The sequence below is a fragment of the Triplophysa dalaica genome, chromosome 25 (assembly GCF_015846415.1).
Source record: "Triplophysa dalaica isolate WHDGS20190420 chromosome 25, ASM1584641v1, whole genome shotgun sequence".
Classification (NCBI taxonomy): Eukaryota; Metazoa; Chordata; class Actinopteri; order Cypriniformes; family Nemacheilidae; genus Triplophysa; species Triplophysa dalaica.
The window spans coordinates 8,739,259-9,010,910 of NC_079566.1; the positions used below are offsets into that span (position 1 = coordinate 8,739,259).

The window sequence follows — 271,652 nt, forward strand, 5'->3', positions numbered from 1 at the left end:
TTGATTTCAGTATTTTTAGACATTTGTACTAGAAAACAATAAAAAAATATTTTTTTATTATTTTTTTGCAGTGATGTTACCCAAAGAAGGCTGGATAGCCTCAGATATCGAAGAAAAAATATATTAACTTTTTTGTATGTATTACTTTTTGATTGATGGCCATTTAATTAAAACACAATAAATAAATTGCAAATGTTGCATTAAGATTTCCATTAAAAAGACCCCTGTCTGCTTTCTATGACATCACAACTCAGAACTAGTGATAAAAAACTTTCTGAAATAATATTTAGCAATGGCTGTGTGTGTGTGTGTGTGTGTCCCTCCTTAATCATTTTGGATTTGCATGTGCAGCCCGTCTAAAGGTTAGGACACATAGTGTCTTGGCACCCATAAATGGCTTATTTTACCCACTGAACAGATGTCACCAGGGCCCATCCGCTTAGTTCCAGGCTGACATTGGGAGTTTGGCCTTGGTTGCCAGATTGCAACCTGTCCAGTTTACCCCTGCCCTACCCCATGCCGTCCAACGCCACAGTGCCAGCGAGAGAGTGAATCTTCACCTTTATAATTCTCCCTACTCAGCCGCCAAACACACTCACACCCTGTGAGAGCAGTGAGGGAGGCGAACAGGTGAACACTAATGAGTTTTTAAGAACAAGGTGTGGGAAAGAAACGTGTGCTGGATGTAATGAGAAGAAATAAACTTCACCGTCAGGGATGCTGTTACGGTAAGCAGCCCCGCCCCTCATTACAGCATCTGCCTGGCAGCGGTAACCAGAACTCTTGGACTGCGCTAAGTGCATTGAGCTCTGCCAAATATGCTGACAATGAATAGCCTCGGACCAGCAGAGGTCTTCAGCGGGCATAGTGGAGGGGAGACTGTGGGGAATATGCTGACCGCATGCTGACCGGGAACAAGCGCGCTGACACGCCGCATTGCCTGGAAACCCACCACGCATTGTCTAGACCCTATGCCTAACCTAATTTACTATAACTGATGGTACCTGATAATCAGGGTCATTAGGGTGGACCTAATCTCTGAGCAGCACAATCACAAAACATGCCTCCCTCTCGCCGCCCACTTTTTACCAACATCAACACTGACCGGTGTTGCTTTGGGATGTTATCTGGCCATTGATTTCTCCCAATCTGTGCCAAATCAGTCGCAAGAATTAACTTATATTCACAGATCAGTAATGATTTGGCCTTATATAATAAGCATATTTGAAGCTTTGCTGGTGAATTGCGTATGTTAAATATGTTTAAAATATCCCAACTTTGCTGTATCAAAAACATGCACTGTAAACCCAAATGTTCAAAATAATCATACAGATTAAGTAACGTTAACTTATTTTTATTAAAAAAGTAAATATTTTAAGTTCCTGTAATACTTTTTTACTTCTGAGTAAAGTATAATGATTATTGTTGATTAACTTGAAGTTTTTACTTAAACTAAAAAAATTGATTTCATTCAATTGACTTAATTTCAACAAGTGAATTCAACATAATTTGTCAAGAAGGATTTCCAATTCCCGGCATGCTTTGCGTCAGACTGCATTAGGAGAGTGAAATACAAAAATATGATTTATTTACATGTTTTTTGTAAAGTTAAAGACTTGTTAGTGTTTAATGTTCACTTCTCTTAGATATTTAGAAGAGTTTTACATATTTTTCAGTTTTGTGGTTACCATTGTTTAGAAGAGTAGTGCATGTGCTTAGACTCTGCGAAGCTACATTTGACCTGTAACATGTGTTATGTTACCAGTGAACAGGAACTGTACTACTGCCAGCTCTGAGATCAGTCTCTTCTTGCTCATTTTGGGTCGCATAAGTAGAAGTGTTTTATTTATGCCTATTAAGACTAAAAAATATGTAAAATAAAAAGAAACTGAAAGAATTTAGTTAAGATAACTATAGTTATTATAGTACTGTCTACTTCATTTCATAAAAAGGATCAATTAAATATATACGTCGCACTTGATAAGATTTGATGAGAACTTTAACTTAACAGTATTCAAAATTTGAAAGTTCTGCTTACTTAAACCAAGGACCTCTAAAATTCAAAATTTTTGAGGCATCAAGTGGCCTCAAAATGTTTGAGTATAGTCAATTTTTCCGGGTTTACAGTATGACATAACATCTCTTTGGACATCTGATGTGTCTCTTGCGCAGAGCGGTTGTCTTCCTGTGTCCCACCAGCATCACTCCGTCTCTCCGGCATCAGCCGTCTTTCCAGATTAGCTAATCTCATCACTGCTCGTAATGGAGGCAAGCAGGGATGACAAATGAGATTAGACCATTGATTCACTTCTGCAGAGAAAGGTTTGTAAAAGAGAGAAAAGTTCAGCCAAGCAAAGGACTTAATGTATTTCCATGGGTGATGATGCTACTGTCAGTGTATTTTGTTAGTGGTGCTGAGTCACTGTGACTCCAGGCTTCAAAAAGTCCTCCATGCGTCCAATATAGAGGAAAGAAGGTTAAACTTAAAGTTAAAGTTAAACTTTTAACAATACAACATCTTATGAAACTCTGATCGTTATGAACATTCGCTGCTCTGGGTTTCTGGGTGACAACAGTATGTTTTCATGTAAAACACTAAAGCTCTTCAGCACAAATTTGTTTTTGATTAACTTCATCAGAAGACAATGCTGAGGTGCTTGAAGCTGTAGAACCGAAGCTGAACTTTATTCTTGCGTACGTGATGACAAACAATGACACGCTCATGTGTATTTATGAGAGAGATGGAGAGAGCAGAGAGAGACTCGACAGCTTGAGTTGCTTCAGGGCCTGCGGATGAGGTTTCTTGATGTGGATTCATGTTCTTTTGCATTTCAACATGTAAAGGTGAGCAGATATATGCATATTTGCATATGTGGTTTCCAACCTATGAGACAAAATGCTCAGGGCTGATCCTGGATTCTTCAGAACCTTCAGAACCTTCAGTCATCTCCCGTTTTTATTTTTATGAATAAACTTCCTTTTTTAAAACCAAACATAAACTTTTGAATTTGAATTTGTTCTGTTCTGTTCTGTTTTGTTTTATTATTATTTTTATTAATGCCTTTTAACTTTCTTTTACGTATATAGGACAAGAATGGGGAAAGTAAGCATTTAGGGATACAGGAGAGGAGATCTAGGTTTGGAACATGGCACAGATACCTGAAATGGACACAAAAGCAGAGATTCATGAGCAATGTAACTTGTTAAAAAGGAAATTTTAAAATGCATTAATGTTCTCTATTAGATAGATTTAATTAAATATCAAAAGTATTGTTTTAAATATTGAATCAGACCTTGAAACTGTTTACAAAACTAACCATAAGAAATATAAAATGAAATAAAAAGACGTAGACTTAGAACTATCTAAGTACTTGAATGGGAATGTCTGGTGCATTAATTTAAAGAAACCTTTAAATGTATCCATTTATTAGTTTCCAATATTGTGTAACCATTCTTAGGCTAAACGCTTTATTTCGTGTATTTTTATTTTTTGCTTGACCTTAAAAATTTTGCATACTGTTACAGTTTATAAGTGAACAAGAAAGTTCAGTTAAAGTTTGAGAACAATGTTTTCATTCACACACCTCTAGAAAATCCCCTGACACAACATCTTCTAGGCCCTTGAATATTCCCGGTTCATTTGCATACATTTCCCCCTCTGCCTCCTTTACCTTTCCAGGACCATGAATCTTTCAGTACCTAAATATCCTCAAAATATGTCACCAGCCTGTTTATTTGCTCCTTTAATTACTCCGAATGTAATTATTTATGTAAATATTGCTGTTTTCACAGGATATTGAGTGGTATGGAAAGAAGTGTTGACATATCTACTCATTAAACAATACAATGCAGACCGCCTCAAGTACCCTTCGCTGTTTGTTTGTTAGCTCGTGTCCGAGATTTAATTGACACTCTCTGGCACAGCGCTTCTTCAGACAGTTTTAGCCCATAGGTTAACCAAAGTTCAGCATAAACTTCTCTGAGTTTAAGCTGTATGTTTGATGGTGTATTTTGGTGAAGGAGATGATGGTGGCATATGGATGTTAAAAAAGCTTATAAAGCTTCAATATGGGTCCATATGGACCAGCGTCTACAAACCCAAACCATCTTCTGAAAGCCTGAGCATGACAAACCTTGGTTTTATTGGCTTGGGTCTATAACTGCAAAGAGCTATCAATGGTTATCTATTTGATGGCAACTTTTTGGAGACTGCCTTAGAGAGCTATTACCCTTGATGTGTTAAGATATTGCTTGGTAAAAACGACGGTGAAAACATATTTATATAAAACATTTGTGATGGCAACCGTTCTAGCAATCTCAGGGTTGGAGATTGATGTAGTTGTGATCGGCAGAGAAGATATTTGACCGAAGAATTGCTCCTATATTCATTTTGTTTAGAATGAGTCAATAGTGATGGCAATTTTTCAGAGCTCAAAGGTTGGTATACAAATTAAAGAGAAAATGAATAGGATTTTTGAAATGACTCACTTGAGCTTTCTGCTGGTATAGAGTTGCTAAAGACGATAATTTGGAAGAAACATATTTTTCCTTTGAAATAAAAAACTTATTTTGTGTAAATATGATAGACAAAGTTTTTGATCCACAACAGCAAAACTTTCTAATTTATAAGTTTACGTAATTTCAGTGGATCCACAAATATAATAGATATAAAAATATCCAAGGGAAGGAACAAATAACCATGAATAATTCAAATGTCCCGCACTGTTCTTTATAAGAACTCCGTCTCAGGAGAATTATACAAACCCACTTTCAGCAATTACAAGACGCTCCTTTGCGTCTTTTGTGTTTCTCAGGAGACTCAAGATGTTCCTTCTCCTACTTTCTCTTTTCTAGACTTGATTTTCAAATATTTCTTGACCTGGATTCAAAGACAGACCTGTGCTGTAAGTTGATGTCTCACATACGAGTATCATAAAAGTCTTCTTTGATCAAGAGCCATGACCGACTTCAAATTTGTTCACCAGTGAAGGGAAAGCATGTATGCCGGGCACAATAGGATGCAAAGCGCTTCCGAGGATGTCGGAATTGATTTGCTCTGGAAAGGGCAAGTCGAGGCTGATTTGTACTTGCTGCATATCCAGCAGGAGTCGTGGGAGATGTCATTTTCTCTCTTGGAGAAAACCAGCATCGATTGCAAACGAAGCCACGCCGACGTTGCCAGATCTTGTTTTGAATGTGTCTCAGAGCATGTTTGTAGTTGTGACATTAATCCTGTCCACAACAATCACATAGAACGCCACAAATTTAAAGGTTGCAGAAATAATATGTATACTCAAATACAAGCAGCATGTCTACACGCACTCAAACTCATACGTGTTCATCGACTGTAGAAACAAAGGGAGCCACGGCAACAAGGCAATTTATCTTTTGTGAAAAATTCCCATGTGTATCTCTAGAGACGTCATGCCCATGCGGACAAATCAACACATTTTTCACTTCTTTATCGTCCTTCTGTGGCTTTCCATTAGTTTCAACGTCATTGATTTTTGCTTCATCTCTGTGTTTTGGGTTGTTTCTTTTAGAGGATCCGTGTCTGACTAATGCAAAAGTTCAAGCCTAAATAACTTTTTGAAACGTTGTATTGTTGTTTCATTATGTGTTTATAAATCATAACTTATCTTCACGATGTTAAGTGGAAAAACATATTTAGTTCATGACATGAATTAAGAAGTCTTTGTTCACCCAAAAATGAAAATTCTGTCATTATTTACTCATCCTATTGTCATTTCAAAACTGTATAACTTTCTTTCTTCAACACAAAAGAAGATATTTTGAAAAATGTTGGTAACCAAACAGCAACGATACCCATCGTCTTGCAATGGTTTTGTGTCCGTACAATAGAAGTGAATGGGTACCGTCGCTGTTCTTTCTTGTGCGGAACACAAATGTTTATGCTTTTAAGAATGTTGGTAACCGAACAGTGCTTCACTAACCCATTTACTTCTAGTGTATGGACACACAACCAATGCAAGTCAATGGGTATCGTCGCTGTTCCATTACCAATATTCTTCAAAACATCTTCCTTTGTGTTCTGCAGAAGAAAGAAGTTCATACAGGATTTAAATGACCAGAGAATTTTCATTTTTGGGTGAACAATCACTCTAATTGTAATTTTAAGTCCTTAAATTTGCTTTATAGATTGGATTGAGTTATAGTTTCACTAAACAAATTATTTGTTTATTGTTCTTTGAGTTCTTGGTTTAGTCTAAATCTATGCCATGTAAATTATCATTTCTACTGCACTTGTAGTAAAAAACAAGTAAAGGCCACAAATGCCTTTCAAATAAAACAGAATCGTCTCATGCCGACACAAACATCGCCATACTCTGCTGCTACCTCGTCCATCTTCCTAATCCACGTTCACTAAAGGAGAAACCTCTATCCATGATGATATTTAAGGAGAGCAGTGGTCATTCACAATCCCTAAACCACTTTGGTAAAGGCCATGACTGTGATTATGTCCATGTCTTGCCGTCCTTAGAACCGGGAGATAAATTCTTAGTTGGAAGGGCTCATGACATGTCCGCCTGCATCATGCTAATATTTATGATTACCAAGCTGAGGTTCTTATCTGTAAACTGCCACACTGCAGACGGAATAATTCTGTCCCTTCACAATATCTCCCATCGATTCTTTCTTTAAAGAAGACAAAATAACATGACATTAAGCCTGTAGCCTGAACGTTTCGCCTGAGACAAATGAGGGTTTGGGGCGAGCGAGGAGAAATGGAAATGACATGATGATGCCCAAGTGACACGTGAAGGCCTATTTATTAGCTTAGCGTGAGGGAAATACATAAGCATTTGCCAGCATACATTTTTAATGTTAAGCTTCTACTTTGGACTATCCTTGTTATGGCATGCCATGTTTCCAGGTCTGAAAAAACGGAAGCCGAAAGCAATGAATGAGCTTGTTCTTGTTGTACATATTGGATAAGCATAACCGTCTGCATTATACTTCCTCAAACTATATGATTTATGTAAGCATTGTGTTGAACAAATATTTAATTTGTAAACTGAATTTATCAACTTGCACTGACATAACAAATATAGCAGTGTTGGCCTGCTCACCGGGAGACTGCATTCATTCATTTATTTATTTATTTAGAAATTAGATATTATTTATTAGAATGATCTTACTCGTTGTATAAACACCATGCACTGTGCTGTGTTCTAACTTATCTGTTTTTCCTGTTTGCCCCTGTAAAGCTGCTTTGAAACAATACACATTGGGAAAAGCGCTATATAAATAAACTTGAATTGAATTGAATTGAGTGAGTGCGATTGTTTTGTCTCAAGATTCAGGCCGGTTAAGTTGTTTGTAAAAAAAACTTTTTTTAAATCGACTTAAATATTCTAATTTAACTAAGGCCTAGTGGTGATTTAAGATAATCCTTGTCTGGGAAACCGGGCTGTCCTGTTTTTCCAAAGTTGGTGATATCCTTAGGACAACATCACGTTGACCCTGGGACAACATTTAAATCAACCAATCAGATTTCAGAAATAAATTTACAGTTTATTTTAAATTGAATCTTCCAAACAGGATTAGGTGCTTCTAGACCATTGTTTTTCACTTATAATTTCCCTCCGATTTTAGTGTTACATTACGGTTAGGGTTGGGGTTTGGTGTGGGCTTAGGTTTTCTTTTAAAAAATGTTGTCTTTATGTCAACAAAATATGTTGTCCTGAGGACATCAACCACTCAGCAAAATCAGGTAGAGCGGGAAACCGCCCCTGTAATTCGTACAAAACATCTTAAAGGAAAAGTTCTTAGCTACCATTGACTAAAGCTATTGGAAAATAGCTTTATATATTTCCTTATTCTGTTAAACACAAAAGAAGAGATTTTGAAGAATTTAAGAAAGCAAACAGTTCTATGGCACTTTTGACCACTATGGTAATTTTCCTACTATGGTAATCAATGGTTGCCAAGATTTGTTTGGTTACAAACATTCCTCAAAATATCTTTCTCTGTGTTCATTAGAACAAAGAAATTTATACAGATTTGGAACTCTGAGGGTGAGTAAATAATGACATAATCTAGACTTTTGGGTCAACTGTTCCTTAAGATTCTGGAAATAAGGGAAAAATTTATATTTATACTAAAAGTGTAAATAATTTGAGTCATGCCACTGTGTACTACAAATTCTGGAGTCTTTTATGTTGCAACACGTATTTAAATGTCCCAACATTGTATATATTTTAGAGAACTCTAGGTTTCCGACTTGGTCTTTGTTTCCCCATCCACATATAAACAAAGAGAATCTGAATCTTTTGGTTCCTGTTGAGTCCCAATGTGCTATACTACAAATTGACCTTCAAATGTTTCTTTGTCTCTGTTGGTAACTAGAACAAGAACACTCATTAACCAAAGACTGTCATCCTCCTGTGATTTTGTTGGTTTACCCATGTGTTGCACACCACCGTGAGCTAATATGGTTATATGTGAAGAACATCAAAGGGCTATACAGAACAGATGGGTCGAGTATTATGAAACCTAAATAAAGCAATCACCCCACAATTCCCTTGTAGGCCTCAGACCAGGCCCTCTTGGTGGCTTCTCATTTAAATTCTCTGAAAAAGTCAAAACAGAGGGAACAATTTGAAACATATTTCATCTATACAGCGGGGACAAACAGCAGGTCATAAAATCATAGCGGTCCCATGTCCATTAAAAAAGTCTTTAGTAGTCTTGCAGTCCCACATTAGCACCTTTTCAGCTCCCTGGTTCAGAGCTCCTTTTTAGGGAATAAAACACACCCACTACAGCGCAACTGGGATTAACACCCTGCTTTTCTCTGCAAGGTTGCGTGTGTGTGACGCGTCCCTTGAGATTGTGGAGTGATTACACAGACATAACACTGCGCAAACTCCCATGTCACATTAAAATTGCGGCTGCTACTAATAGCGTCTTTAGCCACCTCCCCCACCACAATAGTTATTTTTCTACCCGAATGAATGTGAAAATAGCCACAGAACGAAAGGTCAAATTTTAGTTTTTCTTCTCCGCGTCCTCTAGTTTTTTATTTTATTTTATTTATGGGCTACAGCCATATAGAGAGGTTCAGGGTAGCCTAGCATGAAATTGTAATGTAGTCATAAACAACAGGTTCAGGCTCTACTGTTACAGAGATGCAGAGTACTGGCCCTTCGTGGGATTAGTGCAATAATGCACAAATGTGTAATCTCGAGGATCCACAACACCCTGCATTAAGTAGATCTGTGCCTGTTGTTCGAGACGAGCTTATTTAACTTCAGTTTTATGCTTGTCATCTAACCTTTGTACCCTTTTGTAATAATAATACAAGTTTTAAATTGTAAAGCTTAAATTTGTACGTTCTGTATCACTTTTATTAAACTATATTATATGATTTATTAATTATGTGAATAGTTATTAATAGTATTAACATAACTATGGTTTAATAAGAAATAAAGGATCCCAATTATTTCTTTATTAAAAGTAGGCTTATTTATACACTTAAATGTGTTACTAAGATCTAATAATTAAAAATACTTTTAAAACATCCCCAAAAATTTAAAATGTAATTACTTTTTATGTCTTAGAATAAGCCATTAAACAGGTCAGGTAAGATAAATGAGGGTTCATTGACCAAATAAGCACTGCCATTATTTAAATTATCTTGCTGTCAGTTCATTCCTCCATCTCCATAATTACCTGCTTTTATACCATGTGATCTATAAAACATGTGCTAATATATCCCTATATAATTCATCAGTGCTCATTTGATTGATAACCAAGCAGTGAAGCATTCAGACGCCGATGTCCTTGAACCCTTCGCGCATAAGATTTTATTTAATTAAATAAAACAATACATTTCAATGCTTAAAGTATAACGCGAGCTGAAACAAAACAAAATTTCTTCATTTCTACATTTTTCATTCGGTTTGGAGGAATTTTCTTACCTGCGATTTGGTTGGTGGTCGACGTTCCTGCTCTCCGCGCGCTCATGCCGATTGAAGGTTCGGGCTGTCAATCAGCGCGTCTCTCCCCGCCTCCCCCGTGTTGCCAAATAAGGCGCATAGTACCTCTGCACGCCACTAGCTCGGACTGATCCCGTTCATCCCGCACCGTGAGTCAAGCGTGCTCGGCTGCGACATGACCAGAGCTCCGCGGACCTGGCGATTCAAAGATGGAGCAGTTTAAAGCGATCATTTCGGTGCTTTGGATATTATTGCTCAACAGAAACGAGGAGGCTTGCGCAGAGGAAGGTATGTAGCGTCTTTGGAACTGTTTAGGGAAATTTGACGGAACTCTCACTGCAGGTGTGCTTTCACCTTTCTGTGCCGTAGTAAGAAGTTTGATTGGCAGGGGACTAGATCGTGAATGGATTTAAATGGTAAAAACTTGTTATTAAAACCCAAAGCACATTCGTTTGAGCTCTTCAGAGACAGGTGATGTTTTACCCGAGGAATCCGGCTGCGTGCTGTTGACAGGCTGCAACAATGTAGTCAGTTTGTTTCCTGAGATAATGTGACACCAACATAAATCAAGAGTTGAAAATGGTCTGTTTTAGGATTTGCTTAGTTAACAAAATCTAAGCAGAATTTGTTTAAATTAAATTATTACCGTGGTACTGTATTGTTCCATCTAAATAATGTCTCTATTTTCTTTATTTTCTTATCAAGTGTGTTTTATTTCTTAGTTTATCTCAGATTTCTTACTTGTTTTTTTCTATATCTTATTTAATTTTTCAATTAAATATTGTTTGTCTTGTTGCGTTTTATCAGGATATCCCAAAAGTAGGTATTTCAGTCCATCAAGTTACGTTGGATTTCCAATTAGTCCATTTCAGAGTCTGTTGCTCCTGGTGGGGTTGTTTGACAGTCTTGAAAGCTTCAGAGGTTTTGATGTCGGGCCGCCGCATTACGGACTCAGGTGAGGTCAACTGAGCGTCCTGGCATAGAGAGGGAAAGAACAGATAATATCTCCGTCCCTTCAGGCTCTTGGCTTCTCTGAAGAAGCCCAGCTGAGCCAGGCTGCTCTCTCTCCTCTGTTCCCCCACGTACACGGCGCTCTTACGTGCACATGGCTGAACTCTGCCAGCCCCATCCTCTGCTGGAATGCTGGTGAAGTGGATTAGAAATGTTCCCTTAATGAATGTTTTGACAGCCATTAATTGCTGTGAAAGAGATGTGTTCGGAAAGGCCTTGTGTGGTGGTGGTGATATGGGGGGGACGTCTGATGGAGCCGAATATGTTCTCACTGTACTGAACACCTCTTTGTCCACAAACAGCATCCCTGTCCTGCTGCGGCTGGTCTCTTTGTATTCAGCGCGCTGTATTCTTTCTGTATTATGTTTGCGGCAGGTGGGCTTCTGACAGGATGGGGACAGAGCTCTTTGTTGGTGCATATTATTATAATAGTTCATCCAAAAATGAAAAATCTGTCATTGTTCATTTTCTCCTGCCTGTCGTTCCAAACCGGTGTGCTTCTATTATGCTGTGCAAGACTGAAGGAGGAATTTTTGAGGAAATTATTTGAAGCGTCTTTTTCTACTAAGAGAAAGTACAAATACAGTAAAGATCATGAGATATTCTTTTCGACTTCTGCCTTTAAAGTCTTTTGGCTGTAGAGTAGTTTTATGTCATGAACATAAAGATGGACTAAATCTATATGATATATACATCATACAAAACTAGTATAAACATACCTTTGTGGGCTAAATCTATATAGTTTTGATTGATGAACATATAGACTTCTAAGCTGAATCTATATGACGATTTTCTGTCATGAATTTATTGAATCTAAATGATCAATATCTCTGACATTTTTTTATCTAAATACATCCGCTGGGTGTTTGAGGTCATCTGAGCAAAGACTGTTGATGGTTCCGAGATCCGCACTTTGCACTTCGCCGTTCTTTTTTACATCGCTAAGCAAAAAGGCTTTCGTTCTCATATTAATCTGATCAGAATCCGAGTCTTATACGATCATTGCTGTTTTCTGTTTTGATGTTTTTCTCTACTGCTTTGCAGTCTTTATAGTATTCACGTTTTAGGATTTTGATGAATATTTTAATATGTTTTACTACAGTGGTGAACTTCTGTGGTTTTTATCAATTTGACTTCATCTGATTCATACAAACCAATAAACATATGGGCTGAATATTTGATAGTTTTTTGGTGGTGATCATAAAGCCTTTAAACATAAACAGAAATGTATATGGAATATTAATATTTATATATTTGAAATATTTGAGGGCTTTTTTGTTCAGCTTGGCTAAGAGAATTGATTGAAATTTCATCAAAAATCACTACTTTGTGCTCCATGTAAAGATAACAGCAGGCTAGTACAGATAATGGCTGAATTTTCATTTAAGTGGACTATTCCTTTAAGTGCTCCCATGCTTTTCTGATCTTTTTTCTCACATTTTGTTGGAGGTGGTGGGATCTTTCAGACCCTCAGTCCTTACACACCCTGGCATCTCATTCACTGTTCTCATCGCAGTCGTTGCGGCACCGTACTCGCAGGCATGTGCCAGTTGCATCAACCACACCGACTGTGCCGTGATTATGTACGCTGACAGGGTGCAGTTCAGACCATATGAGGGCACTTACCAAGGAAAGTTTTTATGCCTGTCACCTCTGCGCTGGGTTCCATCATCACACTCTGCCAAACTGGTCCTGAACGCTGTTCTGCTTCTTCAGTTGTTGACAGAAGGTGTAAAATCACGGCTGAAGCAGAGCCCTGAATACGTTAAGCAATCAATATGGCATTTTAGTTGTCATTTATTGATTTGCACGAAGACCACTTAGCATGAAAATTCATAGTGCCGTGCTGATTAACGACATCATTTTTAGCTCGGGTAATGGTTTGGGTTGGACCGTCGGAGATCCGTGCTGGCTGTGCCTCCGCTGTTTTTATAAGTGGCAACCTGAATGTGCAGTGAAGGTTAGAGTGATTTGTGAAGTTGGCAGGCGGTACAGTGACATGCCCTCTCCTGGAGTTTATTTAGTGTTGCTTTAGGGTGTGTGGACTGAAAACTGCACTATTTTTAAGATCAACTGGGTTGTCTAAATAACTATAGTGTGTATATATATATATATATTCAGTTTGCTTTGCAACTCGGCGGTTGTAGTGCCACTGCCATGTTAACAATATCTGAGTTAAAACAAAATAGTCAAGTCACATAATCAAGTCAACCATCATACCCACTCAGAAAAATCCTGAATTAAAAATTAATGAATGTTAGAGAGGAAATGACACAGTTTTTATAATCATAATTACCCATAATACCCTGACATACAGTGCTGCTCAATCTTGTAATTAAGTTTGATCTGTTTCCTCACAAATTGACTAGTCTAGCATCGCGTGAATGGGATCGATGGATGGTGTGTTATTTTCTTCAGCGTAAGAAGAAGGGTCACCAGGACTCATCTCGATTCCCTGTGAGAACGAGTTTCTGCTGGATCTGCAGGAATGCCCCTGGAGATGGAGGTTTTGTCTGAGGTGCTTTTGTGAAGTGGATGGATGATTTTATTACTAGCAGAATATGGATGCTCCATGGATTCCGCGTAGCTTCAGAAAGGTGAAAAATGAAACCGTCAGTGTTGAATGAACATAGAAAACCAACCAAGAGACAGCCCGATTGTCCTTCATACTGCATTGTAAGGTTGGTTTTGAGTATTTATCTTTTTGTATTGCAGCAACGTGCCAGACAGATGGCAGAGAACACACCACCTCTGTGCCTGACCCCTTTTTCGCTGATTTTAAATGATGTAAGAGCACTCAGTTAGGTTGAGACATACATTTCCTTTTCAAAAATGGACCGTTTGTTGTAATGCTGTGTTAAGTTAAATATTAAAGTAATAGTTCACCCAAAAATGAAAATTGTCATTTCAAACCTTTATGACTTTCTTTTTTTGCAGAAGACAAAAGAAGATATTTTGAAGAAAGTTGTTAACCGAACAGCACTGTCCCCCATTCACTTTGACGGAATGGACACAAAACCAATGAAAGTGAATGGGGGCCAGTTAACAACATTCTTCAAAATATCTTCTTGCAGAATTTTTATTTTTGGGTGAACTTTCCCTTTAAAGAAGTTCAGTTGTAATATACTCGTTGATAAAGACATCAGGTCATGCTTACTGCGATTTTGGCTTGCTGAGTGCCATACCGTATACAAACCCCGACTGTTTTAAATGTATAATTCAGTAAATAAATGTTACTTTCTTTTGATGTGTAATAAAATTAACTGAGAGTCACTTATTAAATTCCATACAGAGATTTTAAAACAAAGGGTGTGCTTTTTTGCATGGTCGACAGATTCTTCATAGTGTTAACCGAGAAAGTAGTTATTGATTTATTCAAGAGCACTTTAGCTCCAGTTCTGGCAGGTCACTTTCCCGCAGAGTTTAGCGCCAACGCTGATCAAACACCTAAGAAGCCAGTCGAGATCTGGATTATTCGTAAATTAGCAGATGTCTTCCAAATGTCTTCCATTTACGCTCGTGACTGTGCTGTTCCACCGAACTGCACGAGTCTCTGCACGCGAGCACACCATGTAGCGCACAAACAATTTTTGACTGTCCAGTAGTTCACCTTCGTTGCTCCGTCTACTTTGGGTATGTACTACATGCTAACTGTGATGCTAATCTCTGACACATGCTAAACTCATGTTGAAGTCGTTCACTATGTGTAAAACAAATGTGAATTCCATTCAACGCGATTAATTGTCTTGCATTAAAACTATAGTCATTTCACTGAGGTAAAATGACATTCCACACGACTTGAAAAAAATCCAAACTATAACAAATGAATAAATCAACCAATATTTGTGATATACAGTATATCTGATTGAGTTCTTTACTAACACAAAAAAGGCAAATAAATATACATATTTAGAGTAGAATTCTCTCATAAGATTTTTTACTTTTTATTGAAGAGGCAGTTGAAATCAACCCACTTCTTTTAGTACCAAAGAGTCCAGACATAAAGACATAAAAAGTTATCTTACATTTCAGAAAAAAATAATAAAGCAATGATAGCAGACAAAGAAGACAGAAACAGACAAGAATAAAGTTATAATAAAGTATTTTATTGTTGTCTTAGAATTTTGTGAGAGTACAATTGTAATGTTCAATAATTTATGAAATGATAATAAAAAAATATTGGAAATGGCAAGTTTCACTTATAATAAAATCGAAATTTGGAATCTGCAAAGAAAATTGCAATCGGTGCATCTCTAGTTTGAAGTGACAAGGGGGTGAGTAAATGATGACAGAATTATCCTTTTTGGTCGAACTATCCCTTTAAATGCACTGAAATGCTAATAAATAACTTGACTGAATCCCAGATAATGACATAAATATTTGTTAGGAAATGCTTCCGGATGAAGATAGATAGTACATCATTGTGGCCGACAAGCACAAAGAATTAAATGAGCATTACAAAAAGTCCCACATTAAATATTCTGGTAATTTTTTAAGTGTTGTGTTTGATAGACACTTAGGGCACTTACAGTAATTTACTATCTTGACTACGCTGCCCACTCAGTGAGATATGTCTGTCTCCCCGTCTGGCATGCCAGCATGACATCGCCTTGGCGACAGCAACGTTGGCCCTTTCGGCCCCTCAGATGCCCATGAAGCAGCACTCGGGTGATGTGCAAAACCCCATTAATCTTTTGAAGAGGCATTTGACCTTTCAAACTCATTAAGCGTGGCAACCTCGCGCATGCCGGATATGAGCCTTTCTGCCACTTCCCCTGCCCCTTTATCACAGCCTAGATAGGAACAATGTTCACTATGCCTTCCTCGCCGCTCGGCTTTGACCAATGACCTGGAAAATCGCCCGACCTTTTAATGCGTGGTTCCCCGCTGATGAATAAATTCATAAATTGTACGCTCTGGCATGAAGCCTTGACTCCGGAGCCTCTGGTTTAGTGAGCCCATCTCCCCAGATTGCTCTCGCTCACAGGAGTTAGGAGAAGGCTGGTGCTGCCTTCCAAGATGGACTGATTCGGTTAGTTGCTGGTAGCTGCTATACCGTTTGTTTTTGTTCTTCAAATAAAAATTTAGGTTGAAGCCATGGTTAGTGTATGGCCGTTTCTCAATTCAAAGAACGCAAAGAACAGACTTGTGTTCTTGTGGAGACCCCCAAGACCGAACATGGATGGACTCCCCGTTGTGACTTCTGGGACTACAATCGGATTCTATCTGCGCGCAAGGAAAGCATATTGAGAAACAGCCTATATGTTCTGACAGCCCCGCCCACTGTGATCGAACAAGTATGTTGCTCCGCCCCCAAACTCAATTCATCAATTGAGCCAGTGCTGTTGCTGCTGTCAGGGTGCACATCGAATATTTTTTTTTATAGTTCCACAATGTTTACACTTTTCAGGGACGTTGGCCTCCAAATTCCTTTCACATAATAGCCTCTGCATGTGAAGCTTTGAAAGCAAAAGGTGTTTAAACATGAAGAAATTGTTTACTGATGATTGTGGGATTGTGGGACGTTCACACCCGTGTCACTGTTTTTCTTTTGTTTTGAATGGTTTGACTGCAGTCTAACAGGCCAATGAGCTCGAACCGCGACCGATTCTGCGATCAGAGCGTGTGGTGTTTGAGTGTGTGCGTGTGCTTCTGAATTGAGTTTGATTGCAATCAAAACATCCTACGGGAGGTTAACCCGCACCAGGGTCAACTGTATATCTTGGAAGTGCGTGTTTTTCTCCTGCCAAATGTAATTGTCCACTTTTGGAAAGAAAATGACACAACACAAATGTGTAGTTTTTTGGTGGAATTTATGTAATATCCCAACTTGTGATTCACCCAGAGGCATACAAATCCCTGCACGCTTGGAATGGATACGCTATAGAGATAACAGCTTGATTTACCGGCATCTTCACTCTTGTTAAGATCTTGTGCATGCTCAGACGTGCACCGTGATTGCTTTTTCAAAGTGTTTAGAGGGGTTCACGTTCTGTTTGGGGAGTTGATTTCTCGGGGCTCTAAGCTGTGTGCTGCTGAGGGAGTGTTTTTATTCGTGTTTAGTTGAGTTGTGATGTATCGTATGTTTGCTACAACGGCAAAATCGATGAGTAATGAAAATGGTTGAAAATGACCATCTATTGATCTATTGATTTTTCTATTTAGTTAACTGAATAAGTTATTGCCACATTGTAAAAATAGTTGTTAAGTGAATCCTATTTAGATGGAGTATTCCTCTATGGAGTTTAAAGTGTGTGTTGCCTGTGATGATATAATGTGAGATCAGATGGTCATTCGGCGAGGTGGCGTGGTCTTCTTTCTCTTGGCCAGATGGGGAGGTTCACAGGAAGTGCCTGTTTTTCCTCTCCGTCCACTCACAAGCCACACACACATCCCCACATTTTCTGTTTAATGGCTGTGTGTGTTTGTTGTTGACAGTGCCACCCTTTATTTCCCCTTGTCTATTGAGGTAATTGTAGATTACTTTACCGCTGCTTGAAGGTCAGTTCAGGGACAATTTATCAGATGGATTGTAAATGAGAAGAAATAGGATTCAACTTGCAGGGAACGTGTTTGCCTCACATGTGCACGCTTGCATTTGTCAGGCTGTTTTTGACTAAAGACGCTGTTTCTTCAGTGTGGCGTGACTGTTGTGTGGATACATAAGTGTGAGTGACTGATGCTGTGGTGCCCCTGCGTCTTTGTGTTGATGACCTATGACACTGTTGACTGCTATAAATCACACGGATACAGCCATTTCTGATTTGTCATTGTCACAGAACTCTATCATCCCCACGATCTGTATCATTCAGGAATGAACTTAACCAAAGTTTTTAAGTATTAAGGTCTGTGAAACTGTAGATTTAAACAGGAACCCAAAAAATGATAATTCTGTCACCATTTACTTATTGTGTTTAATTTTTTTAGACACTAAATACAGAGCGACTTATTTAGGAGAAAATCGTTGGGACTTATTGATGTGCATGGCTTGCATTGGTCATTTTTAACAGTTTTATTAAGGTTTTTTCTATAGGTGTGTTTAGAGCTTGCCAAACGGCAGCCTCTGGCTTTGTGAACTTTTAATTGAAAGTCATTTCATCATTGAGGACAACATAAAAGATTCTAGTCAGATCACATATTCTTACAGGGCTGAATCAATGTGCAACATCACAGCTGAATTTACCAAATCCCACAATTCAACTAAACCAAGCCTTGAAATGCCATCGCATCTTTACAAATAATACACTGAATGAAGGCATAGTAGATGGAGATATTTGCTATGCGATGTGAGTATGCTGTCGCATTACTCTTAAATCTGTTCAGTAAATCCTTGCCATGGGACAGTGACAGCGTGTACAGAATAAGAAGTGGTGCTTATTAAGGCATAAATTATTGTTATTGTAATATATTGTTACTACTTGAGGTTAGGAATTCATAGACGTCCCCAAACCATAATACTACTTTACCAAGTACCACATATATCTAGTGACCAGAAGGCTCAGGGATGGGCTTCCTTTTTTGATTTGGGACATTTGGTTACCTAGCCATGACTAGCAACAATATCACAATACCCTAGTAACCACCCACAACATCTGGTCAAGGTGGAGGTGAATTTTACACATGCAAACAATATTAAAAAATATCTAATGTTATGAAGCACTTCACATAATGAAGTACAGTACGCATTGCAGAAATACTTTTACCTTTGTGTGCTGGTATCATGAACGCAGACTTTACTGTCAACTGAAGCTGTTTGGAATAGTGCTGAAGTGCTGAAAAATTCAGGTCTGTTCTGTAGGTTGTGGGAGTTAAGTTGGAAATCATGTTTAATAGCTCACAGGCTGCAAAAGGCAACAATTTAAAGGCAACGAACCAGCCCAAGACTGTAAAACTAACCTACCTTCCTCCAATCAGCATTCCCAGCACTCTTGTCCATTTCCTTGGCGTGTCCCTGAATCCCATTTCTGCTCTGTGATTTTTGTTTTACAATCTTGGGTAGTTTTCTTCAGGGCTGGTTAGTCCTTTTTGTGTGGGAAACTGTAGTATTGAGAATGCCAGCTCATGCTTTTTGCACAGGCTGAGTGATTGGAGACTTGGCCAAGTTGACTTCCTCTTGTAGTAGTTCTAGATGTGCACATGTAATGGCTTCGCTTAGTGCGATGACACTTTTTGAATTTCCAAACTTGTGTGAGCTGTGGTGCCGGGCTGCTAGAGAGCAACTGAATGCAAAATAAAATGCAAATGCTGCACTGTTAATCACTACTGTGTGAGAGTGAGTTTTTGTGTGTCGTTGCGTTCATGGTTGCTTCTGAAAATTGTCTAGTGTTTTCTCCCCTTCTATTTTTTATTTATTTAATAGAGACACAATGAACCCTGGATTTCATTTTTCATTGTAATTGATGTAGTTGTGGTTACAGTATTACATTGTTTGGTTTGCAACAAGCTAATTCTACGTTTTATTAAAAGTTGCTGCCTTTGTACAGTAGAGTGTTCCAAATCTCATATTAGGTTCTGTTTCATATGTTGCAGACTTAAAAAGCCTGTGTACAGCAGGCACCTCACTAGATTTTGGAACAGAGCCCCCTTTTCCCCTTTACTTTGAAACATCACCTCTACTCCATCCCATTCGGTCTCCCTGCCTTTCATTCTCTCTCTCCGCTTTCATAGACTGCCAGTTGTAAGCAGACTACTAGGCTGTGGGGCTGCTGGATGATTGGCAGTGGCGGAATGGAGAGAGACCTCCTCTCTCTGTGCTTTGATTAAACTCCCTGAGATCTGTCCATTAGTTTATGGGCTTCTTCATTGGGGATGTGGGCTGGTTGATAGAAGGTGCCACAGGAACCAGGGTTAGGACCCTCTCCTTTTTACTTTCCGTGATGCCTGTCACATATTTCATTTCAACCTCCTAAATGGTTTTGCCTCCCCCTTCCCTCCAATCTGAAATGTAAATGGATGCAGTCTTTCCGTGACTCTGTGCTTGATAAGTGCCGTATGACCCGCTCTGTGGCTAAATTACTCATCAAAATCAGAGTCTTTGAACAGAGGCTGAGCGTGGAATTGTGCCTTGGATCATATTTCTCACGTCACCTTTGAATATCGTTTTCTTTAACGTAAACACATTTGGCAGATCATTTTCACACCCAAGGAGATCAGTTTGTCATGGTTTAAGGTTAGTCGTTTGGTGGGAGCATTGTTGTGGTCTTCAGTGGTGGTCTGATGTTTAAACACATCCATATGGGTTTTTGTTTTTTTGAAAATCTCAAGCTGAACAGTCAGATTAAGTGTTTTCATCAGTCAGCATTGAGTCAGCAACGTTTGTCCAGCACCAAATCTGCAGAGTGTTGTTGTCTTATTTAATTAATGTCACTAAGTTCACTATGAACCTTGTGTTCAGTATTAAAGGGTAAATGAGTGAACGATTAATACAAGAGTCGGTCATGTTCTCATCTCATCGAGTATTGTACGTGCCTTGCGAGCACTTCAGCAGAATTTAGTGATAGACATAAACAGAGGAAATATTTCCAGTTTTCTGTCTCTCAGCAATGACAGCTACTCTCAGTAATTTTATGCGAAATCCCGTACATTATTACTATAGCAACCGATGTTGATATTGACCGTCTGAACAAACGCTTCAGATTTCATCACTTGCAAACTGACAATCACTCCTTAAGATCAGATTTAAAAAACAAATCTTATTTGTGTTCGCAGCATACGAAGCAAAAGTGGCTTCATTGGATCTGGTGGTGAACCACAATGGACTGTGTTTTGTCCACGTTGCACAATTTCAGATCCATACTTGGCTCAAATGGTTATGAATGGTTCCACCAATAGGAAAATGAAGCACTGGCATCGATGAGACTGCAACTAATGCAAGGTGTTCAGGACATGACCTTTGCCTTTGCCGGATGTGTTGTATTGACCATCGCCTTTGGCATAGCGGGTGAACTTTGACCCTGTAGAAGCTCGAAAAATAAAACTGCCTTTTTGAGGCTGAGCTTTGGTTAAATGTGTCTTTTTGATTTAATTAGCATGGTGGAAATCGTGCTGAGTTTCTTTGTGTTCCTATACACTGCAGCTGTAACCTGCTTTACAGAGAACTCCCTAGACAATAAGTGTTTATAATAACACGCTACTGTACCACTTACTAAATGTATAGTTTGCACAAATACGCACATTTCCTGTATGCAATACCCAGGTGGCCTGCTACATTTGCCACGTTTGCATATACAGCACACATTGTGTGGAATACGGTATCCCACAATGCAATGCGTTTGACTTGACCTTTCGTTGATAAGATGATAAATTACCTTTAAGCCACGTGATGGTCATGTTGTCAACAGTGTAAGCATTTTTTGTTACAAATGTTGGACTTTGCAGCACAAATGTAGTCTTCCTACTTTCTTAAAGGTGGGGTAACCGATTACAGAATTACGTTTTAGACAACTGAGTCGGGCCGAGTACCAAAACAACCTTGTAGCCAATCAGCAGTAAGGTGCACAGGGCGGACATTAGCCAAGCCAAGCACTGACGAAAGCGAAAGATGGGGGTAGTGGTGTGTTTGTTCAGGTGCTTTGAACATTGACAAGGGCTGTGAGAAATCGGACACCCTGCCTTTAATACCTACAAAATTTAGCAAGCATATAGAACATTGTCGTAAAACATCTTGGGCTTTAGCACTCAGATCACAAAAGTAGAAGGATTGGTTTTATTCGTGCTGAAGTATGAAAAGGTGTAATTCACTTATTCCACGGCGATTCAGTTACTGCATCTCAGAGCGAAACTATGTTCTTCCACTTATAAAGAAATACAAAACGTATAAGGACCACCAATCCACAATAACACTTGACTTTTTAACATCCTAGCTATATACGAATGGACCGTGTCTAAAAAGAACCAATAATAAGAGCCATCTAATTAAACTCAAACAAGCTGAAGGAAGCCATTCTGCACCTGATTTGCATAATTAGTGGGAATTTTTCAATTTTTTATTAAACAAGGCATTTGTGGATTAATACGCTGAAATGATCCGGCTCATAGATAAGTAAATAAACAATCATGGAATAAATGAATCGAGACAATGTGAGACAGGAGAGCGATGAGATCTGACAGATGAAAAAATGATAACCAAAAGCCTCATCTTTAGATGGTTGTGGGGGGATTTACTTCTAAACACAACATTCAAGGCAGAACAGTAAGAAGTTTAGCATTTATTTCAGACACTTTGTACGTTTTTGTATTTTTTGATGATGATAAAGTGCCTTGAATGTGAGCTCCTATTTATCCATGCCAAAACAAAGCACAACATTTATTGTGTCATCCTTTTTTCTAAATCCTTTTTTGCTTTCTGAGTTTTTTATTATTACAGCATATCCGCAGACTTCAGATCAGTATCTCATCTTCTGCGTAGTTACCTAAATCAGAGCCGACGTCAGCGCTGCTGTTCCGAGGTCAGGCCTCGATGGGACTCCGCGGCGGATGAGTCGCCATCGGTTACAGCTGAAATATCTCTCCTGTCATCTATCCACCGGGCTCACGTAGGCGAGGACAACCCGGCCATTCACTCCTTCCATCTATTCCTCCCTCCATCTTTTCGATGTTTAACAGGCACAGACCTGTTATTCTAACTCATTGACTCGCCCGGCCATATTCTTTTTACAAGGCGCCCGCATGCGCTCCCAGATGATTGATCGGCTGTCGAGAATATGGATCTCGCGGTTGCGTGATGTGCTGTATTGACGGATGGCTGCTTGAGCCCCGCTCCCTCTCGACCCCAGGCACCTCCTTCTCTTTCTCCGTCTTTCTCTATCTCTGTCTCGCACACACCTTTGACTTGCTTTCATTTATCAGTTGGATGGGGATCAATGTGTGTAGTGTTAATGGAGCGGGGGGGCTAGTGATTATTTGGGCTTATGATACGGCATGATGGGTGAGGCTGAGGGGCTGTGTTAATGATCTGAGTGGTAGGCTGGACAACAGACTCAGTGGAGATTGGTTTTGCACTCCTACTTTATAATCCTCTGTTTAATATAAAAAAACTGTGTATTAAATAAAGCACTGTGAAATTACTTGTAAAAGCAAATTTTGATCCTATTGTGAATTATTTCTATATGAGACAACATGTGTAACATATGTGCAGTGTTTTCCGTACTTCAGGCTTTCTGTCATAAATGCAATACTGTAACTGAAGCATAGTCAAAATCATTCTCCGTTTATTAAGTTGTATTGAACTTGAAATATTCCCTCAACCAATCTGTCAGTACAGCGCTGATACTTTTACAGGCATAAAGCGGATTGATCATGGTGGTGGGTGTTTTTTCATTTACTCTAGACACACTCATACAAAGCATTATAAGTATGTCTAAGAGGGGATAAACCTAAAGAAACAGCAGGCTGTCCTTTACTGAACTATTGTTGACTGAGGATCAAGAGGGACAGTCGTAATATGACATCAAGCAAAGTGAACAGAAGTCCACCCCACCCTGTTGAACACATCCGTGTGGGTGGCAATTCGTGAATTGTGCGTGAAAGTGTGGATGACCCGAGAGAAGAATGCAAGCCTCGTTCTTTAATGACGTGTCTGTAATTGGACATTTAGGTAGTTGGGGAGGAAGAGGAGAAGATACAAGGGCAGGGGAAGTCGTCGTCTTTGAGAATGAGTGAAAGAGACAGGTGGGAGTGCTGGAGAGAGATGCGGTCCTCCTACTGTCAGGGGCAGTGAAAGGAGGCGATGTGGTAATGCGGTAAGAATCAGAGTCTAATTTGATCTAAAGTGGATTCCTAAATTGAGAGAGAGGAAAAGTCATCACAAGATGGCCTCTCTCTCTCTCTCTCTCTCTCTCTCTCTCCGTCTCTCTCACACACACACTCTCTCTGTCACTCATCCCTTACTTATGTAATGACACTTCCACTTTTTGACTCTATTGCTTATTAACACGGACAGAGAATGAGAACGAATTAGATATGTGGAACAGTTGTACTTTAATACTGACTTTATTTTCTCACCTTTGCTATTTTCAGGTGCAATGTTTCCTGTGATGCACCAACATAAACCTTTTTCATTTAATAATATTGTTTTTTGCTACATTATGTCTTTGTCTTTGGTGTGGGTTAAAAGGATAGTTCACCAAAAATAAAATTTCTGTCATCATTTATTCACCCTCTTGCCATTTAAAATATTTAGGACTTTTTTTCTTCCACAGAACACAAAAGAAGATATCTTGAAGAAATTTGGTAACTGAACAGCACCAGCACTCATTCACTTTTATTGCATCGACACAAAACCTATGCAAGTGAATGGGACCCGTCACTGTTCGGTTAATTACATTCTTCAAAATATCTTCTTTTGTGTTCTGTGGAAGCATGAAAAGCATACAGGTTTGAAACGACTAAAGAGTTAAGGATGACAAAATTTTCATTTTTGGGTGAACTAACACTTGAAAGTTGCTGAATATTACATTTAGATTTTCCCTATTTGACTAAAAAGGGGCTAAAAAATGTTGGTCGCTGGAGTTCGGCAAATCCTGTATTGATCAATGTTGTCTCTAGCTTTTAACCAAATGCTGTTTCTTTCCACCAAGTTCCGGCAAGTTCACATTGTCCTACAGCAATCCATCCAGCGCAGTGCACCAATCTGACATCAAGCCCGAAGGAATTAAACTCACTTGACTTCATAACGGAAAAATTCCAACCTACAGTGACATGAACATAAAGGGTAATACAGGGCAATTCTGAAGAAAATCTAAACTACTCATGCGGTGTAGTCAGTGCGTGTCCTGTCTCGCACACAACCATGTAATTTACGTCTGAATAATAGATGCTTTTACTTGATTAGGAAATTGAAGTTCCAAAAAAGACGGGGTCTTTAAAAGCCCCATTAAGACTGTCCTCTCAGTCAAAAAAAGATGCTGTTAACAAACTATCCCCACCATGACATTTAAAAACCACAGCAATCAGCACAACGTTTAAATGGGACATGTCATCGAAAATCGTGTGTGTGTGTGTGTACTGTATACTAGTTGAAGTTTGATAAAGTACGTAATTCTTTCTGGGTATAATTCTTCCTGTTTCTTCTGTGTACATTAATGACATTATTCCGAGCTGACTGTTATCTTGTTGCTGCAATGCTTTGCTTTGTAATCACTTGGACTTGCCTCTGCCTCATGGTTATGTAAGTGCGTGCTCTTGTTATCGGCACTTTCAACTCGTTGGCTTGGTCACATGAAATTCCAGCGCTCATCCGGCACCTTGTTGGTGACTTCTGAATTGGGGCATTAGTGACATGCAGCTTATAATGAGGAAGCATAGATTTAAGACAAACTCAACGTTTCTAAATCATCTTACAGGACTTTAGGCAAAGCTGCTTTTAAAGCTGTACAGTATGTATGAGTCTGAAGTTCATCACGACCACGTAATGACCTGCTAGTTCTTCCAATTTACTGTGACAGCTATAAGGTTCAGGTGTGTTGATGACGAAGTTAAGACCCAGCTAAGCATTAGCGATTAACAGGCACTCTGGTTTTAGGGAGACTGAATCAATGTGAAGCTGTCAGTCTCAGCTCCGTCAGCACACGGACCTGCTACAACCGGCCCGGACCCTACACCATCACATCCTGCTTGCCTCCCACTTAGCACTTTTCTCATCATGACTCAAGATATTTCTCACTTCACCCCCCCTTCAGAAACCTATAACGTCAGAAACATATTTAGCGTTACATACATGCAAACCTCATTGTTAGTTATGAATTGTGTTCTGATGCATTTGAGGCTGAACTCAAGTTGACAGAATGATTTGAAATGGCTTCACAATAATTTGCATACTCCATTATTTCTATTTGACCAAAATCTAGACTCCAAGAAAAAAGGCATTTTGAACAAGACAAACTGACTTACAAATTTTTGTAATACGCACTCGTTTTTTTTCTTTTCCTTAAAAACAACTTTTAGTGTGTTTTTCTCCAACCCATGGGATGTCAAGTTAATATAAAACCCAGAAAGCTAAGCTGCTTTTGGGGTTTTGATCGTGTTGCTTTGGCTCGCAGGGGGTCTTGTTTTCGAAAGCGGGCCGGTCGCCATCGTGACCCATTTGAAAATGATGGCAAGCTGATCAGCAAGACGAGCGAGATTGACTGAGAGCTCCTCGCGAACAGGCCTCCTCCTGGGCGAAAAACCCGGCATGTGGCTATTATTATAACTGGTTGGCTGGCCAATAGAACTCCAGAGAAGGGAAAGTGCTCTTTAGAGTCTAATAACAGGACTCAGAGTTTAATGAGGTCATAATGGTGCTTTCCAGTTCATGTGCTTTGCTGTTCAGTTGGCTTTAACACCGTGACCGATCACGCTGGGTCAGTTTTTGTGTGTGCGCTTATAAAGGTTTGGCCAGTGGTTTCCTGTCGGTCGCTGGTTTCTGATTGGATTCTCTGTGCGTTTATGTTCAGCTTATCTGCACATGTGAAAGTTTGACAACATGTGGCTTATCCTTACTGTTGAATGTTATGGTTCTCATTTAATAATAATAACAGTTTGTGAAGGTTTGATGGAGAGAAATTATTCACTTGCATACGTGTTGTGTCCATACAAAAAAGGGAATGGCTGCCGACACTGTTTGGTTACCAACTTCAAAACATCTTCTTTTGTGTTCTGTGGAAGAATATAGGTTTGAAATGACAAGAGGTTGAGTAAATTATGACAGAATTTTCATTTTTGGGTGAATTGTTTTTCAGATGAACCCGTTGCTAAATAAAAACAAAACAAGCTGCAATTGGTCACTTCATATGTCAGTCAGCCTTTTCTTTAGGGAGTTCTTATCCCCAATAAAATGGTCCAGACTTTATGCTCGCTCGATCTCTGTCTCTGTCTTTCTCTTGGCTTTCTCCTGAAGTTCAGAACAGCAGGGGGGCCATGTCAGCAGAAATCGAATGGCTTCAGGTCCCCTAAAAGCTGAGAGACAGTAACAGCTGTTACGATGGAAAAAAATTCAGACCATTCAAAGCAAAGCCAGAATGCTTCGAAATATTTTTGTGCGTTTTCTGCCACAGTAAACCTTGAAAACTTAGTACTCAGCCCCTCAGTATGTTTTCAAAAGCTTTTTTATAATGTTCTGCAGTTAACGCAATGTGTACAAGGCTAAAACTCAGACTCTGAATTGCAACTTAAAGCACAAGTGCTCTTGTCTTGCAGAAGCTCTCGACTCCTGAATGAGTAGTCTGTCGCTCATCTGGCTTTAATGAAATGGCATTCAGACTAGCTCATGTCAGCTGTGCATGTGTTAGTACAGCGACTGTGTCAGCGACATCCTGCAGTGGCATTTTGTTGGTCCCGCATGGCTGCGCGTTTGACGGCAGAGAGCATTGCAAAAGAGTAACAAGCACTTTTGATGGCAGGGAATAATTCGGTTTCCGATACCCTACAGCGACTGGCAGAATGGGAGATGTATGGCAGCAGATGTAGGTAGACGTTGGTGTATATTGTAATATGAATTTAAAGGTGATGTGTGTATGGGATTGCCAAAATATTTATAGTTTCCAACATACGGTTTTCCCTGAACTCAAGCCATTGGTTGAGCCAGAAGTTGACATGTTCAAACACACATAGCCCAATATTTACACACTTCTTGAACCTACAAATGACTTGCGTGTAGTTGTCTTTGCTTATCGAATCAAATAGTGATTTAAAAAAAAATCCAGTCTTTTGCTTTTATGAAGATTTACTCCGAATGTTTAAGGACTGGACTAAACCTGGGAGCTGTCCAGGGTGCTGAAATGGCTTCACATTTACGGAACTGTCCAAGGTCCTGATGGTGAGTGCTGAGGCCTTGTCTGCGATTTTCATTTATAGGTTTCAGGATGAGCCCTGTGTCAGGTTCTTATCAGTCCTCTGCTGTCTGCTGCTACATTTGTGCATTTGTCGGATGCTCTCATCTAAAGCCACTTGCAGTATGTATACATTTTACATTTTATTAGTGTGTTTATAAGAGTGGTTCCTTCGAGTCAAACCCATTGCCTTGCCATTACTAGCACCGCTTTCTGCCAGTTGAGCTAAAGGATCACATTTGTTTTCAAGGACATCCTTTGTAGCTAGTTTCAACTGGCTTCAGTTTATTCGTTCCTGTCTTTGTCATGTTGCAATATTCCAGAGTTCGAAACAAATTAAAACTGCTTGTTTTAATTCAGTTTACATCAGGATTGTACATTAGCGCTTGTTATACTTGAAATGCAGCCGAAATGAAAAACGTCCATTTGAATTTGCTTCAACGGCCTCTTGGGCTTTACTGCGTTATGGTGTGGCTGTAAAACGTTTATTTTAACATCTTAAATGACTGTAAAATATCAAATCCACCACATTGTGCTGCAGTATTCACAAGCCAGAAATCTGCCAGGATGCTTGTACTCTGCCCAGCTGTCTGACATTATCAGCTGATGACCGGTGCACTTCATTTCACTAAGTGCAGCTATGCAGGTCCATCATTCTCCATTCCAGCTTTAATGTGCCTGTGATGCAGGCAGTTCAGCGGCCCGTCCACAGGGGCCGCGTTCATTATAATTAGACGCCGTCGGCTGTATGCGTTCTGACAGTGAGATAAAGAAAAGCCACAGCGTATAATTGTGATTTAATGATCGTGATGCTTTATCTGTTTTGTTGTTATAGTTTGTTTTGCTCTGTTTTTTTCTGCAGTTGTGCTGCTGAATTCTAAGGAGTCCCAGGCAGAGCTGGGTTGGACCTCGTATCCTTCTAATGGGGTAAGTTAAACTTAAACTTTGGATTTTAAGGCAAATCTCCATATGTTGCTACACCTCTAGATCCATTTCATTTACTTTCTCTCCTAAATAAACTTTATTCTCTTTTCTCTAATCATATTCCCCAATACGTATCTCTGCCTCGGCCTCACCATACAAACCTCCTTTGTTGCGTTTGGCTTTGTGTTATCTTTCCATCGTGCCTTCAAAACGCACAAAAACTTATACACATAGTTTGAATCATAGCTGTGATGAGAACTACGCATTACTACGCGATCAGAATGGACAAATTCATCTCCAGTAATGTTTCTGTGAAAAGTGGCTAGAAGCTGGGGACCCGACGCAAGCTGTTATTTGTTTAGCTTGTTAATTCTGGACCTGACAGCGATTAAATCCCGGGTCTCTCGCTCCCAGAAGTTACCCACCGCAGCTGTACGGTCATACACAGTACATGGGTTTGATCTCTCTGTGGTTTTCACCAGGATGCGTTTAAATTCACTGCCACTCATAGTTGTATCTACGGGGCTCTGCCAAACCGGGCACGGATTCAGACTGCTCAATTCCCTCCGAAACAAAGGATCTTCATTACACTGCAATTAATTGGGAAAACAACGTAGAGAGAGTCGTCTTTTGAGGCTCATTATAATCTCTCTCCGAGACAATGAGCTCGTTTGTGGTGCTGATTGAAGATGCTCCAGTCTTTATAAATTCGGTATTTGATATACTGAAGGTGATTTGGCAGCGAGGTTGTAGAACGTGTCACAATCACAGCCAATCAGAAGATGATGTTTAATATACTGTTGTTTATTTTTGGTTAAATAAAATTGCAATAAGGTTTACATTTTATATTGAATATGAAATTTGTACTTCTATTTAAATCTTTATGTTTTAAACTCAGAATGTTGTGTCCCGTTTCAGTGGGAGGAAATCAGCGGCGTGGATGAAAAATACAAGCCCATTCGTACATATCAGGTGTGCAACGTGATGGAGCCCAGTCAGAACAACTGGCTGCAGACAGGCTGGATCTGGCGGCAGGGCGGCCAGCGCATCTTCATCGAGCTGCAGTTCACTCTGCGTGACTGCAACAGCATCCCCGGTGTGTCCGGAAGCTGCAAAGAGACCTTCAACCTCCTATATGCAGAGTCAGACTGGGACCTGGGGCGTGTGGCCCGCGAGGACCGCTACAGCAAAATCGACACCATCGCGGCAGACGAAAGTTTCACGCAGGGCGATTTAGGCGAACGTAAAATGAAGCTCAATACCGAAGTACGCGAGATCGGGCACGTCAATCGCAAAGGATTCCATCTGGCCTTCCAGGATGTCGGCGCTTGCGTCGCACTGGTTTCAGTGAGAGTTTACTACAAGAGGTGTTTGTCGACCGTGCAGAATTTGGCTGTGTTTCCGGATACGGTAGCCGAAGCTGCATTCTCCACATTGGTGGAGGTGAGAGGGACATGCGTGAATAACTCTGAGGTGGATACGGACAGTCCTCCCAGAATGCATTGCAGCGCAGAAGGGGAGTGGTTGGTGCCCATCGGCAAATGCAGCTGCAGCGCTGGATATGAAGAAGGACACAGCAGCTGTGAGGGTGAGACACGCATATATTTTGTTTCTTGCCACCTGCTTGCAGTATGAATCATTTTTTTAGAAATATTTAAAATGTTACATAAATTCATCTTTGTGTAGTCAAAGCGACCCACCTATCTAAGTGATTTATGTAGGTGCCCTTTGATTTATTTTAGCAGATGATGAAATAGAGGGTTTGGGCTTGTTCAAAACCAACAAGTTTTAAAGTTCAGAGCGTTTAGTGAGATTGCATTTATAGACGTGTCAGAGGCGAAAATTTCCTGATTTAGAACCTCGTCTGCAACAACATTCAGTCATTTACCTTGACTCGAATGGGTCAGAGGTACGTCACCAGTGAGTATGTCATGCACTTTCACTTTGGCTGACATCACTTTGGCGTCTGACGGACACGCTGTGTTTGGGTGGTTGGATCTCTCCTCCCACCGCAGCTGTATGTCATCTGATCAATGCGTCAACTGGCACTACAGGACATTATGTATGTGTGTGTGTGTGTTTGTCAGTGTGATTTTTCACAGTCCATCTTGTAGAATTGTGCGATGCTGTGTGGGTGTCGTACAGTATTCACACGTACAGTGACAGGCTGCTACAACAGATCCTGCATTGTCTCTTTGTGTTGTTGTTGTTGCTAATGCATCATCTATGACTAAGAGGTGTGTGACATGTGGGAGAGATTTGAGCGATATTTATTTTCCTTGTAAGTTTAAATGCTGGTTTAGGTTGTGAACTCGATGCTCCGTAATGATAAACGTTTTGACTGATGACAGGGTGATGGGTTATTTGTATGCTTGTGCGTTTAAAATGATTCTCTTGTTCTTGTGTCAGTGACACAGTCATCCTCATGTGACTCAGGAGCATCAAACCTTCTTATCTTCAGTAGCTACATATGTCCAAACACCTGCAGCCCATTCTTCACCTCCTGTTTCACCTGATATGTGTTAAACAGCTCAGATATTCACACATAGCGGCAGTTTATTGATCAGCTCTTACAGAAATATGCCGACATCACAATGTCAAACTCAATAAAATGTCAATGGCATGGCAAGCTGCTTCGAAATCTGAAATAAGTTGTTCCAACCAACTAATGTTGATAAGACTTTTGTTGATACGTTTTTAGAATCTACTGAAATGAAATTTTACCTTCAGCACTTGTGTTTTCTTTGTAAAAATGAAACACATTTACACCAAGCTGTTCAATATTAACATGTAGCAGTATGCCGCCCTGTGATGCTGTTTATTTTACCCCAGGATAATAGCTCTGCATGTGAGGAGGGTTATTCTTTTAAAATTCCTTTTGTCTGTTAGTGTTTTGCTATGTCTTCTCTTTTCAAAGTATGTGATAAATGTTTGCTTCTTGTGTGTGTGGTGTGTTTGTGTGCATGTAAAACAGTTCAGATGTTTTAGTCATAATGAGCTGTCTGTGTGAAATGGTGTTACTACATCAGAAAAAAAGGCGTGTCATCTCTCAAAAGACACGGTGATTCAAAGGCCAACAATGAGTAAGATTTCTCACCAAACTTGATGACGGAGGAATTAAAAAAAAGTGGCAATCAAACGCCTTTTTTCTGACTAGGAAAATCGTGTTTTTCAACACCTTCCCTCCTTTCTACCCCTGCTTTTTATGATCCAATACATTTTTTATAAATTAACTCCAGTACATTACATTACATGATTAAAACTACATTCTTTCTATTTTTAAGTATAGATACACTGTATAATGTTTCTCTGAAATATATCAAATTATGAGTAAAATGTGTATAAAAAAAGCAAAAAAATGCTGTCATCAGTTACTCTCTTATCATTTCAAACCTGTATGACTGTCTTTAAAATATCTTGTTTTGCGTTCTGTGGAATAAAGAAAGTTAGTTACTGAGCAGCGCTGGCACCCTTTCACTTCTATTGTATGGACACAAAACCAATGCAAGTCGATGGGTGCCAGTCAACCACATTTTTCAAAATATCTTCTATTGTGTCCTACAGAAGAAAAAAGTTGTGCTTGGTTTGAAACCACAAGGTAAGTAAATGTTGAAAGAATTAAAACAAATTCTCTCCATAATCTCCCTCCGTGTCAACAACAGAACCAAAAAGGACCATTAATGTGAAAGAATTTTATTATATTTAGAGGTCATTAGACATTCTCAGAGGAACAGATTTGCAATAAGGTGGAAGGATGACGGGAAAAAAACAGATAAGAGAAAGAATAAAGAAGCGAGGGATGTAGGGAAGGAGAGCTAGTGAATACCGGAGGTTGCGGCGCTGTCACTCAGCGTGAGCGCGGGTGTCTGCTGAATGCTAATCAGATGGCTATGCAGGGCAGACTCGATGCTCTCTCAGGAACTCTGAGCTATTGATCAGCTCTAATGCTTCACTAAACTGCCCATGCACGCTGTGGATTCATCTGCTTGCCGTGTGCTGCGCCACTCGGCACTTTTCCACACGTGTGTGTATTTGAGAACGAAGGACTGATAGAGGGAGAAAGTGAAGTTAATGACAGAAGAATGAACAATAGTTGTGAAGAGTGTGTCCGTGCGTGTTTGATTTATGTGTTTGTGCCTGTGTGTGTTGCAGGAGGGAGTGTGTTTTAACTAAACGGCTCGATAGTATTGACCCGGGCCATGAGTAGCTGTTGATTGTGTCTGGAGAGGTTGCACTTGACAGGACCGCGCGTGTGTTTGTGTGAGGCCGTGGGCCTTGAAGCATCACATTTAATTATTTGCAGTGCGCTGTGGGCCTGCACTCGGTCTAAAAATGCAGAAAAAGATTTAGTAGTTACTGGAGTGTGTTTCTGAATTCTGTTCAGTCAGCGATTGAAATGCAAATTCTGATATTTGTCCACTCATGAAGTGTATAAGTTTCAAGCATGACACAAGGATTTGTAACTAATTCTGTTTATTAGTTTATTAGATCATTTATTGGTATAAAGATCTGATACAAAAAGTTAGCTATGCCCCTAACTCGCAGCATTTGTTGAACCAGTGTTGATGCTCTCTCTCTCTCTCTCTCTCTCTCTCTCTTTGAAGAGAGAGTCTCTTAAGCACTGTCAGTAAATGCTTAATTTGAGGATAAAGTGGTGAAATGCTGGAGACCAGAGGGCATTTCTGTGTACTTGCATGCTCTGTTTGTTTGTGAGTGTGTGTTAGGGGTAGGACAGGTCATCTGCTGTTTCGTAGGGATAGATGCTGTGTGTCAGAGAGCGACTGAGCTGATGCAATGTGATGTACCAGAAAGTGTAAGGATCCAGAGAGGCCATCTGCTCTATCGCCCTGCCCTACCCTACCCATAGTGTGCATGTTTAACTCCACTATCATTTGCTGTCGGACTGATACCTCATATCTCAATTTTTGCAAATGTTTTACCAATAAAAAGTATTAAAAGAGTTTGTCAACTGTGACAACACCGTGTTTAATCATTAAACAGCTCCTGTAATATTACACACCCAATGAAATTGCTTGATAAGCACCGTTTTCTATCTGATTTTGATATATTTCCTGTTGAAACAGAAAGTTAGGCCAGAACATATTGAAGGACTTTTGAAAATAATATATCAAAGCAACAAAACTGATTTACTAGAGACTAGAGCTGTGATTTATCACTTGCCTTGCAAATTGATACGATTGCCGTTCAGAGTGTCCCGAGTCCTGATGTCCTCCAAATGTATTATATTGTTGATAATACAGACATTCGAAACTTTTTTTTCACTCAGACTTACACTTCCTATGTGTTATAAGTTGCTGGTCTCTTTACTTTCTAATAGAGTCACACTGTTGCAGCTCTTTCTTAAGGTTTTGATGTGTAACTCTGACAAGACAAGCGCTTCTTTGATAACGTGAACAAAGACGCAGTGTGACATCATTTACTTGTCGAATTTAGTGCTTTACAGCTTAAACAAATTGAATCTGCTTAAAACAGCGGTCCGAGCTCAGAAATATATAAGCATGCACTTTACTTGCATGCACCTTCCTCCTATGCGTTATAAAACTACTGCATGTCAACTCATCGAAAATGAGGGAGAGATAGAGGGAGACACATGCGCTTCTTCGCCCTGATTTGGAAAATACAGATTGAAGACTCATTTATTTTAGGTTTAAAGTTTTGTAGCACAGGCCACACAGTTGTAGCACAAGTATAGAACGAGTTCTGTGTTTGCCATTGTTTTACTTAACAATAGTTATATATTTGTCCACATAATGTAGTATATCATTATATTATTTACTATGGTAAACTACAGTGAAATTCCTCCTTTTGAACAATAGTGCTTTTGAACCTTAATATAATAAATATTTGTTTTGCAAATAAGAGTATATGTATACTATAGTGTTTGTATAGTTCTATCAATTTACAAATGTTATCAGAATCCTACAATGTATTACAGTAAACAATATAATACAATACATTTTTTTTAATGGATTTTCACGTTAACCAGACTTTTATTTTGACGGGTCGTCTCAAAGAGTGTGTGGTTGACGATATCTTTCTTCAAATAGTGAAATACTCTCAGAGCAGCTCTGTAGATGTTGTTCATGTGTTCATACAGTGAGATGCAGACAAATGCATGAGCGTCGTACACGTGTAGTAATACGCTGAACAGTGCAGCTCATTCACATTCACGCAAAATGCAGATGACATATTTTAAAAGCTTAATGCTGGATCGCGCCTCCGATATTTCTTCCATTTCCGGGAAATCACAGGGCCCTCAATATGGACTCAGTGCAGCAGGAAACACACCTCGAACAAGCGGCTTTGTCTAAATTACATGCAAAACTGTATTGCACGTGTGCTACACTGGCAAATTTACTTTTCGTCGCACAGACAGATTTTTTCGTAGAACTGTACAGCCCTGATAGATATTTATATTTTGTCATGTGTTACATCTAATTCCATTATTTAAATGGTATATTTGTTTTTATGCATCCGTGCAGCGTCGTGATGCATCGTAAAACTGATTATTTTCCATAGCTCTACCAGAGACTGTAAAATTTTTATGTATCCAAGTTTGTCAGCTTTGTTAATGTTACAAAAGTGCAGAATATTATGTTTTGAAAGATAGGTAAAACTGTAACAGAGATGCACAAGGATAAAAAAAGAAGTTCAGTTGTAACGGATACTTGAAATAAATATAATGAGACATGTGAGCATGGTTGTGCGTGTGTGCGTCTGTGTGATTTTGTAGTTGTTTAATTAAAGGTGCAGTTGTAACTCACAGATGTATAATTAGTGAAGTCTTGAGTCTCGCAGCAGCTGCTTAGTTCTTTCTTTTGTGTAGTGGCTCTCACGCCCACGTCTGCCATACTTGTGCACACGCACACATGTGTGCACAAGTGCAACTTTATGGTTCTTTGTCTTTTTACCCGTTTTCTCTATTAAAGGAGGAGATCACTTCAAAATAAGCCCCCGTTGACTTGTCATAGAATTTTTTTATTCCTACTATGGAAAGTCATGGGGGCTTATTTTAAAGTGAACTACTCCTTAATATGTCTCTCTCTCTCTCTCTCTTCACTTTCTTTGTCCTCTGTATATAAGATACTAGAGATAGAATTTTTTCTCGGTTATCAAGAGTGGGCGGGTTAACCGGATGCTTTACAGTGTGATGGGGAGATTATGGCGTGTGTTTGTAGGGGGATGCGCGGGTTGGGTAGACAGCCAGTCATTTGTGGCTTGGCACCCACAGTCTTTGTTCTGCTTGGCATCATGCCACCCGTGCCCATCTGGTACGGGCTCTGTGATTCTTCCCCACGGACACTAGCTAGTGCTCATCATCTCTAGAGCTGCAGTTTAAAAAATTCACACTCTCGCCAGAGAGACAGATGATCAGAGACGGCACACGATAAGCATGCGATACATCATGCGCATCATAAGCAACACATGGACTGATGGAGTCATTTGTCTCCTGGCACTTGTTCGGGGCGTTTGGTGTTTCTGCAGGTGTCTTGGGTCACACAGATCTGGAGTCGTGCCGTAGGGTCACCTTCAACCTTCATTGCCTCGCTGTTCCACTTTCTTTCCAACAGACACACACACACGTTTGTTTGGGGATCTAAATGGGGACAAGGCATGGACGTTGTTTTTACACACATTAAACCAGATGAGACTTACCCTATGAAAAGCGTTTACTTACACTAAAACACATTTTTTTACATTGTTTTTAATAATATAGACCAATATATATAAAACTATGAGATTTGATTTTTGTTCAGAATGCTTTTGAAAATATTTGAAGGAATCAGTGGTCTGGCGCTCAAGTATATCTTAATTCCCAACCCTGTAAAGATTCTTTAGAGTTACATTTCCATAGTTTCTTATATATTTTTTTATTTATAGCCACTCCACAAGATGTCATCTTGCATCTATAATTAAATCTTAAAGCGTCAATCCGCCATCATTTTGGTGTAAAAGTAATCAGAAATCAATTATTAAATAAATACATAGATAGATCATTGTTCAAAACGATTATCTTATCTTATCCTGATTCACAACGGTAAGTTTATAATAATGATTTATAATTTGCACAGTCGGGTTGCCCAATCCAGGAAATTTGAATTTTGGGGAGAACCTCACGTCTGTAAACAAAAGGAGAGGAACCGGCTAGTTAATCACGTGTGTGTGGATTGCAAACTGCTATGGGTGACACAGTGTTGTTCATTCTTATGACAGTCGCTTAGAATATAAATCATCATAGAATGTCATGTAAACATCTTAATTTATTTAGTTCTGACGCTGATTACATCTGGGGAATCATCTGTTGTTAATAACAAAGTAACCTTGCGCTCCGGTGAGCTAAAGGGACAGCTTCATGCTAAAGCAAATGCTAATATCAAGAGGGATTTTGAGAGTTGGCTACGACATCTGAAAGGATTACATTAACAGGAAAGACGTCACTATCGTAAATTATGTTTTTAAAGTCTTTGTTTCATGTAGTTAGAACAAAAGTGGCAGTTGTGGTATTTGTTACAGATATATTACTTGTAGGACATAAGGTAGGAGGTATTTTCCATGTTTTTTCGAGTTTTTGTCTACATCAGGCGTGATGCGATATCATACGCTACAATTGATCGTATATTCTTTTTTATAAGGTTTCACGTTGTATTTGGTATTGACACGTTCACATGTTACTGTCACGTAGATGTACAGATGTTCTCTGATGTGGTGTGAGCAGTCAGTCATTTCATTCATCCGCGCAGAGCAACAGTGCCGAAGCACAACCCACGTAAAGAAAATAACTCCGCATATAACAGACTTTTTATGTTTCAAACTGAGATGGCGACAAACAGCACAAAGTTTAGGACTGCAGGTTTTTATTTGTTTAACATTTTGATTCATTTATTAATGTTCTGTCGTATTATGTTCAAACGTTTGTGTGGTTTAAAAAAATGGAAACAGGAAGTTAATTTGGGCCAGAATTGTTTAGTTTTCCAAAACGGTCGATGAGAATTCTTATAGATCATATATAGATATGATCTATAGAATATAGATCATATACTGTACTGTATCATTTAAAAACAAGTATAACATCATCAAGCCGTTGAGCTGAGGTGACCGGAATCATGGAAACCTATAGCTCTCTGTTTGTGTTTGTACCATCAAAATTAACATGAACAACTAGGGATGTCACGATAAACCGATGATATCACGTGATTCATGCGTATCTTTTGAGCGAAGTACTGGAAAATGCTGCTGCATCCGAAAGCCAGAGGGCGCTCTCATGCGGAAACTCCAAATCCGCATGCAGAAGAAGACCATAATACGTTCTAGAATCAAGGAGATGCCAATGGGCATCTTTTTATCACTGTTACTCAAGCCTCATTGGGTATTTTTATGATAATAAAGTATATTAATAATGATCATGTTTGATGGGTGTTGCTTTTTCAAATGCACATTATAAGCGACTCAAACTCGCACTGCTTTAAGTTCGAGCAGCATTTTTTTTACTGATCCCAGAGCCGTGTTTCACAGACAAGCCACGCATTAAAAAAAATATCGACACATTGCATATCGAAGCTTGATTTCAATAGGATTTAGTGGTATCGCGATAAATTATCGTGATGTCCTATTAAAAACATCTTTCTCTTTAACAACTCTTTAAAAGCATTTTGATCAAGTTGAATGGGGGAATGTGAGAACACATGGTCATCTTACGTCATCCTCTTGTATGATGATTCTCCTGTCTAAAAACTCTGAAGTCAGCCGTTTCTCTCTCCAGAAAGAACCGTCCCTCAGGAGCCACACGCGCTTTTACACGAACACACTGTGTATATGAGTGCAGTAAAGGATTTCAAACTGAGATGAGAATCACTGATTCAGTGTTTATCTAATCCAACAATAATTCATCTTACTCATGATGTCAGAACAGCTCTTTATAACTCACAGATCACAGAGTGCTGCATTGTGTCCTGTGTGTAATTATGAGAGAGGGGCTAAAGTGAGTTAAAACGCTTGCCGGATAGAACCCATAAATCTCTTAGCAAAGCCGGTGTAGCTTTTAACCTGTGAATCTGATGTGTAAGAATGTGAATATAATTTATGCAACACAAACGCATTGTTCAGTTGTTTAACGGGTGACGGTTTGTCCTGACCTGCTCCATGACTGATGTCAGGCTTACCTAATGTTATTTATTGTATCTTTCAGCGTCGGGCTATTAATGTTTGATGTTCTCAGTTTATTAAATAGATTGTTGGTCCAAGTAAGTATATTTTCTTGATTTTTCAAGATTGATTTTTTTATGATTAAAAATGTAATTAGACAATAATATAGTGTGGTCTTGTGTTGTACATGTTATGAAAATGAAAGTGACAGTTCATCAAAATGTATTCACGCTCATGTCATTCCAAACCTGTTTGATTTTCTTCTGTTGAACACAAAACATTTTCTCAAAATATCTTCTTTTGTTTTCCTTTGAGGAAAGATTTATATACAGTATTTTAATTAGATGAGGATGCAAAAGTGACAGATTTATTTTCGGGATAACTGTTCCTTCAATTCTGCGATAAATTCAGCATTTTCTCCAGTTCAATCACATAGTTTGACTGACTGGTCTTAGTCTCTTGGTCTCCATCTAGACCTGGCAGTCTACTCTTGGTCTGGGTCGTGTAGGGTTTTGTTGGTGGTGTTACGGACACTGGTTCCTTCACTGTTGCCCTGCTGTGCTTCAGGCTGTAATAGGGTGAGACATTTACTGATCCAGGGTCTGTGTCATCGCTCCTGCCCCAGGTATCACACTACAGCAATAGAGTGTGTTTACTGATCCACCACCTGGGCCAGCGAGATTCTCCGCTGTAGTCTTATCACATCAGAGTGTCAGGCTGGGTTTGTCTTGTCTCTGCTGAGGGAGCACAGCCCGGCCCTTTTTTTCCTGGCACGTTTTCTCGCTTTTGTATTTTGTAGTCGTTTGCCGTGTGTCAACCCTCCCCCTCCGCACAGAACAGATGACATTTCCAACAGCACCTGCGTCCCTCATAAGTATTTTTGGTGCTCTCTCTCTCTCTCTCGTTCTCTCTCACATACACACCCTCTCATTTGAGCCCATATGCACTCACACTTGCGTGTGCCCAATCACACATAATACCCAGATGTAATGGCAGAATAAAAGGGTTTAACAGTTGCTTTGTCTCTATCAAGTGTCTCTCTGTATTTTCATCTTAATTTCTCACATTCTTTCCGTCTTTTTTGTCACTTAAAAGATTGTAACCAAACGATGAATGATACATGATGACAGAATTTTCATTTTTGGGTAACTAAGCTAAGCTCATGAAAATATGGGCCGAACTGGAGGTTTTGCTGTGAATGTTAGAAATGCTTTACTTTATATTTACATTTATTCCTTGAGCGGATGCTTTAATCAATAACAACTTATTAATGAGAGAATGTATTTCGTCTTTAGTACAGCAAACTCTTTTATTTCTAAACATACACGCATACATGGACCCTATGACGGTAAAACAGATGAGGTGTGTTATAGTTTTACCACAACGATACACACACACACACACATGCGTTCAATCAATGCGTGTTTGAGTTTTATACGGCCACACACTCGCACCTTCATTCATCTTCATGTATGGTTACAAGATAATAAAGATGATATCTTCATACACACACACTCTTTTATTCATGTCCGGTGTGAGGTTATCTAGATGGATGACTGCTCTCTCTGGGGACTAATGATCTTCATGGCTCCCATGCTGAGGGTAAATCTCTCTGGTTTTACGAGAGGCCGCAATCAGCCCTCGGCCGGTTGTTAAAGTAACTAGGCTGAACACCTCTGTTCCGCTTTCCCCGTCTGCTCAGCTCTCAAAGTTTAATTACACTGAACCGATGGATGACTTGAGATCTGTGCTTTCCCAGACCGTACATGATCTCTTCAATTTTACACTTGACCTTAGATTTGGAATTCCCTTTGGTTTGATGGGCTTCTGTAGAGCAGGGCTGATCTCATATCAGGGTTCTCAATGGATCACTCATGCGTTGCCTGTTATATAACAAAGGGTTAAATTGTAGTATTTCCAGAGCAGTTCCAGACTATACATTTCTTATTTATGATGAACACAGAGAAAGACATTTTGAAGAATGCTTGTAACTTGGGACTTTTGACTACCTATGTTATTTTTTCTAATGTGGTTGTCAATGGTGGCTAAGAATTGTTTGGTTACAAGCATTTTTCCAAATATTTTTCTCCGTGTTCATCGGAACAAAGACATTTATACAGATTTGGAACAACTCGAGGGTATATATAAATAATGACAGAATTGGTCATTTTGGATGAACTGTCCTTTTAAGACTTATACCATTGTCATAGAGGAAAGTTGGTGTCATTGACATTTAAATATCTGACATCGTTTCAATAGTTTTTGCACTTTTATTTTAGTACTGTATGTGGTGTTTTGAATTATGTGTTTGATGAACTACAGTATCTGTTACATTACGTTTCAAACTTAGATTTTCATCCCTTGGAAATGTAAAATTCTTGTCTTTCAGGGCTACGAATGTAATTTATTGTGATTTTTATCATCTTTACTGCATACTTAAAAAAATCGACTCCTGGGTCACTGGAGAGCATTTTAAACATACCATTGAGTTTTGTGGACCAGCATGAATCTGTGTATGGGGGATAAGTCCTGAGGGATTCAGACCACACTGCTCTGCCCTAGGGGAAATAGACCGGACTGCTACTGGGAACACACTGGTGTTAAGCATCTGTCTGAAAGATTTGTGTCCTCTGTGTGTGTGTGCATTTGTTTTATTACAGTGTAGAACTAGGTGATGTCATACTCTACATTTGTTTCCTATAGTCTGATGAAAGCTCTTATTCGAAATTAAAAATGCTGCGCCATATTTACATTTGTTTCATTTGGCTGCAGTGATAAGCTCATGTTTGTGTGTGAGGGTATACGATAGGACCCTCAGGGACCCTGCGGAGGCTCCGATCGGTCATTGGAGGCTTCCCTTCATAAACACCAGCATTAATAACAATCAAAACGCCGGCTGGCCCAAGCGCATAGTTTATACGAGTGAAGAATTCAATTACGCTGCAGGGAGTGGCGAGTGCCCGTTATGACTGCCAGGGTGACATCTCATTTGCAATGAATCATGGGACCGGACGGAACAATTCCGCCCTCCCTCACTGTAACTGTGTTACTTTGTTTACTCATTCATACATTGTTTTCCTGCGTCTCGCTGCAATTCTGTTTCTCTCAATCTTTCAGTGTAGTGAAATGCTTCTCTGAAGGGAATTTTCAGGGCAGAATCTAAATCTGAAGACTTATGTTTTCTGAAGTTTTGTAAGGGCGGTTTGATATGAGCACTCTCGGTGTGCACCCGGGTTCGGTTAATGTCGTGATCCTGTGATTTGTGATCCTGTTGGCTTTCGATACTCAAGAAGCTGAGGTTACAAGTTTGTGCGTGAGACGGAAGGGGAAGCGGAAAGTCAAGTAGCCTATACCCGCTCTGAGACAAAACTAACTGTTCAAAAACATAGATGTAAAAAAGTGAAGCAAGCAATGTTATGCATTTTGAAGCGTTTGTCACAATGACAATATATCATGTTACATTTATATCAAATACATTTATATCATGTGTAATTAAGTGAAATATAAATGAAACATATTTATTAAATACTTATAATATATATAGACTCGCACACCTTTACGTATATTATATAAACCGAAACATTTATTTTGGAATCGGTTAATCGTGATTACTCAATTTGACAGCCTTAGATATAAGCATAAACTGTACAATGGTAGTTGAAAAAATACCATACATGTGTATGGTGTGACAATATAATATATAAATTGCTATGTTATTATATTTATAATATAATATAAATGATACGATAAACAAAGAAGGTAGAAGTCTTGTATGCTGTCACACCATTGGAGGCGTTTACAGTTTATTTGTAAGTTTCATTTACACTACAATTTAATCTGACTCTGTCTAGACTAATACTGCTAAGAGAGTCGAATTTGTACCTTTTTCTATCCTTTCCCCACTCCCTCCCTCTCTCTCTCTCTCTCTCTCTCTCTCTCTCTCTCTCTCTTTCTCTCTCTCCCTTTCCTCTTTATCATATATGCTTTTCTCCTTGACAGACTCTGAAGGCTTTGCGCTTTTCATGGCTCTTTAAAAATGCAGCGAGCGTGCCCAGGCCGCCCGTGAGGATACAGATGAGGCGGCAATTAAAGTTTTAACGAGGGCTGTGTCTGTTCCCCTGATTAGCATGTCCCACCCCACCCACCTCAGACTAGCTCAGACCCATACAATATTCATGCTGGTATTACAGCGCAAATCATTTTCATAAGCTGTTCCTCGGGCCTATAGGCTCTGAACATATGCCGGGCGTATTGGAATGTTGCAGCGTTTAAAGATAAATTGAGTGCAATGAGGGTTTATTGTAAAGTGGATCTCATGTTAATGCCAGGAATAAATAAAGACGTGAAGCTTTTTGTGTCTTTGTTCGCTGCTTTGTATTTAGGGGATGGCGGCAGGGTAGAGTTTTTCTTCTGCATCCTTTGCTGCTGCTCAAACCCAATGGTAACGTTTCTTTTTTAACTGTGAACTTCAACCAGTAATGATCGTTTTGCACTGATCTGGTTCCACGCCGGCCCACCTGGCTATAATCCCGTTGGTATTGTGCGGCTCTCGGATAAATGCCGCTCTCAGAACCTCCCATCTCATCGCCCGGTTTATGTTCCCATAAACCCTCTCATTCTGAGAGAGGCTGACTTCAGAGGCAGGGGGAAGAAATTTAATGTGACACCTAGGAGTCGAGGAATAAATTCAGTGTGACACCACCGATAAGGGTCAGAGGGGGGAACACTGGTTAATGCGCCCACACCGGAATGCATTACGCGTAAAAGCGACCGCCACGCTGCCTCTGTGACCTTCAGGTGGAATCATTTGCATATTATCAGGAGGGAAAGGTGTGTGTGTGTTGGCGTATAAGTCAATGTGTGTGTTTGTCTTAGCGTGAGAAGGGCTTTGCTGTGGTGAGATCTCTCTGAACCCCCGTCAAACCTCACGATCTCATTTCCAATTCCTGGATAGATGCTCTATGCAGATTACCCCAGTAATGCGGTTATCACACACACACACGCACGCAAACGCACACACAGGGTCTTTGTGGTCTCTTTGAATGCCAAAGTCTGGTTGTGGAATGAGTTTTGGGATGAGCTGATCCCGATTGAGAAGGTGATTTTTATTGGAATGTTTTTCGATGTTCATTCTCTCGGTCTAAGGTTCTCGCCAACACACACGCACAGAAAATTGGATGCCCCTCCATTATTTCTGTAATAGGATTGAGTTAAAGGCTAAAGGAGGCGGCGGCACGTAAGCACTGTGATTGGAGCATTGTTAAGAAATTAATATAGAATTAACTGAGGAAAAGGAGGCGGGGTTTCGGGGTGTGATTAAGTGGGCTCTTGCAGAAGGTCATTATCATTTTAATTATCATACTCTGCTTTAAAAAAATGATGTTCATATTCTTTCAATATATACTAGTTCATAAATTAAATCATAAAATTATTCATTGTTAATGATGGGATGGTTTTTGTTGGATCATTTTAATCCCTAAACTTCACTTATTTCAGGTAAAAAAGCTTCCAATTGGTTCCAATTGTTTCTTTTTCTCTCTTTTTTTTACCAATTTTTATGCATATTTCATGAATACGTTTAAAATGCTCACCCTGCGACACTGAATGGAGCACAAATCAAGCATTCCCGGATGCTAAACACTTAGATCCGAGGAACGCAGCAATAGGAGTTCTTTTATCCTAAACAGTCTGACACAATCACATCTCTGGAGCCACACATCATCATTTGCTAATGCTACAATAATGGAAGGCGTGATATGGTCTTATCAGTTTATAGAAGCAGCACTGATATGAGATTACGTATAGCTTGATATCTCCAGACACTGGGCTTTAAACAGTCAGAGCCTGTTTTGTCTCTGCAGAGAAGCTCCGATATCAAATGACCTGTTCCTCCGAAATGAAAAATTAATTCTTTATTTACTCACTCATATGTTTTTTTCGGGTTTATGAAACAAAGGGAGAATTTTCACAAAAAGAGTTTGTTTTGACCTCATCTCTTTAGAAAAAACTCAATGAATGAAGGGTAGTACAACTTTTAGGGGGGTTTTTGGGGCGTTTTTTTTGGAGATTTGTTGATTCGTCAAAATATCAGTTTTTCATCTGAAGAACATATTGGAATGATATTAAGCTGATTAAATGTCAATGTTTGGTAAACTTTCTCCGAAATGTCCTGCCAATCAAAGCTTGAACATACGTTCTCTAGTAGCTGATGAGACAGATGGACATTTCTTGTTTTGAGGACGTTTTGATTTCGTCTCCTGGTGCGATGGGCCAAAACCCCGCTTGAGCTGTCTGTGTGCGTGTGGTGCATCCATTATCTGGGGTACGTGTGTCTATGTCAGGTCGATCGGGAGAGCAGCGGGGATGCTCACTGCTCTGGAGACGGATTGATTCTTGTGTGTGTGCGTGTGAATGCTCCCATTGCTCTCATGTGCCGCACAATACAATTATAACGACACCTCTGTCTGGTGTGACCTCACCCTGCTTGGCATCAGATGTCCGCCCAGTGCGGACACTCCACAGGTGCACGTTCCTAAAGGGTTTGGTGAGCAGACGTGTTGGAATTCAACTCTCATACCCTGTGTTTTTAGCCCCCTTGAGACTCCCTTTCACCCCCTGAGTTCAACTTTTTGTTGTTCCTGAGTGGAAAAAGTAGAGATAATGGCAGCGTTTAGAAAGTCCAGACAGGCAAGGAGAGATCAATAGGGAGGGGAAGAGAGAAAGACACACACTGTGCCCTCACAGCCTGAGCGATGGTTAAGTTTAGCTCGCAGACTTGACAAAGGGCTATTGTTTATTTTTCAAGTGCTGCTTTTTGAGTCTTATCAAAACTTTTATTATTACTTGTTGTACTTTCTTGATGTTTTATTTAAGTTTAGATATGTGTGTTACACTTTGGATCTATTTCAAAGCTGTCCTCTTTGTGTGGTGTATATACAAAATGTTGTGTCCGCTTAGCATTGTTGCTTTTGTGACTAGATAGGACGTGAAGTGACATGGTTAATTCCTGAAGAGACTGTTATTTAATTAAATTATAGATTTTTATGTAGATGTCACTTTAAAATGAATGCAATACATGCATTTCTTGTTAACCCGTTACAGTGCATTCATGCATATCTATGACTTAAAATATCTAGGCAGCATCAGTTTCTTAAATTATACTTTTGCTTTTTGTCTGCTTCCTTTAGGTCATTTTTTAATTCCTTTAGCTTTTCTCCCTAAAATCCCTTTGGGATTCTAAGTAGGGAGGTTTAAGCTGTGCAGATGTGGACGCACCATCAAATCATAACGTCACCCATCATTAATTCATGGCTTCCCTTTCTTCTTGTGACAGTGTGTATAATGTTTAATGCATACTGTATTGTTATATGAGGCAGTAAAAGCCAAACTAGGTCCGTATGGAGGATTTACTGAGGGAACTCGTAAGACGAAATCCCACTTTCTCTTAAAACGGAAAACAGTTCTCAGATGAGACGTTTTAGCCTCGAGCATCGGCTACACACATACTAGATGCTGGATGACTCTTACTATTTATAATGTGTTCATGCATGAAAGCGCTGCCTCTGAACTGAGACTTTCTTGTCGGTCGTGTTTACCATGAAAAGGACACATTTGATGTGTAGAAACTGGAGCATTTAGGGTCTTGCTAAAGTAGGTTTAATGGGTTTATACAGCTAACATAAAGGTTATAAAATCTAAATTTAGCCTCAGGAAGGGGGCTTTTTAGCAGACTTGTTACTCACCTCAATCTACCCCTGATATAGAACGACCAGTTGGGTGACAGTAGAAGCATGTTGTGCCAAATAAATGTCAAAGTCAACATTAAAGGGTTGATTCGCCAGAAATACGTGTTTGTCTTTGGTGTGCTATAAGTTGCCCATGCATGTATTAGACACGTCAAATTGCAAAAAGTTGGAACACAATTATATTTTATCTAGAAGCGAATGCTTACCCAGACCTGCCTTAAACGCCCCGGCGAATCTACGTCAGTTCGTAACACTATTTGACTAAGATCGCCCAAATCTAAACGCAAGGAAGGCGGGCGGTCATGTTAATCTCATTGTACCATCGCCTTTTCAGATAGTCGGAGCAAAGAGGAGAAATACAGGTTAAAAAAAGGTTAAAAAATAATTTTTTAACCTTAAATAGTGTATACACATTGTATTACATCTAAAGCAAACAATAATATTTATTTTAGCCGCGTCAGTTGACCCCTTAAATATACTCCATTCCTCCACCAAATTTGTTTACCATATGTACATCAGTTATTGAATCAAAACTGTATAAAAATTACCTTGATATTACCATGGCAATTATGTACAATATATTTGTTCTTGTTTACACATGTACCATTCAAATGCCATAATATTTTGGAACTACAGTATGGCAGTATTATGCGATGTGAATATGTTTATAATTCCATTTAAAGAGAACTGTAATATTACCATCAATTTACCACAGTAGTGCCACAGCTCTAATTGCACATTCGTGTAACAATTTACACATTTTTTTTAAGGTACAGTATGCTGTCATATTTAACAGACTGTACAGATTTAAACCCTCGCTTTTGATATTGTCACATTAAATACAATGTCTTCTCAAAGGTCTTTTGGTAAGATTGTCTAGTGCCAAGATAACACTGCTTTGCGATACAAATGTACTGTTGTTTACTATAAAATCAGGCAGACTGAATGATTCTCTTAAAGGTCACTGTTCTCCACTGGCAGATGAGTCCTACTACTTATCCAAGAAAAATGAGTTTGAAGTCATTACGTTTAGAAGGTGCATTTGTCTCTGCTCTGAAGGATTGTTATTTTATAGAGGTCTTTTAAATTACACCTCGGGGACATAATAATCAATCATGATATGGATTTTTCCCCCTAAAATAATTAAACTGATTGAATTGTAGATCTCATAAAAAGACTGTGTAGTGTCTCAGTAGTTCCTCAGGGTCCCCTGTTAAACAGTTTCTGTTGAAGAGAGGAACACATTTGGGATGGGAATCTTTGATTTGGATTCAGAGAGGCACGATCCAATAAAATAACACACACAAAAAGATTCTTGATGCATCTCAATTTTTTAGCAGCAGCTTAGAGGTGCAGATCTTTTATTGGCAATATCTGTGTGAAATTCTGCATGGAAGCCTTACTGAAATCTCTGACCTAAATGGAAATGTCCCAAAAGGATTTGGTTATATCTGAGGACAGATTTCCCCCCGAAGGATTGTTGAGTTGTGTAGGTACACGACCCGCACATAAAAGCGCACGGTGTTCTTGTGTCACCTTTTACAATTTTCCACAACCAGAGGATTAAGTTTAGCCTATCACCTGTTGCAATACTCATGAGTGCTGTTTCTGGATCAGTGCACAGCCCATAAACCCAGAATTGGAAAATCTGATCTCTGATCAGATGGCGCATCTACATTTCTTGCAGCCATTTTTATGTGGTTGATAATGTGTATCGATTCTCCGAGGCACAGTAAAATTCTCTCTCCAAAGCGCAGCATATACATAATGACCTGTTGTTAAAGGTAATTGTCATGTCTTGAAAAGGCATTGATGGAAAATGAGGCAAAATAATAGCAATATACAGCTTCGGTGTACTATTTCTCTTTTGTGCTATTGTATCCCTCAGTCTCGAGAAAGAAAATCTCACATGGTTCCCTGAGGTCATGTTAAATGTAACCAACTTCTGACAAACAACTTTTCACTGTAAACGTGATCAAAAATTAAAAACATTTTGTTGTATAGTTGACCCAAAAATGAAAATTCTGTCATCATTTGTTCACCCTTGCCATTTCAAAACCTCTATGACTTTTTGAAGAAGATATTTTGAAGAATGTTGGTAACTTACAGCGACAGTAGCCTACCTATTCACTTCTATTGCACGGACACAAAACCAATGCAAGTCAATAGGCACACCATTTCTTCGGTTACAGGCATTCTTCAGAATATCTTCTTTTGTGTTTTTAAGAAGAAAGAACGTCATACAGGTTTGACGCAACAAGAGGGTGAATAAATGATGACAGAATTTTCATTTTTGGGTCAACTATCCCTTTAATAACATTTTATATTTAAATGTTTGGTCAAGGTTACAATGGATGTAATCATAATATACATTTAATTAATTTCATTACATGATCTCCATATACAAATAAAAATGTCACTGATGTAATGTTCTGACTTGTCTTCTCACATGTGACTGAAGTGTATTTGCCGCCCAAGGTGAGCACTGCGTGATACGACCCCAATTTCTTTTCTGTCCAAGTTTTCAGTGTAAACAGGGTTATCAGAAGCCCTCTCCCTCTCATTTGTCTGTGAAGCAGTCAGGCAGAACACCCAGACAGCCCAGAGGAACACACAACGACAGCTGTTTGTCTGAAATATAGGGAGGGACAGAAAAGAGAGAAATTCAGAGAGAAGAGGAACAGTGTGTGTGTGTGTCCAGTTCCTAAATGCACCTCAGACCCTGAACCCAATGTCACATCCTCTATAGCAAAAGCAGCAGGCTGTCAGCCCGACTGCGGCACATGGCCAATCAATGAAAACGCGCGGACGAATCAGGGTCAGCAAATGGGAAAAAAAATGGACGGAAAGGAGAAAAACGAGGTTTGGAGCTACAGATTCGCCATGGTTGTCGGACACCCCCGCTGAGAGCGAGAGGCAATTTTTGAGTGTTTGGACATCTCCGTAAAAGAGGTGGTTGATGGGCCTGTCATCGCCACTCGTACGGCACCAAATACACAAGTTCTGTACACGCGTACCAGGCCGCTGGTAGTAAATCCTTAGAGATGAGGCTGCCAAGCATCAACCTGCTGTGAGGGACAAGCACCCCACTGTTAGTACACCATCTCCTTGTCTTTTTTTCTGCAGAATTGTCATTTCTTTCTTCTGCTCTTTCTTTTTGATCTCTCCCCACACGTCTCCTACTAGCTCCTGCTCTCGCTCAAAAATGTTATGCCCTCGATGCTTTTCTGCTGGCTTTGACATTCAGCAGACGCCACGGCGCGGGCGCCGCGTGTCTGAGGGCTCCCAGAGGATATCTGAGGTGCACCTCTCTCCCCTCAGGTTAATCTCATGCCATTTCACTCTCAGATGGCCCCGGCCACATTATTGCTTTTCTTTATCCATGGCTGTTTGAGATCTGCCTCATCCCTTTTTCTCTTACACACACACATCCTTCTTTCAGGTCATCTGCCTCTCAGCGAGAGGATGAGATTAGGGGGTGCAAACTGACACGTCACGTTTAAAACGTACACTGGGTGGAAAATATTAGCAGATTTGTGTTAACCTTGGAGAATCCATCATTCATATTCATTTGAATTGACTAAAGGTCTGTTTGTGCTCATACATGTGCTTGTGGACCATAAAGGCACAGATATTGATATTTCTGCTATGTATATGTGAATCACAGTAAGAGGCTGAGGGTCTACAGGACATGGTGTCGGAAAGCTATTGATTTCCTTCCATGAGCAATCAAACACAATTAGCTGTTGAATTCTTGTGACAGCGCCGGGCACTTCTCCCACCATGTGTATGTACAGCACATTGTCAGCCTAAAATCAATGTATAGCAAATAGCGAGAATGCAAATTTGTGAGGCATTCAAGAGTAAATATGCTCAGCTTAACTACTGTAAGTCGTTCAACAGTGTTGACGATTAGTCATTTAGTGAAGTTTAAAGGGATAGTTCACCCCAAAATAAACATTCTGTCTTCATTTATTTACCTTCATGTAGTTAAAAAACTGAAAATATTTTATAAAATGTCTCCGGTTTTGTCTATATGTGGAAGTTAATGGGGCCCAATGTTGTTTGGTTGTCAATATTCTGCAAAATATGTTTTGTCTTAGGCCCGATTCACATTTCATGTCTTTTCCGTACGCAAATTCGTTATTTTAAATGTAGATGCGTGGCCGGCGCGTGCAAATAGGGGGCAACGCAACATTTTTCCAAGTGCTCCACCGCCATATCGAGATGGAAATAGTTCAACTTTGCGTCATGCTGCGACCATTTGAAGTGAGAAAGAGGCGCAGCTCACGTTTTTAGATAAAATCTGGTGTTTTAGACACGAAATGTGAATCGGGCCTCATAGGTTCGGAATGACGTATGACTCGAGTATTAATTTTTAATTCTGTATAAATATCTTGTTCTGATGAACACAGAGAAACTTGAAAGATTGCTTTTAACCAAACAGTTCTTGGCCACCATTGACTACCATTGTAGGAAAAATTGCTTTACAAATTTCTTTATTCTGGTGAACATAAAAGAAGACATTTTAAAGAATGTATGAAAGCAAACAGTTCTGGGGCACTTTTGACTACCATTGTAATTTTTCCTACTGTTGTAGTCAATGGTGGCCAAGAACTGTTTAGTTACAAGCATTCTTCTAAATATCTTTCTCTGTGTTCAGAACGAAGAAATGTATAAAGATTTGGAACAACTCGAGTGTGAGTAAATGATGACTGATTTTTTTTTGCTTTTTGGTTGAATTATCCCTTTATCTAGATTTGTATTTTTTCAGTATCAGTACTTTCAGAAATTTACCTCACCTAACCCTTTTACATTAAAAAGACGTTTTGCACTTCTCTAAACCCAACTTCCACTGCTTAAACACACACTCTCACTGTCTCTTATAACTTCTCCATAGCCTTCCCTAGACAGCGATGCTAAACAGCTCAGCTTCCCCATATCCTCTACGCTGTAAATCATGCAGGTCTCTGTCTCTGGCTCTGCTCTATATTCCGGGAGAGGAGTTCCCGTCGGCGAGGAACATTGTATCCTGCAGAAAGATTCACTGGAGCTCAAAACTCATTTATACTGCCGGTTCACCTTCACGTCGCCACCTCACTTATTAAAATTGCGTCTACAGATGGATAGAGGAGCGAATGCATTGATTTCTGTGTGTGGAAATGTTGAGTATGGGCTGGTCCTTGGCCAAGAATATAGTTTGATTGGATCTAGTACCTATGGCTTCCTCTGATCTTGCCAGCTGTTGCTTGGCAACCTTTGTTTGTTTTGTCAGCAGGATCAATCTAATTGGCTGGCTCTCCAATTATCACCCTCCCCTGACCAATGGCATCGCTCAATGAACTAGAGGCATAAATAAAGGACGGGATAGATGGATAAGTAAATGTTCCTTGTCGTGTATTGACCGGTTTGTGTTATCCACAACATGTAGAGTCTCATTGTGTTTGCATGTGTGTACCCCACCAGGACGTCTTGTGAGGGAGAGGAAAGGTCAGGTTTTATTTTTGTGTGTGGAGGTGAACAGGTTTTATGTATAATAGCTGTTGACATATTTGCATTTTGGCACGCCTGTAATGCACCAGTCCATAAAAATCCCTTTAATAATGTCATTTTTTTTGCACGTAGTAGCTTGTTCTTCGTACCACAGCCCTCATTTTCTCACTCAAATCTAATTAAACATCACGGCTTACAAGTACAAACTTGTTTAGAGCTGGCAGGCGTGAACACTTGCTTGAAACAAGTATAAAAAAGTACAAAAACACGTAGCCGGCAAATGCATTAAATCAAATTAATCACATACTAATTGCTCATTGAATTATACAGCATTAATGAATTTATTCTGCCAATAAAACAAGATGATGATTTGTGCTCGCTGTTTTCTATTTAGTCCACACAATACCGTATATGAAGGTCCTTCTGTGTGGTTGTACGTGTCAGAAGTGGGGATTGAATTCGGAAAATGGATTCTTTGAATTAAAATTGGCCTTGTTGAGATGAAATTCGAGGGCGTTGATGATCAGTCGTCTATTTTTCATGATGTTTAGCTTAGAAAGGTTTTTGCCAAAGGAAGATAGTGGGTTGTCTTTCATATGAATAACATTTCTAGGAAATTGTATTTCTATTATTTTCTTCCTTTTTCTTTTGGTGAATTAATTTGAGTGGTGGTTTGAGTTGTAATGCTAGGGTGTCGTGAGTGGTTGCCATGGCAATGCTGTGGTATGTAGTTGCTAAGATGTACAATGCATGGCGATAGACTGTTTCATCGGACGTACGCGCTTGCCCAAAGTTAACTTCCAGTCTGTGTTTGGTTATAATATAACAATTTGTTTTATATTTAATTTCTATTACTATTTTATCGTATATTAATTGTATTAAATTAAATTAAGACTACTCTGCAGTTATTGATTCTTTGCGGAGATATACCAGAAGATAAGTTTGGGCTATGTAACGTTTGTTTATGTTTTTGCTGCTCAAACTGTTTATAGAAGGTTGTGTGTTTTCTGGCAAATCTATTTAAAAAATCCAATCACAAAGATAGTAGCACATCAGTTTAACAAGCCATAGAAGTTGATGAATCATTTAGGACTGTTACAAAAAATTACACTTGTGACTGGGGTCCGTTTAAATAAATGAACAATGGTATCAGTGATTCTTTAATTAATAAATTGTGAAACTCTTCAGTATCTGAAATAAGCTTTTATTTTGTCGTATCTAGGGATGTAACGGTATTATCGATATCGTGTTATCACAATAGCAAAAATGTCTCAATATAATTGTGTTCACATGACTTTATGAAACGAGAGGTCTTCCGGGCCTAACATAGAAAATATGTTAACTTTTTCAAGGTCTATCTGGTGCAATTATTTATTTTACAAAAGGGATTATTAGGTCATTTGACCTATCTCATGCTATAACTCAACCTCTAATCAACCGTTATGATGATTATAGCATAATGGAAAGAGGATGCTTATGGCACATTTCCAAGTCATCATTTGTCATTTTAAATATTCCAATAAAAATTGTACCGTGGAGTGTATAGAGAGGTATACCAAATTGGTAAGATTGTGATATTTTTACATCCCTGGTCGGTTCAAATCCCAAAGCAATAAAGTGGTGCTTCTCTGATCTGTAATATCTTAAAAGTGAGATTTAATTTTGTCTTTAAAATTCCAGTCTGTCCCCAACATTGTATGAGTCTTCAAACGACTGTTTTTATCGGCATCCTGCCTGACTGAAGTGATGGTGTAAGCCGCAGGTTGCTGATTTATTGATTGTGCCCTCTGCCAGCGTTACTGAGGGTCAAGTCCCCAGCGGACCCTCTCTAAGCAACACTCGCTAATGCTGATTGCTCCAGCGGCAATGATATGCATGTGTGTGTGTGTTGACTAGCTTTGTGTGTGTGAGCCTAATCGGAGCCTGGCATAACCCCGATTTAGCCCATGTGTCATGCCTGCATCTCTGGGTGATGTCACCAGCTCTCTAATGAACTGTCACTGCTCTAATCCTCGCTCTCTTTTTTGTGTGTGTGTCTAAGGATGATCTCCTTAACGGTGTTCAGTATGACAAATTATAGAATCTCTGGAAGGGATTGAGCGCGGGTCCGGGATGATTTTTATTAAGATGCGTCACCTTGGAATGATCCTGTCTGGCTGTAATAAAAACATTCATGTGCTTATTTCCCAGAATCCCCAACACTGATCAGACAGATTTTGCCCCCCGTTGACTACCATAGTAGGAAATATTGCTTGATAATTTTTTTGTTCTGTTGAATACAAAAGAAGAAATTTTGAAGAATGTAGGACATCAAACCATTCTCGGGCACTTTTGACTACCGTTGCATTTTTTCCTACTATGGTATTCAAGGGGGGGGCAAAGTCTGTCTGGTTATAAGCATTTTTCCAAATATCTTTCTCTGTGTTCGTTAGAACAAAGAAATGTATACAGATTTGGAACAACTCGAAGGTAAATGATGACAGAGTTTTCTTTTTTGGGTGAAGGATGCCTTTAACTGTAGAAGCGAATCATTCATGCAATATTCGTGATTGAACGAGTCTTTTAACAGATTCTGTTCAATAAACCGAATTATCCAAATCATGAATCGAAATGATTTGATTTTCAAATTTAACTCATTGATTTTGTGCTCCAGTTGCAATTGTTGTCAGACTTATTGCTTTGGAAGATTTGAAATAAGACTTGAAATATATCGGACCTGTAAACTACTTTAATAGTCCATTTTGTCCTATTCGGTGCTTGACCGATAGTGATAATTTATTGTTGTTGTATAAATAAAGAGTATAATATTTCTCCATTTGTTTGTCTCAAAAATAACAGCATGCAGCTGTGGAACAACATCAATAACTAATTCCGCAATTTTAATTTTAGGTAAATTATTCCTTAACATTTAGCTATTATATGTCACACCTCTGAATTATACAACCATTCAAGCACAAAATGGCCTGCGTTTGGCAAGGTTATTTTAACAGCTGTTAGCTGCGATGTGACTGCAGTGACCACAGCTGGAGTCCCTGTGTCAGTCTGCCCAGCCTGACGTGGTGTTGGAGTAAGCAGGCTCCGCTGACCTCAGGCCTGTCACCTTCCCTGATGGGGTTGGCATGGTGACGTGGTTGCCGCGGCGAAAGCTGACACATCATGTGTTTGCCTGCATGTGGATGGGCAGGTTTGCTAACATGTATTGAAATGTAATAGTATATGATATAATATTATAATAGTGGAAAAAACCATTGCTATAGGCTTCCTATGCACTTAAGTTTTTATCCATTTTGTTCTCCCGGTCCAAAAATGTGTCTGCTTATATCTTTGAGCGTCCCATCCCTTCAAATGTACTCGACATTTTCTCCGTTTCCAAGATTTCCGCAGCACATTTAGTATCAATGGTGCAGCGTAAGCGGTCTTTGGTTATATTTGTCCTCTCACTCTAGCTGGTCTGCAGCTATTTCAGCGCTTTGGCTGTGACTCGCAGTGGCCTCACTCTGAATAATTCACTGCTGAGTGCAGAGGCGCGCGCGAACGAGAGGGATAACTGCCGGATAGCTTATGTCATTTTCTCAGCTGGTTATCTTGGTACACTCTCTCTCTCTGTCTCTCTCCATCTTCCTGTCGCTCTGACTACCTCTCCTGCCGTCTGTCTGGACTTCAGTGCAGCCCACACTGGGCGCCGGCCTGTACGTCTGAGGGAGGACATGAATAGTTTATTAAATGCGTCCTGTACCTCAGCGGTTTATCGGGAATCCGCCGCAGGCCGCATGCTAAAACTCCTGACGCAGGATAAGATATGTCGTTAAGAGAGATATGATGGACAGGTTTGCATTTATGAGACAGCTCTGTGTTTTGCAGCATTACGTAAGGAGTTATGTGGAGCCATGAAGTGTTTGGATACTTACTACACACTTTAAACTGATTAATGTTATTAACCTTGACCTTAAACAATAAATATATTATTTGGGAAGTATTTTTTGGTTGCCAGATTTTGTGGAGCATGGTTATTCTGTAATTAATGTGATGAACCAAACTTGTGGTTCTTTGACTTCAATTTGAACTGATATACTACTTTCTGTCGAAGTCGTTGAAAAAGAAAAGTGATTTTAAAGGATTAGATCACCCAAAAATGAAAATTCTGTCATCATTTTCTGAATTTTGGTAAGTGAACAACTGGGGACACATTGACTTGCATTGGCTTTGTGTCGATACACTGGAAGTCAGTGGAGTTCCATGTTTTTCGGTTACCATTCTTCAAAATATCTTTCTTGTATTATGCAGAAGAAAGATTGTCATACATGTTTGAATGGACAAGATTGTGAGTAAATTACATTTTTGGGTAAACTGTCTCATTAAGAAATGCTATCATTCTTTGTTGGCAGTTTCCAAATACTTTTATGGGACCACTGTATATTATATATATATTTTATAGAAATCTACTAAAAGTTAAATGCAACCATGTGTGCCTCTCAAAACCTAGCAGCATCCTCGCTGTGGGTGTCTAAAGTTTGACTTTGAGTTCTCCAACCGCAGTGGGACTTCCGGCAGTCTCGATCAAGGATGCAGCACAGGATTCACTGATGTGTGGGTCGCCACAGGCAGAAGCCAATCCAGCCACAGCGCCAACGTCTGGGAATGCACCAGTGTTTGCGTTTTGCCTTTTTGCCACGCTCTAGGATTTCTCCATTAAAAACAAGCTATTGATTTTTAGCGAGTGTGCAGAACTGGGCACAGGACCAGATCTCACAGTTCTGATGAAGCCCAGCGATTTCTCGATTGCTGGCTTATGCTCATTTACTCTTGCGAAGAAGTGAGAGAGGAACCAAAGAGCGTCATAGGTGATAGGTATTTGCCTTTTTAAATGGATATTTCACCCAAAAAAATTTAATTTACTCACCCGCAAGCCATTCAAAATCTGTAAGACTTTCTATCATCTGCAGAACACAAAAGAAGATCTTTTTTAAGAACGCTTTTAACCAAACGACATTGGACCCCATGACCAATGTTTGTACACAAAACTACTTTCTCAAAATATGTTCTTTTGTTTTCCACATTTGAAAGTTATATGGTTACCAGTCTAGGAAAGAAATGTTAAATGTAAAAAGAAATGCTTAATGATTCTGTTTCATCCTGGACATCCACATAGCTGTCAAACATTCTCTCTAGTCCTTCAGGAAATAGCAAAAAATGCCAAACTTAGAGTGAGAAACAAGAATATACAACCATATGCCAAGCTGGCAATCATTAGACACGTCTATAGTGAATCTCTAGCAATGCCAAACATCCTACACAATTTTTCTTGAAAACTCCATTATCCTGGGATGAAGTTTTGGAGGATGCTTGGGTTAGTCTGGCGAGTTCCACCCCCATCGTTTGCCAAGAGCAATGGAGACCTTAGACTGGAGCGGGTCTCGGATGAGACTGATGAAGTGAGGCAGGGGGAAGGGAGACACTCGCAGGACCGCGGGCCAGAAGAAATCAATAGATACACCCACACACACTCTAAACCCATCTGCTGTGTGTGAACACCCAACACCTCAGAGCTGGCATGGAAGAGGCGAAAGTACGTTCTGTCCAAGTTTTTATGCACGGTTTGAGCAATCAGTATTCTTGCTCTATTGTGGTTGAGTGCTTCATAAACGAGATGTGAAGAAAATGAACTTTAACACTCAAGGCATTCATTTTTCTGACCTGCTGTTGTTGTAATGCCCTTCAGTGCTGTAGCGAAGTTAAAAAAGTATTGTTTTCCATCACTGAATTTTTTGGTATTTTTTTAGTTTGTTGAGTTATAAAGCAGCAATGATTTTGTGTGGTAAATTTGTCAATTTAAAAGCAGAGGTTGCCTGTCAGGCAAAGATTTGTGCTGGTATGAGTTCAAATCTTACTGAAATGACCATTGTAGGTTTTATTTGAGAAAATGAAAATGACGTCATCATTGAGTGACCCTCTTTTCATTTCAAACCTGTATGACTTTTTTTCTTCTGCAAAGCACAAAAGAAGATATTTTGAAACATGTTGGTAACCGTACAACAGTGGTACCCATTGACATGTCATTGGAATATGTCCATACACTAGAAGTCAATGGTGACCAACGTTTTTTGCATACCAACATTCTTCAATATCTTAAAAAAGTCACACAGGTTTAAAGTGACAAGACGGTGAGTAAATGATCACAGAATATTCATTTTGGGGTGAACTATCCCATTAAATATATACCGAAAAGCTCAGATATCTTTTTATTCATACCTTTTTCTCTCATGTTTATGGTTTGTTGGTTTTTCCATTTAGCAGATGCTTTTCAGCTTCAAAGAACTTAATGTACACTGGCGTCCTTTTGGGACTTGAGTTAAAGTCATTCAAGGGTACAGTAAAGATCCAGCTGGAGTGTGCTTTCAACTCTCCGGCTCTAGTTGAACATTATGATTCCACTAACATTTGCTCCATAATTTAGTTCACGATTCCAATTACACATATTGCTGAGAAATCGCATGAACGCCTCACACAGACCCATCTGGAACATTGTGCTGTTTAATATCATATGATGGTTCACAACAGATATTCTTGATGGAATAATCCTGCGTTGTTTCAGGATTCCAGGATGGCAGTTACATAATTCACTATCTGAACGAATTCACTGTGCTTTTTTGCTGTGTTCTGTGTAATGCAAGGCTACATTCAGTCATGATGCATTGGAGTGCAGTGAAGTCTTTAAGCGAGATAAAAAATGCATTGGACAAAGCAGTGAAGAACCATGAGACCGTCGAATATACTGTAGAGAATCAAAAAACCTAATGTTTTTTAGAAGCTTCTGTTTTAAGGGAAAAAATGCTGCTCAAAAGCTTTGAGCACTCTTCGGTGCTGAAAAGAGAACATGGGTGGTTTTAAAGTGATACCCACCCAGTTGTAATTTTAAACCAGTATGACTTTTTTTCTTCCGCAGAACACAAAAGATATTTTGAAGAATGGTGGCACCCATTCACTGGCATTGGTCTTGTGTCCATACAATAGACATGAATTGGTGCCGGCGCTTTTGCGATTACCAACTTTCTTCAAAATCTTCTTTTGTGTTCTGTGGAAGAAAGAAAGTCATACAGGTTTTTGGGTGAACTATCACTTTAAAGGAGAGATTTTTTTCTACTTTTACACGAATGTAATACAAATCTTAGGGTTCCACAGAACGTGTCTGTGAAGTTTCACCTCAAAATACACCACATATCTCTATTTATACCATGGATGCCCAATTTTGCATGCGAGAAGAATCGCAATGTTTCAGTGCGTGTCTCTTTTAGTGCAAATGAGCTGCTAGTCTCCGCCCCCTTTCCAGCAGAAAACGCTGCCAGGGCTGTGAGCCCGTGCTTCCAACGACAAAACAAGAAAGAAGGGTCATATAAAGCGAATGAGAAACGCTGTGTCTCGTCTTTTAACACCAAATATATTGTTTTCTATAAGCGAACGGACTCCCAACAGACTCCAGTCCCTGTTGGTCCGATCACAAACCGTGATCATGTCCCGGGGTTTAACGGTTGAAATAAGAAAACTGGAGGGTGGCGGAAGATGGGTTTGAAAAACGGGAGTGTTGACAGATATATCTATAAGCCAACGGACTCCTACCAAACGTGTCATGTTTTCTATATGTGAAAGTACACATGAAAAACGCATCGCATTTTTTCTCTAAGTGAAAGTATTGTTACTCAGGACAATCCCGTTGCGTCTTTACAGGCAATACACATTGCTTTCTATGAGTGAACGGACAAACGTTCACACTGACATTTTATCTACTTTTAAGTTGCCAAAGGTCCCTGAGGTCCTACTTAAAAAATACAGGTACCTACAATGTCTTCATCTGCAACTTTGCCTTGTTCAGTGTTGCGGATTCCCATTGAAAATAAGATAAATCCATTGCTCTCTTGTCTCCTGTGAGGCTGGGAACTGTGTTCTGTGCTGCTCTGTGCAGCCAACAATAGAACAGTTAGCATGCTTTGCCTACTTTTGCCATGGTGTCGGAACTAATTCACATATGTCGCTTGTGGGAAAAAAAATGGCAACAGCGCCATGAGTGGACACTGTAATATTATAATAAGACTGGCTACCTACGTCAGAAGGGGAGTGAAATCTGAACGGCACGTTTTGTCACTGGCTTGCAGATAGGCTCACATAAACAAAAGTACTGAGTTGCCATTTTTTGCGAGTTGGTAGATGTACCAGAGACCCGATTATAGGACTTAAACATGGCAAAATGATTTTCAGGAGATGGCCCCTTTAAGGACACCGAAGTTTACTCTAGCTGTGTTTCTGACATTCCACATTACTTTATTCCGTCAGTCCATTTGTACTATAGAACCGATTGTTCTGTTCTTTGTATGTTCCTCCTTCTGTAATCTTCATCTCTTGCTCCATGTGTCTGCTTGCTCCGTTTCATCCCCGTCCCCTGGCACAGTTGCACCCCGGGCACCAATTCTCATTTTGCCTTTTTTTTAGCAAAATCTTAACATCCCTTTCAACTTTCAGTCCTGCATCTTAATTAAAACTGCCCACAAATATAAAGGAAAAACTAATGAAAGAAGCTGATAATTACACAACAAGGTCACAAGCATTTACCTTCACGGCGTAATTGTGGCCTTGATTGTGTTTCTGATTCATTTTTTATGCAAACGCCAGACTGACAAATGCAGTTAATTGTTGCCCGGGTGCTCTTGCAGGGTCACACATTGTGTGTGTAAGTGCGAGCGTGATACAAATTGTACGCCGTTTGACGTTTTTTTTGTTTGTTTAGCTGTAGATGAATGTGTGTTGTTTATTCTTAAAGGAGTAGTTTACCCAAAAATGTCATGGTTTAGTCACAGTCACGTCGATCCAAAACCAATACGGCTTTCTTTTGTGGAACCCCAAAATTTTGTGTTTTGAAGAATGCTGAAAAAGATTTGCATGAACTACTTTTATTGCTTTCTTTGTCTTATGTGGTTGTAGATCAGCTGTAAAATTTGGAAGAAAGTCACGGCCAATGAAATGGATAAGATGGCCTGGCTTCATGGATGGAAATTATACAGTTTTGGAACAAGTATGCAAGTAAAGAAAGACCGATTTTTTTGGGGGGGAAACTGTCTCTTTAAAAGTATATAACAAGCTCCTTCAAGATCCAACAAGGTGACTGGTAATTATGTTCATTACCTTCCGGGCCTTTCCATCTACAGTATTCATCTTTATCTGATCCCTCTCATTTCTTACCGAGGGTCACTCTGACCTTTCAAACCTTACAGGCTGACCAGGGTCGATCTACCCTTGTCATCGATCCGGTCATGTATTGATCCATGTCCTCCCAAGCGTTATAGTTCCTTCGATTTCCAAACCACCTTGTTATTTCCTTGACCAGTTGTGTTAATGACTGTTAGGGACCAAGGTCAGAGGTAATACAGTTTAGGCTTGAGGTCACGGCATGTTATGGTAAATTTGACATTTTTGGACTGTCTTAGCATGAGTGGCATTTGTAATTGTGATTTTTTTTTTTTGGAAAAAGAATATCTAGGATGCTACTGACCTCTATGGTATTGATCATGGAAATGTGACCAGCTTCAAGGCATCATTTGTCTTAAAAAATGGAAATCAATTAACTAATGTACTTTATATCTTAATTAAATTAACAGGTTTTTGGATTCTTTGTCTTGAGGAACATGCTGGTACATCGCACAGGGTTTCATTTGTAAGTTTACATAAGAAGCATCAGGCAAACTTTGAGGACTGTTTTTTCCCCACTTGCATTATCGGCTGATGTTCCGACTGAGCCAAACACCCTTGAAAGCGAAGGAAGAAAATGAAAAAAGTGATCCATTACCCGAGCTAACAATGAGAAGTGCTGTTTGTTTGGGGCTGTAAATGCTTCCAACCTCCAATGCCGTCCAGATATTTCTTAGAGATGATGCAAATTTGCCTGCATCTCATTGGCAGAGGCGTTCTCATTCTCCAGACCCAGCATCCTCATCAGACGGACACCCTTCACTGATTCAGAAAGTAGTTTTTTCTTTTTTTTTCTCCCGACTTCTCCATCTCTCTCAATTTCTTGAGTTGTGCACCTGAAATTGCTTTGACATTCAGATGCAAACATAACCATTGACACCCGCCCGATGGGTTTGGAATGCAAATGGACAGGGTTCTCTCTATCTCTCTCCCCTCGTGTCTGCTTTCCGATCTCATCCTTCTCTCCAAGCCTAATGAGGGAAAGCTGATAGCTTGCGCTCTCTGATCAGGCAGACGTGGATATGGGCATGTAGAGATTGGTGTTTGAGGGGACAGGGGTAATGCCACCAGAAGCCTTCAGGAAATCAATTTCAGTAGCTCCGTCTCCCTACTGTGAAACATTGGTCTGATGTCTGTGAGGAGCAGGTGATACGGATGTTCAGAAACACATTAGTTCACTATATGTTATCCTTTTCTTTTCCTGGTTCATTTATTAATCTTTCTTTCTTTCTGCATTTCTTTCTGCATTTCGTTCTTTCTTTCTGCTTTTCTCTCTTTCTGCATTTCCTTCTTTCTGCATTTCTTTCTTCATTTGTGCATTTCTTTCTTTCTGCATTTCTTTCATCATTTGTGCATGTCTTTCTTTCTGCATTTCTTTCTTTTTTCTGCAATAGTTTCTGCATTTCTTCATTTGTGCTTTTCTTTCTTCATTTGTGCATTTCATTCTTTCTCCATTTCTTTCTGCATTTCTTCCTCCATTTCTTTCTGCATTTTTTTCTGCATTTCTTTCTGCATTTTTTTCTGCATTTCCCTCTTTCTGCATTTCCCTCTTTCTGCATTTCTTTCAGCACTTCTTTCTGCATTTGTGCATTTCGTTCTGCATTTCTTCATTTGTGCTTTTCTTTCTTCATTTGTGCATTTCATTCTTTCTCCATTTCTTTCTGCATTTTTTTCTGCATTTCTTTCTGCATTTCCCTCTTTCTGCATTTCTTTCAGCACTTCTTTCTGCATTTGTGCAATTCGTTCTGCATTTCTTTCTTTCTCCCCGCATTTCTTTCTTTCTGCATTTCTTTCTGCATTTCTTTTTATTTATATCTGAAACAAAAAGGGCAGCAGCACCATGAGTGGACACTCTCAGAAAAAGTGGCGGTAATATTATAATAAGAATGGCCAAGTACATCAGAATGGGAGCAAAATCTGAACAGCTCATTTTCTCACTGGCTTACATAAACAAAGTTACTTGGTTGCCATTTTTCACGTTAGTAGAGTTGGTAGATGGACCAGAGACCCGATTATAGTAAAAAGTCAGATTATCAGACTATCAGCAATTGATACTTTATATCTCTATCATTTCTTGTTTGTTTCTTTTGTATTTTATTTTCCACTCTCTCTTTCTCTCCTCCCTTTCTTCTTCTATATATGTACTGAACTACTTCTCCCTTTTTTCATATAGCTGCCTGTATTTTTATTACAGATTTCCCCAGGCTCTTCTGTATGAAATCACACACGTGCACTGAATCTATGAACGAGGTATGATCTGCAAAGTTATGACCCTAAAGCCTTAGTTCATGTGGCGTGGGCACCGTGCACACATGCGTTGATGGCTGGCTCGGCTTTGATCCGCTCGGGCCTGTGCCTCTCCATCAGGGGCCCGCGTCCAACTCTGGACGTTTACAAATCTCCTTTGGACTTGGCAAAATGGAAACCATCCATCAGAGGTGACAGGAAGCAAACAAAGCTGCGAGATTAGCTGCTCGGTCGCCTTTGATGATGTCATCCTGGTTCTAACCCTCTGGAGCTGGGTGACCTAATGCGCTTCATTGGGGAAGCAAGTGAGAACACAGTGCCAGTTCAGTAGCCGGAGGGAGCACGCAAAGCAGCACAGGTTGAGAGAAAGAAATGGATGCGCATGTATTGTTATTAAGTTAAATACTTTTTCTGCACTTACTTGACAGCCACTAGTAAGGGTTACACATTTTTTAGATCGTTTAAGATACGGTAGTAATGTTTGTCATGAACACTTTTTCTATATTTATTGAAAAGTCTCTTCAAATCCTAGCAATTGATAATTTAAGTCGCCAAAGACCTACCATTGCTCCAGCCCCCTCACCATCCAACAGGGTTGAGCTCGGATCATTCCCGTCCTGATTAGGATTAGGGCTGAAAAGTGTAATATCCTGTAATTCGGACCCTTGTCCACGGTTGTCCTATTGTTCTGCTGGGTGAGATAAGCACCATTGAATTTGAGAGGGTGAGGGAAGGGATTTGGAAGAGATGGATAGAGAGAGAGAGAGGCACAGAATAAGGATAAGAGAGATTCAAAGGAAAGAAGAGTAAAGGAAAATGGTGAGGTGTGTTAAGAGGATCAGGGTTATCTGGATGAATGTGCTGGACATGAATAGAAGGAATCTGTCCAGATGTGACACTCTATAAGAGGCTTCTTTGTCTCTCTCCGTCGCCTTAAAAATCCTGTTGAAAATGCTCTCTATGTCCAGTTGAGATATTTATGACTTGAAATGTCAACTTTAAGTAGAGTTTTACATTCCCTGTGCAAAACTTAATGCCATGGGTGATTGCCGGAGCATAGCAGTTGCTAAGGTTTGGATTTTTTTTGTGTTGCTATGTTTCTATGCAATGCTATGTGGTTTTGAGAATTTTGTGGGTGGTTGTTTACTCCCCGTGTCAAAAGAGACAGGGTCTTACCCCCAGGTCTCTAGATAGGGCTTGAATTGAATGCTGTAGATTGTTAGACAGGTGAATATCGTAAGTCCTGAAACAATAGCACACCAAGCAACACAGTTTGAGTTATCCTGAGTGCCTGCAGCACGGCTTGCATGCCAAAGTTTAATACTTTAAGGTTTGTTCAAATCCTTAACTCTATGTGTGAGAAATGGTGATAACAGAGCTTGCCTTAGCAAACGCCACTAATAATTTTGACTTTGCTGCTGGTACCGGGACTCTGAAGGTGATAGTTTGTGACATCCGAGATTAGGGAAAAATAGAATTTGGGCCCCTGGTTAATGCACAGGACGCATCAACGTCATTGTAACCTTTGCCGCACGATTTTTGATGAAAACCCGTGTGAGTCACCTGGAGAACTCGAACAGATAATTATTGCTTGTTTTATCCCAAGGGTTATAATTTGTCTGGAGAGAGACGTGGGGGCTGTTTGATCGGCAGGACCTTTAAAGCAGACCTTTTTAGTCCTTTTTAGTGATTTTATTCTATCGGTAAGGGATTCTTTCATAAATTAGAATTAGCAGCATTGCCGTGATCTCAATACGATGACATGAATTATTGATTCCCTGACAGCTGCTTGCAAATCTTGTCTGACATTTGAAAATAAGACGATATGGAATTATAGCCTGAAAATAATGAAGGCCATTTGTGTCGAGAAGAAACGGGGCGAGAAAAGCAAGCGTCTTTTTGGGCTTATTAATATTCATTAATATACCTCCTGTTAGAGCTCCACTGAAACAATTCATCGCTCACGTTTACAGTGTTACCATTTTATGATTTATTGATGTGTTTGAAAGAGTCGGGTAGTTATTAAGAGACCCCTCAGAGAAATGCGATTGCTCAAACCAAACCAGGACCTTATCTTGAGACGCCGTCAACAAGCATCAAGATCTTCACCTGTCTTGCTTTTTTCAGTTTGCTGGGTCTGTGAAAAAGTGAATGTTTATAAAATAATGGGTTGATGTATTTAATTATAGTTACATGAATGCTACATTTTAAGATCTGTCCTGGACATACTTCTCCCGTATAAGACTTCCCCCCCGTAGGTGTTTGGCATTTATGCCACATTCTCTGCATCACCAGGCGCGACTTGTCACCCCATCTGCATTATAGCATCTTGTGGCACTATGGAAGCAATCAGCTTTCTAGTTTCAGCAGGATTGGCGGGGTCCTGCAACACCAAGAAAAAACCTGGCTTTGCCTTAGGACCTCTGTGTAATGTCAGATATGGGATATAAACTCGTTCTCTCATGCACACTTTGCAGAGGGTTTTGGCTTTAGCTGGCTTCGACTCGCTTTTCTTTGGGCCTTGCAGCTCAGGAAAAACACATTGCAGTTGGAAGTCCAGTTGTAAAGAAAGTGGCAAAAACAAACTGTGGCATATGAGGACACGTCAAAGTTTGCTACGTGCAGGAATAAATACTATAGTTCGCGAGATGCTGGGTTTTTATATATGAAAACAAGCATTAATGTGGGAATGTTTTCATTCTATACATTTTTAAGCATGTTTTTATTTCACTTTGGTTTTTGCGCATGTAGTCACATGTATTTTTGTGTATCATCCATATTCATCTTTTCCAATGAATTGTTTAAATGACCCTTTGTGTTAAGCAATGATGAAGTGAAGGTATTTGTGGGTAATCCTTTTATAAATTGCTACAAATTACCATGAGTTATGATGGTACAATATACTTTTATGACTTATGGTCATTAATTACTTGTATAAAATACTATGCATAATAAAACTTAAATTGAATTACATTTAAAACTACTTAAAAGTTAAATGCAAATCATTATTTTATAGTCATGGAAAATTATAATTGTGTTGTGCTGAGCTGAGCCTTTGAAGTGGTTCTTATTCCACTTTTGATTGGTGGATTTAATTTCACTTCAGGTTTGTGGGTCGTGTATTTTAGTACAGTAGTGAAATATTTTTTTGTTATGAACCTCCTGTTTGGAAAAAACTAAATATCCAAAACGATTTGCTTTGTAGACAAATGTCAAATAACCAACAATATACTTTTTTCCTTTTAAGCCACAGTACATGAAAGTTGGTTCTTCTCACTGAAAGATGGATTTCCTTTCTGCTTTATTGGGTCTTGTGTTTGCTCTTATTCATTTAACGAAAGGTCCGTTCTCTTGTACCCTGTGTGTTCACAGTCCCAGCAGTTTGTCTGTTATTCGCATCAAATCACTCATCTCATGTATATTTTGATCCTCATTAGTGTAAAAAGATCTAGAGGCCCAGTGGCTTTTTTCTCTCCAAGTAGCACATTATGTTCCCGAGTAGATCTTTTATGTTGGCTAATAAGGATTAAAGCCACATGTGCAGAATCCTTTCTGCTGTCGGCTTGTCAGCATTTGTGTTTTGTGCTTTCAGTTGTTAAATATGTTTTTGCTTTGTGTTCTTTCCTCAGCGTGTCCTCCTGGCACATATAAGATGTCGTCACGGCAACAAGAGTGTTTCTCATGTCCGGCGAACAGCAAGGCTGAAGAGGAGGGTAATGTGCTTTGTATGTGTGAGGACGACCACTTCAGGACACCGCTGGACCCCCCTTCGGCCCCTTGCACTCGTAAGAATGTCCACCTCCGGAGTGTGTGTGTTTGGAAATTGTAATGTGCAGGAGTAAATAGTAAATATTTGTATTTATTTGTGTGTGTACAGTGCTGTAATCAATATAATTGATCCTGTTTTTTAATTGTTTACAATGGGGTTAGCTCTGTTGAGAGGATTGATGTGTATGTGGGTGTGAACGGCCGGTTAAACTGGACTGTGCAAGCAAATCATGGAAGTTCTGCCTTTCACTGCATACCGAAGTTTAATCTCGGTAAACTGAAGTGCAAATTAGTTTGTAAAGAGAAAACAATCAATAGAGGATTTAAACATCACAGATTGACCTCTTGGCTCAATACAAAGAGTACAAACTTAAAGCCTGTGTAGTGATATATTAGAGGAGTAAATTGTTTTTGCAATTCCATTTGTTGACATTAGTGGCCCAAAAGTGACACATTTTACCTTTGAAATCTCATGACTGACCCATAACTTTGGGTTTAACAAATGTCTGATTGCTGTAAATGGCTTTGTTATGACTTTTATAGCATAATTAAACCATTAATTACTCTATTGATTTAAGCCGCTTTTAAAGGAGAGAGAGAGAAACACTTTGTGATAGTGTTCATTATAGTATCGATCCCGCTGTGATTCCTATGAGCAGATGCAGCCAGACTACAGAGAGAGAAAAGGGAAATGTGTGTACAGTAATGTACTGCAGAATTGTCGCTGTAAATGACATGAGATGTAACAGGGGCGACGGGAATGATTGTTTGACTTTCCTCGGTGTGCACGTGTGTTTGTGCCCTTGTGTAGGTTTCAAAACAACAGCATAAACAAACGTTACTACGCATGCATGCTAAACTTCAGGTACACATCCGCAAAGAATAAAGTCCCCGTAGATTATTTCTGATAACAAGTCAAATAAATAACAAGTAAATTAACTGTAGCTAGCAAGATAAAAGTAGATTTAACCAGTATTAGTTTGGGTAACAACTTAAATAAAAGTTACTTGGCTAAATTAAAATGCGGCAAAATTGCATACTTTTTTAAATAAAATTAATATACAATTAATTTAAACAAATTGTTTATTTAGTACAATTATCATACAATAAATATGAATATAAATTAAATAAAATATAAACAGAATTATTTTATATATTATTAGCCACTAGCCAGGTCAATGAACAAACACAGACTGGAAGTTGACTTCGGACCAGGCACATGCGTCCTTTGAAACCGTTCATTTTGTTCGTTTGTGAAGTTAAACTCACAAACATAACTTTAAAGGCCACCGCATCCTGTCCGGAAAGGACAAGCAAACTCACCTCTCATTAGAACATATTGAGCCCATCAGAGTTGTGTGTGTGTTTAAGGGCAGCGGCAGGCACCTGTGGTGCTCCAGGCCCTGGCGGATGATGGGCAGCTTAAAGCCCCGGTGACATTTAAATGGCTCCCTGTTGCTGCCAGATTCTTGTCTGACAAACGACATTATAGACGCCGAGGTCCGGTGTCGACCCGCTCCTCCCAGAGTCAACAGAACAGTCCTGCGCGACAGGACAGCAGCAATTAACACCTCTGATCTCTCTTTATCTCTTGCTACCTCTCTCTCTCTCTCTTTATCTCACTCTCTTCATCTCCTTCTTTCTCTCTGTTTTATATTTGTTATATTTCTTATTCTCGCGATCTGAGTCTTACTCTCTCACTTTCTCTATTCTCTCTTCATCTCTCTCCTGTTTCTTTGGATTCACACATTCACTACACCACTGCTGATTCTTTAAAACCTGGAATAAGCTCACTTAATACAGCAGCAACTAATGCTTCTTGTTAAGTTTAACTTTGTTATAAATTGCTTTATTTTAATCCCAGATTCATTTTTATTCACAGTTTCTGTGGTGATTATTGGGGCAGAAGAAATTCTGGAATTTGTAATAAAAGGGTTTTCGTTTCTGTAGGGCCTTAAGGTTTATTCAGACTGCCTGTGATGCGATAAAATGATGTTGTTATTTACACACCCTCCTGTCATTCCAAACAGGACACAGAGATATTTTAAGAAATGTTGGGAACCGAACAACGGCGTTACCAATGGCTTGCAGGGGTCTGTACAATAGAAGCGAATGGGTACTGCCATTGTTCGGTTATCAACATTCTTCAAAATATCTTCTTTTGTTTACTGCAGAAAGAAAGAATGTCATTTTAAATGTCAAGTTTAAAATGACAAGTGGACGAGTATATTACAGAATTTTCATTTTTGGCTGACCTATCCCTTTAAAATAACAGTTTTTGAGTGTCCAATGACACTTTTCTCACCCTGTGTTTGGGTGAATTTATTTGCAAGTGTGTGTTTGCTGTGCTGTTGCAATATGCCCTTAAAACTCGGTTCTTCTCTCTCTTTGAATCTCTTCCATGCCCCTGTGTTCATTTCCTCTCAACAGACTTTAAGCCTTAAGCTCTATTAGGCTTCACCCAGTTGTAGCTAATTGGTTTTCATTTTGAAATAGAATTACAGTTCTTTCAGGGGTTATCATCATGTTGTGAACTAGAGTATGTTGTACACATTGCGTTTTTTTAATTATGAATCCATTACTTGATGTTTTAGAACATTTCAATATCTTCATTTTAGTGAAGCTCAACCAACTTTGATGTTTTGTCTTTTGCATGTAGGTCCCCCCTCTCCACCCAGAGATCTGGTCTACACCCTCAAACAATCCACACTCATTCTGGAATGGTCGGCGCCAAATGATTCCGGTCGTCGGGTGGATCTTGCCTACAGTATAGGTTGTCGCCGATGTGTCGGCCCACCTCGAGCCCTGCAGGTGCAGTGTGAACCCTGCGGTGCCAGCGTGGGCTTCGTACCGCAGCAGAGCGGCCTGACGGAGCGCACGGTCACTGTGGTCAACCTACTGCCGAACTCCAACTACTCCTTCAGCGTGGAAGCCCGGAATGGCGTTTCGGAGTTGCTTCCGAATAAAAGGTTCTACACCCAAGTCAACATCTCCACCAGCCTTCCAGGTATACATCCAATATGGGTATAGATCAAATATATCAATTATTTTAAATTGCTTAAGAATAGGCAAGTATTGCAGTGCAAGCGTTCAGGATGCGTGTGGTAATTTTGGTAGTGAAGTATTTGAGCACACTGACATGTCCCTGTAAACACCACAGCAGATGTTTCCAATCTGGATGGTTTGATTTGAGTGGAACGCTTCTTATCAGAGTCAAATGAGGTTGTGACAAAGCAGCTTATGTTCATCTTAGTGCTTCTCTATTTCATTGCTTTCGCTCTATGCTCTTGAGTTACTAATGTGTTTTTTTCATACTGCCTGGGATTAAATGGTGTTCCCGTCCTCTTAAATGAGATCCGGAGGGGTGGTCAGTTACGTTTTTCAATATACTGATTCGTAATGGTATTAGACTGTAAGGGTCATCCAATACGTTATAAAACCATTTTTTCCATTTGTTGAGATGGTCCTTTAAGCTGAGCAATGCTAGGCATTTATTTATTTTAAATTGAATTGGTAAATGTTTTGCACATAATTGGAGGTTATAGTAGTGTCTCTCAGGTGCAATAGTCAATTCTTCTACCGCAATAAAAAGACCAATTAACGTCTGAATAATATACCAAAGGGCTGTTTAATGCAATGCACTCACAAAAATCACAGAATCACAGAATAAACATGGGTATAGTTTTATTGACATTAAACAAAATTAAACATATATAATTGGGGCAGGCCTCAGAGTTTTTTTCAGTTTTATTGTAGTTTTATCAATGTTTTGTATTAGCTTTTGTATAATTTAATAATACTCATTATGTTAATATTAGCAATTTAGTAATTTTGAGCAAATTTGTATGTTTTATAAATTTATAATCATTTATTTACAGAATGTTTTGATAGTTTTGGTAAATTATAATAGCTTTGGCATGCATCTGAAAAATATGTATAATATAGTAAGGACCAAAAGTCACCCACACAGTGGGAATCGGTCAGTGATCTCCACTAGAAAAATGGCTTAAGGGAAAATTCTGTCTTCATTTCCTCATCCTCAAGTTGTTCCAAATCTGTATGAATTTCCTTGTTCTAATGAACACAAAAAAATATATAAAATGGTATTTTAATAATGAAAATGTAACAATGCAAAAACAGAACTAAAAGACAAACAGTAGATAGTAAAACAATCAGTCTAACAAAAAAAACATACAACGTGTGCGTAAATTTGTGCGTTCACGTGCGTTTTATGACCTCTGAGCATGCAACCAAGCACTTCTTTTCAGTGCTGACCGATTACAAAATGAAGTTGTATAACTGCAGCATCTGGGATGCAGAAGGGCTTTAGTGGACAGCTGTTGGGTTTTGTGAGGTGGGGAGGGATACGCCAGGTCGTGTACCGCCCTACACACACGTACACTATATTATGTAAATAACCTGATACACGCTTTCACTTCAGATGATATATAACCGGTTTATCTGCAATAACTGACCATTAACTACTATTTCACAGCATGCAGATACTGTACACACAAAGCAGATTTGCCGCCTCACACACACATACACACTTTAGCGCCGACTCAGATCTTTTTGTGTTCCCAGAGTGCTTGAACACTCGGGCTGAAATAAGTAGCATTGAAGCTGCATGTTTATTAATGGAGAAGATCTCTTTCATCGAGTCCTCCACTTCCGCTTTTCTCTCCATTAAGAGTCAATTGCACAGCGTTTATTTGGCTCTCCGCTCCCGTTCCTTTTATTTTATGTTCCTCCCAACACCAATTTCTGCTTCTCGGCCAAAAACGACTCTCTCTTTGTCTCTTCGACTCTCTCAACCTCTCTGGTGTAAATCTTATCGTCCGGGATGGGCCATCCTTGTGTTTTTATTGTGCTGGAGGTTGTGTGGGTAGCTATAACACAAGCCTTTAATTTTCATGTCGGTTGCATATTCTAACTCAATATTCCTCTCTTTACTCCTGTTCCATTCTCAATAAACACACCATTAATCACACACACACACACACACACACACACACACACACACACACACACACACTGAAGGTTAACTGCAGCTCTCAGCGGAAGTGCGTTACTTTACTGTACGCTGATGTACAGTCTCACAAGCAGCTGTGTTTATGCACTTTGATTAGAGTTCGGTGTGATTGCCAGTCAACACAAAAGAGATGCACTGACTAGAGAGTGAGATCAGTGTTGCGGTTAGTGCTTTATTTTGTGTTATTGGATGTTGTTTGAAGGAATAACCCTTTGCTGAGCTCTCTATACAAATGAAATGAAGCGGCGTTCACACTGAGAGCAATTTGGACCATTAAAGTGACTGGAAGATTTAAGTTTTCCATGAGGCTGTTAGCGATGATATATTGAATATTAATTCCATATTTGCAATGATTTTGCCACAGGTAGAAGATTAAGCAACGTTTAAATGTCAGCAATGTGTTTTTATTTGACCATTATATTTAGAAATGGTTGAATATTGCTTATCACTGCTACTTATTTATTTTTTTCTCCCTTTGTGAGATGGAGGTGGCTGATGGCCAGTAAAATGCAGTTTATAAAATCAGTTATTATTAAGAGAGTATATAAAAAACGATATTCTAAGGCGTGTCCTTACTTTACCCCGATTCAGGGAGCAGTTTTGCAACAAATGTCAGTTTGACGTCATTTGATTCCTTTCGCGCAAATGGAAGTACTTACACTAACCTGCAATTTTATGTTTAAATATAGAGCAGGGTTGCCAGATCACTGATATTCCAATGTTATAGGGTTACTTTAAAAACTGTTGCCATAATTGTTTTTTATTCCACGGTCATAGGTAGATAGTTTTTTTCAGTTGTCATTCTTGCTGTAAGGTGAAGTTAAGGTGTTTATTAATTCGTTCTAGAAAATGCTGGGTTATTTTTAATCCAGCGCTGGGTCTTAAAGGGACAAACCAAGCCGTTGGGTTAAATTAACTCATGAAATGTTTATATTTGTCTCAGCAATGGGTTAAAACAGCCCAGCATTTTGTGTTGAATAATTGGTTAATTTACAATCCAACGCTTTGGTTTTTCCCTTTTTTACCTTTGGCTGGGTTGAAATTAAACAACCCTGTATTGTTTTTGTGCAGTATAGTGATTTTTAATTGTGTTTAATGCCGAACAAGGACTGTAAAATAGTTTTGGGACTGATTGTATTTTGATATTTGGGCATTGGTTATTTGGCTAGTTTTGCCCACCTGGCTGGTTTTGTTGCATCAATTTGGCAACCCTGATGTATAAGCAAGTTTTGTTTAGTGTGAATATCATACTTATATATCCTACATACCAGGTTACTCATTAAACACCAGTGTTTGGGATCTTTTGCAGTCTCTGTTCCTATATCGATGTGCATGTCAACACACCCAAGCATGCTGCCTCAATATTGCCTCTCTGCTGCATTACTTAACCGTGACGGGCTCCACGCGAGTAGAGGGTATGATGTGACTGACGCCCTTTCTGTGTTCTAAAACAATAATTCATAAAAGAGCAGCTGACCTTTATGAATACTGCATCAGTGACTGTGAGGCAGGTCACACTCTCACCCCCCCCCCCTATCCTAATCTATAAACCTGTTAGTAAATCTCCCCCTCCCACTTCACCCTCCTCTCTCTTCTTTCCAGTTTGAAATATTAAACTTCCTCTCAGAATGAGACCCAGCGGTGTTTCCACGCTACAGAGAACGGCCGTGGTGCTTTACGGCACAAGATTCACGGCTGGCGGAGTTGGCACTTAGCCAGCATGGGTTTAAGACTGCGAGTCGATGAGAAGTGCACCCTGACCAAACGGATTTCCCTGTATTTGAGAAGGGGGATTTGAGCTGGACTTATCGGCCCACCGCAGGCCCTGATGGGAGGTTAGGGTTGATGGGTAGGGGTGTTCGCATTCTTTTCTTGTGGGGCTGCAGGGAAGGACGCTCCAGAGGGGACACGATCACCTAAAGTTTGGATCTCCAGAGAACGTTGATATGTTTGTGATGCTGTGCACATTTCCGTCTGTCCATCCTACTGAATTGAGATTTTTCTAATGCTAAAATGGAAAACGAATTGGTTTAAGCCAGTTGTAAGTGGGAGTGCAGTTTAACACATGTGCTTTTTTAACATCTGACTATGATTGTAACCTAGCACAACTGTAAATGCAAATTCAGAGCACATTTAACTAGACATCTATTGAGTCGCTTTTTGTTAAGTTAAATAAATATGAATAAAAAGAAATGTGCAAGCTGTCCACAGCCCGGATGATTTGTAAGGCCTTTTGTCACCATGGATGAGTCACTTATTTTTGTGGTGGATTTTTGTGCACATCTAAATAAGAAGCCCTGTCACTTTCAAGTGTTGTCTTCAGATTTTTACGGCCTTCCATGACACATAGTAATTTTTTCAAGTACCTTATTCAGTGACAGGGGTTCTGAAATGTTAAGGCATGAAATTGATGTCGATGGCAGGTTTAAACAAGCCCCTGAAACCCAAACAGACCGGGCAGATTTAGGTCAGATCGTCCCTCAGATCTGAATTTGGATAGCTGTTTTTTGATGGATTGCAGTCCTTTTATGCTACAATACACATTACTAAGTCACTCGACATGTCATTTGTTTGCTGGGTATATGTTCGATGTGCTTGTGAGGGCCAATTTTCAAAAATATCTTTATAAATGTATATACAATATAGTGCATTATAGTGTAATCATAAAACAACTCCTTAAAGAGTACACAACATGAGATCATGAATATTACATTTCATGCCTTGTATAATGTTGCCGTGTTCGAAAGTAAGCATTCTGCCAAGTTGTAAATCCAAAGGTGAATGAATAACAAAGTTATTGGCTTGGATAAAAGGGACTCGACTCTGAATCATGCAAACGAGTCGTCCCTAGTCCGATTCGCAAACCTCCGTGGATTAACGTCACAAGATATAGTCCCTATCTACGTTTTGCTTGGACTGACTCATGAGCCTCATTCGCGGTAGACCAATCACAGCAGACCAAACCATTTACATTTAGGTATTTGGCAAACGCTTTTATCCAAAGCGACTTACATTGCTTTATCCTATACATTTTACATAGGTATCTGCAATCCCCTGGGATCGAACCCACAACCTTGTGTTGTTAACACAATGATCTTACCACTGAGCTACAGGAAATTTGACCAATCACATCAGACTAGGCTAGCAGGAAAAGAGGGGATTAGATGAATGAATTGCGGAAAGAATTATTTGAGAGTCAGTCAAGAAGTAAGAATAACTGCCTATTATTATGAAGTAATAGTTGGGTTTCACACCTATGTACATAAACGTGTTGTAGGACACTTCATAAACCAGTGTAGGACCTTTAAAATCCCTAGTTATGTTCTCTTTAAAAGGATGGTTCAGCCAAAAACTCCAAATTTGCCGTTTATTTACTCACCCTCAGGCAATCCGAGATGTAGTCAACATTTTTTCTGGAGTAGAACCATAAAGAAGATTGTTTGGTAAATCCCAGCCCTCTCTGCTTCATATAATGGGAGTCTGTGGGGTCCGCGGTTCTAAGAGTTCCTAAAGAACATAATTCCAAAAGGCGGCTCCTGGCGACATTCTGACGTTTCGTAAAGTGACTCCCTCGATATTTTCATAAATTTGAAAGTAATATTTTATAATATTAGCCATACTGTACAGCCTCAACACTCCCCTTCTGCAGGTGGCGCTAAACTGGTATGCCCTCCGCAACCAAATACTAAAAGAAGAAGACTACGATTGTGTCCAGAGCCTGCACCTTATGGCTAATATTATTAAAAAGTATGTTCAGTTTTATGAAAATATCAAACGATTCGCTTCACGAAACGTCAACATGTCGCCAGGAGCCGCTTTTTGGAATTATGTGCTTTAAGAACTTTGACAGGTGGACCCCATTGACTCCCATTATATGAAGCAGAAATGGCTGCGGATCAAACAATCTTCTTTATGGTTCTACTCAAAAAAAAATGTCACCCACATCACGGATGGCCTGAGGGTGAGTAAATAAACGGTAAATTTGGAGTTTTTGGCTGAACTATCCCTTTAAGACATTTTAGATGGTCCTCTATTGTAAAAAAAGAATCATGTATTACTTCAATCCTATAATATCAGTATTTTTATGTGAGGGTTAGGTAGAGGATAGAAAATAGAAAATAGCATTAGCCTGATAGGAAAACAGTATAAGTCTATGAGATGTTCTGTGTAATGTAATGAATCAAACCTGTTTGTGTGTGTCTTTGGGAGAAAGGTTGAGGGGAGGGGTCACCAAAAAGGGATTGACATTTCAATATCTTCAGAGGATTTAGCTTGGCTGCGTTAGATGGCCGGGCCTGTGGAGCTCTCTGGGGTCGGGCCCCTTCTGAGCGCCTCATCAGAGGAAGGGTGGAGAGAGAGGGATAAGAGAATGACATGAGGTGAAGAACCGCAGGAAACAGTGCCTAAAGATGAGAGCGAGTTATGTGTGCGAGTGTGAACGGGGAAAAGTCTACATTTTTACAAAGTCTGATGATTACAGTCCAACTTTCCCAGTTTGATCAACCAAATCTTTCATTACTCGTCTCCCCCTCATCCATCCATTCATGTAAAGGAACGCTCTCCTCTGCAATCCGCCGCACATTTGTTCATTTGCTCTCGACCGCATTCCCGTCTTTCTCCCTAATGAGGGAGCTGCTTTCTCGCTCTGCTTTAATGGTAGAAAATGAGAGAGGGCGCAGGAACTCCAGCAGCACTAAAAGAGATTGAGTCATCACCCTCCATTCAGCTCCGCACTCAACCAATTTGGCCTCTTTTGTCACAGAGCGCAAAGGATTTTAATTGGTCGCGGCGTAACATCTTTTCCTCGCCCTTCGCGAGAGCACGCTTTCACTGCTCTTTGTGGCAATCACAGATGCGTTCGGGAGCTTGTTATGCGGCACGCGGAGAGTTAGATGTCGGATCGAGCGTGCAGACGACAGGCTAGACGTCCTCAGATCTTCAGAGCGTTGCTGTGAGCTCTGAGTGACGGACGGCCACAATGAGTCAGGCTCTTAAACCAAAGGGAGGTGTGAGAATGGATGCAAGAAAAGTTCAAACTGACAGCGTTTTCTTTGAAATGTCCCTCTTCACTCTTAGTCTCATTATCACCTTTTTAAGTGTTAAAATGGTTATTATTCTGTTCGGAGAGTTTGTGTTTTGTGTGTGGATTAAAGTTTCTTTTTTAGTATGCTTGTCTTGTTATTAGTACAAAAAATTGTAAAAGCAAAATAGAGCTGTAAAAATTTAAAAAAAATTTTTTAGAGAATGTGCCGTTTCTTCTTTTAAGTGTAATTGACTAAAAGACAGTGACCACAAACAACAAGTGCAACAAAACATATACACTTACTGAATGTTTAAAATGTACGATATAGGTGTGAAAACATAGAATAATAACATATATAATATATATATATAAATATATATAATAATAATAATCTTTTTTTTTTATTTTGTCTTTGTCTTTTTAGTACAAATATGCAAACTTCTATGAATGAACATACAATTCATACAACATTATGTTCTTCTCAGACCAAGAACGATAACTACAAAAGTAACATTTTTAAATAATTGCAGAGGAACAGTATTGTTGGCATCACTTTCTGATGATAAAATATTAACATCCAATCAAAATCCAATACAATTTAAATAGCTTACACATTTCAAATGTAAAACCGCAGAGCTTAATAAAAATGTTGGTTTTAAAGCTAATTTAGTTTTTGTTCTTGTTGCGAACAGGTCTCTAGATATTAGGCAAGGCTGCATTAGATATACACTTGTTTTTAAAGAAAATATGGTTTAAATTGGGTTGTTTCCAAAAATTGGCAATAGGGTAAGAAAAACAACTTGCTGTATAACTTAAGATATCGCTTTTATAAACAACTCTGTTTGCAATTTTCTGTCTCAAGTAGGCTAAATCTATTTCGATGTTTCCCAGTAAAAAACACGGCTTGAAAAATGATTTTTGCCGGGAGGTTTTGTGCGAATCCGTGTGTTCGTGTGTGTGTGCAACTATAGGGGGTTGATGAGTCTCCACGCTCACTATTCAGACATCTCGTGATGAGAGCGATGCCCTAATGCTTTGATTGACAGCTGTCTGTCATCTCTAGAGGGAGATGTCAGTCAGGCAGACCTCCCTCTTTGCAGACTTAAATGTGAATAAATGTGCTTTTGCTCGAAAGTCTGTGCTCTGCTTTTACGTATCGAGAGCAGATTTTTCATATATTTATTTATTTCTAGTCTAACTTTAGTGCACTTCTCATGAACTCTGAAATCAGCTTAGTGTTGTGTCTATGCTGTCAGGCGGTTTGACGCTGTCTGTAGCTTACAGCAGTGCTGGGGCTTTGAGTCTGGAAAATGAAGCCTTACCTTCCTGTCAACCCCCTATCTCACTGGATGTTTTTCCCCTTTTTAATTTCGTCTTGTTGAAAGTGTGTTTTTCTTGGTTACATCCTCATGTTTTTTTGGAGGAAGTTCCTGAGGGCGTTCCAATCATTATAACCCACTTTTTAAGTTTCTGTCACCTCTAAGGAGGTGATTATACTATTCTTTTCTCGCTTTGGCTATGGTGCAAACAAGAGAAGCACAGCCACGCGAATGTTAAATATGTTCTCTATCCCAGTTCAATTTGCAAAGAAACGAAACAGTGAGTCAGTCATTTGCATCATTACTGTTTGTCTGAGCAGTGAGTTTTGGGCTGGATTACCTCTGAAAATAAAAGACAAGTCCCGGACAGTGTGCAAAGTGTTTGGGATGCATCTTGAAATTCCTTTAGGTTCCGAGAGTGGCACAAAGATGATACCCCTCACCTTTAAGAAAGGTCATAAATCTAAGCGAAGGAAATTGGATTTCTATAGTGATATAGTGTGAAGTTCTATGGGAAATGCCATTGGCAAATCTTATTTCCTCATTAGCCTTTTTCTCGCCCTCTCCCTGCGCTTGCTTTTTATGTACTACTCCTTCGCTTTCTTTTCCAATCCTCTTCTCTCATTTATCTTTCCTTCCTCCCCGTTCACTGTTTTTCATTTTCTCCACGCTTCCTTGTTCACTCTCTTCCTCCTCCGCCGCCACCCTCTTTTACGTCCCTTCCCGCTTCCTTTCATCCTCGCTCTTTCCGTCCCAGGTGTGCGTAGGGTGTTGTAATAGCATTCTTTAGATGGAAATGTATATGTCTTGCAGGCATCAGTCTATCTCACCCTCCCAGCAGGCCGGCAGAAACCCTTTCTTCCTTTCCCTCCCTTCTTTCTATCCTTCCATCTCTCCCCACGATAATATAAATGATAATATGAATGATAATAGCAAGTCTATCAGCCTGCCCAGCTGGTGAAGCATCCTGGGTAATGTGTCGGACCATAGGTTTATTTTAAATCGTTTTTAGTTCTTTCTTTCTCGTAGCGGGGAATGTGTGTGCGTGCGTGGGATGTGTTGTTGTGCATATGCATCTATTTCAAGTTGTGTAGAATAATAGTCGGTGGAAAGATCGACAAAAAATGGCAAAACTGAAATGAATGTTGAAAAATCAATGAATGTTAAAGGTGACAGAAATACAATATAATATGTCTTGAGAGGTTTAAAAAGATCTTACATAATGAAGCATTACGTTTTTATTACCTTAGAATGAGTTTTTTCTATCTACATAAACTGCGGGTCCCCTTACGATGAACTCGCCATGTTGTTTCTACAGTAGCCCTAATGGGACAAACTACTCTAGCGAGCATTTCGTAAAACCTTATCTCCTTCGACAAAGAAACGAGAAACGTAACGACATCTTAATCCTTTGTCAGCCACCATAGTGCTTGAAAGGGAGGGGTGGAGTGGATTGAGCCGTTGGTTGGAATTCGCAACCTCACTGCTAGATGGCGCTAAATTTAATACACTGGACCTTTAAAGAAAAATTACTGCTCATCTTTAGTATGAGAAGTCACGTAGTATCTAGCAAACAATATACACACATGTCTTAAGTTTTACACACACTCAATTGTGCCCCAACTGCAAGGTCAACTTAAACCTGAAGGCATCTCATATGTTCGGCCAGACTGCAACGATATTGAGGTGTATGCCTGTGTGTGTTTGTGTGTACAGTATGTTTGTGTGTTATCATGCGTGACTTGACTATTTGGTCACGTTCTCTTCTGCCATTGCTGAGGGCAAGATCACATTTTACCCTGCCAGAGTAAAGCAAACACCACAGAAATATCCAAGTATCCCTCGCTTTACCTCCCTGCATTGCTCTCTGCCTCTTTCTGTTTGGCCGAGAGGCAAATAGCCGTCTGCAATGTATCGCTGCATGTTGTCAGAAAACACGGCTAACTGGACATAACAAAACACGAAAAATCTTTTTCGCTCTCTCGCCTCTCTAACACAAACAGAAGACGTTTAAGTGGATGTACATGTTTAACAAAAGCACCACGATTAGCAGGATGTTGTCATGTGCCAAAAACTGGAGAGCCAGTCAAAGGAATTCTCCAAACAATAATGAGATGACTGAGGTTAAAAGAGAGAGAGAGACTTCCACACTAATTCACAGGAAGACGTCCTGAGGGAGCAGCGTTTGCCTGCCTGCATGCTCTGATAGCGCACCGCTTCTTGCCAAACGTAGTTTCCAAACACCCCCGCTGAATACATCCTCGGCTCTGCCACTGCAAGGCACACAGGAGCCATGCTGGCTCTGTCTACAGGGCATATACCCTCTGCTCAACAAAGATATACATGCATGTCTCACTCGGGCGAATAGTTACATTGATCGCTGTTGGAAGGGGTAGTGAGAAGTTGATTCGTTTATCTAGATTATTTTTAATGATATGGAAAGAGTTTTCGAGTGCAGACAAAGTGTTGTGCTTTGAGGGGTTAGTTTAACCCAAAATGAAAATTCTGTCATCATTTACTCACCTTCGTGTAATTTCAAAGCTGTATGACTTTATTTTTTGCAAACCACAAAAGAAGATATTTTGAAGAATGTCAGGAACCGAAAAACGTGGGTCCCCATTGACTTGCACTGGTTTTGTGTCCATACAATAGAAGTCAATGGAGACCAATGGTTTTTGTTGACCAACATTCACCATAATATCTTTTATGTTTTTTACAAGAAAGAAAGCCAGATTTGAAACTACACGAGGGTGATTAAATGACTACAGAAATTTAATTTTAACATGTTTATTGATACTTAGAATATCTTTCATGTCCAATGGTCAGTGAACGTATCGAAAGGCTGTGGCCTTTCTAACAGTTGATCTATATACACACATATCGGTGTTATGACCTGGTGGACAAATCGACTGGTCTGGTTAAAAAATTTTTTTGTGTGAACATCCCTAATGAAAATCTGTGTGTTTGTGTGTGTGTGTGTGTGAGAGAACACGTAACGTGTATCGCAACATCTTAACCTTCCTTCCAGAGGTCAGTTCGATAACACGATTCAGAACATCTCGACCTCCAGTTTAGTGCCTGCAGCGAGTTACAGTTCAGGCCGGCTCTCATTTCCTCCCACTCGGTGGGGCGAGTGCATACGTGTATGTATGTCATGCGTGTGATGTTTACTATGTTTCCAGGTGCATTTGGAGGCAAAGTAGCAGTTTGGAGCTCGATACATAATTCATTAAACACAGCTTAAGAAACAACAGCCTGGAGTGAGAAAAAGCGAAAAACGCTTTGCTTACACTCGATCTAATCACAAACTGTTGTTTTGACTTTTGGGTGCCTCTTGAGGTTATTAATCCACTTATTTGTTAGGTTGAAAGTCTCAGTCCACATTTAAACTTGGAAGATAAATCCCGGATTTTGGGATTAGATGTGGGATTTTAAAAAATGAAAAACAACAGATGTTTATTGTTTTATTGCAATATTTAGGATTCTGAGCTGTTTTTAGTTACTATGTTGATGTAAGCTACTTTATGACAAGGAAAAGTAGGGCTGTCGAAAATGAATCTCAATTAATCACATGCAGAATAAAAGTTTGTGTTCACATAAATGTCTGTGTACTGTGCATATACATTTTCTATTCAAGAAACACAAACAGTACACATAAATGTGTATATTTAAGAAAAATATAAAAATAAACAATTACATATAATTTAAATCATTGGTAAATATAAATAAATACAGGCAAACATTTCCTAAATATGTATACATGTATATGTACGTATTTATAAATGCAATTTTATATGCACAGTACACATACATTTATTATGTAAAAACAAACTTTTATTCTGGATACAGTTAATCGCGGTATTTCGTTTGACAGCCCTATTGGAAAGTTAAAAAAGATGCAATTTTTAACAGTTTTTCCAACACTGAACCTGCGTTTTCCAGCTGTCAATAAAAGTAGCAAAAAGGTAAAAAAAGTGAAATAAATTTCACACGTCTGTCAAGGATTGAATTGTCTCTTTGGAATCTAGTCGCAAAGCTGACACTATGGACGACCCTCGTGCACAGCGTGTCACAGTTGAGTTGTCCATGATGTATAATGAGCAGTCTAGCTGTCACTTAGTTTGGGATCAAAGCATTTTTTCTGAGATGTTTTAGTTTTAGTTCACACCATGACTCCTGGGATGTCTGTGCGGCTCTCTTATGGCAGGAAATAGAGGAGGTGCGTGCCTATTGGTTGTGAGAACAGACAGAATGACGATAACCCCAGTGTCTTTGTTTTAAAGGCTTGACGTAGATGAACAGGACAGATACAGCTTTTGATCAGCAGCCCAAATTACAGCTTCGTTGCGTATAGGGATGTTTGACGGGAAATTTGTTTTTGTAGCAAAGAAATTAAAATATGTGCTTTTTGCATTTTGGTTGGTGTATGATCAAGGAAAGGTTGGTGTCTTATTCTTTCAATGCTTATTTTGTGTAGTGATGGAGCTGTCAGTTCTCCATTGTGGATTTTGAGTGGCAGCTCTCAGCTGTTGTGTCGTTGTTAATCATCTCTTAATCTGGACCGCAGAAGAGGAGGGGCAACACACACACACAGACACACACACATACACACACACACACGTACAATCTATTTCTGTCTGTGTGTATTTTCAAAACAACAAGAAACATCTGCCCAGTTAAGACATTAAAAGTGTTCATCTATTTTGAGGGATCAAAGACACAGTTCTGCAATAATATAGATTTATATTTAGGGGATAAAAAATATGAAAAAATGTACTATTAAATAATTAAAATTAGCCTAATATTAAACAATTAAAACAGATCAAATTATTTGAAAAATCATCACTGTATTTAGAACCTAAAGAAGAAATTTGTTTCATGGATTCCTTGTTATTTTTACTGGAAAACAATACAAGATAGTGAATTACTTCAGCTAAAAACATGCCTATAATACGTTAATTTACAGTGTTACTTTTGAAAGAGGAAGTTAAAACATTGTATAACCACCCAGAATACAAAATATGAACAGATGTGAACTTTTTCTGACAAGAGAACGTCTTTATCGGATCTTAAACAATGTCTCACACGCTCATGCAGCTGACAGAAAATTCTCACAGCTTTCCTTAATTATTTACAGCTCTCGTTCTCTCTCGTTCTCTCTCTCTCTCTCTTTAGCACCCTCTCAAGTGAGCGAGCTGCGGGCAGAGAAGGTTGAACAGCGCAGTGTGACTCTGGTTTGGAGGGAACCCATCGCATATACCAACAGCAGTCGCACAGAGTACGAGATCAAATACTACGAGAAGGTACAGTTGCATCTCCTGGGGTCTGTTTACCTCCGTTTGTGTACAACCACAGCACACAGCGATTCATTGATCACGCCAGTCAGCTCCAGAACATATATCTACCAGACATTTAAGTCTAAACAAACTCACACAAGCGCTGGAAAACCATGCAATGTCTCTGTAAAAAAATAGTGCTGTTTCTTATGAGCAGTAAGTTTATTTATAAGCCTGGTGTTGGACTGTTTATATCTAATAAAGAGCCAACCTGAATATAAACAACTTGGACGGTGTTCTTTTATCAGATAAAAATGATGAACACTACTGTACATGTTGTAGGTTTACAATGGTATGCAAAGACAAACATTTTTAAAAGTGTGAATACTTTCCTGTTAGTTTGAGCCCAAACCGAACCAGCCTGTTTGTCCACCCAATGGTAGACGGATTGATTGTTTTGGAAACCTGCATGCACTCATTGACCATTTGTAGATGTTCATTTACTCTCCAACCGACATGTTGGCATGTTTTTTCAGGACCAGAAAGACCAGAGTTATTCCACGGTAAAGACGGCCGCCACCAAAATCAGTGTCAACAACCTGAAACCGGGCACAACTTACGTCTTCCTCATCCGCACCTGTTCCAGTCCAGCTTTGTCCTCTCTCTCCTCATCACCTCTTTCTTCATCCTCCTCGTCCTCATCTCCCTCTTCTCCATCTGCTGCTTCTTCCTCCAGCCCCGTGGTGGCTGTGTCACCCCCTCCGCTCGACTACGGGGCGTACAGCACACCTCTGGAGCTGCAGACGCTAGGAGAATGTGAGTAACTTCTTAGCTTTGTCATGTTTCTAGTTAATGAGAGTATACATGAGATATACAGATAATGCTTGGTTCAAAGAAAATGTAGGTTTATGCTTAAAAAAAAAACAGTTGTGATTTATGTGTGAACTGACCCCTTTTTTTTATTTATTTTATTAGTGCTACATTTTTACTTTATAATGACACAATGAGTTTTAAGTGCTAAAGCTTGCTGGCATGTTTAATTTAAGAGGATTCATTTATATTGGATGAACACAATGGAAGGAACTGCACATGTAACCTCGTACTTTTTCTGTGAAGTGCACTAACTTACAAAGTATTTAAACAGGTTATTCAGAACAAAGCTGCTATGCTCGGTGCCCGGTTGCAAACCTCTTGGCCCGAATGAATCTGGTTTCAGAATCTCTTAGTGTTGCTTTGCAGAGTACTTTAATTCCTTGTTTAGGGTTTTCCTGTTCCTTCAAATGTGAAATACTCTGCTGGGCTCATAAAGTATCTTTGATTTGGACTTAAGAGGACGTTTTTCACTTTCCAGTGTTTAGTGCTGTGATGTGGGGAGTAACTGTCTCTGTCGATGAAGATCTTTGTTGTATTCGAGAAGATCTTACAGTAATAATTGAGCTTTAAGGCTCCAGTTCTGTTTACTTTTCTCATCCACACAAAGAAATAACAGAAATATGAAGCGTTTAAAAAAATATGACATTAAACATTGATATTATTTAACACATAAACATCGACAGCAGTTTAAACTTTCCATTTCACAGCCGAAGTATTTCATTTAGAAGCCAAAAATGACTGTCTACCCCATCCAAATGAATGAAACTTCACCTCACAAAAATGTATTCCCATTAAGGCCTTATCAAAATAAATCAAGAAAAACTTAAAAAATCAATCCTCTTGTCATGCTCCGTTTCTTTTAAAGCAGTGATAATGGCCTGTGCCCTCATGAATACTAACTGTACCTTTTGTTTGTCTTTGGATACATGTTTTTCTTTAGTGGCGCTGGCTTCCAGCGAGCAGAGTCCTGTGGTGATCATCGTGGTGGTCTCAGTCGCTGCTCTCATCATGTTGCTCACTCTTGGAGTTGGACTGCTCATCTGGAGAAGGTAGGGCCAATGTTTCCTGTGCAACACAAAACTTCAGATTTGCAATAACAGATTTTTTCTCCTATAAAGTAGAAACCGTAATGGTCTGTGACCAATAGCTTTAGAAAGCACCAAACTGCATTGTAAAAAAACTATTTTCGGTCATTTGTGCGTATTCTGTCTGGGCCTGCTCGTGACCGTTTTGTTTTTGGGTGAACTGTTTCTCTAACTTAAATATGATGCGGTTGCACATTCAGTTTTCCTGCAATGACAGTCTTCCTTTTGCTCTATCGACCGCCTCCGTATAACTACGGTGTGACAGGCGCATTGGTGAAAGCCTTTTTCTACTTCCTTGGTCTGCAAAATCATCCATCAGAATAAATCGCAACAGATTTGGTGAAGTCAGTCTCTTATACACACACACAAACTCATATCTCGTCGCTCGGGTGTGCGTGAAACCTCATTCCACTTCCCGAGATGCACGATGCCGTTGTTAGTCTATATGACGGGCAGCACAATAACTCAATCCAATTTCGCCGCAATAGTGCGACATGTGCATATGTCACGCACGTGTTTGTATAGGCTGCGTTTCCCAGATGGGGTAAAAGATAAAGATAGACATGCCACCTGCTCTGGTGTTGTTTCCTGTCAGAATCCTGCTCACGTGTAATGTGGTGCATCGGTTAGCGCATGTGCTTTAGGATGTTGCGCTTATGATGGTGACGAAGGCTCGAGTTTGACCTTTGACAGATTGAATTCCCCCTCACTTTCCAATCATTTCAAATTAGGTTTTTATTGAATAAGCAAAGCCTCGCCAGCTTCTAGTAATTCATTTTATTTGTGGTCAACCAGACTGTCTGTTCCTGTTCAAGTAGATGGTTCTTGGACAGCATAAGGTACAATGTGGACAAGTGTTATGCCATGCACACACGTGCACACACACACACAGGTGTGTCATGCTCTAATGGATCTCCATGCAGCTGCGATGTCAAGGGAGTGAGAGGCAGATAGGAAACACACACTCCTACAGCTCTCCATTAATCAGACTGATGAGAATGGATTATATTGAGCCGCTGTGAAATGGTTTTCATTCATTCTAAACCACACGCAACACAGCTCGGCCCAGACACTGTCAATCACACACACACACACGCTTTAATATGCTACCACAAACTTTATCATCAGTCCACACATCAACACAAAATCCGTCTCTGAGCCGAATGGATTTATTGGCTCCTCTGATGAAGCGATTTCTATTGATGAATTGCATGTGGCTTATTAGAGACACTGGCTTACATCAGGTGTGAAATTGGATTGGACAAACAGACAAAATGGCTGATGCTTCAGTTACAGAATGAATGCGAGTCAGGATTTCTGTGTGATAACAATTTTACATTCATATGTAAATGGGTGGTTGACAGACTAATATGCAATTTTGTCCTTTTGTGTGATGGCAAAAAATGAGGAAAAACGTTATTGATAAATATAAATATGAATTATATAAAACAATGTAACATAACAGTTTGTTTTCACAATTTAGGACACATGTACGATTTATTCATCAACTACCCGAATATAAATGGACACATTTTCAAAAACACAGATCTTTAATCATCTCTGCACATGTGACCTGTATTATCTTAAAGGGATGGTTCATCCAAAAATGACAAATCTGTCAAAGTTTACTCATCCTCTTGTCATTTCGAAATTGCACGACTTTCTTCTGCAGAAGACAAAAGTATATATTTTGATACCGCCAGTACCATTCACTTCCAATGCAAGTCAATGGGTACCAATGCAAGTCAATGGGTACCGCCATTGTTCGGTTACCAACATTCTTCAAAATATCTTCTTTTGTGTTATGCTGAAGAAAGAAAGTCATACAGGTTTAAAATGACACAAGGGTGAGTAAATTATGACAGAATTGTTATTTTTGAGTAAACTATCACTTTGACCGATCTGGTCTTAACAGAAATTGTTTTGTAGGTCTGTTTCGTTCCAAAGCCCCTCAAAATCTGGATCCTGTTTCACTCCTGTTCAGGGAATAACATCTCATTTATTATTAATAACACTCAATTACTGACACATACACACTGTAAGAGGATTATTGGTATTTGTGGATGAATATTTAATCCATCTAGGTCTCCACTCGCTTTGTCTGATTCAGGGAGGGGTGTCTAGCTGTGTTTGGAGTTAAAAATAGCTGTGCATATAGTGCGTATTTCTCGATGTTGTTTATAAAGTATTTGCAACATTTTGTTGCTAATTTAAAAAGTGTTACGATGCAGTCATATGTTGCTTTTTGTTCATTAGACAATGTTAGTTATCATGCTATTGTTATTGTAAGTGTGTAGTCATTTTTGAAAAATCTATTTAAGAAATTTAATATTTATTACTGGTTCATCCATACAGTAACCATGTTGCATTTTTGGAGACAGTAATATTTTTTTATTGTTAATACTTTAAAATCTGAATGATGAAAATAAGGCATAAACAGATGTTTTTAAGAAAAAAAAGCTTTTTATGTGCAGTGAGTGTAGTGTATATGGTAAACACTTTCAGATGTACTAGGTCACGGTCACTTTTGAATTCGATGTCAAGTATGGTCGATTTTTACTGCAAGTACTTTGGACTTTTCAAGGCATTCTGTGTCTCATTACTATATACACCACATGAGTTTACATACACCTACACACACACAATAACGCTGTAAAAGTGTGTGGTAATTGGTCTCCGCTTCTCTGCGTTCTTTCTCCTGCGCGGATCCGTCACACCTTTCAATCCCCCGACCTTCACTCGACCCCTTATCTCTCACTTCTTTATCGAGGCAGACATGCATAATAGCTCCTACCAAGTTATAAGATGCTCTCATGTTGTACCTGTCTGTGGTGTCGAGGGATCTTTGTTTGAGTTGTATAACTTAAAAGCTTAGAAAGTAAGTTAGCAGTTGGTCTGCATCACGAGAAGCGATGTCATCAGATCCCATTTTGATCAAAAAAACTCCTGGCCATCTAGTGTACTTCCTGTGATGTCAAAGCCCATGTGACTACATCCTCTCTAGTAGGAAGAATTTTTTTCTCAGGCCCTTCCTTCCTCTCTTCCCCTAGTGGCTTCTCCAGACCCTCCAACGTAGCTCCTACACGTGTGGTGCTGCTCTCTACCTCCTTCTCTACTCTTCCTCCTCCTCCTCCTCTCCCTCCCTCCACGCAGCTGTTTCCAAGGTACAGGCATGCCTGCGTTTCTCTGCAACCCTTCATCTCCCGCTGCCGCGTCCCTCCCCATCTTCTCGCTCGTCTTTCCCTGCCACTGTTTCCTAACAGAGAGCCCGAACCCGACACCCAGGAGACACAGAATGTGTTTGCGCCTGCATGTCCCTCTCTGCCCTGTCGTCTTTGTAGTAGTCAGTCAGTCGATGCCTGTGCTCATCGCCTCTTTAGAGTAGATTGTGGATGTTCTGATCGCTGTAATGAGATGCCTGCCAGCACACACGCACACACACTGAAGTCAAGTCTGACTTTTATTGAGTGAGTTAGTCCTTTCCATCTTAGTACTGCATATGCTCCGGCAAATATCCTGGAGTGTACGAAACTTCAACATCCTTTTGAGCGATTCTGCTGTGCGTGTGTGCTTGTGTGTGTGCGTGTCTGTAATCCCTCCCGTGGTGCATGCCTTTCCCCGGTGTCTCTGACATGCTAATCCACAACGTAAAATCGTCCAAACACCATCAGATCCCACAGATGCCAGATTCTTCTCGCACTGCCGCTACAGCTTTGTCGGGGCAGCGGTTAACCATCACACTTCTCCATTTCCCTAATGTGAACTACAGATCTGAGCTAAAACCTCATATCTGCTCAGAATCCCTCCGACCCCTAGAGTACCTTGAAATACATATGGTACTGTACATAGAGTAGCACACATGCATTGGCCTGTGTAAAAGTCTTTGTTCATCTCATGATAGCCCTCATAAACTCTATAAGGTTTCATTAAGCTATATTAAAATCATTTTGGGTTTTGTATCTGCAATTTACTGAAAGGGGTTTGTTGGGTGAATTTTAAAATAAGTATTACAGGTCAGAAAGGTCAGAAACTATTATATTTTCTTTACTATTATAGACTATGTCATCAGGCGCACATGCCTGGCTTAAAGTTATTTTACGGTCTGAGTTTGTGATCAGTCTGGCTAGTGGCTTATTATATAACTATTTATATTCAATCTAATTTATATTAATATTATTATTAATTCATATTCATTTGTATTGTTTAATAATTGTATTAATTAAAACAATTTGCTTAATTTTACTGTATAATAATTGTATTTAAAAAAACACTTTGTTAAATGGGTCATGTCACTTTGTCACACTTAAGTTTAGCCAAATAACGTTTCTTCTACTGGTAACCCCAAATAATACTGGCTAGTCATACTTTTTACTTACTAGGTAATGTAATTTACTTGTTATTTCTTTTGCTTGTTATCAGAAATAATCTGCAGAGATTTATTCTTTGCGGATGGGTACCGGAATTCAAATTCGGGCCACAAAAAACGTGCATGCGCAGTAACGTTTGTTTATGTTGTTGCTTTGAAACCGACTTGTGTAAGAATTGCTAAATTACATTCAAAATAGAAGTCGTGTCGGATGAGAGTGAAAATGAGACTTTTGGGCATGCTGGGAGTTTCATATTGTACATTATGTTTCTGGCAAATTTTAAAAAAAATATGTTTTAAAGTTGGAGCTTGTTGTATATCAATTTTTATTGAAAAAATGTATACAATTGGGGTCACGCTTTATTTTAAGGTTCAATTCTTGCTATTAAAAAACTTTTTGCCTGAAAAAACTGCTAATTTGTTGCTTATTAATAGTCGGTGTAAGGTCAGTTTAAGGATGTAGATTGTTGTCATGTGGAATATGTGCTTTATAAGTACTAATAAACAGCCAAAATGTGACCCTGGACAACAAAGACAGTCTTAAGGGTCAATTTTTCGAAATTGAGATTTTTACATAATCTGAAAGCAGAATAAATAACCTTTTTATTGATGTTGTTAACTGTTAGTTGCTAGTTGTTAAGATAATATCTGGCTGAGATAAAAAAAAAGTGCAAAAAAATCGAGAAAATCATCTTTTGAAATTGTTAATCAAGGGCACTGTAGCAGTCCATCCACTCACAAAAATAAAGTTTTTTTATATATAAGGTAGAAAATTTACAAAATATCGTCATATTTAACATCTTAATATCTTAATGATTTTTGGCATAAAAATGTATAATTCTGACCTATACAATGTATTTTTGTCTTTTACTAAATGTTCCCGTGCTACTTTAGACTGGTTTTGTGATCCAGGGTCACATATGCTAATAAAAGGCATGCTAATAAACAACTTGTTGACTGCGATAATTAGTGAAGAATAAGTGTTAAAAAACTAGTGTTACCAGAAAACAAAAAAAACTGTATCTCAAGGGATATAATTGTAATATTTTAAGGATTTTCAGACCATGTTGATTTTGTTTAGAAAAGCAGTGTTAAATTGTCATAAATATTTTTAATGAGATTTGTCACTTTAAAGCTGAAATTTGTAACTTCTTTTTAAAAATGTCAAAATGTAATTATCGAGTTCATAAAAAATGTCATTGTTCATAAAAACGTTCATAAAATCGTCAGTGTTTATAATTGTCTCTATTCGCAAGAGTAAAGCTGATTTTTTGTGAAGCAACTCGAAGGGATAATCCACCAAAAAAATTCTGAAAATTCTGTCATTTACTCACCATCAAATTTTCTGAACCTTTATAAATGTATTTGTTTGTTTGAGTACAAACAAATATATTTGAATGTTAGCGACTGAAAACATATTGACTACCATAGTAGGAAAAATAATATATATCATTTTTTTGTTCTGTTGAATAAAGGAAAGCAAACAGTTATAGGGCACCTTTGACTACCATTTCATTTTTTTCTACCATGGTAGACAACGATGCCCCATGAATTGTCAGGTGCTAACATTCTTCCAAATATCTTTCTTTGTGTTCAACCAAACAAAGCCATATGTTTGGTTGGAGTATTCCTTTAAATAGCAAAAAGATAACAGATTGCCGCTTTAAGGGCTGTTTCCCCACAGCTGGTAGTGATTTGTATTTTCCTCAAAGGTGTTTTCTGGTGGTTTGTTTTTCATGACCCGTCCTTTGTGTGTGTTTTTCCTCACAGACAGTGTGGCTACAGTAAGGCCAGTCAGGAGGGAGACGATGAGCTTTACTTCCAGTGTGAGTATAACTACGTGTTTCCTCACACACATGTGCATCGATTCCACAAATCACTCTGACCGTGGGCTTCATTTCAGAAGGCAGTGATGAACATGACCTGTCACAGGTGGAGAGATTAGGACGGAGGAAAGGGAAAAACGAATCCAGAATAGTGATCAGTGGAAAAAGAGAGATTAAGGACGTTTAAAGAGGCACTGCATTAACGTCTAAGTCCGTATACGTTGCTTAACACCAGCCGGCCTAATGCTGCCGTCCATTAACATGCTTCAGTCGTCTTCTGTGATGATGAGAAAGTGGGAATAATGGGCAGTGCCAGACAAGTCTAGTCCAGTCTAGTTCCGTTTCCTCTCTCTACCTAACAGTTCCCTGTGTTGTCTTCATCATCTCGGTGACAAAAAATATATTAAAGTACAACGTTTAGTTTTCAGTACATCTAGTTAGCTTTCTTTTTTGCCATTTCCCCTCAAACCTCTCTGAACTCCAGCCAGATGTGCTAGCATTAATATGCATGTGTGCGTATGTGCTCGCATGTGATGTGTGTGTTTGCCAGAGCAGCAGTAGGTTTTGTGAGTAATGAGCGTCTGTGCAGAGCAGTCGTGCTGCTGAGACATTAAATCTGCTCAAACAATGTGCGCTGATGACACGCACACACATCACGTCTAACTTATTTACAGTGTATCCATATGTGAATGCAGTCTGACAGATGCTGAGACCTACATTCGCTCGTCTTCATTAACTCACTGCGATCGTGATCTATTGCATTTAACATGCAAATGCATTTGCCATGCACATTATGCCAGAATAGGAGCCACATCACACATAGGCAATGAAGATGCATGGAAGATTCGTTTATGTCTTTCACTTTGCATGTAATATTTAATATTTTTGTTGTGGGTAAAAACTAGATTTTTTGTCATATTCCTGAACAAACTGTTGTAATGCAAATCTTCTGTTTCTAAAAAGAACTCCCACAATGTGAGATACAATAAAGTATTTTGTAAGGCATTGTCAAGATAAATGTTAATGTACACCATTAAGTAAAATAATAAAAAATATATATATGAGCAAATAAGATGAAAGGAGGATATATAGAATATATTACATTAATGCCATTGTCAAGATGATATAGATTATGGAGTAAAATAATATTATAAATATATGAGCAAACAAGATGCAAGTCGAATATATAGAATAAATTACATTAGGCAAATAAGGAATATATGAAAAATGAAAGACGAAGAATGCTGAAGACAGATAATAATTAATGAAATACAGCAAAGTTGTGTGTCATTTTCTTTCTGAATGCAAAACCAAATAAATAATGTTTATTGTTCTGCTCTCTTGGCATAAGTCAGACCCACATTCACACAGAAAACAAAGCATTTATTACAGGTCCTTAACTTTCCAGCAACAAAACTTCAATTAAAAATAATGAGAATATAAACATAAAGTTTAACTTTTGCTTTTAACAGGAACTATTATTCTGTCACAAAGAAATTGTACTCGCAGAATAAATTTTATCAGCATGATCACAGATTATGAGCAGTAATTCCTTCCCGATTTATTTTATCTCATATCTCTCTCTCTTTCTCTCTCTCTTTCTCTCTCTCTTTCTCTTTCTCTTTCTCAATTTATTTGTGGATTTAATGCTTCAGACCCAAGTGTATGTTTGGGGATTAACTAAGTACTGTAGTTTGGGGACAAAATTGTTCCCGGAAGTTAGCTAACTCTGCCAAAACCTCTGTAATGTCCACATAAAAAAGATGAATTAATAGATACGTAAATAACATTTTCTTTTCCAATTTTGTTCAAATCTAGTTGAAATTGATGAAGTTTACTGAGGGTTTGGAATGGGGTTAAACTCTTTAGTACTGTTTATAAATAGCTTTGTATGAAAACAACACATTCTGGTTTACGGTATCTCCTCATTTAAAAAACAATGTGTGCATCTGTGTTTGGAATCCTGGGAATTATCTTCCGTCTTTATTTATAAAAAGCCCCATGTTTATTCTGAGGTGGTGAAATCTGTGAATCCGTTAAAACCAACTTGAATAGGAGTGAGTGGAAAATGTGCTGGAAATCACTGTGGTATAGGCGGTACATGTGGAATACGATACAAAAGCCTCATTCCAGATGAAGAGGTCTTCGATCTTGAGCCGTGCTCTCATGATGGAATGAAAGACCTTTAATTTGTTTTGTAATTGTAGTTTTAAGTATGTGTGTATGTATGTGAGCTTCAGATCAATAAGTTGTTATGAGAATGTGAAGTTAAGCCTCTGGTTTGGCTCGGGTCGATGATGAGCTGTAAGCACATTTCAGACCAGCCGCAACACAAGAATATGAAACAAGATGCATATTACTGAACAAATAGTTGTTATTTAAGTGAACCTTTAATACAAAATGATTCATGTTCATCTTAGTATTTGTTTAGAAACTCATCGCAACAGACTTAAATAAAAAAAATTATTATTTATTTTTGCAATCACTCTTGTCTTTCCTCATATATTAAACTGACAATTGTTACAGTATGTATTGAATAATGAATGAGTGAACAAGTTGGCGGTTTCGGACATATTGTATATGCATGAATTGGTTGTGTTGCTCATTTCGTTGGCCTCGTGAGTCATGAGGTCAAAACCATGGCAGGATGTCATTTTCATACCACTAAATATATACTTTTTTTGTAGTTAAAATCCCAACCAGAAGGACGTACATTGACCCGGAAACATGTGAAGATTTGCTCCAAGCTATCCACGCTTTTGCCAAAGAACTGGACATCTCCAGCATTAAGATAGAGAGGATAGTCCATACAGGTACCAAACTCTGTCTCATCATGTTCTTTGTATTCTTACAAATTCAGATTCTTCTATTTTGTATTAGATAATTGTTTTTACTGATATGTGTTCAGATCCATGCAGACGAGACATTATATAAATAGTTTACTAAAAAATGACCATTCTGTCACACACCTCCATGTCTTTGATAAGATTATCTTTAAATGTGCAACATTTGTGTTAATTATTCCTGCGATTTTGTGTGAACTATTCCTTTAAACGTTTACCAATATTGTTGCAATCTAATTATTTGATGTCTTATGTATGTAACTTGGCTCTTCAGGAGACTTTGGCGAGGTATGTTGGGGTTGCTTGAAACTGCCCAGCAAACGCGAGTTACCCGTGGCCATAAAGACGCTTCGGGCAGGCTGCTCGGAAAAACAGAGACGCTCGTTCCTCAGCGAAGCAGGAATTCTGGGACAGTTCGATCACGCCAACATTGTACGTCTGGAGGGAGTCATCACCAGAGGTCAGTACAGACAAAGATAGAAAAAATGCTTGCATTCGGGCCAATTGAAACAATGTAGAGAATGAAAAGCAAAGAAAAAAGAAAGAAGTAGAGATGTATGGGATGTCCCTCTGTAGAAAATAAAACCTGCATTGTGATTGGACCATTGCTCACAGGATAGGGAAAGGCAAAGATCGAAAGGAATAAGGGATTTGATGACCCTCAACTTGAATAGATTCTGAAGGACAGAATGGATGGTACGTCCCTCTATTGAAAAAAGATAAGTAAGGGAGAGCGGGATGTCCCGCTGAAGTAATAGAAAAGAGAATGATATGCCATTGATCGGACAGTTTATTGGGAACTGAACCTCGGAATAAATGGGACGATCCTCATAAGAGCGAAAAGAGAAAGGAAAGAGTCGATACCTGTAGGACGGATGGCCGTAAGAGGTAGAAGATCAAAGAGAACGAGGAGGTTTAGATGTTATCACCTTCTTAAAGGACGGAGGGAGAAGAATCAGGATTAAATGAATCCAAGAACTTTCAGTCCACAGCGTGACGGGAGGGAATTTGGCCGGAGGTACAGAAGTGTGGAGTTAGGAGAACAGATCCATCTTTTGATCGATCGATGTGATGTTCCTGGAGATAAAAAGGCCAGATGGATTTGCCTACCGTGCTCTTGCCGTAGGGATGATGAAGGTGATGTGGAGTGAGACCGGAGGCGGCTGGAGACAGAGAACAGATTTGCTGAATTAAAGGAATAGCAGCACTTAAATACGTTTGGGAATGTGTGTATTAGTGCTGAAGTACCGCTGGAATTTTTGTCTTTGCATTGATTGTAGTTGCGACCGATGATAGAAATGCATGACAGGATTGAGGATGTGTATGTTAGACTGCATAATGACAAAAGTCTCATTCGAAAAAGTTCAACTCCATTATCAGAGTGTAAAATTACTTTTTTGCTACACCTGCCAATAGAAGGTAAATTGCAAAAAATATACCCACTGAAATATTACTTACTGCCCGTGAAATTGATTTTTTTTATAATGAAAAATATATTTTTGTCTGTATTAAAGTGGAATCACTTTGCTGTTTTTTTCTTGCATATTATTGACAAACAATGCAGGTCTTTTAGTCACACATCAACATCTTTCAGAAACTTCAGCAGTCAAAACAAATTCTCAGAAAATACAGTCCGTACCAATATATTGAACAATCTCTTTACATTTTTCTAAGCCTCTGATTATTGAGTCCAGACAACAGAGAAAGATCAGTTCATGTGTTTTCAGTTTAAAGTCTGGGATACATTACACGTCTTTAAAAATCTGAAAAGATTAAAAAAAAAACATTTGCAGACTTTTTGGAAAGTTTGCAGAGAAAAACTTGGCATCACACACTATGCGATAGAATGTGCAGACTAGCGCATAAATCCAGCCTGAAAATCTTGTGAAAATCTGAGCAAAAGTCTTGTAGTGTATTCCAACCTTAAGATGAGAGAAATATTCATGTTACGGATGTGAATAGAAAGCACTTATGTTTTCGAGAAAGGACAACGTTTTTGGTAAGAATTCTGTGAATTAAAATGCACAACCTTAAAGCAGTGATAAACAACAATTTGAGAAGAGTTTTCTCTTAACTCTTTCACCGCCAATGACATGTTATCTCGTCATTTAAAAAAAAAACGGTTCCCCGCCAAAGACGAGTTATTACGGCAATCAGTGTGTAGTAGAGTAGGCGGGGCGAGACCGTGGTTCGAGTCCGGTGAGTAATTGTGAATGAGCGCCAGCTGTGCGCTTATTCACAATTACTCACCGGACTCGAACCACGGTCTCGCCCCGCCTACTCTACTACACAGTGTTTGTACTGTTATACAGCAGGTGGCGCTATTACACACCTTTAGGAAAAAGTACAGAATCCCAGAACCTAGAACGTATATGTTTTAGCGGTTTTTAATGATTGTTCGGAGTGAAATCTGGGCGGAATCTTTGACAAAAAATGTTAATTATCTCAGCCGTTTAATCAAAGTGATGCATTTTTGAAGAAACCTACCCACATCTACAGAGTGATAAAAAATGAACAAATAAAGGTAGAAGAATACGGTTTCTTTTCTCTAAAAGCTGAGACTCTGTTCTTTCGTTTGACATATTGTTTGTCCATATATTCTTTGCAGAAAATTTACTGCGAGCCATTAAAGTTGGGTGAAAATGTAAAAAAAACGCTGGCGTAGGCTGGCAACTTTTTAAAAGGCTGGCGGGGAATGAGTTAATAGAACTAACAGTATTTGTTTAATTTATTTTGGAGAAATCATCTTATTATGTGACAGTTCGCTGTTGCGGATGTGACAGTTCTGAAAGCGTCTGACTAGAAAATCATAAAGAAATGCTTTAAGAGATACCTAGCATGTGTTTTTAACCACCAAATATTGACATCTGAGATATCAGTACGGTAAAAACAGTTTTTAATGATAAATTTGACATTTACGTGAAATTGCTTAACTGCATTAACTGGGGATTAGATTTTTTTATTAAACACATTTTTGGATGAATAATATGAGGAATATTCCACATATTTACAGTACCTCACCGCATGTACAAACATATACTGGGCTAAAAGATAAAAATAATTCTATACCTTTTCATATCTTAATTGAATTGCTTATGTAAGTAGCAAGATAAAATCCGGTTTGGGTTGATAATATGACCCCATTGAATGTCCCCGTGCCTCATTTAAATGTATGTGGTGATTCATCAACAAAGCAAAATTGGTTCTCATCTAATTGTGTTGTTTTAAAATGGAGGGCAGGAGCTGATGTGCTCACTGGCATTTTAGAGAGAAGAATGAATTGCTTTTTTTCGTGATTGAATTAGCCCGTGCGTGTGTGCGTGCGCTCAGCGAGCACAGTAGCAGATGTTCAGGTTGGAGTAATTGGTGGCCAAATCACAGCAAGCCCCCTTTAATGACTCTAATCTTTCTCCTCGACTTCACCTCCTCCACCTGCAAATCTCCATTTTTTTGCTGCCGTTTATCTCCTGAAAGTCTCACACCCACCGCGGTCCTCTTCATCCTGCACCTCCATCCACCTGTCAGACCCTCCGCAGCTCCAAAGGACCCGAGTTGAGAGCCCGGTAGGAGGTCCTCTGATTGGAGTTGGTCAGGCGTGTCTGCTCCTCCCCGCAGGGGGTGTTTGGAGCTGAAGATGCTAGATTGACCAGATTGATTGGGTTTGTCCGTTGAATGCTCCAGATTGTTGGTGTCCGTGTATGTGATAGAGGGATTCATCTCTCTCTCGTTCTCTTTTCTGTAATACCTGGGGATTTGCTGCTACCCGCCTCTCTAATGGAGCGTCCGCCTCTTGTCTCACTTTGGGCATGTTTCTATCACTCACTGTCTGAAAGAGGAAGTGCAGATACTGTACATAACAGGCCTTATTTGGAATACTTGTTTCTGATTGGTTAGTTACGGCATGTGTTTTGTTTCAGGCAATACGATGATGATCGTGGTGGAGAGTATGACCAACGGGACACTTGACTCTTTTCTGCGGGTAAGAAAAGTATGGATTTACATGACATTTTGACATTGTCTTAGCCCCGCCCACAATCCAACATCTTTTCTCTTTGTTTATAGCAACATGAAGGTCAGTTGACCGTTCTTCAGCTGGTGGATCTGTTGAGCGGTGTGGCGTCTGGGATGAAGTATCTCACAGAAATGGGCTTCATCCATCGCCGGCTGGCCGCTCACAAGGTCCTGGTGAACAGTAACTTGGTCTGCAAAGTATCCGGCTTCAGACCTTTCCAGGATGACAAGATAGAGGCCGTCTACAGCACTCTAGTGAGTATTGTAACATAATGCAGCACCGAGTGTGAGGAGCCGATGGTAGTCAGCACATTTCTCGAAAAGTCAAAGCACAGCTCTTATCTAGTTTCCATCAAACATTTATGTTTTTCGTGACGGCTAAGCTGAATGTGCGGTGTATTTAAAGGACTCCTTCATGCTTCTGTTATGATAAGATGAATGTGGGAGTTGGGATACTAGACGGCACAATGCATCCGTCCCTCACACTCACAATGTGCCCCTTACCATTGTATCATTTTTTCATATTTAATCTTTAGATAATTATATTTAAACTTGCACTGTGAAATATATTATTATATCAAATATATATATATTATTTTTTATTTTTGTCTCTTTTTATATTGCTTATTTTATAAATTTTTTCGACTGTGTATACTGCCTCCATTTTATCCCTGTTGTGCTTTTTGTCATAGCAACGAAATTTAATTTTGGATGGAAATCTAAAAGTCTTTTGTAAAATAGATCTGTTTTAGTCATGGTATCTGCACCAGATTTTTGTAACGTCTGTTTTTAATGTTATGTTATGATACTGTCACAAATATATATTTTAATTTAGTGGTTCTCAACATATTGGACTTCATATTCCACAACTAATTTCTAATTAATATATTGTTCTGATGTATATTGTTATAAAGAAGTATATTTTGTTTTATATTTTTGAATGCTTTTTTGTCTCAATTTAAACCATTTTACGTCATCTTGACGTTACGTCCCCGTGCGTGAAAAACTGTTCACGCTTTAACAAAAACAATGTCAAAAAATTATATTTGTATTGTTTTACTTTCTTTTAATAAAAGTGATGTGTTACTGTGAATACAGCTACAGGTGAAGGTATACATACGATATATTGTGACTATATTCAGTCTGGCTGTAGCTTCTGTAACCATAAGGCAAGTTTCTGGATGAACAGTTTTGTAGTTCATTATATGAGATAAAATGATCTCTTTTACTCTTTCAGCACAGGGGGAAGAGTTCTGTATTGTGGACGGCCCCAGAGGCCATTCAGTACCATCGATACAGCTCGGCGTCGGATGTATGGAGCTTCGGCATCGTCATGTGGGAAGTCATGTCCTTCGGAGAGAGGCCGTACTGGGACATGGGCAACCAAGACGTATGTCTAACTCTTAAAGAGACAGCTTGTCACAAAAATAAAAATTCTTCTACCTCAAGTTGTTCTAAATCTTTATATACAAATTCGTAGCCACCATTGACTTCCATAGTTGGAAAAATGTATTAATAAATTTCTGTTTTGTTAAACGCATAAGAAAATACTTTGTTGAGTGTAGGAAAGCAAACCGTTCTGGGGAACATTTGACTACATTTTCAATGTTTTTCTACTATGGTAGTGAATGGTGGCCTAGAACTGTTTGGTTAAAAGACAACTTGAGGGTGAGAAAATGATGACAGAATTGTTATTTTCAGGTGTACCTTTAATATCTCTTTTCCTGTCTAGTTTACTGTCAACTTAGTATTGAGGTTTGCTCCCCAACTCTATACTCACTTTCTCCTTCAAACGGTCACATTTTTCTTCTCTTTCAAACCTCCTTTTTAGTGCGATTATTCTAGCTTCCTCTCTCTGTTGGTAGGATGGGATTGTTGTGTGAAGTGAGGAGTCTTGCATTCATATATAAATTTAAAAGCGGCCAAAGCAACGGGTGTAAAGAGCCTCAAATAGAAAGTGTGTGTGTGTGTATGTGCGTTTAGACTTCAAGTCCACTTTAGCCCTGTGACCAATCAGACTCAGAAGTCACGCGGCGTGTGGTCTTCCTTTCACTCCTGCCGCAAAGATTCTGTAGCCCCCCTTTACAGAAATATAGTAGTTGCATAAAAATGTTTCTAAAAAGAGCATACAATTTTTTTTATTACAGCTGCCGTATATGCCCATTCAATAATCATACATCACTAAAAAATGTAATGTATTTATTTACTCAACCTCTTGTCATTCCATTCTGCAGACAACAAAATAAGATCTTTTAATGGATGTTGGTAACCAAACTGGTCCCCTTTGACTTCCATTGTATTGACACAAAGCCACTGAGACATGTCTCTGAATATCTTCTTTTGTGTTCAAGGAAAAAAGAGGGTTTGATTGACATGAGGATAAATAAATGATGTTTATTGCAAATACTGTTTTTTGGTATTTGCTGAAAAACGCTGTAACTAACTCTAGGTTGTTATTTTCTTCTACAAATGTACATCTTCTCCTTTACTTGTACATCACAGGTCATAAAAGCGATAGAAGACGGGTTCCGGTTACCCGCACCCGTCAACTGCCCGCCATCTTTGCACCAGCTCATGTTGGACTGCTGGCAGAAGGAGAGGACGGAGAGACCCACGTTCACACAGATCCACAGCGCTCTCAGCAAGACCATCAGGAGCCCGGATAACATCGGGTCATCCACGCTGGGACGAAGGTACCGAGACTGATACATTTCCCATCATGCCATTGTGCTCGTGATGTTCCACATCCTTTGTTATGTCTCAATCTAATCACAAGGGGTGACGGGAAACACAAAGACTGGTGTTACTGCCAGATGTGTACAGCAATGTGTGTGTTTATTTGTGATTGGATCCCCAATCCTTGGAAGTCACAGTGTCACTTACAATGCAGTACTATATGGTATTACCGTATTTACCATAGTTAACTTTTTACGCAATCTGTTTTGTCTCTGTCTGTTCCTCCAGGACTCTGGGTTCCTCCGTATCACTAGCAGACCGAACTCTCCCATCCTTCCCTTCCTTTAGCTCCATTGGAGAATGGTTGGAAGCTGTAGACATGGGCCGCTACAAAGACAACTTCACAGCCGCTGGATACTGCTATCTGGAGTCAGTGGCCCGCATGACCGTTCAGTGAGTGATTGCATTGTGGGATTGATAATATCTGGGTTTCTCGGTTCGGGTCTTACAGCTCTGTTGTTTTTCAGGGACGTGTTGAGTCTGGGCATCACCTCTCTGGAGCACCAGAAACAGATCCTGACTGCCATACAGACACTTAGGGCGCAGGTTATTCAGATGCACGGTCGAGGAGTACAGGTCTGACAAACGCACACACGCTTGAACTGGACGTTACCGGGTTTGAAGAGGAAAGACACGTGGACGTCTGTTCCCGTGATTACCCAGAAGGCCGTTCAGCGGTCGGGAGGTGATAACTTAGTCAGTTTTCTTCCTAATCTTTCCTATTTAGGTTTCTTGATCTTCGCTTTGGGCAAACATGTTTTTTTTCACAAACCAATGACGAAACAATATCACAGAGGATTTTCTTTCAAATAACCGATGTGCTGATTTCACTTGCTTCATCCGCTGCCCATCAAGCTTCGTCCTTTTTAGCAGGACTCGGAGGCTCTTCAATTTCTTTTAAGAACTCGTGCTTTGTAGCCACTGATCATGCTGTGGACTCGACCAAAAGGATGCCACCAAATCTTGGACCTTCAGCTCCTCAGACAAGGCGAAGATCTGTCTGTATCTTCAGAAAACTAGTCAACTGATAAAAAATCTTAATACGTTGTAAATCCCATCTGTGCATTTGATTCTTACATCTGTTTTTCTCGTCTACATTTTCCTTCCACTTGCTTTCCACGTAAACTGTTTTCGAATTTCAGAGTTTTATTTATTGTCATCTAAATTCTATATTCTGTGTTGTGTTTATCGTTCTCGTTCTGTCTTAACTATAGACATTGTTTGCACTGCGGTATCCATGATTTACTTTATCTTGTACCATATTTATTAGAGAATTTATTTATGCATTTACAGAAGCTTCATCTGAATCCAGAAATGTTACGCCTCGAGAAACAGAGCACTAAATCTGGTCACATTCGCGGTGATTTCATCAAAATGCTTCTCGATCTTGTTTGTGTAAAAAAAATTTGCCTGCACTTTTCAGGGTCATCTGTGAACGGGTGGCCGTGATGTGGCGCATACACGCTTACAGACATTTATTATTCGCTGCAGTGACGGCTGTTGGATACACTCATGCGTGTATTACTCAATGTTGCCGTTGTGTACGACGGAAGTGGTTCTTCTTTGAAAAGAAAGTTCTGAATGTGCTAGTGTTATTGGAGTTTTGCATTTTTGTGTGATGTGTGCGTTGGGAACTGGAGTCAGTGGGAGACTGAGATTCTGTGTGCTGAAACGTTTTTATGATATAAACGGATCGGTTCAAAGACCATGGTGCACAAAAGGATTGTGTTACAAATAGAAAAGTACAAAACAAACCGTCATTCATATAGGTTTGTTCTTTTTTCAGGACATGAGCAATTATAAAGAATGTTGTGAGGGATCGCATCACATTTTTTACTACGAGTGTTTGATAAACCCGGATATATGAGCGCTTACGTCAGTACCACATATTCATAATTATCTGAGACATATCATTTTAAAACGTGACGTAACCCAAATGAATAATCACCACGAAATCTAAACAACAAACTGTTCTGCACTGTTGAACAACCCTTTACAAAATAAGACGGGAGTCCCCCTTTGCATTGTGTGTATCATTCTGATCTCTGTTTGATACTGTAAATATGTATTTGAAAATGCAATCTATTTTTATAATTTGTTTGAATAATAATGTGATCCTTTCACTGTGTTTAAACGATTATTGTTTGAATTAGACGAGTAGCTACGAATAAAGTGTCTTTCTTTTAGTTTTTCCTTTCAGTTGGAATTTTTCATGATTTTTACCTGGTAGAAAAACAGATGGCTGTTGCAATACTGAAACATGTTATTAAAAAAATACAATACAGGTACCGTCGGCTTTATTGTGTTTGCTTGCGGTCTCCTGGTTTCAAGCGTACCTGCCTGAATTCATATACACAGTCTATTTTAATCATGTGTAATCAATGTCGAGGCAATCAAGCCTTTCCTGTCAGTTCAACCTCCTGAAAAACAGCAGGAAGTAAAAACACTATTTCGCAGCTCTTGATTTTATTGCCAACAGGATTTTTTACAAAGATTATTATCCTATGAGACTGAGAGAATTGGGAGTACCGTTGACTACTTGAAATCTAAAGCAGACTGTCATCTCTGTCAAAACAAATTCTGAGATCTGATCTCCGTTTACCTCCCATGGTGCAATTTTTTCTTTTTCAGATGTTGAGAAAGCGTTCAATAAGGTTTGTATTTAACACATTTAAAAAGCAAACAATATATAAAATAAACGGCAATCAGAATAGATAAAATCAAATAGATGTGCTGTAAAATGTTTTGATCTTCGAAGTAGCCGAACAGAAACATTCCAACCCAGACTTGGAAGAACACAAAACCATATTTTGAGCTGTTTGGTGCTCTCCTGCTAAAAAACAACACATCGAAATAATAACCGAGAAAGCCAAAAGTGTGAAAAGCACGGAATGAATGTTCTGACAAAAAAAAGCAGTTAATACTTCCAGCAGTGAGAATGCGAGATGCAACTGTGTGTGCGCGTGCACAAGAGACTGCTTACACGTTTTTGTGTTCAGATTAAAAGACCGTTCAGCAGGAGGCGACGGATGCACCTCTAAGCTGGTGTGAAGGGGAAACTTTCCTTACACAAAAGTTTGATCCTGGCTGTTCGAGTGCCAGACCTCAAATCGGATTTGGGAAATTAATCCGGATCGGGAGCGAGTGTGAACGAACAAAGTGAAGTGTGGCTTCTGGGAATACGCCCTCTCTCAAGGTGCAAACTCTGGAGATGCAGTTCATTCACTGAGAATGTAGACGTCTATGCTGTGTGTATAGTTAAGTGACAAAGCTAGTATTAGGCTCATGTGACTGAGTGGATGAACTAAATGTACTTTTAGTGCCTGTAAAGGGATGGAAACGCGAACATCTGGTCATTATTTTGCATCCATCATGATTGTTTACTTATACATGCACTCATGCAGTGCTCGACTGACTGGGGGGATTCCAGACCCTACATAAGAAGTAAAAAATAGACTTAGGGGGTCCCTCATATATTTTTATTTTTGAGTAAAAATGATAATGACAAATGTGATTTAATTCATGCTAGAATTATTCTGTTGTGCGTACACTACTGTTCAAAAGTCATTTCTGTTCACCAAGCCTACACTGATTTGATCCAAAATGCAGTAAAAAAGCCTGTTATTTTAGGTAAGCTTGATTTTAATAAATAGTATATAGTTATGCAAATTATTATGAAATATATTGTGTATTTTGTATAAATTGTGTATTGCCAGACTAACCCCCACCAAAAAAAGTATTATGGGGGGACTTGGTTCAATTGGAGCAATGCACTCATGTATATCACGTGAACAAGAATGAAAATGATTACACATATTTTAGACCTTAATATCTCTTATTGTTTTCACACATCAGAACGGTGTCCAGAGATACAAGGGTGAGTATATTTTGACTTTTATTTCTGTCCCTTTAAGACAAAGTTTGACAGTCAACTTCTTCAGTCAGATCTCAACTCTTGAACTCATTGCATATGCATTCATGTGAAACTGTCCTTTGAGTCATCCCGTCTGGGGTCCTCCGTTCGAGCTGATCTGCTCTGTTCTGTTCAGAGGCTGTCACACATCATCAGATTATTTCTCAGGTTTTGGGCAAACCCAGATTAAACTTCCTGTGACCACAGATGAACACAAGGGCTGTGTCACCTATTTTAACTCGGTTTCTTCACTACTTTCCTCCTTTCGTTTGATGCCTTGAACTCCCCAAAGTCACGTACCCATAAATTTAGGACACACGTTACACTGTGGTATTAAACTTGCAGTGTAATTACAGTAAATGGTGAGCACTGGTAATGAACAACAGGCATGTATGCAATTATAAGAAACCGCTTATAATTACGCATTGTCATTATTGTAATTATGTTAGAGTAACATGGATATTGCATTGTGGAAGACTTACATTTTTAAATCCCATGTAATGTTCTCTTGCCCCTTGTAATTTAACAGCCGAATGTAATCGTCTTTATTTCAAGCCATCCTGCTGTCATCAGAATTCAGTTTGTTCCAGAGCTTTAAATCTGAAGTGATCTCAAATCAGAATGAATTTCTTCATCATGATGAGCTAATGACACAACGCATCCGCAGTTATCACGGCAACAGTCTGTACGTTTCTGCAGCAGTCATTACAATGAGTCACACTTTATTAAATTGAATACATTTAATTGTAGACAGACGGCAAACAGACAATTTAACTTGAATTTATTATGTATTTTTTTGCTTTTTGATGCTGTTTCTGGACGTTACATTTCTGAAACTGAAATTGTGGATGTATTAAATCAGTTTCCTTTTAGTTTACAAAGTCAAGTCCACTACATCTTACAACTAGAAAAAAACGTTCATTTTGAAATTATGAAAATGTGACAATTTTCTTGTAAAATATGTTGCTTGGCTTTGGGGGGTATTGTATCAACTGTAAGGCTGTTATTTTAATTCATGGGATTCCGGTTAAATATTTGGAGCAGGCTCCCTCTCCCTGGGTGTGCCACATAGGTTCTTAGTGAACCTTCCTTATCAAATCACTCTGGAATGCCATATTTTCATTTTTCTCCCTGATGGCTCTGTACAGTTTTTATCCAGACTAGTTGGTGGACTTATTTCAGTCCTTTACTGCCCCTTAGAGGTTGTTTTAAGTATCAAAATGTAAATGCCAAACTATTTATTTTACAGCTGTAATTTAAGAAACAATTGATTGAAACAAGAAATTATTTATCAAGATGATGACCCCTGTTATAATGCACGATGTGCAACAGTCAACACAGTTAAAAACAGTAACTCACGTGATCACAAATGATTACAGACCATCAAAAGGAGACATTATTCATTCCTCTCTCATGGTTTCCAGCTCAGGCCCAGGGTCTGGGCTATAAAAGAGAAGATGTGTGTGTCCTCCAGGATGGCTTTTGCTGTGGGTTTCCCTGCACCGTGTCCACTGCGAGTGTCCACTCTGACCAACAGGGGATTTGTCTGGCCGGGGCTGCGGCCAACTCCATACTGCAGGGTGGCTACATACTTCAAAGTGTGCAGGGGGACCACGCGGTCATCGTGATCTGCCGTCAGGAGCAGCATGGGGGGGTACGGTGGCCCATCCCGAGGGGCATGAGGAAGGTTATAGAGGGGAGAGTACCTGTGGAGAGAGTGCGTAGATTTAATAATTCCAACCCACTGTGGCTGTGTCTAAACCCTTATGCTTGGTTTAAATATGCCTGGTTTTACATTTTTCAAAAAACGTCTATTTTTATTGTGCATTCCAATTAATATCAATCAAACTGCAGTTGGTTTCTTTTGATTTAAGCCATGATAACTAAAAAAATACAGCTAACTAACACAATAAAACATGAAAATATAACAAAAACATGATTTTATCTCATTCTGGAACAACTCGACGTCGAAGGTGAGCAAATGACGACTGAAGTCTTTAAAGACAGCCCAAACATGCATTTTAGTCTGAGACGAGGCTTATGCCTTATGTGTGGAACCTGGCCTGTAAGATAATGTTGTGATGTGGTCAAAGTCCTACTTTATGAGCCAGTTAAACTGTTCAGGGTCATCCGCACAGCCGTAGTCAGTTGTCCAGGCGTGACCGATGGTGAACTTGTGAAACTTGAGCATGTCCATGACCCCGACCTCAGCCACTGCGCAGCCGAACAGCTCGGGCCGCTGGTTCACACATGCCGCTGAAGAAAAACATTCACACACACTGACACGGTTGTACTCAAACACAAAATACTTGACATGACTCACATTTCTGTAGTATGAACACACATTCACCCACACACTATAACTTAACATAGTTAAGATTTTTTTAAGTGCCAACCAATAGGCCTACTGTTGACGGCCCACACAAATGAACTCACAACCCAAAAATTCCACACAATCTTAAATTGACTCAATCCTTCCTCCTCTTTATGAAAATAACGTTGTGTCATCAAACGACTGCGTCTCATAAGCGTGTCAGAAGTGCGCCTGCTGCTAAAGGTCTCTCGCTAAATAGCAGCGCACATTTTCTTCTCACAGCTACGTGTACGTACACAAGACTGATGTGAGAAACTCCGAGTGTGAATGCCGATGTCATGTTTACTCAACAGATGAACTAGCTGTGAATAACGATGCAGAGGGCACACATCATTTAAGACGCACAGCTGCATGACCATAAGTTGTCATTAAAGTGTTAAGACTCGTTGACTGAGAGGATCTTGTTTATTTGCCTTCCAAGAAACGTACCCACAAGTAGGCCGCCGTTGGACGCTCCGTTGATAGCGATCCGGTTGGCGGTGCTGTATTGTTCGCGGATCAGGTACTCCGCAGCGCACTGGAAGTCATCAAAGCAGTTCTGTTTGTTTCCAAGGTTGCCAGCTGAAATTAAATGCAATACACTTATGTAAATTCAGACTAGTTTAAATACATTGAGAGCCGTTAGGAGCAAAGCACGTAATGGTTGCGAAATAAATAAGCTGTTTTTAGGTAAAACCTTTGCCTTTTAAGAAAAATTATAAAAGTTTTACAGATGAACTTTTATGTTGAGTTTGTTTAATGGACGTCACGAGGCGTTAAATGTTGCGCCATCTTGGGAGGATCGCTGCTAGTGTGTTCAATGCAGTGTTTTGTTTTGCTTGTTTGAATAGGAAATATAACTATGGTAGGTCTTTCTTGCTGTGTTAAAAACTTCAATAGCATTACGCAGAGTCGTCCAGGAAAAGCCACGGGTTCATTTCACTTTCAATTTCTCCGTGTATCATACAAAAACAAGTAATGATACATAACAATAATAGGAGAGAAGTATGATCCTCTCAAGATGGCGGCGCCGCTGCAACATAGGGGATGACGTCAGCGTCAAATTCTCTAATAAGGGGAAACATTTGCCACCTGGTTTTGAATCTTAAGATTTTAGGGGAAGACCACTTTTATTTGTGACCCTGCTGCTGATAGGTTTTAAAACTTTGCCCAACTTCCCCAGCCAAAATACCGCAACTTAAAATATACAATTCAAGAGTAAAATACGTAATTTAATTTTGAAATATAAAAGCCATTGCATGGTATTGATCTTAAAGTCTGTAAATTCTTCTTTTTCTTACATTTAAAAATAACCACTGATGAACAAAAATCCTCCACCTTTATCCCATGGAATAAATAATATCCCACGGCAAAAGTTTAAAAGTATCCCAAATCTGTTTGTTGGAAATGGACTTTAAATGTTGGAACCCTGCTTTTTATTTTGTTTAATCCACTAGGGGCGCTGCCCAAACTGTTTTTAATACCCGCACTTAAATATTCCTGCAGTGTGACAAATGAGTTTTTCGAGTTGGTCGAATACAGATCTGCTGTTCAAACCCATTACCCAGTGAGCGATGTCTGTGAGACAAATTACTCTATTAGATACATTCGATTTTCTGCGTCTTGCAGATGCTTTTATCAAAGGTATAAATTAAATCAATTTGTATGTTCCCAGGGGTTCAAACCCATGACATTAGTGTTGCTAATGCAATGCTTTCCCACTTGAACTACAGGAATCCTCATTAAATACATCTGAGCCTGAGTGAAGTGAGTGTCTGATGTACCTTTATGCCAAGTTTGGCCGTATTCTCCTCCTCCTCTGATGTTTGCCACAGCCAGGATGCCTCCCAAGTGTCTTATGAAAAGCATGTAGGCTGTACTGCACATACAGAGAAAGAACCTGTTAGTCTTTATATTTATCTATCACACACAATTTTCCTGAAAACTATTTTTCCTTCTGTCTTATTGAGCCGGACAACAGCATGCTTTGTACTGACTTGTAGTATGGTTGAATGGAGTTCTCGAAACCCCCGTAACCGTAGAGAAAGACTGGATGAGAGCCATCTTTTTTAATACCACGTGCATGTACGAGGAACATTGGTATCTTTGTACCGTCTTTACTGGGGTAAAACACCTGCAACACACGATTAGAAAGGTTTCACAGATGTGCATTATGTATTTCTTTGTAACATACTGTATGTTTTATATGTTATTTTACGATCGATAATAGTCTGACCTGAGTCGTCTGGTAGTCGCTCGGCTGGAAGCCTTTCACTTCCACCTGACGGAAGACTGTGGGCTCAGGGTTGGACTGACTCAGGTCACAGTGGTAGATTATTCCTTGGTTTTTAAAAATGAAAATAAAAAAAAGGCATGGTTTTATTTTCACAGAAGGTCACTTGGCCTGTATATTTTTTAATTCATTAAAACTGTCTGCAGTACTTGGAAAATAATCCTCACATTTTTTTCCATGCACTTTTGGTTGTTTTAAGGGTTACAGTAAGTCATAATGTAGGAACATCGTGATGATGTGTAAATGCAGACAGAATTTTCACTTTTGGGAGAATGTATGGAGTTCAGGTTTGGGCTTTTTTAAGCTCTTATATGGCACACTCAATACAGCATTTACATAAGTAAACCTCACGTTATCCTCGTGGCTGCTGTCATTTTGGAATGTAAAATGTCTCCTCATTCCGATGTAACTGATAGAAGCACACAATTCTCTAGAAAGCCACTGCATTTCAGTTTGTCTTCGCTGGAATTAAGAAGCCTGGCCAAACCTGGAGGTTGACATACCTGTGGCCATGCATCGTATATTGGCATAAAAAGTGTTGGTGTGATTACCTGGTGTAGTAAATGATGTGAACTTGTAGAAAAAGTCAGGGTGCTTCTTTTTGCAGCTCAGACCCACCACAGTGCCCACGTCTAACGGCAGATCTCGGATCAGCTTCCCAGAGTCCAGCTCATAGAGTTGTAAGATGTCCTTTACGTCATGCAGGTAATTCACCAGCAGGTAGCGCTGGTTCACACACTCCACAAAGCCTGAAGACCAGACAGAATCACTCAGGCAGGCAGAGCTTCTGTGTTGATTTTTTTTACAATAACATCATGTTTTGGGGGAAGAGGAACTGTGTGTGTGTGTGTGTGTGTGTGTTGTAGACTTATTTGTGACCAAACCTGCATATGACAACTAGTCACGACTCATAAGACATGCAAAAACCAATGAGGATTGAATTTATTAACATGCCACCCTACTTACTACATTGATTTGTGCGTGAATACATGACATCATTTAATTCAATTGTTTTCTTTTATAAATGTATATGCTTCCGAAGGCATTTAAATAACCCGCAGGAGTCATTTGGATTACTTTGATGCATGTCACCAATCACCATGTCGACCCCCATATAAAAAGTCAACATGACTTTTAATATAAACGTGTTAGATTGTCTTCAAATGAAGAAAGAATTTCTTCTAGATCTGGAAAGGCACGAGGTTGAGTAAATTATGAGAGGATTTTAGTTTTTATCCATACTGTAAAATTGTTTTTAAATGACATATTGTACAGAACAAGATTACATTCCACAGAAGTTCATCGTATTCTAGTCATAGACTAAAGGTTATCAAAAGCAACATAGCTCATCAGATTTAAAAATACAGACATTAAAGAGATGAATCATTTACCCACCTTCATGTCATTCCAAAGCTATATGACTTTTTTTACTGCAGAACACTAGAAGATATTCTTAATCGCATTGCCAACCAAACAACATTAGCCCTGTTGACTATCTTCTTTTGTGTTCCACAGAAGAAAGAGTCATACAGGTTTTGAACGACATGGGGGTGAAAAAACGGTGAGAGAATATTTTGCCTCCTCCAGTCTTCCGTTTGTGTGTGTTTGATGTTATCTCACCCAGGACATCTTTCAAGTGCTGGGGGATGAGGGATCTCCAGTGTGTCTGTTCCGGTTTCTGCAGATCTACGTTAATGAGGCGGTACCGTGGAGCGTCCAGGTTGGTGCGTAAAGTGAAGACAGTGCCCTCATTTGTGATGTAGCTATATTTAGCTTCAAACGTATCAACCAGCTTCACCCATGGCAGCAAACCTTGAAAAACAACAGGAAAGTGTTTGTGTGTTTGCGTGTGTGTTATAAACCACACTCAATGAAGTTTCAGACAGTTTGACAGAAATCTCGTTGGCCTGTTTTGTTAGACAAATGCTGGAATGTTTTTTGTGTTTCGGCTAAATCGTATTATATTTGTATTGTCATTGTGTTGACTGTCTGGACTAGAATCTTCCAACACCAAAGAATATTCCTTGTGTGTGCAATCACACTTTGCAATAAAGCTCTTCTGATTCGGTTTGAAACAATGACACATGCGGACAGACCTGTTATGCCATTGGGCAGCTGCTGCAGGTCGCAGTACCACAGACGGTTCACTGGCTCGCATCCCTCAGTGATTGATAACACTGCAAACTTGCCATCATCAGAAATCTGAAGAACAGGGAAAAGGAGAAGAGAAATAAACGAAATAAATGAATCATATCTGAGAAAAAAAAAAAATTGCTCCTTGCTAATGCTAGTTAGAGGTTTATACAATATTACGTGGGTGAAAATAAGACTGTGAGTGGGACAACTGGGAACATTGTCCCCCTTGTCACGGAGAGAGGACCACTAAGCAGGTCTTCAAGCTGTTTGTAGTTTAAAGTTTTTTGTCAACTTCATTTATTTCATGTTTGGCCAGCTGAATACTTGGCATCCATTTATGTAATAGTATAAATTCAGTCTAACACCCGTATTTTAATTCCTACCTGAAATTAAATACTCTTAAAGTAGGTATACTAGAAGGAGTGTCGTGTTCGTTTTACTGCCTAGAAATGTGTTTTACATTTTCGAAACGAGTTTTGATATTTTGGATAAATTATTTTCATTTAAAATGTGTATTTATAAATATCGTGTACAGCTTTGAAATAAACACTACACAACTGAAATGATGAAGTCATAAACTTTGAAATGGAGTTCTACGGAAATTCACTCCTTTCAGATTTAGTCGGTGTTCCTGCAGTCTTAACTTATGCTTTTTCTCAGACTAAAAAATACATGGAATATACCGATATAAAAGCGTTGCAAAACAAGACAAAGACCATAGGCAAAATACATTCCTCTGACAGAAGAAAAGAAAGTTAGAAAACACATTGAAAGAAAGGTCAAAACAAAGATATAAAAATGAGGAACTGAGACAAAGCAGGGAGGGTAAAGCTCTTTACCTTTATACACTATATAAAGTGTATAATAATAGTTCTTAAAATCTTCTTCACAGTGATGCCATAGAAGAAACATTTTTGGTTCCACAAAGAACCATTCAGTCAAAGGTTCTTTAAAAAAACATCTCTTTCATACCTTTTTAAAATATGAAAAAACTTTTTTTGCCTTTTGTGAAACAGAAATGTTTTCCGGATGTTAAAGGTCATTTATGGAACCATTTAGACAAAAAGGGTTCTTCTATGGCATCGTGAAACAGTTTTATTTTTAAGACTGTACGTTAATAAACAGAGGTGCCAAAAAAGGCTATTACTGTTCTAGACAAACCACTTTTAGTTCTTAAATTTTTTTTATCTAAATTTGTATAACTTTTCCTGAGAATACATATTTTATTACGGGACCAAACAGCCCAGCAAAGATCTCTTTTAGAACCTTTATTTTTAAGAGCGTGGATACTGTAAATCACACAAAGCCCTATGACACCAGACCTTAATCCATATTTACATGAATAACTACAAAGGTTAAAGAAAACATTGTTTTCTTTTGCAGATCTAATATGTAATTAATTCCATAGATATTATTCACACGTTGGCATTTCATGAATACAAAAATTCCAGCAAGTGTAAAGACTAGCAGTCCTATTAGGGTTTACCCTTATCTTTAAAAAAAACACTTTAATCACAGACACTCCAGGAAGTGATAGATAAGGGAAAGTTGTTGGAACGTGAGGCTTCCAAAATGCAAATAAACCAGTTTGTTAGTTCCTACAGAGAAATCGTTTCATAGCTACAACGCTACTGTAAATGTATTCAGTGAATACTATTACTGTTCATGAACTGCATAAGCAACCAAGTGAAAACATGACTTTTAAGTACCTTTAGTCACCGTGGTTCAGAAATCGACACTGTGAATGAAAAACACCCGAAAATGTAAATTCTGTCGTCATTTATTCACCCTCTTGTCATCTGCAGAACACAAAAGAAGATATTTTGAATAATGTTGGTAACCAAACAATGAAGGCACCCAATGCACGGACACAAAACTCATGCAAGTCAATGGTTACCACCATTGTTTGGTTACCAACATTCTTTTAAAATCTCTCCTTTTGTGTTCTGCAGAGGAAAGAAAGTCATAAAGGTTTGAAATGACAAGACTGTCATAAAAACAGGTTTTTCATTTTACGGTGAACTATCCCTTTCAGTTTTAGATAACCTACAAGAGTATAATTAGGAAATGTAATAAGTTGAGTTCAGTTGGGTTGGTACGAGCATCCGAGCCCAATATGAATAAATGTGTGTGAGTGTTTTATCAATGACCACAACTTACTCTTAAGAGCCACGGTTCCGTCCTCTGAAAGTTTGTTTGGGTCAAAGAAGACCGACGCGGGACTGTTTAAAGAATCCTGCACATAAAGCGCGTCCTGGTTCTGCAAACCTTCATTGTGGAAATAGAAATATCTGCAACAGAAGAGCTTTCATGTAAATCACCATTTTGTCATCAATGTTGGTTGTTTTGTTGTGTGGTGGTAACGGTAGCATATATCTTTGCTTACATGAATGTTTTAGTGTTAGTTAACATGCAGGACATGGATTGAAAGTTACGCTTCTTTAAATTAAAATGCTGATTGTTATTTTATATACACTACGTTGGTGCATTCCTTTCTTCTTCTTTTCAGAGAATGGATTCTACACTATTTCAGTGTGAAGTTTTGTGCCCTTCAGCGGTGGGCTCGTGCTGTGTTTGTTGTCGTGTGTGGTTTGATCACTACCTCTTTCCTCTCTTGTAGGGGCAGCTGTATTTGGGGTAGTTGTATAGCTCGGTGAGGCGCTGGTGGAACTGTTCTTTGACTGCACACTGTTCCAGGAACGGCATGGTCAACTTGTTTTGTTCTTCAACAAACATCTGCGGGGCAGTGGGAGGTACAGTGTTAAACTGGCAGATTGTTATCATGCACACACGAACGTGTTTAAATGTACATTCTCTTGCATGTTTCAGAGCTCCAGTCATGGGGTGAGCCTTAAATGTCAATGGTGGTATAGATTGTTTACCCGCATATGTGATAAGGGACAGAAAGCGGTTATAGCCTTCCAAAGCTTGAATCCATAGTCACTGCAGCATTCAGATAAATGTATTAAAATGTGTGGTGCATCAGGGTATGACAATTCAAGATATTGACTTCATTTGTGTTACTTAATCGTGCACAATTTAGTTGGAGGCTGAAGTGGTGCCTAGAAACAGTTTTCTTTTACGTTGGAAATCACAAAACGAACTGTTAAATGGATAGTTCACCCAAAAAATTAAAATTCCTCATTTACTCACCCTCAGATTGTTCCAAACCTGAATACTTTCTTTGTTCTGTTGAATGCAAAGAAAGATATTTGTAAGAATGTCAGTAACCAAACAGATCTCATCCCTGACTATGAAAGTAAATGTGGAATAAGATCTGTTTGGTTACTGACATTCTTACAAATATCTTCCTTTGTGTTCAGCAGAAGGAATAAATATATACAGCTTCTGAACAACTAATTTTTTTGTGTAGACTGTATCTTTAATGAGATTGCTGAGAATTTGTGTGTGGTTTGTATCTTTGTGGTAGGATTTGTATGCTGTCAACAGAAAAAACACATTGGGTCTTGCATCTCATCTCATGTTTAATAATGAATTTGATGGCATATAGATGTGGAAAAGACAAGAATGGCTTATGAGACTTCAAATGAATTTGATAGTTTGTCTTATTCTGTTATTCTGATAGTGTTGCTTTTGAGGCTCTTTTCCAAGGAAGGAAAGCATCCTGCGTTTGTGTGTGTGCATCCACGGTAAGGTGATTTATTGAGCTGATGTCTGATAAAAGTGTTTGAAGAACACTTTCTGTATAAGGTTTTAAGTTTCATATTTATATTTAACAGTTTTTGATTGTGCTTCTTTCAGGAAAGCAGTACTGTCGTTTTCAAATACAGAATGCGACTGGTTATCGGCAAAGTATAATTTCGTATCGTTGCTCTTGAAGTCTGTCGTGTCTGGTTCCAGAGGTGCCTAAGAGTGCAAATGCTGCCTGCAAAGTCATTGCGTGATAGGACGGTGAAGCAACAAGGGAGCTGCGTAAATTGTCGTACACACCCATAGGAACAGATTAACACAACAAATACAGTAAAAAAGGAAAAATCGGCAATGTGGAAAATTTCCCCTGTGTTCACCAGCAAAGCACATAATGCATTATGCAATGACTTCATTCCTATGAAAAGATGCCTGCAAGGGTGGTTGGGTGAAGTAATCATATTTTCATTAGGAACATCATACGTCAACGGTAGCTAAGACACGTGGCCTGCCAGGCGGCACACAAGCCCTAACATGACCAGTTGGGAACTTAAGTTTAAATCTAGTTTGTGTCATTTTTGATCCAGACACACCCCATTTATTTCCCCATAGTCTCATTACCAGCAAAAACCCATACGCTATTTGTGTTCTGCAGAAGACACTCATACAGGTTTAACATGAAAAGGGCGTGACTACATGATGACGGAACTTTTTTTGGTGAACTATCCGTTTAAGGGTGGTCCTTAGAATGTATGAAATGTGGGTCACCTTGGTCTCCTCACTGTCAGGGTCCTCCAGCCAGTGGTATGGATCCGGGACCTTCACTCCATGATAATCATCCACCTTGTGAAACACAAGCACAACTGAAATATATTGACAGGAACCGTCAGTAAACATAAATAATTGCATAAATTTGCATATTTCAGGCCTTCATGCAACATGTTGAAACGTCTGCATGCAAATAACTTCTGACACTTAACCACTAAGCTTCAAAACCAACACATATTGTGACAAACAGCAAATGTTCGCTCATGTGATCCTGTCAGATTCCTATCACTGGTATTTCTTAGTGTTGTGTTTCATGTGTTTTGAGGAAAGAGGAAGACGAGGCGAACAAATGAATGAGACGCCGTATGAGCAAAACCCAGAGTGAAAGAAGCACTAACCTTACTGTCATCTCTCCGCGCTTCTGGGTATTTGAAAGCCATGTTGGTGCTGTGTGTTATCAGTTCTTGTGTAAATTCAGTTGTGTATTTGTGGCTTTTGTCCGTGTGTTTTACGCCTGAGTGAGTCAGCTCTGAAAAGTGAAAGTAAAACCAAACACGTCTCTCTCTCTGTAACCCTTTTCTCTTTCGCTTACAGTCAGGCAGCTCTGCATACAGGAAGTGATTTCAAACCGGATTGGTCAAGCCAAAGTGGGTGGGGCCAGAAACTGATAGTTTACTTCAGCACGTGCTGTTTCTGTTTCCAGACGTGTGTGTCTTAGAAGGTTTTCCAGCTTTGCTTCTGTTTAGTATTGATTCTTAAAGCTACACCGTTTAAACATTTACATTTTTGACCCTTTTTGATGTAATGTGACGAAGACTACAGTCAGTCGGCACCCCAATACAAGCTGAGATGACATCACAGGTGGAACGCTACTCAGTTAATCTCTTTTGTTTCAAAATGTTGCTCACAAAATAATTGAATTATTCATATATTAACTATGGACAGATGAATCTGTAATCATAAAATTACACTTAAGTTTTACTAGATGGGAAAAGGCTGTTAGCGTTTTTATTGCTTTATCAAACAAGGATACCTTAAAGGCATAGTTCACCCAAAAATGAAAAATTTCTTGTCATTTCAAACCTATGACTTTCTTCCGTAGAACACAAATTGAGTTATTTTGAAGAAAGTTTGTAACCGAACAGTGTTGGCACCCATTCGTTTCTATTGTATGGACAAAAGACCAATGCAAATGTATAGGTCGCTGTTAGGTTAAAGAACATTCTGTGAAATATCTTCTTTTGTGTTCAGCACGAAAAAGAAAGTCATGCAAGTTTGAAATGACTAGAACATGTGTAATTTATGATTTTTGGGTGAACGATCACTTTTAAGTCTTTCATGCATCAACTTTGTCCCCAGTTTTGTGACTCTTGTAATAACAGAGAATGAAAAGATGATCGTCACCCTTTTACTTAAGTTCTACAAAGGGCTCACAAGCAATCATTTGTACTTCATAATGCTACCATTTTAACCCTCACAATAACATCACACCCAGCCTATTCTGTGCGTTTCTTCACAGCGCTTTGTTAAAGTGCATTTTTAGCAGCAATAAGCGCTCGGCTCAGTCAAAACAGGTGGACGCTGAAAGACAGTCTCGCCAGAAAATAAAGTGCGGAAAGCGCTATGAAGAAAGGGAAAGACAGAGAGAGAGAGAATGTTTTGTCCGGCATTTTAATTACAGGGCAGGTGGTGTTTGTGAGCAGGTGTGTGAAAGGTATCCTGCACTTTGTGTGTTTACACGCGGGCTTGAGTCACAGTTCACATGCCTGTGGTGCGATAGCTGTCACTGGACTCCATTATGTTGCTACACATCGAGTGCTTTTGATGATACACACGCCCTCAAATAATCACAGAGTCCCGCCGTCGTTCCGGTGTCTATCTTAGAGCTCGTGTTTGCACACTTCCCCTCATGCTAATTATATTCCACTCTGGCCTTCCAGTAAAAAAATTCTGGAAATTATTGTTTCTACAGACTACCGTCACTTTTTGATGCAAATATAGGAGGATGTTTTTGGGACGGCGAGTAAGACGATTCTAAGAAGTAAAGAAGATTTAAATGTGTTTTAGGATCAAAACTGAGCTGACTATAAAGTTCTTAAAAAATACAGGACAATTGAACTTTAGTTTACCTATTGGATTGTATATTTAAAATGGTATAGGAGTATAGTTTAAGTGCACGGCAGCCAGGCAAAGCTAGACAAGTCTGTAGACTTTTCGATAACCTTTTGAAAAAAAATCACCAAACCATGTGGTGTTGGCAAACAACACTTGACAGAAGTGTTTTGACTTCTCAGGGACCTTTTGAAAAAATTCACATATGCTGATGGCAAACAAATTAAGGCAAGCTGTAACCAATTTGCAGGCCAAAAACAAAAGGGGGATGCAACGTCACCGACCAAGAAATGATCACCCCATTTTCTAGAGAAAATGATGATTCAGGGGGAATCCCATTCTGCCAACATGAGCACTGGCTGGAAGCTCTATTCTGACACGAGTGGGTGCAACAGGGATTGGATCTGTCACGTATGTATGGGGAAAACATCAATTCAGCAGACAGGGAGTGAAATTTGAAAGACGAACTCGTATCACGAACATACTTTATGTTTTCCAAACATCTCTGTGATGAAACCAATACTGGAGAGTCCCTAACTGAGTAACCTACTGTAGATCAATGGTTTGCGTGCTAGCCTATGGCAGGACATAATGTCTGGATTTCATCAACAGTTGCACAATTCACTCATATTTCTCATACACAGACAGGTTAGTAATCTGCTGAGTCTCCTTCCATGACTGCTAGCATATGTCGATGATGATTTTCAGATCGTAATTCTTAATTTGACGAAGTCTGTTTGAAGAAACCGTATGGACAAATCGAGGATAAATTTGAGGAAAAAAACAGAATTAAAGAAATTTACATGATAAATGAGCATTTTTATACACATTTTTAATAAATAATTACTTAATAACAATGATCATGAAAAGTTTCTTCCGCCAGGTAATATAGGCCATTCGTGTTATGTGGTATGTTTATGGTTATCAAACAACATGCCACACTGATAAAAATCTCTTTAATGTGAAGTCATAGGTCTACGTACAGTATCTCACCTATTTTACAATGGCTGTCAGGATTTATAGTTTGTTTTATAAGGTGTTTCGTTCAGGATCTGTCTTTAAAATGGAGACGCCAAGTCTAGAGCTAGTGTGCTGCCTTGCTGTCTATATCCTACGTACAGGAGGTAGCTACATTCTAAGATAGCATCTTATCCTCAAACCTCATAATTTACTCATTTTAAAGCTATTCCATACATCTGAGAGGCAGAGAATCACACAAAAAAACATGCAGTGTGATCAGGGGCGGACTGGCCATCTGGCATTCCGGACGTGTTTTAGTGCATTATGGGATTGCCTTCTTCACAAAGGGTATACATCAATCCTAAAATTTGGCCCAAAATTTTATTAAATAATAAATAATAATAATAATGTTGGGTTATTGTCAAACCCAATCATTGTTGGATCAAAAATTGGCATTTTCTAACTTAATTGAACTCAGTGGATGGGTTAATGACTTTTTTGAGAATAACACAGCATTTTTAACCCACTGACCAATTTATTAAATTCTCAACCTTTTGAAGAAACAAATTGTGTTTTGCAACATAGCCAGCATGTTCAGTTACCTTCCTTTATACCTTTCAGTGAAACAGACCAGGAGGCCTGGTTGTTTGAGCGTTGTGTGTAATTGCATTGTTTAGTGTTGACAGGATAGTTTTACAAGAATGTGTTTCCTCTTACAGTCTGTCAGTCTGGGCAGTTTCTCTCAGCTGATAGTGCTGTAGGGTAAAAGAACTCTGGGGTTTCCCACTGTGGTCTTCATCCCTCATGGGCAGCCCGGAAAGTAGTTACCCAAAACACCATTCCTCACTGACAGATATACGATAACATCCGTATTCGGGATGGAACCGATTGAAAACATTCCCACAGAGGCAGATAAAACATCTGATCAAGAAGCACCCTACATACATTGATTTGATCCCAATGATATGTGATGAAAACGGTAAAAAATGATCTTTCACCCTATGAAGTGAAATCATCTGTCATTAGTAGAAACAGTGGAAAGCACACGTCATACAGTCTGGCGATGACTAAGAAAGTCACCTGTTCTATAATAGTTCATCGCGCCTACACACAGATTGCAGTCCAACAATAATAAATCACTCTGTCAAAAAGCACACCTACAATAAAACAACTCTGCACTTTCAGTATGTTTAGGCAGTGAGTCAACAGGATTTCAATCAAGAAAGGATAATGAAAGTCATGTAATAGCCATCTAAAGCTTTCTTTGTTCTTCAATTGATGATTTATCTTCTGGTTGTGCAGTTTACACATCTTTTGATGATGTGCAAAATATGCTCAACCATATATTCAAACTAGTTTTGGATTGAATGTGAACTTTCTGTTTGCTTTCTGGAAATGTAAAGCGTATGGGGAAAGATGCTTCAAAGGCCAGACAATGTATGTAAATAATGTACCAGGGGGGCTTTAAACTCAAAAAATTGAAAGAAACAACTTCTTAACAATCAGTAAGTGTCAGGATGACAGAGAGAGAAATGAACAGGAGCCGGGACAGGACCAATAGCCGGGACTCAAACTTGGGTCGCATGACACACTACTGCACAACGTTTCTGAAACATGCATAGGGAGTTTGTTGTTGAACGTCGCCATCGCTTAGACAGGCTAATTCATTAAGAGAGAGAAAAGAAGAAAAATAGGTTTTGAGTTTCAGACATCTAATCCGTCTAATCCCTGTGACTGAAAGGACCGCGTACTGGGAAGAGTCAATAAAAATCTCGAGTCAGACTGTTTCTTATTTATGAACGGTGTGAGCTATCAGGGCAGATGACGAAGAGAGAGTAAGTCTGGTCCCATTGTTAAGCAAGAGGAATTCAATTTCACAAGCATTTTTAAATTTCAATTCGTAAATAGTGGTTTCATGAAATTCAGCATGACGGCTAGACGCAGTTTGGAAAGTTTGTCATCACTGTAATGCTCAGAGGAAGTTCTTAAGTAGAGCCATCATGAATATCTACAATATAGTGTGAAAACACAAAATGCTGTTTGTTTGTTTGTTATACAGGAAAGCAGAAATAAAGCCTTGGTAATGTGAGATCAGAGTGTTACACAAGACGGCTTTCCTGCATCTGTTCGTGTTTTACTTGTTTATTTGTGTGCAGACAGGTGAGATGATGGCTGGAAAGTGGACTAGGCTAACAGATTGACCATTATGAAAGACTGCAGACAGACACATTTCCCAGAATGCCCTGCGTATAGACTAATGAGCTAAAGAGACAGGTAGCCTGCCAGCCTTAGGCCTTAAACCAATGAGATTATAGGCAAAATGGGACTAATTGTGCGGGTTGATGGCAAGGGGGTTAAAAAGATTGAGATGGAGGGAACGATGAGAAAGTGTAAACACAAATCCAATTATTTTAAATAAAAAAAACGTATAAATTGATAATATTCAACTGGTACTGGTTCAAAATGATTTTTATTTACAGTAGTATGCATCGGTTTAATGCACGTTCAAATTACAAGCAGATGGCATATGGAATAATGCCACTCTATAATCCTTAGAATTTAACGATCAATAGTTATTACCCTCTAATCATCTTTAAGCCTTTAAATCTTTCTTTAGAGATTGAAATTAATTGTGATGCTTAAAAATGCTGATGTCGTATAACAAACACTGATGGTTTTGCAGAAGTTGAAGATCCAAATTCACAAATTGGTTAAACTTGCTTTTGGAACTTTAAATGGGAACGTTTTTCTGCTATCATTGCACAATTCATACTCCTCTTCTTCCTGTTGAGTAAATATTTGACTTTTTGATCATTCAGATGATGAACATACTAGTGGGTGTGAGGTTTTTTTAGTCGAGACCGAGATGAAGACCGAGACAGATTTGACTGCTCATACAGTATTGATTGCATCAGATAGGGTTTTGTTTTGTATTGACTGTACACGAGACAGCGAGACTTAAAGACTGACGGGATTGAGGCAATTAGGAGAGTTGATTGTTGTCCGATCTGGGAGGGAGAGAGGATTAAATAAAGAGAATTAGGTCAAAGTAATGAAGGAGGCACGTGGGAGGGGATGGAGAAATAAGGTTGGAGAAACAAAACAAAAAAGAGAGAGTTGGAACAAGAGGGTGGAAGTCTGTTTTGGAGGTGTATTTGATTCGGTGATATTTTTTGTTTCTGTTGTTCTGCCCTGTTCAGGCTCGTCACAAAGTGTCACTTGATTTGTTGTTGTTGCACTTAATCTCACGAAACATTTGGGTGGCAGCATCACGGCCTTCTTTACCTCAAGATTGATGTGCCAATTCATCAGGTTGTGTAAATGTGCACAGTATGGAATAGTAAATAATGATTAGAAATAAATGCATTAAGTACAGTATTATCGACTAAAAATATCAATGCTCTTACCACACTATAAAAAAAGAATATGTGATAATTCGTTTTTTAATTTTTATTTAACTTAAATATTACTAGTAGAACTAACTAAAATTAGTAAGTTGAAGTGACTTGTTCAGACACTTTCAGTGTTTTATTCATACAATGAGAGTGAATGGGGACTGAGGCTGATGAAGGGTCAATTAAGTCAACAAATTTTTGCTTTTTTAAATCCTCTGTCCCATTAAGGAGTTGTTTCCGACTGATCCAGAGTCATTATAGTTTTGTTCTTAGTTTTCTTTTATTAATGTTTTAAATGAGCTTTCATTTTTAGATTTTTGTTTTATGTAAATTTGTAGCACTTCTGATAAAAGCTTTTGTCATTTTATTTGTTTATTTTTTGGCGCATTACACTATCAAGTTATTGTTTATTACTATATTTTTGTGCGTATTTAAGTTGTGTATTTAACAACTTTTATATTGTTAAATGATACGGCTGTTTTCAATAATATTTTAGATCAAATAATTAGTTAATTTTGATACTACCCCTTGAAATTTATTTACGTTACACAACAACGTAAAAAGCTTAATGCTTACAGCCCAAAGCGAGAATCTGAGCAGTTTATTTTTAACCTCATTGACGGTAACAGATGAACTTTCAGTGTGTGCAAATCCCTGATCCTCTCTAGACCTGCCCTGGAATACAGGTGTGTCCGCTTGTAGGCATTATTAGGTCTAGACATCTGTGAATCAGCAGCGCACACTGTATCTGCACCATGAAGTCATTAGTGTCCTCCCACTCCCTGATTCAGCCACTGCCCCCCATTTGGTCGTAATTAGCAGACGTGTTTATTGATTAAAATGGATTTGAGGAAAATCCCTCATGTCTGTCAGACGGATCTGTGCTCAAGTGTTTTGGGGGGGTCTGAGGGGTGTCTTTGCCCCCAACAAACCCTAACCCACCTGTTCCACACTATCCAACAACTATCGCAGAGGCTTTGCTCCCCCCATGTGCAATATGGCACACAATTAGTCATTATGGTGGGGGGTGGGTCAGCGGAGAACACTGCCGTTTTCCTGCGCTTTCTAACCGCTTCCTGTTTATCTACTACAGGGGATGACATAAAGACTAGAGTTAACTTGTTTATGCACGTAGAAGGATTTTATCCATTTAAGGATATAAAAAGCCATGAGTAATTGCTGTTACTGACAAAATAGTGGCGGTATGTAGTAACATTTTCAGAAATGACACTCTACCATGATGCCGTTAATGCGAATCCCTCACATTGTTTAAACCTTGAATATGACACTTTTCTTTTTGGAACACCGAGGAAGATATTCTGAGAAATGTCTCATTGGTTTTGTGTCAATACAATGGAAGTCAATGTGTTGGGGCACCAACGTTCTTCCAAATATATTTTATGTTCTGCAGAAGAAAGGAAGTCATACAGGTTTGGAATAACATAAGAGTATTTGATGATTTATGGGTTGAATTGTATTAATGTGCAAATGCTTTTGCACTTGCAAGGCTGCATTGTTCACAGGGGACTGTCAAGCACATGTAAGCGAAGTCAATAATACATCTGCTGTGTCTGAAACCACTCACTCCTTCGCTATTCCCTATATAGCCTATGGCAGTGCTCAGACTGTACGCCGCACACTGCATCAAATTGGTCTGCATGGCTGTTGTCCCAGAAGAAAGCCTCTTTTAAAGATGATGCACAAGAAAGCCAGCAAACAGTTTGCTGAAGACAAGCAGACTAAGGGCATGGAATACTGGAACCATGTCCATTGGTCTGATGAGAGCCAGATAAACGTATTTGGTTCAGATGGTGTCAAGCGTTTGTGCCGGCAACCAGGTGAGGAGACAAATGTGTCTTGTCTACAGTAGAGCATGGTGGTGGGAGTGTCATGGTCTGGGGCTGCACGAGTGCTGCCGGCACTGGGGAGCTACAGTTCATTGAGGAGACCATGAAAACCAAAATGTACTGTGACATACTGAAGCAGAGCATGATCTCCTCCGGAGACTGGGCCACAGGGCAGTATTCCAACATGATTACGACCCCAAACACACCTCCAAGATGACCACTGCCTTGGTTAAGAAGCTGAGGGTCATCTGAACATCTGTGGGGAAGATGGTGGAGCGCAAGGTCTCTAACATCAACCAGCTCATCGATGTGAAGTTCTGGTGAACTACATGCCCTAGAGCAGGGTTCCTCAACTCTTACCCTGGAGGTCCGGAGCACTGCATAGTTTAGCTCCAACCATGATCAAACTTGCCTACCTCTGATTTTCTACTGATCCTGAACACCTTGATTAGCTTGCTCAGGTGTGTTTGATCAGGGCTGGAGCTAAACTCTGCAGTGCTCCGGACCTCCAGGGTAAGAGTTGAGGAACCCTGCCCTAGAGGGTTAAGGCAGTACTGGAAAATAATGATGGCCACACAAAATATTTACACTTTGGGCACAATTTGGAACATTTTTATTCAGGGGTGTATTCACTTTTGTTGCCAGTGGTTTAGACATTAATGGCTGCGTGTTAAGTTATTTTGAGGGAATAGCAAATGTACACTGTTATACAAGCTGTACACTCACTATAATTTACATTGTAGCAAAATGTCATTTCTTCAGTGGTGTCACATGAAAAGATATAATAAAATATTTACAGAAATCTGGGGGGAAAACTTACTTCTGTGAGATAATGTAGCTCTTGTTAATGCATACACTGCCATAAAGTATAATAGCAGGAGGAGAGGGGTATTTCCAAATATCTTTATTGGCTACGAGACTCTACCATATATATGTAGGCCTAGATTAAATGCGGAGACACTCAAACCACTAATTTAGTCGCAGTCCAGGCCACAGATGGATATAACATGCCTGAGACTGTGCTAAGAGTTTGTGTAGTTATTTCAAGCATTATCAAGCGAGGGCAGATGATCGAGATAAGATCATATGAATACACTTCCTCTTTCTCGCTTTTTTGTCGAAGGTGTGAACTCTGCAGCAGATTTGTTCAGGACCTTTGCTCGACTGTCTTCAGATTTGCACCCTCCCCTGCCATTTTTAGGTGTGCGTTAAAGTGTGAAAGAGTGAGAGATGTCTAATTAGGCCTATACATTATTAAACATTTTATTTTGGCTCAAAAGCAGAAGGGAAACACGCATGTTCTGCATGCAAACTAGAACCTGTATGGCATACACTCTATAAAAATATCTATAGTTATAAGTTAAACGTGCACTTGTTTGGCCCAGATTTTCATCCTGCCTATTCTTGTAGAAGCTTTTTTTAATTTAATCCAGTTTGGGAAGGAGTTGCATTATCACTTCCATGGAAGTGTCTGTTTTCCTCTTTCATCCAGATGTTTCCTTCATTTTGCATCATTACTTTCTCCTCCAATGGCAGAAGCCTGTCCCCTGCTTCCTTACCTGGCACAGACCAATCAAATCCAGTCTCGGGGGCGACTCAGAGACTAAAGAAAATGAAATTAGAACAAAGAAAGAGGAAGAGATCAGGAAGAGGACATGATGCCATGAAACGGATTGAGGTTTTGGCTCACAAGAGGGATCATGTTGTTTGTTTACCAGCCCTTGAGAAAGTGCAGTAGATATAAATTCCAAGGTCTGACACGAAGGCTGCTTGGGCATGAAGATAATACGAGAGGATGATGTAAAGATTAAGATTGTGTTTGCATGTTACCCAGGTCGGTTTCTTTATAGATGTTTGTAGGAGGAATTGCAAGAAACACACATTGCGTCTGAGAACTTACTTGTTTTGTTTATTTCTAAAACTAACCACATATGAAAAAATACAAATGAGTGAGATTTTGAGAAGGTATGTGGTGAGGGCTGTTATTCCTGTGAATAAGCTCACGTATATAAAACCACTGACCTGAACTAGGAAAGTTTTTTGGGGGGTCGAGAAATAATCACTTTTTATGTGTACTTTTCTAGTTGGTCAGTCGTGCCAAATATCTTTCAATGATGGCTGTTGCCAGAGTAACACTGATGACTTGACCACTTATCATGAAACCTATGTCATGCATATCACCGTGCTTATATTGAGTACAACATCATGTGACATCAATGTGATATTCCCAACCTATTGGTGAAACCCAACTTTTATTTACATTTTAAACCCACACCACATGATGATCAGTCAGGCCAACATGACTTTGAATCAACTGACTACAGACTCAACTTAAATGACCAATGTGCATAAATGATCATAAAACTCATCATCAAACTCAAATTTTGGTTTCCTTACACAATCTGTTTGCATGTTAGGGCACGCTTGTGTTTGACAGTAAGTGCACATTGCTCACTGAACCCCATTCTTCTCTCGATTATGTCAGCGTCATGTTGACAATGCACCTTATCTTTCCACACAAGTAGGGAACTTCCTCAAAAACATGTCAACATCAGAGTGGAAAAACAAAAATGCGGCGTGCGGCAAATACAGAGCCGAAAATAAGGAGCACTTTTGTTGATGAGAGTGAATAATGTAATCATATGTGTTTAGCGTTCTAGAAGGCGGATTATCCGTGTTTAGAGGGATGTGCACGTGACTTAAGCCAAGCGGAGATGGTAAACATTGTGTTTGAACTGCCCGTTGACACGGATCTTAAACCGCTGGCCAACCGTGTTTTCAGTGGGTGGTGCTGTTGCCAGGGAGGGGGTTTGTAAGTTTTAAAGAAGACAATGCATAAATAAATATTAATCCTGTTCCCTTGAGAAATGCAGTGTGTCTGTTTACCACCATTGAGGAAGACACAGAAGTGAGCACGAGGAGAAAGAGAAGATCACATGTTAGTTTCTATTCGATGCTTTTGGCCTATTATCATTAGTGCTTTGTAATGAGGTTTCATTTTTGTTCTCTGCTAATTTTGAAGTGGGAAATATGCCAGAATTGTGAAATGAAATAAGACTGAAAACAACCTTTTTATTCCTGACTGATTGAATATCAAAATGAGCTAAAATATAAAAAAGGGGCACAGGCTCCTGGAATTTGACTCGGGGGCTTTTTGAGACTCATGCACTGAATGTCACTTGGCATGGATCCTGTGATCCGATCATATGCATATATATCATACTGTATGCAGTAATATCAAAAACAATGAAAGAATGCCAATATCACTCTTAATGTATGTAACTACTTCCTTTAATCTGTTGTTATGTTCAGGGGTATTTTAAATGTTACACTGACAGGGCTTCACATTGTTTTAGTCTGCTTAGCTCTTTGGATAAATGTTTACATGCTTTTCAGAATGGAGATGGGAGGGGTAGAGAAGAGAGCGATTGCTTATAGATTCAAATATTTTTTGAGAATTTAATCCCCAAACTATCATATTTGTACTGTAGATGTTAAGATAGAAATACACACACCAAAACATTCGTTCAGTAAAAGGTCAACTAATAAATGACTTAATTACCACTTTATTCAATTTTAATACATAATTTGCTGGTCAAAACATTGGTTAAATATTATTTTATGTGAAATTCATAATTCTGTATTAGGCTTTTTCTGCTACAGCATTCTGCATGAATCTGAAATATGCCAGATCAGTTTTCTTGACTCTGATCTATGAAGACATACAGTAGACTCACTCAAAGCAGCACACAACATGCTCTCTGTTGAAGTGTATAATTACAGCCTGTGACTGTAATTATACAAGTATAATTACAAGTGTGACTACAGCCTAGTCACACTTGTTCTTTCTTCTGACTATCTGCTTCACTTTTCACCAACACAGCCCTCACCAGCCAACCGAAGTCCCCTCCCCTCCCGTTCGGGTCATCCCTCCCCTGTAAAAGTGCAAATAGAGCGTCGCCCGGGTTGATCTGCTCTGCTCACGCCGCGCTGAGCCTCAGCCCAGACTGTCTGCAAATTAGAGAAATTAGCCCAGTGAAAAGAGAGGCACACTTACGCCATGCAGCCACAGGCGTCTCGCAGATAGCCACAAGCGCCATATGGCAGCCAATTTACTGACCGTTTCACTCCACGGGTGGAGAGGGGTTGGAATTACATGAACAAATTGAGATATGATACTTGTATCTGTTGATTTAAATGCACATGGTGCTAATGGTCTGTTTTACAAGTGGTTGTTTTAAAAGTAAAATAGAAATATGTGCTTTTGAAAGGTTTCAACATTTATATATTAATTAATCATAACAAATTGGAGCAAAAATTACAATTATAGGGAGCAGCCTTGCATTTTACAAGAAAAGAGTAAAAGTAGATTTCAGTAGATTCCATTAATCCAAACTCCATAATAAAGGGGAAATAGGAGAAGGAAAAATGTTCTCAAAAATTCTCAACGTGAAGTTTCACTTCACTCATGTGAATATTTACATTCAGATAAGCATCCAAAAGCCGGAAAGAACTTTTTTGTGCGTCAGTTCAATACTCCAGGAATACAGACTTATTTTCTATTTGTTCTCCCTTTCAATTTAATTTATGTTAAAGTGGTTTAATTATAAATATTTTTGAACGTATCGATCATTTTATAAACTCCTTTCATTTATAGTTATATGTTTTATATTTTTTATATCCTAATCGACGATATTTCATATTTCTTTCCAGCAGTCATTCATTCATATTTTGTTTTGTGTAAAAGTTAAAGCGTTTATAAGGACTGAAGTGTTCAGGTCAGGACTCTCAGGATGTGTTTGGAATGTGCTGAAAGCTCCATGTCAGATCTTCTGCATGTGACTTCCTTACAGTGTGATAAGGATTCAGACAGGTGTCTGAGAACGTCCCAGTTTGACCTGCTTTGATTCCTGTCTCATCTCTTCCACTGCTGGTCAAAACAAAGTATCACACTCCCGGCCGGGTATAGATCTAGGTCACAGAGGTGCTCGCAGCGTGTGTGTGGGGGGGGGTGTAATTGGGTTGACACCAGATTGCTCATTAAGAGCCCATCCAAGCAAAAGTCCATTGGTGTGTTTTGCTATGATCCAACCATCTGTTTTTTACTCAGTTTTTACTCCATTCCGATTGTCTAAGGACATCCTTTGTCTGGCGGAGGTGTTGATGCATACGTTTGGGTTTGCTGTGGTCAGAACGCTTCCAGTGCCCCAATTGGATCACTTCTGACTAATCCTGAAAGTCACATGATTGAAGGCAGATGCTGATTGGTTAGTCTGCGATGCTCAAAAGTCTATATACAGCTCAGCGTGGTCAGTTTAGGTAACAGTGGTGAAAAGAGAATCTCAAAGATCAGAAGAGAGTTTCAGTTGAAAGGTTGTTTGGACTTTATGTAAACGGAAGAGAAATCCAAGAGGATGACAGAGTGAGCGGGAAGCAGTGAAGCAGCCATGACCTAACCAAAGATACTGAGGATGCAACAGCTCAATGAATGTCAAGTGAGTTCAGACTCTTTCATGGATTGTATATTTTGGGTTTATGGTAAGAAAGCACATGATTTCGACATCTAGATGCCTGAAGCTCTTTTACTCTGTAGAAGTGAGACTGGCGTGTTAAGTCTGGTGATAATTTGATAACGTCATATGATTTTGTGAATGGCTCTAGTTCATTAACTCCACATTGGCAAGCTATGATAGTTCACTTAAACTTTGATAGATTTTTGTTGGGAATAAGTAGACAATTGGTTAAAATGACAATAACTACTGATATTTGAATTGTATTTCAATCTCATATGCCACACATTTTTGTTGTTGACATGGTAACGACAATGCTTGTTTGAATGTAAACATTCATACATCTTCCCTTTATTTGCCTCTTTAATATAATGCTAAAGGCTATTTTTTACTTTTGTTTTAAAAGAATACAAAAACGATTAATAATCAAGTGCATTTAATTGTGTGATATAAATTATATTTGACACCGTATTACTGCAATCCACTGTAACCCAGGTTGATTATTTAAGTGTCTGTTTATTTCTTGTGAGGAAGTCTTGCACCTTTCAGTGTATTTATGTCTGGTACTAACCCACAGCGCTTGCTGAAAATACATGAGTTAGTTTATTACGTACTTGTTGTATAAGTTCCATTTAGAACCGAGTGAAAATGTGTATACCTAAATTTATATTTTGTGTGTCTTTTTAAGATCTTTGATTAACAAATACCAGACAACCAAAGCAACACAAACCAAAGGAGAATATACCAAACAACAGAAAGACACGAGACGAAAATATAAATTGAGAAGAAAGAACGAATCAAAATGAAGTTGGAGACATCTTTGCAAGACATGAACAACTGGAGGGAGGTAAACTTCGCCCTGAACTGCACCTATATTGTCCACGACCAGGCGTCCGAACCCAGCTTTGGTCTGCCGAGGGCCATGACCTCCATACCTCGGAATCTCACCTTTCAGTACAGTGCAGACAACCAGGTACAGTTCTTAACCCTCTCCTGTTACATTTCCAGCTCCATTATTGCAACAGATGTTTTTTTAAACGGTTAGTCATCATTTAACAGACACTTGTTACCCAAACCAGCTTGTGAAACAGTTTGCTTACTGGAGGGGAGTTTTTTAAATCGATTCATAACAAAAGATTTCCACCACACCTCCATATTTATGGACACGTACCTTTTTGTTTTGTCCACGGACTAGATTCGTTTAAATATAATTTAATTTGTTTGGTTTGTTCAATCAGAAGTAAACCAAGATAAATCAAACACTTCTTGTACATAACCTGATTCTGGTGTCAGGCTCAAATAAGGTGTGGTTCAGTAGGTCAGTGTGGCGATGATACAGTCATTTCCATTTCGGGGATCAGAGCGATAAAACGGCCCATCAGGTTTAATGGCCCCAAACAGCTGAATCACAATTAACTATTTTTCTCTCTCACCCATCGATCTCTCTGAAATGCACACACTCACTGTTACTTAATGAGGCACACATTGTCATAGAGCTTTGTCTGTTTGTCCATGTATTTTGGTTTGTTTGTTTGTTTGTTTGTGTGTGTGTATACACTTGTATACAAGTCCAAGCTGTTAAATACCTCATATTGCTTTGGGGTTTGAACTAATGAAGGTTTTATTTTATTTTTCTCCTGTTCACACACATAGGCCTCTATTAAACTATGTCATTCTTCACTGCTTCCTGTGGTTTCTGAAATGTCCCCCCATCCTTCATTGCACTTTATGCTAGTCTGTCCTGTGCATGATCCAATTACCCTTCACAGGTGAAAGTCAGTTCCTCTTTTAACCCTTTGCTCTTTTTTATCATTTATAATGCTGAAGGTGTGAAATTGTGGTCATCAACTTAGAGAGGATGCAGAGTTCCACATATGCACACTCTTTTATTTCGCTTGTGAAACTTAATGTGCCAATATTAAAAAAGACGACTGAACCAAAGCATGTTTTTGCACATTTGCTCAAGACTTTTTATTTGAAAGGATTTCCTTGAAAACTATTTTTTATAACTCCAGCCTAAATCAATTTACCGCAATATTTAAAATATCAAATTTATGAATGATTTCCACAGATATCTAGATAGTGAATCTTGTGGGCCGAGCAAACTAGATTTTTTTCTTCCTCTTTTTTTCTCACTCTTTTTTCTTGTTCCTGTTCTTTCTCTCTACTTTTCCCACGCTTTGCACTCTTTTCTCAGACGGACCTAAGAACAACAATGTCCTTGAATGCAAAAACGAACTTCCTGTTGAGAAGGGACATGTAAGAAATACGTGTAAAAAAATACATTGATACATTCACATTCATTGTGACCCACTTAAACTATCATGGGTGGCTTTTTAGTAATCCGAACGCTGGCTGAAATTGCCAAATAGGTTAAAACAAGATGAATTACACACTTCCCATTTCTGAGCGGAGCTATTCTACGTGCGTCCAGTCCACCCTGCTGATTCTGTGAAAAGCTTGGCTCTTACGCTCTTAATGGCTTAAGTAATAGACAGGAAAACCCACATCCTTTGAGAGTGTCAGTTCCTGGAGGGCCCCAGAACCCCGCAAAAATTTATTGGAAGAAAGAAGGGGGGAAGGAAGAATTTAGGGATGTAGGAAGGCTAGTCTCGGTTGTGACTAGACAGCTAGTCATAAGCCGCATAGTTTCTGTGATACATGCGTACACATTCCAGAGTTTCTATAATTGTAAATACTTAAAGCTGCTGTTATGAGTTTTAAGAGAGGAATGACAGTAAATTGCAGTGTCATTTATTGAGGGAAGAAAAGAAAGTGAAACCCCGTGCACAGGTTCTGTGACTAGTCGCACTAAGGCTAATACGATGAGTTGGAACTCTATTTTTTCATTTCTTTACACCTTTTATTGCAAGCTTTGAAAGACTGAAAGTAACACGTTTGATTTGTAGCAACTTCAAGAGGTTTTGGAAGATGACAGGCACCTATTTACACACACATGCACACACACACACAAATACACTCTTACTTGGCTATATAAAAACAAGGAAATGTCATGTCATGTTTTTTTGTAAAGATATATATATATGGATATTTGTTAAGCAAAATATTTAAGTTTATTTACAAAACTATTATTCTAAAAATGAAATATGTAAAGCAATAAGAAAAATACAAAATACTGTACTTTATATAATACTATATTCATTTTTATTCTAAATAAATATATAGACCCTAACCATAATAAATATTACGGTAAGGGTGTATACTGTATATAAATACATATAGCCTAAGCAAAAAATATACTGCATACTGTATAATATACTATAATGCAAAATAAACATAACATATGCTAATCACATACAATATACTTAGTTATTCCCAATTAAGGATGTTCTCGAATGTCCCCCCAAAAAATGCTTGTTCAAATCGTCAAAGGGGGTGTATAAACAATGCTCCCTGACCCTTAGCTTGGGCGTGTGCCTAACTAAAGGGGGCACACGTGGCAGATGGGGTTAACTGTGACGGGGAAGGACACCCACTTCTAGAATCTCAGCCAAGGGAAGTAGGTTAAGCTTGACTGATTAACTTTCGTTTGGACTGAGGCTTCTGGACTGAAGATCCTTGGACAGCTTGGGGGTTGGTGAGGTGGGGTTCACGTTTATGATGGAGCTTGGGCTGGCATCGTGGCGTTGGTTTTGTCAACGGGTGACACTGACTCCTCTTCCCCCCTCTTGCTCAATAAACCCTCTGTAAGCAGTTAATCACTCAAGACCAACCAATTAGTCACGCAACACTAGCAACACACAATTCTTCTGTCACAGCAGCTCTCGTCTCCAGCCACCGACCGTCCCTATTTATCCTTTATCAGTTATCTACTACTTGTTACATAGCCTTTTTCTAGGCAACTTAGTCTAGTTTTAACCAAAATGAAGTTGTTGAAATGGGAGTTTAAGTGGACTTTTTGTTTGTGCCCCTAAAATCGTCCCAAGCTTAAAAAACTAAATGGAAGTAATGGCTTGAACATAGAAGGGTTTTGCTGACCCCCAAGCCTCAAATTGACCTATATAAACCTATAGATTATGATCATGTTTTCAGCTTGAGCATCAAGAGTTCACCACCTGCTCCATTCACTAATTCTTCAGTTTTTCTTTGCTTTTTTGTCTTTTTATCCCTGCACGCTCCCTCCTCTTCAATCATAATTGTAGTAAATTTGTCAATACTACACAACGTTTGGCCAGCAGGTTCATGAGAATCAGGGGTTATAGAGGGCACCGGTTTCTTTCGAGATCTAGTTCCAAGTAGAGCATGGAAAGTTTACTTCACTTAACTCATTAACCCGCAAAGAGCATTACCTCGGGTTACTTGTTGGTATTCTCCAACCAGCCATGCCTCACTAATCTCACGTAATGCACTTCCTGTTTAAGTGGACACTGTCGTTGACATGTGTCACTGTTTACTCCCACAGGTGATTGGTGTGTTCAGCAAAGAGTACATACCTCAGTGTACACGATTTGGGCCCTTACAAGGTGTCATCTACACCAAAGACAAAGTGCCCCCTCAGTCCAACAGGAAATATTTTTGGAGGGTAAGTGATTTCATTGCTGATAAATTCTATGAGGGACAATCACTCTTATAAGAGCAAAGTTGTCAGACCGGTCATGAATGACTTTCCAAAGAAGTTCAATGGAAACAACCAGGAAGTACATGAATTCATGCTTAAAATAATACCAGTACACGTTCACTTTTCAATAACAACCGACTTTCATTCATGTTTACCTTAGAAGTTTAATTTTCCATTGTAAATGAGTTCCTTGGAATTGTTTGAGGGGCGCTCTTCGAATCGTCATTTACATTGACTATAAATAAATATACACATTCACATAAGACCCCCATGATAAACAAGACACATTTTTTTAGTTCACTGGCTGAGAAGTCAAGCTTTTTGGAAAATACAGAGGAACCCCTGAGAGATGTTATCCTGTTTGTTGTAGACTTTTGCTTTGCTCTCATACGGTTTACTCAGCAGAAGTGACTGAGCATACGCATTTCAAAAGCCTCTAAAAAAAAATGACAAAGGATAGCGCAAGGCTTTGGTTTGCGGCCAGATTTTAGAGAAGTCAGATTCCTGCGCAGACAGGCAAAGATTGACACGCACATCACTTTCTTTTCTGTCGTGGTGCATGCGTGTAAGCCTTTACATTTCTGCAGTCATATCAGCACGCATCTAAATGAACTTCAGTCCTTTTTATCTCCTTGCCAAGGTCGCTATATACTGTGTCTGTTTTTGTTTATATGTGTGGGTGTGCGCGTGTACCTGATGGCAGCACGCGCATGTTTGCAAGCGCTTCCTTACCGTAGGTTAATGCAATTGTGTGTTTGTGTGTGTGTGTTTCATGGTGGGTTTTCCTCTGAGTTGTCCTTTCCTTTCTCTGTTTCCTGTAAATCCATATAGACTTCCTGTTGGCATTGAAGCGATAGTGTTTCAGATATCACATGACTTAAATGCAGGTAGATGCATCTTGGGAGGTTGCCGATGAGGGTAAAGTGTGTTTGTATATGAGTCTTCAAGGGTGTAACAGTGCGTTTTAGATAGTGGACCTATACATGCCCCAGCAAGTCAATGCAGTGAATTCCCCAGAAAAAAAAATCAAGAGCAAGAGAGTGGAGAAAGGGGGCGGAGAGTAGGCGTGTGACAGGCAGCATTTGTAAAAGGTTTCGTGTCTGCCGCTTTATAAAGGCTGACATCACTGACACAGAGTTACTCACACATCTGATTCGGTACAAGCCACACACACACACACTTTCACAAGCAAGAAGACAGAGAGGAGTTGATTTGAACAGCTGTTGGAGGAGCGTTCTGTTCATGGCAGAGGTGAAAAATCATTTATAACAACTTTCTGAAACCGGTTGTCACTAAATTTTATACTGTATATATGTATGTGAAATATATATTTGTATATAAATTGAAATATTGAAACATATTATGTATATATTGAAATATTGAAAGGTTTTTTTTATATACATAACAAACCCTTTTAATATTTCAGCTGAATTTATTACTGTTAATTCTGACATCTGCAGAATAAGTACGTAAATGTTTTTTTCTCTTTCTCTCCATTTAGATTTACAGTGGTGGCCAGCTACACCACTTCATTGATGGCTATGATGTGCAGGGTAGTAACTGGATGCGGTACGTCAACCCAGCACGCTCAATGGCCGAACAGAACCTGGTGGCCTGTCAGAACGGCCAGGAAATTTTCTTTTACACCATCCGGCCGGTGGAGCCGAAAGAAGAACTGCTGGTTTGGTACAGTCCTGAGTTCTCCCAGAGACTGTGCGGCCGGACAGAGCAACCAGACAGCTTGAAGCCAAGTGAGTCACCTCTTCTGGGATTATCCCACATTATTTGGTAGTGGGATGGGATGAGGAGTTATTTTGGAGATGGTGAGATGTTTGGGAATGCTTGGATGGAGTGGTGGAAAGCGATTTGTGTTTGTGTTCTTTTGTGGTGTCCTTCTTACACCATCTCTCTTCCCTCTCACTTTTCACTGTAAATTTCAGTTAATTAAAATGTTAAATGTACTGTTATTTTTAAATGATATACATTCAATTATTATTGCAACGTTATCTTCTTGTGTTTATTTTTGGTAAAAGTTACAAACACAGTAATAAGTAAGCTGTGTAGATCCTATTGATTGATGTGTTCAATGATTACACACAAATATTTGTTTATTTATTTGTAATATCACATTATTATATATCATAATGATGATTATTATATCATTATTTATCACATCCTAATAATGAAAACATTATACCATGATGCCTGTCTTCTTTGGTTTCCACCAGCATATCTTCTTTTCTCTTGAAATTTCACTTTCTTTTAAACGGTCTCTTCTTGAGACAATGGTATTAGTCACGTTTACAACCTTTGTATTTTGCCCCTCCTGTGTACACTCATTCGAATGTGATCCGAATCTGTGGCTGTTATCTTTCCACGAATCAGCTGATTTCTGTGAAGGAACAGTGAATTGCTTAAATGGCGTTATCTGAAGATCATTGAGTTTTGGGTCAACCTCAGTTCCTTTATCGATTTTAAGATTGTTTCATCTTGAATCCGTTCGATCTTCTGGAAAATACAACTTAAAGCAGTTATACACTAATTGTACATTGTGTTTTGTTAAACATATATATCGCAGTGTGTGTGTGTGTACAGTATATATACTGTATGTTATGATCAACAATGATCATTTCCGTTTGTGTCATTAGAATCTCTAAGGGTTCCCAAGCAATGAAAGTGACTGTAAATGAAACTGTTTGTGTATGAATGTGTAGGGGGGATGTGGGTACATGTTTGTGTGTGTGTGTGTGTGTGTGTGTGTGTGCTTGCATGTGTGCATCCGTCTGTGTGTGTATGACAGGCAGTTGACTGTCTGGATAGGGCTGTGTATGGAGTCATCTTGTTTTTTTATCACATTGATTCAATCTCACAGTGACACTGTGCTATTTCCTGTCTCTTTCATTCCTCCGACTTGTTTGTGTCTTTGCGTTCTATACATGCATTTCTGTTGGCTATTGTTATATAAGGCCAATTACCTGAGTCATGTTGACACACACGCACCGGTCTCGAGACGTCTTAGTGATGCTTTCACTTAACAATTACACCTTATTGTTAAATTTCCCTCAGTAGGAAACCTCACACCATGAAGCTGTTTAACCAGTTTAGGACTGTTTTTTATTCTGTCAAGTTCTATATCATCTATATGCTAAAAATAAATAATACATAGGAGACCATAACAATTACAAAACGATCATGAGGTTAGACAGATATAATATACATTTGATTGTAAGACTAGCTTCTCATATAAAAGGACATTTTTGCTTAGAGTCGCTGTTCTTCAAATATCACTTTTCACTTTCCTCACGGTAGGAAATGCCTAGCTAGCCGATGCCTGTAAATGGCGCATCAAATTGGTTCACACCATGTATGAGGAACCAAGCTTTGACCACAGGGGTAATAATATGTTTGTGTAATCTTCCTACTTCAACGTGACACATTGGTGCATCTTAGCTGTCTCCATGAAATGTCAGGTTTTTTCTGAGTCACGGCAAAGGTTCCTGAAAGCGCCTAGCTGTTGTGGCTTTCTTTTTACAATCGGTAGAGCGAAAGGAGAGTAATAATCTGACCTTATCTCAATTCCCTGTATAACAGTCGGTAACAGTGGCGTTGTAAGACTTTTTCACATGGCCAAAGACATCTGCTGTTCCGGTGACTCAGAGCAGTTTCTTAGTGAGAAGTTCAGTCGTCATTGGAGGCTCCTTTCTTCCCATACATACACATGCCCCCCCCACCTCACAAACATACCCACACCCACACTCCAAACACCCACACGGTTGTAATCTAGGTGCTACGTGAAAACGGTACTATCTGTATGTCAAACAGAAACCAGTCTGCATATCTCTGCCTGTAAGGTTTAAACAGAAAGACCTGCCATTTACCATAAGTGAGGGGGAAGGTTATGAGTAGGTGTATGACAGACTTACAGGCAGGTTCGATTTGCGATAAAAAAATCTAGTAAAATGTGGTCCGAACAACGAAACGTATAGTTTGTGTCACACACAAGACGTAAAGTTTGTGTCACGCAAAGGTTAATGGTTTCCCATCGATTGAAACAACTTCACACTTTGCAATGTTATGACGTTTTCTTCTCTCTGTCCCTATTTTTCAGAGCACATGCCGGATATCGGGTACGAGTATCACAAGCAGCCGCTACCTCAGTACTACCCGAAACAACCCCCCAGCCCGTACAAACTTCAGAGCGAGGGAGAGGATGATGAGGTCGACGAAAAGATTGACGTTGAGGTTATCGAAAGGGACACGCCACCCGACACACCAGACGAGCAAGTCATAGATTGCAGCGCGAAGATCCTCAAAGCCGTTCCACCAGGGCCTGTGCATTCTCCACATCTAAGTCAAAAGGAGCTGAACATGCGCGCTCATCCGTACCAAACACTCTCCCCACCACATGAGCTCCCCCTTCACCTACATGGTCTCTATCGTCATCGGGAAGGTTTGATCTCACACCCTTCCTTGCCCTCACCGAGACCTTTGCATGCTCCCTATCACCTTTTATCACCGTACAACCCTCATTATCCCCGTTTGCTTCTTCCTCCATATTCTCCACCCTTCCCCTCCATGTTGCCCTCGAAAAGGTACAACAGCTTTTTGGGTACTGATGGCTTACCCTATCCCTCCATACCCCAACCTGGCCTGCTACCTGTTAATTTGCCCTATCCCAACCCACTTCATGGAGGTCTGAAGGAGAGAATCCCAAACACACCACCGCAAGGAGCTCCAGCAACTCCTGAACTCTCCCCTCAGCCGAAGCACTCCCCCCAGCAGACGTCGCTGAAGCCTCTTTCAAAATGCGAGGAGGCCATCAACCTCAGCGTGTCATCGCCCAGGAGCACATCACCTGCATACTCCCCCTCTCCACCGCCCCCTGGGTACAAATCTCTCCCTTACCCACTCAAGAAACAAAATGGCAAAATCAAATATGAATGCAACATCTGTATGAAAACATTCGGACAGCTGTCCAACCTCAAAGTGAGTCTTGTTGAATCTTGATCTCGTTCATAAGTTAGTGTTTGTCTTGAATCTGACTGAAGAGTATGAATTTATGTTTAAGGTGCACTTGAGGGTCCACAGTGGCGAAAGGCCATTCCAGTGTAACCTCTGTAAAAAGAGCTTTACCCAGCTAGCCCACCTCCAGAAACATCACCTGGTCCACACAGGAGAGAAACCACACGAGTGCCAGGTAAAATGTGTTCCTTTGCGTATTTGTAAAAGACAAGTGATATGACAGCTGTACCCTTTAAACACAATGACGCACACATACAACATTGCTTATCGCATGTAGAACCTTCACCTCGTCACTCCTGTTTCCTTTAAGAGACGTGCTTTGTTGAACAGTAACTTAAAAGGGCGTGACAGTGGCGTCCACCTGCGCTATTCATTCATCTTGACCACTGAAAAGAAAACAGTGCATTAATGTAAAAGCACGTCTGGCTCTCTGTCTACATACCAAAGTGACAACAAGGCAATTATTTAAGATGTTGTCTCTGTTTGTTGTTGTCCTTTGAGGGTATATACAGAAGTTTCAAAATGTTTGCTGCCGACACAGTTTTTGAGACGTTTTCCTTGTACCACATTGAAACATTCTTGTGTAAACATGTACAACTTGAAGTGCTTATGAATTTTAGTATCACCGTACAATATAAGTATGCCATAATGGTTACATCACATCGAATACATCACATGACTGTGTCATGACTAAAAGGTGCTGCTTGTAATATTTTGGAGGATCTACTGACAGAAATGCAAAATAATATACATAACTGTCTTTAGAGATGTATAAAGAAGAAGACTTATGTTTTTATTAGCTTAGAATGAGCTATTTCTATCTTCACACACTGCGGGTCCCCTTGCATGGAGTTCGCCCTGTTGTTTCTATTATAAAAAGAAGCGAAAACGTGACGACATCTTAGTTCTTAGTATAAGAGCCGCCGTAGTGCTTCAAAAGGGAGGGGGTGGAGTGAGCCGTTGGTTGCAATTCGCAACCTCACTGCTAGATGCCGCTAAAATCTCCACATTGCTCTTTTAATGAGAAGGAGATGCATTTGTATTGTTTTACTGAAATATACAATCTTCTCTTATGATTCTTCGCAGGTGTGTCACAAACGCTTCAGCAGCACTAGTAACCTGAAGACCCACCTGCGTCTGCACTCGGGCGAAAAGCCCTATCAGTGCAAGCTATGTGGGGTGAAATTCACCCAATACATCCACCTCAAACTCCACCGACGGCTGCACAGCTCTCGCGACCGACCCCACTGCTGCCAGGCCTGCTCCAGAGGCTTCATCCATCTCTTCTCCCTGCATCTTCATCAGCGCTCGGGCTGCTGTCCGGCCTCCCGTCCCGAAATCCCAGAGCTGAGACGTGGGGGGGAGCTGGTGGAGCATTTCGATGCCAGTCACGAGGCTGAGGCCCTGCCCGAGACTGCTGGAGAAAGTGATGTTGATGCCGCTTTGGAAAAATGGCTGGCCAGAAGTTTGGAAAGTGGTGAGGGGAAGGAGGACCATGGGGTCCTCGAAGGATTCCCAGCGGTGCCACGAGGGGTGACCGCTGTGGGGCATCACCAGGAGAGAGCCAGTGTAGTACACTTCAACCATCGGTCTTCTGTTAAGACTGAGGATGAGTAGATGTGGGAGAAATGTCGCTTTTCAGCCAATTGCTATCTATGCACAGGGCATTCCCTAGGAGACACCAAAAAGCCAAATGGGTAGGAATCGAAGAAAGGATGAGTAAACCAAGCCAATGAGAGCCGCACCAAACAAATAGTGTTTCCAAAGACTTGAGGAATGAGTGAAGTCGCTGAACTTTACACTCTGTTTTAGAATGAAGATGTGATTATAGTGTCTTTTATACATCTGTAAACAACTGTTTATGTGAGTTTGTCTTAACTTATTATTGTTGAAGTTTTCTTGTTAAGCACAATATCAAATTTTATCAAGTTTTGTATTTGTATACTTTTGTATGTTTGGCTTACTGATTCGTACGTTCTTTGGAACATCTTCCTGTTTAAAAAAGGTATTCTCAGGAATAATGCATCAATCCCATTATGGACAGTATGTGAGGGTCCCAACGGACCGGATATTTTTTCCATCAATCCAAGTGTAAATTGTGTATGTGAGCATGGTTCTGTCTGTGGATTTAAACCAGTGTGTTAACTCAAGTTTTGTTTTCAAAAATTGTTGTTTTTGAACCCATTTTTTTAAGAACTTGCCTCGCTTTTTTTATTTATTATTTAAAAGAAATAATATTTTGTTTATTAGTATATTTTGATACTCTTTTGTGTCTACCAATGTTTACTGTTGTTTCTTTAATCCGAACGAGTATTTTTAGCACTATGAAACAGCCCAATCAATGTAGCTCGATTTTAACTGAATTATTTAGGATGAAGATTGCAATAAGTCTTTACAAACTACAGACACAACAGTACCTCAGTCAAACAGAAATGAAATTGTTAGCTTCATATTGTATGCTCTTTTAATTTATTTGATGTCGGCACTGGAAAAAGCAGGAACTAGATCCAATTGCTGGATGATTCTTGGCCCTAACAGGGTGCTCTATAAACGTTGTTCTGTACAGTTTTTGTTTTGTTACGTTAGTTTATCGTTGGCTCAGTCTAAAAGATGTTGACACTTTATATATGTGAGAACCTATTTTTGACAAACTTTTATAATGTAGCACATTAAACGTTACTTCTCTAACTCTTTGCTATGGTGTTGATGACCTCACTGCATCAATAGAATGAAGTTTTGACACCCATGCACTCATACAACACCCATCAGACTTTTTCTTTTGAAAGTCCAACACGAAGCAGGCTTCTGTGGTCGCATTTCTAGAAAGTAGAGGAACTGAAATTGTTACTCATCGCCTAGGGCTGCACAAAAATGCCCACCTTCACATGAAACGCTGTTGTTCATTTGGACATAAACACGTTTATCTATTCTTAGCATGATTTAAGTTTGGTCAAATTCAGTTTCATCTGAAATATTTTCTCGGACATGACAGGTAAAGTGTGGCATGATGAACACATGCATGTCCGTAAAACAAGATAAGGCACTTACTGTAAGAAATGGCTCATGTTCTCTCTGAGAACTAATGTGTTTCCTTTTGTCACAACCTCCCCTCAAAACACACACACGCACATGAAGGGGTAGTCCCACACACCACACACACCTCAGACCAGAACAAACACACCTCACGGTATGTTTGTGTTTGTTTGAGAGTGAGAGAAGGAGAGCAAGATCCAACGAGAGAGAGATAAAAAGAGATGGTGTGCGGTGTAGACATGCTGTAGAGAGTATGCTGTCGTTAAAAGCATGTCAAACCACCGGTTCGAATACATCTTAGAAGTTGCAAGAGGCCCTTTTATGGCCAAAAGGTGACCGAAGCATGTAAAAACATACCACAGAAAAAGAAAGAGTGGAAACTGACTTGCTGTAAATGACAAGCAGTGAGTGTGTGACTGTGACATGCATTGCCTTCCTGTGCAGATTTAAACATTATGCGTTCAGTAATGGCTAGGAAGTGATTCTCTGAAACGCAAAACCTTAGTTCCTGCGTAAAGCCAGAGCTGACTAATGCAGTTCAAAGTATAAAAGCAAACTTTTAATAAACAAAATGGTTGCATTAGGTAGATATACAGTAAAAGAAAAGCAATTTACCAGAACCAAACTGTTAATTAATGTTTTTAATATAGCATCAAATAACAGATTATTATTGAAGGTTATCACTCATTCCCCAGAACCCCTGTAATGCACTTTTCTGAAACAAAAGTAACATTTAATTTTGCCTCGACTACTAAAGGAGAAATTCACATTCAAAATTCAAATTCTGTCATCATTTACATACCACTTTGTAATTTTAAACCTGTATGACTTTCTTTCTTCTGCAGAACAAGACAGAAGAAATTTTGAAAAACGTTGGTCCCCATTGACTTCCGTTGGTTTTGTGTCCATGCAATATACTGTCATTGGAGACCAAGAGTTTTTGGTTACCAACATTTTCAAAACATCTCCTTTTGTGTTGTGTGGAAGAAAGAAAGTCATGCAGGTTTCAAATGACACAGGGTGAGTACATTATGATTTTTTCTTAATTTTGAAGATGAGCTATTCCTTTAAGTGGCAAAACATGATAGTTTTACAAAGCACAAAACAATTGATAATTAAATTAAAATAGCTTCCTTTTATGTGACATTCCTAGACTTTTAGCCAAACGTTTTCTATTGTCTTATTCATTATTCATTTGGTAAGCTGTAATTATATCACTACAAGAGAATTGAAAGTAGAACCGTCCTCAGCCTTTCCAACGAATGTAAGACTTCCAGAAAAGTCACATTCAAAGATAAGTTGCAATTTGGGGCAAGGAAACATAAACTCATCTCTATCGCTTCCATCTTGGCAAGCTTTTAAAAAGTGTGGAATGTCTTTGAAGGTATTTTAGATGGCCTTTGATTTGTGTTCAGGTAACATTTGAGTCCTTTCTGAAATAAGCGCTAATAAATCATTAAGGAATACTTTTGGTTTTGTGAATTTTATTATGCATTCAAGGACACTTTTATGCCATTATATCCTGTCTAATACATTGTTCATATTTCTATGACATGATGCACTTAAATTGTGATTCATTATGGCTAAATCACATTGATCCCAAAAACAGACTTTATCATGTTGAATAAATGTCTTTGTTTAGTCAGTAAGAGTTGGACTTTAAAATTCTAAAGTTTTTACTACAGTACATGCTGAATGGCATGCTACCAACAAACCTCAAAATGAGAATGGCCACCAAGCAAAGATAAAAGTTATGTTGTTAAATGAGTGGGTGACATTACAAAATTTAAGAAGACTTGTTCTTCTTTTAGTCAAATACACACGTAACACTAGTGCACTTTTCCTTTCTCCAACTTGCACTCGAAACCCTTTTCCACACTTATGCGCAATACAAAGATGATCACATGACAAATTTCACATTTGCCCTATTAAGTGTTCATTTTATTAACACTATTTTGCTATAAATAGTTCCAAGGCCTCAAATGTATCACTGATAAATCCAGTTTAAAGAGACAGTTCGCCCAAAAAAAAGGTTTTGTCTTTATTTATTCACCCTCGTCATTCAAGTCCCCAGAACCAAATGCTGTTTTTAAAATGTTGTTTTGGATTTTCTGGTTACATTGGGGGTGAATAGAAGGACACAAAAGTGTTACAGGCAGGTTTGGTGAAAGAAAAGACAAAGTTAATATAATCCACTATTTCAATGGAGAATTACAGAGGGGTGAAAAATATTTTATGCGTGAACTATCACTTTAAGATCTGTCACGGAATTCCAGATAACTGTGCATGCCCTTACTGTGTATCTTGATTTGTAACATTGAAAGGATTGATTGACGTACAGTGTTTCTTCTTTCTTTTTCGTTTAAGTGGTATTAGGATTATCAATGTGTTGTGTAATATGACCATCTTTGTAAAATAACCAGAGTATAAACACTCAAATGCACATGCAGGATTCTGTGCTTTGAGTCCTGTTATGATACCACAATGTCTCACCTTTACAATCATTTTATGATAAACCTTTCTGTTTCTGTTCTTCCTGTGTAATGTACTAGTTCTTGGACTTTCACAATCACTCTCCAATTTGGTCTTCAGCCAGAGGTCTGATGTTCCATGTGAAAATCTAAAAATACACTATCCATACTTTTGGTGCTTACAGTATGTGCCGAAGCTTTAAATAGTTTTAAAAGGTGACAAACCTTCTCCATAAACTTGAGCATTGTAACTTGTATTTTATGGAATTGATAGCTGGTATCATTTTCATTAAATTTATAGGATAAGTTTAGAGCAGTTTAATGGAATTGTCATTCAGCAGGTTCCCTGGAAGCCAAACCCATGATAACTGTTGTGTCTCTACACATGAATCAGAGCATGAGGTTGACAGGTATTAATGAGGCATTGTAAACGGCACGTGTTCAGGTGCACCTGCTGATTTTCATAAGTCAAATTTCTTGACGGCTGTACTTGAAAACCTAAGCCTTGCAAGGCACTGAAATGTCATCACTAATTATCTAGAATAAAAATGTACATTTAGACAAATAAACAAATATGTACTGTAGTTACTGTGGAGATTTGATGGAGTTTCATTTAAATTTAAACTTAGTCTCAGATGTTTCCTAAAATTGCTTAGGAGAAATAGAAACAAATGAGACGATTGTTAAAATACATTAATAGTGTGGAGGCGCAGAATTTAATGCTGATTTATAGAGAAAATAGTTCATTCATAAGTTCGTATTGACAGGCCAAGTAGCCTACATCTGCAACAACATGTAACAATTTTACTATTTAAGGGGAATTTGTATTACCCTTTTATGAAGGCTACCATTATTCATCATTGTTTTAGAATGTCAGTTTTCTATGGCGTAACAAAAAAGCACATTGAACTCACGATAACTGAACAAGTTAGAATCTTCCATGAAATTTGCCATTTAGGCCTAATTAATATTTTAATGGTCTGGAGATGCCCTGTTTTTGTCAAATGAGCAATATCGTTCTGTTTTTCTCATTACAGACGTACAAAATATACCCACGAAGCTTACAAATACACTCTACTTGAACGAGTAAATAAAATAGATGGAGTGAATTTTGACAGTGAGCACGCCGGAAGGACAGCGGGCGCCATCTTCTGGCTGAAGTTATTATCGACGCGAGCCACACGGTGGATAGCGACTAGCTAAGGTGTGTGAGTGTTACGTCACATGTTTCATACATAATTTGGCGTAGTCACGTGAACAATTGCTGCTTTTACAGTTAAAGGTAGGTTTAGTTTACTCGTTTCTCTTTGTTTCTGGACTTTCATCAACTACAAAAACAGTTAATAGAGAAACTATCACGAATAAAAGCACAGAACAATGTTTATAGGCTAAACATTATAAAAAACTACACCGTCTACATGATGGCAACATTACCACTACGCTAAGTATGACGAACGAAGCATCCCCCCATTACGAAAATGAACTCACCCATGCTTTTACTACTACAACATATGTGACCCATAAACTTATAATTTTCGTAAGGGACCGACTTGTCTATGAACAACGCAACAGTGCCAGACGTCCGATTTATAGTTTTGTGGCCCCATCTAGTGGTCGATATATGTCATTACAATTGTTTTACTGAAAGAGTAATGACCACAGGGCCACGATATTGTTGTTTTATAGGCCGCTGTGTACGTTTGACTGAAAGCTCTCATTGTGGCAGCACAGGCCTACTGTTGACATGGACATAAACCAGATAAACTTGAAAATAAGCCGACTAGAAACATTCTTTGAGTGTCAAGAGGAATCGTTTCACTCCACATTCCCTTTTGTCAATTTTTGAAGAAGACGGGCTTACGACATGGGTCCATTTTTCTATAGATTTGGACATTTGGGGTTCGTCATAAAAAATAAAACATGCCTAAATATAAATACGGAATTCACAAATAATTAAAGTATTAGCCGTGTTTCGTTAATTATTATTTTTATTTTATTAATAATATCTGTTGTCTACGACGGCGTTTTAGTGCCAAGTTAAAAATAAAAAAATCCAAGATTTCGAAAATAAAGTCGAAATGTTAAGAGAATAAAGTCGAAATGTTACGAGAATAAACTCGAAATGTTACGAGAATAAACTCGAAAAGTTACGAGAATAATGTCGAAAGGTTACGAAATTAAAAGTCGAAATGTTACGAGAATAAAGTCGAAATGTTACGAGAAGAATAATGTCGAAATGTTACGAGAATAAACTCGAAATGTTACGAGAATAAAGTCGAAAAGTTACGAGAATAAAGTCGAAATGTTACGAGAATAAAGTCGAAAAGTTACGAGAATAAAGTCGAAAAGTTACGAGAATAAAGTCGAAAGGTTACGAAATTAAAAGTCGAAATGTTACGAGAATAAACTCGAAAAGTTACGAGTCGAAAAGTTACGAGAATAAAGTCGAAAGGTTACGAAATTAAAAGTCGAAATGTTACGAGAATAAACTCGAAAAGTTACGAGAATAAACTCGAAATGTTACGAGAATAAAGTCGAAAAGTTATGAGAATAAAGTCGAAAGGTTACGAAATTAAAAGTCGAAATGTTACGAGAATAAACTCGAAATGTTACGAGAATAAAGTCGAAATGTTACGAGAATAAACTCGAAAAGTTACGAGAATAAAGTCGAAAGGTTACGAAATTAAAAGTCGAAATGTTACGAGAATAAACTCGAAAAGTTACGAGAATAAACTCGAAATGTTACGAGAATAAACTCGAAATGTTACGAGAATAAAGTCGAAATGTTACGAGAATAAAGTCGACGTAATACGTATTTTGTTTACGTGAAAGTTGTAGTTTAAGAGTTTAGGTTATTTTTAAGCACGTCATCTGAACCAGTTAGTTAGTTCATGTCTGATTTTTTTCTTCTGAATAAATTCAGTTTCCTACATAATCCTTTTACTAATTATAACTCCATGATGATGCGCCAAAAGACAAAGAATTTCCTTATTGCTAAATCATAATCTAAAGTAGGATTTAACCTAATCCTCCACATCCATTGTTTCTAGCAATTCTGTTATTTTTCTCAAATTATTACGAGTTTATTCTCGTAACATTTCGACTTTATTCTCGAAATCTTGTTTTTTATTTATTTTTGACGTGGCACTAAAACGTCGTCGTACTAAAACGCCGTCGTACTAAAACGCCGTCGTAGTTGTAATGGCTATTTCGTTTTTTTTAACTATTTTATTCTTGCTGCTGTTTTAGATCATAGTTCAAGGTCAATGTTTAGAGTAGAATAACAATATAAATATTTGTGGAATGTTCGTCATGAATGGGAATTACTGAACAGCAGCAGAGTTTCTCGTCAGTTCTGTTTACCTGTCAATCAAGTAACAACACAAGGAGCAGTGTGCGATCGATAAAGTATGAAAAATTTAAACATTATGATAATGCAGTTTATATGACTAGGCCTATAACAACCCATATTATTAATGCATAAATTAACGGCAGCAGTTTTGAAGGCTTCAAATCATTGTATACAAAAAACATGTTTCTATACAATTTTATTCTCGCTGGTAGTTGAATATTAAAACAAAATTCGGTAAAGCTCAAATCCCTAGAGCCATGTCTGTAACTTTCCCTTCACAACTCAGATTTCTTTGTATTTTAATATAGCACAACAATATTCTTTTCACGCTGTCAATGAGGGCGTTTCTCTGTCAGGTTTACTCTCTGACTGCGTCTACAAACAGAGTGAGTTGCGTATTTGGACAGTAGCCAGGCAGAGCCAGGTCCGTTCACAACTGAGTGTTGCATTCGCCTCTGTGCGAGTAGTCAGCTGATACCTATCGTGCATCGAGACAGCTCATCATAATACACTGTTGCAGAATTTTGGCGAAGTCATGGCGAAGAAAAGTATTTCCACTAGAAAGACTTTAAAGAGCGTGTTTTCTAGAAGTGAAGCGAATCTTAAAGAATCTGTGGAGAATGACAGCGGTAAGAGTTCAACAATCAAGTTCTTCAAATGGAAGAAAAAGAAGAAAAGCTCAACAGAAGGACCAGAGGACAACCTGGAATTTACAAGGTTTTTATCTTTTCCTGTTTATATGTTCAATAACAGAGTTCATGTTTTCCATCAATAATGAATAATTTTGTTGAGCAGATAAGAAACCTAAGGTTAAACTTTTATGGTTAATGTTTTACTGTATTTTTTTATTAAACTCATAAATAGAATAAATACATTTCCAGTTTGAATGAAACCCCATTGCGGCAGCCTGCAGGGTTTTTAACCAGGGGTCTATGAAACAACTATCCATTCATTTTCAACTAACTAATGATCTCTTAACCAATATTATGATCAGTAATTTTGATATTCTTAGATAAGGTTATTATAAAGTGTTACTAAAATAAATGATTATTCTGAGGATCCCTGGCTTGACTGAGAGTCTGGAGTGGGGGTCCTTGGGTCTATGAAGGCCAAAAAACCTCAGCCATGTTGTTAGTCCATAACTGATAGGTATTATTTCCCAGAATTACTGCATGTGAATGTGTCTCACTGATCCTTGGGACCTTTCTGTCGATCTGGACTTTGGACATCTGCACTCGGCCCACCCCAATCTGTTTAAACATACCCATCGACTATGCTTACCAAGAGACAATCAGCTGTTGAACATGCTCAAAAAGAGATATAGTAAATATTTTATGAAAGTATTTATATCAAACAAAATACTTAATCATTGTTTTTAGCCCCATTATGAAATAAATTATTATTAATAAAGTATTATTAATGGAGGTTTCTAGGGTGATTCATAGACCATGATACTGTGCTATATTGTATGTACTTCAAGAGGTTTCCTGACCCTTCTTTATTTCTGTATTAGGTCAATATATTTCTGTGTCAGACAAAAATGCTAGTAATGGTGACGCTTAAATATTTATTCATCTATGGACTTGAATAGTTGGGCCGAATGGGTGAGTTCAGTTTAGTCATATGAAATGGTCCAATTATGTTATTACAACTAAAAGAAATGGCTGGATAATACCGTATTATTTGCACATTCACACATCTTAAACCCTTTATTAAAGCTCCCACAGAAGAACCAGCTTTTGCACATATTGTAGGTCAGTCGTACAGGTTACAAAAGCTCCTCCCACAGGTGAGCATCCTCCAGCATTCCAAAGCGCAAGTGTGCCTGACATGTGACCGTTCTTTAATACCTGCTATTATAAAAGACAGGATCTGTTCTTTGTGTTTGCATTCATACAATATGCGATGCCCTGTTTAAACACTGTTATCATGTGTCTCTTTTCCCAAATAAACCACAGACAAAGCAAACAAACCATGTATCCACAGTGGGGTCATGTGAGTGGATGTTTAAAAGTGCAGCTAGTAATTTTAAACTTAGAAAAGGAGTCTTGACTAACAAGGTCTGTGTTGTATAATTCAACAGAAACCAAATGCATATTTGGCATTTACAGTATGTGGTTTCGCTTGAATTATTTTGATGTTAGTCAATACACCAGTCTTTGTAAACCAAGCTACTCAGGAGTCGTGTATATATTGGTTAAAATGCTTTTAATGGAATAAATACATAAATCCATGATGAAACGATTTATCGTACCCCACAGTCGTATCATTTATAAAACGGTAGGTTCTGGTCCTTGATTCTGATTGGGCAGACCCGAGTTCTGAGCCGCTATAAAATACCCTGATTTAAACTGCTGACCACATAACATTACCTCAATATCACTTTCTTTATTTGATGAAATCTTGCTGCGCATATGGAATAACCGTTTTATAAAAGCAATAAGCCCCCCGAAGCAGTGGGTTACAAGGGCATTTTATAACAGCTAAGCGTCCTGCCACAACTCCCTACCCACTGCTTCTTGGGGTTTTAACTTTTTTTTGCTGAGCTCTGTGTGAAGTCCTTCAGGTTGAGGAATCCATTCTCACTTTATTAACTAAATGAACATAATTTTAGTTAAATGAACATAATATAAGTGCATAATAGCATGGTGTCAGCTTTATTCTTATGAGTCACTGTTTTACCCGGCATAGCTGCAAATGATATGTTTCTTACTCAAGAAAACTGGCCATACCACATGCTTCAGTCTCACATCACACATAGCGAAACTCAGTGTCTGACTGTGCCTTCGGGGAGAAGCTTGATAAAAAAACTCAGATACTTGAGTGAGAGTTTCTGCTTGTTTTCACTTGATTTGCGACATTATTGGTATGGCAGTTTTCTGAGCTGTTTGTTCAGATTAAATGAATGTCGCTATAGTGGTTATGCTCAGACTCGGTGTCCGTGTGCCTGGGGGGGTTTGCGGGTGCGTTTGGAATGCGACGTTTAGAGTAGACCCTACAGTCTCTACACTTCCGACTATGAAACACCGTTCTGACGAGTCTTCGATCTCGGATGAGATTTGCGAGAACATGCGCGCAAAAAAAAAAGTCTTAGCTTTCTACAGGACATTTTTAAAGTCATTCATCACATGCCTGGAACTTACATGCTTACGTTCACCCACCCTTCAAGTGGTTCTAAAGTATCAGTAGCTCTTTGTTAACTTTATATTAATGACGGCTCAATTATTCACATTCCAAAAGCGTGATGAAGTAAGTTTCCGTGATGAGATGGAATTGTGGATGCACCTGTTCCTGCTTAATGCCACCCTGAGAGTTATGAACTGTATCTTCTGTACAAGAACATGTAGGTCCGCACAATTGGGGTATTGTGTCCCTTAAGACGCTGAATCAGAACATAGGGTGGTGGCAGCATGCCATTGACTCACTTGTCAGTGAAAGATCTGATTTTGTTAACTTAAGGTTCAATATGTTTGTGTTAGTAAGAGCAGGTTTCGCGTGAGTTAGTGTGTCTGTGCACAGGGCCGGCTTGAGGTCGTAGGATAAAATGTTAAAAAAATATTAAAGTAAAAGTATAGTATATTTATTTTTTGGTAGATTGATAGCTATTTGCATTCGTTTTGTAGTTTCATGACTGTTACCGTGGTTACACAGTGCTTTTGTTTGAACAAACTCTACAGCGTTCTTTAAAAATATGCGTAATGATTCCTTTGACAGCATGCAACCTTCTTTTCACACAGACACATTCTTTTCATAAGTGCTCACTGTGTTTGTGAGGATGTTGATGTTCCTATCAATTTCGCTAAAGTCAGAAAAAGAAAAGAATCTCTCAAGAGTTGTTTTTGATGTTTTTATGGATGACTGACTGAATATTGCCTCTCACAGAACCGAGACTGCCTCATTGGACAATGCAGAAAGTCAGGATGGAGAAGAGTCCTCTGGACATGTGTCATCTCTTTATGGCACTGCCCCCAGGTCAAAGGTCAGAGAGCACCACATTTGTACTTCAAGTGTCAATTAGTTTTACACTAACATGTGCATGAAAGACAGCCATAGCTGAAGCTATCCACCAATTTTCAATGAAGCATACATTTCTTCTGTAAAGTTTTTTAGGAGAAATGTTATACTAAAATACTCAATGTTATACATTGTCAGAGCAGACACAAAAATATACACTTTAGAAAATGCTGGGTTGTTTCAACCCGTGATTAACAGGTTTTGTCCATATTTACCCAACAATGGGTTAGAACAAGCATCTTATGTATATTGATAGTAGAAACAGCTGTATTATATTTACCTCCAACCTTCTTTGAGGAAAGTCAAAGTAAAACAGTGGTTTAGCTAATACATGAAGTAACAGTTAAACCAAAAATGTAATAAACTCAAATTAATTTAAAGGTCCAATGCATAATTTTTGGAGTGTTGTTCATATGTTTTATTACCTTAGAGTGCGCAACAGTGGCTACAGTAGCCCTAAACAGACGAACTCCTCTACAGTGTGCGTTTCGTAATTATGTTATCACCTTCGGAAAAGATGTGAAAACGTGACAACATGTTTGTCGTGTCAGTTGTCAAAATGCTTCAAAAGGGAGGGGTGGAGTGAGCCATTTGCAATTCGTAACCTCACCACTAGATGCGCTAAAATCTCCACATTGCTCCTTTAATTGCGTAATCAATAATCATTTTGCATTCCTCTCTGTTAAGCTTTCTAAGCATGGTTTGCATGAAAGACATGCACAGACAAGGTTATGGACACGGTTTATTGCGGCAAAAGTGCGAATTTAGGAGCGCTTGGTTGTGTGGTAAACAGGAGAGAGAAAATTGAGATGGAACTGGTCACTACTAGTTGAACCGTGAATTTTTTTAACAGTTAACATGCAAAATTGACCAAAATTAAGTAAACACATTAATGATGTTTAATGTCTTTATCTTATCCATTATCTGTATACTGTATTTATTTATTTTAAAGACTGCTGTGTAATTTTTTTTATTGAAAAATCATTGTGAATATTGTTTTAAACTTTGTAAATAAGTGTAGTAGGTGATGCTTGTTTAAAGGAGGTCATATTTGATCAAGTACAGGTCAAGTACATTTAAAAGTTATTTTTTATATAAACACATATCCACATTTTAAATTTGATTGTATTTTGATGAATTTCTTTACCTGGCCAGCAGATGGAGCTAGAACACATCCTCAATATTTCTATTTTTTTACCGAATTCCACATTTTTTTTTACTGACACAGTGCTGACAGGACAGTGTTATGAAAGCTGATACACAATGACGGCAGTTCAGAAGCTCATGAAAAATGTTGGTCATGTTGGTCACGCTTTTGAGGTTTCTTCTGCTATGCTTGGCTGCAGGAGGTGTATTTTGGAATCTGTAAACAGGGCTTGTCCTGGGCCCTTCATGTCACTTTAAGATTTATATCTGTACAAGTTTCTTCAGATTTGATGGAGTTATTTAAGCTATAGTTTCCAACCACATAACATATACATTAATATATTTCGCTCTAAATAAAACATGCCCAACTCCAGTGAATGAAATTATTTGGTGGGGTTTTAACTTAAGACATGGTGATGAGCAGCATCTACCTGCTGTTCTTTATGGAAGTCAAAGGCCTCCACCCAGATTAACAGACGGAATGACAGATATCTCACCAGAGATGTTCACAAGTCTTTCAGCTAGAGTCTGAGTCAAGTCTCAAGTCATTTCATTCCTTATTCTCAAAAAAATTCTCATACTCAAAAATCCTATTTGCAAAGTTGCTGTTGCATAAAGAGAAATATATGATGTTTGAAAAACCAGGGACCAGGGAAGTGAGACGCAAGATGATGCCAGTCACACTTTATCAGAAAATATTCCAGTTGATTTAAATCAGCATAAAATTGTACAATGCATGCTTAGTAACTTTACATAAATAAAAAATACTGGACAAACTGCAAGAAGTAATATCTATAATTAATATTATTTTATCTCTCATACCAGTCACTAAGAAAAAGCCACATTCACATTCTACAAATTATTGATAAAAACAGTGCTAGTTTTAAAGGCTAAATTCTTTATATCCTTAAAGCGACAACGAGCTGTTTTGGTGTATGGTTCACCCATGTGGTTGATAAATGCAATTGTCTGTTATAAATGTCGTAAATATTGGGCAGAAACCGCTGTTACATCATGTCTCTTTATAAACTGTGCATGTACTAAAGCACTCTTTTGGCTCCCGCGGGTTATACTACTGGGCTATACTAATAGTTCAAACTAACATTCTTAGGTAGCAGTTGCTTGTTAGTCATTAGCACCTAGTGTGCTAGCTACATAGCAGCTAACTTGCTAACGTTAGCTACATAACACATTTGCAGTCACCCAAAACACAGCGCATGGACATGAATGTGTTTAGTAACCAACGCAAATCATTTTTTGAAACACATTAATAAAACCGAATGTGAGAAGTGCAGAGGCTCCCGCCATGTTATATGTGACTGAAGTTTACACGGAATACACAGTTAAAAGTCCATCATGAAATTCTATAATAAAAGTTCTATTTACCGAAATACACATTCTTTCCTTATGATATCAGTAAGTCAAGGATCAAAGACTTTTTGAGTCCTTTTTGTCGAATCGAGTCAAGTCTGAAATCATTTCAGGCCGAGTCTGAAGTCTTTTAAAATGAGTAGACTCGAGTCCTAGTCACTAGTAGTGCGACTCGAGTCCTAGTCACTAACTCGAGTGCCCATTCCTTTATCTCATTTCATGGTCTGTTGTTATCAGATATAACATTGTGCACATTTCAGCATCAAACGCATCATGCCTCTCAAGACATAAGAACATAATCTAGGACAAATATAAGACTCGTTTTTACATTATCAGCTTTAAATTGTTAATAAAGGATCATTCTATTTTAAAACAGTTCCCAATTTGACAGTAAATTGATTACATTTTTTGTGCACGTCATTTAAAAAATATTGTAATAAAAATTTCACATACATTCACATTTTTTTTCTTTGTCTCTCTTTGTTTCTTTAGAAAGGGCTGATAAGTTATTCAGAAACTGACCTCCGTAAACCCAGGAGCTTCAACCTATTCAACCTAAATTGGAAAAAGAAGAAGAAAGATGTGTCCAAGGGATCTTCAAGCGGCATTAAAAATCCAAGGGTCGAAGGTCATATCAATGAGAAAGATGAGTTGGAATACCAGGGAGAAACAGATCAAATCTCACGACATCAGATTGGTTTTGAAGCTCCTTCCTATACGATCTCTAACCAATCCCAGGGTGTCTTCAGTGACTTGTCTTTGGGCAATGAGGAAGACAGACTAAGAGATGATGTCATTGCAACTGATGCTTTTATGCCACCCCAACTGGACAGTGAAATAATACCCTACATTGACTCTTCATTCTCTGATAGTGATGGTTACCAGACACCTCCAGAGAGCCCAGCCACAGGTTATCGCTCATGCAATGTTTCCCCAGTTGTGAATAGGGATTACCTAGCCCCTGCTGAAACGAATATACCCGGGGCCTCCAGCACCTTCTCAAAACATCTGTATAGGATTTCTGAGATGGATGGTCCTGAACCTGTAAATGTAACAGGCAATCTGCACACCGCAGAAGTCTTTTCCTCAAATAATGCTGCAGTAGAAGAAAGTCCAGAGACTGACCATGCTAGTCCAAAATCTTACACTTCAGAGGCTGATGTCATAGATTCAGTCAGTCTCATTCCCAAAGGCCAAACTGCAGAAAGTGTTGATACACATCCTGTTGATAATTCAAACCTTGATAAACATCCGAACCCAAATGGGGTTTCTGTTATGGATGATTATTCACTTTTTAACTCCGATTTTTGGAAGACTGATTCGGCTGATTTTGAAGTCAAACCCCTGACTGCAGACAACATCTCTAAAGCAGACACAATAACCTTTACAACAGAGAACTCCATCTCTTCCATCCCCCAGCATTCCCCCTCTTTTATCTCTGGTAGTTTTATGTCTGATTCAAACAATATCGAATCCCAATTGAGTTCCACCTCAAACTCAGATTTAGTGTTTACCCATCCTGAACCTTCCCACAGTAGTCCTGGATACATTATAACTACTGAGCTAAAAGACTACCTAACCAGTACTACAGATGACACAAACGTGTCTGTCACAGAACTGGTTAAAAACCCAGACCCTTACGATGGTATGAATGTAACTACTTATACGAGCAAACCCGTTTCTGTTCCAGATGTGTCTTCCAACTTTGTGGATGTTAACATGGATACAAAGGCTATTTCATCATTCCCCAATTCGGATGCTGAAGGAAATTCAAGCACAGTTTATGAAGATGCCTATACTGTAAATTACCCTGTAATTTTTAGCCACCTTGAAGATTCTCAGCCTGATTTTAGTAGTGAAACCATCTCAATGGAATCTCCTCAAACTGAGCATAATCCCAAATTTACCCTTGATTCAGAAGAACCTTACCCTGTTGAAGCACCTGTTCACCCTGAACCTGTCTTTACTGAGGATGAGTCAAAGGATACGTCAAGGATACACACCACTAACTCTACTAAAACCCACACCTTTGACCTCTCAGGTCCCTCAGATCCCATCCCATCTGACCCAGACCATTCCTGGAGAGTTCTGACTGAAAATACGTATTATTCAAGCACTTTATCCCAGAATGAAAGACAAGATTACACAAGTAAGGGAATAGACCGAGCAAAATCCGCCAGCTTTGAAAATGTCTCTAGTTCTTCTTCAGATTTGACCGAATTTGGGACGTCCAAGACTTTAATCTCTGAAGCCACTCATTCACAGGAACTGTTCAACTCTCAGGCCCAAAAGGAAGAGATCTACCAGAGAACAATCCAATCTTATAAAGGTTTAAATACGGAGGAGGTGCTTTATAAAGGAAGTCTTAAGAATTATGAGATGGTCGGTCAGGGTAAAACATCAGAACTGTCTATGACAACCAAAAATGAAGTGCAAATGAAGGAGCCAGAGGAGAAATATAGATCGGATGGTGTTTATAATAAAACTCACGAAGTCTCACCAATTGAAGAAAAATATATCTACATTTTACCACAAAAACAATTGTCCCTTAATGAGACTGTTGAGATTCAACGTGTCCAGAATCATGAGGAGGCTGAAGACATGACAGAAAGTTTGCAAAACACCAGAGAAACATATAAAAGTCATGGTGTACTAGCACTAGAATCAGAGGTATGTGTAGAGACTGAATTGTTGACGGGTCCAGCAGAAAGGCATATTCACCGTTTCGCTCCACTGAAACCAGCCCTACCAGTCGATCGAGAATGTGTCCCAAAAGAATGTGACCCCACCCCTCCCGCCACCGAGCCAGTAGAGGTATGGCTCGCAGATTCCAGCATGGCAACATACAATCACCTGGAGACTTGGCCCCACCCACGCCGTTCTAGTGAAGAGAAAACACTACTACCGGAGGACACCGTGAGGATCCAATACCAAACACGCACTGAGATCCTCCACACTGAGAGGGAGGAACACGGGGCCAACGGAGAGGATCGCAAAGTCACATTCCTCACAAGTACACAGAACGGTGAAGGTCAAGGCTGGCAAACCGCTCCGGACACGGAGAAGATCCCCGCTGCGTACAACACAGAAGAGACCTTCATACACAGTAAAAACACAAGTCAGGGAGAGGTTGAGTTGACGGAGATAAAATCAGCCACAGATAGCATCACAACCTTCACTCACGGGAGTGTGGTAGATATCAGTGAAACCACACCTGAGGGCAGGACAGACGTTGAAGTTAACGCTGTCCAGGAGCACCTGCTTCCAACACAGCTGACACAAGGCGACAGGTGAGTCTTGATCTAAATACCTGATAGAAACTCTTGAAATTGACTTGAATGTCTTGATTCTATCTGATGCCATTTTTAGATTGATAGTCTGCACAAAATGCACAGTACAGACATACAATATTAATGCTTACAATCTTTCATAATGTTTTTGAGAATAAATTCACGACCGTGACTGTGAGGTTATTCCAGAAATCATGACTACTATTTATATCGCTGCTGTCCTTCTGAAATCTCAGATGTCCAAATTCACAATTTTTCTTTAAATAAATAAATACTGTGATGTCAAAGTTAAATTTAGAAATCCTAGTGACAAACTTAAAGGATGTCAAAAAATGTATGTTTTATAGCAAAATACTTAATCATGAAAATGGAGATACAAGGTTTAGGGCTGCTTGATTATGACAAAAATTATAATCACAATTGTTTTGGCCAATCCCGATGATTTAACACGATTACTCATTAACTTTCAAAACAAAATTGTAAAATAACAAAACTTCAACTGAAAAATAAATGTAAATAAATAGCACAGCTGAACCACTGTAAAGGAAAGGGGTGCGCTGTGGATTCATACCACAAGAAAAGAGAGGATCAAAATGCAAAATCAAATGCGGCACAATAATCAATTCACCTCGATTATTTTGTTTTTGTAATTGTTGAAGGCCAAAATTGACGATTACCATAATTTTTGGGTTAATTGCACATCCCTAACAAGGTTTCAGAAGGACGCCAGCGATATGTGTGTATGCCATATGATCTACTCATTTCAGATGTAAGCGTGAAATCTTTTATGGACAGCACATTATTTTTTGTGTAACGGTACATTTTTCATCGGTGGTTTTCATCTTCTAGATGATATTTTAAATGTATTTCTTAAAAGTACCCTGAAAGGAAACTGTTATTTCTATTGTTGATCTGCAGTGTCAACAATAGTCAGTGTCAATAATGATCATCAGGATGCAACACTTTTAAAGATAAATGTAACTAATGAAATCTAAAACGATTAATATAATAATCATAAATAATACTGATTTTGAGCTTGAACTTGGCACTGGTGTATCAACGCCTCACCCATTTACAACCCCATATCTTATAGGTTCGTTTTAAATGGGATGGGCAGCTAAAAGAATGTGTGGTTGATCAGTGGTTCAAAGTTTGCTACTGACTCAGACCTGATCATACACATTCTTGAAATAGACCTCATGAATGATGGCCTATGCCAAAACCAGCTGCGTTCATTCTGAAACGCTTCCACAAGCAGACGTGCAGTGCCAGCAGGAATCTGAATGACACATTTGCATATTTACCTTGACATTTAGTTTTCATTAGTTTCAGACATTCATACGCCCATGCGGAGCAGCTTTATTTATCTGATCTTCTGATGGGGATTTGATTCTCTTACCCTTGATTTAGTTTAATTTGATTTGGAAAAAAAATCATGCAAATTTAAATCCAAAGTGATTGTGAGCTGTGAGCTGTAATGAAAGGTAGAGGGTCATGGACGACAGCATTAGTTTTTCAATCTCTTTGTCAAATGCTCTGATAATACCTGTCACATGATGTTAAACATTTTGAAGTGTGTTGCAAGATAGATCACAGTCAGCAACATTAGATGGAATAGATGTTTAGAATGATTTGAATGAGGCAAGTTACTGACAGCTGTTCATATTGAACATTCACACCCATATCTGCGATGCGTAACCCCTCATTACTTTGTTCTTCATGTCATTGTAATCTGCACAACATTAGCACCTGTTATGTGCAAATATGGGGAAGTGAGAATGGAATTTTAAACATTAAAACATTGCTTGATTTGCATTTGTAGAATTGAAACAAAGAAGCTTGTATGGAGAGCAAGTGGTTATGAAAATGATATTTCACCCAAAAATGAAAATTCTGCCATCTTTTATTCACCCTCTTGTCATGTCAAACCTTTATGACTTTGTTTCTTCTGCAAAACACAAAATAATATATTTTGAAGAATGTTGTTGCCGTTACTTTTGTGAACTGCAGTAGAAAGAAAGTCAATAAGGTTTGAAATGACAAGAGGGTGATTATGATGACAGAATCGTCATTTTCAGGTGAACTCTTTTATCATTTCATGATGAATATGACCATTCTACTGGTGGATGCTGCATACCGGTGGTGGTTGAGAAAAAAAAACCTCAAATGATTGAAAGCGCTGTGGGTGCACTGCAAACACAGCACTATATAAATGCCTCATTCATTCATTACTAGTTCGGCTTTAAGAAATGTGTAACGTTGATCCTTTTTTTGGCATTTGAAAGCTGCATTAATCCCTGTAATTAGTGTAGTTCACTTCGAAGAATGAAGCTGTTTATATTTGTGTCCCTTTCACAAAGTAATTTTTCTTACATAATGTAGCCTACAGTTTTCTAGGTAATATCATCCTACATAATGTAAAGAACATTCTGTGCAAATATAACATTGATATCTTTAATTTTGACTAATGTCAAAGATAAAAATCATATGAAAATGTATGGTTAAAATCAAACTTAAATGCTTGTTATTTTAAGACTTTAGCCTGGTTTTTACTGATACAGGTCTGTGTATGTGGTGTCATGTACAGTTCATGTATAGATTGAATGCTAAAAGATTTATTCAAATATTTAGCTGGTGGCAGGAAACAAGCAGTGAAGTTAGCGCCTAAACAGGGCTTGGCCATAACACAGGAATTAAACCACAACAATTCGTTGAACGAAGACAAAATACTCCGGAAATTAACATTAACCAACACCCACAATGTTTCACATAAGGTGCTGTTGGTGAGACATAATAGCATCTGCTAGTAACTAAATGTGAATGTAAATTTAAAAAATGACACTGTGAGGTCCGGTTTTATCTCTAGGGGGCGAGCTTGTCCAATTCAAACATTAATTGGACCAGCTGGCAAAACTTGATACCTCTACCTGAGCTTTCAAATGGCTCATGGCCACTTCAACTGTGGTTTTGAAGTGAAAAACAAACTACAGGACATATACCCGCATCTTCTTTCCTCTCCTCTCAAAGCGAATTTGTGTTTATATATCTTTATTGAATGTTTTTTGTATACTTGTAGGTGTTAAGTATTACTATTTGTAAAAGTAAACAACAGTGCTTTATTATGTAAATGAGACGCCATTGCTTCAATTATGTAATATTATTTTTAATAACCGTTAAATCTCTACATGTGTTGTGGTGTACATGTTCAAGCCTGCTTTGCTGTGTGTAGTCTGTTCATCTTTTGATTGAATTTTTCTAGAGTCTGTTCTTAAGCAGATTTGTATGTGGAATGTTAATGGAAAGCCATGGTCCTTGAGTTTAGATAATGCTTAACTAAATTAATCCTTAACTTAAAATGAAAAGCATCTTTGCTTTTATTTCCCTCTACTTCCACTTTTTTCCCAGTCACATGCAAATTTAGATCTATGTTTCAACAAATAATGATTTAAACGACTCAAATAATGACGTAAAATCTGGGAGGTTTCCTATCACAGAAAAAATGCATTACCACACATTTGATAAAGCCCTATTATGCGACTTTCGTCTTCTGCATTAGAACCAACACTAAAGTCCCACTTAAACTTTATTAAGTTATTATAAAGTTGAGATCCATTGTGAAGTGCTATTATAACATGTATTGTCATGTCTCCAGAAACTCGCCTACGCATACTCCCACACTAAAGACTTTTGCACCTATGCTTTTACGGCATAATTTGTCCTGATTCGGTTTCTAAATACAATCACAGTTTTCTTTAAGCCTTTATTTAAAATCGTGATGTTCTTTTTAAAAAAAATCTCAAAATGAATCTAAATGTTCAAAGAGAACTTTATTATATAAAACAGTATCGGTTCTTGAACCCATAGAGGTTGCTATTCTCAAAGACATACATTTTTTACCATGTGTCACATGAAATTATATGTTAACACCTTCTTTAAATTTACCGTATGAAAACTTGTATGGTTCAAGTAATAATGTCCTAGTGATTCTCTCTCTTTCAATTTTTTTTTAGATTCTTTGATGCAGCTACTGTTCTTAATACATTGATTGAAGAGCCAGAAACAGAAAACGAAGCAGGAACTGAGCCTGGATCGGAGACAGACATGAGCACTGGCGTTGCTGTCTTCAATACGAAGCTTAGCCGGCCATCATCCACCCGAGAGGGCAGAGATGACGTCATGGTGGTCCGCAAAGTGTCCCTGGTCAACTCTGACAGTAAGATCAGTTTGGGCAACCATGAAAGTCAGTTGGACAGCAACGAGTTTAGAGATTCAGAATCGAGTCCTGAACTTCCCGGAAGATGGCAAAGCCCCCATTCTGATTCTGAAGTAAAGACGTTCACAGAGAATTCAGATTATAACCTCACAAACAGCTTGCATTCCTCTCCACTGTCCACAAGCTATGAAAGAGGTGTCTACACGTCTCATTTCAGCTCCTCCGGGACTCAGAAAACCCAGCCCACTTCTTATTCCTTGGAGAGCACCGGTAGCCTTGGCAACAGTAGCTGGAAATTCTCGGAGAGCGAAGTTCAATCAGGTAGTGCGGGTTACTACAGTGGGAGGAGCAGGGTGGAGCTTAGTACACCTGTCGGAGAGAGAGAGGGAGAGATACGGAAAACAGGCTTTGACTCCCAGGATAGCAGCTTGATGATCACGGAGGTGGTAGAGGATTTCTCCGATGTGTTCAAAGCCACACGCGTAGAGGTGGACTCCTCGCCCACTGATCTCGAAGCCGAACCTCTGATTTCTTACACACACGAGATGGACAACCTGGTGGATACATTGAAGAGCATGGAGCGACCGGTCCGTCAGAGGCTTCCCCGCCAAGCATCCAACACACCGTTCTCCTCGCTGCCTCCAATCGAAGAGGACGCCCCGATCTTGACTCCATCTCGAATCTCGCCCATTACAGAGCCAAAGAAGCTTTTGAACGGAGATTTCAGTTTACCACTTGACTTGGGTTTCCACTTGAATTCCCCCAAGGACATGCGATCTCCTATGGCCATGCTGAAAGAAAGGCAGTCTGGAGATCCTCCGAGGCTTCCCCAGCCCATGCGAGCTTCGGCCCTGAGCAGCATCGTCATGCGCAAGGGTTCCCTCACTGACCTGAACACCGAAGAGACACCCGCGACAAACGGAGAGAGTCTGCTCCCCACATCTCGCCTGGAAAACAGCCTGTACTTCCAGCCAGAGAATGGAAAACGCTCCTTCTTCCGCGCAGCCTCTCTCCCCGACATCAGCAACAGTCACGACCACATGAGCTCGGCCCCCAAGAGCACGGACAGTCTGGTCGGAAACGGCTATGAACGCTTCTCGTACCTCATGTCTTCATCGAGTTCACTAAGCGGGATTTCCGAAACATCTCGGATGAGCATGCCTCCTTCTTTCCGACATAACTCCTCTACAGAGACCTCAAGCTTTGACCCCAAGAACTCATTTGATCTTTACCGCTCACCAGTACTGGGTCTTCAACGCAGCAGTAGCGTTGATGGAGCACTTCATCATCAACACAATGATTACAAAGGCTTCCAGATGAATCAGAAGCCAAAAGCGGAGCCGGAGCAAACATTAACACTCAAATACAAAGCCTTCCCGGATTCATATGTGAGTATTGCTTCCTGTCACAATACTATATGATATGACCACAACAGTGTACAGACAGCATTTTTCATTACATCATTGGAAGAAATAATGTGAGAAAAGGGTAAAAACACAACTCAGGATGTCATGCTTTAGTTTATTTTTTGGAACGAGGACATGGAATGAATGAGAGTGTTGTTTTCATAGTACAGTATGTCACCACTCTCTAATCAGCCGTAATGTAACCGGATACAAAACCCCTTACACCAAGTATTGTATAACAGCGTGATGGGTTTTAGATCTCAGAAGTGCAGAAGATTTACATTGGAAATTACTTTTATCCAAAGTAACATTAAAGATAACATTATCTGTTTTCTGTTCCTTGGAATTGATCTCAAGTTGTTGCTAAACTGGTTGAGTAACAGGTTTACACCACAAGGTTATAACACACCTGGCTATAATTTTAGAGAACACTTAAAGATAATAATAGTCCGATTAGATTTTGCAGAAGGTGGATTGAGCTTTGTCTGAAACCTCTGTGAATGAAAGGAAATACGGTGTGTAATGACAATCCAGTGGTACGAGTTTAAGATAGAGATTGACAGGAGTATACGTTACATCAGTGCTCATGCAGTATTCACGCCTTCTCGCATCCTCTAAAACAGACGTGAAAAGTCATCTGTTTCTTGCCCAGGGGGTTTGCAAGTATAATTTTGATTAAAGCCAAAACGATTTTTGTAAATTGCATTTTTGTTATGTTTTTTTATCATGCGAGATGATGCACAATGTGGAAACAGAATAAATGCCTGCATTAATCCCACATTTTCCTAAGATTTTAAACGTTTTTTTAGATTTTTCGATTGGTAATAAAAGCTCTTTAAAAGCGTGTTTGCCCGGACAGTTCCACCTCCAGGTGTGACTCCAGGTGTGACAGGTGATTCCTAAAGATTTAATTTTAACAACCCCAAAAAATGTCCGTCACTAGGGAGTAGCTTCAAACTGTTATCACAAATGTAGTGTAAAATGAACACACACCTTCACCCGTGTTCGTTTACATTGTCACACTTCTCTTGACCACAGTTGACATAAACTGTCATGTTGAGTTTTCAAACAGTTCTTTATTGCTTGTATGCAAATTTAGGGGTTAGAGAGTTTGCCAGTTCAATTCACATTGTCCTGTGTGGTTGACCCCTTTGTTATTTTTCTTCATATTATAAATGTTATTCAGTAGCTGTTTTTTGGTGTATTTACTCCTTTGTAATTGGGTCGCAAAAATAGTGTGTGAGAGTCCTGTATGGAATGAGATCATATTCAAACAAAGAGAAAAGCCACAAATAATAACAGTTCAGGTTTCAACAACAGAACCAACTGTCCTTTTTCCTGTAACTATGCATAGGACACGCATAGTCACCTTATTGCAACAAATCTCCCGAATACACAAATGAATATTGACAGGTTGACAGATTAAAATATGTGTTTTAAAGTTTTCTCAGAATTAATAAGCAGGGGAACAGGGAGAGGCTGATGTGTCGATGTTTGTTATCCGTCCATTTTCTTTATTCTCGACTAATTTGCGTCAAATTTTTTTACGACGGCTGTGTGTCATTCCTGCTCTAACACACCTAGTTCTTTGTCTTGCTAGTGACTAGCTTTGTATTTGCCAATGCAATGGGCACGGAGGAAAAATGATGTCGCCTTCGTGCCTGGGTCACATGTTGGTGCTGCATCCTCATTAACCGTATAAACAATTGTCAGGGAGCACACCGAAATATCTTCTGTATTGTTATATTTAATGCAAATATTATACTGTAGTGAACAGTATTTTTTGCACCTATAGAAGTATGAGTTATTATAGCTGATATACTGGAGACATTTTTATTATACCTCTCTAAATAATATCAAATAAATATAATACAAATATGATATAAACATAAGCCTATAAGGTACAGTTACAGTGCATTTGAGAAATATACATTTATACTGTAGAGATAAAGCTGGCATCACACACCCATGTTCCATATGCATATTGAAAATATTATGCATTTCTGCAAGAGACATAGTTGAACGAAACATAGTGAGACTGACACTTGGCTATTTTAAGAAGTGAGCATTATTATATCTGAATTATGGAAATCTTCTATTTGCCTTGTCATTAAGAACATCCCCATATGCAAACAGAGAAATTTGACTTTGGTTCTTGTGTAATGTTGCCATTATTCTAACTTGGTCATGGCTCACTGAATTCGCAAAGCTCAGCTAGCCCTGGGAAGGGCGTTTCATCACCTCTTGCATACATAAATATGTTTTTCTGTATATGAAGTGGCCCTACTTAACATGAAGTGGACACTTTGGTAAAACAATTCAAGTGAATTTGGAGAGAAAGAAACAATGATACGGCACCCAGGGTGTGTTTCGAGACGTACCATCATATTTCTTAGTTACAAAAAAGTACTTTTTGTTGAAATTGGGTACAAAGTGTCAGATCATGTAGAAACCCGAGAAGGGGGTTTCCAAAGGTTCGTCAAAGCAAAAAATACATAGCTAGGCATTGTTCAAGCATTTTACAGTTTACATGTTACAATACACATCCATATGTTATATTAATATTTATTTAATTCAAAAATGTCTTTATCTAGCAAACAAAAGAAAAGGAACATGGGAAGCTCAATCCTCGACCTGGAAAGGTGAGTCATTCCGTTTTGCCTTTCTTATCTCAATGACTCTACATTAATGAGATTATTAATGGTCGGATTGATCTGATTGGACCAGCCCTTTTACATTCTCTGCGTGTGCTCATTACATAAAATAAGATGTGACAGAATGTGCTTGGGTTCCCAAAGCCTGCGGCTGGTATTTAAGAGCAGGTGAGAGAGATTAGTGGATGTGTGATCAAGACCCGTTCATGTGTCAAACACACAAGTATAGACAGTTCATTACATGACTTACATAATCATATGATTTTTGTTTAAGAATAATTCATCCTTCGTTGGAACTTGCACCAAAAGTAAATTTATTTTTTTATTCTGGACGAATTAAGCTTTATAAGGTCAGTTCATTTTGTACTCTGTGTTTTAACAGATGAATATGTGTTCAAGTGTAATTGAGGGAAGTATTTTTCAAAATGAGAAATAGAGATTCAAAAATCTGCTTTTATCAAGTTCAGGTAGATAAACTGTGTTTATTAAAATTACTTCATTGTTTACAAACTCACAACAATTCGCCGTGAAAAACACAAGCCACGCCCACTAATTGTCGTCTTTTAAATTCCTTTTAACTTGGAAATGTGTTAGAATATGTAAGTAAAAATGATGGCTACTTCCGGTTCACGGGGACTTTAAACAATTGAGTACCTACAGTTTGGGGATTCAATATAGCTGTCTGAAAGCATAATAAACCACAGTGTGTTTTTTTTTTTTAGCATGTTGTAATATCCTACCGCATCATCATCTATTTCATGTTTGTTGACTCACGTTTTTTTATACAACTGTACTGGATAAGATTTTACAGGCCTAGTTTTGACATTCCTTAATTCTGCATCAGCAGCTGATCGAGATTTAGAAAAGGTCACCTGAAACTGGATTGTCAAGTTTATTCTTGATTATTGTAAGAGTCCATTTCTTGCTAAAAGATGTATTTCCTCACCTCATAACCTATATTAGTAAGCAGTGTAATATTGCAGCCTTAAGGTTATAAAACAACAAACTTGCTTCACAGAAGTGGGACAATGTGGACATGCTCTGTTTCACAGACAGACAAAAGGAAGGTTGTCCATTGTCTCTGCATCTGCTCCCCCTAGTGGCTGAAAAGGTCAAATATTAAACAATGCCATCATTGTCGACTTTGGATCTCAACCTTTTTAATGCAATATTTGAAGAGCTTTCGACTCACAAATTCTACATAATAAAATATTGTAGAACCAGACATAACTAGCAAGATGTATATTTGTTATAAAATCTCCAAACTGTGAAAAAACATTTAAAAACAATTCTCTTGGAAGATTGTTAAGCTTACTCATGGAGAAACTCCCTTGTTCAGTATTCAGCGCACTGATCAGGGAGTCGGACATTTTAAGGGCTATCTCATTCGCAAAATCCTTCCACTGCACTGAAACGTTCGTTCCCTTAAAATTCCCACAATGCACCGCAAAAACCACGGAGCATCGATACTCCTATGTTACCGGAAATCACGTTACAAGTTTTGAAGACGTTTAACCAGAATCGCACGAGCCAACTCGATGAACTTCATGAAACGCGATATAACTTCTGAAAAGACAAATGATTTTTAAGTTATTTATAAACAAACGTGGCTAGACAGGTAGGCAACACAATCTACTTCAATTTAATAATAAATAAGTGAACGGTGTCCCAATGAGAAGGGAGTAAGGGTGCTCACGATATACTGATTCATGATCTCTGGGCCAAGGGAGCTGATCGAGACACAGGCCGAGACTTTAACATTTGTTTCCATTATTAGATGTTCATTTATGACAAGCCTGGAATGACCGGCCATGTAATTGAAGTTCGAGGTGATGTTATGGATGCCACATCGTGGGAGTTTACAGGAACCATTTCTATAAGAGTGGTCAGAGGGGGGTAAGTCATATATATACATTTATATGCAGCTTTAGCAGTGTCCTCTAACTAATGATAACACAAAGGTGCCTTTAAAGTGTCAAGGTTTGAATGGTTAGCAGAGTACTGACCCCTGCTGGTAGATGTTGTAACTAAACCATATTTAAATTAATTGCACAGATTTTTTGTAAAGCTGTGTGAAATTAAATTAACACTTTTGATCAACGTATTTACTGTGTGTCTGATAGCAAAATGGCAGGTGTACACACAGAGCAGCAAACGCGCATCAATACACAAGACAGTATGATAAATGCCCAATAAATAATGAATCTTCAGTTTAATGAGATTGTAAACTTTAAAGGGTCTGGATGATGTGTGCACGCTGTTCACATGGGCTGGTGGGGGAAGTGACACATTCCACATCAGTCTCTACATGAAGGCTCTGCCTGCTTTTGAGCGAGAAAACATCAGTAAAGCACAAAACCATAAACCGCACGTAGATAGGACTCTAGTTTTTGCTAAATCGTGTTCATCACACCTTCGCATTATTTCGCACCATATTAAATATAGCAGTACGGTATTCTGTTAAAGAATACAGGCTGATGGTAGTTCAAGAATGGTGATGCGTATAAGCAACACGTCTACACTGTATCTGAGAGGTAATGTCAGCTATACTGGCTAACATCAGACGTCATCATGATGCGCTTCACATGATCTGTAAAATCACTTTCAACATCAGATCAAAATCAGAAATATAATTCAAATATTATTCAGGTAATAATTCATATATTTTAAAGAAACAGACTATGAATTGTAGTGAGAGCATCAAATATGCAATATAACATTATTTTTAATAGGTAATAAGATATTTCAAAATATTTTTAAATAGACAGCACATTAAAACAATTGTCATTTGCAAAAACATGCTTGTTGTGGATGTACAACAAATTCTTCCCACATTTTGTCTTCTCAAGTTGGGTGTTGTATGAGAAGCCAGACTTCAAAGGAGAAAAGATAGCACTAGACGAGGAGGACATAGAGCTGACAAATCCATTCGGACCACCGGAGGAAGAAGAAGCTCCTCTGGAGAATGGAACCGCACAGGATCAAGAAGATGAAGAGCCCAAGCCACAGATGAAGAAAACTTTTGTCATTGGGTCCATACGACGAGCAGTGCGGGTATGACATTGTTAACAGAATAAAAACTAAAACTATAACCAAAGCTCATTATTCTCCCTCAAACTGTGACTGTACCTCTGGAATGGTATACTGTACATGTACATGTTAGTGCAGGGACCCTTATTTGCATTTACATTATTTGCATAATGTTAAAGGTGAATGAGTGGTTGTAAACTATGTCATGTGCCTGTTATACCAGTGTCTCAGCATAGCTGGGTCTTAATGATTGAAGTGCGCCTCCTTGTGTCTTTAAGCAGAATTGCACCTGCATTGTCAGCAATACTGTAAAGGCCCCGTTTTTCCCTGTTTTCGAAGCTTTGATTGTGTTTTGCCTATTCCCTATTCCTTTGGGTGGAGGTTATTAAAAGCACTCAGAATAGTGACATCATGTACCCGGGAAGTAGCCGTTCTCTGTAGTCCTTGAAAAGTGAATCTGTTAAAGACAATATTGCGGGGAATGGCCGCTTTAAGGAACGCACTTCCAACAGTTCTTCTTTTGTGTCTTTCAACTTTTTTTCAACTAGGATTACAGTGTTCCTGAAATAAGTTTCTTCCCAGAGGAGAATGCAGAGGGCAAGAAGGTCACGTTTAGAGACACGTCCGAAGACGCCAGAATTTTTGGATTTCCTATCAAAGCCAACTCCGTGATTATCAACGCTGGACTGTGAGTGATACAAGTTGCTTATTATAATACCAGCACAACCTGTAGTTTTGAGGGCTCATAGTCAAGCCTTTTCCAGCATTTTCTCTGCTGATTTGGGGAAAACATTGTTTCTTACAGTTTCCACGGGTTCCCTTTGTGTTCAAAAGTGATATTATTTTATTAAAGTGAGTTTATGAAAGTAATCTTTGTTCCTCTAGATGGCTGGTGTTTGCAGAACCCTTCTTTCAAGGCAACCCACGGGTGCTTGAAGTCGGGGGTTACTCATCACCTGCCGCCTGGGGTGTCACAAACCCATATGTGAGCTCTGTGCACCCGCTAAAAATCGTAAGTTTCCCCTTCACTAAAATGTCCCTCTTTGGTCCACTGTCCTTTTAAGTCTAAAGCATGCTATTTGTTTGTGTTTGTAGGGGGAACCTCGAGTTGAGAACATTTCTGATCCAAAAGTAAGTTTAAGGAAGTAACATCTTTCTGATTGAATTGAAATGTATAGGTGTTACATGTTATATATTTGTTTTTTTTACAGATTGTGCTTTATGAAAAGCCATATTTCACTGGGAAAAGCAGAGAAATCTACAGCTGCATGAGAGACTTCATGACAAGAACAGACAATAGACAATCATTGTATATGTACAGTCCAGGATCTATTAAAGTTATTGGAGGATGGTAAGTAAAGGCGAGTTTAGTTTGAGAGAGACAAAAGTAAAAACTTTTTGTGTTTGAGAGAGACAGAAATTTGATGATTTTCTGGTCAGAATCGAATTAAATTTTTCTTTTCTTCTCTCTTCTCAAAGCTGGGTGGGCTACGAAAAGGAAGGTTTCCGTGGTTACCAGTATCTTTTGGAGGAGGGAGAATACCATGACTGGCGGGTGTGGGGAGGGGTTAACTCAGAGCTGCGCTCGGCCCGAGTCATTCAAACTGTAAGAAGCCTTTCACTTTTATGATAATATTTATATATAATGCAATCGTGAATCATGGTACTAGTGGGCATATTTAAATTGATACATTAGATTGTACTGCATAGACTGGCATGCAAAGTCAGTTTAATATTTTCTTACTGATCTTTATCTTGTCACACTAGGACCTGTCAGAGCCGGTGGTGATGTTATATGCAGAGCCCGAAGGACAGATGGAGAATGAAGAAGAGCAAACGTTTGAGGTGACGGAAGCTGTGCCGGATGTGGAGCTGTTCGGGTTCGGCATCAACACCCATTCCATCCATGTGCTGAGTGGAGCGTATGTACTGTATTAGAACAATCATGAATCGAGTGATAAAATGGAGTAGATATTTAATAAATAATAGAAATAGTATTCAATTGAACTGTAGATGTGTTGTGTAATTTTCATCAAAGTCATTGCGTCCAGACTAATCTAGGCATGACAAAAAATGTCAGACCATTTAGGCCAAATCTTGATGTGTGGGGAATTACTTTTAATAAATATATTTATTTATTCTTTGTCCTCAGATGGGTCGCCTACTCTCATGTGGATTTCTCCGGCAACCAGTATGTCCTAGAGAAGGGCTTCTACACAGGCTGTGGGGATTGGGGATCTGGGGACAACCGCATTTGCTCCATACAGCCCATCCTTCCTGTGAGTCGTCTCAGAGACCCTATTCATGACTGTGATAATGTGTTCATGGTCCACATGGTGCTGATTGTTATGTTTGTGTCTGCGGGGGTATACTATGAACTTTATCGTCTTGGATTATTAATAAAGTGAACAATAGCGTAGCCACAAAATAGACTGGGTGTGCATCTAAAAATGTGTGCGTCATAAATGTGCAAAAATTCGTATCACTTACGTTACAGAATAGACAGGGTGTTAAACTGAAGTGTTAAACTCGCCTGAGATGGAAACACCTTTGCTGAATAAATTCTGAAGTAGCGAACATTACACCCACCAATTCCTAGCGTAGTTATTTTTTGCCAATTGAGGGTTTTTACATTTGGTGCCTCCATCACTCGGTTCTGATACGAAACGTCAAAATGCACAGGTGAAACAAGCGCTTGATGAACAGCTTGGAACAGGCAATGTGATCAAAACACACAGTCAGTGATGTATAAAGTCTTACCGATAACTAACCGATAAATATTGTACTGAGGATCAAAAGTACGTTTTATATTCAATCTACTTAAGTATATAAAGTAAAGTTGAAGCAAACGTTGGTAATATAATTTTCTTAAGCATAAATATGAAAAAGGGTGCCTACATAGAAATGTACAACTTTGTAAAAGCTCTGTCTCAAGCACAGTAGTTTTATCTGTAACAACATGTTGCCAAATTGCTAAACTATCAAAATACAAGTTCAGAAACCACATCTTTATAACTTTACTTTACTTTATTTTACTTTATGAAAGGACAGTTCCCTCCCACCCCCAATATTATCCCTCTAAGTGTCACGTCCTATTGCTGGCGCCTCGCTCTCCACCTGAGGGCGCCATAGACCTCTGTTTCTGCTTGTGTTTTGTAGGACTCCATTTCCCAATTTGCCTTGTGTCTGGTTATTGTAACTGGTTTCAACTGTGTCTTATTTCATGTTTGTCTCTTCTCCTGTGGTTATATCGCCCCTTTGTTCAGTGGTGCTTTGTCGATCGTTGGTTTTTGTCTATCTATTAGTGTTACCTTGCCATGTTTGTGTAACAGAAAGAGACAAACATGAAATAAGACACAAGTGAAACCAGTCACAGGAGAAAAATTCTCCCAAAATTGGAGAAAGTTTGCAATTTTCAATTCTGTGACACCATTTACATTAAATTTATGTATTTGGCAGACGCTTTTATCCAAAGCAACTTACATTGTATTATCCCATACATTTATTCATAGGTATTTGCAATCCCCTGGGATCGAACCCACAACCTTGCAATGCTCTTACCGCTGACCTACAGGAAAGCATCATTGACTATCATAGTAGGAAAAATTAAATGGTGGTCAAAGGTGCCCCAGAACTGTTTCTGTTCCTAAATTCTTCAAAATATCTCACTTTGTGTTCAACAGAACAACAAAATATACAATAATTTGTTCCTACTGTTGTAGTGGATGATGTCACAGAACTGAAAATTGCTAACGTTCTTACAAATATCTTTCTTTGCGTTTAACAGAACAAAGAAATGTATAATAAATGATGACTGAAATATAAATTTTGGGTGAATTATCCCTTTAAGTACGTACGTTACTTCTTTACATTACAAAACTGCATGCAGTAAACTGTTCATGCTGGGGGAAACGTCTTTGTCATATGAGTCAAAACGTTTGAGCAGTTGTACAAATACTGTAAGTTCAGGACCTTCCACGTCAAGTCTGTAGTCCTTGCGCGGCAACATTACCTGTAATTTTCCATTTAGCCAAACACGTCTGATCCGGTGTGCTGAAATTTTATCCTACCTTTCAGATTGTCCTGCCAGGCATGCACACATCAGGCAGCAGCCTTCATTATTCCGTAGGAGTAGCTCTGAAAACGGTTGTTGTTGCTAGCTAGCAAGGTCTAGGCAAAGATTCAGTATTTATGTAGAATGCTTTGCAACAAATACAATAATTAAACAACAAAAGCCAAAATAAAAAAGAGATCAGGACTATAAGAAATAATTCTGCATCTATTTATGCTACGCCATTGGAAGTAAATGGGGTGAAAGTGTGACTTTGAAACTCTTTATATGTTTTTGAATTTATTTATCAGAATATAAATTCTATTTCATATCTGTCCTGAATAAAGACCACGTTCTGTCCTTGAGTTTATTAATGAGGGTGATCTTGTGTGTTTTAGGCACCCAGTGAAGGGCCCAGCTTCCAAAATGAGGTAAGCTGACTTATTCAACATCCTAACCATGAGCAATGCAGTGATGCATCAGTAATGTCATCCCTTTCTTTTGTTCTGTTTTGTCGCTGCAGATTCTGCTGTATTCAGAGCCCAGTTTCCAGGGCACATGTAGTGTGTGTAATCAGAACTTGGGCCGTCTGCCGGAAAACCTCATAGTCAAGTCATGCAGGGTGGTGGGAGGAAGGTGAGTATTAAAATGGATGCATTGCTTTGGTTGTAAGGTGCAGTCAATAAATAAATAAATATATATATATGTAAATATATTTTATATATTGTAAAATTGTAAATATATGAGATATTTTGATGAATTTAGGAACACAGTTCGTGGGCACCTTTGACTACCATTAAATTCTTCCTACTATGGTAGTCAATGATGACACAGAATTGAATTATTTATACTGTAGTATTGCAGTGTTCCTCAAATGGGACATGAGCAATATTCCAGACGAACCTAAAAATATATTTGGTACACTGATGTTGTGTAATTCAATGCATTTCAGCTGGGTGTTGTATGAAGGAGACATGTTCACAGGAGACCAGTATGTTTTGTCAGAAGGAAATTTTCCCAACTTCACCAGCATGGGCTGTCCTCCCAGCTGCAGTATTCGGTCGGCAAAATCAGTTCCAATGGTGAGAAAAACAAGTGGGATTTGTAATTTTGTAATCAACAAGTAGAAACTCTTAAAGAAATACTCAGATTATTTGTCTAAAAAAACATATTTTTTAGACTTTTTCAGTGCCTTCAGTCTCTCTCTTTGGGCTGGAGTGTTTTGAAGGTCGAGAGGTCACAGTTGATAAGCAGATATCTAGCCTGCAAGAGGAGGGCTTTAATACACAGTTCCTCTCTGTGAGGGTCAACAGTGGCTGGTGAGTGTTGCCTCTTATATACTTTTTTATATTAAGATCAATTTAGTGGAGTAGGCGGGGTGAGACTGTGGTTCGAGACCGGTGAGTAATTATTAATGAGCGCCAGTTGTGCACGCACCGGTCTCGTATCACGTAGGATATCGGGAGCACATAAGAGCCGGACCGTCGAGGAGAGAGTACCGGACCCGAACATGTTTTATGGTTGTATGTATGTTTTTGTTTTGTTCGCTGTTATTATTTATATTAAAACTTTATTTAACTGTCTGCCGGTTCCCGCCTCCTTCCTTCCTTTTATTGAACCTTTCTACAATCCATTTCAATTTGCTCTCATGTCAGGACAATCTCTCTTTTCTGCAGCTGGGTGTTATGTGAACATAGTAACTACAGGGGGCGCCAGATTCTACTAGAGCCCATTGAAATCACAAACTGGCTCAAATACAGCTCTCTCTCCTGTGTCGGCTCTCTCTACCCAGTCAGACAAGTCAGTATCAGCTTCACATGACCTAATAAAAATAGAAAGACTGAAAAAATACAAACATATTTATTTCGTATAAGTTTTATGTTTTTATTTTATGTGTGCGCCCTTAGAAACAAAGACTGTTCCGCATTAGAAATAATGAGTCTGGACACTACATGTCAGTGAAGGGTGGGGTTGAGGACATGAAAACAGGCCGTGTGGTCGTCTCAGAGGAGGTGGAGGGATTAAGTGATGTTTGGTTCTACCAGGATGGGCTCATCAAGAATAAGGTACTTGACATGAATGACTACATCATGTGTACATAATAGTTAATTACAAAATTCTCTTTAAAGTACAATATAATAGGTTAATAATGTTAATATGAATAATCTTAGGGTATCTTTAGTTGTTAGATTGTGCGATTTAATTTTTAAGTTGACATTGTGGTTCATACTTTGTAGGAGAAATTTGTAGCTGGCTGTTATGTGAGCATAGTAACTACAGGGGGCGCTGTATTAATTCAAGTTCACAACACATTCCGTTAAAACTCTACTCACACATTCTGTATTTGTGGCAGCTGGCACGGACCATGAGTCTGCAGGTGATGGGGAATGTGGAGACAGGTGCTAAGGTGGTACTGTGGAATGAGAATCGTACGCCAGTGCAAATATGGACCGCTCAGGTCAGCGGCAAAATCTCCAGTGTCACTTTCCCTGGAATGGTTCTAGATGTTAAAGGTGAGATACGCGATGCGATGTTTTACAAACAAATCAGACACTTCCAAACACACAAAACGTTTTTTTACATAAAAGTTCAATATTGAAATGAGAAATCTTTTATGCATCTCATGTTAATATGCAAAGAATGCTAATATAATGGCAGCTGTTGTTACAAGCAATATTTACGTGAACTGGGTTAGTAGGCATGAAAAGAAATGAAATAACATGACCAATACTACAATACTGTAATCTCTTTCAGGGGAAAAGTCGTATGACAAACATCATTTAGTTGTCCGAGAGCAGAACGAGGAGCAAGCCAGCCAACAGTGGAAGCTGGAGTTCGTCTAACCCCGCCCCTTTGAACTTAACTGACCCACCAATCCTTACCTCACCCATTCAGGCTGCCTGATAAATAAAATATTTTGTCTATAAACTGACGTTTGTCTTTGTGTGGGCGCCACTACACAGAGTAAAATAAAAACCTTATTGTAACCTTTGGACACGGAAAGAGGCGTACCAGCCATGGGCAGGAAAGTATTTTTTATGATTGTGAAATGTAAAGTGATGAGCTGAAAACTGTTATTTGCACATCATGGTTACCTACAGGTCATTTTTGAAACTATGATCTACAACCCATAGTTTCACATTATAATATATAAAATAATCTTTAAATTCAGAAAACTGTATTAGCTTTTCACTGTCTCTGTTATATATTTTATATATATATATTAAAAACAGCCAGTCACTTCAGATCTGACCTTTATTTTGATCATTTTATTTTTTCATGTCCTGGGAAGGTTTCCATGAAAGTTTGTTCTGTCATCTTGTTTTTATAACCAAATATGTGTTGATGTCAATATAGTACAGCACAGTATAGCAATGTAATATCACCATGTTATTTTTGGAATACCAAGAAACTTTATTCTATAACTTTAATTTTAAAGTTTAATGTGAAATATGTAACAGGGAGTGGCTTTAATTTTGTAATAAAACATCTAAAAATATTCAATTGTGTCCATGATTTAATTATTTGAATATTTTTCAATACCTATTTATGTGTATTGTGCTAAATAAACACTTGGGTAAACTGCGGTGAACTCTCGTACACACAGAAAGATCATTGAGATCAGTCTGTATGTGACATCAATGTTATTTTTAAGCTAAAATCAGATAAAAGTGGGTGGTTTGGCATGACTAGAATGCAGTACGCACACGTCCATATCTGATATCTTTGCGGTTGTAATGTTTAGTATGCAGGTGCTTATCCTGCTATCTCAACAGACTACAAACACACGTCACAACCATCAGGTGGGGGTTTAACTTAAAAATGTTCTGAGGACAAGATGGAAAAAGATTGGTTTAATTTATTTAAAAAATTATTTTGCAAAGCAGGAATAGGCTTGGTGTATAAATATACAGTACCTCAAAACATTTGTGAGTGAGTAAAGCTCACACATGAAGGTGTTGCTCTTTCAGGTCGAGATGAATCGTTTTAATGACATTGTCAACTTTTGACTTGACTTTGTGTATTTACACAGTCACTTCCAAATTTACCTCTGCTCAACCTCTCTGTTGACATTAAATGCACATTCTCACATTTCTCAGATTACCAGCACTTTTATATTTGTGCAGAAAATGACATAGTTCTCCCTTTCTAATGTGAAATGTAGAATATAAACCCGTGAACACACTGAGAATACTTGCATTTCCTTTTCCGTAGAGGTATGTTCTGGGGGTCGTTGTTCTTGCTGTCCAGCTTTTCCGGTTTTGCAGGTTTCTTAAAGTTGTGTGCAGTCTCCAGGTCACACCCAGTGATTGGATGTCTGATCTAGTGTCATCAGGGCATTGAGAACTTCTGCTTTGCTTGAGCCACTTTTGATGCACACATCCGTCTGAGAGCACCGTGGTGTTGCTTGTATTGAAACAGATTTAAGACTAAGAAATCAATAGTTTTAAGTAAAGCAGCAATTGTTATACGTTAGTGTAAAACCTTGAATTGTCTCGTTTTTCTTTTTTGAGCTCAAAAAGTGTAGGTCGAAGGTCACGATTACAAGCTGAAACTTAGTCTCAACTGAGTGAATCCCAGCCCTGGGCACCAAATTCTTCAGAAGGTAAACCATGTGAGCCTTTAACGGTTTACATTTTAAGATGTTTGATTAGAAAGATTTGACCTTGTATAAGTTATTAATTAAATGAAACTAGACTTTTAGGTTTCTAACTATAACAGTTTGAAATATTTATGTGAATTTATGGTATTTTTTTAACTGTTCTCAATCAATGTGTATAATGTGCTTATACATATCTGGCATAATATTTATTTCCATTATTAAGGTTGTTATCATGGATACAGACGAAATCTCAAATGGGGTAAGAATTTGTCCCTACATTACTTTTGTATCGGTGTGTAGAACCTCAGTTTTAAAACTTTACATTATTTTAGTGCCGCTGCTTCCTCGTGTAAAAGAACAGTTCATTTTATAAATCTGTTTGTCAGTGAATCTCCTGATAAAGACCTAACTATCATTTTCTTCTACACCCTCACATCTCCTCCTGTCTCTCTCTTCCAATCTTCACCTTTCCCCTCCCACAGTATGAATCGATGTGGTGGGGCACCTTGGGGTCCGTCCGCCCCTTTCCCAATTTTCATCCAGAGAGGGACGTTTTAGTTCTCCAACAAGCTCTGGAACAGAAAGGTACAGTTGTGTGAATATTCATGAGGCATGAATAAATATCTATGTTGCCATTTTAAAATAGTGACTGCTAGATTTGTGTAAGTGCTGTATTTTATTCCTTTAAAGATGTGAACACCATTGTGAGAATACTGACCAATCGCAGTAATGCTCAAAGACAATCTCTGGTCCGGGCCTACAAGACCTTCTCACAAAAGGTAAATAAACAAAACACATCTATGTTATATTGTGATGTTACTCCAAATGACCACAAGCTCAGAGTGTGTAAGAGTTGCTGTATAAAAAACACATATGAAGTGGGAAACAATAAAGGATAAATGTATGATATAGTGAGTTTGTGTTAAAGGAGCTGGATGCAGGTCTGAAGAAGGTTCTGTCCGGTGATCTGCAGTCTCTGATACTGGGTCTCATGATGACACCAGAGCAATTTGAAGCCCATCGCTTGCGCAAAGCCATGGAGGTTTGCCATATTTCTGTGTATTTATTTACTGTGTGGATATCCGGATGGATGAGTTTTATCACACTATACATCAACATACTTTAAGCCAGTAGTGATGATGTGTGCGTGCATGTGTGTGCGTCCGCGTGTGTGTTCATTCAGGGTGTCGGTACAGATGAAGAAATCCTTTCGGAGATTTTGTGTTCAAGGACACCACAGCAGCTCTCTGACATCACAGCTGCATACAACCAAGGTGCACTGAGAATTTCAAAATAAATGTAGAATTTTTTATTATTTCATAAATAATAACGCTTTTAGAGAAACACTGGGCTTGAAATGGGAAAGGTCACCCGAATATCATTTCTTCACTCTTGTGTTGCGCACAACCTTTATGACTTTTTTCTGTGGAACACAAAAGAAGCTATTTTGATAAATGTCTCAGTGGTTTTGTATCTATAGAATGGAAATCAATGGGGGCCAATGTTGTTTAGTTACCAACGTCTTTCAAAATATCTTGGTTTGGGTTCTTCAGAAGAAAGAAACTCATAGGTTAGGAATGATATGAGGATGAGGAAATACTGAAAGAATGTTCATTGCTAGGTGAATTTTCAGGTTAATCCTGCTGGATTTTCTCTTAAAGTAGTTATTTAATTATAGAGTATTTGTTTCTGTTGTTTGCAAAGGACAAAATACATATATACTGTGTTACGTCATGTTGTCTTGAGGCAAATAAGAGTGTGCTTATTACATATTTAATTATTATGTATTTTAAATAACTTTCTAATTATATCATGGTTTGTATACTTGTAATATTGTCTGTTTAATAACTTTAATAACAGAGTTTAAACGGGATTTGGAGAAAGACTTGCTCAGTGAAACCAGTGGAGATTTTTCAAAGCTCATAATTGCTTTGTTGAAGGTAAGACTTCATGTCTGGAATTAAACTATCAGACATTAAACACCAAAACTTTGTACATTGCTCCATTTATATAATCAATAAAATGACAATCTTTCAAATCTCTCCCTTTCTGTTCCTTTCTCTTTCGCTGTCTCTCTTTTATCAGAAAGAGAATGGGCAAGCAGTCGTTGACCAAGACTTAAAAGTGAGTTGAAATAAATCGCCGATGACAGTCAGTGCAGTAAACATACTTTAGGGAGTCTCAATGTCACCTTGTCTTTCATGAGACGTCTTTCATGTTACGTGTTTTTGATAAGGATTTAACTATGAAACTCACGATGTTGACTTTGCTTTGTTTGATCTTTTATAATTCAACTGCCAGACCTCTAGATGACCTCAGAAGCAGGATATATTGCATGAATGTTACCTCAGTTAGTTAACTCGGGATATTCTAATAATTAAACTAAGTTCAATACAGGGGTTTTTATACCGTGTGAGCATGTTTGAGAAAGCACATTGACTTCTTTAGAAAAAAAGTGACCTATTGATTTTTGCCTTGTGGAAAATCAATCTGTTTATTATGTTGTTTAGACTTTATCCGAGGAGCTAAAAAACAAGAAACCTGTGGGTGAGATTTGGATCGATATACTCACCACAAGAAACCCTGACCACCTTAAAACTGGTGCGTTACAAGTATTTTTGTTTCCGTCTTAACGTTTTAAGATAAAACTCAGAAGTTCTTTGGGGGGTATATAAAAATTACAAATCGAAGAAAATCTGTTTTTAAGGGAATTACACTTTTGTTACTTCTAAATGGCTTAAAGTTGCATTTGCTTTAGTCTAATACCTATTTATTTATAATAATCTATATGAATGTGTTTGTGTTTTTCAGTGCTGAGTAAACTGGAGATTGAATTAGAACAGACTGTGGATGAAGCTTTAGAGGGACATTTTAAAGGGCTTCTTTTAGGAGATCTGAGAAAGGGCTTAAAGTCACTAGGTAAAACAGATTTATGTGTATGTTTATGCATTAAAATATGTTTCAAACTGACACTTGATTTTATCATTTCCTTTACCAGTACACTGTATACAGAACAAGCCTATGTATTTGGCCCAGCGGATCCAAAATATGAAAGTAAGTTGTTTACGGGGCGATTCACATTTCGGGGGTTTTGCGCGCACATATTCGTTTTTTTTTAATGTAGACACGCGGCAACCGACCAATATATACAAGCTCAGGGAAGATGGAGACACAGATGATCACAGCATTAATGAATCTAAAAGCAGAGTTAATGCAATGTATTTTCAGTGTGTTTAATCCATATATCCTTTGTTTATACCTCCTCGTCTCAACAGCTAGCGTGGGCCATGGTTGCTTAGCAATGACTGACACAATGAGAGCTCAATCTCTTAGGCGCTTTGGAAATAAAGGAGAAACCAGTGTGGTCTTTGATGCAAAATGTGATTCACACCTTCTTAAAGCAAAGCAAAGCAATTCTTAAAGGGACATCATAAAAATTTTGTCAACATTTATTACTCACCCTTGAGTTCATACTCTGTATAAATTTCTTTGTGCTGATGAACACAGACAAAGAAATTTGGAAGAATGCTTGTAACCAAACAATTCTTGGCTACATTGACTATCATAGTAGGAAAAAGGATGACGATATTACTGTTAAATTCAAAGTCAAGAATTTGCTTGGATTTAACAACTCCCAATCTCCTCCGTGAGATATGCGGACCGATGTGCGCACAGCTGATTCCAACTATCAATCACGCCACCGGCCCCGCCCCCTGCTCCTGTCACGTCTTCCTGAGATGTTTACATCATTTGAAATCGGAAAAATATTTCTATTGTATGGTTTGTTAGGATAGGGCAATATTTAACTGAGATATAACTATTTAAAGCTCTGGCATCTAAGGGTGCAAAACAATCTAAACATTGAGAAAATTGCCTTTAAAGTTGTCCATGGAAGGCACTGCAACAGGCCATTCACTCACAAAAATAAAGTTTTGATATATTTACGGTTACAAACTATCTTCATGGAACATGATCATTCCTTAATATCCTAATGATTTTGGAATAAAATAAAAATCGATCATTTTGACCCGTACAATGTATTTTTGGCCATTACTACCAATTTTATCCGTGCTACTTAAGACTGGCTTTGTGATCCAGGGTATATTTTCTAATATACACAAACAGGCATCCAACCCCATGTGTGTTCATAGTGTGTTCTTCTGCAGGTACCGTTGCTCCAGGGTGTGATGGTGTCTCACAGTGAGGAAGATCTGCTGAGCATTCGAGTGGCGTACCTTCAAGCAACAGGGACGTCACTTTACACTGCCTTACAGGTCCCCACGATGTCAAAAATAGACTGGTAGAAATAATTTCAGCTACAACATTATAATAAGGTCTCTTTATTTTTCTCTCTAGAAGCAGTTCAAAGGTGATCTCCAGCAGGCTTTGTTGGCTATATGCCGTGCCGAAGATTAGGAACACAAACACACAGCAGATGTGTAAAACACCAGGGGTATATATTACAACTGATAAACGTCTGTGTACATACACTGAAAGAACACTTTATCCACAAAGAGCTGTTAAACGGGAGATCTGCTTTGGAAAATAACTAAATAAAACACATTACTTGCCATTTTAAAATCTTGTTTATTATAAATCCCACCATTAGTTTCCTATAAGAGCATAAAGAGGACGGGAACAGATAAGAGATCTCTGAACCACAGTCAAGCTGTTAAACGTGAATTAGACAAGCGAGTGGTCATCCAGGAGTGTTCTGATATTTTATTGAGGAGTTGTTTAGAGGAGCGTGTGTAAGATTTCTTCAAAAAGATAAAGAGTTGTCATAAAAGATACCGATCGAAGAATTATTAACCTTCACTGTAACTGCTGGATTGTTTGAATATTGTTTATTGTCCCTTAAATAGCAATTATAATTTTATGATTTGGATGTCCCTAAAATGTGTGAGAATCAAAACCACAGGATGTTTTCTGTTTAATGAAACTAGAAGTTTGCTTTTTATCAAAAATCATGTAAAATGCTATGTAGCTTGTGTGTGTACAGCTACTTTTGTAAAGAAGCTTGTTCGTTTAATCTTTATTAAGGGATATTAATTATATGGCAGCAATTACAATAAAGTTTTCTGGCACAGCTCCTCATCCCCTTCTCCACCTCCAATTCCTACTGTATTATATGTGTCTTTAAGCTGTAAAATTGATCAATTGTTATTATTTTACTGCTCCTCAATAGCTGAATCCCTAATCCTCAAGGGTCTATTGAAGACATTAAGTCGATGACATGAGGTCAGCACTTGATCTCTGCTGTAATTGCTGTTAATAATGTATAATGAGTATAGACAGTTGACTCCTGCACTGTATGACGTTGTTTCCTGGTTCATTTAGCCAAAGGCTTATCTAAAGTTTATTCAGGAAAAGATCATTTACTGTAAATTAGGAAATAAAGAAATCAATTTTAGTCTCATTGTTCCAAAGTCCAGACAAAGGTTACTTATTAAACATTTTATGTTAAACTTCAATGGAAATGCCATGTGTCACATTAAAGATGTGTTTATACGCGTGTATCAGTACATCGGTGCATTATCAGCATTGACACAATTTTACGGTTAAGCAATATATGAAACACAAATCTTAAATTCTGCTTTTTTTTAACATCGCCAGGTTACGGCTCTTCACAGCATAGAATTATTTTTTCAACCTGGTTTCATGAGATATACAACTGAAATGCTTAGACAAGACTTTTAAATAAGTTTTAGATTACGGTGGACACTTTGTTCACTACCTTCCTATTTTAATTTAAAAAGAATAAAATAATGTTCCAGTTTTATAAAGCATCCATATTGTATGTAGACATTATTTATCACTTATGAATCATTATAGATTAGACATTGAAGCATAAAATCAAAAAAGCGCACATTCTTGACTGATGTCAGCTGTCATATGCAGTAAAGCATGTTATTACAAGATATAAAAATGGATAAAAGGTAAAATAATTAATGATCATCTTATAACATACCACATTTTATACTACAGTTACAAGTGCAACTCTTTCTTAAACAGCCAGGCTTATTTTGATCCCGGTTTGAACAAACATGTTCAGTTCAACAGCGTGTAAAAGAGAACTGGAAGAACACAGGTGACACCAGCAGTCACAGAGTAGCCTGATGATTCCGTCGTCAGAATGGTGGTTTTGCTTGTTGTTACCATGGTGCCGTTGGTATTCATGGTCACTGTGTGATTAGTAGCGGCAGATGATTTTGATGGAGTAGTGCTGGTGGATGCACTTGATGGAGTCAGACTTGTTGGGTTGCTGGTTTGAGTTGAACTTGTAGCTGAAGGTGCCGGAGTGCTTTGAGTTGAACTTGTAGCTGAAGGTGCCGGAGTGCTTTGAGTTGAACTTGTAGCTGAAGGTGCCGGAGTGCTTTGAGTTGAACTTGTAGCTGAAGGTGCCGGACTGCTTTGAGTTGAACTAGTTGAAACTTGGGTTTGAGTTGCATTTGTTGTGGCCAGAGTAGTTGCCACATTGGGTTGAGTTGAACTTATTTGGCCTGCAGTCATCTTAAAGGGAACAATAATTGTTCATTACAAACTTTTATGGGACAATACATTAGCTGTTCCTCAAACGGTTTATACCTTCCCTTCCGCATTACCGTTTATACTTGCTGCAATTAAAATGTGAAAACACAAGACTGTTTGTATTGTTCAATTTCTTTTTTTTTTTACTGAATTAAGTTCCACATTTACATTTACATTATCATGATTATTTTAAAGCATCTTGTCAGATTTAGATGTTCTCTCTTAAAATGATAGTTCCCCCAAAAAATCTATTCTGTCATCGTTTACCTGTCATGAATCTGTATGACGTTCTTTTTCAAAACACAAAAAATATATTTTTAATGATGTCGTAACTGAACAACGGCGGTACCCATTAATTTGTGTGTGAATGAATATATATATTTTTTTTGGTGAACTATCACTTTAAGGATCCCCCTGTAAAAAAACCTAAAGTGAGGTTCTCACATTTCAATTCACTAGTGACTTTGACTTTTCAACCTCTTTTTATCTTATTCAATACTTGGCTATGCATATTTCAATGATGATAATATTGTAACACAAAGCATTTCTGAAATCGCTACGGATTATTAGTCTAATCAAAAACATTCAATAAAGTGTATTTTGTCATTACCTCAGTCTGGAAGGCCAGCAGAGCCAGCACGAGAAATCCTATCATAGTTTCCTTCATTGCAGCAAGAACTCAAAAAGTAAGTGCGAGTGTAATGAGTCCTATTCCGATCGGTCCGGCAGGAGAATGAGATTCTGAGCTGTTTCCTTCTCCTCTTAAATAGGCTGACCTGGAGAACATGTAATTATGTCATGCTCTCATGCTTCCACACAGGTGTGCATTGATAAAACCCCAGGGACAATGGCTCCTCCCTGGTCCAGAATGAACACAGCATTCTTTTTTCTGGGGTGTGGGGAAGTATCAAAGTTCTCCTGAGTTTACAATTTAATTTATAGCTACCCATTTCACGTGAAATGAAACGTTGATAATGGAATTATGTATGATGTGTCAGCATTACACCTTTTATGATGTGTAAGGCTGATTACATTTAATCTGCATGTAATTATGTCTTGTTGCTTTTCTTGGAAAATTTTGCCGTTTTATAAGTTGTGTCGTCACATTTTTACTACTCTCCATATTCTCCATGTGTAAATGAAATCACGTCGAATGGCTCTATAATAAACTTTCCAGTTTTTAGTTCACAGTTTGATTGACAAGACAATGAACATGCCCTGCTGCTAACATTTTAGGGTGGACTGTGTGATGAAGTGGATTCATAATTATTATAAAATGAATTTTTCTTCCTGGCTTTTTCCTCTAGCTCACAAGATCACATTGAGAAAAGCATAAAAGATTTGAGTCAATTAGAATGGACTATAACCTCAAATTCCCTAAACTGCGTGTCAATTTAATAAACTGACTACCAGGAAGTGTGAATCTAATAAAAACATGCATTCATCAGCCTTTATTTCCATATTGTTTATTTCCTTTCCAAACTGAATGTCACCATCGTTCATCATATATTCAGCCTATGTCATCTTAAACCAGAATGACTTTCTTTTGTCGAACACATATTTTGAACTGCTTGGGTGAATTCCATACACCACTTGAAAAATGATCTGCAAACCGCATACACTTTTGCGTTGACATTCGTGTCTGCTTTATTTAGCATTAAAATGAGTCAACATGCATGTTGAATTTACCCAGGTATTCATTCAATGATGTTCTTTTGTGTTGCTGATTGTGAGAAAACCATGAGGGTAATAAACAATGTGGGTAAGTAATGATGAGTAAACGATAAAAAAAATTAATAATTGAATTCATCTTTGGTTGGTTAGCTTTATAAATATCATATCATTTGAAGCATCTATTCTTTATGTGCTTTGTTTCAAGGTGAATATATGTATCATTTACTTTATTTTATAAATGTTGTGCTCAACAGGCTTTGGTGGTGTCATTGGACTACTGAATTCAGTGGATAGATTTATAAACATACAGTTTATGTAGTGTTTATCATATAAAATAATTGTGTGTATCGAAAATTTGATATTTTTTAAAATGATGTTTAGATCATTTCATTTACTGGTAAACAAAGGATCAGTTTTACAAGTGATAGCATTAACACAGAATAGAAAAAAAATGACCAGTGAAATTCTTTTCAACTATTTAATGTACAGTAAGTACATATATTTTGACCATAAAGTCAAGATATAAAATCTTGTTCATTAACTAATTAAAAGTTGTGTGTATGTGAATATGTGAAAAAACCTAGCTAAAGTGTGCGCGGATGATTTAGGTCAAAAAGCACATATGATAAATTTTCTGTGAAAATATAATGTTAATCAGTAAGGGCATGTCAACGGCAATTTATTTTGTATTTTTTGCAGAAAAATAATTAAATAAAACTAAAATCTTCATACATAATATATCTCTATCATTTACAGCAATAAACACACTTTATCTATTTTTCGTCATTTTATGGCTGACTGCTTTGATGCTTCCAATCTCATAATTATTCGTAAGATAATGCAACTTAAGCCCGCATTTCACAGACAGGATCACATATTTTAATCATGCTTTAAATAAGTTTTTTATTCAAACACATGCAATTTTTTTACTTTAAACTAAGACCATTATGTGAATTTTGCTATAGCAGTTCACTCTTTAGAGTTACTAAATAAATATGCTTTTACAATCAGCTAGCATTACATTTTTGCCATTATTACAAATATACAGTAGTTCTTGTCTGGTTTTCTTGAGAGGCATGTCATATACTGTAATGAACATGTACATGTACATGTATACAATTGTACGTCTATCATGCAGTCTGTGTTCTGTGCAGTCAGAAAATGTTGACCTTCACAATAAGGAAGTTAAACTAAACAATAGATGTATCTGCGGAAGCAAAAAGTATAAACCAAGGACTAAAATAAATGTCACTGGATTTAAAACCACTTCAATCTGCTGCTACATTAGAATAAATAAACAAAATGTGTCCTTAATTGTTTGAATAAAAGCTTAAAAACAATCAAATGTATATCAAGAAATAAAAAAACAACGTAAACCCTTTTTCTCATGCTTTGATTTATGTCACTAGATTTCAAGTGTATTTTTCAAATTTTTAATTGTTAATGACAATAAAATATTTGTAAATTACATACAAGTACAATGAACAAGCATTATTGTTATTTCCTGAAAGTATTTGCGCTTGATTTCTTGATTAAAGACTGCCAGCAGTCCTTCACTGCCACCACAGGTGCACAGACACTGTTAGGAACAGCAGGCCGACAGAAACACTGACACTGGAAAATCCATTTTTCGTAGTGCTTGCTTGTGTCGTACTGTTTGAATGTACGGTACTGTTTGCTTGTACGGTACTGTTTGCATGTACGGTAGTGTTCGCATGCATGGTGCTGTTTGGATGTATGGCACTGGTCACTTCAGTTCTTGTCATCTTAGCAGAGGTTCCGCTCAAGTTTGTGCCATTTGTAGATGCTGTTGTTGTGCTCTGAATTGTGGAAGAATGGGATGCTTATGATCAGACACATTACAGAATGATACAGCCAGAGTGAAAGTCTGGGCTCGCCTTTGAATAAGACACGCCCACTTTCCATGGGCGTTTTGCCCTTGCCTTATCAACAACATTCAAATCACACACTTTTAATATCATATCAGGTTCTAGAATAATATTGAAATTTGTTCCTACTCAACACACACAATGTGACTTTGACAAAGACATGAGGTAAAAATAACTTTTATTTTGTTCAGAATAAAGTCAACAGAGGCCGTATTTAAACCTCTTCCAATAAAACATCTGTCTTAACTTTTATCTTTTTTTGAATGCCTGTTGTACATATTTTTCTATTCTGTCAAACAACCTGGCAGATTTCCCCTGTTATGACCATTGCATAAAGTCACGCCAAGAAATTATTTATCACACTTTAACCGAACTTCTTACCCGTAAAATATAAACACTTTTTGTATACATTTACTTTTCCAGATTACATTGTAAAAAGCTTTTTTACATACAGTTCCGTTTTAATATTAAATGTTTCAATAATTCTATATTCTAAAATGCAAGCTATGTCAAGTGGAGCTTCCCCAACTCTGATTATCCGTTTTAAACACAAAATTTAAATGAAGAAATCATTGTGTAAGAATTACCTGTGTAGGTGGTAAAAACAGCAGAGATGCTACCAGCAATATAAAGACCAAAATCTTGAGCATGATGAAGGACGCTGAGAGATGATGTGGTCAGTGGGGTGTGGATTAGACTTGATTTGTGATGCCTTTGATTTCAGGTTTCCTTAAAAAGGGCCTTTTATACTTCTGTCCCACCTCACCTGAGCCTGTATCCAAAGTCTGCCACACAGCCAATCAGCTGAGCTCTGATCCATTTATTTACACAGTGACACTTCAAGGTTTCTTATTCACCTCAAACGTTATTTTCATAATCCATGTTTTTTGCTGCCCTGTAAAACTACCCCAAAACTACCCTAATCTTTTCAAATAAATTGTTGTCAGTTTAGACTTTGATTTTGTGAGGTTTATGCTTACATCAACAAAACATATCTGTAGATATAAACAAAGAGAGACTTATACATCTAAAAAAAGATGCTCCAAAATGTTCTTCACAGGGAGGCTATAGAAAAACCATTTTTTTTGGTTCTCTAAAGAACCATTTAGTATTTTTATAAGAATCTTTTTTTTCTATAATCTGTTGTAATTATATAATCTCCACTATAAAAACCTTTTTGTAGAACAGAACAGAAACATTTAGGCAAAAATGGATCATACTTTAGGTTTCATTTACTTCTAATCTCAAACCTCAAACTGCTGAAATGAAATGAAACCCATACAGCGGATTATCTGTATTTACCAATGGCATGAATAGAATAATCAAACATTATTATCAAACAGCACACAGTTTAGGAATTCAGCTGAGGTGTGTATGATAAAGTGGAACGTGATTTCAGTGAAATAATATTATTAACACATGTCTGTTACCCTCAACAGTAACAAAGTGCTAAATTGTTTCGGATTTACACAGACTTAGAAAATATTACTGAAATGTTTTATTGAAGATTAATGAGACAAATAAGATGTTGCTGGAACATCTAGTAAAATTGATATTTGTCAATTTTATATGCAATGTAAGTGTTTGTGACAGTCATTGACTATGTTGCCAACGAATTAAAAATCCCCTCACTATACAGGAAGTACAGTAGCTTTCCTCCACACCCGTGTTATCAGTTCTAACAAAGATTAAATATTTGCATTTGTAACGTTCAGCTACACATAAAATGTAAAAACATGTCACTGGACAAAAAATAAATCATTGTTTTAGCCTTATTATATGTCAGGATTTGTTGGATATGCTCTGACAAATCAAGTTTTTTACATATACATTTATAATTTAAGTATTTGTTTGCAACTCTTTTCTAATTTATCGGCTTTCATTTTTTTGTAAATGTAAAACACTATCACGGGCACAACAAGATATTTTGCAGCCGTCAGGTTTTAAGCTAGCAATAGTTGAAAGTGAATTAATTAAGTAAATTAATGTAAAGCTTATATTCTGTAGGTAGAAGCACACACAGAACATCACAGCGCTCAGCAGAAGTTGAATGGAGTCACACTAGGCACCACCAACAGGTTTGATCTGTGTGGTTACGTATTGACTTGGCCAGATGTGTTCTGTTAGAAACAGAATACATTGTAAAAAACAATTTAAATTAATACAATTATTATTATTATAACATGAAAAAATGGTTCCTGTTAAAAACATTATCTGTTTAAATCAATTTTTATTTAATAAGGGTTAAGTTAATGAAGTGAAGTGAAAGTGACCTATTAGTCAGATATGGTGACCCATACTCGAAATGTGACCTTTACATTTAACCCATCCAGAGAGTAGTGAACACACGCACAGCAAGTCATGAACACACGTACACTCAGACTTAATTGAAGCTTTAAGTGTTTCAAATAATGAGTTATCAGATAACAACTGTACAATAGTACAATAGATCACTATGGCAACATATAACAGAACATGTTTAGAACTGCCAAACTTATATTTCGCATAAGAGAGGCCAATAGTGTATAGTCTCATTGAATGTGATGTGTGATGTTACCTTGGCCAAATGTGTTCTGTAAATTAGTATTGTAAGAAAATTTAAACAGATCATAAAATAATGAAACAAAGAATTCCTGATTAAAATCTCTCTATATAAATCTATAGTAATGGAATCTTGTGGCTTAATGTTTCAATTAGGTGCGGCCGTGTTACAGAACACTGTTGGAAACGAGTCAACAACAGCTTAGACAATAGGTGCAAACTTAATTTGTGGGGACATACAGTGGAACGAAATGTTGTGCCTCACAGCACCACGGTTATGCATAATACAGATAAATAACATTTAAGTAAAATACTATAAAAAATCTATACACAACTAACCTACTGACAGATTTACTATAAATATACTATATACTTACCTAAAACTAAAAAAATTTAAACTATACGAATGTTTCACATAAATACTGTACACGTGCGAGAAACATCTTGAGACAAGCAGCTGGCTGGGGAACAGTGTAAGATTATTTATAGTGCATGAGCATGTAAACATACATATATTTGACTCTTTTTTGGGATTATGTACACACAGTCATGTGTGAAAAGTGTCTGGTGCGAATGGAGGAGAGTCCATATTTCAGGAGGTAGGTGTTTGTCTAGGGATTCAGAGAGGGAGGGGATGATTAGAGTAAAGGGCTCTCACAGCCTGGGGGAAAGGCTGTTGAGCAGTCTGGCAGAGCTGGCTCTGATGCTCCTGAACCTTCTTCCTGATGGAAGGAGCTGGAAGGGACTGTGGGAGGGGTGGGTGGGGTCCTTCATGATACTGTTGGTTTTTCTGGAGCATCATGCATGGAAAATGTCTAGGATGGAGAGCGGCATCGATCATCCTTGCAGCTGTGTTCACTGTAGGGTCTTGCGATATGCTGCACTACAGTTCCCATACCAAACAGCGATGCAGCTGGTCAGCGTGCTCTCATTGATTCCACTGTAGAAAGTGGTGAGGATGGGTGTAGGGAGACTTGCTCTTTTCAGCCGGCGAAGAAAGTGTAGGCGCCGTGGTGCCTTCTTGGAGAGTGACATGGTGTTGGTAGTCCGGGTGGGATCCTCTGTGATGTGCACCCCCAGGAATTTAATGCTGCTGACTCTCTTCACAGTCGAGCTGTCGATGGTCAGTGGTCAACAGAGTTTCTCCTGAAGTCCATCACAACCGCCTTTGTCTTTCCCACATTGAGCATTGAGGTAGATGTTGTTAGTGCCACACCATTCAGCCAACTGTGCCACTTCCTCTCCGTAGTGCGTTCGAGGTCTTCCGGTAAGAAAGTCCAGGATCCAATTACAGAAGGAGTTGTTAAGGCCTAGAGGGAGTTGTTGATGAGCCGTTGTGCGATTACTCTGTTGAATGCTGAGCTGAATTCAATGAACAGGATTCTAACATAGGAGTCTTTATTTTCTGGGTGGGTAAGAGCCAGGTGGCGGGTGGAGGAAATTGCATCATCTGTAGAGCGATTTCGATGGTATGCAAACTGGAGTGGATCATAGTTTTGCATAGTTTCCTCATAGCAAATTGTTACTAAAACTCTGGAATATCTGCATACATACATCTACATTTACGCATTCATATTTATGTTTATGCAATCCCCTGGGATCGAACCCACAACCTTACGTTGTTAACGCAATGCTCTTACCACTGAGCTACAGGAAAACATACAGGCAGACATATCTCCTGATATCCCCCTGACATATAGAAAAATGTGAACAGGTTGCTTTTCAGATAAATGGATACTAAGAATACTACCAATCTTAACATCAGTGTCCTCACTTTTAAGGTCTCCCTTTATTGCAAACTTTGCTGGTACTACACCTTTCATGGTTGGAGTTTTTTATGCAGCAAATTGCTTTTTTAGGCATTGATACGTTGGTTGATAAATATTAAAGATATTAGATTTATATATTTATAACCGGTTCTTTGTTTTTAATGTTCTGTAGATTTAAAGTTGAAAAGATAATTCACTGCTCTTTTCAACAAAGACATGACCATTGGAATAAACAAAGGAAACAATGAGACCGATATTAAAATCATACTTGACTAAGAACTCCATTTAGTATCATAATACATGAAAGAACAATGTCTGAACATTTATTTTGGGGGTATTCCGTCTATCCGGTTTCAGACACTGTTGTGTGTGGGTGTGTGTTTCTGTGTTTCATATATATTTAAAAAAATATTTCAAATGTTTTGATAAAATAGGTCATTGAACCAGAAGTCATGCGAAATTTTTTTTAGATAAATTCAAATTTGCATGGGTAAATGCATGCTTTCATTCATTATATAATCATATTACAAATATGCAAATGCAAAACTTAAGAAGTTATATTAGCTACTAAGAGGAAATTTTCGGTGAAAGTTTGCATAAACAAAACACAAACAAACAAAAACAAATATTCGTAACAAATGGACTATTTAAGTTTAGCTTTAGTGTAAGCAAATTATGATACATATGTTTAGGTTATAGTAGCCCACATATGACGGGGGGCACAGTGGCTTAGTGGTTAGCACGTTCGCCTCACACCTCCAGGGTTGGGGGTTCGTTTCCCGCTTCCGACTTATGTGTGTGGAGTTTGCATGTTCTCCCCGTGCCTCGGGGGTTTCCTCCGGGTACTCCGGTTTCCTCCCCTGGTCCAAAGACATGCATGGTCTTTGATTGGCATCTCTGGAAAAAATTGTCTGTAGGGTGTGAGTGTGTGAGTGTGTGAGTGAATGAGTGAGTGTGTGTGCCCTGCGATGGGTTGGCACTCCATCCAGGGTGTATCCTGCCTGAATGCCCGATGACTCCTGAGATAGGCGCAGGCTCCCCGTGACCCGAGGTAGTTCGGATAAGCGGTAGAAAATGGAATGGAATGGAATAGCCCACATATGGCATAAAATGGTCAATTGTTAAACGGTATATAGGAGATGCTAAGATGCAAAACAACATCTTTACTTGGAAATACAGTAATATTATTATATTAAAACAGATCTTTGAACAGTGTTTTCTTTGAGGCATTTCGTACATTTTCCAGAAAAAGTTTGAAAATGTGTCTGCATAAGTAGGTAAACTTAAATTGTATAAATGTACAGTGTTTAATTGGAAGGCAGGAAAAAAGTTAGTTGAACAATATTAAAATATTAATAACAATAAAAGTTTATTGTTTCCAGGAAAATAAATTATTCCTATTTTTTATATAAAGAGCACTTAATAAACATTTTAGCATTTAAGTAAACGTTTTAAACATCCTTTTTATTAGTAGAAGTAATGCTTTAAGCAACAAAAAGTACAGAAAATATAAACAAAATAACGAGGGTGAAAGAATGAATAAATCATATTAACAAATTAAGAGAATAACTAAACAAAACATTACATAACATTAAGGAAAGTATAATAATTACAAACAGATAATGTTTTAGCATTAGCTCTTTTGTTTTCCGCTTGCACTTCCGCACGATGACGTCGAGATGTAGTCACGGAAGTGACGCAATGACGCTTTTCGTCCTCCAATCAGAGCTCGCAGCGGATGATTTCGAACATCAACGTCCCGGACGAGCAATACGCTAGAGAAGATACCCCCTTAAAATATATAATTTTACGCGCCGCCGTAAATAAGCCGTTTATTCATAGCGGTAAATATTTCGGTGAGAACACGCTATATGTCAGAAGAACTGAAAGTGATTTTAGATATAAACGTTAACTCAACTAATAGACGTTGAAGTAAATGCGTCACGCTCGTGTATTTTAAACTGGACGTGTGGCTGTTTTAAACAGCTCAGATATGGCTCGGGAGCGAGTGGTGCAGAAGAAGTCTTTCCAGCAAAGTCTGGACGACATCAAGGAGAAAATGAAGGAGAAACGGAACAAGCGTCTCGCCAGCGCTTTAGCAGCCAGTCATGGACTGTCAAAATTGAAGAACAAAAACACAGGTGCCATTTCATGCGTCATTACCCTTGGGAAATTATTCACGACTTTAATAATGTTCAAATTTAATAACATTGCATTTGTAAGCTCTGATCTTTCTCTTCACAGCTGCAGTGAAGCCGTTTGTACTAAAGAGTGTTCAGGTGAACAACAAAGCTCTTGCATTGGCTCTGCAGATAGAGAGAGAAAAGGTACGGCAAGCACAGGGGGTCATTCTGCAGCTGAAGAGAGAAAGGCAGGCGCTCTTCTTTCACCTGCTGATGCTGAAGAAAACACTGAGAGATCGGGGAGCCGTTGAGAACGCACAGGTTAGAGGTTGACACACACTTTTTTTGAGGTATTCGTTGAAATAGTGCAAAGGTGTATATACTGTGACATCTTGGCATATTTCTGCATGTCCCCATACGTTTCTATTGATTTCTTGCAGATTTCTCCTCCTGCTGAGACAAGTTCACAAAGTCTCTCTGTCAATCCCAGGTAAAGGAGAGTTATTTATAGTTAGTCAACATGTGCATCTTAATAGGGTTGATATCTGATTGGACATGCACATTCCACCGTCACCTGACCATTTGCACTCTATATGCAAATCTGCGTTTATGCCTCCTGAGTGATTCCATTTTAAATACATTTTGCATGGCATTTACACTTTGTCCTTTCGGATCAGTGAGATCCATGATGCCGTGAATATTATTAAAATATCTATAGCTCTGTATCAAATGTTTGTCAAATATTTAAATTAATAATCGTTAATGGTGTTTTTGTGCAGGAAAGTACCTGTGTTTGACACTGATATTCAGGAGCCTCACCTGGAAGAGCCCCTCCTAGAGTCATCTGTTACTGCTGGCACTGGTGAATATCTATATATACACATCACACAAAACATTTTCAGCACAAATATAAATATTCCAAAGTTTGTTTATTCTGCTGTTGTCTCTGTGCAGTGACTGTTTCTGGAGTTCGTGGTGACAGACACGTTTCATTGCCCCCGACAGTGGGAACAAGACGAAAGAGGTGCTCTGAGAGTGTGCGGAGACGGAGTGCGCGATTTGACTCCACCTCTGTGGAGAAGTGCGTTACATATGTATCAGAACCATCTTGCTCTGAAAAGAAACAAGAAGTGTCTAATGATATAAGACAAGGAGGGGATCTTAGCATCCCGCTGGATGACATTCGTAATGAAGCAGAAGAACGTAATGGGGAACTTAGATTTGTTGGGCCAGATTCTAAAACGTGTGTACCTGACAATCTTAACACAGATTTAGACACTGAGCCTCCAGAAATCCAGCACTCAACGCCAGAGCCCCCCCAGCGGACCACCAGGCGGCCCAAGAGGAAAAACACTCAAGCAGCCCCCCGCATCAAACCAGAGAGAGGGCGCAAGCCAGACAGAGCTCCGCTGAAGAAGCCGTGGGAAAACTCCAAACCGCGAGCTCGCTCCAAGAGCCGAGACCGTTCGCAGAGTCGTGCCAGAGTGGCTCTCGCACCTGGCGATCGCCTCAACTCCTCACTGGGTGGCAATGACACATTTGACTTTGACTGTGAAGAGGCGGTCCATCTAACACCTTTCAGAGCAGGCAACAAACCTGTGGAGAAACCATCACCTGACGCTCCGGTTGCAGAAGAGGTTCAGCTCGATCCTGATGTAGAGACCAACAACAGTTTATCAGAAGGGGACCAGGATGCAGATGATAGCCTGTACATGCCAAAAAGGAAGACCAGAAAAGCTTGTAGTCCACCACCAAGACGAGCTCGCTCCAAAAGACGGTCGATTCAAGAAGCTAGAAAAAACAGAGGCAAAGAAAATATCTCTCATAAGCGTGCTGAATCAAAGCACACAGGTAAGCACACAAAGTTTAGATTTCATTCAATGAACATTTTTGGCATTGTTTTTTATTATCTTTCATTGTTTTTGAAGAAGGACACAGGACTGAAATTGCAGATACTTGCTTACATCGTCCAGACGCTCTTGACAAGGGAACACCAGTTTGTGGTGTTCTTGCAGATGTCAGCCAGTCAGATCCAAGCAAAGAGATCAGCCAATGTAATGTTTTTTCGTTGTGAACAGCGTTTTTGAACATTCTGTGATACTTTTAATTTTAAATGAGATGGGAACTGATATTAATTATTTAACAAATGTTGTATTTGTTTTCCCACAGCACCTACAGAGGCTCAAGAGTCCCTGATTTCTGTTACCCCTGGTGAAGAGGCAGAACTTATGATGATTGACAGCCCGATATTTGAATTTCCAAAGTGCCTGGGCGACTCATCTGATCAGGAGAATGTAATGCCTTTGGTGATCAATAAGGGCAGAAGAAAAGGTAAATAATGTATTCTTGTTTGTCTTTCTTTCACCTTTGCACATGTTTCAATTCACTCGGTCTGTTCTTTTCCTACTTTTTAGTGAATCTTCTCACATCATATGTCACAAAATATTCCCTTACTTACTTCACATTTGTTGGTGTTACTATTTTGCACTGCTTGTGTCTCTGCAGGTGGGCTGGTTGTTTGCTCCTTTCTGGGCTTGGGTTTGAGTGATGTCACAAATCTCTCCCCTGCAGCCTATCAGATGCCAATGTCTGCTCAAAACACCCCTGAACTCTCCACCCGTAAGCGTCGTTGCACGAGCACCGTCAACTATAAAGAGCCTTCGATCAGTTCGTAAGTACAAGCCTTAATGGAAATTAATGCAGATTTTAAAAAAATTTGGATCTTCAAGTGATATTTTGTTAACTGTAGTTCTTGCAGCTGTTTGTGTGCTCTAATATGTATTGAATTTGTTTATTTTCTTTTAGGAAGCTTCGACGTGGTGACAAATATACAGACACTCGGTTTCTGCGCTCCCCTATCTTTAAACAGAATCCCGTGTCTCGTCGGAGTTCAATCAAAAATATGGAAAAATACAACGAGTCTTTTGTGGGCTGTCGTTAATAGAATAATCTTGATTGAGCATTGTAGAATAATCTCTAACAGCTACATTTCATTTAATATGTCTAAAGTAAACTATTGCAGTAATGTTTGTAAAATGTTTATCACTTTAGCTTTTATGTTATAATTTTGTGTGAATATTAAAGTTTGTCATTTTAATCGTCCAAGTTATGTGTTCAGTTAATATTTGATTTGTTATTAAAAATGTAAATATAAATGGAGAAATATTATTGACGTGTTTAAGCATCTCATCTACTTGTAGCAGCTGGAGCTGTTTTAACAGCTTGTCTTTTTAAAATGTAGATCGTTTTGGTTTTAAATTCTGGTGCACCTAATGCTTATACATAATGCTTCAATCATTGCCATTGTTTTGCCATAAGGAAGGTAAAGTCACAGATTTGTTGTATTTTCTCACGTTTAAATTTGTTCAGGGGCTCCGTTTGAAATGAGTTCATTGATCTATATGACTTTGCTTCAAGTTCACAAATATAACAGTTCCAGCTAAAAGTGTACAGATGTGTCAAGTAACAAAATACAAAAACTTTGTTACCTTGCTTAAGTAGAAATTTTGGGTATCTATACTGTACTGAAGTAATTATTTTTCATCCGACTTTTTACTTCTACTCCTTACATTTTCACCCAATTATCTGTACTTTCAGCTCCTTACATTTTAAAAACAACCTCGTTACTCCTATTTCATTTCCCCTTTTTTTAATTCCGTTGTGCCTAAATTGCACCCCCCGTCAGATTACGACCCCCCGCATAAAATTTGATGGGGATTCGCTAATCCTAGCCCCTCACTCAACCCTAACACCTAATGTTAGTGGGGAATAGGGGAGTCGTAATCTGACAGGGAGTCCAAATTCTGCACCACACCGGTTTGACATCATTAAAAAAAACTCGCACCCAAGTACCACTAGCCAATGGCTTTCAAAAACTCGCCATCTAATTTTAAAAAGTATATTGAGGTAAACTGAAATTTTCAAATCAGTCGATTATTGACAAATTTGAAATTCGACATTAGCCAAATGTTATCTGATCTTATATTATTGCTATATGCAATATTTGTAAGTTAATTGTGCAAGCTATAGTTTTTTGTTATTATCAGTCAATTGTTTGCTATGGCTAGGTACATGCCATGGTTTGCTTGCTAGCAGTAGGCTTTGATTCAACGATGCAAACTCCGTCATCATATCTCCCGCTCCATGAACAAGGATGTGATTTTTCCGAATAAATACGGATTTCCGTATTTTAAGACCTCGCGGATCCCCGTTTAAATTGCATAAATTCGATTAATTTTCATTCGTGAAGGGATTGGGGGGGGGGGTTGTGCCATCACATAGCCGGCCAAAAGGATCCTTTCTACGCTCTCTACGTCATGCACACGCTTGATATAAATCCAGAGCGATATCTTCATTCAGAACATACTTTTGCTAACTATCTTTATGTATCCAGAGAGTCAGTGAGAAATCAACGCCATACACAGCTCTTTTGTACTCAAAAAAGTGCGTCGTGTCATTTTTATTTAAGTGGGTAACTGAACAGGGTTTTGTAACGTATACAGAAAATTTGAGAAGTCTGTGATATGCTTAATATTATCTATATACAGAGACTAAAATAGGCCATTCCTCTATGTAATGGTTTAATACTATACAAATGGGTGATCTAGTCACTTTTAATATAAGCATTTGCAAATACCTTTCATTACATGCGGATTAATGCGGACCAACGCCGTAATGATGCGCCATCTAGTGGCTGTATATGGCAGTCACTTGAGGGCACCTTATTCTTTACATTTTGTGTTCAATTATTGTTTGATGAATTATTGCCAGTACTCGAGTTGAGGGGGGATGGCACCCCCCTTTGAAATAAAGATGGTCAAAATCATCCCCCTTCCCATCCCCTGCTGTTTTATCAATGAATGTGTAAATATTAGCACTATTTCAACATTTCGTTTTTGCGAATATTGAATAGGATAAAATACTGTGGACGAGGGGAACGTGCACATATAATGACTGGACGATTTTCTTTAATTGACGTCACGTCAGCGACATAGAAGCGCAGGTGATGGTGCAGGTGATTTCAGCATCGTGGACAGTTTGACCTGATGGACTTCGGCTTTAAGAGGGCAAGAAGTAGCACTGAAGGTAAGTCAAGAGCCAGGAATACTTTTGATAAGTCACCAAAGGCGGAATCTCTGGACAGAGGCCACAACAACACAGTTAACGAGTAAGTTTGGAGCTTTTTTCTTGTTAGCTAACGTCAGCTAGCTATCTGACGTCAGGTAAGAGTTTACATTCACAAAGTTAATGTTAGATTTAGTTTCTGTTTCACCTGGAATATCTTACTGCAGAGTTTCCCACATCAGTTTACAGCGGCCGCCTAAGCAACACACGCCTGCCTCCTTAACTAGACTAAGAAGAAAAAATCAATCATTGTAATGAGCGTTATCTGCCATGTTATAACTCTGCCCATGACCGATCAGGTGCATCTGGTGGGATGTCATCGCGCTATCTATCATCGTTCGCCAAATATTTTACAACTTATTGATGGCAAGTGCAAGGAAAGTCATAGCTAGCCATTACTTTTCCTTGCATGAAATTAAATCCTAACAAAGATAGGCATTGAACTGATCAGTTATTCAATGTGTTCCCCCTTTTTTGTCTTTTGTTTGGCCACCTCAAGTTTAAGAAATATCAGGTAGTGCTATGAATTTGTATTATATGTATTATTTTCAGATTTTGTAAATTGTACATTTGTTTAATCCATTTGTTCATGCACTTCAATAAAAATGGACTTGACTTGATAGGATTCATGTTCATTTACAATGTTTGGTTTGAACATTTAATAGATTAATTCCCGATAGATTTATAGGTATCATAATTATGAAGCTGAACTTGCACCCAGTAGGAAAATGTGTCCTCTGTATTTACCCTAACTATGTAGAGTAGTAGCCAATGGCGAACAACTCCAATTCAGAGGTCAAGATCAATGACAGGAGTATCTGATACGTAATATATAAATAGCATGCATGTTGTTTTAGTTATTTAATATAATAGTTATCTTTGTGCTTAAACAATGATCAAAAGGGTACACCGTTGGTCTCCCACCATATGTGCTGTCATCAGCACAAATGATCTGTCCCTAAACATTAAATCCAATCCACCATCCTGCTGATTATTTTTTACAACTTGAGTACTGATTATTGCTGATTACAATCAAAGTATACAATTATGCCTAATATAAACTACTCAAGGGATACCATTTGTTAATGCCATCTTATTTGATATAAGCATAAGATATTTGCACAAAGCAGCAACCTTTTTTATTTAATATTGTTTAGATGACTGTTAAACTAATGAACATTTGAACTGATATTCTCATAATTGATTGTCAAAATTTGGTAATTGTAATCGTCTGGTGTTGTGTTGCTAAGTGAAAAATATCTATTTTTGGCAAACAGTTGCCTGTTTTTAATCATGTAACATTAAAGACTATTTTGTGGGTGATTGGGGTTGGGCGGTGCATGCAGTCTTCCTTCATTTTTGGTCCTGGGCTGATCACATGCCTGATGAAACACATGTTAATGCTCAGTAGTACACGCATATGGTTCTTCAATGTATTTGCATTGTACTAAAATGCGTTCCTTTTCAATGGGCATATATGCGGCTGAAACAGGTTGCCTAGTGCATCCCAAATTTTTCAACATTAAAATTATAATTTAACAAAAGTCATTATGGCCTTTAGATTTTTTTTTTTTTTGAGGAGGTGGGGTAGTGCACAATAGGCCCCTGTGGCGCGGACTAAGCTTTTGTCCTTGATGGCATTTTTTTCCTAACAATACTTTTAGTTTTATACTTTAAGTAGTTCTGAAACCAGTACTTTTACTTGAGTTAAAAGCTGGAGTTGATGCTTCAACTTCTACAGAAGTCTTTTTAAACCCTTGTATCTATACCTCTACTTGAGTAATGAATGTGAATACTTTTGACACCTCTGAAAGTGTCACATACTTTTTATGAGGCTCAGAACCTAGTATTCCTTAGTATCCAAATTCTTGGGTCATTACTGATGGGAACACCTAAATCATCTTGTACGTATTTGAACATCGATGATATACCCTAAAACTTCAAAGCAGAATATTAGATTTTGATTGGGAGATACAAGATATTCCATAACTAAGTGTACAAGAGTATGCAAAAAATATGCAAATTAAATGGTTTACTGATATTGTGATTGTAAATGAGCATAGCAAATATGAGACTAGAGGTTCATACTCCAGTGCTAGAAGTGGGGACCAATTTCACTAGTACTAATTCCTGTTTAAAATCATTAGCATTTTACAGATAAGGGATAAATAAAATAGGGAAAATGCTATTTAAAATTGGCATTTTGACAGTTATGATTTGCTGCTGTATTTTTCAATGTCTATTTAGGGTCAAACCGCTACATTTTTAATACATTACTGCCAATTTAATAGATCGAAAGACCATGGGATCACTCACAAACTTTGTGAATATACTATAAATTGCTTTAGATAAAAGCAAACAAAACCAAATCTATAGCCATCAACGCAATAGTATGCAATATATTTAGAACCAAAACAAGTCTAATTTCATACAATAAAATAAACAACCAGATTATGTAGAAATACCACACTAGTTTGAGGTACTTATTGTACTTTATGGAAACAGACTTAATTCATGCAGCGCAATACATCTCTACAATATTTTATGGCTCTTAGATTATTTTTGACAGACCAAAAATGATACCTTAAAAATATACATTTTGGAATGCATCCAACTACTTTCCCCCTGTAAAACCAGTTTCAAAAACATTCTTTAGGATGGAGACAATATAATGCACATTTCTGCAAAAAAGTCAAAGAGTCAACGGCTCCAAGTCAAATACATTTATTGAGGATAGTTTATGCTTTCTTTTGTGTAGCAGCTTTCTGGAGCTTCTTCACCTCGTGCTTGATGATTCTGTTCCTCTGCAGAAAGATATAAAATGATTAGTTCTTATCACACTAACAATTCTACCAATGTCCAAATAGAAAAATGTAGACCTACCATCTTCCTGGCCTTTATCACCTTGTAGCGATCAAAGTCAGACATTGCAGCCCTCTGTTAAAAGAGTAAGACATTTACTATTGTGGGAACCACTATAAAAAAGTGTGAGCATTATTATGCATGATTAGTAAATGCACATGATCCTATTCAGTTCCTTAGATTTACTAGTAAAGGGATTCACATCAGATTAAAACACAGTTGCCAAGGTTTGCACAGGACATCAAGATTGAGGACACCATCCTCAAATTTGAATCGTAAACAGCCAACAAAGGTGTGCGTAATAGTCTTGGGTAGTTTTTATTCTGAATTAACAAACCAAGTTCAGAATTATCTTGCATACCTTCTTTCTGGCCCCGATTTTCTTGGCCCAGTTGCTTTCTTCCCACTTCTTGTTAACCTCTGCCTTCTCCCAGGCACGTCTCACAAACTTCTGACGAGCACTGAAATAAACCAAACACACATGCAATGTTTTTAACACATGAGAATGCAAATTAAAAAAAAGTTAAATCAACTTCAATAAAATTTCCAAAGATGTCAAGACATCCCTAATTCTGGACCAAGGATAATCAAATAGTGCTTTGAATCAGTTTATTAACTAACATTATACACATTTTAACAACTGAATAGAATACAAAAGTCTCAAATGCTCACCTGTGAGGTACTTTGATGACGTAGTCAGTGAGCTGCAGGCACTTGAAGGGCAATGCCTGTCTCTTCACACCGGTGCATGGACCATCTACCAATGCCTACATAAAACAAGCATTCAGTTATGTTTGACAGATTACTCAAGTTTTGAAGTTAAATGCACTATAAAAATGTGTATTTAAAACAACAGCCACATACTATGCAGATAAACCCATTGAAAACTTACCCTGTTTTGGTCAATGACATCTACAATTGCCACCAGTTTGCCCTCATGAGGTCCGAATGCAACGAAGGCAACGCGGCCAATTTCGACGAAGCGCTTGAATACCTAAACAGATATATAGAAGAAAATTGGTTATAATGTAACGTCGACTGTAAATTGTAAAACAAACACAAGACCGCCTCATAAGGACCGCCAATATCACCGAGAGGAATTCCCTTACTGTAAAAATAAACCGAGACGGACACGTTTTGGCAGTTTTTACTCTTACAAATGTGGTTGGTCCAACACTTACTGTAGCCAAACATTACAACAATCCCGCCGACTAACCGGTCATTCGTTCATATGGACGAGACTGCATGCGCCACAACACAAACGTAATTACAAACACTAATAATAGGAATTTGTTAATTTAGTCTGACCATGACAAACAACGAATTTTGCGGGTTGTGAATTGCGTGAGTAGATTCACTAAACTTCGGCCCGAATGAATCCACCACGTTGTTTCGAGACATGCCTTATTTTCACTACGATAGCGCTTATGGGTTGATTTACACTACATAACCATTACAGACGGGGGCATTAAGATGTAAAAATGCGTATATGGTGCACATTTGACGGTAACTCTACATAAAATCCCTAGATTTACTAAACTTTAGAATCCGTGTAAGTGAGTTCACTCACCATGATGGCATACCGTGGTAGAGAAAGGACGAAAGGACTTCCGCTCTGCGATGATGTGGCTTCCGTTTTACGACTGCGCATGCGTGCGCGATCTAACGTGAAGCGTCCTTTAAAAATAAAAGTTAGGTAATGATTAAAGTTTTTAAAATAATTTACTTTGAGCAAGTTAATTGTATACGAAGCAAAGCCTTGCATATGTTCGTTCAAGATTAACCGTTTAAATCACACAAGATTTTTTATTGAACGGTGGGAACGGAAATAACCAACTGATTTTATTTGTCTGGTACATTTAGAAAACACGGCGATATTTTATACACACATAAGTTGAAAGATTACATAATAAATTGTAAACTGTTTTTGTTTCGTGTGGTGTCAAGTTAGACAAATCTACGCCCATATGAAGGAAAGCAGTTTAGTGTTTGGCCGCTGGATGGCGCTAGATGTTCAAATGTTCAGGTTGCAGATGTTCACAGTCACACGTAAATACAACTTTTACAGCAAACGTGGCAGGTTTGTGCTTAAGAAATGTTATGTCTTAACAGAGTGGAAGGGAGGCTCGTTGGTCTAGGGGTATGATTCTCGCTTAGGGTGCGAGAGGTCCCGGGTTCAAATCCCGGACGAGCCCTAACATTTTGAAATTGTTGTTTTAAGTGATGACAACAATGGTAAAACACCGAACAACTGTAATGTGACTGACCCTGGATCACAAGACCAGTCTTAAGTAGCACGGGAACATTTTAAGTAAAAGCCTAAAATATGGGTTAAAATTATCCATCATGTTCCATGAAGATAAGTAAATTTCCTACCTGTTACATTATCTAACAGTCCCTTTTTTAGCCACATGAAAATGCAATATTTGAACTTAAATGGTTGTAACTCATGAATGCTTTGGAGTAAAGACCTATGGTTGTAAAGAAGACACTTGGAAGATTATTTCTGGTTAATATTAAAAAAAACGGTTATTTTAGTTTATTTTTACTGCTATAACAAACTATGGAAATATTATGGTTAGATTTTAATTTGAAAAACTTCTATATGTTTCGGCCTAAAAATGTCAAAAGGTCAAAGTCCCAAGTACCACCAGTTTTTTAAGCTTGATAGACCAAATGATGTGTCTTCTGTGGGTGTTTTAGTTGCAGTACCACAACAATCAATAGGGGCAACCTTTGCTTTTGATCATCTGACATTGAACACCACAACAGAAATTGAGATTCTTCTTTTTCATTTTTTTTTAATTCCTCACATGAAGAAACAATTAAAAATCAGACAGGACCGTTAAATATTGAAGTAAATTTAATCGTTCCGCTGGCGGATCAATGTCATTTAGCAGGACATAGATTTTTTGAAGCTTACATTTGCAAATTGATTACTCATTCTACATATTTCATTTTATAATACAATGATGAAATATGTAGTCTAGAGATTTATACCTTTCCACCAATATATAGTTTGTTATTATTAGGGTTCGAGCCCGAAGGGCTAGAAACCTATTGTATTTGTTGGTTTTATTATTCTTCTTCTTATTATTATTCTGCCATAAAACTGATACTGCAGCCCAAACCGTAAGGCCGACAGAGCTGAGACTTGGTCAGATGGTAGTAGTCCTTGTCGCTACTCAGATACACGGAGCCAGCCATATCGACCCATAGGTGGCGCTATAGCAATACCAAACGCGTTTGCGCTTGTTACTCCGAAACCGTTTGTCGCACACCCAAGTGTCTTATATCAGTGTAATCACTGGCTCAAAACTTAAAAAACGTATATCTCCGATTTCATTTCCGCCATTATAGATTTTTCGCTAATTAGCATTTTATGAAAAAAAAAAAAAATGAACTAGTCCCTGGATTTTTGCCCTATTGGAACCAAACCAACGCTGATGAGTTCTGTGGAGTGTGAATATGAATAATTATTAAAAAAAAGTTCAATTTTCAATTCACGGTCGCTAGGTGGCGCTAAAACATCCAAACCGGAAGTAACATATTTAGCTAAAATGGCCATAACTCCTGAACTGTTTGAGATATCTTCATGGGGCTTGGAACACATGTGTAGACCCTCAGTCCGGGGTCACAATAAAAAGACAGTGGCGTTTGGCCACTAGATGGCGCTATAATTTGAATGAGCTAGAAAATGTCTATAACTACGCAACAGTTTGCCCGATTGACTTATTATTTGGTATGGTGTGTCTTTGTCTCATTCTACATAAATATCTAAATGGACATTGGCGTATATCAAAAAACATGGCCGCCATTGGTCGATGAAGTTTGAGCACTCATTACGCCGGGTTAACGGAGGCCGATCAAAACGCCACTCACTGGGCTTATTTGTCTCATTGTCCTGACGGTGTGTAAGAAACATGAACTTATTCGGCCACCTGGGGGCGTAATAGCGCTTTTGGAGTGCATGCACAACTGTGTATCACGTGATATTTGACATTTACCCAAACTATGGTTATAATATGATAGTACTCTTCATTCTGAGCAACTTTGCCTCTGGAACAACTTCTATTGATCAAACGGTTCGTGAGTTATCGCTGATGATGTCAAAAACCTACTTTCGCGAACTAGTTCCTGGTTTTTCAACCGATAGGAACCAAACCAATGCAGATGACTTCTGTGGAGTGTGAATGTAAATAATCATTGAAAAAAAGTTGAAATTTTTCTTTCACCGCTGCTTAGGGACGCCAAAACTTAAAATGGTCTGAGCCTATCACATTAAAATGGCCATAAATCCAGAACGGCTTAACATATCATCATGGGGCTCAGATGGTATGTGTAGACCATCACTCCAAGGTCACATACAAAGGAAGGTGGCGTTTGGATACTAGGTGGCGCTAAAACATTAAAAAAGGCAAAATGTACATGTATTTTGGTGGCCTGGACAACTTTGTGTCATGTGACATTTGACTAATACACAAACTATTGATATCAAACGATAGATCTCCTCATTCATAACAACTTTGCCTCTTGAACCATTGATGTCTATCAAATGGTTTGTGAGTTATTGGTGATGATGTATAAAACCTACTTTTGCAAACTTGTTCAAAGATTTTCAAGCAATTACAAAATTTCCACCACAGTACATTTCTCTGGACTCTCTAGGTCAATAATCATCAAAAACATGTTGAGTTTTTTTTGTTTTGTGACCATAACAGGGTCCTTTATTATATTAGCGTGAAACAAGTGTGGTGAAGGTCACCACTCCTTAATAATTAATCCAACTGACTTGCCATTAAGTACTATTATACATATTATGACACAAAACAAGCATGCAACATGTGATTCTTATCGGAAGAGGCATGCCTTCACAACAGTCAAAAAGGTGAAATATCATACATTTAAAATTACTATTTTAAACTTGTCTTTAATAAATACATCATTTGCTAGTCAAATTGCTAATCAGCCAGTCACATAGCATAAACTCAATCCATTTTGGCATCTAGACGTGGTAAACACACTTGCTGAAGTTCAAACCGAGCATCAAAATGGAGAAACAATTGGATATATGGTATGGGATATATTAGATAACACATACCACCTGAGGATTGTTGCCAACCATGTCCATGTTTTGATGGCTACTTCCAGCAGTAAAAAAAATCGACCATGTCAGAAAGCTCAAATGATCTCAAACTGGTTTCTTGAACATGACAATGAGCTCACTGTACTCCAATGGCCTTCAGAGTCACCAGACTCAACCAAATAAGCATCACTTAAATGGCAAGGTCTTCTGGAATATTGTTGCAGACCATGAATGTGAATCAATTATCTATTTAAATTGGTCGTATTTTTTTTATCAATTCTTCAGAACAAAAAATAAGCTATTTTGAAGAATGTGCATTGTATTAAAAAAAAGACCTATATCTGTGCAATAGAATGTTTTAGAGACACAGGAGTTGCTTTGTTTTGCTAATGGCTTCGTTCTTTATCAATTGACAGCTGCCAAGCCACACCCTTAGCAACCAAACAGATTATTTTTTGCAATCGTCTAGCCAGACCTACATCTCTGCAGTAGAATATTATAAAGACACGGGGCTTGGTTCGTTTGACTTGTGGTTTGATGTGTTATTAATTGACAGGTATTAATTGACACCCATGGCAACCGAACAGGTTAGCTTAGCAACCGTTTAGCAAGATCTCTATCTCTGCAACAAATCATCATAGAGACATGAGAAATGGTTTATTGCACTCGTCCCTTAGGTATTATCGGTTTACGCCCGTTTTTGCATACGAGTGTACGCATGCATGGTCTGTATTAAAAGTTACCAACCGTTTCTGTCATATTTCTTGGTGTGGAAGAGTGTCATTCGTTGTGGATTTGTTACGGTGCCATTCCTGAGCCTAGTTGACAATGGCAAGGCCAATAGAGGCCTTAGACTGCTCGAACCCGCTAAATGCTGCTTGCAGCTTTAATTATATTTGAATTCATATGCAAAACAAACTGTAAACTAAGATGTTCTGTATACGACCGCACGCCAGGTTAAAGTCTCCGTGAAGATATTATCATATCCTAAAACCATACATCAATACACAGTTTAATTATTCCCTTGTCAGATTATGTAAAATTTTAAATTTAGAGGTATGCTGTATATTTTATTACTTGTTACATAAGCGCATCCTTAGGCTTCATTAAATTTATATTCATGCTCCCTGTCAGTTTTGGGTAAATTACTCTGAAAAAGTAATTAATTACTAGTTACTCATTACATATTCAATAGTGTAATTAGACTACTGTCCAAATTACTCTGTCCAAAAGTATTTAGATACTCATTACTAATTACTTTCTATATCCTACATCGACCTTGATTAGTTAAGTGATTCAATGATACACATGAAATGCTTATTTAATTCATTCAAATAAATAATATTATTAACTGACCAAAGTATTACAAATGTGAGAATTATACATTAAAGCACAGATTTTAAAGTAAGACTTTGAATTTTGATGTCAATTACACTATTGCACACGCATATTTCACAAAGTATTTAGTACATCAAAAGTAACTGTAATTAAATTACAGAAAACATATGAGTAATCCTTTACTTTACTTTTTCAAGGGAAAAGTAATTAAATTACAGTAACTAATTACTTAGTAACTAGTTACACCCAACACTGCTCCCTGTGTACTTTAAAGGCCTATAATTATATTTATTAGACTTAATTTGTTTTAACTATACTTTGCATGCTGTACTGTACAATAATTGAAATGAGAGGCAACCGATTTAAATTTCTGTCATTTATTTATTAATTTATTTCTTTATTATGTTTTAGTGACAGTATGAGTGTGCTATTTAGGCTACTGAATTTTTTGTTGCAATAATAAATCTTTACTTACATAAAGATTAAATAAATTAACAATTGTACTTTTGTCAAACAATATTGTAACTGTGGCTAATAGATATCTGTAGAGGTGTACAGATGTATTTTAAAGAATGAATGCACTTTATGACGAAATGCAGTTTAAAAAGACATGCGTCGCCCTCTATCGGCGAACATTGAAATGAATGTGTTTATAAGGTCCGTCTTTGGACCTTAGGGATATTCTTTGACTGTGACCACATCCCTTTTTTACAATGTTAGTTTACTTTCACCAAATTTTATGCCAGCATTATATGACAGTACGAAGAAACAATGAGAACAGACCAAGATGATCTTGTATTTACAACAAGCAGGTAAACTCTGTATGTTTGTATCTTTTGTGTTTGTGGGAAATAAAGAAGACAAATGTGTATAAACATTGACGATGTAATTTTATTTGTAGTCAATGTTATAAGAGTCTCTTAAAATGATGTATTTGAGGAAGGAAGATATTTCATATCGTTTAAACGTACAGTATTGTTAATTGATGAACTGCATGGGAAAGCACTTATAGAGACACATTAAAGCTGTAAAAAAATACTTTTTCGAACCTTAATGAAGATAAGAAACATTGAAAGAATTTATGTTCAACATAACTGTGGAAATAGGGCATGTGTCAGTCATTGCGAAATACACTAGAGGCATGTTCTAAATACCAACAGTTCTGTTTGTAATATATTAAGAAATAAAACACGGAATCGAGAGGGAATTATTTCAAATATTAATGTTCTGTACAAATATACTGTACATTTATTTACATTATAGATCAGGATGGATATCCAGTTGGCTGCCCTCCTGGTGGTCCACCTCTCCCGCTCATCTTAAAAAAGCAGAAGACAGAATTCTGAAACGTATGTGTGTGAGCATGAGGACATGTTGTAAATAACAATGATTCCTGTAAAACCCAATCAACTTATCTTACCTTCATTTTCAGCAATCAAAGACAAGTATACACAAGGATATGTTCCCATATCTGAAGGGAATTACATTCGGACTCTGGTATTCAATGAAAAAAAGAGCTTGTGTGACAACACAGATGTCCCAGCCCCTGATATGCAAATCCCACTGGTGTTACTGCATGGTTTTGGAGCTGGGGTTGGTCTCTGGGTTAAAAACCTGCCTGTCATTGCAAAAGATAAAAGACCTGTATACGCACTGGACCTGTTGGGTTTTGGACGCAGTAGTCGACCAGTCTTTGGCAGTGATGCCCAGGAGGCAGAGGACCAGTTTGTCCAGTCACTTGAGGATTGGAGAGAGGCAGTAGGGTTGGAATACATGATTCTGCTTGGCCATGATTTTGGATGTTATGTGTCTACTGCATATGCCCTGAAATATCCTAACAGGTGACTGTTCTGCTACTTTTGTAACTGAATTAATGCTACAAAAATGTTAAAGGAATAGTTCACACAAAAATGTCAATTCTTTTATGAATACAAAACCACTGAGACATTTCAGTCATTTACGGATTTAAACAACATAGGGGAAATAAATGCTAAAGTTTTTTGGGTGAACTATACGTTTAAGAGAGATGCATTGAGAACACAGTCAAGGGGAGCTGTCAAGAATATTTTGTGAATGAATTTCATTTCCACAGAGTGAAGCACTTGGTGTTGGTGGAACCGTGGGGGTTTACAGCTAAACCAAATGTTCAGGAGCGCTGGGTTCCTATTTGGATTAAAGCCATTGGTGCTGTGTTGAACCCAATAAACCCTCTTACCATTCTCAGGCTGGCAGGCCCACTGGGTATTCAAATTTATACACACAATAACCACACAATATGGAACAGTCTGCAATGCATCAATTGTCTTAATGCACATATACCTACTTATTGTTTTTCTTTTACAGGTTCGTCTTTGATACAGGCCATGCGATCGGATTTAAAGCAGAAATATGCTTCTCTATTTGAAGATGATACAGTGGCTGATTATATATACCATGTGAATGCACAGACGCCCAGGTAAGCTCCTCACCTGGACAGACTTCCTTAAAAGTATCTCATACCTCACAGACACACATTTATGTTACATATGTTTTGTGATTTGACAGTGGAGAGAGAGCATTTAAAAACATGACAATCCCGTACACCTGGCCCCAACGCCCCATGATGGAGCGCGCAGGGATGATCAGTCCCTCGCTTCCTATGACTTTTATCTACGGATCACGTTCCAACATCGACGGCCAATCAGGAAAAGCCATGCAAGAAATCAGGCCCAACTCGGACACAGAAATAATAGTGAGTTTTACTTAACTTTCATTTAAACTGCTTATGCTGTCAGAGTAGACAAGCATATTTATTTTTAATGAAAACAAGGCTGTGAAGAGTATACATACATGCAACTCAATAAGTTGTTGGGAGTTTTTTTGTCACAAGAAATGTTAAAAGAGCAAAATTACATCACGTGGAATAGATGGATAGATGTGAATCCCCCACAGTCTTGATATTATTCACAAAAATTAACTGAATATTGTGTCTACACTATACACATTGAGTGTTGTTCTTTCTCTCTAGGTCATTCAGGGTGCAGGTCACTATGTATTTGCAGACCAATCAGAAGACTTTAGCCAGGCTGTGCTCAAAATATGTAACAATGTCAGGGACATGATGGATGGTAAAGAAGATGAGAACAACCCGGATCTCAACCGAAGACAATGAGAACTGAGAGAACATGAGTCACGAATGAGTGACCGAAGGGTCAGAAGAAAAGATAAGTATAAGAGGACGGAAGTGTAAAAAACAAAGTATGAAAGAATACAGAACACATTATTAAATCAACACTGTCAGATAACTAAGTTAGTTACTAAATGATCTTAATCTCCACAGCTTGTATTGTGTAATTTCTGAGTGATTTTGGGCACAAACAAGACATATTTCGATATATTTTACATACACTGGGCACTGGTCTTCACCACAGTTATTATATACCTGAGAAATACATATTTCGATATATTTTACATACACTGGGCACTGGTCTTCACCACAGTTATTATATACCTGAGAAATACATATTTCGATATATTTTACATACACTGGGCACTGGTCTTCACCACAGTTATTATATACCTGAGAAATACATATTTCGATATATTTTACATACACTGGGATCTGGTCTTCACCACAGTTATTATATACCTGAGAAATACATATTTCGATATATTTTACATACACTGGGCACTGGTCTTCACCAAAGTTATTATAAACCTGAGAAATACCTATTTACAGTTGTGTTCAAAATTATTCAACCCCCAATGCTGTAAATGGTTTTAGGGAATTTAGTCTACATTTGTAATTGTATTCAGAATGAAATCCTACAAGGACTTCTTAAAGAACCATATGCAACTAAAATGACATCAATTAGTTTTGTAATACAGTAGTAAATGTTTCTTTTGTGAATTCTTCATTGACATAATTATTCAACCCCTTAAAGACTACCACTCTGAAGAACAGAGGTTCAATGAAGTGTTTTCAATCAGGTATTGAAAACACCTGTGGATATCAGGGAGCAGCAATAAAGCCTAATAAGCACCAATTAGGCAGCTTTAAAATGACTGTGATACTCAGCTCCTTCTAGACATTTACTGGTGTGGTTACAAACATGGTGAGGTCAAGAGAATGGTCCAGGAAGACAAGAGAACAGGTGATTACTCTTCACAGGAAGGGCAATGGCTATAAGAAGATTGCAAAGATGTTAAACATACCAAGAGACACCATAGGAAGCATCATTCGCAAATTCAAGGCAAAGGGCACTGTTGAAACGCTACCTGGTCGTGGCAGAAAGAAGATGCTGACTTCGACTGCTGTGCGCTACCTGAAGCATAGAGTGGAGAAAAGTCCCTGTGTGACTGCTGAGGAACTGAGAAAAGATTTGTCAGATGTGGGTACTGAAGTTTCTGCTCAGACAATACGGCGCACCCTGCGTAATGAAGGCCTCCATGCCAGAACTCCCAGGCGCACCCCCTTGCTGCCCCCAAAGAATAAGAAGAGTCGACTGCAGTATGCCAAAAGTCATGTGGACAAACCACAGAAGTTTTGGGATAGTGTTCTGTGGACTGATGAAACAAAATTAGAACTGTTTGGGCCCATGAATCAACGCTATGTTTGGAGGAGGAAGAACAAGGCTTATGAAGAAAAGAACACCTTGCCTACTGTGAAGCATGGCGGGGGGTCAATCATGCTTTGGGGCTGTTTTGCTTCTGCAGGTACTCTGAAGCTTCAGCGTGTGCAAGGTACCATGAATTCTCTTCAGTACCAGGAGATATTGGATGACAATGTGATGCAGTCCGTCACAAACCTGAGGCTTGGAAGACGTTGGACCTTTCAACAGGACAATGATCCCAAACATACCTCCAAGTCCACTAGAGCATGGTTGCAGATTAAAGGCTGGAACATTTTGAAGTGGCCATCGCAGTCACCAGACTTAAATCCGATTGATAACCTCTGGTGGGACTTAAAGAAAGCAGTTGCAGTGCGCAAGCCTAAGAATGTGACTGAACTGGAGGCTTTTGCCCATGATGAATGGACGAAGATACCCGTAGATCGCTGCAAGACACTTGTGTCAAGCTATGCTTCACGTTTAAAAGCTGTTATAACTGTAAAAGGATGTTGTACTAAGTACTAAGCTTGAATGTCACTTGGGGGTTGAATAAAACTGATAATGATGTGAGCTCAGAAAAGACATTTGTGGTTATTTCATTATAAATGTTATGTTTTGTCTGACCTACACGTGCCTCTTTGATTTAATTGTAAGCAGGATGACTGAATGATCATAGTCAATGTCAAACCGACCAAAACAACCAATTTCAGTGGGGGTTGAATAATTTTGAACACAACTGTAGATATATTTTGCATGCACTGGGCACTAGTCTTCACCACAGTTATTATATACCTTATAAATACCTAAAGAGTATCAAGAAGACATGTTCTGGCCCAGTCATACATGAGTCCCAAATTTGGGCGTCACTATGACAAAATGATGATTTAATGATTTGATGTTATAATCTGTATATCTGTTCAATGATTATTCACATAAATGCACTTTGTCATTTTAAGCATGTTTAGAGCACATTTTGAGCACTTCTAACAATGTAAAATCCAGTGATGTTTCTGAGGCCTAAAAACAAGAGGCCTGAAAGTTCGTGACATCTTCTTCTCTCGTAACCTTGGGTACTTTTCCACTGTTTATTGGGTATGATCCAGCAGTTTTTCATGACTTCATAAGTATTTAAATTTTGCCCACTGAATTTAAATATGTTTTGAAAATTAGACAATATCGAGCGAACCACCGTTAGATATGTACCTCGTTGCCTACGAAATAAACGTGGCAGATCAAAAGCATTGCATGACGAAAATAAGAGAAAATGTGAATTTACCTGATTAGTTTTTGAGGAGTACTCCTATTAGAAGTTTCGCTGTAACAGTAGGCTGGAAGGCTCTGGCTTTTCAGATGCTCTGGGGAACATCTCACTTTGTTTGATACGAATAAATGAAGGGAACTCTTGACACCTGGACCTTCTTTGTCTGAGATTTTTTGAACGGCAAAATCTACTTTTGCCACATCACGTGTTGCAGAAACATTACCATCTAATGGCATGTACAGTATAAATATTCATAATTAACCATGTTAATAAATTAAATATGTTGCTTATAGGGTACTCATGTCTCAAAAAGCACAACCAATTATGAAACTAGCCACACAAAAGACTACAGTACATAATTGTGCATGGGTAAAATGAATGAAGAAAAAAACAAGTGTGTGATATGCTTATTTTATTGTGTTCAAAATTTCATGTTATAAATTATTTTCCCTCAGTGGGGCAAAATAATAGCAAGAAAAAATGTTGAGTGTATTTTAACTGACTATTACACTCAATACCATAAAAGTAGTACATATAACATATGCTGTTTCCACGAAGAAAAAATTATATGGGTGAGTAAATGACGGAATCAGCATTTGATTCATGTTGCAACTCATGCCACTTAACCTGCCAACAACATATGAAAAACAGTAAGGACATTTAGACCATACATACACACACATTACCTTCTGTTCTTATCTGTTATTTCTTACCTGTATACACCTCAATCTCACACAGACTGAGGACTTTGTGCATTCCAGGTAGAAAAATGTTGACATATCTTCCCCTTATAGGATTAAACTCAAATGTTTCTGTGACCATAGGAGGAGTGAGAATAGTTGCAGCCCTGAAAATATATAACAGAGAGTGAGAACATGAAAATAACTTTGACAAGCAAACTGCATTTCACATAATTATTACTTAATTAATTGCGTAGCAATGAATAACTTCACGTGAGACACATATAATAACAAATGTCATCCACCTTTACATTACAGCTGATATAAATGACCATTATAGCTAATGAAGTTCCAATGTTTTGACACAAATTGTTTTGAAAATACAAGTGTAGATAGATATATTATCAACTATCAATGAAAATATTCATTAAATGACTAACACTTTAAATGTTAAAAAGTTTGTCACAATTGGTCTGTTTTGCTGCAGCTCCGTGCGTTAACTTCCGGGAACTATTCAGAGGCTCCATGAACTGCCCTTGCTTTAAAAAAATGTTCTATTGGAGTCAGAGTATTTTATTTAAATGTTCTATTGGAGTATTTTAAAGTGATAGTCCACCCCAAAATAAAAAGGCTTATCATTTACTCACCCTGTCATTTCAAATCTGTATGACTTTCTTCTGCAAAACTCAAAAGATGAAGAATATCGATAACCTAATGATGGCTGTACCCATTCACTTTAATTGTATTAACACATAACCAATGCAAGTCAATGGGTACCGTTGTTGTATGGTTACCAACATTCTTTAAAATATCTTCTTTTGAGTTCTGCAGAACAGAAGCAAGAAGGCTATACAAGTTTGATGACATGATGCCAGCATGTTCATTTTTGGGTGAACTATCCCTTTAAGTTAATTTGTCAAGCACGTGTATATAAAAGCATAGACATAAAAGCCCTTTCTCATCCTTACTTCCCTGTTTATGCTTTACTTTCCTGTAAAGAAATGAAGTCAAACAAACCAAGTTATTCAAATAGGAGAAAACAATACAACAAATGAGTACATTTCTTACATCTGATTGTTGTTGCCATTGTTGTCCAGACTGTTGCCAATACGAATCTGAGCACCTTCTATCCTATCAGCACAACAGTCTCCACGATTAGTGATGATAATCTTGTTCACACTGTAGATATTTTTGAGGTGCACTCTTAACCAGGGATTATTTTCCTCAGCAGTGTGAGTGCATGAGCCGTTCAAGTAATTTGAATCTCTGTTCCCATCTACAGCACGTTGAGCATCTGCTAATTCATCGTAAGTGGACGATTGGGCAGCATAGGCCCCATGAGCAAGATTCTCTGTTGAACATGAAAACAAAACTTATTTCAGTGGTGCTTGAGTCATAATTTTTTTTTAGATTTTCACTAATTTAAGAATATTGGCATGATACACTATTAAAACTAAAGGTGGCAATTTTTTGGCAGCTTTTCCACAACGACAAAAAAATTCTGCTAAATTCCATTTGTGTTAAAGTATTTTTCGTGTATATGTACAACACGACAAAGACAAAACCTTTATTTATAGGAGTATATATTCAAAGCAACGAAGAAAACTAACATTGAATGCAATAGGATGTTCGTAATCTTTTCAAAGAATGAAATTTAAATGTACCTGTATACACTTCAAGTTCACACAGACTGAGAATTTTTGACATTCCAGATAGAAAAATGTTGATATATCGCCCATTAATAGGATTAAAAGTATAGGTTTCTGTGTCCCTAGGAGCAGTGATAATAGTTGCAGCCCTGCAAATATAAACATAACAGAATGTGAATCTGAAAAGGACGGACCTCTCTCAGCATACTGCATATCGTCTCTATCCTTCCGAAACCTTGTGTCTCCATATTTTGTGATGTTGTCCTAAATCATTATTATGAGTCACCTGTTATGTTTCTCACTTTGCAAAAATCTTAGCAATAAAAACTATTAGAAAATGCTTCTCAACTTTGACAACACAGTATTTAATCATTATAAAAATAGTGTTTTTTCCAATTCCTGCAAAGCTGTGAATTTGGACATCTAAGGTTTCTGAGGGACAGTGACAAAATGTCACATAACACACAAAATTTAGCGGCAACCAATAATTTCATACAACACAAATATGTGGAATAACATACTTTATGTCGTTTACTATAAAGGAGTGATCTTTCTAACTATTTTTTTCAATGTTGCATATTGTTTTTTCATTACACAAATTGTAGTAAATTAAGTCTCAATGCAGGGTAGGGATGAGGCCGACCATACGGTCCCCTCAGTTATTTTTTAAACATATTTAAGCAGCCGCCTACTATTCTCTCAGAAGAATATACAGCAAATGACAACATTTCTTACATCTTATTGTCGTTGCCATTGTTGTCCAGACTGTTGCCAATACGAATCTGAGCACCTTCTATCCTCTCAGCATAAGAGTCTCCACGATTAGTGATGATAATCTTGTTCACGCTGTAGATATTTTTGAGGTCCACTCTCAACCAGGGATTATTTTCCGTTGCAGTGTGAGTGCATGAGCCGTAAAAGTAATTTGAATCTCTGTTTCCATCTACAGCATGTTTAGCATCTGCTAATTCATAGTAAGTGGACGATTGGACAGCATAGGCCCCATGAGCAAGATTCCCTGTTGAACATTAAAAAACAGAACAATACTTATTTCAGTGGTGCCAAAGTAATCTAATTTTAGGTTCTATGTGTGTTAAGGTATTGTGGGTGTGTGCGTGCGTGCATGTGAAAACACAACATGACAAACAACAAACCTTTACTTTTAGGAGTAAGTATTCAAACAATGAAGAAAATCATGTGGAACACAAGTGGACAATATTTCAGTGAATATAATAAAAAAACAATCATTTACATATTGAAATGTTACCTGTCAATGTTTTTACCTGTATACACTTCAAGCTCACAAAGACTGAGAACTTTTGACATTCCAGGTAGAAAAATGTTGATATATCGCCCATTAATAGGATTAAACGTATAGGTTTCTGTGTACATAGGAGCAGTGAGAATAGTTGCAGCCCTGCGAATACAGTATATACATAACAGAATGTGAGAATGACAAATCTCTGTTAGCAAACTGCATATTATTACTGTCCTTCCAAAACGTATTATTATAAACCATTATTAGTCACCCTTTATGTGGAATAACATACTGTATGTCTTTAACTACTGCAGATAGGATTGACCGTTCTAACTACTTATTTCAATATTACACATTGATTTTTGATTACACAAATTGTTGTAAATAAAGTTCTCAATGTAGCGTAGGCGGCCGACCATACGAGCCTGTCAGATATATTTTAAGTAGCCGCCTACTATTCTCTCAGAAGAATATACAGCAAATGACAACATTTCTTACATCTGATTGTTGTTGCCATTGTTGTCCAGACTGTTGCCAATACGAATCTGAGCACCTTCTATCCTCTCAGCATAAGAGTCTCCACGATTAGTGATGATAATCTTGTTCACACTGTAGATATTTTTGAGGTCCACTCTCAACCATGGATTATTTTCCGTTGCAGTGTGAGTGCATGAGCCGTAAAAGTAATTTGAATCTTTGTTCCATCTACAGCATGTTGAGCATCTGCTAATTCATCGTAAATGGACGATTGGACAGCATAGGCCCCATGAGCAAGATTCCCTTTTGAACATTAAAAAACAGAACAATTAGACAACTGACACTGCTAAAGAAAAGCTAACAAAATATAGGAACATTTTGTATGAAATGTTTAACAGGTTCTATAGAGGTTCTATTTGTTTATGAATAAACAATAATCAACAAATTTATTTGTATTTTTACACTTACCTGTGTAAACACCAAAACACAGTTGAGGCCAAACGACGAGCAATGAAATCACAACAATATCCATCATGATTACAGCTGGAATTCTCATTCATTTAAAAGTGTTCTTCAAAGAGCTATGGCAATTCCGGGATTAAAATCCTCATCTAGCCAACGTCAAAAGATGTGACGTGGCGATGTACTATGTACTATGTACTATAGTACATCCATGACGCGTCGGTGTCTCATTATTATTCATGATACTGTGTTTTCTTGATCAATGAGAAGACATTTCTCCTAAAACAAATAAAACACAGGCAATAACATTAGACATAGACAATTGTATTGTAGGCCTACAACCAGGGGCGCCATATAGGGGGGGAAAGTTAGGACAATTCCAAGGGCCCATAACTGACAGTGGCCCCAAAAATAGGTAAAAACTAATATAAAATTATCAAAACATCATCCATTATATATATTTATATAACAATACAATTAATAATCTCTTTGTTTTTGGCAGTAAAAGTTAAAATTCCCATTGACCAAAAAGTAAACATCCATACTGACCGACCCCCGTATCTGAATGAAATGGTTTGGTCCTGTTTTAGCGTTCTCAGTGACGGTGTTTAGTTGCAGTCAGTAGATGCGCCAGAACTACAGTGGCGACAATGTTCACAATGTGCAGGAAACGTTTAAAAACCCAGGTGTGGAAATTCCATTTTACATGTCCACTTAATTTTTTTGTTGGCATATATGTGCAGCTAAGTATAAAAATCTGACGTTTTCATTGTTTTGAGAGGATGATGTTAATTTTAAGTTTGTTCGTTTTTCTTTTTTTTAAATCTTTCATTAATAATTATAATAATAATTAATAATTTTAAGATAATTTTCAATTTTTTCAACTTTTACAATAAAAATACATCGAGACTGTAAAGCCTTCAGCAAATGTTTTATTGTTGCTTTTATTCTTGCATTAAATAGTGAACTGCATAATAGACTTGCATGCATGATGTACAAATCACCAGCAGTAAATATTGTGCTAGTACTAGTATTGAACTACAAGCAGCAAGACAGTTGCAAGCCTTTAATTAGAGTTATGTAAAGCTTTTGATTGGACAGTATGGTCCTAGAGATGTGGTGACAACAGCTGCGAAGAGGGGGCCCAATTTGATTTTTTGTCATGGGGCCCAAAATTCCTGGCGGCGCCCCTGCCTACAACGCAATCAACACTTTTTTTTGACACAAATGGAACCCCATAGCTGAAAGGTAGTGATGGACAGAGTGAGGCTTCGTTAACAATCGCTGTGTCTCAATTCGGGGGCTGCGTGATTTGAAGGTATGGGATTCATTTTATGCCAATAAGTACGAACGCGAAATAAAAAATAAAAAAAATAATAAACAACACGAAAGAAGAAATACACTTTGAAAACGAAAAAAATGAACTCAAATTGCAAACTTTTAACATACTTTCAAACAAACTGCATTCATCATCAAATGTTTTCTAATGATCCTTTTCGAAAATCATTGTTTATGAATACGATGCCCGAGATTTCGTTTGCGCTTCATTATTTTTCGTTTACACTGCAAAAAGTTACGTTCGGACTTCTGGCACAAACCTCTCGCGTGGGCGGGAGTTAACAGTGCTTTACTCTCATTGGCTAGTCAGATTTTGATCGACAGGTCCGTGACCTGGAAGTGGAAGAAGACTTAGTGGCGGTGCGCAACTTCAGAAAGCGATCTGGAGGTGGACGGTGAAGTTACTTGTGATAAGTTACCTTTGTTATTAAACGGTTTTTTTTGCTGCAGTTTGGATTGAAATGTACGGAGCCCGTCTAGTCTTTTTGCATAACCTCACATTTTTAGAAACATCTACTATTCATTTATCATTCTTAACAAGTAGTGCTGTTATTTTCCTCAAATGCGGTCAATTATGTAAATGAATAAAAGGAACCAGTGTTTAAATACATTGTACAGAATACTGTCTAGTAATTCTCTCTTTCTCTCTCTCTCTGTTTACCCTTATGTGTTAAAACTGTTCAGTGCAGATTGTTTATTCCTTATCATATGGTATGGACTGATTTGATTTAATTCAATATTACGTTGACTTGAGTCTGCCTTATAAAGAGATCCTTTATATTTTAAGTGTCAAACACAGGATAACTGTTAGTCTAAAGACAGTCAAAAAAATCATGTGTAGAAATGGACTATTTGCATTTATTGACAACACAGAAACAGCACAATTAGGGATATCCAGCGATAATTACGACGTGGAGATGCTGACCCACTTGCTGGAGAGAGGAGCTTCATCTATGGCAAAAGCAAAGTTTCCAAATTTAGGGATATATGACAGAAGTCATTCATCTGATGTTTTATATGTCCCAAAATAATCTGAAAAGTTTTCTGTATAGCAGGAATACAGACCCTCATGTCATTTAATTTCTGTTGAACAAAAAATATGTATTTTGAGAAATGTCTGGTGTCCATTACATGGAAGGCTACTATTACAACTAAAACTAATAATAATCATATTAATAATACTAATTATTGTTATACAATAAGGGCAATGTATTCTGGTTATCAACATTCTTCAAATTATATGTTGTGTTCTGCCGAAGGAGGTCACAAGTTTGAAACGATCTACATGTTTGTTTTGATTTTATGACCAACATAATTTCACTTCGATTCATGCTGTCCTTCGTTAGAGATATTTTCATGTTAATCATATTGTCTGGCACAAAAGTATTTTTTTGCTTTAATAAGATTTCCTGTGCCTCAGTGGTAAGAACATGGCGATTGGTTCGATCCAGTTTATTGCACAAAGTCAGAAACAAATGTATAATATAATGCAATGTTCGTCGCTTTTAAAGCATCAAAAATACTTAAATTATGTAAATGTTCCGTTTGAATTTTCTTATGTATCGAGACAAAAACATGATCTTTATGTATGTTTCCTCACTGGTAACCTACTCCCTTGCGAAGCTTATAGTTTTTTGTAATAAAAGTAATCACTTGTTTTTGGGTATTGATTATTGGCAAACCCATATGGATTTTACTACGGTAACCATGTTCTAAACAGTAGTGAAATAAGGGCTGTATGCTTCATGCAACATTTTAATAAATCCATGATTCTACGTTTAATAACAAAGGTAACTAATCACAAGTAACTTCACCGTCCACCTCCAGATCGCTTTCTAAAGTTGCGCGCCGCCACTAAGACTTCTTCCACTTCCAGGTCACGGACCTGTCGATCAAAATCTGACTAGCCAATGAGAGTAAAGCACTGTTAACTCCCGCCCACGCGAGAGGTTTGTGCCAGAAGTCCGAACGTAACTTTTTGCAGTGTAAACGAAAAATAATGAAGCGCAAACGAAATCTCGGGCATCGTATTCATAAACAATGATCTTCGAAAAGGATCATTAGAAAACATTTGATGATGAATGCAGTTTGTTTGAAAGTGTTAAAAGTTTGCAATTGGAGTTCATTTTTTTCGTTTTCAAGTGTATTTCTTCTGTCGTGTTGTTTATTTTTGTTTGGTTTTTTTATTTCGCGTTCGTACTTATTGGCACAAAAGGAATCCCATATTGAAGGCTGCATTTTAAGACCGATTGGTTCCAGTGTTGGGGAGTAGCTAACTACAAGTAGCGACGCTACTACCTTAACTACATTTTTCTGTAGCTTGACGGTAGTTAAGTTACTTTTAAAACAGTGTAGCTTGACGGTAGTTAAATACTTTTACAAGCAAGTAGCGGTGTAGTGTGCCCAAACGCTACTCGCTACATTCCATTGCGACGAACTTTAAAGCAATAAGTAGCAGTGTTGGGGAAGCTACTCTGAAACTGTAGTTTGACAAGCTACAAGCTACTCGTAAGTTAAAGTAGTTAAACTACAGTCAAGCTACCCTTTTGGAAAAGTAGTTAGCTACACTACAAGTTACTATCAAAAAGTAGCAAGCTACATTGAAACTACTTTTGATTTTTTGAACAACGTATATTATAAATAACTGAATAAGTGTCTGAGGAATGTTTTAAGTAAAATATTTAGTGTTTAAAACAATGCAATACAATTATGATTTCAAAGAGTATTGTTTTATTACACACAACACTCAAATATCTCAGACTGTTTGTCAAAAGTGCAAAATTGCAACAAATACAACATTGCATGAACAAAATATACATCCAACGTAAATTGCATGTAGAACATTTTCTCAAAAATACCGATTGTGAGATGGTTGCATTTTGGCAAGAAAATACATTGAACAACCGCTCACATATGGCACTGGCAGGGAAAGAACTATCTGGTGTAGTTGCAGTAGACTGAAAGCTCATCCAAAACATTAACCTCCAAAGGGTCAAAATGTTATAATTTGTAATGTAACAAAAGCCTCAACTGAAGAGTAAGAACGCTTGGAAAATGTTAAGTATTTTAGTTGAACTGGCATAGTTAGTCACTGTTATTGTTATACCAGTCAAGCAAAACAGGAATGGTTTCACACCATCAGTCGAGAACTGAGGTGCAGTGTCCTTCTAATAAGAGCAGGCAATAACAAAATGTATAGGCAACTCAATTTGTTCTCTTAACTAAACTGAAGCAGAAGTGCCTGACCTGTTAATTCAACACAAGAGAAGTTTCTCAAAATGACTGTCGGAAAGACGGTTGCGTTTTGGCAGGAAAATGTCCTTTCCAACACTAAACAACCGCTCACATGCGGCACTGGCAGGGACACCAGTATTGCACTTAATGAAGACTCTCTTCATTTTTGATAGATGCTGGAAAGCATCTTCAGGTGTGTTTGCTGTAGACTGTAGATAAATGTTCAATTCATCCAAAACATTCTCCTGGTTTCTGGAGAAGTAGTCTGTGATCTCATCGCTTTCATTTTCTGGCTTCCTTGAAACAATTGTCTCTGCAACATGTGGACTGTGTGCTGCTGAAAGCTCCTGTTTTAGTCTTAAGATGATGTCATCTTTTTGTTCATTTGGTATGTAAGACATACGAAACATAGGATGTGAAGCCGTTGCCATGAGATACTTTTTACCGGAAAGGTAACTGAACCTTCTGTTCACACCACTGATGATGGCATTAACTAATGGCACACAATATTGGAGGTTTTCTTGCTTGAGTGACTGCAACTTCTCAACAAGAATGTTGATTGTGGGGACCAAGACTCCGAGGTATGCCATTTTGTCCGACTGGAGAACATCTAGGGTCTTGGACACTGGTGCCATCACCTGTGAAATTACACATAAAACATGGCTGTATGCATGAGTGCAAAAATACATGATGATAATCACAGGATGCATAAGTCATGTTGATATTATATTCTTAAGAGTTATTAATAGGTAATTAACTTTAAAATAATTTACTAAAGAATTAGGCTTCAAAAACCCATTGGTTTTAATACAATTTATATTAAACGTACAGTATATACCAAAAATATTTTTATTTTACCAATATGGGATTCTATGAAACACTAAAAATATTTACATAAAATTATTGATTCAATACATCTTAGACAGTTTAAACTCACCATGACATATTCTTTGATGAATGTAATCTCTGATGGCTTCAGTCGTGGAATGTCCATTTTCTCACAAACATCATGGAGCTCCTGAGGTTTCTCTTCAATGCAAGTTTTCAAATGATCCATTGCATTATATGTAGAGTTCCAAAGTGTTACATTAGGCACAACCAGCATGCATCAAAGTCTGTCTTTAATGTTGTCAGAAGCTCTGGTGCTTCTACTCTGCTTATTCCAAAGGCTTTGACATTTGGCGAAAGCTGCCCTTGAAATCTTTTTAAATGAAGAATCTTCCACAGCTGCCTCAGCATCTTTGGTTGCAACCAAGTGGAGAGAATGGCAGGCACAGCGTTGATGGGCTGGCAAGTGGAAGTCATCCTTTTTGGTCTCTTGTAGAAATGCTGCAACATCAGTGAACTCAACATCTGCCTCTTCATCATTTTCTTCATCATCTTCAGTCACTTTTTCTTCAGCTGCGAACACACTAAATGCTTTTACAAAATTTGAACCGTTGTCTGTAGTGGTTAACACAACTTTGTTTTGAATGCTGAATTCCATGTGGACACTTTCAAGCATCTCTGCCAGAGTGTCATAAGTGTGCCTTCCCTTGATCCTTCGGCAAGCTAAAGCCCCGGAAGAGGCGGTAAGTGTGTCTGAATCTATCCAATGGACAGTGACTCCCAGATAGCTCTTGTGATTTGTAGACCATGCATCTGTGGTTGTTGCTACAAATTCCTGCTCAGACAAAACTTTACACATATCTGTCTTCATGGAAATGTATTGATCCTCTAGCATTCTGACTAATGTCTTTCTAGACATCACATGCCTTGAAGGCAGTACCTGCTTGAATAATTCTTTAAATTCTGCCCTTTCAACAATACTGAGGGGATGAAGCCCCTGAATAACAAAATTCAGAACCAGCTTGTTGAATTTTTCCTGGGAAACTGGTGCCACCTCCCTCATGAAATACTGAATTGGTCTTGATGAGCTTGAGGAACTCTGTTCTTGAATGGAGGGTGTCGTTATCTTTTTACTGAATTGTTGCTGCATTCTCAGTAACTCATTCAGTTTAGTTGGATGCAGTCTCTGATAGGCATAGGATAAAGGGAAAAAAAATAAAAATTAGAAAGAAAAACACATTTTAAATGCCATACTTTTAAATTATTATTATGCAAGACAGAAATATATAAGCCTACTAATAATACAACTGCGCAACAACATAAAGGAATGTTTCCTTTCTATATTAATTTTTCATTTTACACTAAGGTAGCTAAATGATAACACTTGTCTTAATTTCTCCACTTGAAAGGATTAAACACTTGAGCTTTTATTTTGGCGGAAAACTGTGACGAGACCTTTAGGTTTCTATCACATTAAAAACGCTTTTATATGACAAATCTACGGTGGCCGCTGGGTGTCACTGCGCTGCAACAGAAGAAAACACATGCAAACACAAAAAAACACAAGCAAATTCAGAAAGCATTCGCGTTAGTTTGACGACACATGCCCTGCAAATTCTCGCAACACAAACAAACACAGAAACGCGCTGCAAATTCTCGCAACATAAACAAACACAGAAACGCGCTGCAAATTCTCGCAACACAAACAAACACAGAAACGCGCTGCAAATTCTCGCAAATCAAACAAACACAGAAACGCGCTGCAAATTCTCGCAACATAAACAAACACAGAATCGCGCTGCAAATTCTCGCAACACAAAGAAAACACAGAAACGCGCTGCAAATTCTCGCAACACAAACAAACACAGAAACGCGCTGCAAATTCTCGCAACACAAACAAACACAGAAACGCGCTGCAAATTCTCGCAACATAAACAAACACAGAAACGCGCTGCAAATTCTCGCAACACAAACAAACACAGAAACGCGCTGCAAATTCTCGCAACATAAACAAACACAGAAACGCGCTGCAAATTCTCGCAACACAAAGAAAACACAGAAACGCGCTGCAAACTGCACACACGACAACGGAAGTGTTTCCGGGGGACCGAAAAAAACTGATGCACCTGATTGGGACGCGCTTCACTTGGACTGTTCAAATTCGTTAGTGTAGTTGTCAGCCACATTGAAGGTAGTTGCTTTATAACTTTATTTTAACTTTCTTAACGTACGTCCGTAGGATATTATTAGCCTGTCGATTTGAACAGTTTAACAAAAACTATGAGACATAGTAACTGCTCGACTTACTTAAACAAGTGTCACGTTAAAAAAGTTTAATGGTTTAATGATTAATGATTAAAAATGTATTGTAGTCGACATAGTCAGTGTGGCTGACAACTCCACTAACGAATTTGAACAGTCAAAATGAAGCGCATGAAGTGCATCAGTTTTTGCGGTCCCCCGGAAACACTTCCGTTGTCGTCCGTGCAGTTTGCAGCGCATTTCTGTGTTTGTTTGTGTTGCGAGAATTTGCAGCGCGTTTCTGTGTTTGTTTGTGCTTCGAGTATTTGCAGGGCACGTGTCGCCAAATTAATGAAGATGCTTTCTGAATTTGCTTTTGTTTTTTTTGTTTGCATGTGTTTTCTTCTGTTGCAGCGCATTGACACCTAGCGGCCACGGTACAAATCGAGTGAAATGCTGTAATTATCTGGCTGCCGACACAAATGTTGGAAGTTATGTGAACGTTAAACAGCATAACTGGTATTTGAAAAATGCACGTTAAACTCGCTCACATGCAGTGATGGAGCTCGCAGAATTTACTGTGAAAGAAGAACGTGAATCACAAGCTGCTTGTGAGCACAGTTCGGTTCGCTCTGAAACCAGACACAACAAATCTATACAGCAATTTAATTAGATCAAAGCCTTTGTCGTGCAATGAACAAACTAAGATTACATTTTTTGTTCAACTGACAAACACGATGGCGCAAACGTTAGTGGTCTTTTATGTTCATTACCAAACTGGCGGACAGATCATGGCGGGTCATTGTAATTAAATCAGAAATAGAAATTTGATGTAACATAGAGAGCAATAAAGCAGGATAATTAATACCTTTAAAATGGCCATTACTCACCTGTATGTGCGTCTTAAATTTGTGCTTGAGGTCTTCGACGTAGACAGCGTTTTAAACTTTGGTTTGCAAAGATTGCATACAAAAGTGTAACCTTTACTTGTCGTTTCTTTGAGAGACATGAACATGACAAATAAGGCCATGGGTAATTAACGTTAGTTGTTTCTCCATCCTCCAAATCTGCCGCCACGTCTTGCTCCATCATGGATAATATGGGTGTGTCAACCCACTTCTGTACGTCAGTGAACCGTTTGCCGCAAGATGCGTGATTAAACAACAGGTGGCGGTAATGGCAAAAAATGAGTTTGTAATCTAACAAGAAGAATATCCTTGCATTGCGCTGATTCGCGCAGGCTCGACAAAACGCAATGTAGCTTTTGCTCGCGCTACACCGCTACTTGCTGCAAAAAGTAGTTAGCTACTGGAAAAGCTACACTGTTTAAAAAGCAACTGAGCTACTGCCAAGCTACTGAAAAATGTAGTTAAGTTAGTAGCGTCGCTACTTGTAGTTAACTACTCCCCAACACTGATAAGTAGTGCAGCGCACTGAGCACGTGCGTCGTCACCTTACTTACTACTGAAAATGTTTGCATTACTGCCAGCTATTGTCCTGTGACGCATCTCGCGGCTTACGCACAGTATTCAGATCGCGTCTGATGATTACGTGAATGTGCCGAAGTTAACTCGACACACACACATCCATCCAGGATGGAGCAAGGCATGGCGACAGAATTTCAGATTCAGAATCGGAAGATGTATAATGTTTCTATAGCCTTTTAAAGTGGAAAACTGTGTATTTCTCCAAAATGCTACAGTAAAAAAATCCATATGGTGTGCATATATTGCGGGACGGCCCCAACTGAAACCCACTATCCGTTTTTTCTACTTATTAAAAATAGGTTATTGACAAGAGACACGGATCCTCTACATTTAAATAAAGCTTTAAAAGCAGCGTTCCTGGAATTTACAGTAAACCACTCAATATCTGCGCATCTAAATCTAAATGGCGGCTGGCTTGACCCTCAGTGATTAATTGCCCATGGCCTTATTTGTCCAAGTTCATGTCTCTTAAAGATGCAAACAGTAATGGTTACACGTTTTTATGTATTCTGTTCAAAACTAAAAATTAAAAGTCTGCATCAAAGACTTTAAGCACAAATTTAAGGAAACACATACAGGTGAGTTATTTGGCCCAACATTTGTTCTTTTTGTTGTTTTCATAATTTACATTGTCTACATTTTGCAAACTTGAGATAAATTTGAGTTTAACTTTAACTTGCGTACTGTGTAGTTTACAAAATAAAACAACACTGAAATCAAAACTTTATTGTATTACATTGTTTTCTTAAAATATTTTTCATGTACAATGAATCAGTTTTTCTTTATATACAATGACACTCTAAAATCAAAGTAGTTTCAATGTAGCTAGCTACTTATTTATAGTAACTTATAGTGTAGCTAACTGCTTTTTCAAATGGGTAGCTAAGCTGTAACTTAACTACTTTTATTGATGAGTAGCTTGTAGCTTATCTAACTACAGTTTCAAAGTAGCTTCACCAACAATGATTGGGTCACAGCAGCGATACTGAAGACTGGTAAAAGGCTGTCCCGATTCAAGCAGTCCCAAAATGCGACCTTATTTCCTCAGGTTTTTAAGCATAGAACGAATGTATCCTTCACAGCATTGGCTATCCCGAGATTCCTTGCGCGCCTGTAACGGCTTAAAAAAAATTGTCAAAAAAAGTATGTTATTCACATAAACGGTCATTTTCTGCATTTTAATATTTATATATGATGTCGTTAATTAACATTATTGGTGCATTATTGTGATTTTGAATTTGTAAGGTTGTACATTTAATATACTGTTGGGCTGTTTTAATCTAAATAAACGCTTCATATTCTCAAAAATAAAATATATTTTTTCTTGCTCCGTTTATTTGTGAATTCGTGAATTTTAAACAGATATATTAGGAGATACAGTTCCATCCAGAGTTTACACATCAAGAGCTTCACTCTTCAAAGGGAGTATTGGGGAAAAGGCATGCATGGGCATAGAAAAGCACATTTTTGCGACACACGACCCCTTTAAACCATTGACTGTTTACCCTTAAAACCTTTATAAAATTCCCTTGTGTAGTGTTTCAGGGCTTTTTCAGAAAGTGTCCTGTTTGTTCCACCAGATAACACCAACAAAAGCACCAACAGAAGTACCAACAAACCTTAGCAGTCCCACAGAGATCATTACAGTTAACATCAACAAAACCATTATAATTCTCATTGTAATATAAAATCCATCCAAATTTCCGTGATGGATTTTTTATAAGGTCAAGACTCTATTATTCCTCCACCGTCTTTTCATGCCGAGGTTTGTCTTACCAGGCCACCACGTGGTGGCAGTATTCACTAAACGTGGTGGCAGCAGTACTCACCAAACAGGCTAAAACCAATTGCGCATGTCTTTCATCGAAATTGGACGTGAAAGGGTGTTTTTATTTTTGTGGTAGAATCGCGCACTAGCACAAACAGGTACTGCTTGTGTAACGCATTTAGCAATATATACATATAATATCAAAGGTTTTGATATTTGCCTCTAACTCATGTAAAAGTAACTCAAATACAGCGAATTTACTGCTGTGCTGTCTTCAGTTTTGTGTCGTGTTACGTTAGTCATCGCACCGATAATTCGGTTAGCTCTGCTGTGTGTATTTTAAATTTAAGTTGTTTATAACAGAACCCTTTTGGTCGCTGTTTGTGGTTAGCATAAACTGTTTGTTATTGAAGTTTGAGTTCATTACAGCGGGCTAAGTTCAGCAGCGACTGCACGTTTTCTATTGAAGTTAGTGCGTCGCATCAGACATGCATTCATCCGGCGGTGTTTCGAGGATAAAATTAAAGAGGGATTTGTTTAAGGTCGAAAATAAATTCGAGCCGAATAAACGCCGATGGACAGGCCCTAAAACTATGTCTGGTTTAAATCCGCCAGCCGAACGAGTCACACAGAAACAAGACTCGAGCGAAGACGCTCCATCGGCAGCAGATGTAATATCATCACGCAATGGAGACGAACCCTTCAGCCTTCGGGACTCGGCTGAACAAGACGATGGCCATGCGGGTTATAATAAAGGTAATTTACTCCCCAGAGTAAGTGACATTAGTGACAGTAAAGTTGAAATTGCTGAGACTCGAGGTCCCCGCACGAGGAGCCAGTGGGCGTCTCACGGCAAAGTGTTGAAAAGATTGTGTGATCATAAAAAGCAAATCTGCTATCGTTTGAGATTAGCTTTGTGTTTCGCCGAGAAAAAACAGCGAAACTGCGTTAGACGAGCGACGCACGCGCAGAACGACTCGCGATGCAGCGCGCTGTCCTACATGAACAATAACGTGTCTGTGAAATCCGGTAGTATTTCAATTAAGTCTACAGAGCCGCGCGGTGAAACTGCTGAGCAAACGTCACCTGCACGGCAGGTAAGAGAAGTAGATCCAAGATATGTTGGACATACTGGCGGTGCGGATATTTTGGGGCAGAAACCTCATCGTCGGGGTCCGGGAAGACCGAAAAAAGTTTGCATTCATGGTTTTGGTGAGTCCGGCGCACAGGTAAAAACGACCATCAAGACGGAGGTCCGGAGAGCTCAAACTTCTCGTGCAAGTCAAAGCAGATGCAATTTGTCTGGACGAACACCAAGTACGTCTTAACACACACACATGTTTTTAACAAACCACCTCTTTGATGGAATTTATAGCTTTCTTAATTATTATAGATCATTTGAACTCATAAAATGATTCTGCACAGTATTTCTTAGCCATTAATTGCTTCATCTCTTCGCAACTAGGCGAATATAAGTCGCCTAGGGGAAGGAGACTTTAAAAATGTTTGCTCTCTCACACCTTTATTCTCTCTTATTGCAGATAGCAGCTCAAGAGTTGAGCTGAGGAGATGTCTTAGGTCAGGCTCGAGGAAGGACCTAAAACGATTGGTGAAAAATTCGTGCTGTGCTTTGTGTGGTGATGTAAAATACAGCCCTCCCCCTAGTAAGAATATGGCCCATTTACTCGCTAACAGGCCACGAGTCGGCTGCCCCGGTCTGACTGCACGGCGGAAACGCGCTGGTCACATTTCAAAGCCCCTTCTACCCCCCACCGCACCGAATTTCCAGTTCGAGAAATACCCCATGTTGAAACTGTGTGACGTAGCCCGAGTGTTTGCGATAACATCCCGTGATTTCTCATGCGTCTTGCCGGAGTTACTAACACTAAAAAGGCACAAAACAGTTCAGTGCCTAAAGAAAGAATTCGGGTTTCTGATGCATCCTCATCGCTGTGGTGTCAAGAAGCTTAGGAGTAAGATTGACAACCAGTCCTGGGAAGTTTCCACTCCAACCAATAGCTGTACTTCTTTCTCATCAGGTGATCCGCCGTCGGGAGGTACAGGCTGCAAGTGTGTTTCAGAGACGGTAGAGGATGGATTTGTCAGGGATTGTGATGTCTATCCAGACGGCAAGAGGATACAGGTTGATCGTGTGGCCGATGGAGCTACTCCTAGCGTTTGTAATGGTGACGCAGAAAATACATTTCTGATGAAGAACGTCCCTGAAATTTGCGAAGGTACGACCAGCCTGGAGCTTCGGGTACCTCCAATAATACTCCGAAGAGTTCCTGCAGTGAATGGTTGTGGTTTCAGAAGTGAGGCTGAAAGTGAGAACGGCGGTCTCTCTCTGGATGAGGGGGAGGAGGACAATGAAACAAATGACGATTTGGGGGCTGAACTGAACTTGCTTGAGAGTTTCTCCTGCCAGAGAACACAAGCTTACGCGTTTTTCTATCAGTCGTCTTGTGCTCGCGTCTGCAAAACGTGGCCCTTTCCCAGATCGGGCCCTCCGGATGAACTGAGATCATTGCTTAGCGGACACCGCTGGATTGTGACCTCATCATTCCCAGTTACGCCAACTACTTCTACATGCATACCTGAAAAGGGTGTTCAAGACACACCTTGCATAGAAGCACTGGAGGCGCAAGCAGTTTCTTCTGTGTCAGGTGAGAAGCTTGAGTCACAACGAAGTGTGCAGAGAGCTTTTGAGGATTCCAGTCATGTTCCTGAGTTCTCAGCATTTGAAAAAAACAATCAGGTTGACAAAGAAGAATTTACTCATGTATTCAATTCAGAGGGGAGAAGTCCTAAATCCCAACGTATAGAAAATCATTGCATTCTCGGTACGCCTGGTCAGAAAGCCATCTCATTCGAGTGTGAAAATCAGCTTGTTGTTTCAGTCCTCGCAACAGAAGATTCAACCTCACCATCCAGATGTATTTTAAATTCCAAATGTACCCCATTCACTACCTGTCCTGTCAGCCAAACCCCATTGGTTGAAAATCAAGTGGAGCCCAAAATTGGTGCTGGTGCTCTTTACAACCCAGATTCACTTTCTGAACTTTGTCTTAAAGTGGAAACTCTGAAAGCACAGTGCCTGTCCTCATCCACGTCCCCTTCCGCAGCAGTACAGGTTACTCAAAAACCTGTCTCGCGTACGCTCAACAGTAAGCCGCCCTATTCTGGAAAGAGGAAACGTAGAAGAGGGTTTGACAGCTCTACGGTCACAAATTCATCGTCTTCTGCGGATGAAAATGAACGAGACGGTAAGCCGTCTTCAGATGAGGAACATGTGGAACATGATGAACCAGGGGGCTTGCGGTTAAATGATGATGTCACAAGTCACATTAAAGATAGAGGGGTCAACCCGTCACAATCTGTAAAGGATTGTATGGTTCCCGAAGGCTTTCTGGATGTTTCTCGAGCGTATGAAGAAGATGTACTTATTCTGGATGTGATTCAGGACGATCCAGATTTGTTTGGAGCTGTGGTTGCTGGTGAAACCGTAAATAAACGGGGAACAATGGCAAACCATGAGGAGACTAATACAAAATTTCAAACTGGGAATCACTGCAAGATTGTGTGGGACTTGGATACAGACAGGTAAAATGTTTTTACTGTTTTATTAGATATGGTTCTTGTGTTTCTTCAGCGTTTCTGTCATCATATCATCATCTGTCAATTTTTTTAAGTTGCGGCAAATCTGCACCAGACTTGAAACTTGAAAACATGAAAGATGATCGTCCTCGGACAGGTGCAGATTTTTTACATATTTTTGCATATAAATCAATAGTATGAAGTAATTTTTTGTGAATAATGCTGAATGCAGGGTCATTTTGTGTGTTTGTCTCACCTACAGTAAAAGAGATGGAGAGTAATAAAGCTCAACCTTCTAAGGGCCTTCAGTTCACATCTGCTTTAAAGTCTGAGGTCAGTGTGCTAATATGCATGTGGGGTTTTTTTCTGTGTATGAAAATTTTGCACCAAAACAGGATGTATATACTCATCTATAACACATCGTCACTGTCGGGCACAGACCTTGTATCTCTATTTTTTATGATTTTTGCTTTTTCCGAACTCTTCACTATGGATCGCCCTTCATGTTTGTCTGTGGGTTGCAAATGTTTAACCAAAAAAACATATTAAAACAGATTGTCAACTTTGACAACTAAGTGTAAACATTTCCTGAAAAGTAGCAGTTTTGGAGATGCAAGGTTTTTTTGTTGTTTTTGATTCTTTTGGCAAACTGATGACATATTTCCGCAAATTTCAAATACAAATATTGTTAGTATTTGCATTTATTTGCAGAACACTTAAAACTGGAGAAACGGTGCAAAACAACAGAAAAGATGTTCTGTTTTTTCAGACCCCACACACCCCTCTGCCAATCTATCATTTATGGGGTCATATGGCGCGGATACGTGTTTTTGGTGTGTTATAAGTTGCTCATGCATGTATTGGACACGTGAAATTGTACAAATGAAAGCGTGGGAACAAAAGATGGATTCTATCTTAAAGCGAATGCTCACCCAGACCTGCCCGAAACTTCTTGTATAACTACACCCATACAAATCTACGACAGTTTGTGGTATGATTTGAAAAAGACTGCCAAAATGTATACACAAGTAAGCTGGGTGTACCTGTCAGTACAATTGCTTTGGAACCTGATGGTTGTGCGTGGAACTAAATCACGTGAAACGTGGGTGTGCTCTTTCTTCTTCCTCTTGGGGGTTGAAGCGTCAGCATGCTTTTTCAGGAGAATGGTCCAACAAAGGACTAAGAAAAGTTGTTATGAAACGGATTTTCATGTTCGAAAAAATCTTTTCATAACCTATATGAACGCTGGGGGAGTGCATTAAGCACAGAAATACTACGTCATACGACCAACTAGATTTTTGAGAAGTTGACCATGTCAAACCTGAGCACATTTAACATAGTGAAGCAAAACAACAGAAATATTGGTACATGTTTTTAGGAAAACCTAAAAAAATATCATACGTGTCTTTTCATGCTGTCAGTCTTTCTCATAACTGTTTGATGACTTTGTCACTCCTGAGGTTTGATTTGTTAAAATTCATGACTGGAATAACCACAATACATCTAGAAATGCTGATTAAATTAAAACTGTAATGGTCTCTTACTTTCTTAATTTTTTTTTATTTACTGTCTTTTTCTTGCAGACTGCCGTAGACTTGAATAACAATCAGGAGATCAAAAATGCGAATGTGTACAGCATTAAGGTGATGAACTCAAGAACGTCAATGCTTGTAATGGACACAAACAGTTTCGGTAAGTCAGAACTCATTGGCTTTAATTCATTCAAAGTCAAATGGCTGTTATATTTATTCATGTTATCAAACTTTACATTAAGATTCTTTGCAAAAAAAATCTATGTCCTAGGATATGGTAATACTGCAAAAGACTCCTGTGCTTCAAGATCTTCAAATCATGTAAGTGTCGACACATTTTCTCTCTTTTTGTGGATTTTTTTCTGTATTCAGCATTCTTTCCCTTTCTCTTGTTTTTAGTATTGTTGGTTCTACTTTGATGAACACAACTTCTGCCAGCGACATTGTTGTCGATTCTCACACATACCAAGGGATGGAGATGAAACGGTGTGCAGTGCTATACCCATTCACTGTTTTTCTATGATTTCTCTCTTCTGTTTTAATTCACATTGTTTGAATAGTGTCTGCTTGTGTTAGTTTATTTTGTTTTCCTGTTTCAGTTCTGTATGGAGAGAATACAGAGGTTCTGTTTAGTGGGTAACCCTAATACTGTGCTGCGAGCAGGTAACAGATTTGTATTAGGCAGATCAATAAAGCAACATGAATTTGAGACTAAAGGATCACTCGGATTCTCGTTTTTTCTCCCTCTGTGTTTCTACGTGAAGTGGAGGTGTTTCTGGAATATTACAGCAAGTGTTCCCCCGGAGTGAGTTTTAGTCAGGAGATTGTCGACTCTCTGCTCTTTTGTCTTCTTAATCTGGGCTTCCTGAGGAAGTTTGTGGACATCATCAACCTGCTTCTCACGCACAAGAGTCTAGTGAGTGTGTTTGCCTTTGTGAAATCTCATATTATATGTGTATGTTTGTGACTGCATATGACAACTTGTGTGTGATTTGACATGTCAGCCTTCTCCTGAGATTGTGTTAGCTGCTTATAAACATGTGAGGGATAGAGGCCTGATGGACTCTATATCTGAGCTCATTCTACTCACCTCCAAGGTAAGATTCAGAGTCGGGTATGAGATCATATATGGTTATAATATTTAAGATTATAATTGACTTATTATCGTTTTTTATGACATTTCTCTTTAACTGTTGTAGTCTGTTGTGTGTGTTTAGATTGTTGAGGCTGGATGTGTGTTTGGTGTTGATCAGTGTGAAGTCATGCAGAGTCACCTGGAAATGATGCAGGTTCCAAGACAACAGATGGACATTTTCCTTGCTGTTAAATGCAGGTATTCTCTCTCTCTCTCTCTCTTGCTGAGATTGTATGTAATGTATATATTTGTAAGAATGCGTAATATATAAGGTATGTTAAAGGGTTCAAATGACACGGCTAAAACAAATATTATCATTTGTTTTAGATGTAATGCAATGTGTATACACAATTTAAGGTTACAAAACCCTGTATTTTCCACATACCGTGCATGTTTTAACTCCTCTTTGCCCCACCTCTCTGAAACGTGCTGATTCTTGTGTGTTATGATTGGCCAGTTAACCAGTGCTTAGTAATTGGTGGAATACTGCAAGCATGAGGCAGAAATGTAACGCCTCTTACCATATTTTGAACATCAGGTTCCAAAGTAATTGTATCGACAGATACATCTGGGCTGTCCTAATAAAATCATACCACGAACTGACGTAGGTTTGTGTGGGTTTGGTTACATGAGGCATTTCAGGCATGTGTGGGTGAGCATTCGCTTTTAGATAGAATGCATCTTTTATTCCCACACTTTCATTTGTGCATCTTTACCTGTCTAATACATGCATGGGCAACTTATAACACACCAAAGAAACAGAAACACATGTGTTCGTGCTAGGGATGGGCCGGTACGAGATGGTGTGATAACCTTGAACAAAACAACCACGGTTTCACAGTGCCACGGTATTACTATTACATATCTACAATGTGTTATTTTTAAATAAAAACAAGTTTTTTTTTTCCACTGAACACAATATGTTTTATTTTTAAGTAATGTATAGAACATTCTGGAACAGTAAACATGTCAGGTTAAATCATTAAAATAAATAAGTTCTTCTTAATTAAATTGAAATAAATGCAGTCAGTTAAGTGAGCCTTAACCTCAACAATAATCAGAAGTTCAGAACGTAAAAAATCACTTTAAATGAAAAAAATACAGTCACTTATTAAGTGAGCCTCAACATGCAGCTCAACAATGAAAACAATTTCTGTAAAAACGCAGTCATCGGAGACGTTTACTTTTTACACATTTATTTTTTTAATTATTATGCAGGAATGTAAGCATGGTCACCTAGTTCAAAGTTCATGTTGGGCTAGTTAATTAGCCAAATAGTATTTATTCTGACTTGACTACCTTTTTGAACCTGTTAGTGTCTGTTCTACATTATAATATTGAAGTTGAAAAAAGTTCAACTTTTCTGGAAAAAAACACCCTTTTCACACCTAACCAGTGACAGAGACCTGTCGTTTCCATTACAACATGTGAGGAACGTGATTGGTCGAGAAGGCCCAAGCTCGAAAAATAAAATGGCAGCTGAAACACCCGTTGGAGCATAGTTTTCTATACATAATACGTTAAATTTTCACTTTCAACAACTTTTGAATGCATTTCCAGCGAGAAATTTGTATAGTTGTTTTTAAATATGTGATTAGTTATTGCAAAGACACTCTCTGTTTCTAATTAAAATAGACTTCCGTTACACTGCCTATCTGTTTCTCTGGGCTGCCTTCGTGCACAGATGCAGCCTCTGAAGTCATGGCGTTCGGCTGCTGTTTGTAATAAAACAATGCCAGCGAGTTTTTTAACTGCGTCTTTTTAGACGGGAAATCCTGCACACAGTTGACTCTCACTCACTGACTATTTACACCAACTAAAGGGGGAGGGGCCACGTGGCTTGTTACGCTATCGCTGCACATAACCTGAGGGATTCCTGCACTTTCCGTCTTTGAGGACGAGAAAAAAATGTGACTATCGCAGGAATTGTATAACAGGAATTTGTAGTGGTTTTGACAACACGGATGCTTAAAATCGACCCATGCCTAGTTCGTGCCATATGACCCCTCTAAGATGTGCTCAAAACTTTGTGATGTTACTTTCTTCTGCATCTGAAGGGCTCTGGCCACTAACCCTCACACTGCAGAGCTGTCTGATCTGGCCCAAGCTGTTGTCAGGGTAGAGGTAAGATTAGGATTTTCCTGTCATTTATTATACAAGGGTTGCACAATTTATAAGAATTCAATATTAAAATGTTTGCAATGTTAATGAAAAAGGATTACCATAAATGTTACCATAATTTTTTTTATTAGCATAAAACAAAAGAAAGACAAATTAATTAATAGACAAATTGATTAATCATAAAATTGTTGTTAATTGCTTGATTTGGTTATTCATTTGAATTGTTAAACAATTAGTCATTTCAATTTTGAAGCATGTGCGCCACTCTGTTTGTGTTTGGCCAGATGTTGAAGCATTGGGAGGACTGGTCTGGCATGGCACACGTGTTCTGTGATGTTTGTGCAGGTCCACACAGTACCAGCGAACTTCACAGGTTCTACTGCTGTGTTACTATGGCATTGTTAAAAGAGCCCAAAGACAAACTTACTCTCCCGTACGAGCCGTTTGCCGAATCAGGTATACACAGACATTTGTTTTTTGGATATGCGAGTATAGGCTTGTTTGTTGTGAACTAATTCAGGGTCTCTCCTGCATAGAGAAATTGGAGGCGGCCACCTCCGTCAAATGTCATGCCGGCTCAGACACTCGCCAAAATTATGTCGGGTGTCTACTAGGATGGGCATTTAAAGCAAAAATAATATTCGAAGATCGATGAGAACTATTCGAAGATTATTCTAAATTCACACCCCTCCCCCCCATTTAAGCATTAAATCCATGACGACACACTGCTTTATTTATTATGGAATTGGCAATCTTACATAAAGCCATGCATTAAGATAACGCGCTGAAACATTAATATATTAACAACCGAATGAGGGCACTTATTAACAGTACGTCGTACCTCATAACGCTAAGACATTTCCTTGTAAAATATGAGCATGCGCATTTATACCAACTAAAAAACAGCAGTGTGGTTGATCAAGAAAAATATAATAAAGCCATAAAGATTTTGGACCAGACTTAAAACGCGTTAAAATATATTAACCGAATGACGGCATTTGTTAACAGTCCCGAACGATTTCATGAATCAACAGCTCAAAAGGCTTAAGTTTCAATTGTCATGAAAAAGTTTCTCCAGTCTGGCAGTGATCGTTTTTCTAGACGAACAGTAAACTCGGGCTGTACAAACACCATAAGATTTTTAAAGCCCTCTCCTTCAACAAAGCCGATCGGAAGCATATCCTTAGCGATCATCTTAGTAATTGAAGCCATTATTTGCTCCGCCCGTTTGGTATCCAAATTGGTTGGTCTGACCATAAAACTAGCAACTGATTGCTGACTTGTGGATGGACCTGCTGGGTGATCGCCCTCAAATGACTGTGCATCGTAGTTGTTGATCCAAGATAAGCCAGCTTTGCATTGCAGAGTTTGCACTGCACTTTATTCTCATTCATTTTATTAAAGGACCCCCACACAGAACTCACCGTCTCAATTTATCTTATCCGTTATGCCACGCGGGTCTACAGTGTGCGGAACTTCTTTAACAATTGTTGTTAGAAACTTTTTATTGTCTCTTGAATGACAGCCTTTAGATTTGCGACGTTATTGGCACCGCCGCCCTTTGGTTACTTGAACACGTTACGCATGAAAACACAGCAAATTCTTTAAGATCGCACACACTATTCGAAATTCTATAATTAAAAAATCTAATCGAATATTCGAAATTCGTGACTCATCCCTAGTGTCTACACAAGAAATCCTGGGTGCATTTAACAGACTGTAATTTGTAACTGCAGTTGTGGCATTACGCCACAGTGAAGGCGCCGTTTCGTTATCAGCACACTGAGACGCTAAAAAGAGTTGCAGAACAAGAGGTAGCTGTGTTTCACAGCTGCTTGTTTTGCATCCAAGTACATTTAATTTCTTGAAATGTCTTAAGTTAACTATTAACCATCATTGTAACGTCTTCAGCTGTAAAGTTGGATCGTTGAATCGGCGTAATCTGTAGACGGCAAGTTCACCAGTATGAATACACATTGCGTTCAGAATGACTCATTTGACCGATTGAGTTAAACTATTGAACTTTTCAGTCACTAACGAATGTAAGAGATCATTTAAAGTAAACAACAGAGAGTGCAAGATGTGAATTAGCTTTGCTCATTATGTAAGACTGGTTAATTAATTCGGATATTGTGGGCTGAAAAGTTAGTTGAAAATGATAGAATAGCTTTATTTGATTAAAAATAAAATCTGATTCGTTGAATAAAACTTAATGCAGTGATGCAGTTCATGATACTGATCTTACAATACGGTTTATTCACAGTTTATTTTTACCAAATGAGTTGAGACAAATTGGAAATGAAAAACTGCCCTTTCATTTCTCAAATGCTTGCAGGGTCATTCCGTGGCAAATCAACAAAAATATATATATTTTTTAACATTTTTGTAGAAGGAAGACCAACATCTGGAGTGATGTAAAAAAATATGAAATGCCACCGATGAATAATAATTAAAAGATCCATTAAAAATTCTTGTTAATAGAAGGAAAAAAGATATGTTTTTTGGTTTCAACATTACATGTAAAATTGCTCTTTAAAATAAATTAATTACCAGATTTTTAAAAAATGGCCCAAATTTGAAAAGAATCATTTACCTCTAAGACTAAACATAAAAGGACTTTAAGAATATTGTTCCCAAAAAAAGGGTTGGTCAAGTACAACAATGTTAAAGGACATTAAGGTACCTGTAACAGTTCTGGAGATAGAGGCATGCACATTTTGCAAAGAGAACACAAAAATGCACTTAATAAAATTATGATGCTGGAATATTTCTCATTTTATTTTTTTACCTCATCTAATACGGCTCCAAACTTCAAGGCAAGGCTAGGCATGTTTATTTAGATAGCGCAATTCAAAGTACTTAACATTAAATGATTGACGAGGAGAAACAAGTAGACTTAAAATGCAAATGATTTAAGATCACAAATACAACTTTATATTTTAAGAAACAATAAAACATCATTACAATTTATAAAAAATGTGAATGTATATATAAAAATAATAACAATAGAAAAAGAAATAAGAAATAGAAGTGCAGATGGTGTTAACCAGCACAGTGATCAGGTTGTAAATGCATACCTAAACAAGTGTGAGAATTAGTGAAAATTATAATTTTACAAATAAATTGATTACTCAATAACTTTTCATCGGTGTCATTTAATATTTTGGCTTTGGTCACTGCGGATGTTGGTCTTGCTTCTGTAATTATAATGATTAAATTTGTGCCGGGCCCTTTGGTTGAGTTGACACAGAATGACCCTGCACATTTTCTTACTAAAATGTAATTGTTTTATGTCAAATAACAAAATTAAACTTCAATTTTAAAACAAATTCCAAATCGAATTCAAATGTCTCTTTAATCTAAACAAACTAATACTTTCTGCTTTTCTTGGATTTCTATATATTTAACCCTCATGTTGTGTTCGGGTCATTTTAAGGTTTTGAACACAGCACAAGGGTTTAGAAATATCATCATATTCACGTTTTTCAAGTTTACAGTAAACCCAGTGGACCCTGCTGTTCAAATTCATTAAATATCTCAACCGACTTGAATCGTCAGATATAAAAGATTTTCAAGCGGCTCACTTTACATTGTTAAAATCCCTACTAAAACGTGGAAAATAAACACAACATAACATTGAAGGCTGAACCAAGTGTGTAAAGTGAAAATTGTTTTTCAGGCCAGATTCACATGATTCTTGTAAGGGCCATGGAAATTTTAATCTGCTACAAAATATTTGCTTGCTCTTTGGCTCAAATCTCTATATCTTAAAAAAAACGAAGTCAAGGAGATTCACTACAGATATGTTCCTGTTTTTTATTACAATGGGTGGATTTTCACATTGTCCTTTTGTTAGTATGTCAGCAAGTCCCATCCGACGATATGGTGAAAATCACCCTGGGAAGAATCGGAGTCTCACTGATTTTTAGGTACCACGGGACACGAGAATGGAATAAGGTGAGTGTGTATCCGGTTTGTGTAAGCACGCCATACTGTAATGAACCCTTGACTGACTACTGTATGTCTGTCCCTCGCTGTCCTACAAATAGGGGGTAAAGCTGGTCAACGTGATGTTCGGACTTCAGATTGAGTTCACCACACTGAAGGGATTTATGGGTAATGAATACAAGGTGTCTCGCTGTCAGCTGGTCACCTCTGCAACTGAACTCTTTCTCCACAGCGGGAGCATTGAGGGCGCTCTGAAGATGCTCAGAGGTAAAGGCGAGTTTTTAATATCTTGTTCAGAATCCGCACAACGGGATTTCCAGTGTATTTATTTCTGTTCCGTCAGCTGATAAGTGGTTCGTGACCTCAAAGGTGTGGCCTTGTGACCCGGCTGACATTGACTGTCGAAAGCGTGTCCTGACTCTCTTAGCTGGGAGAACGTCTCACAGAGATACGTTTGACATACTTGCCAACTTGCCAGGACTCAGACAACCTATAAGTAAGTCATTCTGTTGTCGAATCATTTTGTTGGATATGACATGAGAGATGCTTTGGAAGAGTAGGAGTGTTATGTCCACTTTTGATGTCCTTCGGACAAGTAAATTTGTCATTTACTTGTCTGAGTACAAATATTACTTGTGAAGTGTCAATATTCAGATGTGCTCAAATTTGTTGGTACCCTTACAGCCTCATTCCTCCTGAAGAGTGATGAAATTAAAAGCTATTGTATCATGTATACTTGCGTGCCTTTGGTATGTCATAGAATAAAGTAAAGAAGCCGTGGAAAGAGATGAATTAATGCTTATTCTACAAAGATATTCTAAAATGGTCTGGACACATTTGTTTGTACCCCTCAGAAAAGATAATACATAATTGGATTATCGTGATATTTCAAACTAATTTGTTTCTTTAATTAGTATCACATGTGTATCCAATCTTAATGAATCACTGTGCTTTTTGGTATCATTGTGTGCATCACACTGAACATGGACCAGAGAAAGCAAAGGATGGAGTTGTCTGACGAGCTTGGAAAGAAAATAATAGACAAGCATTGTAAAGGTAAACGCTACACTATAAGACCATCTCCATGTTCCTTTGACAACAGTTGCAAATATTATTCAGAAGTTTAAGCTCCTTGGAATTGTAGCCAACCTCCCTGGGCGCAGCCGAAAGAGGAAAATCAACCCCAGATTGAACAGAAGGACAGTGTGAATGGTAGAAAAAGTACCTAGGATAACTGCCAAAGAGATACAAGCTGAACTCTAAGGTAAAGGTACGTCAGTTTCTGATCACATCATCCTTCGCTTTTTGAGCAGAAGTGGGCTCCATGGAAGAAGACCTAGGAGGACACTTTTGAAAGAAAACAATAAAAAGGCAGACTGGAATTTGCTTAAATTCATATTGACAAGCCACAATCTTTATGGGAGAATGTCCTTGGACAGACGAGTCAAAACTGGAGCTTTTTGGCCAGTCACATCAGCTCTATGTTCACTAAAAAATAAACCTTTCAAAGAGGTGAACACCATACCTACATGAAACATGGAGGAGGCTCTGTTATGTTTTGGGGCTGATTTGCTGCATGTGGCACATGGTGCCTTGAATCTGTGCAGGGCACAATGAAATCTCAAGACTATCGAGGCATTCTGGAGCAAATCGTACTGCCCAGTGTCAGAAAGCTCTGTCTCAGTCGCAGGTCATGGGTCCTTCAACAGGATAATGACCTAAAACACACAGCTAAGATCACACAAGAATAGATAAGAACAAACTACTCAATATTTGGACTATTCTGAAGTGGCCTTCTATGAGTCCTGATCTGATTCCTATCGAACATTCAAAGAAAGAGCTGAAACTTGCAGTCTGGAGAAGGCACCCATCAAACCTGAGACAGCAGGAGCAGTTTGCTCAGGAAGAGTTGGCCAAACTACCTGTTAACAGGTGCAGAAGTCTCATTGAGAGCTACAGAAAACATTTGCTTGCAGTGATTCCCTTGGTTGTGCATCAAAATATTAGGTCACAAATATTCCCATCATTTTTGTCCATTTACATTTTCACTTCTTTTATTATTTACAATATTATGTTGAATAAAAAATCCAAAGCTAAATCGGATTTCTATTAATTGTGGCATAAATGATGGTGGATGCCAATTACTTTTGTCAGTCTCAAGTTATTTCAGAGAAAACTGTGAATTCTTCTTTTTTGTGGAGGGGTACCAACAAATTTGAGCATGTCTGTAACGGTTTCTGATTCTGATTGGTATTATTTGCTTATAAGTGTTTAACCTAGTGTCTACTGCGGCCACCTCAATTTGGTAATACTCTCCATGATTGCTATAGAACAAAGGCAAGCAGTAATTATTATTAGTGTCATTGTTCTTTTTTGGACAGCAGTGGTGCTACAGAGGCCAAACAGTTGTAGCACAAGTTCAAAACGTCTCTATTGTCATCATTAAAAAAATGTGCAAGTGTAGTTCCTCACATGGATACGCAGATAACTTATAAATTACATTGTTACATACATATGGATAAATTAAGGCCATATCATTTTTAGTTTCCCCTCAATTTGTTGAAAGTTCTTTGTATTTTGTTTTTTTACTATACAATAGTGGTATATTCTTCCACATAAATTACTGTAGTAAACTATTGTGTTATTTACTATACTATGCAAGATCTTTATGATTACTATAAAAAAGGTGCGACCAAATTGTAAGTTGGTGCGACCAGTGGAAAAACGAGTCTAGAGCGCTGTTGAGTTTTAGTGTGTTTGAAGATGGCTTCAGTCAAACAGCAAAATAAATGCTCGTAAAATAAACTCTGAGCAACACGGGAGATGAAGTTAATGTCTTTTATACACTCATACAGTGCAGACTCCGAAAACTCCACGACCAAGTAGTATGTTAATCTTTGCATCTCATTCATTTAGAAACGAAGAACAGCCAGATGACGTATTTAACGCAAATAACAGGATTCTCATCTAGTTTCATGGAGTCAATGCGTTGCCACATTGATAATTGTTACACACTTACGGCATTCATCAAAACACATGCAGCTCTGTTTAATTCTTATTATTCTAGGACTGATTTTTTTCATAGCACTGTTATTGTTTTTAAAGTTACTTAAAAAATTATCTTTCACTTGCCCATACAAAACATTCACTTGTCCTGGACAAGCGTTAATGTCGAGACCTGCCGGATATCAACCGATCACTATTTTAAAGTATACTAAAATGTATTTTTCTGTTTAACATATTAAACTTTGAATTCATTTTCCCAGATGGTGTGCAGGTAGATGAGTATACTGAAATGTTCAACGCTCATCTGCATCTGTGCGTGATGAAGCAGACATTACCGGTTGCTTCGGATATTCTTGAGTTTATGTTAGCACAGGGCATGGTTCCTGAAACCGCTCGGCTACAGAACCTCATCCACAAACTGGGCAAGCAGAACAACTGGAGCCGCGCCAGAACTCTCTTCAATCGTGAGTCTTACAGCTTTTATGATTTTCATTTCCTGAGGATTTTTCATTCTGCTGACATTAATAAAAATGTATTTAATATTTTTTACAGATCAACCTCAGTTTTTAGAACTAAAAACCTTTTTTTAATGAATATCAAAGCGTGTTTTATATAAAACTTCACATTTGCTCTACATATCCAGTGTGCTGTTGTGTTTTCTGTTCCAGGTGCTCGGTCAGCTGGCTATTACTCTGCGGTGGTGTGCGAACAAGACTCTTTGTTTCTGCCTTGTAGTCTCACTGAGATTGAGATGACGTTGGCCTTCGAAATGTTCATCACATCTGTTAAAGCATACCTTAAGGCCCCCACTGGACCCTCCCAGCCCATAATCATCACACTCAGACGGTGAGTGAGACATTAATGGATATGTTAACTGGTCCGAACTGCACTGTCAAGGTGGCTGCGATTATTTAAAAGTTTTTCATTTTAGGCAGGGCGAGGTCGAGGATGTAACCGAGAGCATGTACCTGGCAGCTGGCTGTCGACTCCTCTCTGCTGCGCTCATTCCGAACCCCAAACTGAGCATACGCTACACAGCTGTCAATCAAACACAGGAACAGTTGTTTATTCTGGACCGTGGCTCCGCCCACAAATGGCTTACTCAAAACGAGCAGTGGGCGCTAGAGATGTGGGTAAGTTAACAAGAGCACAGGCTTTTGAACAGACACAAGAGTGTCAGACTCAGACTTAGTCAAGTTCTTTTCATTTGAATATATTTGCACATTATTATTTATGTGAAGTTTCTGTTCATCTCATTTACATTCTCTCCATATATTTTTCTCTGGTAAAAACTTTATTGAAGGAGTGTTTCGAGAATTTGTTTTGTTGTTTCAGGGTCCTTAATATTTAAAAGACTAAAAAAGGATTGAAAGAAGATCAACTTCAGATTACCTGAAACAACAAACTTTATTCTTGTAGAATGGAGAATTAATAAAATGCATAAATAACGGCCACAAATGCTTTGTAAAGATCTTCTCTTAAATACTTTGTGCCGCATCTGTAAATATTTCCTTTTTTTGTGCAGTGTCATTTTTGTGGAAGTACCAAGTTAGTGTAGCTGTTTCCAATTCTCAGGCAAAAACAGTGTGAAACTTTCTGTTACTAACATGTGAAAATCCTTCAGCGCAGTGGTTCTCAAAGCACTTAAATACATGTCATCATTCGGTACAGGTTTGTCTGGGTTGTAAAGTGATGTACACATTTCAGTTTGTTCTGTTTAAAAAAATAAATAGAAAATTATTCGATCTAATCTGATGTCAGTTGCTTTTATGATGTGCAAGTGTATATTTTGTCATGTCTGTTCTGTTTCTTTGTTTTAATATACATTTAGGAAATAAAGGTAAAGGTTGTTTGGTTTAAGAGGGGTAAGGGTTGCAATTTTCACAGTTTACAAAGTAAAATGTAACATTAGTGTAGTAGTCCAGTGCTTGGGTTTATGCCAGTGTGAACAACCATATAAACAAAAAAAAAGAGGTAATAGGAGGCTAAATACGTTGTGGGTGAATATTAAAATGAATAACTGTTCGACATGCAGGATATCTACTTATTCTGGTATGAAGAGAATTGCAATTTCCTTGTCTTTATGTATAAAATATGGCACTTCAAGGGTTTTAGATGACAATCCAGTATAATTAATTTGACCTTTTTAAAGTCACTAAAATGGTGAACTGTGGTGTGTGACTTGCCAATATAAACTCCCTCAAAAAGCACACTACTGATGATTTGCATAATCCGTGTCAAATGTTATTGTTGCGTAAATACACCCTTGTAATGAAGCATAAATTAACAGATTATGTCAGTTGGGTAGTTTGTTGCAATTAGAGGTCTTCACGGGTCCACATCCGAAAACCCAAGATCCGAGCGGATTCCTATCTAAAATATTCACAGGTCAGGTATAATATTTGTATCTTTTGGTCTCGGATAATTTAAAATAAATACGTTTTGCCAAATAGACCCGAGAATAGTGCGTCACTATCAGTAATACACACTGTACCTCAGTAACCACTGTATGCTTCTGCACATTTTAATTATTTAGGACTCGTTCTAAAATTATAAATGAAATGGTTACGTTTGCATGGAATTCTGCTAGAATCTTGAGCATTTGAATATTCATCTTCTACAATATCAGGAAAATAAGACCTTTCTTATCCAAGCATGCTGCGCAGGTCCTAGTCCAGGCTCTTGTTCTGGCCAGACTGGCAATGCGCTCCTAGCTAGACTTCCTGCTTGTATAACAAAACCTCTACAGAGGATCCAGAATGCAGCGGTTGGAGTGGTCTTCAATGAATCGAAGAGAGCACACGCCACTCATCTCTTCATTAAGTTACATTGGCTGCCTGTAGTCGCTGTATATTGAGCAAATTACATTGTTTACATATTTGATAGAAATGAAAGAGCTATGGTTTCTAATAAACATAATTGTGGCCAGGGTGGTTCATATCTCTACAGGACTTTGTGCAGCTCTTAAACTCGCAGGTAAAAAACACTTAAACCTTAACTTATCTTTTGTTGCTGAAGAACAACCCATAGGAGTTTCTTTTAACAGAAATCATAGCTTTGAAAGGGACGACCCAAAAGTATTTTTGCTTGTTTCATTATTAGAAAAATAATCAAATTGAACATTTTCCAAAATTAAATAAGAAACCAAAACATATGGTTAAACTTTAGAAACAAGGTCAACAAAATAAACTGAGAAGCAACAAAACTGACCTTCCTCCATCAAACAAAGAAAGACATTAATACATAAGGACTAGTCCAAATAAACACACATGGGGGAAATCATTGACAAACTAAATGAGACGTTTAACCCAAATATCACAAAATAGATAAATTAAACTACAAAGCTAAAGAAATAATATAATAAATAAGTATTAAGAAAATAAGGAATCAGCAAAAGAATTAGAAGTCCGGCACCAATCAATTCTCACTGGACCCTCCCGCGGTCAATTAGCCAGTTAGTTACGGCAAGAGGGCATTTGCGGGTCCGGTGGCACGCCGCTCCCTTTACATGGACGGACCGCTCCGAAAGTGCTGGGCCCCATCTCTGCTGCTCCACAATACGGTATCTTAAACTCAAAAGAAACGATAAATCAATGAAGCGAACTAAATTGTGTGCACCCAACTAGTAAGTATATTGATTTTCAATAAACAATTTGAAATTAAATAAACTGTGTATGAGTCTTCTTTCTAAATAAATTGGAAAATGTGTATAACTGAAGTGTGAGCGAATGAGATTGTGAAGCATATTTACCGTTCACAAATGTGTGCCACTATGGCGAGCCATCAACAGACTAATAAGTCACAGACTAATAATTGACGAATAAGTCACTTTAAACAGACTAATAAGCTTTTTGCACTACCTTACATCTGCACTGTTGTTTATTTCACGGATTTACACTCTTATCTGCCATTACCTATCTTCTTTTTATTGTTAATATCCCTGGTTGTAATAGTTGTTTCGACATACATGTGTAATCTGTATTTATCTGTAATTTTAAATATCATTTTTATTATGTGTGGTGTTATTTTTTATGCACCATGGGTCTGAGAGTAGCGCAATTTCAATCCTGTACGTAGGCTACTGTACATGTGGCAAAATAGACAATTACGTAGACTTTGACTTTGAAAATGCTGCAAATGCCATTGATGGAAACAGCGCATCAAATATTGCATACTATTATTGCATATAAATAAGTGCAAAGAGAAACACTTGTTGAGGGTCAGCCTGCCACAGCCCTACAAAATATTCATGGCTTCCAAACGGGAGACTGTTGCTCGAGTCAGATCAACAGGACCGAGATTCGTGTTGGGAACAGCCCGATAAACGACGGGAGCAACAACCGACTGTAAGAGAGCAAAGCTTTGTATTTACTTAACCCTCAATCTCTCCTTGGGGTCAATATGACCCCAATCAAGTTTTCCTTAAAAAAATGGTTCCCTTTGTGCTTCATTGGGGGGGGTTGTTGTTTAAATAGCTGTGCTTTTTTATTTGTTGCCATAATGGTTAGTCTTCTCTTTGGCTGTGAACTTTTTTGTACAAGGATGTTACACTTTGTCAAGGAGAAGATAAGTCTGTTGATTGACTCCAGATCTGATCTTTTTTTAAACAACTAGTTAAGTACACAACTAGTTTGTGTTTTCTCCTAATTTGCTCTCTTTGATACACAATTAGTTTAGTACTATTTTTGATTCTGCGAATAATTAAATTTCGTAGTACACTTTGTAGTACACACATTTTTTCTTTATGTAAGTATGGTTGCAGTATAAAGAAAAAACCAGTACTAACTAGTTGTATACGAAACTAGAAGTGTGCACTAAGAAATGTACTCACTTCGTAGTGCACACTACCTAGTACACTTCATAATGCACACTTCTAGTTTGGTAAACAATTAGTTTAGTAATGTTTATTGTGCAACCATACTACCAATTAAATATGTAAGTAACAATTTCTATTACACTGCAAAAAAATCTTAAAATGCCTCGTCTTGTTTAGTACACAACTCGTTTGTGTTTTCTTCTCTTCGATACACAAGTAGTTTACTACTCATTTGCAAAGTAAATTTCATAGTACACTTCTAAATACACACTTCGTAGTGCACACTTCTGTTTAGTATACAACTAGGTTAGTACTGTTTGGTAGGGTTAGGTATGAACAAAAATCCACATTACAATTGTTAAATTACGGGCTTTGAGTCCTTGCATCCTTGAGTCCACTACGAAGTGTACTTTGCACTACGAAGTGTACTAGGTAGTGTGCGCACTTATTCTAAACTAGAAGTCCTAGGAGTGCATCAACTGAACCCTAAATCAAAACTTGTCTATCTAAAGACCCCTTGTATATCAGGTTTGCTATGGTCTTTGGATAATGGGATCTAGAAACCAGGACAAAAGGGAGTGAGGGGTTTATGGCTTTCCTCTCAATGATCCAGTCACTACAGTAGAAATAAAATAGACTTTGCGGTTGGAAGGACTCAAGGATGCAAGGATGCATGGACTCAAATCCCCTTAACCCCTTTGAAAATTAAGGGAGAAATAAAACACTTTGCGGTTGGAAGGACTCAAATCCCGTAAACCCCTTTGAAAATTAACGGAGAAATAAAACACTGCGGTTAGAATAATAAGGACGCAAGGACTCAAGGTTGCAAGGACTCAAGGAACCTGATATACAAGGGGTCTTTAGATACACAAGTTTTGATTTAGGGTTCAGTTGATGCACTCCTAGTAAACTTCGTAGTGTGCACTTTGTAGTGCACACTTCTAGTTTAGTACAAACTAGTAAAAGTGGAATAACAAGGATGCAAGGACTCAAACGCCGTCATTTAACAACTGTAATGTGGATTTTTATGTTTCCTAAACTAGAATTATGCAGTGTGCACACTACCTAGTACCTAGTACACATCGTAGTGCACATTACCTAGTGCATTTTGTAGTACGCACTTAGTACATTAACAAGAAAACAGTACTAAACTAGTTGTTTACTAAACTTGAAGTGTGTAGTGTGCACTACAAGGTACGTACTACGAAGTGCACTAGGTAGTGTGAGTCCTTGAGTCCTTGCATCCTTATTATTCCACTTTTTACTAGTTTATGCTAAACTAGAAGTGTGCACTATGTCGTAGTGCACTTCGTAGTGCACACTGCACTATTCACAACTCGAATATTGAGATGACATTGCCGACAAACAATTTAGTTGAAACAATTTAGCTGAATTTAATTTCTAAAAAAAAAAAATTCGGAAATCTGCAGATAAACTTGAATAAACTTCATTGCGTTTCTACCTAATTTAAGGGTCTTTTTCTTAGTTCACTAACAGATATCTTTCTTGTATTAAGCTTAAGTTGTGAACATGTTATCTATTTATTTTTGTTGAAATTTTAAACATAACATAATGTCTAAATATAATTTTTGCTTCAAGTAAATGTACTTCTTTATTTTTTAATAAGCCAAAAATTCTATGATTTTTTTGCAGTGTAATTCCTGCTTCCACTGAAATATCAATAAATGCTAATATAAGCGAATAATAAAATCATCTGTTTATTTTTACATTTACTTAGGGTTGCAAAAATAAATTCCATACCGGCTGGGGCAACAAAGCAGTTGATGTCCAGCCTGTAGAAGGACATTTTGTTAATGTGATCTTAAAAGGAGGCTACCGCATTTTGACTATGGGCCTATATGAGGTCGAGGTGTACGCCTAAGTGTTACGCAAATATTTTTGAGAGGACATGAATCATGCTTCCTTTTTGTGTGTCTTAGACAAATCGGCAATGGTTCATTCCGAACGGGTCAGTATGGCACAGAAAGTGTAACCTGACACAGTGTAAATTGAGCTTATAGGCCTATATCTGTATGGGTCTCACACAGAACATAATTGATGGGAACCGGTAGGCTGACCTAACCAAGGACTCTTGTGCTCAAACAGATACTGAAAACAATCCTTGGTGGAGACTGAATCTGATTCAAAGTCATGCAATCATTATATAGACCTACCAATAGCGCAGACTGCTGCTCTGAACAGCTGAATGGAGCTGTGGTTCACATCAGAGATACACTAGAGTCTGAGGGCCTTGCAAACAGTGTAAGCATTAATAATAGATCAATGTGATCATTTTAAAGTGTATAAAGTGATACTTATATTTCTTCGGACACTTTTATTCAGGTGTGTCAAAATGTCCTCCATCCCTGCTGGAGGGTCGTGTCACTTCCAGGAGAAAATCGAAATCAGGAATTGTGTAAAGTTGAGGTATTCGGGATAACAGTGGATAAAAACCATCAAGTGCACGTTTTGGAATAATTATATAGAAATAATCATAAGCCAAACAAGATAGCAAATCATGCATACTCCCCTTTTTGTTACCTGCAGCTCTTAATAGTAGGCCTCTTTAAAGTATGGTAAAATGTAATGTTGTCATTTGTCATGCTCAGTGCAACATAAAATATTAATACATGTGTTCTTACTTACATCTGCCTTTTTTCTTTCTCTAAAAAAGCAATTTTTATGTAAACCACATGATGTCACTATTGCTTAAACTTCACATTGAAGAACAATAAAAAGGCCTTCAGGGTGTGTGTGACTCTTACAGTAAGGAAAAACTTCAACCTTTCTCTGATAATTAAGCTCAGCTGGAAAATAAAGTGTCCTTGTTGATCTACGTCCAAAGCTATTAAGATCCTTCGTTGTAACATTACTGAGTCCAGACATTAGCCTACTAAATCAAAAGTGATTCAATATTAACTGTGCAAGATATGCATATGGGATCATTGTTAGACATTGCATTGGTATTGTAAACATTCAGCCTGTTCCTTATCCGCAGTGAATTGAGAATGACAACGTTTCATCATATTAATTGAATCTGGAGCATCTGTATGCTTTGAAACAACGTTGTCTTCCTGATAGACCATCTGTGCATTATTCTCCGAAGTGCTTGTACAGATTTCTTAGATTTGTCAAGTTGCTGTTGTATAGACAGGCATTAATAATGTGAATAAGAGAGATTATTCTAGTGTGACTGACAAGCAAAGAGCAAAATAGAAAGCACAACATATTATTAAATCATTGCTCTACTGACATTAATGAATGTAATATTTAATAATCATAATAGTTGCTTGACCTAAGTATCGAGTCAGTCTACTGTTGCAAACATACAAGAAACAACATCAGTGCCACATACACAAATAATCAGGACTTCCTGACCTCAGTGTAGAAGGAAAAATCATACAGTAAATGGCACAGGAACACATTGACCAGATGAAAGCTCCATATGTGTAATTCTGCAGATTACTAAAAGAGTAATTGAGTTTCTCTTCTTACTGGCATTATGTGACTAGGTCAGATCGCACCCTGTGGAGCTGAAATGAGCAGATGAAGTGTGCATAATGTATAGGGAAAGAAGCAGTCTTCAAACTCCCTGTGACATAACAAGCCGTTACTGCAAGGATTCATCTGCAAAAGCCTTCTGTGCACAAAGTACCTGCAAAATTGCAGCTATTTAAAAGCTATTTTCTAATTAGGTTAGAAAGACTTGCTGGGGATTCAATGAGAAAATCTATAATTGCTGTGACATTACCACTTGAACCCTAGGAATTATTAGCCTATACGGAAGAAGCCTCAGGTCTATAGGGGATTTGTATTTTTAATGCACTTGCCTTGAACTGGCCAATGGCTGAAATAACAGGTAGCCTATGAATCAAAAATAGCTAGGTGAAGAATATAACTCCATTTCTAAAGAAGACCTATCATCCTATTTGATCTGTTTCGCCAAATGCATAAAACTTTTTTTGTATAGCCTCTTTCCCCCCAAAGATACATTGCCCAGTCATTCGTTTTTGTTTTGACCATTCTGAAAGGTCCAGTGCCTTAGGCTACAGCGATTCGCTTCATGCCTCAAGCTTCACTTATTTTCTCAATTTCATTTTTTTCCAAACGATCTCTGACACTAGCCTGTGGATACACTTTCTGTAGGGCCCAGTATGTATTTATACATATATTTAGTATTTAACATATAAAATCTGCCAGTGTATTTCAAACAGAGTGTGGTAAGTATTGAACAGTTTCAAATCGTTTTTAACTGATTAACAATATTGGCAAGCAATGCTTGTTTAGTATTTAGGACTTAACAATAAGATTGACCTGTGACGCAAGGTTTGTGCTGTGCATGTGGGGTTTTGTGCCTTGCCAGCGTAAATATTCATTTTTCTGCTTGCATTGAATATTTCTTATTATTGACATTTCAAAAATGCGACTTTATATGACTGATTGACATAAATAGGGATTTAAATTATAAACATGTGAGAATGATTTACAGCAGTCTTGGAAGAGGCAACTGGTGTGGGTGGATTTTTTTTAACAAATCCCGGCGATAATTGACATAATTTTTTTATAAATATATTTTATATACAAATGTTTAGCTCTAAGTAGAGAAATTGAAAAAGCTCTTTTTCATCAGAACATTTAAAAAATGGGAAGCAAAAATCGGAAAATGCACAACTGCATGAAAACATCCCAAAGCCCGGTTTTAACTAATGTATTACCATGAACATCATGCTGGTTGACCAGCTTCACCAGGACCAAACCAGCAGGGAAATATGTTAGCCTAATCTACTCTGAAACATTCATTGAGGTCAAGTGTAAACGTGCTTAGTTAGAATAAGAAAATAAGACACCTCAAAAAGGTTTCTATTCAATGACCTGCTCGATACAGTAAAATCTGCTTTGCAAATGGGTTCCATTTGTTTGCTGTGACTCTTATCCCCACGGCAGTAACACAAACTCAGGAAAACAGCCCCAGGGTTGAATATAATTCCTGCAGAGATCAGCGACTTCCCAACTCACCAGTCACGGCAACTATTCAGTGCTTGTGGAAAGGTACTGAGGTTGTTTTCTCTTCTGTAACTTTGTGACACCTTTTACTGAAACACTTAACACTTGCTGTTACTTCGGTTATGTCAGGACTGTGTAAGGTCCTTCAACTTGTCCCAAATCCTGGTGCTCAGCGTTTTGTTAAAAGTGGAATTCGGGAGATGAATGTTTGTGAGGTAAACAATTGTTTATGTATACGGGAGAGCAGGCTTAGTTTTCACATTCCGATGTCACAAGAGCCCTAGCTTCAAACTTGAAAACATACAACCAATTTGAATATATAATTTATTTTCTGTTTCAGTTCTTTAGTTGGCTCCCCCGTGACTTTTATTTTGAAGCGGGTATTTTCTGGTTTTAGGGTTTTCCTGGTTCACTGGTTTTCTTTGGATTGTGTAAAGATGTTTGTTCCTAAATTGAAATTCACCCCACTTCAGACCTCAGATCAGTCAAGTCAAATCACAAAATAAAACAATCATAAAAGGAATGAATACAACATGTTATACTACTGAAGTTGAATTTTATGATATAAAACAATGATACAAATTACAATACAACTAACATGGGCACAAGAGCCTGTACAAAAAAAAACACATGAGTTGATCATTTATTTGGCATCTTTGAAGCATTATGTTCATGTTACCATTATTAAGTTAGTGACAAAAAATTGAATAAAATATGTATGAACAGAAAGATTAAATTGGAAAATTAGTCAAGGCAGATCGAACAAGACTTTCAATATGGTTGCAACTAACTCTAAAATTATTATTATATAATAGGTTTTAGAGCAAAAAACTGTTCTTGAAGTTTGAAGTGGGAAATATCAAAGTTCACCAAAATATGAAAATTCTGTCATCATTTACTCTCAATCATTTACATTTATGCATTTGGCAGACGCTTTTATCCAAAGCGACTTGCATTGTATTATACATTTGTATCTGACTATGTGCAATCCCCTGGGATCCATCCCATGACACTGACTTTGATAGTCCTATGCTCTAACCGCCAAGCCACAGGAACGCACAATCAAGTTGTTCCAATCCTGTATTACTTTACTGTGCTGAATACAAAGGAAGATATTTGGAAGAATGTTAGCAATTTTCAGTTCTGTGACATCGTTGACTACCATATAGGAAAAAATGAAGTGGTAGTCAAATTCTCCAGAGCTGTTTGCTTTCCTAAATTCTAAATATCTCTTCTTTTTCAACAGAACAACCTTTAAAGAAAAAATGTCTACTATGGTAGTGAAGGATGTCCCAGAACTGAATATTGCCAACATTCTTCCAAATGTCTTTCTTTGTGTTAAACAGAACAGCAACGTTCATACAGGTTTGGAACAACTTGAGGGTGAGTAAATGAAGACAAAAATGTCCTTTTGGGCTGAACTATCCCTTTAACTATTACCACATCTGACAAGGCATAAGCCCTTGTGTTCCACTAATCTGTGTGTCAGATTTTATTTATTGAGGGCCGTATAACAATAGATCCCAAGTAAAAAAAACTCACTTGATTGGCATTTGCTGTACCTCGTTTTTCAAATCCAGTGAGCTGCAGAAATCCACTTTCTCTTTTAGATTGTCCAACCAGTTGCGGTGTGAAACTGCAGTTACACTAATGAGGTGTCAGTATCTCACCAGCAGTCCAAACACTCATCTCAACGGTATTGTATGTACTGTAGCACACCATGATATGCACAACACCCATGTACTCTACTTTGTAAAGGACAATTGTGCTGTATCCATTTCTGCATTAGACACATGCATGTACATGAGTTAAACATGTTATCTATGGATGCATTCCCTGAGAATCGAACCTGTAGCTCACGTCCTTCAGGCATTACTCTAGTGTCTGTGTACGACTTATGTATAAAAGACATCAAATATTTATAAAGAGCGACATTAATAATGCATCAGGTTAAACAACCGTATATCTCTCCCTATTGTTGTTCAGTGAGAAATCCTCACAAGAACGATTAACGAATGTTTACGCTTTCTCATCCGGAGGTCCTGCACAGCTGTATCAATGCTGATCTATATCAACTTTGAAATGCTGCTGCAATACGGTATGATGTCAACCTCATCTGTACTCAACAGTAGTCCGCTGCTAAAAAACTGAAGTTGGCGGATACATTTTTGGCTTCTTCAAAACTGAATATTCATATAAAAGCAATCCAGTGAATATTAACAGCAATACACACAATTCGTACCGGTGCTTCACCCCCGTATAGTCCTATAATTGTCCCACTGTCTTAATTGGGCAACAATGGAGTTGTAGGTGAAGAGGTGATGTTTCAACATTTGAAATGCAAATAGGGCTCTCCCTCTGGAATCTTCAGAAGTTCTGAATGAAGAGTCTAATTGGAGCCTGAGGGACACATGGCATCACCAACTCTCTCGCCGTGACACGTCAAACATGAGATTTATGAATAAATTACCGTGAGGGTGTTTCTCAAAGGTTCAGTGAATTCGGTGCTCTTGTCTGTCTTTTGATTTGGAGAGAACGAAGAACTTACGTTTGAAAATTTGATAAGCTCAGGCGATTGTACATTAAATCTACATTTAACTCAACATGCTTTGAGTTTCAGTCTCACTTGTTTTCGACGTCACAACTGTTTTGTGGGTGAACGTCTGCTATACAATATTAATGATGACTGAGTGGCCTGTTAATGGCCGAAACAGAGAGCCATACTTTAACACACAACCTAAACACATCCTTTTCCTGTTCCACTCTTGGTAAGTGATGTTTAAATGACCGTTTGTGGGATAGAGGAGGAGTTCTGGTGATATCCCAGAAGCCCTTAGTAATAAAACTCTTTCATCTTCCACACAGACGTCAAGAATCTGAGCCGATTGACTTCTACACATGAATATTCTAATATTCACCTTATTAATGTTTCCCACTTCAGAGTTTTCAAGGGCTCACCCTGTGAAGCCTTTTCCTCTCGTGGTCTTAGAGACATTATAAATATGTAAAGTTGATGTAAAGTGACACGTTAAACTTTTATTTCTCTCTCTCCTTTTCTCTTTATATACTTCTTTTTCTTCTTTGTGTGGAAGACCTGTCTTAGATGTTTGTGACAGTCGGATGTCGGACTGTTTGTGACAGTCCTTCAAAGATGAAGGACACAACGTGGGCAATGCGCAGACATGATTCCAAAAAATTGAAGCCTTTCTGGACCAGTGATGGTATGGAATACATAAAAACCTTCTAAGAACACAAACCATCATCTATCATCTTCCTGTTCACGCACTACAAAAGCCGAGAGCTCTAAGAGTGATACCGCTTTCAGACACGGCCCTAAAAACAACAAGTGCACGTGAACAACTCTGTACAGTATTAAATGCACATGCTAAGAAATCTAGATAAAGGCAACATTTAAAACATAAAAAGATTAGCGACCTTCGGGACAGTTGACAGTACTGTTCGGTTAGTGTATCGGTTTTAATTTGCATTTTTCAGGTATTTAAATATTCGCAAAAAAAAAAGAGAAGTCAATACAATTTGAGGTATGCGTGCGACCAAACAGCCCTTCGACAACGTGCATAATATTGAGTTGTCTTTCAATCTTGAACAGACATATCCACCCAAAATTTTATTAAAATGACCACATTAGCAAGTATCCTTGTAAAAGTAAAACAATTAAAGTGTTTTTGAAAACTTAAGTGTACGCAAACATTTGAGATAAAACACATTTTACAATAGGGTATATCAAAATCATCCTTTAGCTCTTAAAGGGACAGCAGCTTAAAGGGATAGTTCACTAAAAAACTAAATTTGCTGTTTATTTACTAACCCTCAGGGCATCCGAGATGTAGGTGACATAGTAGAACCAAAAAGAAGATTGTTTGATAGATCCGCAGCCATCTTTGCTTCATATAATGGGAGTCTATGGGGTCCACCTGTTTTAAGAGTCTAAGGGAGTGTTGAGCGTCATTTCTGTGATAGTCGCTAAACACTCCCTTGCTGCAAGTGGCGATAAACGCACCAGTCGCTGTTATGCAATCTGCCACCAAATACTACAAAAAGTAGATAACGATTGGGACGTGTGCAGGGGCTACACAGTATGGCTAGCATTATTAAAAATGACGTTCAGTTTTATGAAAATATCGAACAGTTCGCTTCACAAGAAGTTAACATGTCGCCAGGAGCCGCTTTTTTGGAATTACGTGCTTTAGGAACTCTTTGACAGGTGGACCCCATAGACTCCCATCATATGAAGCAAAGAGGGCTGCAGATTTACCAAACGATCTTCTTTATGGTTCTACTCAAGAAAAAATGTCACCTACATCTCTGATGGCCTGAGGGTGAGTAAATAAACAGCAAATTTGAGTTTTTGGGTGAACTATCCCTTTAATAAACATGTGTTTTTATAAAGGGATTCTTCACCCAATAATTTAAATTCTGTCATTTATTTACTCACCTTCGAGTTTTTCCAAATGTTTATACATCTTCATTTTTGGATGAAATATCCCTTCAATGTTTATTAAACAACAAAAAACGAACACAAAAAAATCCCTCACTGATCCTGACTGACACGTGTTCTTATCTACAAAGCTAATATGTATTGTTTTTTTATATTTCAAAATTTAAGTTAAAAGCGTTACCTTTTGCAACAGATGTACGAACACAGTGTTCTGTTTGTAAATACTATAATTTCACCATGTACTCATCTGTGAATGACGTGGTCATGCGTGTCTTCCTGTTTCCTGTGTGCATAATGATTATTCAGTGAGTCTCTGTGTGGTTCAGGCAATGAACAACTTCAAATGTTGACTTTACCTGATTTATGACATTATGCGAACATGACAACATCTTCAACCCACAAATCAATACTGTTCTAAGACATTAACCGTAGTGGTACAGTTCACCCACTAAACTAATCAGAGTCCGGATACGCTCAGAATGCGATACCCGATGTCATTTAAATCTGGGACATGTATTGATCAGACCATTTATACCTTTGCTTTTCAGATCGCTAATCTAATTTGTTGACGTAGAAAAGGTGGACAGTGATGGTGGCGACAGAAAAGAGGACATTCCACTGAAAACGCTGCGAGACTGAAAGATTAGGGGAATTTCAATCGCTCCAGGCATGGCTTGATTAAATATGTGTGGTGAGGGTACAGGTGCACATTAAGAAGGCAAGAGACAAGCCATCTGCTGCTACTGCAAGACATGCCAGAGATGAAATATTCATAAGAACACAAACACAGACATGGAAACAGTCCTGCACTTTAATATGGGCAGTCACTCGTCGAAAGTCTCACATGCACTAGCACACATTATTTTGTAACTTGTACAAAAGTAGAAGAGCACCAATTAGGTAAAAAGTAGAAGAGCACAGATTAGGTAGGTAGGTAGGTAGGTAGGTAGTTATTTACAGTAAGTAGGATCGAAAGAAAGAAAGAAAGAAAGAAAGATGGATGGATGGATGGATGGAAGGAAGGAAGGAGGAGGAGGAAGGAAGGAAGGAAGGAAGGAAGGAAGGAAGGAAGGAAGATAGATAGATAGATAGATAGATAGATAGATAGATAGATAGATAGATAGATAGATAGATAGATAGATAGATAGATAGATAGATAGATAGATAGATAGATAGATAGATAGATAGATAGATAGATAGATAGAGCATATACAGTAGTCATATACCGTAGTCAATGTAACATACGGAAGAGCTTACAGTATTACTTGCATAATGTCCATTTATGCAAATGCCTGCAAAACCACCCACAAAATAGATGTAATTCCCCAAGGGACACCAAACCTCCCTCCCTAGATGCTCAACTCTACAGTATAAGAGCACCATTAGAGGACCAAGACAGGCAAACCCCAGTCAATCTACTGCAATTTACTGAAATACAACAAAGTACATTGAGTAATGAGAGTCAGAGAAGATTCTTAAAAGGAGTCATTCACAAACATGAAACTACATTATCCAGTAGATTTAAGAGCAGATGCATTAGATAAAAAAAATCATTTCAAGAAGTAGATTTTTTGTGCATTTGTCACGCATCTTAGTGTAGAGAGCTGTAAAACTTCCTGTTCCGTGTCCATAACAACGGTTAATTTGAAATGATGTTATTCCGAAAGGTTACTTGAGCAACATGTTGACCATATTGACTTAAAAGTAGCCTACTCTAGTTTTGCTGTGGCTCAGTGCACATGTCAAAACCAAACGCTTCAAGTTTAGATTGATCTCCAAAGACCCATTATTATAAAAATCACACTTTAGAAACAAAAGCAACAAGTAACATTTTACAGAGCTCAAATTAATGTATAAGATGTGACCTTGCTAATAAGTGTTGCCTCCATCATTTTTAGTAAACCTTTAGCGCATCCTTCAACTCATTAGGGCCCCCTGCTGGTTTGGTGCTTTGGTAGACTCTTGCAATGGATGTAAATAAGTCTGTAAGGATGTAAATATATATATAGCTGTTGGTCATAAAACTTGTGGTCCTTTAAAGTATGTATTTTGTAAATTTGTTTTATATTTGACCATTTTTCAACACAACAATTATTATTTATTTAAAAAGCAAAGCAAGGTTAAGTGATCAGGAGGTTTACGCATACGCTGAGCATGTATAACCCAGCACACAGCAGTATTTTGGATGTCCGGTACGTTCCATTTTAAAATACAAATCAAAAAAGCTGTCCAATCACTTTGCGACTTTACACATAAGTTGTTAGGTTTGGTATCTTTAGGTTCACTGTTAAAATATGTGTCTGAATGTTAAGCGAACCAGGACTAAATTTATTTATAAATAACCCAAAATAACCGAACTACAAAGATAAATAAGTGACTTGAAAATAGAATATTTAATTAAAGGAGTCAAATTATTTTTTTACACATACTAAACAAAATTAGCCTATACATGTTTTTAAAAGAGATTATATTGTTGAGTAGACTTAGATTCTCAAGTTTTTGGCCAAAATACATCAGAAAGTTCCTTAAAACACTGTATTCTGAACAAACAATATTGCAAGAGTTTGAAAGTTCGCAAGATGTATTGCAGCATCTTAAATTATTTGTTTCTTATTTGTTTTTCTTTAAATGATCAGTGTTTAGTTCTTACTGGCTTAATTGATGCTGTGGTATCATTTGCTGTTAATTATCTGTTGTGTTTAGAGTTTTTTTTAATGAATTATGTTTTTTGTTGTTACCATGGTTACATATATTTTATATTTGATGCAATGTCGTACAGTTTTTTGGAGATTTTAGATGTTGCTCATTGTCTAAATTATTTTTTCCTCATTTTTAAACAACCATCCATAGGACTTTTATTTTGTTAAACATTTACTGTATTTTTAATTGTATTGTATTCCACACTGATCAGCATCAACCATGTCTTTTGCCCATATATCCAATCCAGCTCAGTCACAGGCTATCTAGTAGAGCGAGCATTCCCAGATGTGCATACTATTTTACATTCAGCCTGTTTAATCTACATTTTAATGAATAAATAAATAAAGATAAGTGAGCTTGAGGATGATATTGATAAATAATGAGCAGCAAATAATGTTACAAGGGAGCAATGTTTTCAATCATATCATACAAACAATAAATTGATTGTCTAAGTAATACACAGGTAATCCAGTGTGTGATAATGACAGTCATTCATAATCTGCCAGGTCTTGCATTAAACACACTATTTAAACACCAAGATAATTATCAAGAGTAAAGGCCCTATCACTTGTGTCAACAATGTTAAATCGGTTTTAACATTGACATTTATTTTGCCTGGATGTCATGAATAATTGAAGCTTTTTATAGAATATTGTTTACTAGGGAATTAGTGAAAGAAGAAGTGGGAATGTGAGTTTTGTTTTGTTAAATCTAACCTCAGAACAAAGAGACGTTAAATATATATGTGGCAATATAAATGCAATATATAAATGAGACAGATTTATCATTGAAACGTTTGGCCTCTGGACAAATGGGCTGAGGGAAGTCAGACACAAAATGATAAATGTAGGATTTCACTCATATCTTTAGTGGAAAGCTGTATACCATGTCAAGTATTTGTCTATAGGAGAAAACATCTCTACGTTCCATAAAAAGTGCTGAATGTTCACCCAGTAAAGTAACTTTATTAAATTGTGGACAGTGGTTCCACACAACAGAAATATGTTATCTCTACTCAAATGCTGTACTTAATGTATGATGAACTAAACTGAACTGAGTAAACTTAAACAACCATGTCCACATAATGTTCAAATAACTTAAATCAACCAAGTTCATCCTACTAAAAGTGTTTCAGTAGAGATAACGTGTTTCCATTATGAACATGAACAAATATCCCTGTGTCAATTTTTGATAAAAGTGTATAAAATAACATTTTAATTGCAACTTTAACTCTACCTACTCAGCCCCGTGTGAAGCATGATGGGAAGTGGAAATCCTGTTCCTAGTTTATATAAGGCTACTTTATTGCAACTAAATTAATTTCAATCATTTCAAATGGATTAAGTAAAGTGGTTCAAAATAATTGTTTATTTTAGTAAATTGAACAAGCATCAAATATTATTTTTATCTACTTGATTGAAACGTGTTAATTTAAAATGTAAACATTTAGCTAAGCAAAACCATTACTGTTTTAAGTCCGTTTAACACAATGCAATTGTGTTTGAACATAAAACCTAATACAATTGTGTTTAAAAAAAAAAAAAGTTTAAATCAAGTGAATAGTATCATAAATCTTTTTTGGTCAACTTTAGTCATACAAAGATGTCAAAATGTAATGTCTGAATCTCTCAGTGTCTTTCTATTTTTTTCCTGTCCTTTCCATGCAACTTTTTGGATGCAGTCTCAAAAAAATTCCCATAGTTCTGCAAAAATATCATTTCTGTTCTCTCACTGATCCTGTATTCATGTATCATTATGACAGTCTGTATTTATTGCATGTCTATAGTTTTATATTCGATTCCCCTGAAACAAGGTCATTATCAGCATGACATTCACACCAGGAGTGAGTTTTTTCTTTAATCAAATCAATATGCCATGGAAAAGGTCTTTCAGGAAGCAAATAAATGTATGTATAGTACACGTAGAAGAGTGTTCTAATTTGTTACCGAGATTAAAGAAATTAAATATTGATTTTTGAAATTAAAAAATTCATTTGTGATTTATGTATATCTTTACATTTGAAGAATGTAAGTTATAGCATGATTTGTTACAAATAGGCAATGTGTGGACGAGGTTGAAACACTTTCAGTTTAATGATCTAGTTTCCTTGAACACTCTCAAATTTCCTCTAAAGGGAATTTCCTGCCTTGAACCACAGATACAGAAACAACAGTGGTTGAACAGAATTAAAGTAAATCAAAGCATTAAAATATGGATGACAATAAAAACAAAGATAGTTTTTTATGCACTGCCCTTGGCAGGTTTTCAGAAATACAAATCTATGTACAATGTTTACTTTACTTTCTGAGTATTAAGTTCAACTTTCCAAAACTCAGAATATTGCATATTCATAACATTTTATACTTCTTCTCTCTACATTCTTAAAAAAAACGTTATTTCATGCCATAGAAGAACATTTTGGTTCCACAAAGAACCTTTAACATCTGAAGAACCTTTTGTTTCAAATAAAGTTCTGTGTGGTGAAAAAAGAAAGAAAAGTATGAAACAGGTGGTTCTTTAAAGAACCTTTGACTGAATGGTTCATTGTGAAACCAAAAATAGTTCTTTGGCATCGCTGTGAAGAACCTTTTAAGCACCTTTATTTTTAATAGTGTAAAGCAATCAAACACTGTTTGAGACGTGAGTTTACGCACCTTTTCTTACCCTCAAGTATCTGGTAGCGCGTGCCAAGCTCACTGGTTTGATTCATAGAAATGCTGATAAAATGTTTATCTTGAATGCAGGACTATATTGCATAAACACACAGAGATGTCAGCTGGATGCTTGTGGACAAAATGAGTCATTATTTGAACCACTTCATGGTCTCTTCTGCAGATCTAAAAAGCGTTCCTTTTGTCTATAGACGCACATTCTTTTATTATTGCATCAACAGCTCGATTAATTAAAGTCCTTTGGAAACTCCAACACAATTGATTGTTGTGTCTATTTAATCAAAAAATCTGAATGTTGCACAAATCCTACGCTAGCCCTTCAGCTGCCTGTCAGGTCAAACTTGTTCATGTTAGGGGGTAATTCATCATAATGACACCACGATTGTGGTTTGTGATTCGACTTATTCAGTGATGGTAATGGGGGATATACAGCAGATGCAGAAAAACTGTGTCAATTACTGCATGCGTCCATTGTCTTTAATGTTGTTTAATGTTGATGTAAGTTGGATGGCATGATTAGACACGGGTGATTGATGAACATGGGATGGTTTTTATTCAACAGATCCTGTGCTTTGTGTGCCCAGAGTATCCAATTTATTCCCCCTCATGTTATTCCAAACATGTGTATAACTCTTTCTTCAGTAGTACACAAAAGAAGATATTTTGAGAAATGTCTCAGTGTGTCCATACAATGGAAGTCAATGGGAGCAAATATTGTTTGGTTATCAACATTCTTCATAACAGAGGAAGGTCAAGCAGGTTTGGAATGACATGGGTGAGTATATAAATATGATTTTTGGTGAACTGTCCCTTTAAATTGGAGAAGTCTATTTTTGGAAGAGACTGGTACGATGGAAATTTGTAAGAGTTTGCATCTCACAGTTGGTTGGTTTGGTTTAAGGCTGAGACTTTTTATTGAAGAATTGTATGAAGTGCTTATAGAGACAATGAGGGTAAGCTCAGATCTGGCCGGTGCTGCAAGAGCACATCACTGTATTTGGCAGTCAATAAGAATGACAACTCAAAAGACATGTTGATTTCATTTTACAAAGGAATGGAAACTACAGTTGAGCAGTCTTCTCTCGGTTTTGGCCCCGCACCAAATAAGCAGCACAGTCTCTTTTGAGAACCTGGGGCTTAAATCAATATAATCGACCTGCTGCACCATAAAAGACAACTGTCTTAACTTCACAGAGACGTATAACAAGTTAATGATTCTAATTAGAGAACTGCCAAATACAAACAGACTTAAATATATATATAAATATGAAGTTGTACATTTAAGCATTGTAGACAAAACAAATATCCTGTTTTGCTTGTCTTTTGGGGGCTCATCATAATTAAATATTAATAGACAGACCGATAAATAGTTAGGGGAACCTTATGTGTCCCACAAGGCAAGTTCACACACAACCTCTCGGCTGGTTAGGAGAACACACAACAAATTTCACAGCCGATTTTGTCCTTGTACTCAAAGCAATTGAAATACAAATGTAACCACGGGGAGTTCATAGAAATATAAAAAAATCTGCAAAGGGCCAATGAAGTTCAAACTGACTTTATGAGCATTGAGAATTAAAGGCATCAGAGCTATTTTGATGTTCTTTGTTAAATTCTTTGTTAAAAGGCATATGATTGACTCAGCATCATTTCTAACAAAAGCATCGAGCGGTTTTTTTATTTATGTGAATCAGTGACAATATTTTCCGCAAATTTTTATAAAAAAATGAATATTTGCATTTATTTGCAGAAAATGACAGAAAAATGCTCTGTATTTGTTCAGACCTTACTTTTAAGAAATAGAACAGGATTATTTGTACATGTACGGAAAAAGAGTTTAACAATTATTTTTAACCTCAGTTTTCACGTGTCTTGTCATGCTGTCATTCTTTCACATTGCTGTTGGATGACTTTGTCACTTCTAAGGATTGATTTTGTTGAAATTCAACAGACACTGAACTGGAATTGATACAATACATCTACTGTAAATGAAAATGTACATGTTTTCTGTATTTTTTTTAGCTTGGAAATTAAAATAACGATTCACCTTGATTGTATGAAAAAGCTGTGTAAGGACGATTTGCTTTGGTGTTAAAAATAGCATTCCTGCAGTACTGCTACCAAATTAAATGGAGTAAACTGAGTAAGCAATACAACTTTTTTTACAGTTGCTCCATTCTTACTATCTTTGATCATTAAAGGATACAACATTATGACGTCCAAAAATAGCCTTATGGGAACCTGATTTATAATTGTCAATCCATCCTCTTGTTGCCCTGCTCTTTGCGATGGCGATAAAGAGGAGAACAGGTACCTCTTTCAGCACATCCCAGCTGGCTCTTCAGCCTTAATTCATCCAGCTTCAAGTGTTTTGGCCGAGCAGGAGGGAACTCATCAAATAAAACACTGCCAAATATTCCTATACAACAAAGATAATGACAGTAGCTTCATTGTGATGCTGGGGTGTTCCCGTCGGCCTGGTGTTTTGGGACCAAAAAAGGACTAAATTTGTTCCATGCTCATTTCACCGCCTTTAGTCTTGAATAGGTTTGACTAATGATCACAACAAAAAAGAAAGTTATAGATGTGTAAGGCACACCTACCATGGAGTATCATTACAGTCACAAACTTGATCTGAAATGTATTTCATTCACATCTCAACAGTACCCTTAAGGTGACAGAGACTTACACAGAGAAACGTGCATTCATTTAGATGTGAATTATTTAGTGTTTACCAAAGAGCATTGTGTATAGTTTATCATTGTGATGTCTGACAAGTGTGTTTGAGTATAAGCATTGTTCAATTTTTCCTTGATTCTGTAATATCAATCCAAAGGGAACACGCAAAATGTAAATTCTTAATGCACTTTAAAGGAGGAGTAAAAATTCTGTCATCATTTACAAGCCCTCTTGTCATTTCAAACATGTATGACTTTCTTTCTTATGCAGAACAAAAAAAGAAGATATTTTGGAAAATGTTGGTAACAAAACAGCACAGCCCCCCTTTCACTTATATAGTAACCAATGCAAGTGAATGGGTGCTGTTTACAACATTCTTCAAAATATTTTCTTTCGTGTTCTGCAGACGAAACAAAGTCATACAGGTTTGAAATGACAAGAGGGCTTGTAAATGATGACAGAATTTTCATTTTGAACTACTTCTTTAAGTTGCTGTGGATATCTGCAAAAATTTGAGATATAATGTATCTCACAGGATGTCCACAATCCTTTGCATTCTCAAAAACTATTTGTCTGGGACTCCTCTGCCTTTTTCTGCTCACATCTGGAAGATAGACGGACTTTTCAGTCCCTGGTCTTTTCTGAAATGTTGTAATTAAGTATCATTAATTGACATGCCCCTTCAGTATATAATTACAGATGGAGAGGGACAGAGGCACAGTGAGAAACAGCGTTAAATTACTCATTCATGTGTGCAAAGTTTAGCTTCCTTCTGCAAGAGATTTACATAGGTCATCCTCAATCACTGGCATGATCTTTGATAATGGTAGTGGTATAATTTCATCCCAGCAGACTGTGAGGTGAGCACAATTATGCTTGCTGTTTAACCTCCTGGCCCTCTATTTAGAATCGACCCTTGTGACAGACACCAGTCATAATAAAACAAGATGATAGGTTAATGCAGAAGAACGACTGGGAAGGGTTTACATTTAGAATTTTGAAGGAATTGTGGGTAATTGTTTCAAACAAGCTCATTGGGAATTAAAGCGAGAGGAAATTTGTGATTTAGGCTGTATTGTATTTTGACATGAAGAATTATGCCAAAAATGTTTTGGCAAGACATTTCTGAAAGTTTAGTTTGGGAAATTTGAAGAATAATGACAACCTTCTGATGTATGTTTTTAAAGTCACTATGAAATCATAAATGTCATTGCATATATTTTTATGAAATATTGCAGCGTTTATTATAAATGTATCCCTTTAGGTCAATTTTTTATTCATGTGCACTCTTAATCTTTCATCAAACCGAAAATTTTCCCTCCGCCTCCGACATTTCTTTACATGAAATATGATCTGAGCCCTAGCGCGGGACATATTGACTGTCCAATGGCCAGCCTTTTAAATTTCCTCCAATCAAATCCCAAAGGATAAAATTTAGCTCCGCGTTTCTTTATTCTATTTCCAGGACTCGTTGCACTCAGATATACACTCAGTCACATTTCAGACATTTCAACCCTAAAATTCTTCAGACTCTTTCCATGTCCAAAATTGCTGCACTTACTTTTCCTATTGGCTTATGGAACAGCCAATCTGCAGTACACAAGCAGATTTCACTCCGGGTACTGCAAATCGTTATGGTCTTATCCTTCTAGCTTTTGATGAAATCTGCGATGCCCTCTGCCGCCTTGTTATCTGATGTTCTCCGTAAGCATCGCTCCAGGCTCAGGGCTGGCGAAAAAAAGTAGCACAAATCAAATGACCCCACTGACCTTTTTCATCATTTGTCTCTCCAATCTTCATTCTTCACCAATGTCTCATCTGCTCTTCTTAGTCCCCCTAAATCATCGGTTCTCATCCTACTTGATCTATCTGCTGGTTTAACTCTGTTACTCACAACATTCTCTTGTCGACCATCAGGGCTATGGGTGGTTTAGGAACGGTGCTCGAATGGGTCGAGTCTTACCTTTCGGATAGGTAATTTAAGGTATCCTGGAGCAATGTGGTCTCTGATCCTCAACATCTCACTATTGGGGTACCCCAGGGTTCGGTGCTTGGACCACTGCTCTTTTCAATATATATGGCATACCTAGGATTGGTTTTTCGAAAACATGGCTTTTCCTATCATTGCTATGCAGATGACACACAACTCCGCTTTCCCTTCAGCCAGACAATCCAAAAGAATCTGCTTGCATCTCTGCATGCCTGAGTGATATTTCAGTCTGGTTGACAGACTAATCTAAACCTTGCAAAGACTGAACTGCTTGTGAACTGCTTGCTGACCCAAAGATACATCACAACCTCTCCATTCAAATAGGTTCATCAACCATTTTACCTTCCAGGAAAGCAAGAAACCTTGGAGTGGTAATTGATGATAAGCTATGCTTCACTGATTATGTTGCCAGCACGACCTGGTCATATAGATTTGTCCTATACAACATTAGGAGAATTAGACGATTCCTATCAGAGTATGCTACGCAAGTCCTGATACAAGCTCTAGTCCTGTCCAGACTGGACTGTTGTAATGCTCTCCTGACTGGCCTTCCAGCTTGCACAACCAAACCTCTACAAATGATCCATAATGACGCGGCAAGAGTGGTCTTTCATGAGCCAAAGACAGCACATGTTACCTCATTCCTCGTCAGGTTACAGGCTCTGCCTTTGGCCTACAAGACGGCAACTATCAAAATCACTTTCACGTACCTTTTATGGAACTAATCCACGATGATGGAACGATCTGCCTGTTTCATTAAGAACAGCGGAATCTTTAAATATCTTTAAGAATTGGCTATAGACATCTCTTTCGTCAACACCTGACACAGTAAGACAGACTCCTCTTGCAATCCTATTACTGTTTTTGG

At 38.3% G+C, this 271,652-nt stretch overlaps 13 protein-coding genes and 1 non-coding gene across 17 annotated transcripts; 8 read left to right on the top strand and 6 right to left on the bottom strand.

The window, feature by feature from the left end:
- Nucleotides 1-10,103: 10,103 nt before the first annotated feature.
- Nucleotides 10,104-104,016, top strand: LOC130415480 (ephrin type-A receptor 7-like). Its single transcript, XM_056741219.1, has 17 exons — nt 10,104-10,250; nt 28,644-28,708; nt 29,624-30,293; nt 67,218-67,373; nt 70,016-70,363; nt 83,906-84,033; nt 84,543-84,822; nt 85,820-85,928; nt 92,101-92,156; nt 94,844-94,969; nt 95,274-95,459; nt 98,917-98,978; nt 99,062-99,265; nt 100,248-100,400; nt 101,513-101,703; nt 101,975-102,139; nt 102,214-104,016. The coding sequence occupies exons 1-17, from the start codon at nt 10,172-10,174 to the stop codon at nt 102,326-102,328; spliced, it is 3,093 nt and encodes a 1,030-aa protein (XP_056597197.1). The 5' UTR covers nt 10,104-10,171; the 3' UTR covers nt 102,329-104,016.
- A 2,407-nt stretch (nt 104,017-106,423) lies between these two features.
- Nucleotides 106,424-117,431, bottom strand: LOC130416098 (prolyl endopeptidase-like). Its single transcript, XM_056742212.1, has 14 exons — nt 117,256-117,431; nt 116,858-116,932; nt 115,044-115,177; nt 114,602-114,732; nt 113,672-113,730; nt 112,402-112,507; nt 111,926-112,117; nt 110,857-111,054; nt 110,249-110,352; nt 110,010-110,146; nt 109,797-109,891; nt 108,463-108,594; nt 107,759-107,915; nt 106,424-107,365 (listed from the first exon to the last, which is right to left on the bottom strand). The coding sequence occupies exons 1-14, from the start codon at nt 117,295-117,297 to the stop codon at nt 107,071-107,073; spliced, it is 1,857 nt and encodes a 618-aa protein (XP_056598190.1). The 5' UTR covers nt 117,298-117,431; the 3' UTR covers nt 106,424-107,070.
- Nucleotides 117,432-136,392: 18,961 nt separating this feature from the next.
- On the top strand, nt 136,393-142,970 carry prdm1b (PR domain containing 1b, with ZNF domain). Its single transcript, XM_056741285.1, has 5 exons — nt 136,393-136,511; nt 136,762-137,011; nt 139,369-140,246; nt 140,329-140,457; nt 141,369-142,970. The coding sequence occupies exons 1-5, from the start codon at nt 136,503-136,505 to the stop codon at nt 141,897-141,899; spliced, it is 1,797 nt and encodes a 598-aa protein (XP_056597263.1). The 5' UTR covers nt 136,393-136,502; the 3' UTR covers nt 141,900-142,970.
- A 6,598-nt stretch (nt 142,971-149,568) lies between these two features.
- Nucleotides 149,569-177,817, top strand: crybg2 (crystallin beta-gamma domain containing 2). Its single transcript, XM_056741794.1, has 22 exons — nt 149,569-149,855; nt 153,021-153,117; nt 156,162-158,959; nt 162,970-164,560; nt 167,173-167,220; nt 169,010-169,128; nt 170,082-170,286; nt 170,811-170,950; nt 171,148-171,274; nt 171,358-171,393; nt 171,474-171,613; nt 171,742-171,868; nt 172,030-172,184; nt 172,415-172,541; nt 174,712-174,744; nt 174,837-174,949; nt 175,266-175,395; nt 175,493-175,632; nt 175,990-176,113; nt 176,221-176,379; nt 176,667-176,826; nt 177,068-177,817. Exons 1-22 carry the CDS (start codon nt 149,674-149,676, stop codon nt 177,154-177,156), a joined length of 6,840 nt encoding a protein of 2,279 aa, XP_056597772.1. The 5' UTR covers nt 149,569-149,673; the 3' UTR covers nt 177,157-177,817.
- An 828-nt stretch (nt 177,818-178,645) lies between these two features.
- Nucleotides 178,646-184,093, top strand: anxa14 (annexin A14). Of its 2 annotated transcripts, none has more exons than XM_056740797.1 (13): nt 178,646-178,919; nt 179,140-179,175; nt 179,399-179,501; nt 179,607-179,695; nt 179,845-179,958; nt 180,100-180,190; nt 180,777-180,856; nt 181,002-181,040; nt 181,427-181,517; nt 181,728-181,835; nt 181,915-181,970; nt 183,083-183,190; nt 183,273-184,093. In XM_056740797.1, exons 2-13 carry the CDS (start codon nt 179,149-179,151, stop codon nt 183,330-183,332), a joined length of 966 nt encoding a protein of 321 aa, XP_056596775.1. In that variant the 5' UTR covers nt 178,646-178,919; nt 179,140-179,148; the 3' UTR covers nt 183,333-184,093. The 2 variants fall into 2 exon arrangements, with proteins under 2 accessions (XP_056596775.1, XP_056596776.1); XM_056740798.1 differs by having other exon boundaries at nt 183,276-184,093.
- A 265-nt stretch (nt 184,094-184,358) lies between these two features.
- LOC130415240 (uncharacterized) lies at nt 184,359-186,221 on the bottom strand. Its single transcript, XM_056740799.1, has 2 exons — nt 186,058-186,221; nt 184,359-185,429 (listed from the first exon to the last, which is right to left on the bottom strand). Exons 1-2 carry the CDS (start codon nt 186,112-186,114, stop codon nt 184,968-184,970), a joined length of 519 nt encoding a protein of 172 aa, XP_056596777.1. The 5' UTR covers nt 186,115-186,221; the 3' UTR covers nt 184,359-184,967.
- Nucleotides 186,222-195,063: 8,842 nt separating this feature from the next.
- sgo1 (shugoshin 1) lies at nt 195,064-198,540 on the top strand. Of its 2 annotated transcripts, none has more exons than XM_056741423.1 (9): nt 195,064-195,461; nt 195,565-195,764; nt 195,884-195,933; nt 196,223-196,305; nt 196,398-197,294; nt 197,372-197,497; nt 197,613-197,774; nt 197,949-198,114; nt 198,249-198,540. In XM_056741423.1, exons 1-9 carry the CDS (start codon nt 195,314-195,316, stop codon nt 198,382-198,384), a joined length of 1,968 nt encoding a protein of 655 aa, XP_056597401.1. In that variant the 5' UTR covers nt 195,064-195,313; the 3' UTR covers nt 198,385-198,540. The 2 variants fall into 2 exon arrangements, with proteins under 2 accessions (XP_056597401.1, XP_056597402.1); XM_056741424.1 differs by having other exon boundaries at nt 197,375-197,497.
- Nucleotides 198,541-203,275: 4,735 nt separating this feature from the next.
- Nucleotides 203,276-205,101, bottom strand: rpl14 (ribosomal protein L14). Its single transcript, XM_056742140.1, has 6 exons — nt 205,000-205,101; nt 204,322-204,423; nt 204,102-204,196; nt 203,791-203,890; nt 203,451-203,504; nt 203,276-203,371 (listed from the first exon to the last, which is right to left on the bottom strand). Exons 1-6 carry the CDS (start codon nt 205,078-205,080, stop codon nt 203,306-203,308), a joined length of 498 nt encoding a protein of 165 aa, XP_056598118.1. The 5' UTR covers nt 205,081-205,101; the 3' UTR covers nt 203,276-203,305.
- A 451-nt stretch (nt 205,102-205,552) lies between these two features.
- Nucleotides 205,553-205,624, top strand: trnap-agg (transfer RNA proline (anticodon AGG)). Its single transcript has one exon. It is a non-coding gene; the product is annotated as a tRNA-Pro (tRNA).
- A 4,949-nt stretch (nt 205,625-210,573) lies between these two features.
- LOC130416049 (1-acylglycerol-3-phosphate O-acyltransferase ABHD5) lies at nt 210,574-213,008 on the top strand. Its single transcript, XM_056742139.1, has 7 exons — nt 210,574-210,665; nt 211,117-211,202; nt 211,286-211,694; nt 211,946-212,094; nt 212,197-212,308; nt 212,398-212,584; nt 212,861-213,008. The coding sequence occupies exons 1-7, from the start codon at nt 210,625-210,627 to the stop codon at nt 213,002-213,004; spliced, it is 1,128 nt and encodes a 375-aa protein (XP_056598117.1). The 5' UTR covers nt 210,574-210,624; the 3' UTR covers nt 213,005-213,008.
- Nucleotides 213,009-216,100: 3,092 nt separating this feature from the next.
- si:ch73-359m17.2 (uncharacterized protein LOC799904 homolog) lies at nt 216,101-220,420 on the bottom strand. 2 transcript variants are annotated; one of them, XM_056741720.1, is made up of 8 exons: nt 220,236-220,415; nt 219,789-220,070; nt 219,316-219,449; nt 218,768-219,050; nt 218,048-218,181; nt 217,452-217,734; nt 216,417-216,550; nt 216,101-216,330 (listed from the first exon to the last, which is right to left on the bottom strand). In XM_056741720.1, coding segments are annotated over exons 2-8 (975 nt in total). In that variant the 5' UTR covers nt 219,791-220,070; nt 220,236-220,415; the 3' UTR covers nt 216,101-216,325. The 2 variants fall into 2 exon arrangements, with proteins under 2 accessions (XP_056597698.1, XP_056597699.1); XM_056741721.1 differs by lacking the exons at nt 219,316-219,449; nt 219,789-220,070 and having other exon boundaries at nt 220,236-220,420.
- A 3,936-nt stretch (nt 220,421-224,356) lies between these two features.
- Nucleotides 224,357-225,814, bottom strand: LOC130415800 (uncharacterized). Its single transcript, XM_056741746.1, has 2 exons — nt 225,739-225,814; nt 224,357-225,439 (listed from the first exon to the last, which is right to left on the bottom strand). The coding sequence occupies exons 1-2, from the start codon at nt 225,793-225,795 to the stop codon at nt 224,822-224,824; spliced, it is 675 nt and encodes a 224-aa protein (XP_056597724.1). The 5' UTR covers nt 225,796-225,814; the 3' UTR covers nt 224,357-224,821.
- Nucleotides 225,815-225,819: 5 nt separating this feature from the next.
- Nucleotides 225,820-228,934, bottom strand: LOC130415799 (uncharacterized). The gene is made up of 2 exons (XM_056741743.1): nt 228,761-228,934; nt 225,820-226,815 (listed from the first exon to the last, which is right to left on the bottom strand). The coding sequence occupies exon 2, from the start codon at nt 226,777-226,779 to the stop codon at nt 225,910-225,912; it is 870 nt and encodes a 289-aa protein (XP_056597721.1). The 5' UTR covers nt 226,780-226,815; nt 228,761-228,934; the 3' UTR covers nt 225,820-225,909.
- A 2,965-nt stretch (nt 228,935-231,899) lies between these two features.
- On the top strand, nt 231,900-248,214 carry topaz1 (testis and ovary specific TOPAZ 1). The gene is made up of 20 exons (XM_056740850.1): nt 231,900-232,442; nt 232,667-234,728; nt 234,818-234,879; nt 234,985-235,055; nt 236,306-236,414; nt 236,526-236,575; nt 236,654-236,740; nt 236,854-236,917; nt 237,019-237,170; nt 237,259-237,351; nt 237,472-237,587; nt 239,447-239,513; nt 239,795-239,966; nt 243,367-243,467; nt 243,560-243,725; nt 243,802-243,954; nt 246,725-246,928; nt 247,133-247,310; nt 247,396-247,597; nt 247,800-248,214. The coding sequence occupies exons 1-20, from the start codon at nt 232,127-232,129 to the stop codon at nt 247,806-247,808; spliced, it is 4,434 nt and encodes a 1,477-aa protein (XP_056596828.1). The 5' UTR covers nt 231,900-232,126; the 3' UTR covers nt 247,809-248,214.
- Nucleotides 248,215-271,652: the final 23,438 nt, after the last annotated feature.

Excerpts from the sequence above, each read along its gene's own strand:
- LOC130415480 (XM_056741219.1), top strand. The coding sequence starts at position 10,172 with ATGGAGCAGTTTAAAGCGATCATTTCGGTGCTTTGGATATTATTGCTC. Across the intron at positions 98,979-99,061 it reads CACTTGACTCTTTTCTGCGG|CAACATGAAGGTCAGTTGAC; the intron begins GTAAGAAAAGTA and ends CTTTGTTTATAG. Across the intron at positions 99,266-100,247 it reads AGGCCGTCTACAGCACTCTA|CACAGGGGGAAGAGTTCTGT; the intron begins GTGAGTATTGTA and ends TTACTCTTTCAG.
- LOC130416098 (XM_056742212.1), bottom strand. The coding sequence starts at position 117,297 with ATGGCTTTCAAATACCCAGAAGCGCGGAGAGATGACAGTAAG. Across the intron at positions 115,178-116,857 it reads CTGACAGTGAGGAGACCAAG|ATGTTTGTTGAAGAACAAAA; the intron begins GTGACCCACATT and ends ACTGCCCCGCAG. Across the intron at positions 112,118-112,401 it reads GCTGCCCAATGGCATAACAG|GTTTGCTGCCATGGGTGAAG; the intron begins GTCTGTCCGCAT and ends TTGTTTTTCAAG.
- prdm1b (XM_056741285.1), top strand. Across the intron at positions 137,012-139,368 it reads ACCAGACAGCTTGAAGCCAA|AGCACATGCCGGATATCGGG; the intron begins GTGAGTCACCTC and ends CCTATTTTTCAG. Across the intron at positions 140,458-141,368 it reads AGAAACCACACGAGTGCCAG|GTGTGTCACAAACGCTTCAG; the intron begins GTAAAATGTGTT and ends GATTCTTCGCAG.
- crybg2 (XM_056741794.1), top strand. The coding sequence starts at position 149,674 with ATGGCGAAGAAAAGTATTTCCACTAGAAAGACTTTAAAGAGCGTGTTT. Across the intron at positions 158,960-162,969 it reads CAGCTGACACAAGGCGACAG|ATTCTTTGATGCAGCTACTG; the intron begins GTGAGTCTTGAT and ends ATTTTTTTTTAG. Across the intron at positions 174,745-174,836 it reads GGCCCAGCTTCCAAAATGAG|ATTCTGCTGTATTCAGAGCC; the intron begins GTAAGCTGACTT and ends TTGTCGCTGCAG.
- anxa14 (XM_056740797.1), top strand. The coding sequence starts at position 179,149 with ATGGATACAGACGAAATCTCAAATGGG. Across the intron at positions 179,176-179,398 it reads CAGACGAAATCTCAAATGGG|TATGAATCGATGTGGTGGGG; the intron begins GTAAGAATTTGT and ends CCCCTCCCACAG. Across the intron at positions 181,836-181,914 it reads AAAGGGCTTAAAGTCACTAG|TACACTGTATACAGAACAAG; the intron begins GTAAAACAGATT and ends TTCCTTTACCAG.
- LOC130415240 (XM_056740799.1), bottom strand. The coding sequence starts at position 186,114 with ATGAAGGAAACTATGATAGGATTTCTCGTGCTGGCTCTGCTGGCCTTC. Across the intron at positions 185,430-186,057 it reads TGCTGGCCTTCCAGACTGAG|ATGACTGCAGGCCAAATAAG; the intron begins GTAATGACAAAA and ends GTTCCCTTTAAG.
- sgo1 (XM_056741423.1), top strand. The coding sequence starts at position 195,314 with ATGGCTCGGGAGCGAGTGGTGCAGAAGAAGTCTTTCCAGCAAAGTCTG. Across the intron at positions 196,306-196,397 it reads ATCTGTTACTGCTGGCACTG|TGACTGTTTCTGGAGTTCGT; the intron begins GTGAATATCTAT and ends GTCTCTGTGCAG. Across the intron at positions 197,295-197,371 it reads TGCTGAATCAAAGCACACAG|AAGGACACAGGACTGAAATT; the intron begins GTAAGCACACAA and ends TTGTTTTTGAAG.
- rpl14 (XM_056742140.1), bottom strand. The coding sequence starts at position 205,080 with ATGCGCAGTCGTAAAACGGAAGCCACATCATCGCAGAGCGGAAGTCCT. Across the intron at positions 204,197-204,321 it reads ATGTCATTGACCAAAACAGG|GCATTGGTAGATGGTCCATG; the intron begins GTAAGTTTTCAA and ends TGTTTTATGTAG. Across the intron at positions 203,372-203,450 it reads TGATAAAGGCCAGGAAGATG|AGGAACAGAATCATCAAGCA; the intron begins GTAGGTCTACAT and ends ATCTTTCTGCAG.
- LOC130416049 (XM_056742139.1), top strand. The coding sequence starts at position 210,625 with ATGAGAACAGACCAAGATGATCTTGTATTTACAACAAGCAG. Across the intron at positions 211,695-211,945 it reads GCCCTGAAATATCCTAACAG|AGTGAAGCACTTGGTGTTGG; the intron begins GTGACTGTTCTG and ends TCATTTCCACAG. Across the intron at positions 212,095-212,196 it reads CAGGCTGGCAGGCCCACTGG|GTTCGTCTTTGATACAGGCC; the intron begins GTATTCAAATTT and ends TTTCTTTTACAG.
- si:ch73-359m17.2 (XM_056741720.1), bottom strand. Across the intron at positions 219,051-219,315 it reads TGAGCTTGAAGTGTATACAG|GGAATCTTGCTCATGGGGCC; the intron begins GTAAAAACATTG and ends AATGTTCAACAG. Across the intron at positions 216,551-217,451 it reads AATGGCAACAACAATCAGAT|GGCTGCAACTATTCTCACTC; the intron begins GTAAGAAATGTA and ends ATATATTTTCAG.
- LOC130415800 (XM_056741746.1), bottom strand. The coding sequence starts at position 225,795 with ATGGACATTCCACGACTGAAGCCATCAGAGATTACATTCATCAAAGAA. Across the intron at positions 225,440-225,738 it reads TCATCAAAGAATATGTCATG|GTGATGGCACCAGTGTCCAA; the intron begins GTGAGTTTAAAC and ends GTAATTTCACAG.
- LOC130415799 (XM_056741743.1), bottom strand. The coding sequence starts at position 226,779 with ATGCAGCAACAATTCAGTAAAAAGATAACGACACCCTCCATTCAAGAA.
- topaz1 (XM_056740850.1), top strand. The coding sequence starts at position 232,127 with ATGAACAATAACGTGTCTGTGAAATCCGGTAGTATTTCAATTAAGTCT. Across the intron at positions 236,741-236,853 it reads CAAGGGATGGAGATGAAACG|TTCTGTATGGAGAGAATACA; the intron begins GTGTGCAGTGCT and ends TTCCTGTTTCAG. Across the intron at positions 243,726-243,801 it reads CGCTCTGAAGATGCTCAGAG|CTGATAAGTGGTTCGTGACC; the intron begins GTAAAGGCGAGT and ends CTGTTCCGTCAG.